Source organism: Paramormyrops kingsleyae, chromosome 20, assembly GCF_048594095.1.
Source record: "Paramormyrops kingsleyae isolate MSU_618 chromosome 20, PKINGS_0.4, whole genome shotgun sequence".
NCBI classification, from domain to species: domain Eukaryota; kingdom Metazoa; phylum Chordata; class Actinopteri; order Osteoglossiformes; family Mormyridae; genus Paramormyrops; species Paramormyrops kingsleyae.
This window is the reverse complement of record NC_132816.1, coordinates 15,743,400-15,973,980: the sequence shown is the minus strand read 5'-3', so window position 1 is coordinate 15,973,980 and position 230,581 is coordinate 15,743,400. Positions and strand designations below refer to the sequence as shown.

Below are 230,581 nucleotides of genomic sequence, written 5' to 3'. Positions count from 1 at the left end.
TCATTAACACCTAAATTGGTACTATTAACTACTAAGGAGTTATGCTTAATTACTCAATAGGTAATAGTGAACTAATTATTATAGTAGTTCGCTATTACTTCATTAGGAACTATTGAGTATTGCTGGTCTCATTGGGAATTATGTACTAACTATGGATTATTTCTAATAACTACTAGTTCATTACTCATCAAATGAACGGTGCTTTTTTTTTTTGCTATAACTAAGCATAACTCCTAGTAGTTAATAGTACCAATTTAGGTGTTAATGAAGCGCTACTCCTTTGTTGCTGCTTACTTCCTGCATATTTACCTGTTAACTACGGAACAGTATTATAAAGTGTTACCCAAAACTGAATTACCGGGGCAACACGGTTTGTACTGTGGCTCATTGTGTTCCTCAGCTCATCCCCAGCCTATGAGACTTCTGTGGCATTAAGTGTTAATTTCCCTCCTGGAGGAAGACCGGCTTACCCACGGATGTGGGTGGATGTTATGAGCTCACGGTGCCGAAAGTCGGGACTTTTTTGATGGTGGCTCGTTCTTTTTAGAGAAACAACCAAGATAATCCTGACATGACGCTGTTTTTCTTTGATCTCCTCTGACACATCACAGTAAAACCATATGATTTTTTGGGACATGATTCGGTCTTCAAAATAAATTTTTGGTCTATACTGCCAGTCCCTGCATACAGTATATCCCATTTCTTTGTTTTTATTTCATTTTGGGAATCTTCAAAGTGGTTGATCCCTGTTTAACTTTTGCCCACTGTCAAGGTTTCTTAGTGTGATTGAAGAGCTGCAGTTACTGTGCCGCATAAAGTACCATAGCAGAACCCTAGCAACTCCTTAGAAACCTCTTTAGCAACCACTTTGAGTAGCGAAGTGATACCACAGCAACACTCTCACACTCTCTTTTAACTCTTAGAAACACTGTTGCACCACCTAGCAACACCATAGGAATTATCCTGGGTAGCACAGCAACACCATAGCAACCACCTTAACTTTAGTGAGACCATAGAAACTGCCTAGCAACACCTTAGCAACAACCTTAAATAGCACACCAACACCATAGCAACCACCTTAACTACTTTAGTGACACCATAGAAACTGCCTAGCAACACCTTAGCAACAACCCTAAATAGCACACCAATACCATAGCAACCACCTAGCAACACCATAGCAACAGCCACCTTCAATACCTTAGCAACACGTTAACAACCAAATTGAGTAGCATTGCAACAGCCTTAGCACCATAGATAACATAGCACCCACCTAGCAACAACATAGCAATGATACTATAGCAACCAGCCAGCAACACTTTAAGAACCACTTTGAATAGCATAGCAGATAAGTTAGTTGTAGAACACCCAATCAAAAAATTTCATATACCTTGGCTTCTACGTATTATAAATAGCAACAACCAATAGAGCTTGCTTGCTGCCATGCAGCAATCACATCTGCCTTTTCCTCAGGAAATGCACATTTCTAGATTTTTCTTGTTACTTCATACATATATGTATCTTAATTTGTTTTGAATAACGTGCAACCAGTATTAGGATTTGGAACATTTCTTTCTCATTTATACTGTGAACAACAAGTGGCTAAACACTCAGCAGGAGAATTATATCGTGGAGTTTTTCACAGGTTCGGGAAATCACAATCCAGGGCTAAAAATATTTGTTTTATGATTTAATATATAGTGATGTTTAGTTGGGTACAGTACACCTGCAACTTAGCATAGCACTAACGTTAAACAGACTGTAAAAGAAACACATTCATCTGTTCATCCTGTTAGGGCTTTAATACTTGCTTCAACTGGAAACATCCTATTTCATTGATAATTAAGCATTCTCAACATGGAGTTCTGAGCATCCAAATTAGGGGCCACCAAACTCCATTTGAAAAGTACGTAGGTTCAAATTATTATTTTTAAATGCATCTTGAGAATGATGCTGCCATCTTCAGGTTAAATAAAGTACTGTTTTATAAGCATGAACTTGGACCCAAGCTGTCAATAGCCACCCTTCCAAAAAAATACTTAATAGGTATATTAAAACTTATATCACCCAACTTTTTCATTTAGAAACAGAATTTTGGTTATTGTAGGAAGGGAAGGACCATCCGTCTCTGGAGGGAGAATCAAATAATCAACACAAACCAAATAGCTTGTTCTATTCATCTACCTAACTTGATTGTATTTCATGTTCTGTTTTATTTTGGCACTACTCACTTAGATGGAATCCTGATGTTAACTAAATGAGCAAAATATTAAAAATGGAAGTATTATTTTTGGTTTATCATCACTTTGCTTAATTTTCTTTTCCTTGTATCTCCTTTCACCTTTTGTGTTTTCACTGTTTAGTGTTAGTTCCATGCAAGTCCTACCCCTGAAAATAACACATTTTTCTCCAAATATACATGCCATCCCCTGCACCCGCCCCATCCTACACGATTCTGCTCTGACCAGAGGTGCTCTCATCTTTATTTAATCAGGTGACTCATTTCTCTCCTGCCATCAACACGTACTGCATGCTTTTCAGTTTTTTTTTTTTTTTTACTCATTTTCAATGTCAAACAATTGGACATTGTAGCGTTTGCATGCAAGTTTTCTTCTGTGTGAAGGAAATGAGCTTTTTATTTGAGCAACATGATAAGCAATTTCTGTTTTAAAGTAAAAGACAATTCTCCATCTGGATAATTTCAAACACCATTGTCCAATGCGGAAGAGCAGACTCATTGTGGTCAGTGAAAATGCATGCTGTTTATTGGAACAGTGAGGGTGCTTATAAAGATCACAAAGACCATGACGATCATTACCCAGAATATTAATTGCCTAAATAACTGATCCCATCACCTCAAAAGCTGATATGTGGCAAGCATTCTACCATGAAATGGATCTTGTGTATTTTGCAGCTGGGTGCTACACATTAGTGCTGTTGAGGTGAGTTAATCTCCATAAACAATGTAAAAGCCTTTGTCTGTAATATCGGTGATACATCAAATCTAATGAATTGCTATTGTCAAGTGTCTAATGTCAGCAGAAACTGGAACAGATCAGGCAGCAAACAAAATGTGGCTTCACTATATACAGCTGTATTACTTGTTTGTGTTTAATTACCAACTGTAAGTGCAGTAATGCCATATTCTGGTAGCAGTAAAATGAACCACAATCTTTATATTGAAACAATGAGCTGCATTGTTTCCACAGAAGTAATTCTGTGCTTGTGTTTGATTTACAGAAACACTTTTGTGTCAGCCGGCCAAACAATGCGTGTAATAGAATTTTTATGCAGCTTCTCTTTTTGCTCATTTTCACACAATATCATATGTTAATGCTGCACATGTGAACTATCTTGCCATCTACTGTAAATGAAATGGATTACTGCAGTGATGTACTGCCATTTACTTAGATTGTGTTGTAGCCCTGTGGTTTACAGTGAGACTCCTGAAATGTTCTATTTCATCATTTGAAGGAAAGGTATCAATGTTGAAAGTATGTCCCCCTTAGACGTAAGGTGAGAGTCCCCATTAAGGTGTACAAACTAGATATTCTGTAAACCAGAGTAATACATGGCTGTGACTGAACAATAACCCTGCAGTACATTTCAAGGCCCTCGCAGGGCAATGCGTCTTGGTCCCCTCACTGACTAATACGAAACTGAAACTAAGAAGATCATTCGACAATAAGCTGTTTCATACAAAAGACCTGCATGTTTGGGGGTTTAAGCAGTTTCTGTTTCCTCTCCTCAGTTGTTTTCCAGACATTTTCTACAGTATTTACTGTACAACATAAATTGCATTTTTGTCAGTATATGACGATGTTCTTTTTAAATGACCCTGTATTGGACGAGTGGTACAGATAATGCATCGGTAAGATTAAATTGATTCAAGCTATGAGCCTCAAGTACCAGCAGACCAATTAAAAGCTTCCTAATCCTTAAATCTGATTGGACAGTTATTCAGGATCTTCTATTACTACTAAATTAATTGCTATGCAATATGAGGTAAAACCCTGGGTAGAATATAGGTATAAAGTAGCATAAACATGGGAGAAAATGATGGTTATGACGAAAACGAATGATACAAAGAACCTTGCCAGTGCATCAAACAGTTGATTTACTTCTTAAGGCAATTTTTCGTTTTATTTTTTTTCAGCAAGCAGCGGCAAGTACATAAAATGCACACATACAAACATATAATGCAAAACAAAGCCGATTTCTAAGTGCAAATACCGCACACGTTGCAAACTATATTTCCTTGGCATGGGCCTACATGTCAATCAAGCAACGTGATATACACGGGACTATAATATTTTTTATATAAATCAATGATACATATTCTCAGCATAATTTGAACATAAGCACTGATGTATTATTTATATTTTCAGTGAACCATTTTCATTCATATATGGGCGAACCGACTTCCCAGGTTCGCTGCGGGGGATTCTAGCGCGGCTTCCGTGCACCATAACCACGTGATACAATCGAGCGTTTTGGCGGGTCGCTGAGGGGCGTGTCCCGAGACAAATGGCGCGAGGGTAATGAGCCGTAACGCTGTTGTGGTAGCTTCCCTTATAGTAAAGTGGAATAGACGCCCTCTGAACTTCGAGTGATTTCTGGGTGCTTTATATTCTTTTACAGTGACGATAGTTATACAGTTTAAGTACCTATTTTAAAGTTCGTGACTTTGAAAAGATGAGTCCCTAATGGCGCTCAACGTTTAAACTCCCATCTAAAGGTACCTCGCGCGACGGGTCTGTAAACGCCAGCTATATTATTCTAATTAAGTAACTTTAATGTTAGTTACTGTCTCGATTTACTCCAAAGGAGTGTAATTATGTGATCTTACCCTGGGCTTATAAAAACTGTTCAATGGGATATGTCTTTATTCATTTGGAGAAAGCATTTTTGCCTCAGTAATTTTAATGATGAAGTTTAGAGAAAACAGTACTTTCCCAACGGAATAAATTAAGTACTTGGTTAAGCATTAAAATCATTTGATTTTGAAATAGCATATTAAGGCCGTGGTCAGAACATGGTTACGCAAGGTTTTTTTGTATTTGCGCTGAAAGTACATGTATTGAGATTTAAGGCTGTAATTTTAAATTTGTTAGAAAACTGAACTTTCAAGGATATGAGACTTTTTAAATGCGATGTGACAGGACAAACTATAAAAATCATATATTTCATCTCCTGTACAGCTGACTCGGTTGATGGTCTTAAATATTACTTTAATTTGATTGTAATGGGGCAGATATGTTAAGTGGCTGAAGGTACAAAAGCATATGGTTAAGAACTACTGATGTATACGGAAATTGAGTTAAATTAATGTCGTATAAAGTATTTTGGCCAAATGTATTTTAATGGCTGTTTTGTATCTTAATTTTAAGATATAATGGACGCGGTCGACCTGACAGCTTGAGTGAGTGGTTTAATTTTCTATGAAGAACTTGCATGCTTCGTATGGATTTATTATGCAAATGGTTTTAAACCTCGCTTCAGATACCGCCAGAGTAAATGCCGGCATTTTCATCGAAAATGGTCCGAGACTCGTTCTCATGTGTTACGCGTAAATAAATCTACCTACTTTTAAATGCGTTGTCTGCGTGTTCAATAAATGAAATCGCTGTCAGTTAATTTTAATGCAAAGCTTCTCTTAATATGGCGAAAGCCGGGTAAAGGCGGCTGGATTATACGTGGCATATGCACGGCTTTCCTTCCTTGGCCTTCTCGTTTAATTTTAGTTGTCATGTGACCATGTTGGTAGCTTGAAGGTGGGTGGAGGGATATTGAGTGTTTTAAATGTAATGCATATCGATGGCGATGAAGTAAAATGGACCGTGTAGATGACATCACCATGTTATCCCCTTTAATTTAGTCTCAGTAGTTTGTGCAGTTTTCCCTCTTCTAGGTGCATTTTCCCTAGGCGTCTGCCTTAATGAATCATTTACAGTAGTTGCTTCTGAATAAAAACTCAGATTAGTGGAATTATCTCAATAGGGTATTTTCTCAATTTTTATTTTGAAAAATCTTATAAATCATTTCAGATCCTGTAGTAGTATTTGTGTGCTGAGGTGTTTTGTTTTGGTTGAGCACAATGTATAAAATCATTCTGTCTGCATCATTAAAATGTAGGCAAATAGACATGGCATTTATAATCCACAGGGAAGACATGGTAGCTTAGCAGCATGTGGCAAAAGAGGATGTACCCTCTGTATGTAACCCTATCTCTTTCTCTCCACCCCCCCCCCCCCCACCCCCCGGGATGCAATTAAAAGTATGCCTTGCAGATTACTTACAAAATGACTGCAGGAGGTACTGGATTGTTGCTGTTCTGTTAGCTAGATGCTATAATACTTTATTGGGGATACCTAATTTGGGGATTTAAGTATTAATTATGTGATGAGTAATCTACTCAAGCTCAGGTGGTATTTGTTTGTATTTATAAATCCAGAGATTTAAACTGCTGCGGCATGAGAGTAATCGTGCATCTGTTTTGTAAATGGATTTGTTTTCAGAAATATCTCTAACGTTTTATTTTTAGCAGGGATAAAACTCAACCTCAGCAGTTCGCCATGCAAGTCATCCAGACTGTGGAGTCTCAGGTCCCAGCACTAAGGGAAATCTTTGTCAGGACCCCTTTCACAGAGGGGAGACAGATCAGCATATTGACCCTGAGCGGGCGGGGGGAGCAGCAGCAGCCACCATTGCTGCAATGGGACGATTCAGACTGCAGAGTGCAGGAGTGCTGCACTGAGCATGCCCCAGTGGGACTCTCCGCCAGCAGTTCATTATGCAGTGTAGCAGAGCCAGCAGAGGGGGGAGAGCGAGAGCAGGCATTTGCTTCCGCGTCGTTGTTGTCGTCAGCAGCAGCAGCAGCCGCCTCATCACAGAGCCTGCCCAGGCCGCCAGACGCATCCAGAGCGGCTCGTGAGCATGGCCTGACTGCGGAGGCGTGCCCGCTGAACATCATGGGGAATCAGGACGGGAAGCTTAAGAAAGCATCGGGGGAAGCCTTTGATGGGGTTGACGATGCTGTGGGGCTCAATGAGGCGGAGTACACAAAGAAAGGATACCATGGCAAGAAATCGCAGGGCAAGCACGGCAAGGGGGCGGACCCTGGCAAAAAGAAAGGCAAGTCAGAGTCCAAAACCTCTGTATTTTCCAATATTCGGATTCGCAAGAACCTGTCTAAGGCAAAAGGATCCACGGGAGGTTCCAGAGAGGATGTTTTGAGCTCCCAGGCCCTGCAGCAGGATGAGCTGGACAGCGCCGTATCGGTTCAGACCAAAACTCCCGATGTCAGCCTTTCGGCCGACGAGTTGGGGCACTCGGATACTGAGGCTGACCGCTTAAACCTCACCGCAGCATGTCAGCAGAACACCGTAGAGATCCAGAATGGACAAAGAGCCAGTTCGGGCTCCGACACAGACATCTACAGCTTCCATTCGGCGGCGGAGCAAGAGGATTTGCTCGCTGATATCCAGCAGGCGATTAGGCTGCAGCAGGGGGTCATCATTTCAACTGCCGAGGATCTGAGCTGGAAAGTGGAGTGTAAACAAGCAGCTAACGATGAAGCAGCTTCCCCATCTGTCCCGGAGCCTCCCGCTGCCCTCGTGGCTGCCGGTGACCAGGAGAATGGCCTGCTTGGCAGGCCCATTTTTTCGCTGGATAAAACGGCTGAGGAGAACAATGTGGCCGGAGCCGGGTTGAAGCTGAATGGGGTGATCCCCGAATATGGGGAAGCTCTTTGTGCTGCGGTGGGGACAAAGGGGCCAGGGCTATTGAGCGATGAAGCTCAGCCCCCTGCAACCATGGAGCAAGGGAAAGTGGGGAGCCCTGTTACCAAGACGACCAGCGCCACCAGCTTCCCTGACCTCACTGGCTCTTTTGAAAGTGCAGAAGAGCCAGTGGAGGACGGATTGGATCTAGCTCCCCATTTAAATGGAGGCATTAGTGATGTTACTGGGAATCTGGAGGATGGGGTGAGCTTCATGAATGGGAGTCTGGTAGCTGAGGAGTTGCTGATGCCTGATGAGCCAGTGGATGTAAAAGCAGGGTCCGTGGCACCCCCACCTACACATCGACGGAAAAGCAGCCTGTCCTCCCCATGGCCCCCTGAGAGCCCTCTGGCAACTCGTCTCCTTAAGTCAACTGTGACTACCCCCTCGGTCAAGCCCTACCCCCCTATTCATCCTTCCTACATCAAGACCACCACCCGGCAGCTCAGCTCCCCGAACCACTCCCCGGCTCACTCGCCATCCCAGAGCCCCCTTTTCCATCGACGGGGGCATGAGCTCGGCTGCCGGACTGAGAGGCGGCGGTTAAAGAGGCAGCGCTCTCACAGTATCACAGGCCTACTGAGCCGATCAGCAGACTGGACAGAGGAACTGAGTAAAATCCGGGTCGGTAAAGCTGGATCCACCGACTTCCTAGAGTATGGGGGCTCTGAGGAGAGGCTGAGAAGTGGAAGTCAACCCCTGTGTGCAACACGGAGGTCATCCTGTGTGCAATCCTCCACATGTAGCTTCCAGGATGTCTTCTCAGGTGAGTAACATGCGTTAGCTCTTGTTTACCTTTCATCAGGTGACATGTCTGTACAATTTATGGTGCTTCTGGCCTTGTGGTGTACTTTAATATTTTTTATTAGAAATGCCATTTTTGGGTGAACTGAGCTGTTTGTTTCCTATGTTGGTGAAAGAATGGAGAACTGACTGCACATCTTACTGACTTTGGGGCGGGCAAGGGGGTGGGGGCTGTCATTTTTGTGTCTGATTTGCCATGCACTAGTTTGAGTCTTTTATGCAGTGTGCATAAATGCATGCTGCAGACCAAACAATGGCTGTTTGTTCTGTGGTAGAAATAGAAAGTTTGTCCAGAAGTGTGACATTTTGGTGTTGATTTCCCTTCATCATTTTTCTTAACACAGCTGATTTCCCCTCACACTTGCTGAAAAGTATCCAGACAATTAGGGCATTTTATTATTTATATGTGAAAATTCATTCATTAGATTGAAATATGCTTTCATTGGGACAGTTTTTTTTTTTATATATGAATATATGAAACCTCTCTTAAGTATGTCCAAACACTTCAGGCATAAAACAAGTACACCACATAACAACACAACTTTAGCGTAGAAATCAGCTCTGATGTGTGTGTAACAGTTATATAAATAAAATATAGCAGATACTTTCTTTTTCTTTTCTATGTATGTTTGGACTGTCATTTGCATTTCCATGTTTTCCAGTATTTGATTTGTAAAAGCCTGATTTAGTGCTGCGACCAGGTGCCTCAGTTGTTCAGCTTGAATTTCTCCCCAGCTTCACCGGTTTACTGCACATGGCACCGTGTTTGTTTTTACCCTGTGCAGCTCTTCTGCAGCATTGCAGTGCTGCTGCTGCAGGCTCTCTGGAATATCCCTCAGCCCCCTTCCTGAAGGAAGACCATTGGCAAGCATTTTCTGTACAGTTCTCAGATCAGTCTCTTATCTGACTTTCTGGGGGTGGGGTCTGCATTGATTTGCAACCACTGTTGAATGTGTCGATCTTCAGTATCAATCTGAGATGTCAGTCACCCACAGCATGACCAGACAAACCTGTGTGTGTGAATTTCAGACATCAGCGATCTTGTTGGGTGGGGTACTTCCAGTTAGACAGTTTGTGATTGAGTTTATAATTTGCTCATTGGTTTAAAAAAATACATGCTGATGTATGCTTTAGTTTTGAGGTAGAGGAAGGTTAGATATGCCATTGATTCTGAGTGGGGCCAGAAGGGAATCGATGGTGGCGGGAAATCAGATGGGCCTAGGGTTGCCAACCATCCCGAATTGTCCGGGACATCCCGAAATATGGGTGATTTTGATTTGTCCCTTCAGGGGCAGTTCCAGTCCCGTATTCCAATCACAGCCTCATCGGCCAATAATAGACTACTGTAAGCATGGCAAAACGTTGCTATGAGACGCGGTTGTTGGTGATCCTGTGTGCACTGGCCACTAGTGGCTTGTCCTTTTATACTGTGAAATGTGTAGATTTATAGTATGAAACTTTGCAATTTCCATTATTGTTGGTCAGCTGCTCTGCCTGCGCACCTGCAAGAAAGTGTCCCTCATTTGGGGTTGAGAAAGTTGGCAACCCAGTTTTGTTATGGAGACTGCACGTCACTGTGTTTATGTACAGTGCTGCGGTCAGACTGCCACTTGCTAATAATAGTAGTCTTGAGAATTTTTGGGTTGTTTTTAAATGTGTCCATATATCATTTCCTCATTTGGACAGTCTTGCCTTAAGACCATAAGAACATCAGAAATTTACAAACGAGAGGAGGCCATTCGGCCCATCAAGCTCGTTTGAGGAGAATTCAAGTAATAGCTCAGAGTTGTTAAAATCTTATCTAGCTCTGATCTAAAGGAACCCAGGGTTTTAGCTTCACTAATCTAAATGCAATCAGCAACCATATATTTATGTAATATTTAAAATCCTCTGCTGTATGTGGAAAATAGTCAGCTATTTTCCGTTTTGTTTTGAGTATGACCATGGTTAAAACTGGACTGTTGTTTTTATGAATCATCCATCATTGAATTATCTTTAAGAAAACTGAAGCTTCCAATTGCCAGTTTTGGTAACACATTCACAGGTATTGGAGGTTTACTGGACCAATTTAGGTTAATAAGACCACCATGTTAGGAAATGTACTTTCTGGAGAGATGATTATGAATGCATGATCAACTGGTCTGGTTTCTTAACTTACACTTCCTGCTGTCCCTAGCCAGTGCATGCAATATCTTTTATGTAGCTGAGAATGAGCTACCATTGACTGAAATCATATAAATATCTTTTCTGTCTTTGTTGAGCAGTTGTTGCCTTTTTTTTTTTTTAAGGAACTTGTTTAGAATGTATGAATACAGATGTGTGTCTTTTTTGTTATTGATAGAATAACATCTGAATGTTTATTTGGAAGTTTTAGTCAATTTCAAGATATTTGATTTATGCTTTCAGAGCTATTTAAAAAAAGCATTTTTGAGTTAGCTTTAAGGCTGAAGTTGTATGGGTGTGCATTAAATAATGGTCTCTTTTATTCTCTCTACTAGCCTTGAGTAAATAAGGCCTATTGTTTTCTTGGGTTGAGTTCATGAAAGCAGATGAAATTTGCAAGTGGGGCTCCACAGTAAGTAATTTGTTTCCCTTTGAAAAGAGTGTGCAGAACAACAATACATGGGAGACCTTTCATTATGTTTCCTTTTAAATTTCGCCTCCCTCTGTGGCTGTGTAGTGTGTGGGTCAGTTCTCCCTTGCTCTCTTGTATATCAGTTAGTGAAGAGAGATCATAATGTACTGGTACTTTAAACTTGGGTTCCCACTGCAACCTCTTAAGCAAGCAGTCATATGCTGTTTCTGAATTATCCACATCAAAGGGATCCTTATTCTCTTCTTATGAATTTGCATCCCCTATAAAGTCTTTTATGACTTTAAAACTAATAACCCATATACTGCAAATGATATTTAGACTATCTGCACTTTATATATGTGTTTGCACTCTGGTGACCTGTCATATTATATACAGATGGGTTCCAGAGGATAAGGGATTTGACGTGCAAATTATTTAGCTAGACCATCAATTTATCTCATTACCACCTAATTTTAGAAATCTATCTTGCAGCATTGGCATAGATGCTAACACTGCAGCATCTGACTCAGACTTCAGTGCAAATATGGGGTTAACGCTGTATATGTGCGTATTGATGCTACTGCAGCTGTCCTCCTACATGCATCAAAATGCATCCAAGCTTCTAGGAGGGAAGATTTCTGTCTATGCATTTTGTTTGTTGGTATTTTCTTAGACTGACTGATTTGTGTGGATTATTTGTCTTTAAAATTGGTATGTTTTATATTTTAGCAGCATTTTAAAACACGCACACTTGTTTATTTGCTTCTAGACCCTTTTTAATTAAATGTTCAGAGCTGCTCAGACCTACTTCGCTAGTTACTCAGGGCTTTGTATCATTCAAATATTTTCAGTACCACTACAGATAACTTGCTTGTGATGCAAGTTCCTGAACAATACTTCTTTCGATACCAATTTTATTAAATTAATTTCAATAACAAAAGAATTACATTACAAATTATGGTACAGATCTGTAGTTTGAGTTTTCAGGTCCTTGGCATTTTGCACACTCTAAGCAGTTTTCTAATATAAAAAGTAGGGATGTACAAATTGTGAATGCATATGGTAGTCCACTGGACTACCAGCTTTCCAAATTTGGCAGTCTAGATACACTTTTTAGTAGCCCTTTGTACAGTCCCTGCCATTCTGGTTTTGTACTGGACTGTATGCTTACTTTAAGTGGTAGTATTGGTGTTATCAGGGTAAAAAAAATTAAAAATCAGTAGCACAAACCAGCACACTGAGGAGTTGAGCAGAAACATCAATTCTAATGAATGAATGCATTAATACTGATAATAAATTCAGGTCCTACACTTTCCCTAGACAGATGGCACAAATGCACAGTGGATTATGTAATTATAAGTTATGTTTTATTGCAGTTGAGAAATTTCTACAGAAAAAGCCTGCTTACACCAATTTATATTTTGTTTTTAAGTGTTTGTTTCGCTATGCTTATACATTATCCTATTTAAAAGAGTGCCCAGTATGGTTTTTTTTTTTACTGTCAGTATTTCACTTACCGCCAGACAGAAAACATAAATCATGGAAAAACAGTAGCATAAATATAATCAAATGGTATATACTTTAAAAACAGGTCTCTGTTTGCTTGTACATTTGCAAAAACAGATATTGATTTATTAATCTATATTGAAATGTAGGCTAATATAATCTGATTTTTATCCTGATTGGTACTAAAGAAGTTAATTGAAGAATAATGAGGTTCATCTTACTGAGCTGCTGTTCCTTTAAGAAATAGAACCACTGTGTACAGTTCAGGATGTGGTTTGGTTTCACCTGACTGGCTGAGTAACCTATTAGCCCATTAAGGGTTAACTGGTCATAAAATGCTTTCGAGTAATTGATATTTGCATGTTTTAAGCTAAAAGTCAGTCGTGGTTTGCCAAATTCTTCTCTTAGCGATTCTCAGTTTTGTACACACTCTGACCTGTCAACCATGTCTCTGAGAGTGGGTCCTTACGCATGCACACACTTGAACCCCACTTGAACCATGTCTATGACATGTTTACGCAACATTACCAGTCACCAGCATTATTCGGTCTTGGTACAAGCACGCTGCGTGCTTCTTGGCTCACTGACACAGGAGATTTCACTCCTTAGATATTGAAATTTTTGAGAAGGCATTTTTTGATTATCAATAATATCTAAGCAGTGTGGTTGGTGCCATAAAAGTATTGAATTTTAGTACCCAACCCTTGAGTTTCTACCATTTTATATGCCTATTGTATAGATTTAAACCAGGTCTTGAACTGCTGTGCTGCTTAGTCTGTTTTTGCATGAAAACTTTGAGGAAACACAAATAAGGAACGCAACTTGTCTTTTGTGATGTTTTAATGGCACAAACTTGATTTTTATGTAGTCAGCTTGGTTTTGGTGGCTGCAAAACTTGGTGGCTGTGTCAGATGGGGAATTCAGCTAATTCAATTCAGATATACTGGTGGTGTTGTGGACATGTATTGTATATGTGTAGTAGGGCTGGCCAATACAACAATATTATCGGTAATTGCGATATCAGACAAGTAACTCAGTTTCTGACTGTGCTTAACTGGCACTGATCACCTTTGTTGGGCAAGTAGGCTTAGGCTGCACACAAATCAAGGTGGTAAAGTTTTTTTTTTATTTGGCTTTCAGCTTCTGCCATATATTTGAATGCTTTAAAATCATAATTAAATCAGGCCCTTCAATCGGGCATTTTTCACTGAGGATAAAAAGCGATAACCAGCAAATCCCCGCCCGGCCTGTAAGCTTACACTGCAGCTGTTTAGCGAGTTTTATATGAATAATTTTTTCATGGTTACACATTTTTCTTTCTGCTAAACAAATGTAAGCACCAGGTGCATGTGTGTGTGTTGCATATTATTAATTTTTTGTGTCATCTTCCAGCCCTAATGTACCAAATGTCTTGTGGAAATTAATTCAGGTTTTTTTCTCTCTGCTGTAGGGCGCACCCTGCTGGAGAAGTTCTTCCAGCAGCAGGAGGACGCACAGCCTGAAGAGGCAGAGAAGCTGTGCTCACGCATACTGGCAATGGGCCTTTTGTTGCCCTTCAGTGAATGCTTTCGCGAGCAGTATGGCGAAAGTGCCTCGCAGATTGCACCTAAGTTCAATGTGAGCCCCTCCACTCTTGCTTGCATTATTTTATTTGTATGTAACTGCGTGGTATATGTGTTTATGCAACGTTACGTAAAAGACTTTAACATTTACTTTTCTCAAAAGTAGAGCAGGAATTTTAAGAATGTCACCTTGTGGCACAGCTGCCAGAAATGTTCTGGTCGCAGTTCTTTTGAACAATGTAATCTTGTGTCCTGGTTTTAGTTTTTGCTGTTCATTCCTGTATTTATATATATTCACACTACTCAAGAGACTGCCTCACTTCTCACCTGTCGCTTGCAGCCCAGCCGTTGCATATGTCTGACTCACCAGGGACCTGGTGCTGAATGTTCTATTTTGGGATTTTTATGGGTAGACTCGGGATGAGGGTGATTTAGATGTGTCATCTTAGAATATGTACCTATTTTAAAGGTCTGTATTGATGCTAACTTTTGGCTTCTCATGGAGGAAACTGGAGGTGCAATATTATGGTTGGCCATTGTTCTGTGAGACTGGCAGTAATGGTTTTATTCTTGTCAGTGCAAGCATGCAGCACAAGAGTGTAACATTGGGTGTTTCTCAATATGCGTACTTCACTGTACTTGTGTTCTCGCATACCCATTTTATATCATCTTCGGTTGCTGAAGACCAGTTTCAATATTAAGAACAGAAGTACAGACGACGGTAAAAATCCCTGGTTGTTGCCCCTCCCCAAATATCAAGGATGCATTGGTTGCATCCTTGTCAAATGAGAACAATCCCATGATTCCTTGCATCATTCTTGCCAACACCAGAAGTGCAATCTTTGTGTTCTTGGTATTGAGAAACACCCTTTTTGTAGATGCATTCTGGCTTGATATTTCATTGAACTGCAATTCAGGCTGTTTATGTACCAGTGATGCATTTATTCTCTTTTCTTCAATAGAACTAAAATCTAAATGGAAAAACAAGTGAAATGTTCTTATGCTGTTAATATTTTAGATCACCCCAAAAAGTACTTGTATACCGTCCTTTTTTTGTACGAATTTATCTTAATTGGCACTAGTGCCTTAATCGCAGTATGTGCAAAGCCATTCTTCATTCGGGTTGCGGTTAACAGGAAGTCTTGGTTCAAATGCTGTTTCTTTATTGATGAATGGCTGCATCCCACTACTGTCACAGTATTTATTGTTTTCATTAGGTTTCCTCACCAGAGCATCACATGACTGCTTTGATGATTCATGATTCTGTGCTCCCTTTCTCTGCTCTGGGTGAAATATACATGGTGCCGTGCACATACATGCTGCATAAGCAAGCCCACACTGTGGAGCTTTTTAGGGCAACAAGCCAGTCTCCTGTTTTTATGCTCTTTCTAGGCAGCTCCACCTAGGGATTGGAGGGGTGTCTGTTATGATGTGGTGCAGCTTGCAATATAGTCAGACTTCAGTTTGATTTGTAACATTAAATTGCGCTAGTCACTTGTCAAAATGATTTGACTTCCTCTTTAATATTCATGTATGCACAGCACAGATTAAATATGTCTGTGTGAGCTTGTGTATCCCCCTTGACTAATTCAGCCATTTAGTAGAGTGGAATTGACAGGTTTACGTTGGTTTTTTTCTTTCTTTCAGTTCATTCAAAATGCTTTGTTTTTAGAGATGCTTATTTAGTGCTGTAACCATGTAGTTAGTGTTTTCTTCAATAATTCGCTGGAGCTAGTTATGGAAATTCCATTAGCATATGGGGTCTGCTGGGGTCACCGAGCATATTAACCTTGTTTTAGGTTTTATATCATTGTTTTCCTTTATTAGAATCCACAATGCTGCATGATTTAGGGTGAGTATTGTTAGATATTTATTTGTATAGCTCCTCAATAGGCTTTGGCACTGTTTTGGTTTAAAAATGTAGAGATGTGAAGGGCATATATGTTGCAGAACAACTGAAATGGCAATGTATTGATGAGGGAGATGCTCTGGTATTTTTCAGACCTGTCTTCATATTATGCTAGCTCATCAGGGGACTATTATAAGTGACTAGTATGCGGAAGGTACCCGTGTCAGCAGCTGCTAGTTGGTTGGTTAGACATTGCAAGGGAGGCATGATTTACCAGCATGTAATCCTATGAATTATTCTCCTCCCCACCAGTATGAGATCTTGGACCCAGAGGCCAGCGGTAGTTGCTGGTAAATGATGGCAGGCATCTCCCTGGGGCTGATTTGTCAATAACAGCCTGCCCTCTCTTGTCCCACCCGCCCAGAGACACCTAAGTGAGCAGCTTTGTCATTGGGGAACCTGATCTGACTGCAGGCAGGCCATCTTTTGGAAGCCGCTTAGGCAGCAGTGTGCCTCTGGGACTTGGGAAAAGAAGGAGCCTTGGACTCCATGCCACTGAAAGGGATGCAGAACCGAGCTTGCAAGAAATTGGCAGAGGCCATGAGATGCTTTTATGTTATTCGGCTGTTTTTCTACACGCGCGCGGCAAACGCAGAAATTAACCTTTGAAGAATGTGAAAGCAGTACAGAATTACAAGGCAAAAAGTTCTGTCAGCAGAAGAGAGTGGAAGAGTAGGGGGGAAAGGCATCCTTTATGAACACTGGGACATCTGTAAAGATAAAGGATATATTAGCATACCTTGCCTACTGCAGACTTCTCAACAGCAAGGATGGATGCAGAAAGCATTTCAGAAAGCTGTAGCCACCTTCTGGATTGAAAAAGAACTGCACCTTTTGGATTAGAAAAGACTTGTATTTTGCCTTCATTCTCTTTAAGGAGAAAGCGTTGTTGACTCTAAGAGCAGCACGAGGAACCAGTGCCATCGTATTTGCCACAATGTAGATCTGATTGTAATCAGCAATTTTACTAGCTAATAGGAGTCAGGACCACTTAAACATTGAAAGCCATGGAGCGTCGAAAGGGAGTACCCAGGACCTTGGGGGACACTGATGGAGACTCTTCCCATCTGGCCCATGTGCTGGAGGTCCTTAGGGTCCTGTTGCTGGTTGGTCGACAAGGAAGGAATGACCAGAGAGAGAGGCATCTGGATATGGCATGGCTAACGCTTGTGCAGGCTGTTCGGAGAAAATGCCGCTTGCTTGAGGTCAGCTCCTTCTGAGATGCAGTGACTAATGCTAGCTATTGTGATTCAGTCTGGGCCTCATGTTGTACCTGCACAAGTTACTACAAACCTTAAAAATGTCAGCATACAGGTCTTAGGAAACTATGTCTGTCAGACATGTTGACCTTGAAGTTACTTTGATTATAGAGTTGCTCAGTAATGATTATCGGTGATTGTTTGAATGTTTTTTCTATTGTTCATTATTGTGGTCTGTGATGAGTCCATGTACAGCAGGGGTGGCTAATCTTATCTGCAAAGGGCCGGTGTGTGTGCAGGTTTTTGGGATAACCTGTAGTTCAGCTGTTCAAACCCAGGTGTGATCAATCCTCTAATTAGTAATCTAATTAGGGAATTGCAGCGAAAACCTGCACACACACCGGCCCTTTGCGGATAAGATTGGCCAATCAGTCAGTATTGATCATTATCATGATATAATTCAAGTCATAATTTCATTTCTTTAAGGATCCACTTTTGCTTAAAATTCCCTTAGGATTCCTCATAAACAGATTGAGATTAATGAAAAACGATGACAAATCTAAGTTTTAATAAATAAATAACTAGGTTTTTTTTGTGGGGCATAACACTAGAAAATGCAAATGGTGTGGTTTGATGCTAGTTTGTTTTCTCTGACTGCCTCACTGTTTTTTCCAGGGAAGGGTTTGGCATTAGTAAAGTTGCAACCTGTCCCATTTTAAACCAGTACAGAACGATTTGTCCTGTATTTCTTCAGATTGAAAGTGGAAACCCTGTTTGCTGGTCTCTGTGACTATAAGCGCCTGCTTTCTGTATCTTCAATTGCATGGCAATGCTTCAAGTGCTGAAATGGTCGTAGTCCTTCCAGCTACAGTTGACACAAGCTTTTGGAAGAATTTAGTTTGTTGTGTGTTAAATTGCCAAAGTACCACCACACCACTGACTTCTGTTTACTTCGTTTATCTACAGTATCTCTTTGCGTCCTGCCCCCCCGTCTCCCCTTTTTTTGAAAACCAAAAAATGGTCCCACTGTTGAAGTTTGCTCTGTGGGGTTGCTCGCCGCTTCTATGATATTACCAAAACAGTAGCAGGTAGCTCCTTTAACTCAGCCAGCCTTGCAGTGAGTTTGTTGTGCATATGAATGTTGGAACTGTGTTCATTTCTGTGATCTGATAGGCTGATATGTGCAATCCAAACTGTGGAGGAGGGCACCTATGGCTGGCTGATATGTGATCAAGCAGTGTTTATCTACAGTTTGTAAAAGTTATCTACAGTTTGTAAAACTTTTTGTTTAAATTTAATATGATGGTAAGTCAAGATATTGTCTGTATCACTCAGCACCACCCCACCCCTTCTCACAAGCATACCCTGTCTCACCACAGCAAGACCAGTTGTATACCTGGGCGGCAGTCAGTCAGCCCCTACACTCTGCGGAGCACTTTGATGGGCGCGTCCCAGGCCGTATCCAGGCCCTCTGGCCCCCACCCAAACCGGGAGGGGAGGAGCGACCTGGGCTGAAGTACACAGAGGCAGGTAAGGCTGTTGATCCACCAGCCCAGAGGCTCCTACCTGAGCAGACAAGCTGATGCTGTGTGAATGTTTATTAGTTTCTGCTTTATTAGTTAGTTTGTTTGTTTTTTAAATGGCTCTTAGTGGTCGGGTGAAAGCCTGTCGCTTTTGCCTTAGTGGGCTTGTAGATTTGTGTGTTCTGGGGAAAAGACAAAACTAAGTTAAAATAGACTTGTAATTCGAGGTTAATGCAGTTTTACAGGTTGGTTTTGCTGCCTGGACCTGCTATCGTGATTTCTTTGCTGTTAAGTTTTTAGGGTATTTTCTTTAATCTTGTGAACTCAGTTTGGGAGGGGTTATATTTAAAATGGATTGTTCCTTTTTTTTACTCCATGCAATAACACTAGAGGATGACGAAGGTAAGACTAATCTGGATATCTTTGTTTGACATCCCATTAGAATGTTCAGTTCTTGTATTAAGTAAAAATGTTTTTGAATTTTAATAGCAAGTCTGAAGTTCTCTCTCTCCGCCCCCCACCTTGTCTATAGCCTCTGTTGCCAATTGGGTGGGAAGGGCTACTCTTTGTCCCATCCAGCTTGGGTAGTATGTTGCCTAGCAACATGGCTTGAATCACTGAAACTTATTTAGATTCCAATCACTTGCTTCCTCCTGAACTTTCTCATCACTTTCCTTTGTAACAAACAAGCTGTTTGACTGATTTTGGAAGCCACGAAACGTCTGAAAGATGGTCCATGGCCTGTTCCTGGCCTGTTCCTGTTCCTGACTCCCTGCTTGATGGCAGTGTTTAATGAGTTGGTTTTGGTCCATATGTTAATCTTGGATTGAAAGTTGTTTTCTGGTGTGCTTTGTTTCCTATATATGTTCTAAATTCTCCTTTGTGAAGGATTGCCCCCAAACCTGCCAAACAAAGTTGGATAGTCAAGCATCAGAGGCTATAGAGTGTGCAAGTGCTGTCATCTTGAAGGCTGTTTGTTAGCATTTTCAAACATGCAGTTCTCTTAGCAAAAGTCTTATGAGGAAGATTCTGATGTCAAATTCTGATGTTTTGTGTCCCTGAAATTAATATTGCTAACATTTTGCTAACAGGAACGACTTGAAAATGAACTACAACAATCGCTTATCTGACTTCACGCGCACAAGGCTTGGATAAAAATCACTGATCTGAGACCAATTTTGTCAGGCAACCTGTGACACCTCCCCATGGTCAGTCATTGTCAGTTCATTAGCCACCACTGCAAATTAATAGTTAGCAAATTATTAGTGAGCAGTCCTATATGGCAGTTCCAATCTGTGTTGTAGTGTCATTCTTTAGAGATGATTGGAAAATTTCAGAGCAATGTGAAATCACATAGAGGGCTCTGCAGCTCTGTGAAGGGCAGTTGGCAGATTCAGTTAGAGCAAGCATGGGGGGCATCGCGTTTTGGCGAGTTATGGCAGATGGGCAGCACGGGTCTGATAAGTCAGCATATTACTTCTAATAGCATTTGACATTTTAAATGAATCATTTGTAAATTAGTGTAACTTTTATCTATATTTCATTCTGAAGTCCGGTTCAGTAAATTACATAACTGAGAAACACTTTGAAATGCGGAAATGTATTTACACTGTGTATTTGCACAATACTGTCATGGAGTACTTTTTGTATGTCATTATGGAAGAAATTTTATATACGCTCCTTCTTAGTTGTATACAATAACTAAGGTTACAAGAAGTTCTTTTAGGAGGCTTCCTTCAGAAGAACACAGGTCTGGCAAAAATCCGGTCTCAGATCAGCAACTGCTGGTTGCATTGTGAATCTATTATTCCTTTAGTAAATTGTTAGCAACATACTCATTTCATCTATGCGAAACATTAAAATTAGTTGAAGTTCCACTAGTAAGGATTTAACTGATCAGACAAAACTTTAAAGTGTTTTACATCTCGTTTTAACCACGAATTTTATTTTCCCTGATTTTCTGAAATCCCATTCATTTTTCTCAGTTTTTTTGCCAAGAGAACCGTGTTATCAATACCCCCTACAAAACGTCAAACTTGCACTTTCTATTTACTGTAATTATATGGAGTACTTTTTGTATGTTATTGTGTAGCACCAACACCAGCGTGGTACAATTTACGTTTCAACAGCAAGCATTTGTTACCTTTGCACCTGTTGTCATGTACTGTATATGTCTAATGAATAAAATAAATTGTAGTCCCTAAGACTATATCCCAGGTAACTCTTTAGTATGTCATTGTCATCTCGTCCTCTCAGACCATCAAGCCATCATCATAGGGCTGAAGAAGCAGCAGAGAGAGGAGATCCGAGAACTACAGGTAGCCTATACCTCAATGGCTTGTTCAGTACATGCACACCTGTATTGTTTTTCCTAGAGAGTTAATGAAGGTTTACCAGTGCAATCTATACTTTGATTATTTTCTTCTTATAGGGTGTATTTCATGTTATTTTTTTTCTGCTGTCTTTGCTGGGTGAACTGAACATTGCTGTTCTGCAGTGTCGATTTATAACACTGTCTGAAATGCTTTGTATAAAATGCCAGTGAAAGCCTTTTTCCCCCCACTAGAGGGCAGCATCTTCCCAGCTTGTGTCAGGTTTTCCTACTCACTGCATATGCTGTGCTATGAAAGTATTGCATTTATTTCCTCCATTTTATCTTAATCATTGAAATACATTTTAAATGTAGAGGTCTGATGATTAGCTGCACAGGTATATTAGAATATTTAGTAGTTTAACTTTTTCCTTAATAAGTGGATATGTTTATGGAAGGGTTTAAATGATCACTTTCAGTTTTAAGGCACTTCTTCGTTCATGCAAAGCATGTCAGTGCAGCTATTGCCTGGTGCCCTGAAACTGCCTGTGATCTTCAGGCTAGTTCATTCTGGTTAATTTTTTCCCCATAAATGATATTGCATGTAGCTTTACATTTTACTTTGTTGTTTGAAACCTTCACTAATTCTGTATCATCATTAATCCAGACTATGTCTTCTTAAAAAGCTGAAACTAAAACTGCTCAGAAGTGGGATTACAATCCTGTTTTGTTCCATCCACAGGAGGAATCTGTCCTGAAGACCGTAAAGCTTAAGGAGGAGCATGTTAATGTAATTCAGCAGTTAGAACAGACCATTGAGGATCTGAGGACTAAAATTGCAGAGTTAGAGAAACAGTACCCCTCACTGGAGAAGGATGTGAGCACAAAGGACCAGGAATGTGGAAGTGAAGATTTGGAAATGAAAGGCTTCTGCGATGTGGACCTGCAGACTGAGGGCATGGCCCTGAGCTGCCTGGAGGCCAAGTCTGTGCAGACGTCACCTGTGGACGAGAGCTTTAGATTCAAAGTGCCTTTGCCGGAGCGAACGTCACCTTCTAAATCTTCGAGGCTTGATGTGAAAGTGGGGGAGTTTTCCCAGCACTCCCCACCCTCCCCCAGCCTTGAGCCAGAGCATCTATCTGAGCCATTCACCCCCCTACCCCCCAAAGCAGATCAGGGTTTTGTTTGTAAATGCCAGCAACAGATGGGGATTCAGTCTTTGCCAGTACCCCTTCCCGGACTACCTGTACCACCTCCCCTTCCCGGACTACCAGTACCACCTCCTCCGCCTCCCCTTCCCGGACTACCAGTACCACCTCCTCCGCCTCCCCTTCCCGGACTACCAGTGCCACCTCCTCCGCCTCCCCTTCCCGGACTACCAGTGCCACCTCCTCCGCCTCCCCTTCCCGGACTACCAGTGCCACCTCCTCCGCCTCCCCTTCCCGGCCTACCTGTGCCACCTCCTCCGCCTCCCCTTCCCGGCCTACCTGTGCCACCTCCTCCGCCTCCCCTTCCCGGCCTACCTGTGCCACCCCCTCCGCCTCCCCTTCCCGGCCTACCTGTGCCTCCCCCTCCACCTCCCCTTCCAGGTCTACCTGTGCCTCCCCCTCCACCTCCTCTTCCCGGCCTACCAGTATCATCTCTCTCAGGATCAGCAGTACCTCCGCCGCCACCTCCCTTACCTGGGTGCCCCATACCGCCCCCTCCCCCCCTGCCTTCACTGGGAACTGGGCCATGTCCCCCACCGCCCCCACTGCCTGATGGTGTTCATCCACCGCCCCCGCCAGCCATAGGTGCCCCTCCTCCACAGTTTGGATTAGGATCTCTTCCTCCTCCTCTACCGCTCGGTCTTTATGCCCTAGGCATGGCACAGGAGAAGAGGCCTCGGAAAGAAGTCGTTGAACCTCCACGACCTATGAAACCGCTGTACTGGACCAGGATACAGCTGCATGAGAGAAAGTAATATGCTGGTTTTACTGGTTTTAATCTTGTCATAGCTGTGTGTCAGTGTGTTCTGGAATGGTATTCATCCCCCGCCCCCCCAAATAGGGGAAAATTTGACATTTTCAGCTAAGAAACTGTCTCCATGACTATACAAATAGAATGAAAAATATGTTGTGAATTGGAATTTCAGGCCAAGCCGTAGGTTTTAACAGAAATCAATCACAGCTGAAGTCATCTGGGTGCCATGCAGAACAGCAGTCCAACATTGTAAAAGATGACCTGACCCAACCTGTCCAGGCTCTGCCGCAAATTATAAAGCTGTCTTGCCTGACACATGCCAGCGTTGGTGGCATGATGCGGTGGTTGTGACGGAGTAGAGTTTTGCTTTTTCCAAAATGGATTCACTTCAAAGCTGTTGCAGTTTCAGTCTAGCGGTACACTGACTTCTCCCTTCCCTGATGCACATTTCACACTGTAAATTCTTATTGTCAATCTTATTCTTTTCCTGTGTGACCTAAGGGAACCTACTGGACTTTTAGTGTGGGAGAAGGTTGAGGAACCATCTCTGGATTTCATCGAGTTTGTTGAACTTTTCTCCAAAACGGCTGTGAAGGAAAAGAAAAAGCCATTGTCAGATACCATAACCAAGTCAAAGACTAAACAAGTGAGTTTCATTCTCGTTTATGATTTATTTGAACATGTCTCTATCAAACAGGTTTTCATGTCTCTTAGAAATCTTTGCGTGTATAAACTATGGAAGAAATATTGTTTAAGACCCTCCTCCACTCTGTAATAGCAGTGCCCCTGCTGGACATAAACTGGAATTACATATGTACGTGAAATAGTTCATCCTGTTCTCCCAAGGACTATAGCATTTTAAATAAATTATTATTCTCATCATCATTATTATTATTATTATTATAATATAATGTAATTCTTATTTTGAATTTGTCTGATTGCTACGGTAAAGTGAAATGAATAATGGATTAAAATGGAGTATTTTTATCCATTATAAAAGTACACAGGAGCCCGGCTGCTGCTGAGAGGTAAAACAGCAGTGAAAAAACTGGCCCTTTCCTTGTGTGTCCCATGGATTGGCTGCAATGGGGAAATCCTGTGTGCCCACCAAAATGAAATGTTGCCCTGTGATTGAGGAGCTGTGCATGGAGGTTTTCAAAAGTTTCAGAAACATTTGGAACATCCACAGAAGTGCTGTTTTGTAATAGACAAGAAGCATGAGAACTGTTCACCAGCGTAACACATGATTAAGCTGCCTGGAATTGGATAGTCATCATTGTAAATGTGTGTGAAAGTCTGGCCAGCTGACACTTTGGATCAGCCTTTCCCCATGCCTTTGATTTGAAGAATGTTACTGCAATGCTTAACGTAGAGGAACATTTTCTGTAGCCCTCAGCCAAGGATTACACACAGCCATGTGGGCAGTTGTCATGTGACTTGAAGTCTGTTCCTCTTCAGTTCTAAAAATGGCATCCTTGGAGCTAGTGAAATTGCAAGTACATGCAGTCTGGGGGGTGGGACTCACCTGATATTTCTGCATAGATTCTTTCTGAAACCTGTAGCCTTTTCTTTTATGTGTGAGAACTTTTCTGTTTTAAAAGGGACTATTTGTGTATAGATCCCTCCTCCACATGAACGGTTTGCCCATACAGATACATTTAATGTATTGATGGTAATTATTCCAGTAATTGCTGGATTAGGTGCTTAGTACCTTGGCAACCATTTCTTAAAATGACACCATGTCATTATAAGGCCTTCACCCGTGAGTTGAGCATGTATGGATCTGATTTTGATATAAAAAGTTTGAGTATCTGCCAATACAAATACCATTATAATATTTTTTCCCCTCTATGAACTACAAGTATATCATTTAATGCTTAGTATCAATATATTACAATTAACGTGGCAAACAAAATTTAGTGTTGTAGCAGCATTGTTTGAGTATTCTAGGAATAGGGAAATGTACTGTAATGGTCATGTTGCTTACACAAAAGCTATGCCACTATGCTGCGGGAAGAAATCCACGGCCAACATGATTTACACAAATCTGCTTCTTTGTTTTGTTCAGTACCAACTTTCATAAAAATGAACAAATATTTCTTAAAGTACAAATTGTACAATCTGTTGTCAAATGTAATAGTCATAAAAAATATACCAACTAACTATTCAAAGTACACAGGTAAAACTTTTAAGTAGCAGGCAGCCAAACTTTAGGAAGAATACAATTCTGAAGACATGTATTTTATGTTTTACTCTGTTGAGATTTAAGAAAAATCAACACTAGTTTTGCTTTTTCCTTCAGCGTAATGTACAGTAATGCATTTCCACTCAGCCAACATGACAGCTCAGGCGCACGTTACTGAACGAGTGACCCTCATTGTGTTTACGGTATGTCGCGCTAAGGCTACAAGTATTTTCACAATTTTTCTGACTAGTCCTATCTGAAATCGGCTCAGTTTTCTGCTTCCCGCCTCCTGATTACCGATCTAGCATTTTCTTTCTTTTTTTTTTTGCTGGTACCAGCCCAGTACCGATAGAGGGTATTGGATCAGTCAGAGGTTATTCTGTGGTATTTGTGTTTGAATACTATAAAAGTTGTATAAAATGTTCCATCCACCTTGGCTGCCCCCAAACCGGCAAAGTAATTACTTTGCTGCTGCTGCTACTACTATTACTATTACTACTGCGTCTACTTCTCGAACAAAACATGTTTATTACCATGTCTGGTTTAGAAAACAAGGAACCGTTTTCATTTTATTAGACAGTCTCCGCAAGCAACATACAGTCTTTCAATCTAAAATGTTCACAAGCTTAATCAGGCCTTGCTCTTAATCTGTTTGACACGTGTGGTCTCCTGTTTTTGTACTTATGTGAAGGGCTTGAACTTTCTTGTACTGCTGAATTTATCCATTTGACCTAGATATTAAAAGTTGAAAGTACATTTTAAAAAACAAATCTGGAAGCTATATAGATGGCAGAGCAGTGTTCTGGAAATCCAGTTGCCTTAATGGTTGAACTCTAAGAATCCCGTTGTGGAATCTCACTTTTGAAGTTATGAAATACATTTTGTGTTTGGCCTGAGATAGTTGGTAATGTACTCTTCCAGGAACTGAATGTTAGCTCAAATGCCTGCCTCTAGTTTTATCCTTTTATAAAGATTGTTCAGAATTGCCTTGATGAACTCTCCCAGCTATTTAAATACATAATGAGCAGATCTTATTCCGATATACATGTGGCTGTTGCAAAGAGCACCAGCAATGAAATATGTTAAAATGTTCTCGAACAGGGAAAACATTTAATCGCAGAGGCATTCACTAGAAGGAAAAAGTGTTAATTTATTTAGTTACTTTTTGAGGAAAAGTGTTCATTTTTTCCATTTATTTAGATGTTAATGAAAATAAGAATTGATGGAATTCTCTTCCCTTCTCACATCAACCTCTTTGTGTTTGTTCAAGTGCCAAGTGAATTTCCACATAAATTTGTGGAGATGATGGACTTCCAAATAGTTTGTACGTTTGTATAACACTTTCTGGCACAAATTGCTCTTTCTGGCAAACATTTCCTGCATAATGCAGCTACCCTGGATTTATACCGCTCTATTAAAGAAAACACTGAAAGAAATGGAAGATTACATGATACTAGATCTGTCTTTTGCCTAATGTTTGTGGTTGAGGTTTTGGCAGCATAGGGGTTTTCTGAGCTCTGGACATGAACATTTGGGGACATTTCCCTCTCCCACCAGTTTTGATTAAAACTGTTTTATTGGCACAAAAAAAAAGCCTGTTTGTTCTACCATAAATGCATGAGAGAGGCAAATTTTCTGACAAAAACTTGATTTCGCTTTGTGTTCTCGTTGTTTTGAGTTGCTTTTCTTGGTTTCCTGAAATGCTGCTCAGCATTCTCAGAAGTCATATTTAGCCCTTCTGTCAGTTTTACAGCATCATTGGGTTTCTTGTTGCATGTAAATGTTTAGCAAGTTGTGGTGTGTGTGTGTGTGTTAAATAAATGTCTTCCCCAGAATGCACATCTCCGTCCTGGCATTTGCCAATATTATGGGTCATAGTTGCATTTATTTTTTTATTCGTCGCCACATACCTTTGCAGGTCATTTGGTTTATTTGGTTTTGCTGAAGTTGACGCTCCTGTGTGATATTGAAGGAAAACTAGGTGAAACCTTGGGTTGTCTGTTTACATTCTGAGTAACGCTTCATGCCCAGCGTGTTCTTTTGCTTAGATTTGTGAAATGTTTCCATGCACAGGTGCCAGCCAAAGCTTCCACTTAGACTGACCATTGTCCAGATTTTTGATTAAAATCTGAAAACACAGTCCCTAAGAATTGCCTTTTGTTCCTTAGATTGAGGTCAAATTTAAAAATGGAACTCCAGTTCTATGAGGTGGTGACCTGGCCTTCCCCTCGCAAAGCAGACATTTTGGCCAAGATTTAAAAGCCTAGTCAAGCTAATTATTTAATCAGACTGGTAGTCAGTGCCGCAGCTGCTTGCTGAAAATGGACGCTATTAATTTCTAATCATATACAAATCCTCCCTCCTTCCCCTTTTTAATTATCATTTTCCTGACTCCCCCCCACTTTTTTTGTGCATGTTTCCCATGCAAAAAAGCTCCTCAGCGCCTTGGGACCTGTAAAGGTCAAAACAAAGATTTCATGCGGCTTATTTCCTGATGTTTCTTTCATGGTCAAACCGCAGAATGTATGCCATGTACACTGTCTGGCTTGTTCAGAAGGTGGATTGAAGGCAATGCCTGAAAAAGCATTTAGCGTAATGAGAATAGACAGCAGAGCCATTCTCTCTGGGTTACGAGAAAGTAGTGGTTCCATTAATTGAAACCCAAGACCCAAGTGGCATTCCTTTTGTGTATATGCGTCTGTGTGTGGATGGAGAGGGATATGTGGCCAACTGTGGGTCTGTGATTATCACATGTGACACTTGTATTCACAAAGTGATATCTTCTGTCTGCGTCAGGACGCGTCAGTTTTAAAAGTTAGTCATATAATCAGTGCGCACAGAGCTGTGAGAAGAGCAGGTGACTGGAGCACATCTGCTTCGAATAAACACTTCGGAGGGTGGGAAATCCATAAATGTCAAAGAGCATGCTGCTGACGAAATGGCACGTCAGTCTTTTAAAAATCAATTTGCTGTCATTACGTGTAATCTTGCTGAGGAGTAGAGGAGCCTTGTGAACGGCCACCCACTGTGACGGGGGCATATAACAGCCTGTGGTAATACCGTGCCTCTGGCTTGCATTATGGGTAAGGTACATTTTAACAACCAAAAACCTTTGAATGATGGTCTCATGGCTCTGTCTGTGTTTTGCAGGTTGTGAAGCTTTTGAACAACAAGAGATCCCAAGCTGTGGGGATTCTGATGTCCAGCTTGCATTTGGATATGAAGGACATTCAGCACGGTCAGTATCTGGCCAATGTTGATTAATCCCCTCAAAAGTTTGAACAGTGCCATCCGACATTATTTGAAATGGAGCACCCTGGAGCACAGGAAGTACCTTATATACATATATTTCTTTGCTCACACATAGCATCAAGAGCTTCTGGTTGTGGAAACTGTGGAAGGGCCCATCCAACTTTAAGGGCTCTCTGGCATGGCAGTGTGCTTTCGAACATCTCCTGCCAGATCTGAGCGAAATAATAAAATTGGAGTCATTTGGGGACTGTGGCTACTTTTATTATAAAACTGAAAATGGAAAGGCCAAAAGTCTTTGTCTTTCATTTTAAAGCTTCCTGGGGCCTGTTCTCCTACCTTCTTGAAGAATTAGCCCCTAATTTTTATTAGGTCAGGCCTTGTTTCCCATTCAAAGAATGAGTCTGTGGATATACCAGAAGCTTGTGTGTCTGTGTTGGAAGGCACTGGGTAAGGAGTGTGGCTTTCCTGCTGCCTTCCTTATAACTTCAGGAATTTGCCTCTTCATGGCTCTGTCTCCAGTTTATTTAATTGTATGTGTCTAAGCATTGTTTTGCCATTGTTTTGGACTCTCGGAGAAAACTCAGAAACTGGGTGGTGCTGACTGCATTTTCTTCTATCTCATTTTTTCTTTTTTCCTTCATCCCCGTCACATTCATCTGAATTATGAACACCAATATCAGGTCTAGGTTTGGAAGGATCATTTGCGTTTTATAAATGTCTCCTTGCAGAAGTCTCTCCTTAAAAGTATCTGATTCAACTGTGGTGTTTGTTTTGTATAATTGGGCAGACTGGTTATCAGAATAGATCGGACGCTGTAGGTCTCTGAATAATATTCATTGTCTGAGAATGAGAGCCAAGACCAAATAACTGTCGGATTATGAGATACAGTAGATCTGTGCATCTGAACAGAATGAGTGGCGATGATACCAATAGCCGGTTCCAAACAGCAACCGGTTCTAAATGACTAAAAACCTGAGTACTGAAAGTCCGGTGTTATTGGATTTGTTATCAGTACTAAACAAATAATAGTAGGAGAATTTTAGCAGATTAATGAAATGAGAGCACCATCTGTAAGTAAACACCTGCAAAATCACAAAGACTTCAGGGCCAGTTTCCCTTCACCTGTCTGCGTTAGGGGCAGGAATTCTGCTCTGGCAGATGCGAGGCGTTCTTCCAGTGTAGTATTGGTGGAGAGTTAAGTGATCAAAAGTGTGGCTTAACTTAACAAATGTTAACAATGATATCGTTTGTTGCAGCAACTGCAATTAAATCCTTTCGTGCCAGGGAGGGAACTATGCAAAAATGCCCAGTTTTCAACTGCTTCATGCGTAGTCAAACTTCGTCCATAATTTGTCCAAATAAAGTTTTACTGCTGTTATTTTATGTGTTATATGCACAATATATTTTTTCGCATTTTGTAACAGCTATTAGAGGTAAGGATATGTTGTTAAGGTGCTAATAAAACAGTGTAATTTCTGTCCTGTTCGTAACTGAATGTTTTTTCTAACAAAATAACTAAAAGAACCAATAAGAGGACCAATACCGATAAGCAGTATCGAAGTTGTAATATTGATAAAATCCTAACGATACCCATCCCTAATAGTGAGTCGTATAGTGAGTTGTCCCTTGTGGTACCAAAAGGTAGGTTCTATATTGGAATGGAAGTCTAACACCAATGATTTGCTACCCTCCCTCCCTACAGAAATATTTTACACTTTGAGTAAATGAGAACCAAATGAATCACGACATTTCCTGAAATCCATGCTGGTGGCAACCACTTGTCACAGGTCTGTTATCAAAGATTAAAAAAAAATAAAAATAAAAAATTGGTTATGGACCTTTCTCTTATAGCTGCTTTTGGCATTTTTATATCTGGAGAATCAAGATTACATACAAATGGTTCAATTGTGCTAAGATAAGCTGAACCTTTATAAAACTAAAAGTAGTGTTTGTGGTTTTTAATTTTTAATGAAGTCAGAGGTTATTGGATATAATGCTGTTTGTTTCATACCGAGCCCAGAGAATTTCTACTGTTTGAAATTTTTCTCTAAGCAATGTGTTTATTTACCTTTTATACCTCAGACTCGGTTTGTTTTTCACTAAATGTGTTTTGGAGAGTGTTCCTTTGTAAAAAAAATTATAATTTATTTTTTTCCAGTGAGATCTTCCATCTTGTCCACTGTGCAAGGTTTGCAGGGTATATTTATGACGTTACCGTTGGATGTTAACATATGTCTTTGGACCACATTAGAAGAATCTTCCACTGTCTACAATATATAGCTCTCCCACACCAGTGATAACCAATTTGCTGCCTTAATGGATTAGGACCAGAAAATGAAAAGTTGTATTTTTTCAGAAAATACTTTTTAGATGTGTATACTGAATTATTGCCTGATTTAGAAGGGTATGAGTAGGGAAAAAATATTCCAATTTAAATTAAAATGGATATTTTCACTTTCATCTGCTTTGCTGCAAATGTATTTTTGCAGTTGAGAATCCCAATGCTATATTTACTCTACTCAACAGATTTTGATGGAATGCGTTTCTAAAATTAAATGTATAATTGTGCTGTCAGCGGGTTGTACATTAAACATCTGTTAAATACTACTTTGCAGTAAGTGATGTGACAGACACCTTGTCTCTTGGTTGTTGTAGTAACCCAGATAATACTAATTATACATGTCTGTGTTGCAACCCATTTATGTATAAGTAATGCTTTTACTGAGAGATTCTGTCGGATAATCGCTGCTCTATGTCCACTTTTGTGTTTAATCATCCAGCTGTTGTCTTGCCGGTGTGTTTTCTCCATTAAGCTGGATATCTGCTCATGTCTCTTGGTGCAAAGAACCACTTTTATCCAGGACCCTTGTGCTGTATCCTTGTGTGGCATGGTGGCTTCGGTGTTGCTTCACACCTGTCAGGGTTTTTAAGATTTTATACCATGTTATATTGGTTTGTTCTTACAGTCCAAATACGTGAAGTTATTAGTAATTAGCATCTTTGAATTGCCCATAGCATCTGATGTGCCATGTCATAGATTGGCGTTCCATCCAGATTGCTCTGTGTTGTGCTCCATTGCCTTGCATAGGCTTCTAACTCTCCAAAACCTACTGTTTTAATTTGTCGGTAAGGCTTATTCAAGGGGTCGGGAACCTGATCCATAGACAGCCGCTGTGGGCGTGGGTTTTTGGGGTGACCTCTCAATCATCCAACAATATTCTCAACTCCAGTCCTGGAGACCCACTCTCATTTGCTGATTGATAGGTCATCCCAGAAACCCATACCCAGAGTGGCTCTCTATGGATCAAGTTTGCCACCCCTGTGGCCTGTACTACGAAGCGGGGTTACTGGCTTATCGGGGGAGCTTGTCGAATTTAAGGTACCACAGTTTAAATGGACTTCATATTCGTTCACTTACATTTTGCCCAGACTACCTTAAATTCGACAAGTTACCATGATTAGCCAGTAACCCTGCTTCGTAGTACAGGCCCCTGGTTTACTTGTATCAGGATTTGCATTAATGTTTCTATCAAGACGTAATACTGACCCCTGCCTGTCTTTAGCCAATTGCAGGTTTCATTATAACCCACTTTGAAAATATAGGGTTGTGGGTTGTAGTCCCAAGATTGAGTCCAACACCCTGTTGTGCAAGGTGTTCAGTAGTAATTACTCAGATGAAATAGTATGGCTCTATTGCATAAAATTTGAGAATGCTCACAGAATATAGTCTGCTTTGTGTTTAAGTACTTTTACCCAAAAGCCTTTGTGGAAGTAAAGTTTAATTACTAGCCCTTGACAGTGTCAAGTTTTTCTTTTTCATGCTCCCTCTTGTGGCCTGACTTGTTCAGCTCATTGCTAACTCCACTCAAGGCCATGTTTAATAGTACTAAAACAGTGCAAAAGAGGTAGTTCAACCCTCCAGTTCCATTCGCACAAGCTGTGCTAAATATGGCAGTGTAATACTATATCGCTGATTAAACAATCGACAACTTCTGTGCTGTTTGTGTTTAAACATTTACTTTTAAAGGATTACAGTTTTGGGCGCCAGATCCCTGTGCCCAGACAAAAAGGCGACATCAGGAATTTAAACATGAGTGCTTTGTTCCCGGACAGACCTCAGCTCCCCCCGCCCCCCTTTCAGGACATGTGGCGTGTGGCTTTCACACTGATTAGAATGTGGTAGGCAAGTGTTTCCGCTTGTGTGCTGGCAGAGGTGTATAGCTGGTCTAAGGTTACATTAGGCCCCATCAGGTGCCGATGCGACTTCAGGACTGAAGCGTCACAGGCTAACTGAGGGCCGGGCAAGCCATGAATATAAACAGATTATACAGTGATGATGCTTAATGGGCCCTAATGATTGTGTCCCAAAGGCAGCCACTTGTAATTACTGAGAAGAGAAGGAATAAGCCTCTTAGATTATAGTGTATTTGCAGACCTTGCTATAGCAAGTAGTACTATGCTCGTTACCTGTTGCAATGCATGTGGGAGAGCTTGCTTTTTCCGTTTGTCAAACTAATTTTCTTAACAGCTCTTGGAAACAGACGTCTAGCTTGCTTCGTTTGTGTCTAAGTTTAGCCAGTTTTTAATTTATTCACTTACAAAGTAACAGATTTGAATTATTTTTTTCAGCTCTACTTAGTGCAAAACACTAATCAAGTAGTGACCTGTCTACTGAATGTGAAATGCCATTCATGTGAGGCTTATTATCTTTGTGGCCTGTAAGAGTTGTTACACTTAAGGTTTTTGAATGCTCCCTAGCACCACTGTCTTTGAAAAATTTTGCAACATATTTGGAGTTTCAGTAGGTCATTACTACTGCACATTTCTTTATTTCTGTTTTGCTCTTTTTCTTCCAGCAATCTTAAGATGTAAGATATGTGTGTTTGATTCTCCAAATTGCCCTTACTGTGTGGGCCTGCGTGTGTGAATGCTATCACCCTGTGACTGGCATTCCATCCTGTCCTCCTCATAAGCTCTGCTCCTTGGAATAGGCTCCAAGCTCAACATATCCATTATTTAGTCAGACAGTTACAGAAAACGCAATAGGCATAATCAGACTATCTGACAGTTGTGATATGTAGTATATTGATAAGAAAGGCAAAATTTAGTTAATTGCTTCTAGACTCACTGTAGCCCTGTTAAGCTGCTTAGTCATGTCATGTTTGGTAGGGGGTGCTTGGGGGGCCATATTAGTGGGTGGCAGTGACTTCTGTGGGAATCGGAAAGAAATATGCTTAGATCGTGTGTAAAGCTGTTGGCCTTCAGCCCCGAAGATTTCAACCTGGTCAGGGGTCCCTGGTTTAAGCCAGTTTCAGGAATGTGAAACACAAACTTCTGTTGTGCTGGTACCCATTTTCTTTAACCTTAGCCTTAGTTGGGATCTGGTCAGAGCAGATAGGTCTTTAGTGCCTCTGACATCTGGCCTGCCATGTAGCCCTCTGCTGTGGGATATGATGGCTTTTTGGAAAAACCAAATCAGAAATCACGGCCCCTCCAAGCCCCTCAAACTTCCTCCAGGCTGCGTGACAAGCACTTCTTGCAAGGGGTGCAGCTAATGCCCTTTTCTCACGTTTCCTTCTGTGTATCTCAGGTCACACAGCTCTCTAACATGTCTATGTCTGATCTTCTGATCCCCAACAGCGGTCCTCAACTTGGACAACACTGTGGTTGACCTGGAGACGCTGCAGGCCCTCTATGAAAATGTAAGTGTCCATTTGGTAATCTGGAGGTTCTTGTCGGGGGTCAGGGGATTGTTTGTCAATTTCACAGGACGCACCTGACATACATGCACGCAGTAATGGGAAATTTTCTGTTTACTCACAGACAGCAGTTACAGGAACATGAGACAGCCTTTAATGATTAAACTGTGTCAGCATGGTTGTTTTAATATACTCTTTTAATCTCCTGTCTTTAATTTGAGCCATGCCTAATTTGCAGCACCTTTGTCTCTGGGGTTTATGTGCACGTTGTGCGTGTTTGGAACTCGTTGGAGGGCCAGAACACGGGTGCTGTCTGGCACACGTCTAAAGCAGACTGCAGGGGGGGTTCACATTAATTCCAAAATATGAAAACCCTAGAAGTGGAATGTTGTTGGTGGAGTCTGACATGGTGTCATTTACCATTAGTACTCATTCAGAGGCGTGTTGTGCCCATCGCCCCCCCCAAGAGATGACTCATTTTGGGGAAGGCAATCTGTTGTATGGGTTAGGTGAGCTGGTGCTTTTTCCTCTTAGGCTGTCATGTCTTTGTACAAACAGTAAGTGACGTATCTGTTATTCAGTCTCTGCCCCCACATTATTCTTTAACTTAATCTGTGCTGTTTTTATAACTTAAATGACAACACACATCTTCATTGTTAGAATATAAGTAATCAAGCAGTGTACCATTAGTGTGTGTTGTTTTATGGAAGTCTCTCTATAAGAAAATGCATTACTTAAGCAGAATGGCTTGTTTTTCAGTTGTATTCCTGGTAGATATAATGAAATTTTTCGCATTTTTATAGCTATCGACATAACAAGCAGAATTAATGAGGGCCATATTCATAATGATGTCTATGAAAAAGTTTCCTAAGACACGAGACATGCTTCAGTCCAAGCAAATATGTCGTAACTGTGGGATCAAAGCCTTTTATTTCCCTTGTGCGTCTGAAGCGTTGCTGAGTCAGTCTAGCTTTGTTTAGCTTTTCGGGACTTTTTGCGACTCCATCCTGTCTCCGTACCCTAATTCGTAACCACAGTGTGTCGTGGCCCACATTGGCAGCGTGAGGCCAGAGCGCCCCTGGGAACAGTGGGCTGATGGCAGTACGTGGGAGGTGAGGGGCTCTTGTGGCATCAGTCCTGCCAGTCATGTAACCACTTGGGGACCAAGCAGCCTCCACTGTCATCGGTGTTTCTCTGGCCAGAGTTGAAATGAGATGCTGGGACATTTTTGTCTCTGTCAGTCGGTTTGGCAGTTAGAAAACTGAGAGATGCTTAAATGGACTGTCCTGTAGAAAATGCAGTTGTTAGAGGTACAGTATACTCCTTCACAGGCAGCTGGACGTGAGATTTGGGGTCACCTCACAATTAATTTTCGTCGTCCTGTTTTTTAATGTGTTCCTGGGGTAGCCTATTTTCTAGCTTGATGTGTATCTACTCCAATAATGTCATTACCGATACTCCACAGCCAGAGTCTTATCAATTTATTTATCTTGTGATAAAATCTTAGTTTCTCGTTTACTGCGCTCATTCATAATTCTGCTTGCAGACGGAGGAATCTGCTTTGTATTAAAACTATTTACACTTTAAAACACTCTGCAAATTAGAAGCAGAGCCTGCTCTTGTAGACAGATGGCAAAGTGAACAGAATACTAATCACTCTGTTTGATGCCCTCGTTTGAAGTATTGCAAAACTATGCATGTACTGGGCCTTGAAGTTAACTTGGTCTCCTTTTGTTTGATTTTTCTTTCCCCCCCCCCGTTTCTTTTCTTGATGGGGTCTAATGGGTCCAAATGCTCTCAAGTTTATGTTCATTTACATTTTTTTCTGCCAAGATATTAAAGGCACGTCTTCATTTTAAAATGAGTTACAATTGATTTTATTATTGCTTATGATTGCAGTTTTCATTTTTTGCTTCTCATAGACATTCTTACTTGGAGGAAATTCAGAATAAATTCCAAGACGTCTGGTTTTGTTGTGCCTGCCCACCCCCATTTCCTCTGTATACACACATTTGTGGAATCTCTGCGATCCCTGAGCAAATTTTGTAAAGCTGTAATTTTTTTATTTTTTTTTGTGTATTGTCTTATACGCATTATCTTGACAGTAAGCATGAACCATTCTAAATCTGATGGCCTGCACTGAGATTTGACATGTTACAAATGACATGTTCGAACAACTCAGACCATTTCCTATAATTTTCTGCTGGATGAATGTGTGCCTGAGTTCATTGTTCTGTGTGAGCGGGTTCTGTGTTGTGGGGACATTTTATAGAGCCCTAGGAACCATGCACCTGATTGAACAGATGCAACTGTAGTGTTTTTTTTTTTGGGGATGCTTTTTGTAATCCACATGTACCAGAGAAACCTTACAGGAGGTCTTCACGATTATTTTATCATTCGGAATCTGTAGTGTATGTGGCGCGCCCCCCCCCCCCCCCCCCCATTAGTTTCAGCGGGTTTAGCTGCCTGGCACTCAATTTTGGAGGTGAGCCACTGTATCTTTATGGGGACTAACATAAAATTATTTTTTATAAAAATGGAAAAACTGCTTTAGAAGTTTTAAATGCTACCATCTTGCCATTTTAGTTATAAATCAAGAAATAACTATAATATAATAACTATAAAATAAGGATCCATTAAATCCTGCCTGCTGCTCCTCGGGAGTCATTTTTCTCAGTCCGACTTTTTCTGCGTTTTTGTGCATTTCTTTTTAGTCATTAGCATTTTTCTCTTTGTTTGTCGTGGATGGAATGCGTGGCATACAAAGATGTGGCATTCAGACTTTCTTTACTGAACATTTCTGTAATTCTGGCGTTTTGAACCAAAATTTTACTTCTTTTATAACATATAGTGAAGAAGTGTTTTAGATGGTGAGGTTTTCCGTGTTGTGCATTAATGGTTATAGTTTTCATTCATTTAAGGAGATTGATTACCTTCAAACTGCCGTGTAAGAGTGTGTTGCTTTTGAGCAAAGGCCTTTTCCCTGGCTTCATCTCACTTTAGGGAGAAAGGGTTCATTATTCTTCACAGATTACCTAAAGCATCAGTCAGGGGGTGCACCTGGAGCAGGAAGATAATTCCTGGCATGTATAACATATTTTCAGAGAGCTCAGTCAGAGGAGCAGGAGAAAATTGAAAAGCACATCAAGTCATCTAAAGAGAAGGACGGTGCCAAACCACTGGACAAACCTGAACAGTAAGAAGCACAAACCCTCTCTGGTGCTCAGCCTGATGAAGCCTCCTTTGTTTTCTCACTGTAATATTGACTTAAATTCCCACATTTCTTATTTCAGCTAACTGCTGTTGACTTGAAGTAGTGCTTCTTCCAAGGCAGGAACAGACTATGTGTGTTAATAACATTGTCTTGATCTTTAAGACGAAAGTCCCCTACTGATATTTTTACATCAGTTCGGCATTCGCTGTTTTTTTTTCTTTCCTTTTTCCGCATAGCAGAAGATCGGAATACATTAGTTCTGTGAAATCATTCTGATTTTTTTGTCTTTTGACAATGAGTGGACTTGAAATTATATTGGCTATATTGGTGTTTTTATTTGAATCTTTTCATAATATGGAGTCCCTGTTAAACACACAACTGCTAATGTGCATTTTTCACTTGTAGGTTCCTCTTCCAGTTGTCACAAATCCCCAATTTTTCCGGAAGAGTGTTCTGCATCCTCTTTCAGTCTACCTTCACTGAGTGCATATCCTCAATCCTCCGCAAGCTGGAGACACTTCAGAAAGTCTGTACGGTGAGTTTCTCTTTCCCCCTCTATGCTGCTTTTTGTTCAGCTGTGCACTCCGATGCCAGGTCGATGTGGTCGAAGTGTTGAGTGCTTTTCTCAGGTGAGGCGACTTTTAATAAAACAGCCTCAGCTCCTCAGTATTTGAGAGACATGATTGACACAAGGCCTTGAAATATATTCTGGACCAGCCTCATGTGTACCATTTTACTCTAGCTCCAGTTCATTACTCTGCTGGTTTGAATTAAGCTAAACCAGGCAGGGGTTGACTTTGACTTTGACTTAGCCCCAACCCTCTGCCACTCTGCAGACTCTGCGAAGCGGCACTGGGGTCATGCAGGTGCTGGGCCTGGTGCTTGCCTTTGGGAACTTCATGAATGGTGGGAATCGGACCCGAGGGCAGGCCGATGGCTTTGCGCTGGACATTCTGCCCAAACTGAAGGATGTTAAAAGCAGTGTAAGGATACAACCTGTTTTTCTGCCTAACCATTGTGGTTATGCTGTCGTTCACTCTGACTGAAGTAATGGTGAAATGAAAAAGTCCTTTAATATTCCGTATGTCAGGCTGGTTTGCGTTTATTCAAATTGGTAATTGTGCGAACTGTGATTCAAACCCGGTTATCTGCCTGACATGTAACCTGCTGATTTTCTTTTCTTTTTCAGGATAACGTGAAGAGTCTCTTGTCCTACATAGTTTCTTACTATTTAAGGCACTTTGATGAGGTATGTTTAACAATCAAAATCTATTTCAAACTCTGTCAATATCAGTGTCGCCCTTCTGGTTTGCAATGGTAAAAGCCCAGTTTGATGGCACATGCAGACAGTCGAACCTCAGATCTAGAGGGGCCCTACTGTATGCACTGTATAATTCAGCCATGTGATACTCTCTCCATTCTATAATGTGGTTTTTTCATTGTCATGCCATACCAGAATGTATTGTTTCTCTTTTTTGTGACCCCTACAAAGGTTTCCTTCTTGTCTGTATTGGGACTAGACATCTTTATTTTCCCCAGAAATTATATGTTTTCCTTTAAAACACTGTTTTCAGTAAATGTACTAGTGTCAGGTACTTAAATCTAGTTCTTTCTCTAAGAGATTTGTGCCACTGTTCCATATACAATCTTTAGCCCTTTTAATGTTGCGCCAATCTATAGCTATGTAGTCTATGAACCCCAGGGAAACAACCAGTTATGCTACTCTTAATTTCCATAATGCTTCTAAGTCTGGTTGGCATTTATTGATTTTATTACTTAAAAATTATTACTGATTTTTATCTGAGTTTTAATAGTATGTAGTGTGATTAGTTATCACTACAGTAACTTATTTAAATATGACCTTTTTAAACCGCTTTACTAACACCCTGACCCTGGTTCCTGATTTTAATGGGGTTAAAATGCTAGTGGTTCTCCCTCATTTGGCCCGGTTCCTGCTTGGCACAGTAATGGGGGTTCGGGGTGAGGGAGTGAAAGAACAGCCATCGTGATAAGCGCTGCGGGGAACTCATTTTCTCAAGTGTTCTAATGGGCTTAAGGTTGAACTTGTATGAAAGCCTTTTTATTGATATCATAACTGTTCTAAGATTACAGCGGTATGGAGGCACATGGAGGACGTTTTGATATTAATGTCTGCTTATGTATTGTTGTGGTATTAATAAGTGCCTTGGGACATACTCTGTTTTTAGGGACCCTCTTTTTTCCCCTCTGTTTTCTAAGCACATTTCAAAATGAATTACTGCAGATGACTTCTGTATTTAATTTAAGCAAGGTCACAGAACCTGTTCTAGCTCTCGTTCCTTGCTTTGCTTTCCACAGCAAGTTTTGATTCAGACTCGTGGCATGAAACATCTCCTTTGCTTTTCCCCTGTTGCCATGGCATGCGAGTGTCAGCAGAGGACATGGTGACCTCGCCTAAGCCTGCCAGACTGCTGCATTCTGCGTCAGTCCGCTGTCCTTTTTGGGGAAGGGGGGCGGGGGTTTACTGCTATTATATCGTAGCAGGTCTCAGGGTCAGCATGTTATGTGGCCTTGTCTTCAGGATATTTCATTTTGGCTTACAGGATGCGGGTAGGGAGACCTGTGTCTACCCTCTTCCCGAACCGCAGGACCTCTTCCAGGCGTCGCAGATGAAGTTTGAGGACTTCCAAAAAGACCTGCGAAAGCTAAGGAAGGACCTCAACGGTACGCTGAATCCCCTTTGACATCCCCTCCCATCTTGAGAATTTGACCCATATGTTAAAAGCATGGAGGCCCTGCTTATGAGGGGTTGTGGGGCAGCAAACTCATCAGCCATGTGGTGGTTCAGTTTAGGGTAATTTTCCATCCATCACAAAGGCACAGAACATCTTTATTCTGATGCAGGATTTCTTTGGGTTTTGTAGCTGCCCCCCAGCATTGAGTGATGAGCAGAGATTTTATCCAGCTCACTTCCCTGCTAAAGGATTACGAGCTCTGCAGTCAGCTTTTTGCTGTAATGCGTTGCTGTCATTCCTCAAAGTCCCAGACTGTGTGGCTGTCAACTGAGACTGAACCCCTTACACAAGCCGAAGAATCTACTGATTATTATCATTACTATGAATTATATTTATACTAATGTATATGCCTGATAATGCAGGGATGTCATTTTTTTAAAATGTGCCCCAATTTGCTTTACTTTTGTTGCCAAAACTTTTTCTACAGATGTATGCTATAATTACGCTTGACATAGAAGGGTTTGTTTTGGATAGGAGCACTCAATTATGAAAATTATTATTTTTGCCATCTCAGCCAATTGCTAATTAACACGTATCCTTAGGTTACTGGGCTGAAAGATTCAACTGTATTTGGCACTTAGGATAAGCCATGTTTTGGCAGTTACACCACTCTCATCTTAAAGAATTTCCTTTCAACTCTTTAATATGGTTGGTTTTTAGTGCATGTTTATCTGGCTGTTGGGAATTGTATGTTTGTTCTGATTAATATGTAATATATCATTTCAGAACTTGCACTCTTGGATGAGTTAAAAGACCATGAGATCTGGCTTTTTAATTTAAGATTTTTTTTTAAGCGAAATGGAGAAGAGTTGTAGTTGTATGATATTTTCTATGCTATAGATAATTTTGCCTGTTAGTCTAAGCACTTGTTCACTAATCTTCACTTCACTTATTCACTAGTTTACTAATGTTCGTAATGATTGATAACATTTGATAATGGGTTGTGTTGTCATTCTGGTTAGCTCTGGGATCTTGTCTACATAAACACAACTTTTCCTTTAACTTCAGAGTAAATGGGTTTCATCTTGATTAGCTAGTTAAAATACCCAAAGTGTGATAAGTCCAAATATAAACATAAAAATAAAGTGATGTATAATATAGAGGCTGTCATAAGGAGAGACAGGAAGTACATCATGTGGTCTGAACTCCTGTGATGTTGAGAGTTACAAGGATCTGGACGTGGCCTTCATTAGTAGATAAAAGAAAGTAATTACTCACTTCAGTTTGCTCGCCGTTTAGCGAGCTAGAGATCACCGCTTGTTTAGACGCTGTATATGTATTACTATAGTAGGACTTTTGAAATCAAACTTGAGGTGAAATGGTTTTCAAAACATTTGGAAAAGAACATCTGAGCATCTGTGTATCAGTTTAAATTCTTATTGCCTTATTTCCCCATCAGCCCCCCATAAAATCCAATATCAGGGAACCAAAACAAATTGCAGCAATTGAAAGGCTGAAATGGTTTTCAAAGAGCATCGCACTTTAGGAATCCCTGTGTCTGGGTATGAAGACGGTGTTAAAGAGTGAATTATGGCGGACACGTATTCTAACAGCATGTCAAGCGTTTAGGCGTTACCTTGAGAGGAACCATATGCATTGATCCCAGCTACTCCATGGCCTGGCCCAGATTATCGCTCCTCAGTACCACCAGTATGTCGGGACTCTCGCAGCGCCCCCCCTCTGAGTGAGAGCAGTAGGGGTCAAAGCAGGTGGCCTGCTCGATGTTTGATCCCCCCCCCCTCCCCACACACACACCACCTGTCTGCTGTGCTTTTGCACTGCAGTTGCCTCTAATGCTTCCCGTGTGATTTCATTCCAGCAGTGATGTCTTGGGGGGGGGGGGGGGGGGGAGCATGAGTGTGACAGGCGGAATGGCTAGCCTGGGTAGGGGTGTTTAGCGGGGCCTGCCAAAATGGAGATTGATGTTTGAATCTGATTGGTGTAAAGTGGGCATTACTTGAGGCCCATTCTCCACCAAGGGCAACTGGTTTAGGTATTACCTGGTGAGTCTGTTTCCTTATGTTTCATACCTGTGGTGTCTCTTTCTGTGGTCTATGAGCAGCTTGTGAACAAGATGAATGTCCCTCCGTAATTCAGGCCAAAGTAATACCGGCTGCAATGTGCATTCTTGTCGTGCATAGTACATGTCAATGCTGCCCATCAGAAAGTCACCAAATATACCAGGGCAAACGTAGCATTTTGGTACCGTTTTATCAGAGACCGGGCGACACACACGTGCACGAGCAGTGTGGAGACGTTGACCGTGCTCTGCGCAGGGAGACCGTAGCAGCGCGGTAGCTCTGGGCTAACAACCAGCATCTGGTCGCCGCTCTTGCCCCCAAAATTGGAACCAGATGGGTGCAACAGGCAGACCCCTTTCAATCCATGAGTCATGTTTTACTGTCCTTCCGAAATCCAAACAAGGCCCAGTCTCAGGAAACCCCGGCACCCCTAGCCGCTATTACTGTTAGTCGAGCGATGCAAAGAATTTGACAAAACACCCAGCCTGGTTGTGGACATTCCCCCATAGACACCATAGCTCGGAGCCTGAATATCATTACAGCCATGGATTTACATCGCGGTGTAATGTTAGGGTGAGATGTAAGCTTCAGTTGCAGCATGGTCTGTCAGCATTGTTTAATTACGTCGGGCTTTTTGTAGAAAATTGAACCATTGTGTGAATTATGGATTCGTGTGTTTCGCCTGTAGTCAGTTTAAAGATTTTAACATGCTGCAGCAACCGCAGGCTTGTTAAATTGGAAGATTCGTGCCATAATTATGCTAAAGTGATCACATTTTGCCTCACTTTGCCTTACCAAATAACTACGTGCTCACAAGAGTGCTGGGGTTTTATTTAATGATCTGGCATAACCCTTCATCTTGCTAATAGCTGGAAAACAATGAACCATGCCCCTTTTTTGCTATCTTTCTTGGCACTGTAACCTGGATGGTTTACCTGGGAGGGATTTCGTAAATGATTTCTGATTTTGCTGAAAAAGGCAGAGGGTAACACATTTCTCTAGTTTAACAGTGAACGTTTCCCCCATCTGTCTAAATAATTTGCTATGCATTTTCCTAATTGGAATGAAATATGACAATGCAGGTATCAATGCTGAATCCATTTTACATTATTATTTTTTTTAAACCTGAAAAACAGGTTTTTCCTATCATATATATTCATATATATACCTATATATGGGCTGTTCTGCAGACAGATTTGTCTGACAGTAAAATTTGCTCATTTTTGAGATCCTGGATTCTCTCACCTGACAGTTCACCTCATACCTTGTGGGTTTATTCGGTTTAATGCAATGGCACCAGTACATCCTCGAGAAGGCATGTGCACGTCTGCAGCCTGAGCTGTTGCGGCAGATGCTAAACTCGTTGACAGTCAGGTTAACTAGGTAACCACAGCTCTGAGCTCCTCTTGGACCCGGGTCAAGACATTCCTCTAAATGGGCCAGATGGTATTCAGATTTTGTGTGTTTGGCATGCAAGTTCCTAATTCGTCATCGGCATTGACCATGCATGACTTGTGGCCTTTCACAGAGATTCTGCAAGCCTGCCTTAGCTGCATATTTGTGCCTTACCTATCTCTCCTAATACATATTTAAGAGCACTTCTTTAAACAGGTGTCAAATGCCAAAAACAAGTGTGTTTTTTTTTTTTTTTGTTTTTTTTTTATATTTTGTGTTGGTCTGTTTGTTTTGTGCAAACTGCAGTTATTGCTTGTTCTTCCCATGTTGTCATGCGCTTTCCTCCAGGTTCTCCAGCCACCCACCCACCCAAGTCCAAAAACATGCTATGGTGAATTGGAAAAATTGTCTATAGGTGTGTGTGAATGGTGTGTGTGCCCTGCGATGAGTTGATGCCCCATCCAGGTTTCAGCCTTCAGCTTGTTGTTTCCTGGGTTGACTCCCGACCCCAGCAACCGACCCTGCATAGGATGAGCAGAATGAATGAATGAATGTTTATCCAAATGTTCTCCCTTGTCTGTCTGAACTGAGTGTTTGTGTTTTCAGCTCCGTTGGTTGAAGCTCATGGAAACTGAGTGAAACTTTTTAGTTCAGGCAAAAAGGTAAAAAAAATATAAAATAAAAAATCCAAATATCCATATTTATACACCAGAAGCACATTTGCTCTGCTCAAGATGCAGAAACTTAATCCCTAAAGGCTGAAGTTAAATCAGATGCAAACCTGTGTGTGGTTCATTGCTTTTCCTTAAAGGACTGAAAACTGAATTTGAGGAAATTCTGCTCTGTGGACTATGGCATCTTCTCTGTAGGTGGTGGAAATGGGGGCGACAGAACAACAGCTGATTGATTTTAGATGTAGGGAATGATGGAAGGCCATCTGGAGGAATCTACTTGTCACTGTGACTGGGTTTGTTTCGACATTAACACACATGTTGAAATATGCGGCTGAAAGCTTCCACCTTGTGTTTCAGCATGTAACGTGGAGACAGGCAAGGTGTGCCGGGAGTCGTCTGAGCAGCACCTGCAGCCCTTCAAGGACAACATGGATACCTTCCTGCACCAAGGTAAGGTGGATTAAGCCGTCCTCAGGGGAGGAGTTTGGACTGAGGGTGAGATACTGATAACTTTGTCACAAAGGCAGCTTAGCTGTTGTTCTCATTCAGGGCTGGCCAGTCGCTAGGAAGGGTGGTGCTGTTAGAGTAATCCTCAAAGCCCAACCATTTGCTTTCTCTCATCTAGTTTAAGGCTATGAAATGTCATGGTTATATGGAGCTTCTGGGCTGGAGCCCTGCCGTGCATTAGGATTGTTTTATCGCTCTCATTGCCTTGGTTACGAGCTGTCGTTAGCTCAGCTTTAGTGTGCTCGGGTGGGATGCATGTGCACTAAATGTGTGAGGCAGTCAGTGGATTGCGGCTGCTGGGGCTGTGACTGAGTAACTCGCGTGAAATCTGTGTACAGCAGGCCTGGTCTCCTAGAAGATGCAGAAGGTTACCCTCTACACGTGATTCACGAACCTGTGTCGGAGAACTGGATCAGAGTGTCAGGCTGTAGGTCCCTTTACAGCAGGGGTCTCAAACTCCAGTCCTGGGGTCCCGGAGCCCTGTATAGCTTAGTTCTTTCCCCCTTACACCACAAATGATTCAGCTAAAGAGCTGTGTGGTAATTAGCACAAGGAGTTGAATCTGGTGTGTTAAATGAGGGTAAACCAAAAACTGTGTAGGGCTCCAGCCCCCCAGGACTGGAGTTTGAGAGCCCTGCTTTACAGGGAGGTCTGCGTTCCTTATCCCGGTGACCCGCAAACACGGCGCCGCTAACCGCAGCCACACGCTAATTTGTCAGTGTGCCTTGCGTGCTGACCTTTTGCGTCGTGCCCCGAGGAAGCCCCAGACTTTACCCAGGCAGCTGCTGGCAAGTTAGCCTTGTGAACACAGCATCACTCGCCTCCTCATTCCAGTACACCTTGCCTCCCCTCACCCCCTATGGTGAGAAGTAAACTAAACACTGCTCGCATGAGATCAGTTTGAGCTCTATAGCTGTTTATCCGGCTGTCCTATAAAACTACAGTGATTCACTGGAAGTGGAATGAGCAGCAGTGATAAATCTAATGCACATCCTTTTCTGTCCCATTTTTGTTTGTTTTCTAAGTATTTGTTTTACTGTTTCTGACTGATTAAACAACTTTAAAGGAGCGGGTGTCTGTATTCGCCTGTGCAGCACCGCGACGGCTGAACACTGTATTCAAATAGCGTCCTAATCTCTTGCACATGTGTGCTCTTTTGTCTTCGGTGTCTTTGAACGCGAGCGAAAGGATGTGTTGGCAACCGCGCCGTTCTGCCGGTGGGGAGGCAGACCAGTGTTTGATCCTGCCATTCCACCATCTGTATTGGGGGGGACAGGTTCAGGACGGTTTTTTTTTTTTGGGGGGGGGGGGTGGACATTGCATTTCATAGTAATAGGCCTTGTTACATGCATGTTAATGAGTCTTACTTAATCCCTGGGTGAAACCAAACCCACTGCCCATGAAAAGTGAAACCAGCCCTGCAAGATCCATTCCGTGTTCGTCAGACGTTTTCTTAACATCGACGTGCATCATTCCATTTTTATTGACTCTTTGATCAGTCCAAGGCAGAGATGTAATTCCCTGAGATTCCTTCCCCCCCCCCCCCCCCCCCGCACTGTTTATGGTTTGAAGCAAAAATGTGATTGTGCCACCCCCGGCCACAAAAAAAAAAAAATGACCTGCTTGTCTTAAGTCTGTTCTTGAGAATGCATGTTGGACAGTTGAGCATAACATGTATACATCATCCCAGGAACAGAGGGAGAGCCAGATGACTGCTTTACTCCTGGTACTGATTCAACACCAGGCCACAAATGGAAAATAATCTGTATCTGGGTGGGGGGCAATCTTTATGCAAAGAGTGAAGGGAGTATCTGAGTGGTGATAAAAATTTTATTTGTTGATCAAATCCAGTATCCAGATTTTGCCTCCAGGGTACCACTAACCAAGATTTAAGTAATGGCATCTAACATGTAGCTATTACATTATATATGCGTTACATACGTGCATTAAAGCAGTCACTTTGTAAGGGAAGCAGCCTGAACGATTGCATATGTCCGTAAAATTACATGGCACTGTACCCTATTTGTACCACTGTGTGGAAGTGGTAACATTTCTGTTACCCTTAATTAAGAATACACTGCCGTTGTAGGCTAAACTGTGTTTTGCTGGTGATGGATTATCTACAAACAATAGGTACCACATGTAAAAAGATCAATGGGCAGATTTAGCTTTTGGAACAGTAGATCTTTGCATTTGACACGTCAGGAGTGCTCAGATGTGGCTTCTGGCTTCAATTACGTGCAATGATTCGATCTTCCCTGAAAGGAGGCCTGAAGATCAGAGCATTGATCTCCTGTCTCCCCAGTTCCTGAGTGTCTGGGAGGCGGTGTTGAATAACTGCGTTGCCCTGTCTTGCTGGGGGGGGGCTTAGGCAAGTGCTCCAGTGTGCGTCTCCCTGTCCTGATAACAAACTGTGTAAATTCACATGTAGTTTACAAAAAAGTTCATTTTATTCATGGTATAGAGTTCTACCTTTCAATCATCAATTCAGAGTGGAAGTCTGGCCATTTATAATTCCACAGATTTTTTATAATTATTTTTTTGAAAGGTAAGACCATGGAACTTGTCAGCCTTCCCCCCCAGTCTTGAATGTGGCTATGGTTGACAACTGACAAGTGCGCTCATACTTCATTGGTTTGATTTTTCCCATTCGCGATGATCTGGTGAAGTTCTATTGACAGGGGCCAGTGTGTGTTGATGTCCTTAATCGACATTTAATGGCAAGAGATTGGTGTGGATTATGTGCATTTTATCACAGGTGTACCTGCATAGATCTGCATATGTTGTACTCAAGGGGTAGTCCAGGTCTTTGGATTTCTGTGGGGTTTCTGCCTTTTGTGGGGGTTATAAGTAGCTCAGTGGTTAAAAGCATGGATTTGTAACGAGACACTTAGTGTAGTGTTCCAGGGAAGCATGAGAAATGTACGCCATTTTGGATAAAGGTGTCATCTAATGAAATAAATGTGGAATTTTCCAACATATGTGATTTGAAAGCAATGCTAAGAATGTTCAGAGTTCATTCCTTCCCCCTTTCCAGAGAGGAAATAAAATGGTTCTTCCGGTGTCTTTTGTGCCATATCAGTATGATTACACGGCTTGCTGAAATACAGGGCATACTGTAAATATGTGCTCCAGCTGGCAGATGGATTGGGGATTGTCAGACTTCCTCCTGCCGCACAAAAGGCAGTCTTGTTTCAGAACCTGGCCGCTCTGGACGCAGAGGACGGCCCAGGCACCCTCAGTCAGGATGCCCGTCCGGGATCAGCCTTGGGCAAATTCGGCAGCTAATCGGGTCCGATTATGAAACGTTTATACCTGCAGCCTGCTGAGATTTATCACCTGTGTGCTGGGGGGGGGGGGAATGTAAACAGTTTATCTGTAAAAGGCTCTGTAAACAGTTTAATGGGGGAGCGGCCAACTTTCCAGTTGCCACTTGAAATGATCCTTTCAAATACCCCTAATCCTGGCAAACAGTGGAGGTATAGCACTGAATTACAGACGGCTGATAGTATTCCTACAGTAAGTGGTCTTCCCAAGAGTAATGATGCACTATCATTATTTACTACTATTATCTTCTGCCTATTGTATAATCCTGTGAGGGCAGTCTTAGGAAGGGGGGGTGCAAATAGACTGGGTGCAATCACGGCTTTCTCTCTCTCTCTCTCTCTCTCTCTCTCTCTCTCTCTCTCTCTCTCTCTCTCCTTTTCCGCATTCACAGCAAAGACTGAACTAGACGACCAAGATGTGAAGCTCACCGAAACACACAAAATGTAAGGAGTGTTTATGTTGTGTGGAACACTGTCTTTGCTGTTTTTATTTTGCCAGGAGAAAGCATTTGCCTTTTGGCCTTTACACTGAGTGACACAGACAGCCGCAAAACCGAGCTGTCCGCACGCACGCACGCACACACACACACACACACACACACACACACACACACACTTATGTATGGGGCTTAGCCCTTGTAATTCTAGGGCCAATTTGTCATTTCTGCATATGCGCCACACGGTGCCTATGCCAAAAACCTTGGCAGCTGTCCTGTGGGATGCTGAGGAAGCCACTTTGAGTGTTCATGTCTCGCCGGCTTGTTACGAGGACCCAGTGATGGGATGAAAGCAACAGGCCCTGTGTTTATCCAGATAGCAATGGCTCCAGTGTTAACATGGACACTGGTTGAACTGGGATTAACAGTGAGTTCAGGGAGCAGTTGGTGGTCATTAATACATAAATATTTCTATAATTTGAGAGTAGAGATAAATGACAACTAAAAGTACAGATTAGCAAACTTTATAATTCTGCTTTATATAACTTTCCAGCTTTTTGCCATCCATTGATTTAACTACCTGCTAAGTCTGCAGTAATGCTTTTTATGCCCTAATTCAAAGCTCATGTAATACATGCATGATGTCTGTCTTTGTCTCATTTGGAGTGTGTTTGATAAACCTGAGTGGGCTTAAATTTCCTTTTAACAAGTAGTCTGTCGTTAAGATTATTGCAATGTAAGGTTCTAGCTTTAAAGGTGCAAACATGGGGTGACATATCTCAAAGTAATATACCGTTTTTACATTTATAGGATTTGACATGTAGACAAAACATTTAAAGCAATTTAATCACATTAGGAAAGAATGCTATAACCATAGCCAGAAAGTATGGCTCTAATTTTGTGTCTTCATCCAGAAATTTTAGCAAACAATCTTTCTTTGTCAAGCTGCCATTTTCATTCTTGCTGCATGTTATACTTTAGCAACTGCCATATCATTTGTATGATCTTTCTGCTTAAGGTCCTATTTCCAGACCAAAACATTTTAATTTATAGCAAGTAAGGGTGAATGGTATAAACAGTATATATGGTACGCCGGTATGAATTTGCCCTAAGGTATTGATTTTGACAATACCATGCTAACTGGTAGAGCAGGCTTCTTCTTCATGGCTGATAGAGCTGTGCAAAACGAAGAGGAGGAGCTGGTTAAAAAGACCAGTGGAACTTCCATTATATGGAATTGGTTCGGATTTAAAAAGTCAGACCGCGAGAAGAAAACGATAATCTACAAATTATGTCAGGTGATGGTGGTTTCATGGGGTGGAAACACAAGTAATCTTTTCTATCAGCTCAAAGCGAAACGCGTCCTGCAGTACTTGAAGTCAGTTTTAATTTTCAATTTGTGCAGCTTGGTTTTATTAGTTTCATGAAAAAGTTTTTCAGACATGGAAGATGGTAAAGGTTTGTATTTTTTTTATGATTGTAGTTTTTTTTCCGCAAAATATATGTTCTTAAAATACCAGCGTAACAGCTAAAATACAATATGAAATATGTCCTAGTAATACAATTCAGAGAACAGCAATAACTACCATACCAGTGCTTTTCCCCTTTAGAAGCATTTATATTGAAATTTTAGGAAACAAAAATACTGCGATATATACCGTTACCACCATTGTTTTAAATTATACCATGGTAGAAATTTTATGCTCCTACCACCCAGCCCTAATAGTAAATACATTTCAGCAATTTTTGTCAGTTCATCTTTTGTGTTAACAATGTTTTTTCACCTTCCTGCCCCACTCTGTCTCCAGCTTCTTGGATCTAACAGTGTTCTTCTCAGTCAAACCTAAGATGGGAGAGAAAGAAGTCTCCCCCAACACCTTCTTCTCTGTGTGGCATGAGTTCTCCACTGATTTCAAAGACATGTGGAAGAAGGAGAACAAACTGATCCTGCAAGAAAGGTATGGCCATGTTTTCTTCTCCCTGCTGTAAACCTCTGCTTTATTCAGTCATTGAATTGGTTTGTGATAATTGCTGTATAAAATGGTCACCCATACAATGAAATTTTAAGTTACATTTTTTTTTATTTTGGAACGATACCGTGGCAAAACATTTACAGAGGGAATCAAAAACTAGCCTGGTCTGGCAACTTGGTGGTCTAAAATAATGTTGATTCTTATAAAGAAAGTGACAAGTAATCAGTCAACCACAATCAGTCAACCACAATCATTCCCTACTTAGACACACTTGGGAAACGATAATTTATCCAAGCTGGTCCATGATCCTTTTATCTGTTCCTCTATACTAATATTTCTTACTGTATAGTCTGGTTCAAAGCACAAAAATGCCCTTTCTGCTGAATTGTATGTTCCTGAACTTTAAACGTGCCCATATTTCAGCAACGGTGTCATGATCGTTTAAGGCAAAAACTACTGAAGTGTAACGTCCCTTGTGTGTACTGCTCCCTGGGCAAAATGGAACATGTGACGTTTTTTCCCTCTGTGGGTTCAGTGTTTAGACCCGGGAGGGTAGTTTATCCATCGTGCTCAGCACAGCATCTGTGAACCCATGGCCCCTGTAAGACATTTTGTTCAATGAACGTTGTGAGAATGTTCTGCTTCTGTTTTATGGCTGATTCCAGCATCCAGGGTGCCTGGATGGGAGTCTTGACGTAATGTGGCATTACTTCGAATATCTTCTGCCTTCTCTGTGTCACCAGAGCGTAGTGCAGGGGTCTCCAACTCCAGTCCTGGAGAGCTACTATCCAGTAGGTTTTCTGTCCCACTTGGCTTCTGATGAGCCACACCTGGCTCTGGTATTTACCTAGCTCTCCAGGACCAGAGTTGGAGACCCCTGGTGTAGTGAGTTCTGCTAATAGCAGAGTGTGATTTGTATGCCTGTGAGCTAGCTGTTGAGGTGCCATGCAAGTCTAGTAGGCTCCTTCCAAACAAGAGATCAACTTGGCTACAGGGTGCTCACTGAGTGACTAAGGAACGCTGTACTGTTGAAACTCATGAGATGAGTTGTGTACTAGAAATCAGTTCCTTGCTGGGCTGAGACATGTCAGAAGACCATCTAAGAGTAAATAGAGCATCTTCCTTTAATCCTTCTGTGCTTGCTGAAAGTAACGACTGCTACTGGACCATTAACAGATTATGCTTTTAGGATGCAGATATCTATTTTCATGCTCTGTCCTCATCGACTTAGTTAATTATTAGAAGTCTGCAGCTGTATGAATAGGTACGTTAATGCTCTACTCTGACAAAGTTCTGTGCGTCCTTGTTTTGAGCACAAAAGTCTCAACATGACAGTCAGTTTGTCAGTACAATTTGAGGGGCATTCTCTCCATTATTACTGTTTAGTCCCCAGGGTTGAGTTCATCTGCACACAGGTTTCTCCTAACATCTGCCATGTGTTTAGTATTAGATTATATCTGGCTCATTAAAATTCACTGAAAAGTCGAGAGCTAGCGAAATGAACCACGTCTATTTTTTTAACCCGAATAATAAAAAGAACGCTTGACTGGAATAGCTAGCTTCCAGTGGTGTGATGAGGTTTTCTGATAACACAACAAATGTCAACAAATACAAATTAGCCGGTGCTGATGACTGGAAATAAGAATGTTTTATATATTTATATATTCTTTTGATAACGTTATGTTCTGGCATGAATATCTGCCATGAATCTACACTGAAATGCAAAAATGCATTTTGTTTCTTTAACCTTTTAACATGCCCCATGGCTTGACTTCCAGAGCATGTTTCTGGAAATGATGTGAGTAAAGTGTGGTTAAATTTGTCAGATACGACTATGCATATGGTCTTAGTGTCCAGAGTCTCCAACAAGGGGTAGAACTGCATGAATGCTAATCTTTTGCTATAATTCTTCCACAATTAACAATATAAATTCAATATGAATACAAATTTGTTGTACCTTTCTGATATTGCCATTTACTAATGAATCCGGCTAAAATTTGTTTGAAGATTTAAACACACTAGAGATTACAGTAAAATTGTTTTGGGAAGTATGTGTTTTGCAAAAAAAATTAAATAAAATAGGCAGGTATGTTGTTCGTAAAACGCATGAGATAAAAGCAGCACCTTCTGCTCCTGAACCGCCTGCCCTAAGCACTATGAACAGTACATTACAGCCCCACCACAAACCAAAACCATTTTTATCAAAATGGCTCTCAGCAGCAGATTGGTCCCCAAAGCTAGACGTCAGGGTTTTGTGTTTCTGCTGACATTTGCTTTACCCCTTAATCAGGAGATCTGCTTCCAGCGTGTTTGCCTTCCCATCCAGTGGTACCTTAAAAACCTCAAAGAATTTCCCCCATGCTGTTGCAATGTGCTAATTTGTCACGAACAGTCAGCCCTTCCGCCGAGCTGTAAAGTTGTCCCACAACCCAGTCTGGATGGAGCCAGGAGACTCGGATCTGTCTGTCAGGAATACATACCTGGGTTATTGATGTGAGGAAGATGGCAATTGGCTGCCCGCTCACTGCTTTGAACGATGCTGAAGTGTTTACCAGTAGTTTGCAGACAGGCTCCTGGGGATGCGTCAAAGGTTTCTGCTCTTTTGGCATCCAGATATGTCACCTTTCAAGTGAGAGCACCCCCCTTTCCTCCTGAGGGTGCCACAGAGGGGACACTTTATACACCTCATTGCGGGTTTGCCTTTTTCAGTTACTGACTCTTGAGGGACATTTCATATACTCTCTAGTTTTGTGTAGTGTCACAAAGAGTTAGTACTCCAGAGCTTTTAAAAACCTTTGTTTATGGACTCTCTTTGTGCAGTCATCACTGAGCAATGTATGCTGTAGTAAGGGATACACAAGCACAGATCTCCCACCATTTTTTCCACCAGGATCGCATGATCCTGCAAGGAAGAAGGGTTCTGTTCAGTGTGCGATAAGACTACAGCAAATTGGTAGTGCTCTCAGTACTACATGGGATATTAAAATTTCCCACATTGCATGAAATCCTTCAGCAAAGCCTTCAGCTGTGCCAATGAGGAATTCCATTTAATTTAATCTGTGACATTTTACAAATGAGTAACTCTGTTTCTCCTCACAAAACCCCCTCACATTAGTGACCATTTGCTTTCCACAGTGCAGGGCTTCACTTGCACTGAGTAAATTATTAATGAGAACACCACCTCAAATAGCTCAGACCTAAGGGCTGTGCTTTGGCCTTCACTAGACATTGGATAATGGGCAGACAGTAAAAGAGGTACTGTCTTCTGAAATGTTCTTTTGGTATTAGAGTATACGTAAATTAACCTCTCTACTTGCCATCCCACTTATTGTGCGTATTAGGGTGTACTATCATGTATCTGTCATTGTGTTGTCATGGTTATGCTCATCAATAATGGGAACTTAATGTCTGCTCCAGGACTGCCCCAGTTCTCCCATTCAAGATCTTATCCATAGTGAAAACAATGAATTTTAAACATACTCATGACACTAGCTCTTTTGCTTAAGTGTTCTGCCATTTAATTTGTATAACCAGGCTATAGTGATTTGGAAATGTCCTCTGCTATGGGCCTCTCTATTTTTACCCTGGAAACCAAAAAACAAATTGTTCAATTAGGTCTTCACAGCTGTGTAATTGTCACAGTTACCCACTCTCTCTCTCTCTCAAAGAAAGTAATTACTTGCAAGTGAAAGTTCTGGGATGGACCATGACCCTATCAAAAAGTATGCCATATTTGGACCTGTGGCAACAATTCTCACGCAGGTTTTCAGTGGGGGCATAGACCTCTGACCCTCATGAGCACGGCAACCAGGAGTGGGCTGCAGGGTGTGCAGTGGTGGGTGAAGTGGAATCTCTCTCAGTTGATTAGCCATTTTTGTGTGGCTCGCTGTGTGTGTGTGCGCGCGTGCATGTGTCTGACGGCTCGGATGCTTGAGTCTACTACTGAGAGTCTAGTCTCAGCCTGGGCACCCCATAATTCTCTCCCACGTAAACACTTCAGCTGTGCTTGGTCTGAAGGGAGTGGACCCTTAACAACCAGATCAATCATCTTAATTTAGTTTGCCTTCAGAAAGGGTTGGAAAGTCTTCCAAGGCCACATTGCCTAATGCATTTGCGCTGAAGGTGAGTTTAAAATATGGGAATGTTAGCTGTGTTCCAAGTGGTGAAATTATCTTTTGTAACTAAAATCGTCAGCTTCAATTTCTATATTTCCTGATCATTTCTAAAGCCCTGACCATGGATGAGTTCAGTGTGTAATTACATGCTGGTGTTATAAAGCTTTCTTTATATCCATCTTTCCACACTGGACACCAGTTTCATTTATACACTGCCTTCTTTCTGCAGTTTAGACACTAAGCTCTTCTGGGACCCTTCCAGTTACGGCGTTCTGATGTGGAGGAACTGATTCTTGGGATCTTTTCAGTAGCTGGGAAGGTCAAGGAAGTTAAAGCCGAATTGAACGGCTCCCCTCTCACATCCCTAAGGGTGTTAGTAGTGTGTTGGCCAGCAAGTAAACATCTTCATGGACAGCAGGCAAGGCTGCGTGGGCGTGGTAAGAAATGTCCTTTGTCGTGAACAAGTCTGAGTAACCATGGAGTAGGGTGTTGTCAGGTCCAATTAGGGGCTGTGGTAGCACCTTGAAGGAGGAGAGCCCTAGTGGCTTTCTCTTCTGATGGGGTAACGTTTAGCGTGTGCATACGAAGATTGTTTCCATACACCATGTTGAGATTTAGGCATTCTAGGTATAACAAGCCATTGCAAGATGCCCTCTTCGTCTCCTGGGTCAGAAAGGTCGGTTCAGCCAAGCCACTTTGCACAATTTAGCATTTTGGCGCTAATCAGTCCTTAATCTATGCATAATTCAGTCTCTAGTTGTTACACTTAAAGCCAGTGGTGCTGGGAAGTAGCCAGGAGAAGCGGCTTTAATGGGAAAGTGAAAACTACTTCTGGAGGGCTTGGGTTCTTCCCTTAAGGTCTGTTATTAAAGTATCAGGTTGACGTTATGCACTCTTACAAAGTCGATCATAGCGCACAAACATCTTGCGTTGATGCTTATCAGCTCTGACATATTTATAAAGCTACTCCATATTAAATGGATGCTTTATATCCATTATTTCTCCGGTAAATGCAAGTATGTGTTCCTCTTGTTCGACGTGTTCAATGATTTTCTTTGATGCGCTGTTATGTTGTCAGCTATTTTTAGCCCATTCGTGAAAAAAGTGGGCTGACAATTAGAAGCGTAAATCATAATTATACAATGCTTTGGGCTTAAGGTACATTTTATATGGAGGAAATTATAATCAGCTCGTGTGATGACATCAAAGGAGCTCTTTGAAGCATATTACTGATTTATACAGGCATTTTCAGGATAGGAACAAAACCTTTGAATAATTGCTTAAAAGGGTATTTTTCACTAGAGATGCTGTGCTGCGGAAGTCATTACAATGGTAAATGTAGGTGGAATACAAACAAAAGGCTCTGTTTTTGTTTAAGGTAAAAGGTGTGTTCATGATGTGACATTGACCTGAATGCCATCCGTCATCTTGCGTGTTTGTGGATTTGTTCCGTCACGTCACAGTCCTTAAACGGGAACCATTTTCCGGTAATTATGGGATGAGAAGAATGTAATGGGGAACTCTGGTTCAAGTGGAAATTCCCCATTGACCAAAAAAGCTGAATGAACAAACCTTGTTTGTTTGTTTTTAAAGGGAAACCACCAAAATTGCGCAATAACCTTCCTGTTGCCTCTCAGCAGGATGTTGTGTAATGTTTGTAATCTGTCCCGCTTGTATGTCGCTTTTGACAAGAGCATCAGCTAAACGCATAAATTTTATGTAAATGTGATGTTTGCCGCCTTTCTAAGCTTAGAGTGCACCAGTCACCAGAACCAGAAAGGGAGCTGGCCTGTTAGGGGCATGAATTGCCTGACATAGTTTTCGGGAAGTTTAACTTTTGTTTGGCTAATGTGCGATATCATCACTGTTACAAAGGGTGGCCAGATATAATCTAAATTTTTCAGAAGCTTGTGTTTCTACTACAGAATTAATGACGTTTGTGAGACACTTCTGGGTGTGTCTTTACAAGCCGTGGTCCTTTGATAGAAGTTTGAAAGTTGTTGTAGCATCTTGGGATGTTTAGCCAGTGATTGAGTGTGGTATGCGTTATGAACATTAAAGCACCCTAACTTTTGAATGAGCGGTGACACGCATTTACTTATCAGCAAGTTGATGTCGGTGTAATGAAGCAGCCAGTTACACTTTCTTGACCTCTGAAATCCCATTTAAAAAACATGTAGTGCTACCATCCCGGAGAAGCATGACAAAGCAATTTTTATTCTGCATTAATACACTGTTACTTGTCCTGAAATTATACTGCGGTTCCTTAAGTCTGACCTTCATTTCAAACTTAAGTGTTCATTGAAAGTATGAAATTGCAAAATGATCAACTGTAATTGAATAGCTACTGTCTACTTGGATGTCAGTAGAATATTCATTACAGTTTTGTCTCTAATGGTCATTGTAACTGGTAGCTGAGCCTCTATATTGCAGGAGGGATGTTTGGAGGGGCTGAGCCTTGGAGATTATAACAGCACTTCAGTGTCCCACATCTAGGCTTCAGGAGATGCTTTGTAGGTTTAATTGTGTTGAAAAGCATTACTGCCGTTTTAAAGTCAGAACTGAGTTATGGTTCCTTAGCTGAAACCCAGTCAGATGACTCTTCTTACTCACTTACCACCATTATTTAAACTTTGACGTGGTGTTTGATGTTTGCATTTTATTGTCTTTGCATTAACTGGTTTTGAAATGATTATTTTAGATGCATTAAGACATAATATGAGCTGATTATATTATATTTACAGTTACGATATTTTAGATAACATTTCATTGAAGGAAAACAGCTATTCTTACTAGTTGCTGGATTTATTCCAGCAATCTTTATTTTTCTTTTTTGGTTCGTATGAGTTGCCCCCCCCATTTGGTATTTCTTGCTGAACCACATCCCCCCACCACCTCTACCCTCACATCCCCTAAAAATGCACATGCAATTATTCAGATTCATGTTTGATTTTGGATCTTGATTGCAACATCAATAACAGCAATTTGACCCTTAATTAACAATAATGGCACTAATAACACAGAGGGAGAAAATAAAACGTTTGGCATTTCCTTTGCACTAATGAGGAAATGGTAGTGAGCGCTGTCAGCTCGCTCTGTTTTGGAATGGTCTGTTCTGCGGGGCCCAGAGGTAAGCCTCAGGTTGACTGCACCAATGGTGGACTGGATCTGGACTGGACTGGTTGACTTAACATTGTTTGCAGCAGGAGAAACTCAAGTAAGTGGTTTGTGACCCCTCCCCCCCTTCTGTTCCTCCTATGGCTTGAGCAGGATGTCCTGGATCAGGGTGCACACTTCTGCTTGTGACCCACACATGTTTGAATATAAGGCAGGGGAGGACATTCACTTACTAGCGCACTGGTACGGTCTGGTTCATTAGTTTGAGGTTAGTCTATTTTTTGGAGCTCGGTGGCTCACCTCTGCAGAAGCAGTGACCTCTGGTACCAGGGGCGGCTCTGCCATGTGCTCCTTTCACCTTTTCAGAAAGGCGCCATTTTGCATCTGATAACACCAGTTTGAGGGGAAGCTCTTACATGGTCATCGTTTCTTAATATCGGTTTTCATATTTCAGGTTGAAAGTGGCAGAGGAGTGTTTCAGGCAGGCGAAGGAGAAAGCATCATACAGCGTCAAACCGAAGCACGCTTCTGGGATAGTAAGTATGCCTGGCATCTGGCAGCACGGCGCCACGAAGGTCCCGCTTCCATCAGGAGTCACTATGCATGCTGCTCTCAGCACGCGCACGCGGCCCTGTTTGGCCATTAAATAAACAGTGACGTGATTTATTTGATCTACTTTTTTGTTTTACAGAAAGCAAAACTTGGCATGAAGATCTGAACCACCGGAGAGCCCAGAAACTTCATTTCCAGGAGATGATGGCACAGAATAACAACACAAAAACAAACGTGTTGAGAATTAAGTCTAGATTTTAAAATTTCTTACTCTCCTCTCATGTCCCCCCTCTCCCAAACCAGCATTACAGATACTGTGGCCATACTGGCTGAGTCCACCACTTCACCATAAATGCATACAGCCCAAATGGGATTGAGGGGGAGAAGTTTCCAGTAAGATCTCGGTCCACCTGAGCTCCTGGAGAGCAGTAGCAGCAGACCTCCAGTGGAGCTTTCTTGATAATGGTTGATGGACCTCACAGCACATTCTCCTCTGGCATGTGTGTACCGCCTTCAGTAGGCCATGGCTGGTACATACCATCAATCCTAGCTATAGGGTCCTGTAAGTGCATTTTTAAGCAATAGAATACTGCAGATGGGCTTTAGCCAATACAGAAATTTAAATGTGTGTATGTGCGTGGGTGCGTGTCTGTGCGTGTGCGTGGAAATGTGTTAATGTGTAAATATGTATAAAGAGAACTGACCTCGCTGCACGTTGTAATGGAGAAGTTGCAGGAAATGGAGTCGCTTTAATCTGCTGAGACTAATTGTTTGATGGGCAGCGTTTTTGCCATTTCAGTCACGGTGGAGGTAGTAGTGTTTTTAGTGCGGTGGTCAGATGTTTGTAACAATAGCTGGCAACCCTGTAGACCACCTTAAGCCTGGGGTTTTTAGACGTTAAGTACCCAGTCGCCAGTGTTCTTACCATCTTTCAACAAGTAATAAAAAAAAGAGAGGGGGGGGGGGAATCTGCTTGGCAGTCCAGCTACAGTGTGCCAACTCGCTTTTCTTAAGGGGTCTTATCTGACGAGTCTATATCTAAGCTATATTATGATACTGATTTGGGCTTTTCCGAACCTCTTCAGATGTCCAGCGTTCCCTCAGGTTCCCCACAACCAGTTGCGACTTTGGTATCAATACAAGGAGCCACAACTTGAGTGGGGCACAAGCTAACTAATTACCCCAAAGGGTGGAGCTCAGTGTAACTCTGTGTGAGTGCGGCCACGGGCTTAATGGGAGTCTCAGGATAGCCTGGGTGCGTACATCGCTGAGAACGTTGTTAGGGTGTCCCTAGAGCAATGTAACAGTCTGCATGGATGATCAGTGAGCATGGCCTGCAAGGTTTGGGCTGGATTAGTGTCTCACTCCAGTGTCATGTTCTCTCTCACCCTCAGATGTCTCAAACTGCATTGAGGTTCGATGCTTGACTTGGGTTACTTATTTAAAGATGCTATTCTATGTTTTTATCTATGTAAAGTAGTGTTCAAATCTTTATGTAACATATTTTTGTTAATTTTTACTTCTATCCCAGCATGCTGGTTCTGTGCCCAATGTGATTTACCACTGAATAATCCTGGAGTCCTTTAAAGTTTATCCCCATGTGCAATAAGTGTTTCTAATTAGAATTTTTGTTTTGGGAAAAATGTAATTTATATAAAATAAATGGATAAATAAACTCAGTTTTTATTTGATTGCTCCCACTCACATCTTCCCTGGTCTCCTGTTATGTTACACTTGCTTTTTATTTTTTTTCCACAATAGCAAGACATACACACACTTCTATATGAAATAGATTTAATAGAATTCATTTTCTCTAGATATATACATTTTATTAGGCATTTACCTTTTCCTCGTATGCATCTCCTTTACACATTCTTGATATAAACAATGTGATTCCTGTTCCCATAGATTCCACTTACAGTACCACCCCCCACCCCCCCACCCCAGCTGCCACCATGCAGTGTCCGCATTGTTCCAGGTCATTTGAGGAGTCCGTTCAGCCAGGACCAAGGCACCTGCTCTTATCACCGCTGGGCTCATTAGGCGTTCGCTATCAGTTTGGCACTCGGTTTCCATGGCGTCTCTGCCACTCCCCCCCCCCCCATCTGTACTGAAGCCAGTTCCTCAGCTGCTGCATCCACGTAGGGCTGCTGTCTGCAGCTCTCAGCGACAGACCTCAGTTTGCATTTAGCTACTTGATACTTCAGTCGGCCAGTTCAGGTTCTGCATACCCTTGCCCCAAGTGATTTGAGGTATTTACAAACCATGAAATGTGATAAATATATATATTTTTATATATCTATATATAGTTAGGTTTGTCTGTCCTCCCCCCCAAATGAAAGGAGTACTAATCTTGGCATTTGTGGACTAGCTACTGATTCTAAGGTACTGGTGTACCAAGGCACCTGAAGCTTGAATTTGTTTTTTTTTTTGTTTTTTTTTTGAGGCGTGTCCCCTTTGCATAACTACACCTGGTAAAATCTCTCCTTTACGAAGAAATACGCAAACCCGTCTGCGCAGGCCCTTCGTCCGGGTCTCCAGGCATCACTGCTTGCCAGACTCCGCCACGTGGACCGAGATGCACCGGCACTGTTTGACCCTCTGGATTTTCCGGTGCCGGAATGGAGGCTGCAGGTCGGGGCAGTCCAGCTCCACCGTCAGCGTGGTGAACTTGTGCGGTCGGCAGAAGGCGCAGGACTGGAAAGCTTCCTGCTCCTTCCTGATGTGCCGCGGGATGTAGAAGGAGTTGCACTGGCCATAGCAGAAGCGGTTGATGACCGTCCGGCTGCGGCAGCCCTCCTCGGCCACGGTCTGCCGAAGCGGCTGGGTCTTGCACCAGTCCCTCCTCAGGTACTTCCGTTCTGTCACCACCAGGGCCTCCTGGCTGGATGCCAGCACCTCCTGCTTGCGCCCACGCTGGACTGACGTGTTGCTGCCGCCCTTGTAGGGTGAGGGGATGGAGCCCTGTGGTCTGTTCTTTCTGGATTCCACGGCAGAGCCCAGGATTCCGAGAAGCAGCACCGACAACACGAGACTCCTGTACATCCTTCCAGGGAGGGAGAGGGAAGCAGGCAGTTAGCACTCATCTTAAATGTAGCAATGTGCTGTGCCTTTTCCTCATAGTACCCCTTAATGTCTAAATGTGGATGGAATGTAATATTATTCAAAAGGTTCTTATAATAGAATTGCACACCTGTTTCCTATTGTAAGGCATTACCTTGAATCTCTCCACTTTTAAGTCTCATGAGTGATACTTCAGATTTTCTGTAGACTTGTTTTTGTTTTCCCCTTTTGATGTTACCCTTTCTGATTCTTTGTATTTAACATGCTTGTACAGCAAGTAGACTTTCTCGTCAAGGATTCCAGAGACCCAGCTTTAGTCTATGAGATGTTTGCGCCTTTCAGGGGAAAGTAAATCTGCAGCAAGTGCCTTGTCAGCATACAGTTATATCATGATAAGTCTACATTACTGGCAAGAACTGGGAACCACGTCCCTTCCAGAAATTCTTAAATCATCTTTTGTACCCATGGGAAATGTCTACTTGACTGTGATGGCAACTTTCATCAAGTTGCATGAAACCTCCCTTGTTCCACCTTTTAAACAGTTTTTTTTTGCCTTCATTCAAATGCTTAATTCAAGTACTAAATCTACCAAAAGTTAAGCCGGCATAAGCTCAAGCGGGTCGAAATGAATGTGATGCATCGGTGTATAAGCTGTAAGAGGCATTAATTTTAAGAAGGTCTGTTTGTGTTCTTGCGAAGAAAGCAGGAAATGAATCCGTCATCTTTAGTCCAAATTTCCTTAATTGACTCATTACTTTCATTTGCTGTTTTGTCAGTTTCAGTATAAAAATACTGAAAATAAACATCGCTGTTAATCAACGGCAATACAAAACACTGCCAGAGACCTTAAGGTTTTGCTTAGTCTAGATATGAGGCATGTTATAGATATGTAAACATATTTGGCCCACTTTTTTATTTTATTTTATAAATTCAATTTTGAAAACCTGACAAGACTTTCGTCCTGCCTAGGACTGCGCCCCTAAGACAGGGCCTAGTTTCAACAGTTTGGATGTTAAACTTTAAAATTATGATACCAACAAACCCCCCCCCCCACCTCTTAAAGAAACCACAGGAACAGGCCTGCGGGGGTCACCAATCCCCTTAGAGTATTCCTTCATTTCAAATAGTTTCCTATAAGAACAGGAAGACACAGATTAACTTTAATTTGTCACTTTGTCAAGCTCAGCGGGAACGATGATTCTATACCAAAATAATTATTAGCCGAACTGAAAGAACTTAGGTCTGTCAGTCAGGCTGACATCTTTGCAGCAGATGTCGAGCGTGGAAAGACACTCGCTGGTTATTGCTTAAAAATTAGTGTGTCGGGAAGTTGCTGCATGCTGTCTTCAGAAGTTTGTCTGGTGTCCATCTTGCATCATAATCAGTTATGTTTTTTTTTTTTTGTTTTTTTTTGCTGTTAAGAATATAGTCTGTGGAATTAAAACATCCATTTTAGTCAGTTCAAATTAGAGATCCTAACCACTGAACTATATACACGAGTCTTTGGTCATACTGCTGCGCTTAGTGTCTGCTTGTAAACTGAAATATTTGAGTCACCCAGTTTCAGTTTATTTTGATGAATGTTTTGTTTTGGGGCCCTAGTCTACAGCCATGTTTTGCAAAATGATGCATCTTCAGCTTTCTCTCTATGATCTACGTACCACCCCCACCCCCCCCTTACATTACCCCACATAATAGCACAGAGGCCAATGGTAACAGACTGATTTGCAAATCCTAGGCTGCACGATGAAGCCTTCGTAGGTTCCTCTGCTGTTGGTCTGTTGCACCCTTAAGCAAGGGACCGGAATCGGTTCAGTAAAGGATGCAGCTGTCTCAGTGCTTACGATTGGAATTCAAATTCCATTGACATTGATAATATCAAGTTGCTTAACTACATTTTCCCTGATACTGTGGAATTCTTTAATTGGGATTTGTACCTCCAAAAGACGCCTTCCATACCATGTCGCACTGAGGGTGTTTAGTTTTTAGCGTGGGAAGTCTCGCGGTTCACACTGCCCGCATGCTTTGGCTGAGTCAGGGCTGTTTAGACTTCAGTCTGAAGAAACCCGTCTTGTATAAAGTTAATCGTGGGGCAGGGCGGCCAGCGGCAGCATGGGCACAGAACTGTAGAGCATTTGGAGATCAGCGCTCCGCTGCGGCATCTGAGGTGCCCTCGTCGGAGAGCCGCAGGGCCCTCGCAGGCGAATCGGCCGCTTGGCCATGGCGCAGGGCATGCTGCGTGTCCGTGTGTCTCTCAGCAGGTGCCAGAACAACAGGCCTGAAGGAAGCCCTACCCCAGACTGCGCATCCCACTTTGAGGTGTGGGCAACGCTGCCAAGCTTCACATGGCGCTCATAACCACGGAAACTGGGACAGATGATCATAAACCCATTTTTTAAATTAACCTCAAATTGGATTTTTTATCCTGAAAATGGAAAACGCATACTTGCCTTCTCCCGAAATGTACATCTTCCAGCTCATTCGCTGAGAAAACAGAATTTCAAGGTATTTAAGAGAACCCGCACAATGTGGTTATAATGAGACACCCTGGAGCTGTTTGGACATTGGCTTGCAACCACAGCCCCCCCCCCTCTCACCCCGTAATTGCCACCAGCTGAGAGATAACCCTAATGTGGGTCTACCCCTTCTGTTTCAAAAGAGATCCTCTACTCCGTAGCTCCCACATGTGGTATGAAATAAATAACAAGCCTCAGGGCTTTTCTTTGGTTTCTGTTTGTTTTTTTGCGCGTCTGGCTGTGGTTGGCTTGGCGTTCTCAGTAACGCTTCAAATCCTCTGTGATTTTACGGGCCTGCCCCCCCCCCCAATCCCCCAGTGGTGCTAAGCCTGAGCAGCGGGCCATTGTACTGCGCTCTGCCCTGCACTGACTTTGGCCCCCACAAGGCAAACCCAAGGCGTGGAGCATAAAATCCGACACCTGGTCGCGGAATGACAAGGCCGTGGTGTGAGTTGAGTGACCGGCTGACTGACTGCAGCCTTCCCCCTCAGGGACGGTGCACTTGTAAGGATAAGCATCATGACTGCACGCTGACCAGTGACACTTGTATTCCCTGCTACCAGTGAGAGAACTGGATCCAGTGACCAACTGTGGAAGCCTATGAATGGACTGAAGCACAAATTCAGACCATCGAATTACCCCTTGATGTAAGGATGCAGTGATGGTTTCCCTCTAATGCCGGTTTAACGTGACATTTTGCCATGACTGCTGCTTCAACCAGAAGGTTAAAGTAATCTTCTGGTCACCAGTCTAGTCTTGTAGTCCACCTCAGTGGAGCAGTGCTGGGAAATTCCCAGTGTGTCATGGCTCCACCTGCACCCTCTGTCTTGTCGCTACACCCGTTTCACAGTGGACGTGCGGAAATGTCGCGGAGTGTGAAGGGAGCTGTAGATTCATTCATATGGTGAAAGTGGCGGCTGGGGGAGGGCTAGGCGCCTTGCGGAGATGCCGCCGAGGCTTTAGTTAGCGTCCTGCAGTCTGCTGGGGGAAAAGATGCAAGTCTGCTAAGGAGAATGAGCCCTGTATGTTGGAGGTAAAAATAGCAGAAGTGCAGCCGTAGTACTGTTGTGCTGGCAGCTATTTGCCTCTCTGAGGTGGGAGATGCAGGGTTTACGTACGATGCCTTAAGGACATTCACCGAGAGAGGTGTACACAAACAGCCCGGCCGGTGTTGGTCCTGCTCAACCACGCACGCTAAAGGGAAAACGCAATCGTTTGGCTGCAGAGCTGCGGAGCGACTCTTCATGCTGAGTTTTACGTGTGACTGCGCTGGAAAAATCTTAATGAAACACCCTCTGCTATAACTGGTCCCGACAAACCGACCCCAAGCTCCCCGCCAGTATTTAGGCATGCTCCAGTCTATTTGAAAAGCTCACAGCGATGTTTCTGTAAACCCGCCCCCCAGCTTCGTTCACAGCGGATGAAGTCCTTCGTTAGTGGTGCTACCAGCACTGGGCATTTCACTGCACCCATAGGAAAACACCGAAACCCCCAAAAAAATGTCCACCACACACTGGCTCCTATAGCTCCTGAACATGAGCCATGGAGCAAAAAGCTACCAAGTACGGTTTATGCATCCGAAAAACGTGTAGTAATTTTACACTTAAAGGATTTACGTATTTTTTTTTCCCCTGCTTCTTTCAAAACCACATTTCTCCTCTTGAAGCACAATTACCTATAACCATTTTAAAAGGCATTTACGTGACTGTCTTCTATTTAAAAAAAAAATGCTCCATTAAATTTGTCTTGTAACATCAGCCTTTATGCCAAGCTTCAGTTCTGTTGCTGGGTCAGAAACATGAGTGTATGACTCCAATACTTTGTAATTATCACTTAGTGCGGGCACACACCGTCCTGGAGTCCCAAATACAGTGTTTGTTTCATAAAATTAAGCTTGTCTGGTGTTTGCCTCACTGCATGGTATTGCATGCAATCCTCTTTAACACAAGCAGGCTAACTGTGCAAGGTGGTGCGGTCACCAGCCCCAAACGCAGAACAGTGAAACAAATAATCAGATCTTAACCTGCCTCATTCAGCCTATTCGAATGTCGCCACCCCAGACGTGCTCTTATGTGACATTCCCCTGTGCGGTATGTCGCTGTTTGAAGTCCAAACAATATATGCAGGCTGTGAGCCAATCCTGATTAGATTACTTTTAGATGTTTACTTTTTGTTTAGTTTATAAATCCCATGGTACCCCCCCCACTGCAAATCATTGATATCTACAATAATACATGCAACTTCAACTTAAATGTTTTAATATTTCAAAGATTAGCATCACATGTTAATCTGCTTGAGTTAACATCTGAGCCAGCTGGCCCTTGCTATTCATGTGCGGTTAGGTGTACAGTTACAGGTTAATTCTTCCACTCAGCGGTTACATAAGTATTCTTATCTTCCCAGTGTGCCAAGCACTTGGCATGAATCTTCAAAGCCCTTTTAAAAAATTTCATGTATAAATGATCCCATCCTTCAGACGTGCTGCAGGTAACGCACGCGAGAACGGAGACGGCGGCGCCCAGTGCCGGGCGGCGTGACTGGGAGGTCGGCTCCCGCTTACCTGCCGTCCGGGGTTCTGCGGCGCAGGTGAGCGCCGGATGCTGTGCTCCGGCGGGGGTGTGCGAGGCTGCTGGCCGGCACACGCTGTCCTGTTGCTGGCTATGGCTCTGACGCCCATGCAAGCTGGGCCCGACGTCCCAGTGTCTGCGCTCTGCCCGACGTCCCAGTGTCTGCGCTCTGCCCGACGTCCCAGTGTCTGCGCTCTGCCCGACGCGTCTCGTCTCTTACTTCTGGCCCTTCTCAGTCACCAACATGTGGATATTATCGCTGTCTGGGGTTTCTATTGGCTCTGATCACTAAACAAATCACACCAGGCCCCCCCACCCCAATCCCCTCTGCTCCACTCCCCCTTCCCACCCCTTGTGCTCTCTCTCCCTCCCTCCATTCCCCCCCTCCCGACACTGTTACCCGGCCAGCCTTCCTCCAAAGTAGCTTCTATAACCACTTTCCCCCGCATGGCTTCCTGATGCCAACTCTCTTCCCCTGCAGGTCACTTTCAGCCACAACATGCCCCCACATACATCGAAGGCTGGAGGCTTTGACGACTGCGGCGCTCCGCCTTACAGAAAAACAACCACCTTGGAGCAATTTGTTTACCGGTTTTTATTAAAAGACTTCATTTTCTACATTTGGTGTATGGTTTATAAGCAGTCAAAGCTGGCCACAGTTAACAATTTGAGTGACATTATTCCCGCTAAGTGTAGCCTAAATGGTAAATTACAGACTCTCTTCGAAGGCTCCTGATGTCGGTGGGAGCTTCCTGCCGACCCGGACGCCAGAACCCGCCCGATTTACCAGTGTGAAGCCCGAGACCAGAACACACACACTGCAAATGCTGTATCCCTCTGGCGTGAGCAAGTTGTAAAACTCCTTCAACATGAAAGGTAAAAAAAAAATAAAATAAATAAATGAAGCCTAACACTGGTACAGTACACAGGCATTTCTGAGATATACAGAATTTAGAAAGATGCCACACGCACACAAAATACCATTTTATATGGAGTTTTATAGTTGTTATGCAGTTTCTTTAGGGCTGTTCTAGTGAGAATTCTTGCCCCAGTAACACTATTACATTATACTAACAGAACTAACCCTTCAGCGCTGAGTCTATTGCTCATAAGGTAACTTCCACACTAGTTCTCAGATTTTATACACTGTATTCTGTATCTGCATTAGGTTCTATGTTTCATTATCAAACAGGAAAATGTACATATTTACATTTGTATCAGCAGAACTCTATACCAGCTGCTAAATGAGAGTTCAGACCTCTGATGTTAAGAGGTCACACCCCAGGATGCTGCACTGCCCCTTGTGACAAGACCTGGCACCATCTAGTGGCTGCAGTTGGTAATTAAACTAACAATTACATTAAAATATACTAGGATGGCTACTGCCACCTTATTGCCAGTGGTTTTAAACTCATACTCACACTGCATCCTGTCCCACTCCATTCACAGTTTATCCACATACCCCTAAGCACTGTGACAAACGTACAGGTAAAGTTGTTACTCCAAAAAGACGTTACAAAACGCATTTTGGTCGTGGTGCTTCAGGTTGGTGTTTATTTGCAATGCCAAACAGTGATTCTCCCTTGTAATGTAACAGAGGGGAACGTGTGTCACTGTCGTCGTACATTCTCAGGCGGGGGGGCATCGTTCAGCAAAGGGAACTGTGCCAACATGGTCCTCCGACCTGGCGGGGGGGGAGGGGGGGTAACTCTTTGGACAACTCAAATGTGATCGACTGAGGGCAAAGATGTACACAGAGACAGCCCAAAAGGGCAGCCTCTGGGGCCGGGGGCCAGGCTACAAGCAGGTTATGCACCGTGCAGCCGCTCACACCCAGGCTTGTGTTTCCGAGCAGTGCTGAACTGCCAACACCAGCCGGGAAAACATCAGGAACACCCTACTCCATCATCCTCAGTTCTGGATCCAGCGAACACGAGCATCCTCCTACCAGCTAACCACACCAAAGCACTTCCTATGGTCAGCAGATGAGGTTTCTCCCAACAAAGGTCTTCGTGTTTGGTTTGAAATGCTTACGGCTCCCATGTCCCCGTGTCTCGCTCGAGGGAGGCCGAAAATGCCACAACGGTATTTGTTTTCTTTTTCAGAATTTGAAAAATTTTGCCGCATTAGCAGATTTCCTACGGTTTTCGCATATCCTGTGTTACTGGGGTCGGTGTTGAATGAGGGGAAGAAGCCGCACTGTGAACTGAGATACTGTTTCAGTATCCAGCCAGATCTCGAGGGGCTTTCGCTTCCTAAGCAACAAAGTGGCCTCACACGGTCTACTACTCAACACTGAGGGACCAAGACGGTGTCCTGCTTTGCTTAATCCATTAACAGAGTGGGGTTGCTGTAAGAAGAACTCATTTCCTGTATCCATATAGCGTGACTTTTTTATATATATATATATATATATATATATACATACTGTATAATGTGTGTGTGTGTGTGTGTGTATATATATATATATATATATATATATATAAAAATATGGAAACATTTTGGAATGTTTCCATAATTATGCCTTTTCATTCTGTAGTAGACGGATATGAACTGAATACACCATGCAATAACTACATTGCCAAGGCCCGTATGTCTCTGGACATCAGATAGGCTGCACCAGACCAGATGCATAACTGTTAATATGGTGCCAGGGCCACGTCTGACCTTTGGTCCCCTCAGATTTCTCAGCCACCAGGAAAGGAATATACGCCTAGCCAAACGGGATATGGCTTATTTTACATCAGGGCTATCTGAATTATTAACGCTAATTTGCATCCACTTCCAAAAGTTTAAAAAATATATATATATACATACGACATCAAAGGCAAAGTTCTGGGAAACAATACTCCACAGACATTGGGTTTCCTATACTACAAAAGAAAAAATACAGTTTTGTTTTCAAGCTCAGTATGAATTAGTGCAGAGAAATCATTAAATAAACCAACTGTAAATCTCCTTTCAGAGCGAAATGGAAGCTGCAGACCACAAAAAATGCTGAGTCCAGACAGAAAAGTTCATAACTAAGAAATAAAAATGTACCCACATAAACAGATAAAGGGCCAACTTTAATCCATTTTTATGTAAAACGTGTCTTTAAATATGGTTTACAACCCTGTTTCTAAAAAATTTGGAATGCTGTGTAAAATGTAAATAAAAACAGGATGCAATGATTTGCGAATCATGTAAGCCCGTATTTAATTGATAAAAGAACACAGACAAGATTTCAAATGTTGAAACAGAAATTTTATTGGTTTATGACAAATATATGCTCAATTTGAATTCGATGCAAGAAACACATTTCAAAAAGTTGGGACAGGGGCATGTTTGCCACTGTGTTGCATCACCTCTTCTTTTAACAATACGCTGTAAATGTTTGGGAACTGAGGAGACTATTTGCTGGAGTTTTGAAAGTGAAATGTTGTCCCATTATTGCCTGTTTATAGGATTTCAACTGCTCAACAGTTCGGGGTCTCTCTTGTCGTATTTTTTGTTTCATGATGCGGCAAATGTTTTCAGTGGGTGACAGATCTGGCCGGCAGGCCGGCCAGTCTAGGACCCAGACTCCTACTACGGAGCCATGCTGCTGTAATACGTGCAGAATGTGGTTTGGCCTTTTCTGAAAACGACGACGTCTGGATGGCGGCATGTGTTCCTCCAAATCCTATATCATTCAGCATTAATGGTGCCTCCTCAGATGTGCCAGCTACCCAAGCCATGGGCACTAATGCACCCCCATACCATCACGGATGCTGGCTTTTAAACTGTCTTCTAATAAAAAGCTGGATGCCCCCTCTCCTCTTTAGCCCAGAGGACGCAACGTCCATGATTTCCAACAAGAATTTGAAATTATGATTTGTCAGACCACAGGGCAGTTTTCCATTTTGCCTCAGTTCATCTTAAATGAGCTCGGGCCCAGAGAAGTCAGCGGCGTTTCTGGATCGTGTTTAGCTACGGTTTCTTTGCATGGCATTTATGGATGCAGCGACAAACTGTCTTCACAGACAGTGGTTTTCGGAAGGTGTTCCTGAGCCCATGCAGTGATTTCCACTACAGAATCGTGTCTGTTTTTAATGCAGTGCCGCCTAAGTATTGGTTTTTAGCCTTGTCCCATCCATACAGAGATTTCTCTGGATTCCCTGAACCTTTTAATGATACTGTGCACTGTAGATGATGAAATTCCCAAATTCCAAAGAACATTATTTTTAAATTGTTGCACTATTTGTTCACAGTCTTTTACAGAGGGGTGAACCTCTCCCCATCTTCACTGTACAGAGACTTTTTATACCCAATTAACCTGTTGCCAATTAACCTAATTAGTTGAGATATTCAAGCAGGTGTTTTGTTTTAGCATTACATAACTTTTCCAGTCGTTTGTTGCCCCTGTCCAAACTTTTTTGAAACGTGTTGCTGGCATTCATATTGAGCATATATTTGTCATAAAACAAAATTTGTTTCAACATCTGCTGTTTGTCTGATCTATTTTCAATCAAATATGGGCTTATATTATTTACAAATCATTGCATACTGTTTTTCATTGCATTTCACACAGCGTCCCAACTGTTTTGGGAATGGAGTTGTAGAAATAATGCAAGAAACAGTAACAAAATTACAGACACACCTAGGACAAAGACACAGCGTTTTTCTTTATCAGAATGAGACGTTACACGTGTGACAAATCGCTAATCTCTGACAGTGTAATAAAAGCCAATTAAAATACAATATATGCATCACTAATGTTTCAACACTGTGACAGATCAGTGATTCAGGACACTCTCCTATGCAGAGGTCTCTCCCTCTCAACTTTTGATTTTTTTTTTTCTCCATGTTTGAAAACACAATTTTTTCCCACCTTTCTCAGCTTGCAGACACACACAGATCCAGCTGATATGTAACTAGGGAAATAACTTTCTCTGAAGGCATTATATGCATCTTCTCATCTTCTCCTAGAAGTCCAGAATGCCTTTTTCTCACAGAGGGGACATATTTAAAAAAATAAGAGTTCCTTGGACATGCAACAATTGGCCCACCAGCAAGTGGTTCGTCAGAATAAACTGTAGACTACAACAATGTAGAAACGATGGTCCTCTTCCAAGCTAAACGATGACTGTGTTTTAGCATGATTGCACAAGACTTGTTAGCCTCTTTGAAGTAAGTGATCTTCCCTACAAGAGAAAAAGAAAATTACACTTCTGATGTGTAATACATCTAACAGCATGTAAGGGTTGCCTTTTGGAAATGTGGCACAATGCAAGGAACAAAAGTTAATCATCCACTCCTCACATTTAAAACTATTCAGAGTTGGCCTTCGTCCACACAAGAAAGTAGCTTCTTGGCTCTATACCTAGCATGAGCAGTATGACTGAGATCAGTGCAGTTAGTATCGTCTAAGAGAGTGTTTCCCAGCCTGGCCCTCAGGGACCCTCAGCCGGTCCACATTTTTGCTCCCTCCCAGCTCCAGTTAAGGGAGCAAAAACGTGGACTGTCTGGGTGGGAGCTGAGAGGGAGTCAACCATTTATACAGATTCAAGTCAGCCACAGATGAAATTTATGAAAATAAAATAAATACTGCGCGCTTAGAGCTTCATGTACTGTAGCCCCATTCCACTCAAAAAGAGTCACGTGATCTAATTAACTTAATAATGATCAGGGTATGTTACAGCACAAGGAAAATCCTACAATTATATGCACTTACACAATGTGTATAGTGTATATATGCCAGTTCAGTCGATAGTTTATAGTCTCTCCAGGGTCTGAGGTAAACATGTCCTTTGGCTACTCAGTCATTCTGAAATGTTCTGTGTAATTTGAGATGTATAAAATTCCCTCTGCAGTTAATCTTGCAATAAAACTAATCACAAGCACACATAGAACAGCAAGGGAAACCAACGAGCATGAACTTTACCTGGAAGCAATCTCCTTCAAAACAAGTTCTTACTTTTCTGTGAACAAGAACAAAGCAGACATGAGGAAGCATGCAGAGACGTGCGCTAATATCCACACGCATTCGGAACTGTAAGAATACGAGGTGCATAACAAGGGAACGGGGCCTTCCTCTGTCCAGCAACACTCATCTCTAAACTGGCTCAAAGAAAAAAAAATCAAAACAAAGACATTCCTGAGCAATGGACAGGTTCTAGGTTAACAGAGCAGAATCAGACACTGGGAGGAGCCAGCTGGAGAGTATGAAACAGATTGTATGATAGGGCCAAGAATAGGACCGAGGGGGACCTCTAGCTCTACAGTGCCGATAAAGCGAATGCGGAGCCCCCCCACCAACGTTTCGCTTTAACAGCACAGGACAGGGTCCATGTCACCATCTAGGCTCATCCACTTACAAAAATGCAAGTGAGTTTCTCAAAAGAGCTTCTGCGGTTCTGACAGTTTTCCAATTTAGGGAAATAAATGAACGGACACAAAAACAACAATTAAAAAAAGAAAAATAGAGGACTACCCGCAAAAAAAAAAAAAAAAACTGTGAAGAGGTTCAAACGAGGGCCAAGATGGACTGAAACAGAAACCCATAAACAAGGCACTGCTTCGCGGTAAAAAGAAAAGTAACCTATTAAATTAAACTTATTACATTTTAAATGCATTGAATTCAATTTCTTGTAACTAAAATGTATAACGGAACACTAATTCAGGCACATCTGCACATGATGACCGAGACCGCACCAATTAATTGCAGCCACTAAGGATAAACAAGGAGAAACTTCACAGCACTGACTGCATACATTTAAATGAAAACTGGAGATGGGCTGTGTAACTGGCAGGTTAGCGTAAGGACGTGAGGTCCCAGTGGAACCCCTGTATCCTGCAGCAGATGGTGAGGATTCATCATATGCATCTTGATGCTTAAACCCACCCCCCCCCCCCACTGCATTCCAGTCTGCAATTCAACACCACAGCAAGCAGCGCCCCTCCGTGGCTTTACCTTTTTCTTAGCCTGTAACAGCTCCTGGTAGGCACTGGACCGGATGAAGCGACTGTAGGAATCGCTCTTCATCAGTTTGTAAATGTGCTCCTGCAGGAGAGGAGGACAGTAGCGGGATGTGAGACGCAGTGGAGCACGCAGAGTGAGCTCAGTGGCACGTGACCTGCAGGACGTATGACCGTCTGGCATGGCTTCCTCCACTCACTTATGGATCATTCATGTGCCTAGAAGACTCACAAGATACACAAGTGGGTGGCAAGGACCACGTATGCAGAGGACCTGGACTAGTGGCCGGCCAACCGATGTGCAAAATGTCGGTCGCTGAAATTCCGTAGCCTAGCGGTCGAAAAAATTTCACCTAGACTTAACCCAAATAAATATTTGGTTTTATGTGCAAGATGTATGAATGGAAAACTGAGCATTATTCACATCACTTTAGCTGAGACAAGCAATCTGTATAACATGACCTAAGAGCTGTGATGGGCTGGCGCTCCATCTGTAGCCTTTGGGACAGGCTCCGGACCCCCCGCAATCCTGAATAGGACAAGCGGTTACAGAAGATAGATGGATGGATTCTGGGGCCACGCCCCCCTTCTTACTCCTCACCGTCCACCAGTCTGTCTCACCTGAGCATCTTCGAAGGTGTAACGTCCAGGGTCCTTCACATTCTGCGTGGTCTTGTCATAGCTCTTGGAGTCCACGTTGATGGCACTGGGAGCTCCGGGCGCAAGAAACTCCTGCCAGATCTCCTCGACCCGGGTGGGGACCTCCCGAATGGGCCTCCGCTTCAAGTCCTGGACGGCCAGCCAGAACCTAGTATGACATGTAACCCCCCCGAGTCAATGAGAGTGTGCGGAAACCGGCGTTCAGTGAGGGCGGTCTCCGTAGAACCCCATGTTTTCTGTTTATTCAAAATCGATGAGCTGCATCGACGACAAAACAAACACTCTGAGGGTCTTTTCCCTAAAAATCTGCCTGCATTACCAATTACAGAAACACACTATCCTTTCCAGCACAACAATCACCCATATTGGCAAAATGTTTATCTCTTGTTGTTGGTTTATCGAGAGTCTGTAAAGTCTGTAAATAGCTCCACTACAATTTACAGTTTCTAAAGCAAATTGCATCTCAGTGTCTTGTATGTAAAACAGTGCTACACACCTCCTGGTTTATAGGAGCTGACAAAGTGCTTGTGTTGACCTTGATAAGTTATCACACTGACTAATCTAACTGCATGCATTAAATGCAATTTGGACATGTGTCCTTCATATGTACCCATTACAGTCAAAATTTGTGGAGCTATAAATCTGTTTTATTGAGTCACCGATTCATAAGAAAATATGAATGATGAAAATATGCTCGTATCAAGCTTACTCTTCAGAAATCCATTTCTCAAACTGACTTTATAGCCTAACACTAACAACACAACATTACGCATAATGGCCATAAGAGGGAGCCACAGAGTTGGCTATTCAGTACAATCAGAATATGCATGCTATGCCATAATACATGATTGTGTGACATGATGTTTAATTTCACTTTGTACATTCCATTGATTTTATTAAGACAATTTTCCCTCTAAGCAAGACTCACTGTTTTTCTCCGTCATCAATCAAGTGCAAAAAATCAATACGAAACCATCCCAACTGGCCAAACCTCTAGTGGCAGCATAAGGCTGTCGAGTGAAATTAGAAAGACTCAAACAAAGACCCGATGTACTTGACTGAATGTTACAAAGAAAATAAAAACTCTGGAAGCATAAAATCAGGACCCTTTTCTGTTACAACACAATGTACAGGTTAAGGCCGACTTTTCATTTTTAACAATATACATTCCACTGTAATTTAAAGTTAACATATTACAAGTATCTGGCACAGTAATATTTTCAACATATAATGAATAAATGTAAATTATACAATGTATATAAAAATAAACATTCTTAAATATACTTAATTCATATAAACAGAATATTCATCTGATTATAAAATTGACTAGATTCTGCATTTTAAAATATTAATAATGTACAATACTCAGTAACTAATGCTGATTTGTAGAGTGCGTATATGTTTATGTAAACCATTTGTGTAATGGCTTTCGCTGTGTTTTCCTCCACAGAAACGGCAGCTCTGAGCCGTACCACCAAGTCCCGCCCAAGACTTGCCTCAGGTTTTCCGAGCTGAATTCCGACTCCAGGAACTTGAGGAACTGCTCCCGGCCCACCGGGTCCTTCAGCACCTCGTTGATCCCAAAGGTCCATCGTTTCACTCTCTGCTGACTTGGCTCCTTGCTGCAGATGGTAAAAGGCGCCGGGCATCAGCACCACACAGGACCGTGGACGACCGGGTCGCGCCATTAGGCCTACGGCTATTTGTTCTTCAATACTGGGACTTTGCCCACGAGACGATATTTACCCCATTTAGCAGGTGGACTATGGACACTGTCAACCACCATTAAAAGAGAAATGCATTTTAGGCTCTTTATTTGAACAATATTTCCACTCTTCCGCACTGATGGAAGCATCAATGAGCGGACGAGCATCTGAACGACTCCCCCCGAACTATACAAACAGAACCGTCCACCCAAGCTTCTCTGCTGCATTCACTATAGCAGTTTAAGATGTTCCTATGATTATCAAACATGTGCTTTAAAGGCAATAAAGTCTAAGTGACCAGAAACGTCTGACTCAGCCAAAGAAAAACAAACAAAGGTTTATGGACCTTTTTCTGAACTATAATCTGAGGCTCTCAATGCAGTCACTCAGACAAAGCTACTCTTTGGAGCATCAAAATATTTGTTGAGATCTTTTTTTTTCACCTTGGGATTATTTTGCATGCCAGGTTGCTTAATGTAATAAAAAATTACATCGTCAGGCCCAAACATCACCATCATCAGAGAGAACAGCAGATACACCAGAAGATCAGCAATATAGTTTTTATGTGTTGTCTGATGAGCCATTAATATCATCAGACTGACACTACAAAACCATCAGTTGACAGCAGGTTTAATCATTAACATTGATTAATAATTATGAATAAATCAGGACCGCGTTCAGTCTGTGAGGCCGCAGACCATCCTCACCTGGCTTCCAGCTCCCATAATGTCGTGTCATCCGAGATCCAGGGGTTGGAGGGTTCCGGTGGCGTCAGGAACGGGTCGTACTCGATGTACTGCTCAGTGTAGCTTAACAAGCTAAGAGGGACAAGAACGGTCGGGAAAAAAAAACACGTGATGGATGGACTTATACGGATGAATGCTAAATGTTTACAAAGTGTGGGGAAAATCTACACAAAGGGCAACCACAGGCCTCTTAAACAGATTGTATTTCCTACTGGAAGGGATTTATTTTGGATTTAAATATTGCAATGCCCCCTTCTTGGCCTACAGTATGGATTTGCCTGACTTACTTCAATACCAATATTTCATGTTATCAGTCCACACTGAGCCCCCCCCAAGCTGCGGAGCTCAGTGTTCCTGCTCACGCAAGCAAACCACTTTGTCCCCTTAGCAGCTCATCAGCCAGGGCAGGTAAACTTCATCCAGGGCTGACGCCTCTGTTTTTTTTTTTTTTTTTGCAAGCATCTGCCACGTCGCCATATTGGCACCGAGCGGGACCACGGCGGCCGACCTCTGCGACGCAGATGGAAACCCATGATGCAAATGCACATTCACTCCTAGAAGATGCAAATCCAGCATGGATTTAAAAAAAAAAATTTATGCAAAGAGCAGAGAGCGGCAATTTCCAGCAGTCCCATGTCATGTTTCAGGGCCAGGTCTACATCTTCAGGTGCCCAAGGCAAAGCTTTACGTAAGAGTCCACACTATGATGATCGTTTAACTTCCTCCACAACGCAGGTAATTCAGGGGACTTAAGTAACTGCTTGGTCTACAGCCAAAGCCAACCCTGCCATGCTGCAAGGATTTAGGATTTTCACGGCCTGAGGGACCCACGATGCCTTGCACGCGCGTCCTGGGGTTCACTCCCACGCATCTCTGGGAGCTTTCCTAGGCTCTTGCCGCCGAAAGCCCATCAGGGATCCGGACAACTTCATCAGGCTCCCACACGCTGGCGAGCCGAATTTAATTTCCACACAGTTACAGACGAGGCCATCCTCCCAAGTGGAAAGCCCCCACCGCCCTGAGCCTCCCCCGTCTGCGAATCCCCACACGGGTCGCTCCATTTTTTTTTGCAGATGTTTCACCACCAATAAAACATGAAACGCTCCTTCTTCTCAAAGTTCTGGCAGAAACAATGTCAAAGGGAATTGATCTGCTGGCAATGAACAAGCTCCTTCACACAAGGGCCTGAGTTCACGCCGTACTCATAATCACGGCCTACTCCTTGTTAAAGCCGTGTTTCGATGGTGTACATGGGTGGTGTACATGGGTGGTGTACATGGGTGGTGTACATCGGTATATATTTACAGAGATGGATGGAGGAATTACGTAAGGTGGGGAATTAGCAAATTACTTCCTGTATGTCTGTAAACACCCCTTGGGATTTATTAGCAGACGTATCTGAAGTCGAGAGTTTTGCTCGAGGATGGAGAGGCGTGAAAGTGCGGCCAAACGAGCCCCTTAAAAGGCCGCCCCCGCGATAGGCAATGGTGTCGTCAGACATGGATGGGTGTGGGAGACTTACCTCTCCGCAACTTTGGACATTTTCAATCGATGCCTGTCCAGCTGGACTTGCCAGAAGTGAATCTGAAAGGCGAGACGAGGCAGCGGAGTCAGGCCACTTTCCAGCGGCACGCCGGGGCCCCCAGCACAGACTAACAGTTTAAGGTGGTGTTTCCAAATCCGGGCCTCCTTGACTGCCAGGCAGTCTGTGTTTTCGCTCCCTAGCAAAAATGAGCACTGTCTGGGGGGGGGGACCTTGGCGGGGTGGTCAAAAACGTGGACCGTCTATGGGTCCGCAAGAACCGGGATGGGAAACACTGGAGGGGAGTGATCAGCATCGATCAGCTACAGCCCCTGGGCAGGATGGTGGTAGCGGCGGGGGGCTGGCAACTCGTGACTCGTGTTTGTGGTCCGCTGGGCCGCCGGAGCGTGTCGCACGCCTACCTTGTCGTGCAGCTCCTCCTCTGTTGGCTGCTTTGCCTCCGGCGCGGGAGTGTGGGTGGGGCTGTGGCTGCGCACGTCATTCTGGAGCCCGTACACCGACTGCGTGGTCATTCCAGACAAAGACAGCGCGGTGAGCTGGCTGGGACACCATACTCACGACTGCCCACGTCCCGCACCCGTGTATTTCTGTCCCCCCGCTCCCTGAGGCAAGTCAGACTCTCAGCCCACCTACCCCGAACCCCCCGACGGCGACGGACAGCCCACCTTTCTTGTTTTGTGCGGCTGTTTCATTCTCGAGGACTTCTTGATGTCAGCTTCTGTTGTGTTTACGCAGCCGGGCTGAGGCAAGAGGAGAAAAGCATCATTAACACCAGAATTAAACACCAGAAAGGCACATTAAGCTAGTTTCGCTCTTTGAAGTTTCGAGAATTTCCTCTGAACATGCACATATTTATTACTTGTTTATTTACTCATTCTTATATTGCACTTGTTTCGTCTGTTCTTGCACTGCGGTTTGTCTTATCCCCTAACATCCTATTCAGCACTGCATTCTGGGAGGGTCTGATCTAACAGGCACGAATCCAGTGACCACCTGAGTACAGCGGGGAGAGAGCGGCTTTGCTGTGAAACAGCCGGGGCGTGGCGAGGCCAAGGTGTGCGTGAGAGCGGCGGGCGGGGGGGGGGGGCGGTTATTATGAGAGAGCGCTCATGCGCAGCACAGGTCTCACCCCGGTAAGGACATGCTGGGAGATTCGACGGGGGATGGGACACGACAGGAAGCAGCAGAGGGTTATAACCTTCAGCCAATTTCCGAATAAAAATTACCCGGCATAACAGAGCAAACATTAACACGGGTTTAGTACTCTGCTACGTTGTACTCAGGTGGTCACTGCTGTCACGCCTGTTAGATCAGACACTCCCATGACTCTTCCTGACGGCACATAGCAGCACTAACGTATTTCTGTTTAATATGCTGCCTTAGTTCTGAGAAAGCTCTGCCTCAGTATCTGTTTACTGACTGACATTAATTTGAAATCCAGCAATTCATTATTGTCCTCTGTAGAGGACAGTACGTTTCTGCTCGTATCTCTCACACTGCGCATACTTTATTAAGTTCTGTTCCTCAACGGGGACAGCTACGGCTTTAAGATGACATCACATTTGTGGGGGTGTCACCTTGCCAACTTCCTCTTTGCGTCTAATCAAAATTTTAATCAATATTGGGGAAAAAAAAAAACCTTTTTTCCCCCTGGATCTCAGGAGCATGTAAATGCAAATAAACGTCACGGTTGCCACGGCGCCTGATTTATGCTCAGGAAGAATGTGTGCAGCGATGTTATCCCAGGCAAACTACGCTGAGAAGCCTTTGATCTGGTCACTGAAAATGAAATTCACTCGCATTTGGTACTAAGTGTAATACAGCGAGGTCCTTTGTGGACGTGGTCTAATTTATCCCGTGCTCTCCTGCTGTTCAGTATAGAGCATTCTGAGTAATTATTTAAAGTCTCCTGTATATTCATTGCCAATGTATCACCGTCTATTTCTTTAGCCCACCTGTAGCTCCTGTGTACAGACAGACCGTGTCCTTTCTGATACTTCACTCTGATCCCGCTTCATGCTTGCATATGCACTGGTTCTGGCCACTGCACCAACCACCACCCAGTTAAGTGCAAAGGACTGTAGCCAAATGGTCACCGGTTTGTGTCACTGGATGAGCCTTACTGATATCCCCTCAGGAACCCTCACAGTCCAAAAATTTTTGCTCTCTCCCAGCTGCCTGTGGACTGTCTGCATAGTTGGAAGCTGGGAGGGAGCAAAAATGTGGACTGTCTGGGGGTCCCTCAAGACCGGGTTGAGAAACACAGCCGTAGAGCAAAGTACAGTAAACATCCAGGCTGGTCCGAGAGTGTAACATGCCTCTCCAGACCTCTAGTGCAGAGATGATAACTTTCATATTTGCCCCCATGATGAACCCATAAAGCAGGTCTCTTCAAATCTGGACCTTCCAAATCCATGCCGTGTTTTCAGTTCTCTCATGTACTTAGTTTAATAACTACTGATTCTGATTGGTCAGAGGCTTCACACCTGGCTCACAGGTAAAGGGAGGCTGGAAAAACGGCAGTGCTCGGACCTCGAGGACCGTGATTTGAATAGCCCAGCCATAAAGTAGGACAGAACAGCACTGTTGTCCATGCACAAAGAAGGCTTTCAACAGGGCTCAGACCAACTAGGTCACTACTCTGATTCTGTAGGAGCCTTCCATTGTTCAGCAAACCTAGGGGGCGCTGTGAGGCTCAGTGGGTTAGGCCATTGTGCCTGTGAGCAGAAGGTCATTGGTTCAAACCCCAGGGCTGGAAGAGTGATTTAACCATGAATGAGGCCTATAACCCCAATCGCTTTTCAAAATGAACATTGCTTTGGATAAAAACGTCTGCTAAATGAGTAAATGTAATCCTAGATAGTAAGTAAACCCTTCATCACTGAGTAAATCACAAAAAGAAAATGCTTCTTTGACTTATATTCTATTTTATTAAACGTTATAGCCATTCCTACTGCAATACATGTTGGTTATTCTATCTGCTGGATCCAGGCAGACATTAACAGACTTAGTTTTTCTTAATATGTTTCCTAATATAACCATTCAGGTGGAAGATCCATTAGGTGCAGATGAAAGTTCTGCGATAAAATATTCATTACAAACAGGATACATCCTCAGTATTTTCATTATGTGGAAAGTTAATTAAACAGAGCTGAGCAAAAAAATAATCATAATAAAAATAAAATCTCCACACTTTTCCACATAAGCAGACATCAACAGTAAGTTTCCTGCATGTTCGTGCAGTGATCTTCATAAGACTTGGCGGATTATTCAGATTTAATTGCACTGAGGTACCAGCTTTTAATTCTGCTGTTTTACGCCGAGGAGAAATAAAAAGTTAAAAACATTAATGAGGAGTCAGAAAATGTCTTTGGGGGGTGGGGGGGTGGGAAATAATAACCATTCAGTTTGAAGACATGAAGACGTTTCTGGAGACTGCAAGGAGGATCCCTCCAATCAATAGGCAGGTCACTTTTAAACACTAAGGATAATTAACCACAGATAACCAAGGAGACCCAACTCTCTAATCACCCCACACAAACCGATTATGTATAATCTGTAATGTTCTGGCTCCAAAACCCTCATTTACATAACATCCACATAAGAATTTTAATAATGTTAACCGTGCAAGTTCACAGAGATACCAGGTGATACAAAAATACACGTATTTCAGCTGCCCAGAACGAGGTGTGGGTGCGTAGACCTAAGACTGCCATCGCCTGCTTCCCAGCTCTGAAATACAGCAGCTCGTGGGCTATAACGAGATCCAACTTCAAACGGCGGCCGTGTGTTTAGTTTGTATGTACGGACTGATATATTCATATATTCATGTATATACTCGGGGTAGCGGAACATTAGCCGCAGAGGAATGTAAACGCGACGTAGGGAAGCTGCAATACATTTTGATCGACGTCGAGCAAAAGCGAGTCCAGATTAAATGATGGAAGTTCACTGAGAAGCCTGGAGCAGCGTGCTAACACTGTAGGGCAGGTATCCAGGAAGATCAGGGATGGTCACACAGGTGTGTTACGGCACAGTACCTGCTGGATTGGGCCATTCGCCCTTTTGGACCACATCAAGTCAGACCACTTCACCCAACCTTCTCTATAACAGAGGTGGAATGTTCAGGCCCAGAAAGTAAAACTCCAGACCAAGATATTGTTCCAACCAGCCAGTTGAGGATAAAGAATCACAGTCACAGAGTACTCAACTGGCTGGGTTTAACAAAACCTTGGTCTGGATTTGTACTTCATGGACCTGAACTTTCTGCCTGTGCTCTGTTGGACTTAAGCCATGGAAGTTAAAACACTCCTAAAGTTCTCCAGGTGAAGGACCAACAAAAATGCTTCACAGTGGGGCCGAAAGGGGCCCAGATACACTGGTACAAAGAGGAGGAGAGAGAGAGAGAGAGAACTTCCCTCCATTCTGTGGCCCGAGAAATCAAGGGGCCCCCTTCTGCCATGGGGGTGTAGACCTGTTTACTAACCACGTAGCAGAGAAAAGCAGGGTCAGATGGTTACTGGAGCAATCAGAGGTGAAGGGCCCAACGGATTTGAACCAGCGACCTTCTGATCAAAGGCAGCGGGTCCCAACCTACTGAGTCACACACCACTAGCTACCACAGCATTATTGATTCTAAAGAGAGAACCGGGTTTCATGTGAAAACGGGCTGTGATTTGCATCGTCTTCAATCGTGCGCAGATCAGCAAAGGTAATCATACGGTAATTCGACGGACCACACAAGCTGGTGAGACATCACCGACTGGGCGGTGCCAACTTGGGATGCCTTTGGCCGTCCAAAACACTGTCCCCCCCCCCCGAGCACTAACAAGCTAATGAACGAGGACGGCTGGGAGACTGACAAGGACGCAGAACGCACCGGAAAACAGACCCCCCCCCTTAGCGCTCAGCCGCTATGTGGATCGCACAGGTTACGGGGTGGGGGGTGGGGCGGAGCGGCACGGCGCGGTGGCTCAATCTATGCACATGAATCATCCAGATATTTCCCCGCCGTGAGCCGGTCGCATGCGATTGCGGGGTTTCTGGCTCGCTGCTAAAACTGGGACAGAAAAGGAAACTTCCAGAACATCATAAGGGAGCTGAGGAATGATGGATGTATGCAATGTGTAGGCAGCACACAGGTTCAGACACTGAAGGATTATACCAATTACCCCAGAGTCGTGGGGGGGGGATGCTGGGAGAAGCGGACCAGAACTGATCCATTGATTGGTCATTAAGCATCACTTAAGGCTTTGGCCTTAATGCCTTAATGGGCAAATTAGAAATCAAATGTTTTGTTGCTAAGACGGAGCTCGACTTTCCCCAGTAACTGGAAGCGCACAGCCCCCGCTCCCCTCCCGAGCCGTCCCCCGAAACGCTCCGGGTCCATATACAGGCGTGCGGCGCCTTTCCCCGCCTGCCTGTGAAAGGACGGATCGGCGTAGCGGAAACTGATAATGTGTAGCGCAGCTGGAGGGATGAATCAATGTGCGGCTGCGCAGTCCTACAAGCACAAGGGTTTGGCGGAAAGGGGGCGTGGCGAGTCGGCTGCGAGCGAACACAGGATCATGCACATACACAAACAAACATACAATGACATACACGCACTACATGGGCAAACGTATTGGGACACGCCTCAATCGTTGAATTCCGGTGTTTCATTCAGATCCATTGCCACAGGTGTATAAAATCGAGCACCTAAACATGCAGTCGGGTTTACAAATATTTGTGAAAGATTAGGTCATTCTGAAGAGCTCAGTGAATTCAAGCGTAATGCTGTCATAGGATGCAACCTTCACAATAAGTCAGTTGGTGAAATTTCTCCCCCGCTAGATATTCCACGGTCAGCTGTAAGTGGTATTACTGCAAAGTGGAAGTGTTTAGGAACAACAGAAACTCAGCCACGAAGTGACAGACCACGTACAGTAACAGAGCAGGGTCACCGAGAGCTGAGGAGCGTAGTGTGTAAAAGTCACCAGCGCTCTGTTGACTCAATAACTGCAGAGTTCCAAACTTCCTCTGGCATTAACTCCCGCATAGAAATGATGCTCCAGGAGCTACATGGAATGGGCTTCCATGGCCGAGCAGCTGCATGCAAGCCTCACATCACAAAGTCAGTGCCAAGCGTCAGATGCAGTGGTGTAAAGCACGCCGCCACTGGACACTGGAGCAGTGGAAATGTGTTCTGTGGAGTGAGGAATCACGCTTCTCTGTCTGACAGTCTGATGGACGAGTCTGGGTTTGGCAGATGCCAGGAGAACGGTACCAGGCTGACGGCATTGTGCCAACTGTAAAGTTTGGTGGAGGAGGGATAATGGTATGGGGTTGTTTTTCAGGGCTTGGGCTGGGCCCTTAGTTCCAGTGAAGGGAGCTCTTAGTGCTTCAGCATACCAAGACATTTTGGACAATTCTATGCTTCAAGCTTTGTGGGAACAGTTTGGGGAAGGTCCTTTTCTATTCCAGCATGACTGTGCTCCAATGCACATAACAAGGTCCATAAAGACATGGTTGGGTGAGTTTGGTGTGGAAGAACTTGACTGGCCCACATAGAGCAATGACCTCAACCCCATCAGACACCTTTGGGATGAACTAAAACAGAGATTGTGAGCCAGGCCTTCACATCCAACATCAGTGCCTGACCTCACAAATGTTATTCCGGATCAATGGGCAAAAATTCCCACAGACACACTCCAGAACCTTGTGGAAAGCCTCCCCAGAAGAGAGGTGGCTGTAGGTATAATGGCCAGGTGTCCCAATACTTTTGTCGATATGGTGTTACGTAAACGCATACGCACACGCTCACTTTATCCCTCACACAGCTCTCCATCCCAGGACCACATACCCGGGTCCTATGAACAGCTTGCTGAGCCCCACCTCTAAAAACACAAAGCACCTGGCCCCCACCCTGCAATTCCCTCGGGGGGGCTCCGCTAACCTCAGGACCGTGCCAGCCCCTTTGACGAAATAGCCAGGCAGCTAGCCATCACTCACCACTGGTCTGTGCACGTCCCAGAAGGCTCTCTCCTGGCTGTCGAGGATTTTGCGCTCAATCTTGTCCCTCTTCTTATCGACTCTGGACGACAGGGAAAGACGAGGACATTCTTAACACGCCTGCCAAGCCGTCGCCACGTTATCAGCAGCTAAAATACTGTTTACAGCTAGTGTACGCTCCGGAAATGGGCAGAGAGTGAGCTGAGAAAGCAGGCGAGGACGCCTAGGCAGTGACATGGTGTGGATTTCATGTGGGGTGATTCCCGGGTGGCCAGTAGGGCGGCTCCACACGCGAACCCCACTCACTTTGCTTGTGCTTCTGCTTGCATGAATATGAACTCCCATTTCCGTGCGAACGCCCTCTGTAGCCTCGCTAAGCTCTCCTGAAGCGAAAACAAAAACATTCACAAAGTTAAGAGTGACACCTCATAATAGCGACAGCCCAGACATGCATGGATGACGTGAAGGAACCGTGATGCTTATTGCCATAGAGAAACCATTAAGGTACAAAGTATATATGTATGTGTCCATCGGTGACGTGTCAGAAGGAGATACAGCTAACAGAGGGGGGGCGGGGTAGCGTCGAGAGGGGAGCTTACAGCCTCGTAGTCTGCAAGCTCCAGCCTGGCTTTGTTCTGCATTGTCCTCTTGCAGAGGTAAACCGCTGAGGGAGGGAGAGAAAAGAGGTACGGGGTGAGAGGAGGGGTGCGTGGCTGGCAGGGAGGCCGGGTGGGGGCACTCGGCACACCAGCAAGGCTGCGGGGCATTCCTCCCGAAGTGGCTCACTTTGGCACAGCGCCCCCTCCTGTCTGGGAGGTAAGCGGCTCTCCCAGTGAAAGGGCTTACGATTCACAAGGAACAGCAGAGGGGTGACCGTAAAAGGCGCTACAAATATGCTGCTGCATGATTAAAAGTGACCACAGCAGCCTGAAGGATGGATTTTTTAAAATTAAATATATTAATTTATACATGGATGTAAAAGTGAAATACGTTGAAGTGACAATATTCTGTTGTTTTTACAGAATTGGGGGCATTCTGTCCTCCAGAATTACTGTTCATGCTGTACAATACTGACGATGCTAGATGTTCTTTGAAATACTTTGTTTCCCGGCTAATTCTTTGGTTAGTGAATTAGGCGCCTGTACTGGGTTGGGTCGTCCACGGAAGGTGAGTAGGAACGGCTTTAAAAGCAGGGTGAGGACGAGTGAGTCAGCATCGGGGGATTATCGGATCCCACCGCCGAGTCCGGCCCCACCGATCGATCCGTCTGATCCCCCCCCCCACTCCCCGGGGCTTACGAGAACCGTCTCTTGAAAGAGAAACATCATCCAGTCGACGGGGCTCCGCCTACTGGTGGCGGAGGGTAGCACCAGCGAGGCCGGGAGCGGCAGTGCCCAAAATAGCCTGAAGGGCACTGTGACTGGCTGGCTGGTAATGAGCCTTGGCGGAGAAGGAAGGGGGAAAAATGGGCATCGTCTTCGGAGGCTGGGTTTGAGAGACGATGAAAGGAGCACTGGGTGACGGTGGGAGGGTAAAAACGGAAAGTTGCGTAACTCGCCGAGTCGGGTGAACGGCTCTTGACAGGGCAGCCTTTGGCAGCCCACTCAGAACAAACGGGGCCGTCGCCGCCTGCCGTCGGGGTAGAGCCGCCCTGTAACGGGATCTGTCGTCCGTACCGCACGGCGCCGCGCCGAAGGGACACGGGGGATATGAAGAGCTGCGGGCACAGCGTATGAGGCAGGGGAACACCCAGCACGGAATGCCAGTCCATCACAGTGCACGCACGCACACACGCAATAAAGCGCACCATCAGACTGATGGGCGCCTTTATGGCCAGTTTAGAGCTACTGGGACGTACCAGTAGGAAACCAGCAAAGACATGGGTAGAGGATCAAACAGCACACACACTAAGCTGGGGCAGGGTTTAAACCCCTCCCAACCCCCCCCCCCCCCCTACGGACGTGACTTGGCTCCAACACTTGGGTTTACTGACGGGGCATAAGAAACGCAGGTCCTCTGTAGAGGCGACTCCTGGTCCCTAGGGGGCGCCGACCGGCCAGTTTGCCAGCCGCAGCGCGGAGCTGAGCAGGCAAACTCAGGCATTGCTGCAGATTGCATCAAGCCGTCCTCTAATGTAAAAGGCCAGTTATTGTTCAGGGCTTGAAAGAGTTTTTTTTTCTCTCTCGCTGGCTGCTTTGATGTATAGGTCTAGCTGAAATGGTGCCCCCAATGGCCACCGTGGGGAGACACTCTCAAGATATAATCAGGCAGTTACACTGCATGAAAAGCCCTGTTCTGCTGAATATTACCAGCTCTACACGATACAGATACATGATTCAATACATTTCAGGCTGATGCAAAATGCATTAACATGCCTGACTGCATGTTCTTTCGCCTTTCTGAATGCATTCATTAAAGACCCCAAAGGCTGACAAGTGATTGGTCCAGGGAAAAAGCACATGGCCAATGGGTGAACGGCACAGACCTGGCACCACTGATGTGAGGGGGGGGGGATCATTGAGGCCCTACAGTCTAAAGTGACTACGCCCTACTCTAAAGTGAGTAGTGATGTTGGGGAGAGCAGGACCAAGAGAGGCAATATAATAAAAGGGCGACATCTTCCATTTCCGTATCGATTCACTGGAAAGAGCAGCACGGTGAGCAAATCCAGCGGGAAGGAGAGACACTCAGTGTTAGCGGGTAGCATAGGGAGGCTTGGCAGCTGCGACTCCTTATACGTACACAGGTAGGTGAGGAGCAACAGCAGCATCAGAGCGCCCCGCCCCCCCACAGCGGGCTGACGGTAACCGTCGGCGACAAACCGCGCCTTTACCACAGAAGTGATTAACGGCTCGGCGTAATGTGCCAAACAGCCGCTGAATTCCACTAAATCTAAATAGCACCTGTAGCAAAGGCTGTTTTTTCGCTGGGGGCGGGGTTAGTAATCTTTATCCAATCCGCATGTGGTAGCAGGGTCTGCCTCGCGATCGTTTGCTGAGGGGGGCGGGAACCACGGGCTGTCCCAATAGCCTTCCCTTAAGCTCAAATTGTCCCGCAGAGCAGAATGACTGCGTGCTGTAGGTGCCGCTCTCAGGCCTCGTCCCTCGTGCCCGATTGCGTTTACGTAAAAGCCACCGGCATGGGGACTCAAAGGAGGAGATCCAGAGCTGCTAAAACAAACCCCTCGTCTCTTAAGGTGAAACTCCAGAGCGCCAGAGCGCCCCCGCCAGGCCATAGCCTCTCCCGCGCGGGTCTTACTCACCGTAGTCAGTGTTTTCAGGTTCCCAGCAGTTCGAGGGCCAGAAGTACGGAGTCTGCGAGGGAAACACGGCAAAAAGGGCTCATTACACTCAATGAGCGTTTAGCAGAACCTCACACCCACGTAAGTACAGGCTGAGCACTTTGCCGGCGGTGACAGCCAATCGGATATCTGTACTGACGTTCGGGTGTTTAAAGCTTTGCCAGGTGGGCTGAAGCGTGATGCCGGGCCCCCAGTGGCCGATGGATCAGAAAACGGCCATTCAGAGACGTAATTATATATATTATATATAAATATATAGCTGGAATTTATGAGTAAAATGAAATTACTGAATGTAACCGCTGAGATTGTGCTGAGAATCGGAGCTCGAAATTGGTGTGGTACTCAGGGGCTGCTGTCATCGCGGAGACCAATGTGTGGTGGGGGGCGCGGGGGGGGGGGGGGGGCACAGCCTGCTCCCGAAATCCAGAGGCTGGTTAATGCGCACAGAGGTGGAGTTTAGCCTCAGTATGGAGCTGCTCAGGTCACCCATATAAGGGATGAGGTCACGTTCCTGCTGGGGAGGGGGGGGGCTCTGTTTCACACTAACGCGGTCTGACGTTTTGCACCCTGCTCTGGATGCCCATTAAAAAGAGTGTCAGGCAAAGCGCGCCCAGCTCTCGTCATGCCTGGGGGACCTAGCTACCTGGAGTACCCTGACGGCTCGCCAGCTTAATGACCACCCCCTACATACCCACCAGACCCAGTTTTAAAGCATTTATACAGCTGAACATCATACAGGAGAAATCAGGGCTAATAACTAGTATAAGAGTAAGCTTTACAAAGCAACTGGAGACTAGACCTAACAACCTTCCAGACACATGTCTATATGTTTGACCACAATACAGCCTGCTGTGGATTAAACAAAGTGACAGGGGGCTAGACCCAACAACCTTCTGGACCACATGACTGCATTTAACACAATAATATCTGTTGCTGATTAAACAAAGTGACTGGGGACTAAACCCCACAACCTTCCGGGCCCACATCTACATTTTAAACCATATTGCTAGCTGCTGCCTCCTAAACTGCTTTGTTAAGGCCCAGTAAGTATCCGTGGCGAACAGGCACCAGCGAGTCTCAAACCTCACCTGAAAACGGTAGAAGGTCCCGTCATCCTTCAGCGTGAGCACGTGGTCCGATATGGGGAAGAAGTAGCCGTGGGCCGCCATCAGAGTGCCGAGATGCAGCGCCTCCACTGGAGAAACAGAGACAGTGCCGCCCTCCCCCATGTTATCCTGCTTGTCCTTCCATGGGGGGCCGGGTTGTACATTAATAAACCAGCCGGCATAAATATTTCAGAGGGTTGACTTAACGATGTCAGGGTAACGATGTCAGTCCCATTAGCTAGCTACACATAGGGGAAACGAAAACACGGACGATTAAAACAAGATGTGGAAAGAAACAAAATGGAAGCTTGTTGTGTTTTTGTTAATTTCATTTTAATCAGAGCATGTAAATGACTGCAGGGGAAAAACCTGCCGTCACAGATACAGACTGTCAAGACACACGCAGACATCCTCTGCAAGACCATAACACTATAATACTTTATATTCCTTTAATCCAACTGGATGTTACCAGAACAAGACTCGCTACCATCAAAGGTACAACTGCATAACTACACTTGGGATTTGAAGCAATTTAGATTTCATATCCATGTTCTTGACAGTGACGCTAATTTTTGCCCTTAACATATAACACTCATACTTTACTTACACTTTGCAGTCTTTACTTACACTATAAACTCTTTAAATTACTTACACTTTGCAGTCCTCACTTGCACTTCAGACAGTTACCACCCATCTACCCTGGACTGCACAGGTTTGGCCCCAACTTAATATAATCCTGACGGGTTTGGCACAGTATTATGTCTCCCCCCGCCCGCTGATAAATTTGGTATGGCCCTAACTGCCTGTTCAGCACCTCCTGTGAAGAGTTGGTTCAGCCCAAAAGACTGCGAGATGGTGGACGATCTCTGGAGCCCTCCCGCTCTGCCGCGAATCTGAGAGACTGCAACTTAAATCCGACAAATTTGATCTCTTTCCTTCAGATAAGTAAGCGGCAGGGGGGGTGCCGAGGCCCAGACAGGATGGCCAGGATCTGGGAAGCACCGAGGATGGTAATAGAATGTGGAAACAGGAGCTTGGTTTCTTAATCACCTCGCTGCAGCCTCCCCTCTGCTCTGCCATTCAAGCGTATGGCCTTTTCCCCCAATCCTGGGGGGGGGGGGGGGGGGAGAATCTCTTCTCCACAGCATTTTGTGATTTTGACAAGGGGGTTTTGCTTAAAATACCCAAAGGACTGGAAGGAATATTCATTAGGAGTATTCGTTTATACAGATTTTTCTTTGTATATGTTTCATACTTCACACAATCTGAGCTGACTTCCCGGCAAATTCTTGCCAGCGACTCCACCGCTTTTCTCGTTCGAGAAAGTTCTGAAACACAAACTAAACATACGGTACGTTACATAACTGTGATTATTTATACGCCGAACTGCACTGCTTTCTGCCTGCCTTACAGAAGCAAGAGCATTACTCTGCAGCTTTTATTTAGAGAAAGCTAAATTAAAAGTTACTTAATCACCATTCAGGTCTAAATACTGATTTTAATTTTATTAGTTAAAATAATGACATTGTTATATGAATGATTTGAGAAATCACAGCCTCTGGTGATACGTTCTGAAACCATGAGCTGAATCTGGGAAACAGACAGTGAACCAGATCAGGACTGAGCTCGCTGGGACTTGACGAAATACCGCTGATGTCAGGCGGCATGAATTATTTAACGGCTCTTCCCATACTCCCGCATGTGCCCAGCAACATAATCACGCCGTCGGCCACGTTCCCGGCCGCAGATCGGACTGGGCGCTTTGGACAGGAGCCGCGCGAGTCGCTATCGCCGGAGAGGGAGATGCCTCATTAGCGTGGCGACGGGGGAACACCAAGGTAAGCACATGCGGTGTGACACCTGCTGCTCGCAACAGCCAATCGGGAAGGTCGCCAGGAGAACAGGGGTCCCCTGGGAAGCAAGGGTGAGACCACAGCCTGGAGACAGGAGACACAGGACAGCAGGCAGGGAGCAGGGTGTGGGGGGGGGGCGGGAGGAGGGGGAGAGCACGGGGGGGCAAAGGGAGACGGGGAGGGCATACCAACATGGGGCAGAGAGGGACGGGGGGGATATAGATAGGGGGCAGAGAGAGACGGGGGGGATATAGACAGGGGGCAGAGAGAGATGGGGGGGGCAGAGAGAGATGGAGGAATATAGAAAGGAGGCAGAGAGACGGGGGCATATAGACAGGGGGCAGAGAGAGACGGGGGCATATAGACAGGGGGCAGAGAGAGACGGGGGCATATAGACAGGGGGCAGAGAGAGACGGGGGCATATAGACAGGGGGCATGAAAAAGTGTCACACGATGAACAAAGACAAACAAACTGTGTGTGTGTGAGAGTGAGACCGCACCAAGGGCAGCAGCGGACATCGTCAGCCAGCGCAATCAAGCACACCATGGGCATCCTTATTACCGCCGTGGCATCTGGAGGGCGCCATCACACTCCGCTCCCCCGGCGGACTCGGCATGCCAGGTGGGGGCGTGAAGCCAAGACCTCATCCTAAACCCATTAAAGACCGGCCTCCCTCCGACACCCAGCTGCCCCAGCCAATCCCGCAACCCCCTGCAGGCGACGCCTTTAATCCGCCCCGCTTATGGATTCACCGAGACGCTTATGGGCTTCGCTGGAGCGGGCCAGGTGGAGCACCTTGCCGGAGGTAGCAGGAGCCAGACCGCTGGCCAAGTGCAGCACGTCACGGGGAGATGCGACAGTCACATTCACTCTCATCAAGTCATCATGAGTCTCCACAGCGCCTCTGCAGGTCATGCAGTGTACTGTCACGTAATTATCAAGACTGCATTTATATCTGTTTTGGGTGGAATGCACTTTTAATCGTGTGTCTATCTTATGGGTGGAGTGGTGGTTCTGAGGCTGAGGAGGTTGTTGGTTCAAATCCTATGAATGCCAGAAGTGATTCTACCCCATTGGGCCCTTGAGCGAGGCCCTTAACCTGCAATTGCGTCATCCTGGGTTTGATGTTAATCTACATCCAGCCCTATAAGGTGGTCCTCCAATTTACAGGGAATAACTTGGGGGTTGGTGGCAGGATTGGCACTTCAGTCACTGGAAAAAAAACTCACACTGGTCCATTTGGACTAGTGAGGTGCTGAGGTATCACCTTCCACACGGATGCACTCAGGTTCTCATCCCTGAGGTGATTTGTGGTCTGGTGGGTGCAGCAACGCACTTACCTGTACCGTATTAATGTATATGGGGGGGAGGGACAGGAAACACAGGATGACCGGGGGAGGGGTGTTCCGAGAGCCCGGAGCTGGCTGCCAACCAAAACACCCGCCCGAACGCATTATCCAAAGTCTGGACCAGCCGGCAAACACCGTGACAGCTGACCAGGCGGAAGAGGGACACCGGCACTGCAATTCATTACCTCTCCTGGGGAGTCGTGTCTCCCAAATCCACTGGGTCTGCCCCCTATTAATTCCAGGCATTCCCGCACCATCGTGACCGAACCGGAGACCGCGCTCCATTCAGCGAGGAAGAGCAGATGAAAATACCTGTCATGGTGTGTCACTTCCACAGTTTTTTTTTTTTTTTATTGTTTAAAAAAGTTCAACAGACATATGAAGCACTGCAAAAAATACCCTGACAAAAAAAAAATCTAAAATATCACCTCAATAAAAACAGCAGCAGGCATGAAAGGCTGTGTCTCTGGAGGCAGGAGAGAATGTGCGTGTCAGATAAATGTGTTGGCCGTAACTGCAGCCAGCGGGTGAGATTATATTCCACTTTAGGATGGAGAAACGTGCCGTTGTGCTGAGGATCGTTTGTATATCCTACGGAGGTTTGAAGGCTCTGATCTCACTGCAGATCTTCTTTAGGCAAGATATAAGCACAATTAGCTGAATTACATAATATAGGAGATGTAGTATCTGGAAACTAAAAAATAAACATAACCTCACTGGAATGTCTCATCCCTGCACACTCTGCCTTACATTTTAAAGTATTTTTTTCTCATTTATGAAATATGTCATCGCCGGGCCTTTTCCCTTTCGCGAGCTTCCCGTCGGGGACGACACTGAGTCATTATGCCGGCATGTGACTAATCGGGCGACGGGACAGCAATCCGCCTGCGCGCGCCTTAGGGCAGAGGGCCAGTCCCCTGACCTCGTCGAACCAGAGCCATTGCTCACAAACACCTACTGGCCCCCCCCTTATTTTTTACATGAGGGTGGGGCTTTAGGGACCCCAAAATAAACACTATCATTCCAGCTTCCTCCTTGCCAGGTTGACATGGTACAGAAGAGGTCAAGGTGTGACCTGGTCATAGGTCATTCCTGTCCCACTCGCTGAAGCAGGGCCTGATATCCCTGAGGCCCCCGATATGCCAACGGCCCCCCAGGCAGCGCACAAAGGGGGGGGGGGGGGAGAGAGAGACTCTGGCTCCCTCACTGCACTGCTCCACCCCTGATTCCCTCCAGAGTAGCCACAGGACCTCAGGGGCCTGTCTCATGCAATGCTCTCAGAATGGAGAGCATCACCCCCCCCCCCCCCCATAAAAGGCCGGCAGGGAGCTCGGCGACAGCACCTGGTACAGAGGGAGGACCAGGGACAGGTCACTTAACAACGGCCATAACACAGCGACTGCCACCTCTGCTCAGTCAGTCAATCGCGACACCACAGTAACCAAAGTCCTGTAACGTAGAACCAGAAAAACTAGATCTGCTGGGCCTGCATGAAGATCTTCCTCAGCACCGGTGGCTGTACGCAGCATACAGCGAGCTCACAAACGTTACTAGTGCAGGTCTCCAGGATGACTAATCTTACTAGTGTCTCATCACACTGCAGTAACCAAAGTCACAGCTCCGTAACACAGAGCCAGAAAAACTAGATCTGTTGGACCTGCATGAAGATTCTCTCCGACATTGGCGGCCATAGCCCATGTACAGCGAGCTCCCAAATGTTACTAATGCAGGTGTCCAGGATGACTAATCTTACTAGTGTAGCATCTCCAGGATGACTAATCATTAAATTTAGTATCTGAAAAACTGCTGCCCCCAAAACCATGCATCAGAAATGATCAGAGGGTGTCCTACCTTGATCCTCGATGTTCAGGTTCTTGATCATCCACTGCACTATATCTGACCCTGGAAGACAAATATTAAATATTAAAGTAACATATAAACATCTTCCGAAGTGCACGCACACAGACGCAGACACACTCCCGCTCTGCAAATGCTGGAACGTTCATTAAGGGGGCCCGGCCAGAACGCCCTGTCTGCAGATGCAGGGCACGCCTGACACTTTGGGATCAGACACTGTTTTTCACAAGACTGATGTGCCGGGGAAGATGAAGGAGGATAACGGCAGGGTGGTGGGGGGGGGGGGGGGTGACCGCGCGTCAAACCGACCGCGGCGCCGCCTGAATCCACAGCCGCCATTCAGACCAACACTGAGATCAGAGCTCAGCGTGGAAGGCTCACGTTCCAGAACAAATGAATTTAACAGGACAGCATGTCCTGGACCTGGATCAGACGCGGCGGAACACCTTAGCTAATGCTCCAAATAAATACAGTCTTTGAATATCTTTAGGGGGCGCTGTGTGGTTCAGTCAGTTAGGCTTCTATGCCTGTGATTGGAAGGTCGCGGGTTCTGATCCCTTGCTTGGCACAGTAGCAACATCTCTCTTGGGCCCTTCAGCAAGGCCCTAAAGTCCCAAAAATTTCTCCGGGGTGCCAGATAAATGGCTTACCTTGTGCTAAGAAGCCAAACGTCGCTCTCAGCTGTGACTGCACGTGTCTTACAAAGAAGAGCATGATGGGATATTCAGAAACTGACATAATGAAATGTACCTAAACAAATAAAGCTTCACTTTACGTTTGAAAACTGATCATTTCGGGTATGAATTTTTTGTCTTAGTGATCTTTAGTTTCTCCGTTCACCCGAAGGTTACAGTCCGTCAAGAAGCGGAAGACGGCAAATAGGAGGTGCCGTACACAGCCAGAAACGTGCCCCCCCCCCCCAGGCCCACCGCTACCTGCCGCCCGCGCATCACAGTGCCGTCACGCACCGGGCGACACCAGCTGTTTCCGCCGGCTAAATTTATACTCTTAATTATCACTTCTTCTCCTCCCGCTTCGGGGATGGGGCAGGCCGGGGGGGCCGGGGGGGAGGTACAGAGCTGAGGAACTCGTTTCGCCTACAGTCCCTCTTCCTGACAATTTGCCGCCGTCTCGGATAATTTTCCCTAGGAGTAAAGCCGGAACGGCGGGAGGGGCGGCTCCTGGGGTCCTCGCGAGGGTGCCCGCATCCGCCTGTCCAAAAACAGCCGCACCGCTAACGCCGTCAAGCCACGCGGTGCCACTGAACTCCGGTGACCCACTTTCAGAATGACTCAGCGGCCCACAAGACACTTTCCAGGTCTGCTGAGTGTTTAAAAAAAAAATAAATTAGGGAAATATAGAAGGAAGCAATAAGCGAAATCCATCTTTCATGAGCACTGATGCGACGCAGGAGGGAGAGCCCACAGCGTCTCTGGGGGGGCACCAGGCAGGCGACACGCTTGATGTGATGCCAGTCCAATAAGCAATAACGCAAAATCTGGGAATCTGATCTGGGAATTCTGTAACTCACCAGGAGAATCGTTTAACAAGTACAGAGGGGGTGAATGAGAAAGGGCATTTAAAACCAGTAGCTTAATACAATACCGTGCAAAAGCATTAGGGAGTCAAAGGAAATGCTTAAAGCTATTTATATGGGCAGTGAGTGTATATCTGCTCAGAACAAAAACGCAATTTAACATTAGGACATACGCAAATTAACAGTAATACAATAAAAACCAACAAGAATTTCTTCTATTCTCCAAAAAAAGTTGCTGATATCTCACTGGACGGCTAGATGAACCCCTTCAGTTCCCAAACCTCTCCTCAGGGGCACCTCAGCCATTCCATGTATTTGTTAAATGTCACCAAAAGCTCTCCTAATTAATTAGCTTGAAAAAGTCAATAAGGCATTGATTAGCTATATAAGGTGCTCTATATGAAATTGTGTATTGGATGGTGGTTGCAAATACTGGGATCACTCTAGGAGAGGTTTTGAAATGGCTACGCCGACACGCTTTGACAGACATAATATCATAGTTTTACCCCAACATGAAGATCATTTAAAGAATTTTCTTTTGCCTTGGGCTTTTTGTACAGTGCTGTATATAACTGACTATCGATATTCTATGGTTCAGCTAACATCTAATAGAAACCAGAAACCTTAATGTTGCACTTTCCGTTGATTTCAACTGCAGTCTTATTGGATTCTTGCTTTGTTGGTCGATGTGTGGCTCTTGTTTCAAAACTGCTTACGCTCATTCATTCGAAGCTCAGCCTTGATGCACTTATGCCTAAAAGATTTCTTAACGGCACGTTCGCAACGTGCTGTTTGCCTCGCTTGTACGTCACTCTGGACAACAGAATCTGCAAAATAAAAATAAGTGTAAATGTGTTCACGTTTCACTGAAGCAATCCAGTCACCGCATTAAAGAATACAAGCACAGAGTCGCTTCAGAGGTTCCGAAAGGATAAACGCAAGCAGCATGGTGCCCAGGTACCCTACTTGGGGTGTTAATGAAAAACAGAGCTTTGAAGTAACCGAGATGACACTGGAACACGAACGGCGGCAGCTGCGATTGGGGAAACTGGGGGAAAACCAAAGGCAGACACACAGCTGGAACAGCAGGGGGCGACACTGCCCTCTTCTGAGGTCATTACAGCAAATCACTGTTACACTGGCTAATAGCATCACCCGCAGTGATCCAGGCGGAGTGGCGTCTCACTGGGCAGCACTGCGGCTCAGGGACTCACTGCCACCCTCCTCTATCACAAGCTAAACCAGGGGTATTTAAACTGTGGGGCGAGGAAGAGTTTATATGGGTTTAGTGTGTGTGTGTGTGTGTGTGTGTGGGGGGGGGGGGTCCAGACAAATATATCAGCCTGAGGGGGATCCTGTATAAAAGTCTGAATATCACTGATCTAGAACTCAACAGGAACCCCCCCATCCCACCGAAGGGGTGCAGCTCAGCATCCAAATTTACATGCGACGCTTCGCTTCATTTTTCCAACTTATTCGTTAAATTTATTAAGTTTATTTCATTACCGATGTTTCTTATCGTATCTGTTGTCTTTTTACTTGTTATCCTTTGTTGTATTTATTTCTGTGCTACTGGGCAAAAAAATTCCCCAGACAGGGATCGATAAAGTTCTCCTATCTTATCTTATCAGACTGGAAGTCTCAATCTCGAGAAGAACAGGAGGACTGCTGAGCCTGGCAGCCCCTTACAGCAAACTCCACAGTCAGAAACGCTATGTGGATGTGAGTGTGTGTGTCTCTGGTCCACACGTACCTCATTTTGTGGAAACCAAACGTTCCCACAATGTGATGAAACCCGTTTTTTTTTAACTAAAATTTTCAAAAAATTTGTGATTAAAAAAAACTGTTGTATTTTGTTTGCCTGCTTATGGTTAAGGTTAGGGCTGGTAAGGTAGGGGTTAAGGTCGTCATGTTGGGATTAGGGAGTTTCCATAGAAATTAACGGAGAGTCCCCACAAAGACATGAATGCCAACGTGTGTGTGTGTGTGTGTGCGAGCGAGTGAGACCCCCCCTGTCTGGTAGCGCTGCATTCGAACACCGCGCCTCTCTGACCTTCACGGTGCCCTTGGACATAGCCGCCACAGCAGGAGCATCATCACGGAAAGTTCTATGGCTAATTCGTGCGGCGGCTCGCTCGCTCGCTCGCTCGCTCAGCACCCTGGACAGCGCCGCTCTTTAATCTGGCAGGGACCCACATCTCCAATCCAGCTGGCAGCGCCGTCACGCAAACTGGGTCAACTCGAGAGCGGACTGGCACACGCATAACACTGATACCCCATAGTGAGGATTTTCACACCGCATTCACTGCAAAGAAACAGGCGGCGTTAATTGTTACAGCTCTGATTGTTACGTTAAAAATAAATAAATTCAGCTACCAAACCGAAGATGTTTAAGTCAAGCCAGAGAGAAGCACTGCAATAATTCACCGATTACCTTAAGACGAATAGACGTTAACTTTGATATCTTTGGCCAAGGGCTTAATTAAGATGTAAAGTTGCTCAGGATTGGCCGCAGCACAAGGGCTGTCCTCAGTGATGCCTGAGTGAAAATGTGAATATTGTTGGGCATCGCGGTCCTGACATTTCGGGCTGATATCAGTGACTGTGCGTCGGTTGGTTTCCCCAGCGACTGTCGCTCTCCCTCCTACCCCCCCCAAAGTGGGACGATCTGTATCTGGTCTTTCAGCTTCGCTCACCAGCAACTAGCAGAGCCTCCAGCTCTCATCGAGATCTCCGCGGATCAGCTCCATCCGCCCCGAGATATGTGAATTAGCCACAAAGATGGCCGCCTCAGAGGCAGGCGCTGCCCCGCCGGCTTTCGACGCGCTTACGTAACGCGCTTCATTACGCAACCGGTCGAGCAGCGTGAAGCCACACGAGTCACAGGCGCCGGTACGCGGAGAAGGGCCACGCCGGCAGAGCGCTCACCCCGTCACAGATTTTTCCCCGAACCGACATGGCCCCTCGCCACGTGGAGCCGCATCTGGCAATCACTTCATTAAAATGCGACGCACCTGCACGGGTGCTCTGCTCTGCGACGGGGCTCATGCATCAAACGGTTACAAAGATGGACTCGATTATGCAGATTAAACATGATATTTTAAAGAATGACGAGGACCCATTCAGAAAAGATTTCTTTATTTTCTTTTGGATCAAATGCTTAAATATAGGCCCACTTCCAGGAGGAGTAAAACTGCAAATACTCATCCCATTTTTAAAAATAAGTCTTAATTCAATAGTTAAGAGGACTGCTTTATACCGCAGCATACTGGGATCTACAGTGGCCTTTATGCGAAAGGAGAGGGAACTCCATGTGTACAAGCCGGGACTCCCTGAGCCCGTCTGCACACTGAAGGGTTGTTTTCAGTTCTAATCTCAGGTTTGCTTGGGCCATGAACAGACAGGCTACTGGAAAGTGAGACGGCTAGATGGGATCAAGGTCAGTGTGGACCCACTAGGTTGGTAAGGAGATTTATATGTGTCAGGCGTCTTTAAGGGGAGGAGGGAGAAGACAGACAGCAGTGGGTGATGCCTTCTGCAGAACTAATTAAGCACCTTACGCATTAGGCCTCTTCACCAGTGCCTCCAAGGTACCAAGACTCCGTGACCGAATATTGGAAAAATACATTTTTTTTGGTACAGTCCAAAAAAAAGAAAAAACAATGGAAGAAGAATGGGTGATACCACTGTGGAGGGGGACGTCATTCTCACAAATACGGAATTCCTGTTCTTTAGGCTGAACTGTCTCCTTTCTGGTTAAGGGAACCAAACACTGAGTAATGAGGAACATGTCCATCCAGTCCCCATCCTCTTTCGTCACTTCCACTTCCCCCTCTCTTCATTCCCTCCTAGCAGTTTCCGTCTTCCTTCATCACTCCCGCTTCCTCCTCTCCTCGTTCCCTCCATTTCTCTGTGGTCCTCCCCGACAATGCGGTCCCAGTATTTAGGGTTTTCTTCATTTTGGTGTGCGCTGGAGGACGGGAGGATACTGCTTCTCTCATCCTTCATGGATCATCTGATAAAGCAGGTGGTGATTTGAGCCCGTGCTCTTTTAAATGCCGGAATTGTATACAATCAGAAAAACTAAATCTGAGTCAATTTCTATGCTCTTTTGTGACACATCACACATTAAAAACATGAAATAACTGGGGGCCAGTAGGGGGTGTGTTATGGCATGAACTCGCGTAAAGCTAGGAGGCGCGCTCCGCTTTTCACTAGACCAGTTCTGCATGTAATAGGGCACATGTCCCTTTAAGAAACCCTCAGCTTTAAGGAGAAGGGGTTTAAACAGAAAAATGGAAGAAGAGGGTAGAAAAATTGAGCGGCTCTATAGTTTGGAGTTATAGTTATAGTTTCCATGTCTCTTCTATCTCAGCTTCAGAGTCCTGTGTTTGGATTCCGTTCCATCATTGAGACCATCATCATCATCATCCATTGTCAGCGCACCATTGCCTTTGGGAGTCATAATCACGCCCTCAAACATTCATCCACGTTGGACTCCACTGGGTCAACATGCCATCCATCCAGACCGACTGCAGTATCACGTGATTCTGTTTCCTGTGCTTTGCTTGTGGCTCAGTTCTATACAGAATGATTTACAAGGAGTTTACCATCATGAGTACATACAATCACCCTGTATTTACACCAGTCACGGCCCCCACACGTCACTATAATTGCAAAGTATAATACTCAATGCTTTTCCAAGAATATTCAACGACTAATTACGATGCGCTATCATAAAGAGCAAAGTAGCGACAATACATGCAGTCACATTTTGATAATGTACCTTAATAAATGTTCCGTATAATTAAAATAATAAAAGATTGCATCACAGCTGCAGATAATTTATGCATCACAGTAAATGTTTTTGTTTTTCCCTGTACTTTGTGCTACATATACGGCGCAAATTTTACAAAAATTCGTAGGATTATTGCGAAGGTCAAGAGCAGCAATCAACAGATTAGAAAAAAAAATCCAAATATTAACTCTAAACCTTTAGGCTCTCCCAGTGAGTCAAGGAACATACCGGAGATATGATCTCAGGTTCACAAAATGCCTTCCAGGGGAAGCAGCGTGTGAGAATGAGAGAGTTCGCACCCTCCCCCCTCCAAACACACAACATCGGTCACAAGAACGCACCTCCGCAGATGAGAGCCCATATGAGCAAAGGTACACCGAACCGAAATGCCAAAAGTGTGTGACCTTCCAGCACCAACTAACCAGAGGACTGAATCGTCAAAAAAAAAAGCATTTCTACCAAGATTTTGAGCTTCCTGTTTATGTTGTCCACTATTTATGTTTCCTAATGAGCCAGATGTTCTCCATCACAGAAAGTATTCAAGGCAACACATGTGATTCATAGTAGGATTTGCAAACCGCTTGGTGATGCCGTCTTCAGGGCATCCAATCAGCTGCTAGCTGAACAGATTCTTACCCTTCATTGGCTGACATCATCTGCAGTCCAGGTCACTGAACTGCAATACTCTGCCCCCCCCTCACAGTGGTATACATGACACAGTAACACGCTCACCTCGAACGTGCTGGAAACATGCAGAAACACAGGGCGGGGGGGAAAGTCCTTAAACGAAGACACACAACCCGCCTACTGACCCATGAAACTCTTGTGCGTCAACACACACAATCAAGCATAAATTACCTCATCGCCCAGTGACTCCTGGAGTCCCCAACAAGTCCCCTACACAGATGTGCCGTGTACCTGCTGTTTTTGTGGGGACCCCGTTGGCCATTTCTTGCCATTATCAACAAATATTTGACATAATATAAATACTACAATTTTTGTATTATGGTCAACCTTTTTGTGGGATTAACTATAACACATCTCCTGGCCACTTCAACAGTAACCAAGCTAATTGTTTGTTCCATGATGTGAGCATGTTTCAGTAGTTATAGTCGCCCGTAGCAGTTCCCGCGGTGACTGCCGTTCCCTTTGTTGCGTACGCTTACCGCCGATGCGTATCGTCAAATTAAACGAGCAACTAGGTCCCTGATACATTCTTCGTACTGAGCAGGGGAAATCTCACGGCCGTCAGACCCCCACAGCTTCAACAAGCACACACCACCCCCCCCACCCCCCACCCCCCAACCAACCAAGGGTCATTCACTTCACTGAACCATTAAACACACCTTACCTGAAAAGACACTTGGGATCTTCGATAAAAAACTTTTTACTGTGCGGATAGGGATGCCATTCCTCTCATCTTGCATTCGTGCGATGATGTTCTCCATCTGGAGAGGGGGGGGGGGGGGGGGAGAAAACCAGCGTTAATTACAGTGTCTGCTTAGTCAGCATGTTTGACCCAACTAAGAGGACTGGAGACCATTAGCTGATTGGTTTATAGGTTTAATAAAGCTAACTATGGTGCAGTGAGGTAACACAGCCGACACTAGCACTCGCCGCTGGGCTTCCAGGCCTCGTCTCTCCCATCGCCGTGGAAACGCTCTGTGGGACAGAGTGGAAGCCGAGGCTGATCTGGACCACCGACATGCATGGAAACTCCTAGAAGCGAGCGGATCGCGAGAAAACACAACCGTCGGCCTCCTGGCACAAAGAAACGGTAAGAAGGAGGGAGGGAGGGAGGGAGGGAGGGGCGAGCGAGAAGAAGAAGAAGAAGAAGAAGAAGAAGCAGAAGCAGCAGCAGCAGCAGCCGCCGCCCGCGCGGGGAGGCTATGAGCCTGCAAAACACTCCTGGGGGGGGCAGTATTTGATCAGGCGAACTGACCCGACCCGACCCGACTCGATCCGCCAGAAGTCCGGAGCCTAAGCTCGGGGGGGGGGGGGGGTGCACAGTAGGTATGATCATCCTGGGAGAAGCTAGAGGGACCAGGAGACAAAAGAAGCCCACTGAAGGCCCCCACCACCCAAACAGTCACTCCCCCCTCCGGCGAGACGCACATTCTGTTATTATTCTAATAAGCAAATCCTGCGGGAAGAAAGAAATAAATGTACCTCCCGCCAGGCCAGACCTATTCCAGTGCAGGGAGTGAGAAGGAGAACCGCCTGATGTTAGTAATTAAAAATGATTATATGCATTAGCATTAATCCTAGGACTGAGTTTATGGTAAACGATTAACTGCTTCTAAGGGGCTTCGAGCAGCGTGAATGCTAGGCTGTCAGCTCAAACCGCTAATAAATTCGTAATGGGGGGGGGGGGGTCACGGCTGTGGGCCCACGCTCGGTGACGCTGTTGTGACATTACCCAGTTGCTGGCTGTCTAACTGGTAGGTTAGGCCACAGCTGAGGATCACTCAGACTCTCTGTCGCCCCCCCCCCCACGGTGTCCGACTGACCTGCGCCCCCTGGCGTGGACACCTGAGAAGGATGTCTGCCCTAACTGTCCGGGGCGGGCGGGGCTTCATTGTTTTAAAAGTTTTTAAATATTAACGATCTTGTCTGAAATACATGAGCCCGAAATGGCTGACAAATAACCTTGAGAGCTTAATAATAGAGAGCAGTGTCAAATATTAAATATTAAAGAGAATCAGCAGGTTAACTGGAGCTCGTCTAATTTCAGCACCCCCCCCCCACCCCCTCCATGGGGTGGTACGGGCCTGTAGCGGAACGGGCACCAGAACCCCATGCAGATCCAGCCTGGTCCACAGGTGGCCTCAGCGTGTTCAAGGTGCCGAGAATGACAGGAGGAAGCGGTTTGCAATGTTTGGTCTAAGGAGTAGCTTTTATAAAGCTTAAATAAGAAAAGCAACACGAGGTCCATCCCAGCATGCATTGCGGGTCGCTCGGCTATCCGGCGCAGTCATGGTATGGGGCGCGTCCACAGGGCAGGTCATCACGCCGAAAAGAGCCTCCATTCCACTGCTAGGACATAATAACCGGACGGCATCGCGACCCAAACGCGACACAATGACACGACGTTTAACGTTATTCAAGCACGTCACCATATGACAGCCAGAAAAAGTGAACCTAAGAGAAAACACACACACACACACACACACACACACACACACACAGACCCCAGAGCAACAAAAGCTGCAAGTACGATTTTCCTGTTATTATTTTGCTTTAACAAAATCATCTGACAGGTTGTTCTTTACTTCCCACAAAGAAGTAAAAGTGTGTGAACGCGGCTGGTAGAAGAACCGCATTTAATCAGCGGAGCTTCCCGTTCATGCCGTTACAGTCCCCAATGGCCTTTGCTTGAAATTCCAATCCAATCCGCTTCCTGATAGGTTAAAGTATTAATGAGGCCTTTTTCGATTACCTGGTAACCTAAGACTCCACCCACTTTGGAGAAATGAGCATTCACTCTAAACATTAAAAGCCTCTGCTGTTGCTTCCCCCACAGGGAAGCCAAGGACTAATTTATTTTCATCCAACATGGGAAATACTGTGCATTTAAAACATGGCCTTAAGGGCCCTCACTTTAATTAGACGAGCAGCCAGTAGGTGGCGCTGTCTTTCACTGTGTACACCCCCCCCCCCCTCCGAAGCTGGCTTCTTCAGTGAGGCAAATTTCCATATCACTGGCTGAGTGGCCCAGCATCACCGCCCCGCCTGTGTCGAGGTGACGTTAAACACGCACGCTGGTTAAACGTTACGAGCCTGAAAGCTTGCGGCCCGCCACACGATCATACAAACCCACTCAGGTGAGGGGTGCTGTGCTATTGATCAGGAGGTTGTTGGTTCAAATCCCAGCTAGATAGATGTAATGTATCCTCCCCACTCTTTAATTCAGAGATTCCCAATCACACTTCTGCAGGCCCACAGACTCACACTGTCCTTCTCCTTCCTTCCCACCAAGATCTCCCACGGACACGACCTCATGTCATTCATTGCTGTACTCGTGGCTCGGAGGGTCCTGAAAAAGGTGGAGCAACCAACTCCCCAGCTGTACAATCATGTCTGTCCTGCATCCGTGGGCGGCGGGGGTGGGGGGTGGGGAGGTTGGGTGATGTGCCCCATTTATCCAGCTGCTGATGCACATCCCAGAGCCTCCATCTCCTGCCTTGAAGGAAGGAGATACATAAATAATGGCAGATGCTCCTGATGCCTGCAGAGACCTGAGGAGCATCGCACCAGGTCATTTAAGAAGATGTTTAAGAATCCCTGAGGACCACCAGAGGGGGGTGTGGCGGGGGAGGGGGGGGTCTGAAACTCACACCATATCAGAAGTGCCGTCATAATCTACGGAAAGTGCAACTTCCATAAATTACCATGAAGTCCATATGCTTCATAAAGCCAAATCACAGCCAATTAAAGATTTACTTTTTTCTCTAAAGCAAGAATGTACTTATACCAAAGCATTAGTCACGGGAGAAATACGACTATGGAAATGTGGAGGGATGCCTAATTAAGCTCCTCAAACAGCGCTAATGTCCCACCTGTCATCACGTCACTTTGACTCAAGGTGGCTACTGCAGGGACTCAAACTTCAGCTCTGACTGCAAATCATGCATATTCTAGAAAAGTAATTTATCCCAGATATATAAGATTAAACTGCACCCAAACAGAATGTCTTTAAAGCGCTGTACGCCGCCCATTCATGTCATATCGACGGGATTAAACGTCTGCCCTCTGGTAATATCATCCCGCCCAGAGCAGACCCCGTACCCAAGACTCACGACAAGACGCTAGTACATGGAATCTGGAATTGTTCAAAGAATTGTGGGAAACAGGCAATGTTGGAATCATTTGTACAATGTCCATCCAGCTTATCTACTACAGGATAACCAGTGGGAGGCTAAAGCAGCAAAGCACCCACAGTAAGCCAGACCACCAAAGAGCGCTCGCATGCACACAGCACAGGCAATTTAAAGGGACCAGTCAACCAGACTGCACGTCTTTGGACTGCGGGAGGAAACGGCAGTATCTCTGTGAGATGGCGGGAACATGCAGACTCCACAGACATATGCACAGGCCAGATGTCGCTGAAGACATGAGGCTACAAAGTCTCCCACTGAGATAAATCAAATTTATCTAATAAATCTACCTACTAAATCCTATATAATAAATCAATCTAAATAATGCTGAAAATTGACAGCTCTGTTCACATTCCTTCCACTAGGCAATCCTGTGCAGTCAAGGAAGGCTGAATGCCAGCTCTACGCAGTCGACAAGGAGTCAACACCAACTCTACGCAGTCGACAGAGTCAACACCAAATCTACGCAGTCGACAAGGAGTCAACACCAACTCTACGCAGTCGACAGAGTCAACACCAAATCTACGCAGTCGACAGGGTCAACACCAGCTCTACGCAGTCGACAAGGAGTCAACACCAGCTCAACGCAGTCGACAAGGAGTCAACACCAGCTCTATGCAGTCGACAAGGAGTCAACACCAAATCTACGCAGTCGACAGAGTCAACACCAAATCTACGCAGTCGACAGAGAGTCGACGCCATTCCAGGATAAGCCCGACGTTTCGGCTTTAAGTGGTAGCGCTGCCGCCTTCGGCTGATGGCTGGTGTTTTAGCTCAGCTCACGGCAGTCTTGGTAACCTGCAGTGCCCTTAAAAGGGTGCTAATCCAAATCCACATCCACATGTGAGTCATCCTCCCCTAAATGACCACCAAACACACAAGTGTCTCGCTCCGAAGAACATCCCGGAATATTTCACAAGAAGCAGAACGCCTTTCTGAACCATAAAACGCTATGCATGCATTAGAAATAAAGAATTACACTCCGTACCGGCCAGCTGTGATTTCCACGGGCTATAAATACCAACAGATAAGGTGTCTTGGATCATCCTGCTTCAGGGAAGATATTGCAGCAACCTCCACACATCTGCATTCATGCTACATCCCCAAGCCGTGCCCAGACAATCCATTACAGAACCACGGTGGCTGGAAATTTCTAGAAAAATATAAACCGTTGCTGCAGTCGGCAATCAAATTCAATGAACCGTGACGTTCATTTGGGGTCAAGCCCAAAGCCAGGTTGCATCCATTCAGAACGGGTTTTTCTGAAGAAAAAAAAAACCACGTTATAAGACCGTGATGCAGTACAAGTGAATTTAAGAATGGAAGTCATTAAAGGTCATAGATATCACTCAGTGTGTGATACCAGGATAGAACTACTCTGATTAAAGCAGAGCCAATATTGGGGGGGTGGGGGGGGGGGATGTAGCGAAGGGGATTCAGTACAGCTCATCGGAGCACGCAGTTATAATACAGAGCCTCGCTGATACCACAGCCAGTGACGTACACGGGGGCGAAGGGACACCAGGGCGCACATCGGCAAGCGCAAGGTGACACTGAGCACATGCAAGCCTGCACCCGGAGCCCTGGGCCCACCCACGGCGTCAGGCGTGACGACAGCAGAAGGTAACTGTCAGAAAGGATGGCTGTGGACAGGTGGGCAGCTGGGGTCTCTCCAAGCAGTATGTTACAGCTACGACGTGCAAAATATCCAGCTAAAGACTCTGGAAATTGTGCATCGCTTCCAGGATGACAGTCAAGGTACCAAATACACCGTAATCATATTACTGTACTATCACTGCTCAAGTATACAGGTACCCTGTGTGGTCTTACAAACTGCTCCAGGTGTGCTGGATAAATGGAGAACCATATGGCGAGAAAAATGTCCTTGCACTGTATTCCATCCACCCTACAGCCATTTCATCCCAGTTTAATTTAAGTGACGCCACTATGACCGGGACTGGCTCTGATCTGGTTATGGTTCGATGCCTCGCCTAACATTACATCAGCTGCTCTCGTATTCATATTCCAGTCCAGCTCCCCAACCACAGCGCCTCCTGCTGCCCCCCCTCCATGACGCACAATTATATTCGGAGACCGCGAGCCCCGCCCTAGCCACCGCCACGGAAAACACGGCGTGGCAGAAAACAGCCTGGGGAATAGGATGACGTCACTCGGATTGAGAACTTTTGCCAAGTAAGTGGGCGCCTGGCGAGGAGCTCTGGGAATATTTCACATGGTGTTTCGGTTACAGAACGGTTGCTACATCCAAGCAAGGCCGGGGTTAAAACCACGCCTAATCGCACACCCAGAAGGACTCTGAAAAGGAGAGTAGGCCGATATCTAAACGATACAAAAATACACATCTAGTGCAAAGACTTTCAGGGCTATGGAGGTCACCCACAGCTGTGCTGCAACACCTCGGTATTCATCACTAGCTTTCCGGAAAGCAAAACTAGATTACTCTGTCACTCTTCTCCTATTTAAGACATTTATCTGACTGTTATCGCACTAACATAATTAAATGCTGTTTAGCAGAATCTCAAATTCACACAAACTAGCAATCTCTTCAAAAACAGACAAAGACCAAAGACTCTTCAAAGAAATAAAAAAAAAACACTCAAGAACTAAATGTGCAAATAAAGCAGAACATTTTCAGATTTTTCGATAAAATAATGCACGAAACGGCTTTTCGTCTGCTAATCTGTCTCAGTAAAACAGGCAAAATCATTTTCGGGCAGGAAACGGGGCATAAGAGTGACGCAAAGAGAAAATCAAGCTGAACGAGGCATTATTTACAAGCTCTGGGTCTGTTGTCCCAGCTATGTAGAGGGATTTCTGTGTTACCTGAACGTGTAAATGCACGACTCTGGGATGCACTGAATCTCAAGTCAGAAACACGTGGTTCATGCATTTCGAAAATAAAATGTTTACATATTCAATATTAATTGCAAACTGTGGCGTAACATATGCAAAAATGTTCAGTTTGTTACACCCTGATCAACGTAAGGTTTCTTAACTGCGTTAAAGTGACAGTCAGTGGCAATTAGCCTCAGATATTTGCATGTAAACACATGCGTGTTTACGCATGCATACCTGCGCGTGTGTGCGCAAGCTGTGTTTGCATATGGCGATTGTAACTATTAATTGCACCCCAAAAACCCTCCTTTAACGAGGTTAATACTAACCCCGTAAGCAACATACACCATTTCCTCCCTGTAATTACACCAAACACCTGTTAAATTGCCAGTAATTCGTACTTCCAGTTGATGATGCAAAATAGCATAATTGCTCCGAGTGATTCTGCGTGACGAGGAGGTAGCGGCTCCACCTGGAATCTGAAAGGGATGCTGGGAAAACAGAGCTGCCAGGATAGAATCGAGTTGCTAACTCACCACTGGCAACACTGACCCAAGCTCCCGCCCACTCTGGCGTTGCCATGGGGAAGTGTCCATGACCAGCCAATGACGTGGCCCCTACCTCTCTATCCCCGCCCACTCTGGCGTTGCCACGGGGAAGTGCTAATGACCAGCCAATGACGTAGTCCCTACCTCTCTATCCCCGCCCACTCTAGCATTGCCAGAGGGAAATGCTCATGACTGGCCAATAACGTTGCCCCTACCTCTCTATCCCCGCCCACCCTCAATTTCTCCAAGGCACTGTGATAGAATCTGAGCTCGTTAACTCTCCTTGTTGCGCAAAAAGACGAAAGGTCGGCACCGGAGGGATCAGGACCGACGCCACAGATGATCGGCGGCCGGGTTCGGGCTGCCGGCTGATGACGCGAGCGCTTTGGCGCTGACATTCCCCTGCGCGCAGCGAGAGGGGCCTCAGACGGTCGCCGATTTGCATGTGGATGCGGGGCTTCAGCGGAGTACGTGACCAGCTGCCAGAAGAGACTCATCATCGCTCCAAAAACCCCTCCTCAGTGATTGGACGACAGGTGCTTGGCGTGTCAACCAATCCAAACTGCACCTGGTTAAATCAAAAAGACCCAAATGGGCTGACGTCTTCCGTCCTAACGAGCATGACGGGGAGCCTCAATAAGCACCCCCACAGAGTGTCTTGCTGCCTGTTCACGACCCCTTCACTTAAGGGGGAGCCTGCCGCTTTTCTGTCTGTGATGGTCGGACTTAGCCGTCTGAAGATCTGCCCAAATAAAAATAAAAACAAACCATGTCACGACGCATTAACTGGCAAGTCGCAGGACCCTATAGAAGGGGAGTTATAAAAATTTGACAAAAACAGAAGCCCACATGGAAAGAGAACACTCACATTGTGAGATGGTATTATCCAGATGTGACTGGCGGGCTGGCCCACATTCCTGTCAAGAGTGGCATTTCAGAGCGCAAAAAACAATCGATACAAATACAATAATGATCTATTATCGTAACGGGGCCCGATCATCTCAGGCCAGGCGGACTCCAGCCGCGCCGGGAAAAGGAGCAGATGACAGTCGTTTGCTGAAATCGCCTGAGTCTGGTGCGACAGTTGGGGGCCGGCATCTGTCGGCTAGGTGTGACAGCCAATCCCAACAAGAGCGATTTAGCCGTCCGTCACGGAGGAAAGATGTGGAGTGCAAGAGCGCTCCTTTCATACACACTGGACATGTTCTAACGTGGGGTTAAAAGATAACTTGAGATAAGTTGAGCCCTCGTGCTTTTGAAGACTCTTCTGCTGAAGCAATATGGATACTGCAGCTGGTGTAGATATTTATATCAGCATCAGACAATATTGCGAATCCCTGGCAGGTGTAATAAAGCTGGGCTTCCTCAACAGCTCGAGCTGCGTGAGAAATACGAGCCCCAACACCCCCCCTCCCCCCCCAATCTCACGCGGCACGCTCACACCTAGAAGGACTAGCGCTGGCCGTCACGGTTTCAGGAAAGCGCCAGAACGGGGTGGTGTGCAAAGATGGCCACGCACACTAGCAGAAGGCCTTGGGCATTGCAAGGCTCTTCGCACTGTCATTGGGGATCACAGGATCGTTAGCCGTGTGGAGCCGATTACGGTCGTGTGCAGTGCACGAGTGGACTGAGCGATGGGAAAATCAGGACGTCCTCACTGCGTAACGCAGGGCAAAGCTGTGAACGAGTATCCACACCCACGTCTTGAGACCGCAGATACGCACACGGAATGAAAGCCAGATAATTACAGGCTTTATTTAAAAAACACATAACAGCCTCGTTAATGTGGTCTGCGTTCATGATGACCCGCATCTAACCCCAACCCTGCCTCCGAGGCCCATCCACAGGTGAACAATATCACAACCTATCAGGAAGTTACAGGGGAGGGGCCACAAGGGCACTGGCACCAGCTAAAAGCTGATTGGTCCCCAGAGTGCCCCCTCCCCTGTCATTCACCAACTCAAAACATATCATTGGCTAATGATAAGGTTGCCTCCCCTGTATGAATTATGGCCCCTGTTTTGCCTCATATCCCAAAAAGACCCTAGAAGTCACATGACGTGTAGCACAGAACTTAAACAGGTAAAAAATGGAATAAGATATCAAATGTGATGTCATCAGCTTAACACCACAATTACCTATGAAGCTCAAGACAGCAGATAAAGTAAGTTTTTTTTATTAAAAAAAACCTCTCTGCTTCTTAAATACCACTCATTTTCATTCAGGCTCATTTGAATTGTGACATTTACCCAGTCCTCTCCAGTTCTTCCCTTCAGTTTATGTACAGTCTTGCCCCTTGTGGTTAGTTAAATCCGAGCCGTCCGGTATGACGAAAACAGGAAGTTCTTTTCTGACAGCGAAATATATCGACATAAAGCATTAAAACTAATCACACCTCACGCTTACCCGGTATGCACGTGCACCCGCAAACACAACCAGAATGTCCTCCGCAAACTTCGACTGTAAAAGAAAGATGGTTGCCTTTGTAATTGACCTTGTTCAGTGTCGATCCTCAAACACGTCACTCAGTGTGCTCTGCCCTGGGGGCTGATGGGTAACATATGACATTGATGGACTGACACAATGTCTGCCACTGAGCAGCCAGTGTGAACAGCATATCAAGCAGGCTTCCTTGACTTTCAGGCTGGGACTGAATTCATTTTAAGTCTAGTCGTACAGGGCGTGCAGAGACATGTCACGATCGGTCAGTATTCGGCAGTGTGGTTTTAGTAAATACGATTTTCATTCCAATCCCTCGCTCTCCCAAGATAATTGGCAGTCTGGCCCACAACTGTTTTATTCAGATTACTTCATACTAACTGAAGTACAACTGGATCATTAAAAAGGGGTAATTTGCCAAAAATTGCGACTTGTCATTCCTTTGTTATTGGCTCTGTGTTCCTTGGTAACTTTAGCAGTTGCTTAATCACTTGGAACTCTGGAACAGATAGAACTTTCTAGAAGATCTTAAATAAAATGGAGTCAATGAGAATATATTTTGGCAGCAGGCTCATTTTCTGCAATATTAAAGTCATAATTTCTATTTCTTCACCTCCATAGGGCATGAGAGGTACCTCGGGCAGGACTGAACAGGACTTATGGCAGGGACTTGATAAGAGAAAACCCTCCAAATGGCTGAAAGCTGCGAAACCGAAGGGAATCCCCTCCCCTGTCACCGAGGATGCCTGGCACTTACTGAAGATTGTCAGCTAATCTTTTTAGCTGCATCAAAGGGTCCCGGTGCAGGCCTGAACTTAGCCAGGCTCAAAAGGACATCGCTTTAAGACAAGCCATGACACAACCTTCAGCAGGCGACATTGTTCTCAGGCCAGCGCTGTAGGGAAATGCTTTGATAACTCAAGGCTCAAATGAGCAACGCACCTTTAAAACCCGTGTTCACGCTGTCTCGGGGTTTAAACTGTTAAGGCTGGGCAATTAATCTATATTTTTTATTTCAATGGCAATGTTGGCTTCCAACAATTATCAAAACAAAACAATTACGATAAAACGATTGTTGTGTCGCATTTCGTTTTGCAGTGATGCTCCCATCCAGTGCGTCCCTTTTTGTTTCTGAATTTCTGAATTAACTGAACTGAATGCTTTTTTTTGTTACTGAATTAAGATTCAAGAAGGTTTATTGTCGTCCCGAAAACACGGGGTAGCATGAAAGGGAACGAAATTAAGTTTCTGAGGTCCCGTGAAAATAGCACTATCATCTAAGAACGGACATTCACTCCAATAAAAAACAAACAATAAATGAAAAACCCTAAATAGTACAATTTTAAAATGCAGATAAGTATTAAAAAGCGCAATAGTGTTATGATACAATTATAAATATTCATTGTTATTGCAAATGAAAAGAGTCTGTAGTGTGATCTGTTATTGCACATAAAAAAAAATTGTTGCTTTTTTTTTTTTTTAAATCAATAAATGCATGATATTTCCAAAGACAGTGAGTCATCATTTTAAATAATGGCGATTATGATTTTTGCCATAAACTAGCAGCCGTACTAACGGCACCCGCTGAGACTGGCTTCCGCCAACGGACACCGAACAGTTGCGTGACCAATAAAACCACTACGCTCACGTTAGCGCACAAGATTCACTCCACAAACTGTGCTGTGAACTGATGCTACACCCAGCAGGGCGTCCCCCGTGTAAAAACCTAATCATCTACTCGGTAAAGGACACAAACTTGCAATGAAAACGATCCCCAGGGCAAGCTGTGTTACTTAACCTAAATTTCTTAGGCAAAAAGCTATCTATAAAAAGGTGCGAGCAATAGAAATATTAAAAAAAAGGACTATTGGCTGTGTAAATGTGCAACTCTCTTTGGATTAAGGCGGCTAAAACACACTACGGGTAACTCAGCAGTGCTTTGTGTCAATGTGCCACTCTACACACAGACTGCATTTCTGTCCATGAGGGGTCAGAGTTGTGACATAGCACCATTAGGTGAGTGACTGAACAGGAAGCCCTTTTACTGGAATCCATTATCTCCTCTAGTTGAAAGAAACATTAAATCAGTCTCCCCCATCCCCCGACCGGCTTAGACTCATGGGCCTCATCGCATCACATGACCAAACCATTGGCCCCTCATGACAGCAAGGAAACCCACAACGGCAGGCAGTTTTTCAGGGCAGTCCACCTTCCAAGCCTCAGGTTGGGTGGGGGTGGGGGAAGCAAAATCTGACACACTGTCAGGCCACGTCTACAAATGCAATTTCATGCTCCTGGTAGCCTTGCTGGTTGCTGCCCAGACTGTGCCAACCAAATCCCTATGCAGCACTCCCAAAGCAACAACTACGGAAAAACAGTCCTATACAAATGCGTGAACTGAATCCAAGAGGCGATGTTGTTAAGCTACGCCTTTATCACTTAGCATGTCGCCATTTCTAAGGCAAAGCATTTTTATCTGAGAAAGTGGAGAGCACAGGCGGGAGAGTGCGAGCTGTTTTTGAGAGTTATGGCGGCACTTGAAAGACCCACGCATCATAGCAAAACGTACAGATACAGGAAGGGCAATGCATAAATCCGCAGGCATCAGATGTAGCATGCCTGCTATCAAAAGTAGCATGGCTACCAAATGATGTAGCATGCCTGCTATCAAAAGTAGCATGGCTACCAAATGACGTGGCATGCCTGCTATGAAATGTAGCATGGCTACCTACCAAATAATGTAGCATGGCTGCTATAAAATGTAGCATGGCTACCTATCAAAAGTAGCATGGCTACCTACCAAATGATGTAGCATGGCTGCTATAAAATGTAGCATGGCTACCTATCAAATGATGTAGCATGGCTGCTATAAAATGTAGCATGGCTACCTATCAAATGATGTAGCATGCCTGCTATGAAATGTAGCATGGCTACCTACTGTACCAAATGACGTAGCATGCCTGCTATGAAATGTAGCATGACTACCTACCAAATAATGTAGCATGGCTGCTATAAAATGTAGCATGGCTACCTATCAAATGATGTAGCATGGCTGCTATCAAAAGTAGCATGGCTACCTACCAAATGACATAGCATGCCTGCTATGAAATGTAGCATGGCTACCTACCAAATGACATAGCATGCCTGCTATGAAATGTAGCATGGCTACCTACCAAATGATGTAGCATGGCTGCTATAAAATGTAGCATGGCTACCTACCAAATAATGTAGCATGGCTGCTATAAAATGTAGCATGGCTACCTACCAAATGATGTAGCATGGCTGCTATCGATAGTGGCATGGCTACCAAAGGATGTAGCATGCCTGCTATGAAATGTAGCATGGCTACCAATGAATATAACATATCTGCCAACACAGGTCAGTACTCCAAATGGTTGTGGATGCCCTCACATGTGCCTGAATGTCTGAACCATAGTTCTCATGTTTTTTTCATTCGAACTCTCACGCTGGTTCATCATTTTGCAAAGGCTCATACTAGCAATCACTTCAACATTAAAATTACATTTCTTTTAGTCATTCTTGAGTTTTCACAGGATCCAGACCAGGATAAGAGTTCATGAGACATTTTTCTCATGGGCTTCTGGGTGAATTAATTTCTTCAAGAGACTATCGCTTGGTAAAACAGCCCATTCAACTCTGCCTGATGCTCAAACTGAAACTGCAATCGCAGCAGTCAAGATGGCCATAGTACTTCCACTGAAATCCTATTGATTTATTTAAAAAAAAAAAAAAGCACGAGGCATGTACAGGAAACAGGAGGTCCTGCAATAAAAATCACTTTACAGTCACAGAATTGAGCTGTGTCATTAAGAGTCACATTCACCTCATAAAAAATCAATTGCAGTAGTCATGCACAGTCTATATGCTGCTCTGTTCAGATTATTGTTCAGAAATGAAACATCTTCCTTGAAGTACAAAAAACACTACTACCTTAAAATCACAGTCACCCTTAACATGTTGAAAATTAATTTCTGGAAAGTTCCAGTGAATAGCCTTTTGTAGGGCACCACACAGTATTTACATTTCTAAAAGTTCAGGATATTTTTACAAACTATTTGAAATCCTATTTGGGGCAATGTACAGGAGGTTTGTAAGACATTCCCTTAGCTCTGAAATGAATGCCATAAATCGTGGCACTGGGTCACATTCTGCGGAGCTGGGAGTTGTTGTGGGGGTGGGACCCCCGTTTCTGCCCACCGACAGGAGGGTGAGAGAGATGGGAGGGGGGGGGGGTTGTTTTCTCCTTGGACTGTCAAATTAGTGCTCTAGAGGGGTCGGTGATACCTGTGCAGCTGAGAGGAACACGTAATCGCTCCCCACACCACCCCTCCCCCTCCTGATCCCCCCACCCCCCCCACCCCGCACACTCACACCGGGCTTGAAGCCTCTCCACAGGTGAGCTTCTTGCCTCAGATCCCGTCGTCAGAGCGTACCACGCGCCCGCTAACCTTTTCACGTCGGGGCGTTTTGAAAAGAATGCCGGCATTTCGCTGGTCACACTAAAGGACACGGCTCCTCTGGTCAGCAGTCAGGAGAGCCCGGTTTCATTTATCCACCTCCGACAAACAGACCTTTTTACTTAAATTGCTCAGTTGTGCCCCCTCTCTGCTATCAAAGTTTCTCCAGTGCCATTGAGGGAGGCTGATTTCATGCTTAGCTTCCTGCATCGTGACATCATCATCCACCCCGAGCCGGCCAGCATGCATCAGCTGTCTTAGTCTTTATTAATCGCTCACATTGCGCTGAATATATCGCAGATCTGAGAGCCGCCTGAATGTTTCACCCAACACCGGTGGCACCTCAAAGTCAAAGCAGCCTGCCGAATGCCCAGGGTGTCCTTAACTGACAAAGCGCCCCTACCACCGCCCCCACGTGGCCTCCGCCCCCCCGCGGCCTCCGCCCCCGCCACGCCAATCCCCGTCTCCAAAGAGCGATGGGGCTTCAAAGCACGGCCCTTCTCGAGGGTTCCTCTGCATAATTTAGCATTCTAGAGAGCGCTGCTCTTACTTCATTCCCTCTTCCTGGAGTGGAATAATCGCCGTGGAGGCGAGAGGCGGTCTTTAACGGGCGATGCCATTTCTGTGCTTCTCACTTTTACCGTTACGGAGGCTGGCAAGTCCAGCCGCCATCGACGCAGGCCTCCACGCCTCCACAGAAAAGTGAAAAATAAATATTTCGAATATTGGCTCTTCCTTGTGAAAAAGGACAAAGCTGACGTATCGGAAGCACATCACTTCTGCATCCTCCCTGTCCCTGTATCCTGTACACGGTAATACCCCCATCTTAACACGCGATATTGGCCCAGACTAAGAATAGCACAAATTTACATTCACACAACTACCAGCCGTATTATTCATTCTGCGTTCTTTTGACAAGCTGTTAATCTGTTTTGCCCGTATTGTTTTATTGTACGTCTCAATAATCTATTTTCGCGTTGCTCAAATTCACCCTCCTGTCTCGAGCTCTTGCAAAGCACCCGGGGGCCCCGGCTGGCTAACTAGCATCCCGACAGGGCAGACCTGCCAAAATCCACTGCCTCTCCGTCGTCAGAATAGCCCGTCCCACCAGGGAATGACCGGGACGGGGCCGGCGCCCTATCAGCGGCTCCAGAGGGGAGGCCTGACATGCGAGCTGAAGGCCGTCGGCCGAGAGGCCCGACCGCCACAGTGGAGTGGGCGTCCGAGTGGGTGCCGTGACTAACCAGCGGGAGATGATTCTGCGGTGAGCCGGATATCGGATAACGCTGCCCACCTGGTCTCGTCGGAGCGACCGAAAGGCCGCCCACCATCTTTCGGGAAGCGGTGCCGTGTTGGGCTACAGGTGCCGCCTGGCTGCCTGAAGCCGAATTAACGAGAAGCGGAACATTCTGGAGCCTCATCAGCTCGTCACATAACAGATGCCCCCATACGGTGATTTGAGATAAATCACGGTTTATACTCCCAGCCATTTGTGTTCATGTCCCCTATTCACTGGCACCTTTCCTCGAACCCACAACCATCTGGCAAATGGACTATTGTTGCTATAACCATTATACCAGCGACGGGAAGGCATTCACCCCTCCCCAACGTAGTGAAGTGGCATGGAAATGTTTTCGAGTTTAAATGCGCCCACTCACATTGTGGCATCGCATTTCCACCTTGCATGCTCCCGGTGCTGCGACGTCGCAGGTCCGTCCGCCTATCGATCCACCTGAGACACATTTTCCATTTCAATCAGGCCGCTTTATTTGCCCGGGTCGCTAAGTGGCAGCCTGGGACCATCTGCGCACGTCCATCCCTGTGTCCCAGGCAACGGCCGCCCCCCCCCCCCCCCCCGGCAAGAGCCTCCAACTGAAACCCACGTGGCCCGATCCCAAGGCGGCTGAGGCTCCCCTTTGTTCTTGGTGACCGCACCAAAGGGCCGGGTCCACGGCCATCTATTTTTGGGCCCTGGTGAGATCAAGTCGGATCCGCTCACCCACGGCCACCTCAAAGCGTGACTCTGCCGGCCCCCCCGGCTTCTTTTATCCCCGGCACGGTCGGCTAACGCCAGCCAACGGGACCAAAGCACTTCTGCATATCCCCAACTCCGATGCGGCACCAAACTTCAGCCATGTTCTCAGCCCAAGTTAATGGTTGTTTTTCCTAAAAGCACCAGCTGATAATCGGCAAGCTTGCTCATCAGAGCACTAAATCATCTCTTACATCCATAATGGTCACGACAGCACAGCACTAAGCTCTGCTGTGCACCTGTAGATGATTCTCCTCAAGTCTAAAATTACACTATATTTCCATGTTCCTAATTTACAATGCCAACAATAACGCACTTTAAGCATTAGGCTATCTAATGCGACCTAGGTTTGACCTTAAGTGCAATTTTAATTTGGGGGGCGGCAAATATGGCTCAGCAGCTTAGTATGCTGTGCCTGTGACTCAGACTAAATCCTGGAGTCAGCAGAGTGATGTCACCACTGGGCCCTTGAGCGAGGCCCCTAACCACTAACTGCTCCAGTGGCTGGCTGACCCTGCTTCCTCAACTGTACAGTGCTTTGGATACAATCTGCTGAATAAAATAAAATTGCATAAAATTTTTTAACTATCACGTACAAGCTCTGTGAAGAGACCCTCCACTTCAGATATGAAATGTTGTATAAACAAAAACATCATATATATCATATTCATAAACCAATTAATCAAAGCAATTATAACCACAAATGCAGAAAAACAATGTCATTTAATGTTAAAAGTGCCACCACACAGAAGTCTTCCGTCGGTGGCGGAGTTGCAGTAAATATTACTGCAGAACAAGGCTGGGAGTGTGACACAGCAAGGGCAGCAGTATAGCATATTGGGGCTAGCAAGATAAGCTAGCAGTGTAGCCGAACTGGGCTAGCAGTTTAGCATGACAAACCTAGCAGTATAGCATACTGTGGCTGGCAGTGTAAGATAGTGAAGCTACTGTAGCAATGTAGCCAAACTGGGCTAGCAGTTTAGCATAACAAGACTAGCAGTGTAGCATACTGGGGCTAGCAGCATAGCACGACAAGGCTACAAGTGTAGCATATTAGGGCTAGCGGTGCTACTGTACATAACAGGACTAGCAGTGTAGCATAACAGAGTTAATTTGGCACCGTTGTACTGCTGAGACAGGGAGAAACTCCCATATGACATGCAAGCAGCCGGACAGGACCAAGCAAGGCCGGCAGGTCACAGCAGAGCTCACAGCGAGCCGCCCCGCGATTCTGTCCCCACGGCTCTGTTTTGCCAGCCACTCGCCGGCGCTCAAACAGTCAGCGGTTTAAAGGTCGCATGCTAATTTGCACAGTACTTAAGCAGCTAGCATGCTCTCGATGCAACACATCCCCCCCCCCCCCCCGCCTTCTAATCACCGCCAGCACGTAACCCATGGCAACCGGTGACGATTCAGAAGAGCTGTGAAGATGGCTAAAAATCCTGAGTCGGCGGACAATCCAGAAGTGAGGAACACGCCGCGCAGACCGACTACGGAAAGCCGGGCCCGTCGCAGCCATGCGGGGGGGCCTCACCGCTAACCGGAAGGGGGGTCGGAGGGGGCATCCGACGGCACCATCCGTGATCTTTCCCTCACGCCATTTGCACAGCCGCTGGCGTCTGCAGGGAGACGGCCTGCATGCCGGGGAAATTCATTACCGTCCGCTGGAGCGGTGGAGGGAAATATTGACAATGCAAATGTGTACACAGGAGTGTCAGGCTCCTGGGCGCAGCCGTCATTGGAGAATCGACGGGCCGGTTAAGGACGGCCCGGTGGTCAGGCCAGACGCCGTCGGGGTGGATCGGGGGACGCGGTACGCCTCCATGGGTCTCTGTCTGGGCCTGTGTGCGTGTTTGAGTGGGGGTTAAGCACTACTGGGTGCAGATGAAGGTCACAGGTAAGGTTTGTTAGTAAATACCAACAACCCAGGTGTGTTTTCCAGCTGTTTCTGAAGTGAATCACACATTTAGTAGATTAAAATGTCTTACGTCTTTTTTTTGTCTTATATCAGTGTTTCTCAACCCAGTCCTCAGGGACCGCCCTCGTCCACATTTTTGCTCCCTCCCGACACGCCTGATCCAAACAATCAAGAACATCAAGCAGCTGGTGCAGGTCTGCTGGTAGCCCGGGGGGAGCCAAAACGTGGACTGTCTGGCGGTCCCTGAGAACTGGGCTGAGAAACCCCATCTTATACGACGCACGATGCCGACCTCAAAGGCAGCCCATGCGGTCCGTAAACCCAAAAACGAAGAACGCTACGCTTATTGCCCTGCGTCAGGCAAAATGGTGAGTAAAATCCCTCAACACGATGACAAAACGTGCAAAAATAACAGCGAGAATCACTCCTGGAACTGAAGGTGCCAACAGGGCCCCCTGAAAGAGGAGGGCTGCTTCACATCTAGTGCCTCTTAACATGCAAGGCAGGACGTTCGCTCTTTACAGCTTGCTGCCCTCACCCTCAATACCCAAGGAATCAAACAGCTTTTCTCCAGTTTAAATCAATGCGAACCCAGCTCAGCTTTAATACAGTTTACGATTGTCTAAAAGCTTCCATCCCTGACATATTTAGTGGTTCATAACAGCGCGTCAAATATTTAGATTTATTTTGAGGATTTATTCAGAGATCACTTCATTTACAGTGACACTGACTCAGCGGGGCTGATAGTATGGATTCTGTCACACATGGCTCGGGCAAGGGTACGCTGAAGGGTTCCGTTGCCATGGGAACGGATTCCCATCAAGCCCCGCTCTTAAAACCGCTGTAAACGCTCCATCGAGGCAGGAAGACGGCGCAACTTTTCACCGGTGGGCCAGTCTCAGCCCTGGGGAAGGCAGGCAGCGGCAAGTTAAAAATAAAAACACCAGGCTGCAGACATTCAGATTCGGTGAGTATCACGCGACGCCGTCGCACTGAAAAATTCAGCGTACGTTCACCATTATATTATATTTATATATGTGCATATATGTGCCCCGCCAATCTTACATTTTTCAGCATGCCTATCCACCTCAATGGAATCCATATGTTAAAAAATCAGGTCACAGAACCAGGGGCGTGGGGGGGGGGCTGTATCCCTGCCAACATTTAATTTGACTTTAATCCCCTCCCCAAAAAACAGACCTTCAGATTTAAATAAAGTTGTGCCCCCCCACCCCCCATATCAAACTCGCTCCTACACCCTTGGGCATCGTTCTCTTTTAATTTCCAAAACCTTCTGTTGGGGGGATGGGGGGCGCAGGCCGAACTTCACTCCTACCTGAACCCCTGAAACGCGGCCATGGCACTCCTCATTCTTGGCTAAGCCTGCCTGGAACACCCCAGCCACGATATGGCTGCTGGCCCCCCTCTCCCCGTGATGAATACACACCCCGGACTGTGCCAAGGCTCTGGAGGCCGGTATTGTCTATTGGCCGCTTTAATATGGAAATCACCAAGCAGAATTCTGCATTCATCAATTCTGAACATCTGCATGCATTTTTTCTTTATTTCCCCATAAGCATGTTTTTAATTTGAATAATACAAATACGGAGTTTTGCAAATCAGAAATTTAATCAAATTATTCATCCAATCTATAGATGCATTCATAACTAGAAGTTGGTCTGGATCTGTTGGTCAAACATCAATCTTTATGTATTATTCCCAGCCTTTGCTGAGTGGTTATTGATTATACGTCTGCTCCCAAAGAGATTAGGAGACACTTTATTACATAAATCAATACCAGGCTCTAATTCCTCTGGGCTTTTACCAATGCAAAGAAAGTAGGACAAAAATTGCCCTTTTCACAAAGAGGTCTTCGGATGACTTGAAGGTACTTTTCAAACGTCTTTTCCACTACATCTAATGCCACCTCTGAACAGTTAACAGGTATAGATCAACTAGACTCAAATTATCAAACTAGCATTTCTCAACAATATCCTCCAATTCCATTTTCCAACGATCTATAATTAAACCACCAACCAGGACATCTGGTAGTGTATAAATTAAGGACCAGGTTTTCAATACAACAGGTTGTTGGTTTGAGTCCAAGAAAGGGTCCAGTCACTGAAATCTTGAGAAACTTGAATTGGTTTAGAAAAAAAAAAGATCGAGTCATAAAAGAGCTTTTTGCTAAGCGATTAAAAAAAAAACTGTGCAGTGAATGAATGGATTAGATTATATTTTAATTTTTGTGTTGCTGCATATAACTGAAAGAAGGCTCTTATTTACACGATTAAAGGTTCCCCTATTAACACTCCATCTCTAACATTCCGCAATTTAAATACCTTCTAAATAACTCATCTAAAAATGGCCCAGATTCTTTTAAATCCAAATATAAAATGTTGGAAAATCTTTCTAATCACCCTGCGTGGGAAATACTTACGCAAACAGGAAATGTTCCTTGTGTGTCATAAACGGCGTCAAATTAGCACGTAGCGTGACCCTCGGGTATGACTTGAGTAGCAGAGAGAACACAAAAGAACATTAGATGAATCGGCGTGATTAATAATAAAAAGGGGGGCCTTTAAAGAATGAGGAAACTCACGTGGGAAGGACGTCGGATCGTTTCGGCATTTTACCAATGATTTTGCGCATCGCTGATTTATTAGCACATGCTAATGGCCCATTTTGTATCGATATCTTTCGCGAAGCCCCATTGGTCCAATAGAAGGCTCAACAGACATTGGCGCTGCGGCAGCAAGAGACTTCAAAGGGAGGATTAATTTGAAGAGATGTATTGTGGCCACAATACAGGGATTAATTATTTGGGAGATTATTACTGGAGTATCAGACAGGCAAGCGGGCGAGAGAGCTAAGCGGTGGAAGTTCAGACGGAGCGGACAGGCCTCAGATCGGAAGTCATTTCGAGCGCCGTTCAAGTTTAGGCCTGGGTGACACCAGGGAAGCAGCAATCCTCGAATCTGAGGGCATCATCGCAGCCAAATTCCAGCCAGCATTGAGTCCATTAAACGGCAGGCGCCTCGATTTACGTGGACGCCTCTTAACACGGGCCAACAAGGAGTTACACGTCCAAGGCGTTGGTCACACGCTTCCAGAAAGCCGGACGGGGTCTGACGTGCTTTCTAAAGAACCGGTGCCAGAGGTTACGGTACCCCTGGGGGGGACAGAAAATAAAAACAGGAAATGCATTGTGGTGGAAGAGCTGTAATGGGCAGCAGAACGTCTGAAATGGAGATCGTCCCGTCAAGAGTAGGAAATGGATGGGAAGCCAACTAAGCGTTTGATGTCGGAGGTGAACGTGTCGCGGCGCTTGGGAGCCGGGCAGCCCGACCGCGAGAGCCCCTGGTGACAGCCATCTGCCACGGGACTGCCGGGCTGCGCCACTTTCCGTAAGGGGGAGGGGGCTGTCCTTCATTACCTCGCGAAGCCATTACCAGCTAAAGCTACTGCCTACATCCCATAATGCAGCATCTCTTCCTCGTTCAATCAGAGGGGCTTCGTTCGGCAAGCCTATGTCACGGCTCCTGTAGCTCGACGAGCAGGGCGTCGCACTAACGACGCGAAGGTCGTGGGTTCAAATCCCAGGCAGCGCATGTAAATCGTGATCCTTCATTTTACTGTGAATTGCTCTGGATAAAAGCAGATGAACGACTGCAAATTGTCTGGAGGTCACGGGGTCAGAAGACGCCCGATGGAGCATGCTTGTCCACGTCACGTGACGTCCTGGACGGAGATCCCGCGGAGGGTTTTACCAAGTGCCGTAAAACATCCCCGTGACAGGGCGCCCGTTCTCGCTGCGCTGGCACAGACGGGAGGGATTCCTCGTGGGAGAGCGACGCCAGACTCCTGCAGACCCCGGTCGCCTCCGTGACACATCGCGGCCACACCGTCCTGGCTGCACATGCTGTCCCAGAAACCCACTGGGTGACATTTCACCGGTTTTGTTTTCTTTCCGCTCAGAAGGCGAATGTTTTCGCCACATCACCCCATTCTGTGTGTACAATACAATTCAGCGCCGTGACACATTTTGGCTGGTAATTTAACATAATCGTCACTTTTAACAATTAACATCCTGTCATTATAATAAAGCACTGTGGCATTACACTTAAAAGGAGGCGTGCTACACAATAAAAATGTTTTCAGATTTAGCTGAGAAAAAATACAGCTGTAAAGATTTTAAATTATCCATCCATTCAACTTCTAATTGCTTATTCTGGTCAGGAGCCTTGGGGGGAGGGGGGCTGGAGCCTGTTTCAGCTGCCGGTGCCCCCTGAATGGGGAGACAAACACAATGAGACCCAATAGGCAACTTCAAGACACCAATTAGCCTAACTGCATGTCTCTGGATGGCAGATTGAAACCCCCAACCGTGGAGGTGTGAGGTAACAGCTCTACCCACCCAACCACCACGCCACCCACGGCTGGAATCGAGTATCTGTTATTGTACGTGTGTTACAGAGGCTTTTGCCTTGATCAGCTTCACATAAGCATCCCTGACATACTGCTGGCGGGGGAGAAGAGGAATCGTGTGGTCTGCTTGTGGTCTGTGCAGACCTGGAGACACACAGCTGGGTCTGTATTCGCTCCCAGGTCCCGCATCAAGCAAGAATCACCAGATGCTACCGATGGCACCTGCACAAGTGGGTCACAAAAAAGGAGGAGAAAAAAAACAAACAAACAAAAAAAAAAAACACATACCCTGGGTACCTCGCGATGCACATCCGTCCGTGTGACGCGTAGCGACACAAGCCTTCAGCTGGGCAGTGAGCCCCCAAGGTACCAGCACGTCATGACGGTGGCGATGGGCCTCGGGAAGAAGCGCCAGCCGCCCGCCCGACAGCGAAACCGAGAGGAGGCCGAGCGAGTCTCCGAGAGGGACGTCTACAAATAGCGGACACTAGTCTGCCGGGTCGACACTGTCTTTGGCGCTCAGCACTCAATACGGCACTGGGGGGAGAATTTCAATAATGTTCTTCCATCCATCCATCCATCTTCTACATCACTTGTCCTATGCAGAGCCTATTCAAGAAACGATCAGTCCAAGCCAAGGACGGGATGCCAACCCATCGTGGGGCAAACGCACCATTAACCTCAACAGATAACAAGAAGTTTTTAGAAGTGACAATCGTTACCTACGATTTAGAACTTTGAAACAACAACAGGGTTCTGAGTGTGAAACGTGCTGATCTCCACCAGTAAGACTCCCTTGCGTCGGCATTTTCTGACACGCCGCCCACCAGCTGCTGCCAGTCCGGCCTGAAGAATGGGGGAGGGCGCAGCCAATGGCGGCCAGCGGTTTGGCGTAACGGCGCACCCGGCCCGCCCCCTTGCCAACGACCCACGCGACATCCAGCCCGCTACAGAGCCTTTTAATTAGCCGCCTGCATAGAGTTCAGCTAGCTTGTGTTTCACGTCAACTAGAAGACCATTCCTCAGGGATACACTAATCTATATTACCATCTCTGATGAGAGGAGCAAATATCTCAGTCTTGGTGTATGGGGAGGGGGGGCGGTTACGGTGACCCGGAAAACAAGCCACTATCCACTGACGAGAAGAAGAAAATAAAGAGGACATTTTCCCAGCTGGGAAAGTGGTGAGGAGAGACAAGGAGACTAGATCCAGAAAAAGATAGAGGAGCTGTCTGGGAGAGACGGGGTCAGACGGCTAGACTGAGGCAGAGAGTGAAGGAGCCAAGGTGATGTGGATTAATAGGCATCTGGGGAAGATTAATCTCAGCAGTTGTCTCTGACCAATGCCGTCGCCACTCCCCAATCGCTTTTCCACCCGGCTGCGTCTCCCGGTACTGTGCGCTCTGGATCAGAGCTGCGTCATCGCTCAGACAGGGTGCAGAAGATCACAGTGGTGGCTCTGAGTGGGCGGCGGCGAGCGGATGGGACCCCCTGATCAAAGCGTTTGGGGGGAGGGGCCACGGGACACCCCGACTGAGGGCGTTTGCCGCCCAGCCCCGCCCTGCCCTCGACTCGCTTTCGCCCCATCCGGAGCTGAGGCTGCTTTTGGCTCGCATGAAAAATTCAACATCTGACCTACATACGCGGCATTACCAGCCATGTCATGGAGGGAAGGTTAAAAGGGAAAGAAAGTGTCCAATAAATGAAGGAATGTGACAGGGACTGGACAGAAGGAACACGCTACGAGGTCAAAGGTCGCCAAGGGTACGTGAGTCAAAAGCGACCCATGGAGCAGGTTATGAGTCTGCCATCAAATCCTCCCGTTGCGAATGCTACCCCCGTAAACATGATAAATTTGATATCTGCAGCATTTTTCATCTTTGAAAAATCATAAGCCTGTCTCGCTTTCATGTGGCCAAACCACTGGGATTGAAACATACAGAAATACCCAGAATTCCAAGCAGGAGAGCTGACCAGGAACAAACGCTATACACACACCTCCACTGTGGTGGGCACCCAGCACTGATACTGGTCAGCAGTCAGTGAAACGAGGTTAATGCTTCTTGCTGACCGTACTAAGGGGAAGTGGTCAGGAGCGTAATTGTTACAGAGTACCATCCTCTGAGAGTATATCATCAAACGGCTGAATTATATAATGCAAGAATCGCTGCTGATATTTACAAATGTAACGATGCTGATATCTAGATGAAATTGTGGACATAAAGACAATGTTTAAACAACCTGGACCCTGGTAACCCTGTGTAATTACACACTACAATATCCGTCCGGGTTTTTCACAGCTACACCTCCCTTTAAACATCCTATTGTGTTTCCCGCATATTTTGCCTCTTAAAACAAGGCTGCTTCTGCTCTTTTTCAAATTAAACATGGAGTACAGATGCGTCCGTTGGCACATTTCAGTCTGAAACGCACGTATGACTAATCAGCGCTCGGCGAAAGCACGGAATCCACACCGGGACCGAATTAGTTCAGTCAGAAAAAGGCAAAAATCAACAACGATATTTCACGCAGAATGCCGGAGTGTTTACAAGCACGGTTTATATAGGCATCTGTATGCTTCTGAATCCTCATCCCAGCCAGACGGTTGAAGCCACGATGGCGTGCATTCTGGTGAGGATGCGAGAAGACATCAAAACCAAACCCGAGCAACACGCTGCCCTGAGGGTGATCACTTACCGGCTGGTGATCGGACCGCATCCCTTAGGAGACCCATGCAATTCAGTGGCAGGCCGGGCCGCTCCGCTGACCCACCGTCCTTCTAACTAACGAGTTGCTTTGTTGTCCCGTTCCCAAGCATATCATTGATAGATATGAAAGACACAGTACAATTCTGTCTCCAGGACTGACAGAGGCCCTTCTGCTACATTCTCAATTTCTAGACTCCTTATGCTCCGGAACTGTCCAAATCATCTATTTTCCAGAATGGCACAGCCAGAGAAGTACTGGGACGAGCCCAGGGCCTATCTCAGGCGCCCAGGGACATCCAGGAGGAAATGGCAGCCCATCATAACCCATGATGCAACAATGAATAATACCTAGGAAAAAATAAAGCAAAGAATCACAGGGTGGGAGGGGCTACAGAGTGCTGTCAATCACTCCCTAGTTAACCCTATAGGGTGGCTGTTAGGGTTAGCCCCGCCCACCACTTCATTCACTACTTTTGACTCGAGTTTCCTCAGTCAAAGCTACTTAGTCCAAGAGGCATGTCAACAATCACATCCACAGGGAGCTCAGTCATGAGCTCCATCAGCAGACATCGATGAAGACTGTCAGAAGCACCTTCGGCATTTTTATATCAACATCCAAAATCCTGCTCCAAAAAAAATCACGTAAAAATCAGGAGACATGGCAGCTGTCATAAGTCAATAGCTGCAAAGGTGAATTCTGCAGCCAAAACGTAATGTTTAACTCCGAGACACCCTAACACACCGTACTCCCTCGAATATCCCCCATGGATAAACAACAGATTATTTACTCTTTACTAATTGCATTGTCCAGCAACAGCAGTGCTCTAACAGGATATATTTACAGGACCTGGAAATCTGAGAGACGCAAAACAGTGTGTGATAATTCCCCAGTTATAGTGCTAACTCATCAGATTAATGTAGCCCACAATACAATATAGTACGTTCATTCACACAGAATACGGACCGCCATCTGTCACAGATTACAGATTACAGCCATCTGCGCGTTTGTTACTATGTCACTGTATTCCAATTAATTCACACATTTCCTATCCATTCCCATCCATTACCTGATTTCCATAAATGACTTATATACACTGACATCCCATCTAAGGTAGACCTATAGTTCCTGGGATAGGCTGCAGGCCCTACTCTGACCTCGGGAGTGGGTGGAGCAGAGAGGTGAGCAACATACAGCTGATTCTCTATCATATTCTAGCTGGGGAGGAACTGCATCTGTTGCGTAAACACAGAGATTCTAGCCTGGGCCACTACTCTGTGTCTGTGCTGTCTGCAAAACATGGACCTGTACCGCCAATGAAGAATGCAATGGAACCCTTGACACAGCATCTTTATTTATGAAGCTACCCCTTTTATTGTCTTCCTTAAGGCTTTGACACATTATGCACAAGTCTGGTTACATGCAAAGCTTTTAATTCAAAAGGCTGCGAATGCAGGGGTTTGGAAAAAGAGAAAAAAGAAGAAAAAAAAAAAATACCAAAATGCAAAACATTTAACCACCTGGGAATTCTCCAAAAGTGAAAACGGCAGCTCTTCTCAGTATCAGATTACGCTAAAGACTGTTTACACGCGTGGTTTATTCTCGCCAACCACGTTGCCCGTGTGACAAATCTGCACGGCCGGTGCCATCATTAAGACATCAGATATGATACACGCATGTAACGTGACACACGGAACATAATTACCCAAAGCTTGGCCGATAGATGTGCCAGGGCAGAGTGGCGATAGAACCGTCAGAAGAGATGTGCAAGCCACTAAATTCAGCACATCAGTTTGGTTTCTTGGACATGCTGCACAATGGCTTTGGTCGTCCACGTACTGAAATGATGCTTGTTTGTTCTACAGCACCATGAACATACATTAAGCACTTTTAATACAACAATAGTTTGCTTCGAGTCTCAGCTGATTAGCATGTTTCTGAATCTAATCGGGAAATTATTTTCAGCCTGGGAGTGGAGAGTCTGTTACATCACCCTGGTAGCGTGGTGATTTGCCATCCATGCCAGGGGAGAATGGCGGGACGGTGTCATGGCACAGCTGCGGTGGGAATGGACAGGACAGGGACAGAGGCTCTTACGGCAGACGCGGGAGCTGACGGGAACCTGCGGCCACTCTCTACAGCGAGCCCTGTCATCAGAGATCCTTGGATTCACCCGAATGACTCATGAGTGTTGCATGATTTTTGTGGATGACGTGTGATTCGGAAGGGAGTGTGCCATCTCATTTTATTTCCATGTTATGTTTTAAAATCCACAGCATTAAATGCTTTGATAGAGCCAGTTTATCCTTTATAATTAAAGGAAAGGATTTTACTGAATCCAGCAATTCCATTTGGCATCGATTACATAATTTTCTCCTGGTTCAAGCGATTCAATTTATTAAATTAATTTGCTTTTTACAAGAAGATTGGATAAAGCATGTGCAATGAGTCAAAGCATTTTGTAGAGGGAATGTAATATCAGGTTATCAATTCACGAGGCAAGCTACCTGTTTTAAGCTGTGGCATCTAGGGACATTAAAGAACATCAGAAAGACTGAGGAGCTCGAAACTTCAATCCATACGTTTTCTAGTCTTAAAAAAGTAGTATTTTGCGTTATCATCCAATAGCATCTTCACATATCAATGACATACTCTCATGTAACACCACTGCATTCAGTTAGTTTGCTGGCCTTCTCTCTGCGGAGATATTTTGCACGATCGCTGCAACGGCTGCTTGTGAAAAGCGCAACAACTTTTTAAGCATTCCTCATCCGGTTGATACAATTATTATGCACAGCATGGTAGTTGAGTGTCCCTGCTATGGAAGACTCACAAGCAGGGCCGATGATCTCATTTAACAGCTTATTAGCTAATAGCTAATTTTCATGGAAATAACCGCGTCGTAGAGCAGGTAATGCACCTCACGAGTCAAAATGGCAACAATTCTGGTCTGCTGGTGCTCCTCTCAGTCCATGCAGAGCAATATCTCATTACATCTGTACTTTGGAGCGAAGTTTACAGCGTGTGGCTCCCAGGTGAGATAAAACTTTCCTCCAAACACATGTAGCGAAGAACTAAGACTATTTTAAAAGGAGATTCGCATGTCCGACGGCCACACCTGGGCCGCGACGCTCACATGGCTGGACTCAAAGCAGAACCGGGGGGGAGGGTGGGATTCATGAGTACTGCACATGCACCCCCAACCCACCAAAAAAAAGTGATCAGAACGTTCTGGAGTCCTATTCTGAGTAACAGGCGAACACGTGAAGACCAAAAACAACCAAAAGTCCCACTTTAAAACACCAGGATAAAATAGCACGTTAAAAGCAGCAAGTGATTAAATCAAACTCAGTATTATCCTGTCCCAATAATATAAAGAAATGGCCCAGTTTACAAAAATGCAAATGGAAAATTAACCCATTTCATGGGAATTAACGAAAATGTGGAACACCCGTTGATCGGGAAAACAGACAGGATGCAATTAGGTTTCCTGGATGGTCAAAAAATGATTCCCCCAAGTTTAGAGTAGGAGGCAGCAGTAAGGTGCGCCACCTGACCTAAGGACAGATAATGACAAAAAAACTGAACTACTGACTTATTGCCCTATTTCATGCATTCACAAAAAAACACAACCACAAGTGCATTGCAAGTGGCGACACTCATACAAGAATGCAATCCCATCTCTCGCCAATGCATTTCAATTTTATGGAAATAAAGACTTCCCAAAAGGTCACAGAAGGCTGTCGTGTGACTCGCCAGCGTCGCCCGATCTCCGTATCATTAAGGCGGCGGCGCCCCGCAACTTACCTTCCTGTAAACCAGCATGTTGGGAGACTCGTCAGCCACTCCGTTGCTGCTTTGCCCATAATTGTTTGTCTGCGCCATAACCCAAGGTGATCAAGTGCCGCTGAAAGACATGAGTGAAGCCGGTGTCTTTATGCACGATCCCTAGCAAAAAGCCAGCCAGGCTGGACCCAGCCGAAGACAAGCTGCCGTGTCTGTATAGGCAATACCGACATTTTCATCCAATGCACCGTGTAGCCTGGTACTTCAGGAAAAGGGAACCGTTGGCTAATTGGAACCATATCAAGAATAATAATGATGATAACAACAATAATTATACAGGGTTGACATATCTGCACACATACTCGTTTTACAATAGCGACGATTACGTTAAATATCCCACGGTAACATTCCTTCTAGGCATGGATGCTACCAAAAATAACACAAATCAGCGTCTATAAGGCTTACGTTATGATCACCAATGTTCTGAAATGCAAAGAGAAAGCAAGACACCATCTATTTGTCCTGCAAGGTAATGAGCTGCAATTCACGCTTCCATGTAAGCATCACCGTGACGGACTGGTGTAAAACGTGCGGCTGATGGCAGACGGCTTTATTATAACTGTCAGCCGATTCAATCAAATATTTGACGTCGAGCCTACAGTAATGAAGGTATCCTGCATCCGAATACCGTCCTAAATCGCCCATCTCCGGCGTTCAGCTTAAGATGCACGGTCTTGTTCATCATCAACATGCACGCCGTGCTTGACGTAAGATGTAAATGTATATTTATGCATTTATTTTACTGTTGCTTTTTTTGCATGCAAAAAAAGAAACGCCTGTCATGTAGCTATTTCCACAGCGAAACAAGAGCCGTTTCGGTACTGGAGAGCTCTGCAGCGCCCGATCAATCCATTACATTTTAGAAGAGGTAAAAAAAACAAATAGATGCAATAAACGGGCAAATCGTGGTTTACCTCAAGGAAACGCAGCCTGGAAACAAAATCCTGTTTTCACGGGGAAATATGCGGCGCAGTCGTCAGCTGGCAGGCGCTGGAATGCGATGATAATTCATTGGAAATAATGAGAAGCTGACGCTCGGCGTTATCCTGCTACCGCTTCCCTCTTTCAAATCCAGCCGAGGCAGCAGGAACGCGCGGCACCCACAACTTACACGTGAGCGCGCCTCGACCTCTGACCAATCACGTGCAAGGAATTGAAAGGTTGTAAGTGCCTAGGCAACTGGGCGCTGTGCATCAGCGGTGGTTTTTGAGTGGAGATGGCTCTCTGTAAATTGATATTATTATGCCAACGTGTATCTGTATAAATTGGTTGGCATATATTAGTCTTATTTAATCCACTAAGAATATATTATGCATGCGTATAACTGACTTAGGAAGTGCAACCTTTATTACCAGATCCTACTGCACTCCCGTGCACACACACACCCTGTTGCTCAATTAGTATTTCTGGCAGGTACATGGTTCTATATTGACACCGTTGCATGAAACCTTGTGGGCTGGGGGGTTGAACCCCACCCATACCTTGGTGTCCCGGAAGTTTGCATGTTCTTGTGCAGTGTCTGTTTAATCCCACAGTCTATAGATGTGCAATTATGTGAGTTGGCATCTCAAAATTGTCTATATTGTGGATGCCCAGTGATAGACTGGCATCTTTTGTGTGGCGTCCCCCTGCCTTGTGCCCTACGATGCTTGGGATAGGCTGCAGGCCCTCCAGTAACACTGTACTGGATAAGCAATGATCACGATATCCTGGCAACTGGGTAGGGCAGCCATATTGCAGCCTAAATTTTAAAACTTTCGTTAACCTATTCTCAATTTTTGAATGATTTTTCAAATAATAAAACAATTATTATTTGAAAACAGTATTAAACTCAGGCGGGCACGAGCTCCGTTTCCCCTTCATGTAAAATTAAATGCCCGTCATTTTAGTAACAGATTCCCTTTACATATCGGGAACACAGTAGACCCTTAATTATTCTACAGGATTTCTCAGCAGATATTTTTGGCTCCTAGCTAACACTTTCCTAACACATTTCTCTGTTTGAAATGTCACACCACCACAACCAAGCAGCTTTAAACAGTGGGCGTTCCTCCAAGCTCAATCCTCGGACCAAAGTCTTTGTGTTCACTTTTGTCTCCACGGCTTCCAATAGCCCGTTGACCATTTCCATGTTTCTTGCCGATATGACAAATTTCTTTTTGAGTCTTATTGTGTGTTCTCTTGCCTTGTGTCCCATTGCCTTGTGTCCCTGGCAAGTCTTTGGTCATCTAGAACCTATTTCAGAATTTTGTGTTGAGCCCCTTTTTTAATGGCATAAATGAACAATTATCGACGGCTTGATTGCTTACTATGAAGAAAACTACAGTCCATTTAAAAGACCACCTACTGAAGACCAATCCATTGCCTATAATCTACTCAGCTACAGATGTAGGAATAATCTAACGGCAAATTTAACAGTTCAGTGGAGTCTTTTCGAGGTCAGTGCTACTTGGGGTCTTGAATTGGGTCATATATTTCCAATATACTAAAAATCAACTTCATTATGATATTTCCAGAGCATAATTATGGAATGTTTTTCACTTGTAACCCAGTGTGATGTTATTTCACATAACAGTTTATTTCAGTTTAATATGAAATCTGTGAAAATGGGCTGTCTCAGAGAAAGGGAATAATTAATGTCTTATACATATTTATGCAATTCTTTGTTTGAGTTCAGAATAATATATTCTGTGCCACACAGAAACATGTGATTCAACATTCTATATTAAAATGGTATAATAGATTGGATGGGTGGGGTTTTCATGAGAGTCAGCCACTTAAGCCTTATAAAACGATCGCTAAAGCATCTCTTCTTTCTCTTCATGTTTTTATAGCTGGAATTCCTATTAAAAGGTAATCGATTTTAATAACTATGACATCTAGTGGGGTGGCCCGGTAGTGCAATAGTTAGTATTGTTACATCGTACCTCTGGAACCTGGGTTCGAGTCTTTGCCCTGAGTCTGTGTTGGTGCCTTTTACTGGGTTATTCCCTGCCTAGCTTCTTTGATGGGCTCCAGCTCCCCCGACCCTGCTTAGGACGAGCAGGTACTGGCGGTGGATTAAGTCTAGCTTACGGTGATGAATGCCTTACAAGAACAACTGACACTGTTTTTTAAAACAACTATTTTTGGTGTCTTATTGCTACATAAGTGCCAGCATTAGTATTTTGGATGGAGAATTAGATTAGATGGAAGAATGGCTGAGCACATATCGATTCAAAGGCGATGTGAGCGCCATAACAATTACTAGTGAGAACATGCGATGTTATCAGTTATCAGTTACCATCGCTGTTTTCATCCTGGTTTGCTTTTAACGTGCTGTACGTTTACGCTTAGCTAATCAGCTAACACAGTCGGCGCTACTGATTCATGGTGGAAATTTTCGGTGCATTTGTGTGCGATGTGAACAGAAGTACCAAACTGCTGTATCAGTTTCCATCTCCTCTGTGCCTGGGGTAACAATCTGCAGCCCTGAATCTGTAATTGAAATCCTCTCTTATTGCGCCGGCTCCTTCAACTACAGTATCCCGCTCTGTATCCTCTCAGAGAGCTTATGTACAGACCGGCGAGTAGACAAAAGGGTCAGATGCTTTTACTGTTACTTGATTATGCCACACATACTGGATTGCTTTATTCCAGTGCAAATGGGCATTTTTTTTTTTTATGTCCACTCTCACTGTGAGAAAAGCCCTTCACAGGCTCTCTGTACCTCAGAAGTCCTTGCCTTCATCAGAGGAAGGAAAATTTCATTCCGCCATGTGAATAATACAACAGGCGCAAAATCAATCCTCGGTCGGCAAGATGGGATTTGATGGAGCTGTGATTAAAAAAACGGGTCGCTAAGTCGGCACTGTCATTCGGGGTTGTTTTAAGATAAGGACCATTGACGCTCTTCCCCAGGCCTCTTGAGGAGAAACTAGATATCTCTACTTCCTGGCTGGGATGGCAGAGACAGGGAAAGAGCTGAGAGGGATGAAGCAGGCGTACGCAGAGGGACGGACATGAACACAGAGGCGGATCAATGCACAGATATGGCTAGTGAGCCAGCGGTTGCTGTCACAGTCAAATTTGATACCGCTACACACTGAATGAACTCCGATATGGAGAAATTCTGTAATGAGTAACCAGTAAAAAGATGCCACACACACACACACACATTTAGCAATTATACCTTCCAGTGACAAATTAAAATGATTTTAAGTCCTGGTGATTCATCAGAGCAGCATTCAAGTTGCACTAAAATTTGACGTCGCATCTGCCTTCTTGCAAAGGTTAGAGAGAAAAAAATTTTAAATACAGGGAAGTGTGTTGATTCATCTGAAGATAACATTAGTCGTACGATATATTTAGCTATTTATTAGTCCATAAGAGATTTGGAGATTCTATATTTATATGTTCTACTTCGTACCATAATGCCTACATTGTAGAACAATATTATTTTAGATGTCAATAGGACAAAATGCATAAGCTTACACAATGTTAGTAATTGTCAGTACTCATAGTAATACAAGCCCCATTATTTCTCAGGATTCTGTGGCTTATGCTCTGTTTTGCTATCAAGCCTCACTGGTTTCTGGAACGGTGGGTCCAAACCACAGCCCACAGAGGGGATGATATTCTCTGGCCCATATTTCCAGACCATTAAGGACTCAGAAATTTGTCTTTGTTTTGTTTTAGAGGAGGGCATTAACAATTTGTTTTTGCCATCACATTTCTGGCAGCCCCATAAGTTTTGCAGTCTGGTTCTGAACCGTTTCTGATTTATTCCTCACACATTTTCCCCGCTGTCACCCTCCCTGAGCTGGTCTTCCTCCCGCCCAGCCCTGTTTGGCTCTCATTTGATGCAGGAATTCATGTTCTCACAGTGGCTGTGTAGAAAATTTGCAGGGTCTCAAAGACTCCAGCCACGGGAATGTCTTGGAGGTACATGTGGAACTCTGAGGGTCATGAATGCATCAGGAGAACATTACGGAAATTTCATGCAACGGCCTCAATGAAATTTTAAAAATGATTTTTCTCAGCCTCCAAATTATTACAGTATTATACGGTGTGCTGAAAAGTAGTTTAGAGATCTGTTTCCATACCCAGGTGGTTGTGGGTTCGAATCCCCTGGTTAGTCAGATAATAACCAGAACTTGGGCAAGGCCCTTTACCCCAATGTGTTCCATGATGCTGACTAGTCCTGTTCACTGACCCAAATCTCTTTTCACTTTTATGTTGTTTTGGACAAAATTGTGTAAATACATGTAAATCAATTTATTAAAATAATGTAATACAAGAAAACAAACAAAACACAAAAAATGCAACAGACACATTATTTTTCATCAGTCTGCATTATAATGGGGAACGAGGTCCTCAGTCATGGTAAACAAAAACACCACAGTAACAATAGATCTAGCCGTGTGTGTCGCAGCATAGAAATACTATGCAACGGAATATTTTGAATTTTAATGTTATGTAGTTTCCAATATTAAAAATACTTCATAGTATAAAATGTCAATATGAAACATTCCTCACCCATTTTAATGTAATATTGTTCTCTGTTGACATACTTTATAAGTTCTTTCATTAAGAGAATGAGTTCCGTGATGAATCAGCCAAAAAGCTGTTGACTCAGGTTCTTTTGTTAAGAACAAAATAATTTGTGGGGAAATTATTTACATGACAGCCAGGTTTGTTGTGCAATATCATTGCATTCCACCACTAGAGTGGAGGGTTTAAATTCAGTTCATGTGTGGAATCTGTAACATTCTCCTGTGTTTGTTTGGATAATCAGACTTCGAGTGGCGATGATTGATTGACAGCACATGGTAATCGCACCAACCGTGGGTTTGAAGTCTCATCCCACTCATCAACACCAGGATACTCCGAGTTCTCTCAGTAAACAGTGTGTGCTCACTCAAAAAAAACACACACACACACACAAACCAATGGGCTCTACGAATATTACCCCAAATCCTGCTTTGATCTGTAAGGGATCCTGTCACTGCCGAGCCACAATTTAATATTTAATGATTTCCATCCACTCTGGTAGGCAGTAAACTCACTTGGCTCTAGTTGGACATCAACAGCTGCATCGACACTTAAAACTCAGAACCCTGACTTTTAAAAGCCAATTTTCATTGCTCCCTTTAACAAGTGTTGACACATTACATAGGTCTATAAAACAGATGTCTTATGGTAATAAATGTGTCGCATAAATAATCAGTTAGAGGATCAGATTTTTGAAATAGCATTTAGATATGCTTGGCTAATTGCCTGTCAATATCACTATTCTTTGATATTTGAATATCTGTTGTGAGGGCAAAAACATGCAGTACACACGATTCCCATAGTTTCTGCTTTAAAATGAGAAAATAAGTGATTCTGTAAATAAAACATTTTTTAAAATGTTAAAGAACGACCCATCGTTCTTCTAGTAAGGTAACCATTGGACGATTTAATATTGATTTCAGACGGCAGATTCTAACAGGGCCGGTCAATCCTATAGGCGACAAATTCTAAAGGGGCGTCGACTTGCCAGCCAATTTCACTTTGCATCGGAATGGGGGGCGCCGGCGAAGATGCTCGCCACATATCGACAAGGACCAGTACTGGTTTCTAAGTTCATATTTTGATGCAGATCACGCTGGGTTTATATGTCAAAGCATTCAGCGGAGCCGCAGTTTACTCGCCGTTTAACCCTGATATATATACCCGGCTAAATGAGAAAGTCTGTCCTAATAGGCAGTCATTAAAAGACAAATCATTAGCTTGTCGGGAAACATTGAACGCTGGTAAGGCTGGCGCGACAGGTGAAAGCGGAGACGGCGGCGCTGGCGCGGACGCGCGTTTGTCCTTCCAGGGAGCTCCCGTCACCGCGGAGGCCGTATCCGCCCCCCTCTGCGCCCTGATTCCCAGCTCAGTCTTCGCTATTGACAAGTATAAGCCTGGAAAGGTCAGCCACACCCACGGCGGCCTGAGGAGATGCTGGGGGGACCATATGGCACTGAAGCCGCGGGCACGCAAAACCTGATAATAAATATGTGCTGTGTGATCCAGAGGAGTCGGGGGGGTTTAAAAGGAGAATTACAAATTACTGGCGTGTTTAAAATTGCAGTTTGGTTTTGTGATGCGGCAACAACCGTGAAACCAGGCGAAATACGGACACGGCTGCGGCAAAAAAAGTTCCCGATGCCGCTCGGCGGAAGCGATGTGCTCGTGTGCGCAACTTTTACGGAAAATTCAGAATTTACAGGTTTTTTTTTCAAGCTTATTGGTTCAACCTTTTATTTCAGGTTTCTTCGAAGCTGAAGCTAACGACACCGACGTTTTACGTCAAAAAACCTGTAAATTAGTGACCACAAATACGTTGTTTTTTTCCCCCAAATAATGCATTTGTTTCACACTGCTTTTCCTTTAACGGCAGCTGCCCAGCTCTAAACCTACAAGAAATTAGTGAAATTGGATTCAATAATCAGCTAATTTATTCTACGAAACATAATAAACGTGGCATCCAAATGGCTGGCTTTCCACTAGCATCCAAATTTGCATTCGTAACCAATTGGCTTTTAGTTAATTTTGTCACAAGATCGTCCCACATTTTTAAACCATAACATAATAACCTACATGTTTGACGGGTTTCATTTTAATTACGCATTTCGTTAGAGAAATTGCATTATAACCATAGCCGTTCAGAGTCATTCAATTACTGCCTTGCGACAAACGATTTCCAGATAGGTTCACTTTCACACAATATAAACTTTATTCTCCGGGCGATCGTACATCCCGATATGATTTTTGAACAGATGAATGTCATCTTAGTGGTACAGTTTTGTTATTTAGACAGCCCAGTTCAATTCTGAAAGGACATCTGTATCCATGGTAACACCACCGAAGTCCTTACCAGCACTTACTTAAAGTCAGCATCGGTATCATCGAGGAAGAAGTATATCACCTTTCTTTCCATCTGCCTGGGTCAAAATAAGATGCTATTCATCTCGTGCCAGATCTCCAGCAACTGCATTTTAGCAATATAGTGCCATAATCAATGCCTTAACCCTTCCACACTTTAACAAACACGTATTGGGTTCACATCAAGTTACATGGACAGCATTGTCTGTGAAACCATTTTGTAATGCGTGGGGAAAAAAATAGCAGCATGAAATAATGGTTAAGAGGACTAGATATTTTGGCTGAAGCAGGCATCTTAAAACCTCATTACTTGGCTTCCACCCCCCAGGGGAAGTCCAGGATTACGTAGGTAGTAGGAATTCTAGGTAGCATAAGGACTTTGGAAAGAACCATTCGGACAAAATTGGCCTCCATCACAGCGAGACAATAAGAAAACCTCCAGCCTAAAGAACACCGGAAATGGAAGCTTTGGGTTCTTGAGCAAACGTACCAGGGACAGAAAAATCTGCAAGCACTGTTTTTTTTTTTTTTTTAAACAGTATTTTGATATCAGCATGGAAATTATACTACATCAAAGACAAACCCTTTCCAAAAAGCCAAATAAGTTGGGGAATATAAAAAAAGCAGCAGCGGAACCTTCCGTAACCTTCTCAAGCTTCCGGTATGTGCACATCACTTTAATGAAGAGGGGGAAAAGAATCACAATGTTCTTCTGCACAAGGAGTTTCTTTTATTGTACAAAGATGAAGTGAGCATTTCCAAAGCCTAGTGCACGGCAGACTGCCCTACTTGGGGCCCAGCATTTCGTGAGGCTTGACCCACTGGTCGAACTGCTCTTCTGTCAGGTAGCCAAGCTTGACAGCCGTGGCCTTCAGCGTCGAGCCATCCTTGTGTGCGGTCTTGGCGATCGCGGCGGCTTTGTCGTAACCTAGGAAGCGGCGTTGCCGGGCAAAGTAATCGGTTAGCTCTGCAGAGTCTAGACATCCAGGGCTGCGAGACCGCATGCGATTCCAGTCAGCGCTACCTTTAGAATATAGGCCCAGTTATGACATAGAGAATTCTTAAGTCAAAGAGGGTAGAAGGATAAGGAGTAATCTCAGCAGCCTTGGGCCCAGAGCTCGTTTTTAAAAAAGATCTTTAGCATTGCATCCAGGAAATATGCTGACATTCTGTTTGTTTAGTACCATCACAGAATAGCTCTGCATCGACAGATTCAACAAAGGGGCCCTCGAATGCTCATTAAAAAGCCCTTGATTGTATTACAGAGACTACGGTAATCCATTAAACTAAACAGACGGGGTTTCATCATGGGAGATTAAAACGAGCGTTAAGAAACCATTTAGCCTCAGGTTCAGCCTTTCTGCATTGGCTGAAACGCCATAACTTTTTTCCCCCGTTATTCTACGAAGAGCTTGATTGCATTATTGACGCGGCTTGAACCGGCAGACCCAGGCACGGAGAAACGCTGTCTGAGGTCAGCTGGTTCACGTGTCCCAGGTACATGTGGGCTTGCAGGTCTAATTAAGTCTGACCGACAACATCTGCTACCCATTCTGCTCTCTTGGTTGACACTCCGAATCCACTCACCTTTGACATCTATATTAGGAGTAACATTTGAAACGAAGGAAAAAAATTTAACGTTCTGATGTCCATTTCTTAAAAAAATAATAGCATAATCTGTCCCTATGGAGGACGACGGTTAAAATACACAAACTCTCCCCCTTCCGTTCAGTCTGACCTTGGGTGGATTTCACCCTGCTGTCAGTGGAGGAAAGCTGTACATGCCTGCCCTCTAGTGGCCGCGCTTGGCTTACCGATGTGTGGGTTGAGCGCCGTGACCAGCATGAGTGACTCGTTCATCAGCTTGTTGATTCTCTCTCTGTTGGCCTCGATGCCCTCCACGCAGTTCTTGGTGAAGGAGACGGAGGCGTCACCCAGCAGACGGGCGGAGTTCAGCACGTTTTTAATCTGGGAGGACACAGTGCAGACTGGGTCTTGGATAGCAGATTGCTTCACAACGGGCTGTCCGTTCACCGCAATGCAGCAAAAAGCCCGTCTTACAAAACTGGAGGCCTTGGCAGGACTCCATCTTTACCGCTCGCCAATTACGACGCACAAATGCAGCCATATTAAAAATACATTCACGCTGGTCTGAATTCAGCTGTTGAGTACGATATTGCAGAACGCAGGAAGGTCTTACATGCAGATTCATTCTCTTATGTAAGAGCAAAAGTGTAGATACAAGGTAAACAAAACCTGTGAACACCATGGGGAAAAATGGAACTAACTACATCACACACAGGGCATTTGTCGGAATTTACTAAACTACGCGTATCCTTACCTATCTTGTATGCCTATCTTAAATGTTACTTTAAATGCATTTTAAACAAATTAATAAAAACAGTCAGAAAACAGAAGTGTGTGTGTCTTTCGGCGGTTTTTGGCCACAAATGTTACCAAGAAGTAACCAGTCTGAAGAGAAATCTGCCCTCGAAGCATAAAAGCACGTTACATAATTCGGTTTTGGGTGCGTGCCTCGCTACATTTCAGAACTTTGAGAAGGGCTTCTTTACTTTCAAAGTAAATGTGTGAAAATGCATGAGATGCCCAACAACACAAATCAACTTGGGAAAGTAACTTTACTTCCCACATAAACCCTTCGTGACAGTGATCAGTTCTACTGGTCAGCTTGTGTGCGCGCGCGCGAGTCTCTCAAATCGAATCCCAAATATCTAGATTTAAGCAAATAATGAAAATGGATGGAATGAGTCCCTGGCTGTCCTGGAGTAGCCAGCACACACCCAAGAAAGGTCTCAGAAGATCTAGAAGGCCTCTGACCTTCCACTTCTTTCTAGGGACATTAGGACCCAGATGCCATGATACTGTAAGGTCACCGCGTACTCTAACGTATCCAGGAGTATAGACCCCTCATGCTGGGAATTCTGAGCCGCCCACGACCTTTGATTGTACATTTAACACACAAAATAAGCTATTTATTAACAAATATATTATTACATGCATACAGATTAATATATTCATTACTGTGTAAGTGTGTATGTGTGATTTTTGAATCACCCAGAGGTAAAACGGGGCTCAAGCATTTTAACACTGATCTGAGATTCTGCTAGGATAGCACAGGGTCAAAATAACGATCCTGTATTACAGAAAGCGGAGTCTGCATTCAGATTAATAGATGAAGAAATGATGTAACAAAAGTCACTGCGTATTAGTTGTAATGTAGATCAGTGTCTCCCCAACCCAGTCCGCGGGGAACCCCGGACAGTCAATGTTTTTGCTCCCTCCCAGCTCCCAGCCAATCAGGAATGCCGAATACCTGGTACAGGTGCGCTGGGAGCCGAGAGGAAGCAAAAACGTGGACTGTCCCGGGTTCCCTGAGGACTGGGTTGGGAAACACTGATGTAGATGATTCCCGTTAAAATCGCCTTTAACGATATCATGAAAAAAATGCACTCTCACCATCATGGGCTTGAAGACGTTCAGCTCAAAGTGTCCGTTGCTGCCTCCGATCGTCACGGCGACATGGTTGCCCATTACCTGGGCGGCCACCATGGTCATGGCTTCACACTGCGTGGGGTTCACCTTCCCTGGAAACGACAAGCAGAGTAAAGCCTCGTGTTCTGGGCCACTGGCATCCCATGTGGGGAGTCCCCATCCACATGCCTTGTGCGCTCCAGGTTCTCCATGACCCTCTACCGGATAAGCCTTTGGAAGGTGCACGGATGGGCCGCTTAAAGCGGGAAACGGCCATTTAGGGGGCCCAACCACAAGGTTTGCATTAAACGAGACACTCGGACTTCCTTTCACCCGTTTACAATCACTGCAGCTTTGAAATATCACCATCCAAGAATAAATGAACCAGACAAAACTAACAAAGAGTCGATGACCAGGTGAGTATATAGAGGTGGGACCCCAGGGACACTGACCTCAGCTGAAAGGTGATTGGTCCCCGGAGTGCCCCTCCTCCGTCACTCACCATTTCAAAACATATGATTGGCTAATGATAAGGTTAGTCCCCCTGTATAAATTATGGCCCCTAGAACATAAGAAATTTACAAACAAGAGGAGGTCATTCGGCCCATCAAGCTCGTTTGGGGAGAACTTAACTAATAGGTCAGAGTTGTTAGAATCTTATCTAGCTCTGATTTAAAGGAACCCAGGGTTTTAACTTGCCCTACATGAGCAGGAAGATTATTCCATACTCTAACTACACGCTGTGTAAAGAAGTGTTTTCTCAAATTCAGTTTAAAATGGTTTAAAAACCTTAAAAATCCAAAACTCGCCCCTGTAGCAGACAGATTGAGCAACAGTGGTTATATAACAGCAATACCATCCTCATGCACTTTGCTCTATTCCCTCTCTTCTTTGACTATTTTCTTTTTGTACCCCCCCCCCAAACACTTCAGGAATGCTCGATCTCCCAAGTCCCTGGTTTCAGGTCCCATGTGTAATAACCACACAGTGTTAAGTAAGTCCCTTTAAAATCGCCTGTGATAGATGGCAGACCGCGACTGCAAAGGACACGATCGAAAGACGTGCACAGCGACTCGCTCTTGGCCAAACGTCAAATGTCGCCCCCTCATGTCCCCCCCCCCCCACCGCTGCCTTCTATTTTCGTCAAAGATGAGGTCGAGACCTTTTACAAACACTGGAAGCATTTCGAAGCTTGAAACACAAACCACTGAAGAATTAGCAACAGGTTTCCCTTACAGTGACTTATTTTTTATGATACTATTTCATTGGTGCAAATCTTGAAGATCAACTAGCACAGCCAATGACAATGTGCGTAAGAAACCTTTGCACCGTTTGTATTCATATCCCTCCTCTAACCTCAAGATGCCAAGGGGAAACCAAACATTGCGTGAAACCTAACCCTACCCCAAAAATGGCAGCGACAGCTGTGGACGAACAGCCCAAAGCCACTCCTATGCTTCCAAAAAGACCTCCATTCACTGCCGCCCCTATTCAAACCACGATGTAGCTCAGCAGAAGGTAAAACTCCTTTAAATCTGGCTGGAAGCTGAGCTTCTGTTTTGTGAATGGCCTTCAGCCACTCTGAGCTAAGTGACAGCAGGACTGAATCTGCATGTTTATAAAAAAAAAAGGCCATTTCTATTTTAATCAGGTATCCTTCACAGTGCGGCCAAAATTAAGCTCGTCGGTTTTTTTCTGTTTTTAATGAAGCTGTCAGGTGACATCGATGGCCAATGGGAATGCTGGTCAGAGACAGACAGGCGCAGAGGAGACGGGAGCAGATCAAACACGGATCAGGTCTGAGAAGGTCTCCTTTCTAGCTTCCATCTTCCCTGTGTGTAGTTTTCTCGTTCTTCACGTTACCTCTTCGGTTGACTCTCATTGTCCAAGTTTTACAGCTAAATCCGGGACTTCAAACTGCCCTCACATGTGAGAACAACCACTCCTCGTTGCTCGAGTTCCGTTCCAACCACCAGGCCGTTAAAGCAAAATGACCACTTTACTTCAGCCTTCCAATATCTTTCATCCTTCACGAAGTGGACATATTTTAACATTTTTTTTAATGACATCTCTCTCACTCCGGTGCATGCTGTCTGGCGTAGGAAATTCAGTCGTAAATGTGCGCATCGGTCAGAAAATAAAGGTTTTATATCCGTCGTATTTGTAGATTGCTAACCGAGGTAGTCGCTAAATGAGGAGCGGCTGAACATTTCATTGTGTGGCTCTCACGACCTTTCACTAAGCTCAAGGTTAGTGTGACGTTACTCGGACATGTGGGTACAGGAACGGGACGGGTGGGCAGGAGGGCAAAGCGACTGATGACGGGCCACCCACCGGGCATGATGCTGCTGCCCGGCTCGTTCTCCGGCAGGATGAGCTCGCCCAGGCCACAGCGGGGTCCCGAGCCCAGGAAGCGGATGTCGTTGGCGATCTTCATCATACTGCACGCTACGGTGTTCAGCGCCCCGCTCAGCTCCACCAAGGCGTCGTGCGCGGCCAGCGCCTCGAACTTATTGGCCGCCGTCACGAAAGGCAGACCTGCACGATCGAGCACGGAAGAGTCAACAGCTCCTGGGTCGGACTGGACCTGGGTCACATCCTATCCGAGCCAAAGACTGACAAAACATATTCCACGTTTTAAAAATCTTCAAAAACACCAGGATTAGAAACATCTGAAATATAAAAAAATTACGCCACACCAGGCTGGTTGTTCCTGTCTCAAATCCAAGATCAGGCCCTGCTCCAGTACCCTTAACATAAATTTGCACCAATAAAATATCCAGCTCTGTAACTAGATAAAAATTTTAAGTAGCTTTGGATTAAAGTGTATTCAGCATCTTTTTTTCATAAAACTCAATTCAAGCATCAATATCTTCTGTAATTCCTGGAGAACCAGAACTGGATATCATACATCAAACATTATAGAAGATGCCAGCTTTGACATTTTCTGTATAGAGGGAACTCGAGGTACCTGTAAGAGCAGAGACCCTCGCTGCGACTTTCTCAGCGAAGCCGATGCGCGTGTTCAGGCCGGTGCCCACGGCGGTGCCCCCGGCCGCGAGCTCGTACACCCTTGGCATGGACGCCTTCACGCGCTCAATGCTGTACTTCACCTGCTGGACATAGCCCCCAAACTCCTGGATGGGACAGGCACAGAAAGCTGTCAGTCATCGCAATGAAACAGCCTGCAAGCAAAACATTTCAAAAACCAAACATCTGACCTTCATCGGTTTGAATCCCGAACTCCAAGGGAGCTACACACTGGCTGACCCTATCCTGTGACCCCCAAGCTTGCTCTCACCTACAAACCTGTCTGTGTGTCTCATGGAGAGCAAGGTGCAATGAATAAAGTATCACTAATCTATTTATCCCATAATCCACATTTATTTTTAAAGTTTTAGCTAGAAACTGAAGCTTGTATATAATTAATCACATGCATCTGCAGTGCATGCGATGCAGATTAACAGTCAGCTGCTTAAATTACCCGTGCGGCATTTGCCGGTACCCCAAATAATGTGGAACAAATCAGAGCTACAGTAATTAAGCGCACAGAACACTGAACATATGTGGCCTGCTTAGATGTTCCAACCCGCTCAAATCACAGTGACGCGTGTCCCTACGTTTTGTATGGACCGCGCCGAAGACGCCGCTCAGCACCTGTCCCAGGGAGAGGGGCACGGCGTCCTGCGTGTGGGTGCGCCCGATCTTGATGATGTCCTGGAATTGCGCCGCCTTCGCCGCCAGGGCGTCGTGCAGGGTCTGCAGCCCGGGGAGGAGCACCTCGTGGACCTCCTTGGCGGCCGCGATGTGCATGGCTGTGGGAAATGTGTCGTTGGAGCTCTGCGAGGAAACACACTGCCGAATCACAGGATTTGCCGAGAGAGGGACGCTGCTGAATTTAAGGCGTCGCCAAACCTGACACAAGCAAACTGAAACAGTCGTATCACTACTGTGTAATGATCAAGGTGTCCTGCTCAAACCATTACAGGTTCCGCCTTAAAAAAAGACGCACACGACTTGCCTGGCTTTTGTTGACGTGGTCGTTAGGGTGCACTGGATCCTTGCTACCCAGCTTCCCTCCCAGAATCTCAATGGCCCTGTTGCTGATGACCTCATTCACATTCATGTTAGTCTGAGTGCCTGATCCGGTCTGCCAGACCACCAGGGGGAAGTGTTCATCCAGTTTCCCAGCTATGACCTGAGAATGATAAACATACAAGGAAGTATTATATCACAGTATATTCAGTAAAATAAAATTTGCTGGGAAAATTCACCTTGAAATGATTTTTTTCAATTTAATTTTGCTAATTATGGTTTTCCATGACAACTTACAGCTGTATTAGGTAATACAATAAGGAATATATAAAAGTGTAGTGCACACAAGTATGTATTATAAAACAACAAAATTTGCAGAGGTCTCACTAAAAGCACACGCTTTACAATAGTTTTAATGGTACTATCCGAACATCACTGAGCATTTTCCTGCCCGAAGTCGCTGTAATATCAAACTCAAGATGTAGCACCTCGTCTGCAGCCTTCACAATGGCATCTGCAATCTTTGGGTCCAGGCCGTAGTCCTTGTTCACCTCCGCAGCAGCTCTTTTCAAAATCCCAAAGGCTTTAATAACCGGAATCTGAGAGATACACGGAAACAATTCACGCGTAGGGTCGGTGCCATCTCTGTGCAGAACACTACTGCGACTGAAGAGATACATCGAATTGCATAACAAATCCTGTTGCCACACTGGGTTTTGTCACTGCACATATATCCTGAAAGACAGGGAACCTGTCATTTGAAAAACCTAAAAATAAAATGCTTTGCAAACGCTTACCGGCATCCTTTCAGTAACACCGCCGATCTTGAAGTTCATCGTGGACCTGACAGTCTGCGCGCCATAGTACTTGTCGTTGGGGACTTTCAGTTCACCGAAGGTGTCCCGCTCGATTCTATATGATTCCGAGCTGGCCTATGAAGTGGCCGGGATATACAGTAATTATTAATCACATAATATTGACTTTGACCTTCTTACCTAAACAGCCAGTGCGATATTTTATAATGGTATTTCAACGACGCTTGCTCACAGGCGAGTAACGCTACTTAAAAAAATATATTTTTTTATCACTACATCCCAAAAAAACATGTCAGCTTTGGTAGGACAGAATACACATTCGATGATTCATCAATTACACGATGTCTTAGTAGCAGTTGCTTACTATAGTCGTATATAACAGTAGAAAAGGTCATCCGAGGGCCTATAAGGACCATGCAGGAGAAAATACACAGCAAAATTAAGCTCACCATTCTAGACGAAATAAAGGCTGCAGAGAGGCAGGGCCCGCCTTTCCTGATACTGGCGCTCCTTTGCAGAACTAGGAGGCTGCTATTTAATAGCTGAAAGTTTCGGAGAGAGCGGTACATGGCGCTGTTCAGCGGTGTCAAAGACCCGACGATGAAGGGCGGAACTATAGTGAGCCAACCAAAGAGCCTTGTTGGGGGGCGGGACGCGTATAGGGCGGACCGGTACGTCCTTTCAGAGATTCCGGGTGGAAACCCAGACTTCGGTCCCGATGCTGCCCTGCTCTGTCCTGAAAGAGACAGAGACGGCGGAACGGTCAGTGATGCTTCTAGACCATTTCAGCTTGGGGGCAGACTGGGGCCAGTTGTTCTGTTCGACTGGCGGATACATTAGACCAAGTATTACTTACACTAGATTGCCTGAATTAGGAAACAAAACACAATTTTGAAAGCTGATAAGTTTTTACAAATATGAGTTTCACTCATATGTTGAGCCTCATAACTATAATATCTGAATATATTTACCTGACTTATACTGTACAGGTAAATAAAGTCTATTTGTATAATATTTCTCATGTTGATCATCATATTCTTTACTACTTTTCCTGGAGTCCCACCAGCATGTCCCAAATCTCTTCTGGGGCCTCCACTCAGTGGTATGTGCCCAGAGCAGAGCTCTTGTGGTCTCACAACCTTAGAAATGTAAAGCACTTTGGTCAACATTGTTGTTTTTAAATGTGCTCTACAAATAAAATTTGATTTGATTTGATTGATTATTATCTACAGTTCATGATCATAGTTGAGGATAGAGACTCCATTCTGTGACAGCACCATGGCTTAGGATATGGTGGTGCTTATTCTCATCTTTGCCGATATACACCCAGCACTGAACAACTCGAATGCGTGCTGGAGGTCCAGGTAGCATGAAGCCAGAAGCACATCATCATCTGCAATTTGCAGGAGCATCACCTCTAGCTGTACATACCAGATATCCTTGCAACCTAGATGTCCTGTTTTTTGAAATTCACAAACATTGGAGACCAACACTCACTGTAAATAACTTTGATTTGGTTCCAAGTATCCTACATTCATACAGGCATTGGAGAATAGAATAGTTTTCCCATGGGGAAATTCTCTTTTTGCCTACCCCACCTTGCCCTCCCTGAGACATACAGACACATATATGGGTGAGAGCAAGTTTGGGGGTCACAGCGCAGGGTCAGCCAGCATGCAGCGTCCCTAGAGCTGGGGGTTGAGGGCCTTGCTTAAGATCCCACTGACATGTGACTATTTTAACAAGTCTTCCGATCACAGGCACAGCAGCTTAACCCATTGAGCCACACACTTCTCCCCCCCAAGAGCAGACAGTAGCAGCTCTGGCACCCACAGTCCCGCAATGCCTCCCATAGTATGTGCTGGAGCATGCAGTTATATGCTTTCTCTAAGGCTGCATTTACAAAAGGTGTCTTGCTGTTCTGATTTGAATCTATGGTTCAACCAGTGGGCAGAGTCTCCTCTCCAATACCCTGGCACAGGCATTCTCAGGGAGACAGAGAAGTCTGATCCCCTTATAGATTTTTTAAAAGAAGGACCACTATCCCTGTTTGCCAGTCCAGAATTACTCTACCCACCTTCCATGCCATATTAAAAAGGCATGCAAGCCACATCACTGCAACAATATTTTCAACAGCTCTCTACGGATCTCATCCCTCCTGCTACCATGGAGGCTTTTGACCACCATAACAACGTCATCTGCCTATGGGAGGGAGCAAAAATGTAGACTGTCTTGGGGTCCCCGAGGACCGGGCTGAGAAACACTGCTCTAATCCACCAAACGTTTCAAGCACTGCTTTGTGGTGAGAGGACATCTTCACTGACTTGAGGGGGCCCTCAAACTGCTCCTTCCACCACTCAGTATCCCCAGAGCTAATCAACACATCCCCACCCTGACCAATGTTCCTGACCCCTCCTGCAGCATTAAATGGTTTACCAAAACATCCGAATCTTTGGAGCCAATCCAAGTGTCTCTGAATGGACTCTCCAAACTACTCCAGTGCTGCAGCTTTCACATCCACGACAGCCTCTATATTTAAGTAACATATATTAAATATTAAGTAAATAAACTAATACGTAATTGGAAAAAAATGCATGGCATTATATAAAGCAAGTTATGCTGGACAAAGTAGACTGGAGCATATGAAATTCTTATGTTGTGAAAGGATGGAATAATATCACATTAAGACAAACTCAGAAATTGTTCGGTGTCATTGAGAACGACGTATTCCCGTGGCGAACCAAGCTCTCAGGGGATGAATCGCGTTTAAGGTGCAGAATCGTGCACAGCATTAAAGAAAACTAACCAGCAAACGATAAATACGCCCCATTAGATCCGTTGCTAAGGCGAGAAACATCAACATCCACGAGATGTTCCTCTTTCTATTCTAATTTAAATTCGCGAGACTTCCCATGGTGCCCTTCGAGGCACTTTTACGTCTTCACCAATGAAAACACGCGGTTGTGTCGTTCTCTTCTCTGATTGGTCGAAGAAAACATCCTCGCAACATTCAAAATACCGCAAGCAGCCCAGCAGGGAAAAGCAATCCGATAAGCGTAGTGGACGTACTGGTAGGTGTTTGTGGTGCACTTGCTTTTGAAAAATTGCATTTTTGGCCAGAAACTGTTCCTGTATTACTCGGAGGAGACATCGGCTGACAGAGGAATAACAAGGGTAACAGGTAAAGCGCCATAATTACTTCGTGAGCTGTTCGTAAAAAGTTAGCGCCGAGCTAATCCGTCTGCCTTGGCACTTTCCGATGTTTTTCCACGTTATTTAGTTGACCGATTAATCACTATTTGCACCTAATATTGTCATTCTTATATGTGGTTATTTCGGGTAATAATGTAGATGTCATTGATTGCTGGATAATTATACTGCGGGTTTAGCTGCGTTTTATTGTTGCTGGTTCTGTAGTGACCTATATTGCTTCTAACGTTCTCATAGACCTTAAATCCGGCCAGAATGTCGGCAAACTCTTCGGTCCTTAGCAAAAAGGAGGAGAAGTCGAAAAACATCCAGGTTGTTGTGAGATGCAGGTAAAGGCACGGTCACTTTAACCTCTGGGTCTTTTGGCACCTTATGTTCACTCTGAACACTGAGCGCATCCTGACCTCCATCTCTCCATCGTCACCGCCTCACAGACCGTTCAACACGGCGGAGCGCAAGTCCTCCCACTCCGTGATCGAGTGCGACCAGGTCCGAAGGGAGGTGAATGTGCGCACTGGAGGGGCAGCCGACAAGACTGCCAGAAAGACCTACACGTTTGACATGGTGAGCTGTGCCCACAAATCCTCTTGTGTCTGAAGGGCTTAGACCATTTCTGTCAAGCGAGGATGAAGAGTGACTGTTTGTCCAAATGCGCTTGGAAAAGGGGATCAGTTATGTTGTGGTTGTCATATTAGTTCTGTTCTTTTCCGTAATGCAGGTGTTTGGACCTTCGGCAAAGCAAATCGAGGTGTATAGAAGTGTCGTCTGCCCGATTTTGGATGAAGTCATTATGGGTTATAACTGCACGGTTTTCGCGTAAGTATTAGAGTCGAGAAGTCTATTGGTCCCAAACGGGAAATGATAGGAGCTGTCAAACGGTTGACCGAACAGCAGATCCACCTAAGCAACTGTACGACAGAACTATCTTTGCGTAAATTTGTTTTGCCTTTTTAAATTTGCAGATATGGACAGACTGGAACAGGGAAAACTTTCACAATGGAAGGTGAAAGGTCTCCAAATGAGGAATTTACATGGGAAGAGGTATATGAGGAACCACACACACAAAAGACTGCAAATGAATGCTCCCGTGTATGGGTGTCTATTTTACCACAAGATAATCTTACATTAAATTGCCACATTGTTCCCTCTGATAGCAATAAGTAGTGCATTGACCTTGGTGCTTGAAGGTCAGTTTCTGATATGTTTGCAGATCACTGAATCTTTTCTTGTTTGCTGTGACCTTATCTGTCACTACGTTGGGAATGCATGTTGGAACTGTAGTTTTTAGTTTTTTTATATATATCTCCATCCTGGAAATATCCCCTCCTAGGATCCACTGGCAGGTGTCATCCCACGAACCCTCCATCAGATTTTTGAGAAGCTGTCCGATAATGGAACAGAGTTCTCTGTGAAGGTGTCCTTACTGGAGATCTATAATGAGGAGCTCTTTGATCTTCTCAGCCCTTCCACTGATGTTACAGAGAGGCTTCAGATGTTTGATGACCCTCGTAATAAGGTATGGCCTGTATCCTTGTTCACTTATCTAGTAAATTAACCTGTCTTTAACAAGTCTTGTAATTTTTTTTTTTGGTTATTTATGGTTATGACTAGGGCTGGGTAGGGGTTATCATTGCTGGGATTAGGATTTTCCCCATAGAAATTAATTGCCAGTCTGCACGAAGATATAAATACAAACCAGTGTGTGTGACAGAGACAGGGGGTTAAAATACTGGAATTATGTTTATGTGTAGAGATTGGGTCTCTGGTTGAAGACTTTCTAACACTACTGGAGTAGTTGGATAACTAAATAATCTTTTTGTATGGCTGTGTGATTTGATGATCTTGGATAGCGAAACGTTTAAATTGCGTCCACGATCTGCCTTTACGGAGAGATTATATACGGTGCACATTCTATCAGTTGCAGTTCATTACACGCATCTGAAGTTTTGTCAGCCACATCCGTTTTGACACCCCAGTAGACCAGTAAAGGCAAACCGGTAGTCAGTGCCTTGGATTTCTTCCTCTCACCCTTCGTGACCTCATCCCAACATGCACTTTGCAACATGTAACACCTTCCAGTGTTTTCCCTACCATTATGTTAGGGGGGTGCCCCCCCCCCCCCCCTTGAAGGTCAAGTTTAATTTTATTTTCTATATAGCGCCAGATCACAACAGAAGTCATTTAAGGATACCTTTCGTATAGAACAGGTCTATACATTGTCCTTTTTTTTTTTAAAACAAATGACATAAGGCTGTTTAGTTTCTTATTTCTCATTTTTGTCTCAACAATGTCGCACAATTTCAATTCTCCTCTGCTCTCTGTATCTCTTCCGCCCCAATGCGCCCGCACACACAGGTGAGCACACTCCCACCAGCGGACAGAGAGCGCGTGTCGGAAAATATGTCGCGTGGTGAAGATGGCGACACTAAAAAGAAATGTTCTGGCGTTTTAGTTCAGTTGTCATGTTGACTGCTGTCACTAAAAGGAACACATGAACACCATGAATCCTGTCGTTCTCAGTGACGCCACACGCACACACACTTTATCTCCCCTTTTTCAGCGAGGGGTCATCATCAAGGGCCTTGAGGAAGTGACAGTACACAACAAAGATGAGGTTTATCAGATTCTGGAGCGTGGTGCTGCCAAACGGAAGACGGCGTCCACCCTGATGAATGCCTACTCCAGGTGCGAATCGCAGACCGTGTCCCGCCTTCATTGCCCGACCTGCCGTGGAGAGCCTTACGACCGTTTTTCCTGTTTTCAGCCGCTCTCATTCCGTGTTCTCCATCACCATTCACATGAAGGAGACTACACTTGATGGGGAGGAGCTTGTCAAGATTGGCAAGTTGAATTTGGTAAGATTCGTATTTCCCCTCCGGTCTCCTGATGACGCTCCATGTTCTGGCTCCACAAAACCCTTCCGGGTCCTTCTTGCATAGGTCGACCTTGCTGGCAGCGAGAACATTGGCCGTTCGGGGGCTGTTGACAAGCGTGCCCGAGAGGCGGGTAACATCAACCAATCCCTGCTGACGCTGGGCCGTGTGATCACGGCCCTGGTGGAGAGGACCCCCCACGTGCCCTACAGGGAGTCAAAACTTACACGGATCCTCCAGGACTCTCTGGGTGGTCGAACGAAGACCTCGATCATCGCCACGGTCTCTCCGGCTTCCATCAACATGGAGGTCTGTTTGCGGAGAGAACTTTTGTCAAATGCAAACTGAAATTCAGCTCAAACATATGCTTTATTTATTCTTGTGAAGGGATCACTTGCAATCTGGTCGGATTCACCTTTTAATGTTGCTGAATAATTTTGGGGAAGGCGTGTAAACTAGTTTCTTTTGGTGGTGATGGAGTGATACTTTTCTAAATGAAGTGTGTAACATTGTTTACCCATAGGAAACTTTGAGTACGCTGGAGTACGCCAACAGAGCAAAGAACATCATGAACAAGCCTGAAGTGAACCAGAAGTTGACTAAGAGAGCTCTCATCAAGGTAAAACCCGTGGTTCTCCTGTACTTGGAAGATGGGCTTCCCTGGTCATTGAATCCTGTGCATTTCTAACTGGTTTGTCTTGACTGGTTTAACAGGAATACACAGAAGAGATTGAGCGTCTGAAACGAGACCTGGCTTCTTCTCGGGAGAAGAACGGTGTCTATTTGTCCACAGAGAACTTTGAGTATGTCTGAACAAGTTTGAGTACTGACTTAGTTGTTTTTTGAACTTGTGAAAAATCGAGCGCAAGGGAAACTTTTTAAATGCTGTGCTAATGTCTTGATGTTACCGACTTCCCTTTTCATTCCAGTATGATGAACAGTAAGATAGGGACACAGGAAGAACAGATTGCAGTGTTCACAGAGAAAATGCTGGCACTGGAGGAAGAAATGAAAAGGGTATGTACCAGCAAACTGGGAAAAGGAAACTGACGAACCTCAAGCATAGTCTTGCCAGAAAAGCCCATTAGGGCCCCAAGCCTGTGATCAGTATCAAGTTCTAAGCAGCCAATTTGTTTCTTATGATCGTACAATGCTGGACCTCTGTTTCCCGTTCTGGATGGCCTATCGCAGGTGGTAGACATGTTCTCTGACGGCAAACGTGAGCTGGAGCAGTGCACAGAGGACCTGAGAGAGGTCAGGAGCCAGCTGGATGAAGCAAACCGTGACCTCCAGCACACCAGGATGAAACTCGGTGAAGAAGAGTTCATCGTCTCCCAGCTGGAAAACACGGAGAACAAACTGTACAGCACTGCGGGCGAGGTGAGATGCCACAACCTCTGTATGGAGCCGACTCGAGACTCTGGCCGAGCCTTCGCTGTGATGGGGGGGGGCCTTCTGATGAACTGGGCCACCTTCCCAACCCCTTTGTTTCAGCTGCTGGCCACCGTTGAAGCCAGTACCGGCGACGTTTCTGGTCTGCACGAGAAACTGGACCGCAAGAAGGCCGTCGAGCAACACAACGTGGAAGCTCAGCAGGACTTTGCCAGCCGGATGCAGGCCGACTTTAACCAGATGCAGAAATCCATCGAAGAGCAGAGCGCCAAGCATCAGGGGATGCTGAGCCTCTATTCCGGATCAGTCGGTGAGTTTGCGCTTCCGTTGAGCTCGCGATGGCTGAGGACCTTGTGCTAAATCTCCTCCTCTCCCCTCCTGCCAGCGGACCTGCTGACCCTAAATCGCACCGCTTTCACCGAAGCCACGTCCGTCGTAGCTTCATCTTTTAAGAGCATCAAGGATCTTGTCAGCCATAGCGTGACCAAGTGCCAAGCTGATATGGCACAGCAGGAATCGCTGTGCCAGAATACGAGGGATCGTCTTCACCGTGCTCTGGTACGATCGTCTGAACCAGAGTTAACTCCTGCTAATCCCTGCCTATGCACGTGGTCCTATAACCCTACGATTAAATCGTGTGATTCTCCGTAGGAGGAGCATAAGATTGACATGGAAGAAGGCCTCTTGGCGATAATCCTACCTGGGATAAACGCTGTGATGGAGATGAATGAAACACTGAAGCAAACCCTGCAGAGCCATTCCATCTTGGCGGAAAAAGTATGTCCAAGCATTAATTTACTAATGCACTTCAGATCTAATTAGCCCTGCATGAAGAGTCATGTTAATACCATCATGGTGTAGTATGTACATGCAGTTATCTCATCATGAGAGCTGCAGCGGTCAGTTGGGTTGAGGAGAAGAAAAGCAAACAAGAACCAGTCACCAAAATATTTTGGATTCCATAGAGATTGAACAAAAGCAAATGATTTGTCAGCACTGCTTCGTGTCTGTTGGCACAACTTGTGGCAACACTGTCAACTTATTTGACATATTTGGTTATACAGATGCTCCTCGCATTACGATGTTCGACTTAGGATATCTCGACTTTACAATGGCGCGATAGCGATCCACACTCAGTAGTCATCAGACCAGACTTTGACTTTTGATCTGTGCACGGGTCGGCAACATGTCGTACCAATTGTTCTACTGATGCCAGGCGATGGAGGCGTGGTTGCATAGATGCTGCCAGTCTCTGTAGTGATTGTGAGTGTAAACATACAACACATTGTTAAACACTGTATGAGATATTGATCACTCGTATTTGGCTTACGATATTTTCAACTTATGAGGAATGAATCAGAACATAAACCCATCGTAAGTTGATCAGCATCTGTGGTTTATTTTGGGTAAAGTATAGTCATAAAGTATATTGTAGTATTTAAGGCAGGGGATCTCCATTGGAATGTGAACTTCAAATATTGTTAAGCCCTAGATCCAATCTTGTGTATTATTCTCGAATAAGGATTCTCCTTACATCTCCGTAACCTGGTGGTCCTCAGATGGAGAGCATGAAGCATGACATGGCCTCGTTCTTCACTGAGCACACCTCGGCTCTGGCTAAGATGCGTGAGTCTGCGACAGAGGGCCTTCGCTCCCTGCAGGCGGAGCAGGACTGCCTGAAACAGCAGATCATCAAGGCAAACGAGAAGCACTCAACGGTCCGTTCTCCCTTATATATGCACCATCTGAAATGCCAGCAGTTCATGGATGCGTGCGTTTTACCAGCTTGCGCTCCTTTTTCCACAGGGAATGTCCCAGGTCATCTCCTGCCTGCAGAATCAGTTAAACCTGCTGACAATGGAAACCCAGAATGACTTTGAGGGCCTGTTGAGACAGTCTGATGCAGTGCAGGTCCCAGTGGGTAACCTGCAGCAAGACATACAGCTGTAAGTAATTTTGGAATGATGCTCATTGTATCAGTAGACTTATAAAAGTATTTTAGGTCATGTGCAGATTCAGACAACCCAGTTGTCGCTTGATCACCCGTCACCCAACTATTAACCATATCCCCGAAATCCCTGGCAGGCACTGCACCAAGTCGGAGCAGGCTGTCACTTCTTGCAGAGGGCTCCTGGAGTCCACGACCGATGTGCTGATCTCTGAGGCCCGGCGTACAGCCGAGGAGGGAGGTCGTGTGACCGAGGAGTGCTTCGGCCAGTGTTCCTACCTGAAGACCTCCGTCGGCCGGCTGGCTGAGACGGCCGTGGCGCAGTGTGGGGCCGTGATGGATGGCGTGGTGTCCTTCGCCGAGGACCAGCTGTCCATGATCAGAACTCGCAAAGCTTCTGCTGAAAACATGCTGCAGGTTGGAGTCGCTTTACTGGATCTGGGTCTTCCAAGTACATCCTGAGCTGGCTCGATGATTTTGCTCATTGGAGTTTTACGTGCACAAAAATGTTCTGAGGGCAAAATTAAAAAAAATGATTGGTTCTCTGTGGACCAATCAGATTGTAGAGGAGGTGGGCCCAAGCTGCTCAGAGGCAAGACAAACCAATCAGTCTTGTTCCCAACTCTAGATGTTTGGACCCACCTCTACAATCTGATTGGTTCTCCCTGGCCCAATCTTTTTTCTTTTTTTCTTTTTTTTTGTTCTGCCCTCAGATGGTTTTTGTGTAACTCCCATAAACAAAGATTTCCCAATTCTTATAGACTGTTAATGAATTCTGCCATGAGGGGAATGGGTTAACTAATTCAGGAAAAATTAATGCTTGGGCAGCTTGAGATCCTACTTGCATTATCAGCTGGGATTATATATGGGAATGTTCTGTGCCATTGTTTTGCTAGTTTTGATTCAACTATGTGGAATATGGTCATAAGAGTCAAAGTTCACTCGCTGTACTGTTTCTGATCCTCTTCTCCCTTTTAAGAGCATGGAGGCCAGCTGTCACCAAGCCCTCCAGCAAGCAAACGGCCAGCTCCAACTGCAGCAGACCAAAGTGGAGGAGACCCTGACGAATCTGGAAAAACAGATTGGCTCAGACGAGGCCGTGCTACAACGCGACGGGGCTAAGCTGGCCACCCACGCAAAGGAGGCGCTCTCCAAAGTCAACACTTTCCTGAAGGAGGGACTTAGGAGTGACCTCTCCACAGGTAGGGTGCCCCCGGTGGGTTTCAGGGGCGGAAAGTGCAAGAAAGTACAAATCCAGTCCAAGAAATTGTTTCATCCAGTTGAGTATAAGGAGTCACATTCACGGAGTACTCAACTGGTTGGATGAAGCAACATCTTGGTCTGGATTTGCATTTTCTGAACCTGAGCTTTCCACCTCCGGTGGGTTTGATCTCTCACCTTCTTTCAGGCCGGACTCCTCAGCGCAGAGACTTCGATTACCCCAGAGTCCTCGCTAAAACCAAGAACCGACACGAGCTACTGGAACACTTCCGGAAACAGCAGCAGGAGCTGCAAGAAGCTCTTTTGACATGCGAGACTGTCAGCGAAGAAAAAGAGGAACAAGTCGACCAGGTATGGAAGTTCTCGATCTTGATGTGCATTGTTTTATGTGCTGTCATTCCTAGAGAGTTTATAATTCATTCTGTAACGTAGGACTCCCTGGAAGACGAAGTTTGCGTCAATAATGACAGTGTCATCACTGAACATTCCTATTATGAGGATAACATTATGTGCAATGAAAATGGAAGAGCTCCGTTCTTCAAGGTGAGAGGAATGCCTGTAGAAACTGAACATGTACTAGATTGTCGTAAAATCTGCATCATTTGAATCCTTGGATTTAAAACTTTTTTTTTTTTCTTCTCTTTTTCCATTAAAGCACAAGAGAGGTGGAAAGAAGGAAAACAAGTCTTCCCTCGATCATTCTAAGGTGGAAAACGAGAAGAACTTGACCCCTCAGCGATCCAAGCTGCCTCTGAGAGTTCAGAACTAATGGCTGTATGACTGATTTTGTTTATGATTTGTCTGTCTGATTTTTCTGTCACTAAGTTTATACTAATTTCCTTGTTCTGAATTCTATTTCACTTTCTTGGGCTTTGTGTTAATGTTGGAAGGGTGCATTTTGTAACAATTGACATTGTCTTTCCAAAAAAGAATTTTTAATGGAATATTTTAAACATTAAATTAAGAAATTTCTGTTGCATCTTATTTCTTTCAGTCATGGCATCGTTAAATGCACGAGAATATGGGAGCGCGGAAAATGATGCATTACCTGCGACTTCAGTTTAATATGCGTACAGACGATGGGAGCGGAGCACATCTACCACTAGAGGGCGTACGTCCCCCTCAAACACACCGATGGGGAGCTTAAACTTGCAGTCGTCCGATACTACCGATGAGCGACGCTGTGTTTATTAAATAGCCTTGCATACGCCGGTGGAAATGTATACCAAAAATGATCAGTTTCATGGGAAACCATGTTGTATCATGGAGGTAGTAATAAGGGAATATAAGAGGTTTAATTCTAAGTTTTGGGTAAACTAATTTCTAAATTAAGTCGTGCCTGCGAGGAGAACTTAAACCGCTTTGTTAATGCCGTTGTTAGAGTGTGATGTACATAGATTCGTAAATACGTCTCCCGCTGATGTGGATTCTGTTCGACTTATTCTAGAAACTTCCGTTTAATCACTTAATCGCATCCGTATTTCGTTTACCTAGTTCATTATTTATTTAATCATTCGAAAAGATAATGTATCCTATACTTGGATAATTTGTATGTATCCTCATTGAGTAATTATTCTGATTAACTTTACCGTATTCACTCTTTTGCGTACAACACCGTATACAGTGGGGCTAATGCGTAGAGAATTTAAACTTTAAATACATTTTTTTATATATATATATATATATATATATATAGGCCTACATTTTTTTTATATGTTTTGATAAACGAGTCAATTCGATAGTTCATTGTGCCCCCTGGTTTTTACCATCCTTACAATCAGTGTAAAAACTGTTTCTCATCTTTTATTGGAATAAAAACGTATTGCTCAACAATGCTGTATTTTTATCAGCCGTACCAGCTGAGCTTAGATTTTATCGACGTAAAATGTGTTATTAAAAGTGTAATGTTGGGAAATACACGAAACCGCTAGTTTACTGGCAATAAAATAAGGCTCTTAGAAACAGGGTTACATGTTCTAGTTCCAAAGGGTTCAGTTTAATGAAGGGTAGCCTAATACTATGAACTGGGTAAATGACATGGACCTGGATTAGGTGGGTGACCCGTGACATACCCGGCTATGGCGCCAACAGTTACCTATCTGAAACGCAGCAGACTCGTAGATAACCAACCTGCTTTCCATATTTAACAACCTTTTGTGCACAAGAGTCGAGACGCCGACGGAGGCCAGTCCGATCAATGAACCGTAATGATTGAAGAACTTTAAATATTAGCAATCTAGGCTGCGCACTTTCGGATGAAGTTATTTAGCCATTGACGCCCATATTAATTGTGTCATCAGTCCCAGCAGGTCTATCTCTCTTAAATGGGTTAGAAAGTGCAGTTTATCAAAGCTGGAATGAAAAGTCGAAGCGAAGGCAGTGCAGATAACGGGTTTACTAAACTTGCATTTGAAGGCGAGCATGGAGCCCTTGTTTATTCTTACAATCGTCATGCTTGCGAATGTATTTCCACTATGAAATATCCGTGTTTGTCTAATTAAACTGAACATGTCTATTTTTTTGTTCTATGTAACTTTGCTAAAATATTAACGATGGAGTTGCTTATGCTTTAGATATCACTTAGAGCTAAAAAGAAAAAAACAATACACATCAAATTCAATTAATTAGCACCCTATTTAGAACAATAGTCCAATAAACTTTTCAGACGATAAATGATTTAATCATAGACCTATATTGCCGCATTTGCGCCAATTAGTCTATATTTAATTAGCTGTTAGCCTTACAGATAATATCCATTTTACAAATCAACAATTAACATTAACCTCAGAAGGCAGAAGACGGCCCAGTATGATATGCATGTCCGTAAAGTTTATTTTCTAAATATTTTCTAAAAGTAGGAATACTATGCTAATATTTTGTGTTTATGGCAAAACATCTAATATAGTTAATTGTTATTCGTGACCAAGGTAGTAAACTCCTGTTTTTAATAGCTTGCTATAGCAAAAATAAAAAATAAAATAAAAATACATAGGCCTGTTTATCTTAATAGTGCCATATTTTACCAATTTATTATTATTGTTGTTGTTTTTGTTACTTATATGAATAATTTAGGCCAAAATGGCTTAAGAAATTACGCGTAACTGTCATACTCAATTCAAAGATCATCATCGAATTTACCCCAAATTACTCCACAGCAGCCAGCAGTTCTGATAAATGCTAATTTGGAGGCGTGAGTAAACCGCACAATATACATAGACTACGGACCAATTCGTTGTTTTGATACGTGTATCAATTATATTAAAAGTTATGTTGCACTTTTTTGTTTGGCCGCACAAAACGTGTCAGACAGCAGCAAATGAACTGAAAATAAAAGTAAATATTAGGCATCTTAAACTTTAAGTTTATATGATTTAAATTAATTAAACATATTTCATATATTTGTAATTTTTATTCAGCGGTATAAATGACGCATGTACGCTCCAAATAGTGAATAGGATTCACTTAAATATCTGCTGTACTTGAGCTATTTGTAAACCGCATATTAGTCTGGGAGCCAATCAGAATGCAAGCGTTCCTGCAGGAAGTGGACCATTCAGCTATCTCCACCCTCTCATTGCTTACATATCGACTAGACTTGTAGGCTATACGCGTTACCAACAAACGGGTCCTTGTCCGATGCGGAGAGCTACTTGCCCTAATTGCTCTGGTGCTTAGTACTGGGCAACTGGATTATAGCGTGCTGTTACGCTGTTGCTTTGTAACTGGGAACCACCATGCAATACCAGCATCCCGTCTCTTCTGCGATGAACGCAAATGTTCCTCTTTACGCACCAACTCCAATTCAGCCCGTGCACCCGACTCCCTTTTACATTGATGACATCCTGGGAAGAAGCGGGACCCCGACGCCAAACGCAGCAGTTTCTGCTCCTACTCTGCCGTCTCCAAATTCGTCGTTTACGAGTTTGGTGTCGCCGTATAGAGCTCCCATCTATGAGCCAACACCGATACATCCAGCTTTTTCGCACCCGGCGGCGCTGACAGCTACGTACCCCTCCGGACCCCTTGCAAACTCTCTCTACCCGTTTCACCGCGGAGATTACCCCCACGCACTGATTAGACACGACCCTTTAGGTGAGTACGAGCCATATCAAATCGTATTTACTGTCAAAGAAAAAAAAATCTGTATAGTATTTTTATTGCATATTTAATCAGTATAATATATATACATGTAGCCTACATATTTGCATTTTCTGAATTCCAGCCTCTCGATTACGACAGGAGTATAGGCTACTAATTAGCCTAACCGTAATGTATCATTTATAATACGATTAATATTTCACATTATTATCTTGATAATTCTTCGTGATATACGTTAAAACTTTACTTTTGATGTGCAGATAGTCCATAGCCGATTGAATATCGGTCATTTGAATGTAGCTATTTAATGTATGCTTATAATCGTAAATAACCGACAGGTTAACTTGAATTAAGGGATATAGGCCTACATTAAAAAAAGTTTCAAATAGGATTTCAGATGGTCCCTTTATTGTAAGGAGTGATAACCTTAAAAACTAAATCTTGCAATCTTTCCATCTCATGCAGGCATAATTCTTGATCACCCCGTGTTTAACGGATACATGCTGGCAAAAATGATGTTAATTTTTTTTACGTTGTATTGCAAACATTACTTTACCCCGCAAATAACTGTCAGTGTGATTAGTTAATATAATTCTGTGATCAATTCTATTTATAAGGTCTCTTTATCCCCATGGGACAATTTAAGCCGACCTTGAGCTTTGAAAACATTATTTGTCGTGCAAACAACAGAGGTCCGCCAACGGGATATACGCTCTCTCACTTATGTTAGCGGTAACGTGCTTGGTTTAGGGTTAACAGCCGGTATTCAGAAAGTCTGACCCTTTTCCGTTCATACAGGAAATCTTGAGCTCTCGATAGGAGTAAATCTGGTTTCAGAAGCTGTTAAATGTTTTCCTGGCTGCCTCAAGCAGACTCTTCCCCGGGAGTCGTGCACGGTGCTGATTATTTTATCGACATCCTCAATACAGACATATTCAGGAAACACTCGACTTCTGATAGCCGGGATCCGTTTTTCTGATATTGTTCATTTCCTCTGAGTGGGATGTGACTTTATGGCAGCTAAAATAACTAGTTGCTTCCTATTTTTCAAACCGCACAGTAAACGAAATTTCAACTGACAAGTATATATATTACTTTTAAAATAAAATGCACATAAACAAACGGTATTTGTAGCAATTTAGATAAGCTAGAGACATTTTGTTTTAATGCAAAAAAACACGGAATTTTATAAATTAGGCCCTACTAACAAAACGTACAATTACAAACTTAAAGCGGTTGATGCAGAAGTTACATGTTATATTTTTTAAACAAAAGACATTTTAAGTAAATCTGAAATAACCCTAGATGACTAGCTGATTTGTATATTTCTCTCCGTTTAAATGAGAAAATATTAAGTGGAAAGGAATGTCTTTAGGCATCAAATATTTGTATTCATGAACTGTAAGCTGGCTGCTGAGCTACGTATCTTTAATGTTTTTTTATACGTATGTAACAATTTGTTAAGGACAAAGTTTTTCCACAACACATGTATGAACAATTAATAAATCGCAGTTTCCTTCGGATAGGATATTTTTAATGATGGATAGGACGGATGTTAAAGTGACTTACAAGATAAACCAACAGGAAACACATTGACGGAAATTTTGCCATAGTTTTTTTGGCTCTGACAGCCTGGGCTAAACGGATGTTAGCCTCAGTCTAACAAATAGTTTTTAAAACTCCCTTAGGCTAATTGTATGCACAAATGACGTACTAAGCACAAAAGCAAAAATCCAATTTGATTACTAATAACTGTTGCCATCTGTGGGAATTGTGGTTTGATGAAATAATATTTGCAACAGGCCTATTGAAGCCTTTTTGTGTAACCGAAATGCTTCTCTCTGTTTCCTCTGTTTCTTTATCGTTTCATCTTTCAGGGAAACCACTTTTATGGACTCCATTCATACAACGACCACTACACAAACGAAAGGGGGGTCAAGTGAGATTCTCCAATGACCAGACAATTGAACTGGAAAAGAAGTTTGAGACACAGAAATACCTGTCGCCGCCGGAACGAAAACGACTGGCCAAGATGCTGCAGCTCAGTGAGAGACAGGTAACAATAAAAAGCGTTAAGACGCATTTTGTTGTACTTAAATAAACAAATAAACAAACTGATGTTCAATTGACTCTTAGACCTATATTCACAGTGCGAGATAAATTGTAACTTTAGAATTCGTCCCTATTATACTTAATTGTTACTTTATTGTTTCATTATAATAATACGTAAAACACCAGTTGAAAAACGTTTTATTATTAGAAAGCACCTTTTCATGTTTTCCGGGAATTTTTTTGAGTAAGAAATCAAAAGCGCCAGTTTGTAAATATAAACATAAAAATAAAACGAAATGCATGAAATAAAAATAAAAATTAATTAGCACGTTGGCATATCTTAACATATATGTTCTTATGATACTTACAGGTAAAGACGTGGTTCCAGAATCGAAGAGCGAAATGGCGACGTCTCAAACAGGTGTGATTAGATTGCAATTAAATATTTTGTGTGAACTGAGGTTAACGTACATGCAACATCAAATCAAACGTCAAATACCACGCAGTTGCCGAGGCTGTGATTTTCTGTAGCCTTTGAATTAACAGCCACTGTCCTTATACATTAGATATTAAGGTATTAGCTAACAATGACGAAATTTAGATTATTTGAAGTTTGTATATTCTGTTACAAAATTCTAATTCAAATATGGTATTATGCTAAACATTAAAATGGTTTAAACCGTGAAAATTCATCGTTTGTGTAACCATTTTAAAATGCATAATTAGACCAGTAAATGAATTCTCATGCAAGATGCAATTAAAATGTCTTGATGTTAAAAACGCACATTGTAATAATTGAATCGGTGGTCAGAAATTAACACGTTCAGTGCGCTGGTTCTTTATTGTTGTGTAGACCAACCCGTTAGCTGGGCACCCCAGTGCGTGCAAATTGCTTTTATCATAAGCCTATATAGTCTCAGATTACTATAATATTAAATATTAATATTAATATGTGTATATAATGGTATCAGATTAACGATGGGAATACTTCCCGTGCACTTAGAAACTATCATGCAATTTGACGCGAAGGTTTTAATTCTGTTCCCCGAAATTTGCGCCGACGGTGACTTTTAGTTCACTTTTATCCTGCAGGAGAATCCGCAGAGCAGTAAGCGGGAGGCAGAGTGCGACAATCCGGAAAGGGGCTGCGAGCCGCGGCCGAAGCTGGCGGTGACTTCGGATCAGAAGAGCCGGTCACACGGCTCCTCCTCCCCAGCATCGCAGGGGGAACTCGAATCGGAAGTGTCGGACGATTCGGACCAGGAGCTGGACATTGAAGAAAACTGCTCCCTAAACGACCCAATATGAACCGTACACTTAAACATCCTTCCACAGTGAAGGTTTAAGTTTCTGGAGTTTATATATATATATATATATATGCTTGTACATATTGTATGGAAAAATGCTTTTCTGATGATAAATTAATTAATATCTTTAGCACAGCGTTTAAGAAACTGTGGGTTGTATAGTTAACTTTCAGCACGGATTTATACAAGAAATAAATGAATCGAATAATGAAGTCTGTACATTTCTTTATTTCGCCATATGAATTGTTCTTGCAGTGTTTATATAGTTAATATTTTGTGAAAAATTCAGGAACCTGTAAAAACTCTACTGAAAAGTTCGTCAAATTATATATATTTTTTTTTCTGTAAATAAAGACACTCAAATGTCCATCCTCTTAAATGGTGCTTTTGATGTTCCCGTTTAATAACATGTTATGGTAGCGGCACATTTTAGAGCGCTTTAGAGCTGCAAGGCTTCCTGTAATATTGTGAAATTGGCTTTTTCTTTCAAGATAAAGAAGTGTGCTATGGGCCCTCACTCAATTGCGAAATTAAACTGTTTCACACTGAATATGCTCGGTATTTGTCCGTGTAACGCGCCGCGGCCGTTTTAGATAAATCACACTTGGCATGTTTTCGGATGCGCAGCGGTGGTCAAATTCATAGGAATGATCATCGGTACGGTTTTCGACCGTCACTTCAGCTTTGGTTGATTTTAGCGCAATAAAAGGAATGACATGATTTATTTGTATATGTGTTTTATTTGAATTCGTTTTCTGTGCTCGTAATCATCAGTATTTTTGTGGTACAGGGTGGCAGTGTTGTTTAGCTTGAAATGTTTATCTATGGGAAGTTTCTGGAATTCCGGCATAATGTGATGTTACACTTGCAGCGCTTTTATTCTGGACATCCAGTCAGCTGCTTGCAGTTCGTAAGCACGCGGTTTCCGTAAAATCGGCATTAGACAGAACCCAGTCTGCAACTGTCTTTGACTCGTATCAGGAGATTCAACTTCAAAAAGGTTATCATTTAGCAGAAAGACAAACAGAGAAGAGTTTTCAGCGAGCACATCGTTAATGATTGGAAAAGTTAATGGTAATGATTCGAGCCTGACATTGTGATTAATCCTTCAGTTGTATGCACCTGCCTGTACACTCATGCAGTTCAATGGCCTTAAATTATGCAAAACCATTCCAAAACCAATAGGACACGTATCGATTTTTCCTGTATTGTGTAATGGTTCACAAGTCATGCAAACGCAAAGCCAACACTGGCAAGAAAACACACAAGTATTGCACTGGAGCTTTGATGAAAAGTTTGTTTATTATATGACCTATCTGCCAGCTCTGAGTTAAGCTATGCCCTGCTTTCCACTATTGGAGAAATTTGTACTGTTGTGGACACCCGGGAACCGTAACTGCAGTCACCGTCGGACATAAATGAAACTTCGTTTTTTAGGAACCTGTATTACGGCAGCTTTTGATGGGTCACAGTTGATTGAAGGGGTTTTCGATGGGCTGTATTAAGCAATATCAAATGTTTTCACTGCTCCAATTTTGCGGTTTGGCCTTTATTTTTTGTGTCAGTTCCAGGAAGTGGATACATTTGTATCATTCGCTGACCGTTTTTTGTTGTATTTCACAATTAAACAGCGAATAGAAATGTCGTGTGACACCTATACGCCCTACCTTAAAGTTTACCTAGTTTTGCCAAGACATGCAATAGTTTATACCTTTTATATTCAGACTGGGGTCTCTAACGGAAAACCCACACTGAGAAATTGATGGATATACAAGGCTGTAGATTTAAGTTCAGCTGATGTCAGTCTGTCATATGAATCAAAAACTCAGCAATGAGATCCTTCTTTTTAAAAATGCTACAATGGGATTTACGCAAAGTGCCAAGTATGTGAACAAATGATCTTCATTCATTTGCTCATTAAACATCCATCCTTCAATTGTTTATTCAACAATGAATCCCGGGGAATGAATGATGTGATACATTTGATTGTAACGTATATTTCCACAGTTTCTCAAACTTGATATTCTCCATCTTCCTTCAATTAAAAGCCCTTAAATATACTTTAGCGTCTTTATTCAAAGATCAGAGCTAGCAAATTGAATCATACAGGTACGCATGTAGTCCTATAGCACAGCTTTGGGATGGATAAACCACATGTTGTTCATTACATTTTGTCCCATGTACCTAAATGTACAGCACCATGACAGAGATTGGCACATTTTAGATGACAAAATGCATCTCTCTTTTTTTACTGTGTCTAAAAAAGTCATCGTTATTGTGATGTTATCTAAACTGCATCCTCAAGCAGAAAATGCTGTTATCGTTTAAAGTAGTGGATGAATACTTTTAAAATGCCGTATCTCAGTTTGGATTGAGCCTAATTGAAAAGCAAATAGCACAGCTGACTGCCTAATAAAACACTGGCTCCTCGTTCCTTGGTTGCGAATGGAATCCTCATTTCATTAGAATTTCCACTACTTTCCACGATGCTGCTCTTAATGAATTAATGCTTCAGAAATTATGCTTTTAATCTTGCTCTCCGGCTGCAGAGAGGAAGTGGTCTCTGTGACAACTTCTAAGCAAATATTGACTGAGCCGTAACGACCAGACTTGGTTGCCACCGGTTGGCCGTCGTCTTAATTGTTTAATTGAAAACAAAAGCTTCGCTCCATCAGTCAATCACTGGGCCTTGTTTAAGCTGTTTTAAACCAGTCAACTGTCATTAAGTGATCTCGGGGGGGAGGGGGTACGTTACACTCTGCGTGCTCTAAATGTATGCACGTAAATATCAATCAGATGTCTCCATGACAACGGTACAGCCGTAATGGGTTGGCTATTAGTTCCTACCAGCCTAAGTAAAACAACAAAAGAAAGACGATGTTAAAATTCAATGTGTCCTTATAATTGAAAGGTGAAATGTTGACATTGTCACTGCCTTAAAGGTGCAAATTGGCTCTTTGATCCGCCTCATTAGCCGCAATGCAAATCGTACACAGCATCAGGTGCCATGCAAGAAAATCATTCTGAAGAATATATAGATTAAAAAGCATACTTATCATCAGCAAAAATAATGTGTACCATGGAGTTCAATAACAGTGATTGTCGTGTTAAGTGAATTGTTCAGTCGGTTTTGTTGTGTGCAGGTCCGGTTTCATATTGCCTGTGGTTTCTGCACACCACGCTCAAGGTTTGTACCAGTCTGCAAAAATGGCGTACATCAAATAGGTTTGCATTATCCATTAATCTCAGCAATAGCTGCAGCTAAGGAGTGGAGATTATGGGCAATTGGCAGACTTTCACAAGTTAGTCATGAAAATGCTCTGTGATGTTTTTGATAGTACGTGATCAAACGCTCAATAGTTAGGTGCACAGTATAGAATTCGAAAACAAGTGATATGACTTGACAAGATATACCCGTCCATCGATCTTTCACCTGCTTCCCCAGTGCAGGGCTGTGGTAAGGCAGTGGCAGATAAGATACAGCACCACCAGGCCGAGGATCAGCCTGCATGAGATACTATTCATTGCAGGATAAATCATATACTATGGGCAATACTGCAGTACAGACATTGCTGTTCATGGGGAGTCTTTACAATTACTGTTAGCCATGACTGAGAGTCACCCACATTGTTTTGGTCACTAATTCAGGGGCACTGAGAGGCTCTGCACCTGTCATTGGAAAATCATTGGTTTGAGCTCAAACCTTGGCAGAATAGTCACATGTCTGAGGGTCCTAGAGAAGGCCCTTAAGCCCCAAATCCAGAGGTTCCTGCACATTGGCTGACCCTGCACTGTGACCCCCCCCCCCAAGCTATGGAGAGCAAGTTGGGGCAGATGAAGAGAAGCACTCCAGTGTACTTCTTGTGCAAATGGCAAATAAATTCTGTCGGCCCAAGTTTTTTCTACCAACATCGAACAATACAAAAGACCAGTTATTGGCAGACCAGTCACACAGAACAGAGAGGCTGCCTTTTCAGTGCAGCCCGTCCAGATGAACCACTGTTTGCCATCGTTTCAAACTAATTGCTCCACGGATAATTTAACATTTTGTTCCCCTTAAGCTAATAAAATGAGTGCAGTGAACAATGTGTTACTGCAGGCTACAGATTTATAGCTCCTGCTCCACCCCTAGCTTCAGCCGTTCCCGGTAATGGGCCTGTCCGCGCACTTGTGTTCATTTATTTGGTTGTTCGGTTCATCTGTGTCACTCCAGTCAATGACAGGAGTTTCAAAAAACAGCCAAGAGATACAGTATCAATGCAAACACTGTCTTTTCATTAATTTATCACCGGCCACAGAGATAATGGTGCTAGTTTATCCAAGGTCAACAAGCACGGCAGGTACATTCCTCAGTCGTTCAATTATAACAACACATTAACTAATGTCTTTCAAGTCCCCTCTGATTAATTGCTACAGAATCGTTCCGGAACTCTGCTGTACTTGTGTGAGTCGTGGCTCTTCGCTCCAGAACTAAGAACAAAGGCTATTGAGGTCCGAGTGGTTTTGAAGTACAACAGCCAGGCCAGTGCTGTATTTAGAACCCCATCTTTGACGTTTGACTTTTTATTTTTGTCTTTTTTTCGTGGGTGAAAAATGAGCAGCTCTGAAGACGTCGCCCGTCGCTGATCCGCTTTCCCTTTTCCAAACGTCGCGTTTGTCCCCTGCCACGCAGCACCTTGCCAGCCTTGAGAAGGAGCAGGTTCATCTCAGACCAGATGGAATTGATGCCTACACCTGCACGTCGGCTAGTGACAACAAGCCCTGCACAAACAGCAGATCAAGTCCTCTGCGCAGGAAGAAATCGATATCTCTGCCAGTTGTGTCATTTTCATTTTATTTGATTAGGCCTTGGCTTTTTTTTTTTTTTGTCCCTGCACATCCAAACGCTGTTACAGATTTTGATTTTTAATACTAATAAAATAAAAACTGGCTGCAAACAAGTCAGAGAGAGAGAAATGATCAACAGAGGACAGCATATCTAATCTTTAGTCCCAGACACTGTCATCCAGGCAAAGGGAGATCTGGACAGGCACAAACTGGCCTTGCATGGTATGATAATGTATCATAATCTTTATATATGCAATACAATAATCAGTAATGCTTCACATTAACTGCACCTTCATAATGCCTTTGTAATGCATTCGTAGAACATGACAAAATATCATAATAAACATTATACTCATATAATCATATGATGTTTGGTATTAATGTATATTACAGATGTTAAGTTACGTTAGGATGTTAAGGCATACTTAACATGTTGCTTATGGATGTCCTATGAATGCATCATGAATGCATTATGAAGGTGTAGTTAATGTTCCATGAATGCGTTACAAAGGTATGATGGTGCAGTCAATATAAAATGTTACCCAATAATCTTACTCATGCAGAAGACGTCCAGACCCCTATAAATAGACTAGATGTTTGGTTGGGAAAAGAATGAGTGGAAAAACACAATGGCGATGAGGGAGATGATCTGTAAATTATTATATAATTTTATTGAAACAAAGATGGAATTCTTATGTGATACGGAACTCATCTGATGAATGAAGCAGTGGAATTCTAAACATCTGGATGAAAGTAGCGAAAAAGGCTTATCTAGAGGCCCTTGTGTTCAGATCATAAAGCGAATACCCATCGTGGCGGTAATATACAGCCAGCCTTATCATCGGCCAGAGACAGTGGCTCCCATTGGCCAGCGTGAAGCTTATCGATTTCGGACAGTTTTATGGCAGGTGACATCATAATTATGGCAGGTCCATCGATTTGGGTAGCTGATGTAAAAGTTCCCCTTTAGAAACTAAAGATGCACACAAGTGAAGACAGATTCAAATCGGTGTTTGTGTGATTATTGAAGCAGCAAGACTTCTTGTGTTAAAAAGCAACCATGTGTTAAAAAAAACAAGGCGACAGCAGCGAGTAGCAGTAACACTGCTACACATGAATGTCGTGCTGAAGAGGGTTCGACGCGCTCAGATTACACGGGTATGTTTTTTGGTGCCTGTTTAGTGGGGGGGGGGGGGGGGGGGGAACTAAGACAGAGAACCTGAAACAAGAGTGATGCCCCAGTAACCAGGAAAAAAAAATCAACCCCCCCCCCCCCCCAACAAGGTTAAACAAATAAAACGGCACTTATTAGGAGAGCGGGAGATAATGGTTTTGGGGACACTGAGGACTTGCAAGCTGCTTTGGGTGACACATGAAAGGCTCCTCAGGTTCTCAATCAAGGGGCCGTCGCTGAAGTCTTATTCTGGGAGTTAATTGCAAGGTAAACCTCTGCTTCACTCTGAAAGGTCCATTTAATGGCTTTAATTTACTTTTCAATTTAATATAAAAAGCAACAATTTATTTGGTAAGGCTTTACATTAACGGCACCTTCATAATGCATTCATAGGACATTCATAAGCAGCATGTAAGTATTAACATCCTAACATATTTTAGCAGTTTTAAATATACATTAATAAATATTATATGATTATAGATCATAATGTTATTATATATAATTTGCTTTAAGTGGATAATTGTGCCATTAAGATCTTGATCTAGTTTGCGATGTCTATGGTTTCATGAAATATTCAGCAAAAAATTACACTTATTAGTATAAATTTATGAGTGACATTATTTCCCCATGATTCACCAAGGGCCATAAATCTCAGGAAATAACACGATTTTCTTCTGAAACAAACACATGTTCACTGATCCGAGTCTCAATCTCTACTGAATGCAAAATGGACTCGCTGGAAAGCCCATCTCCCAACGACCAACGTCAGGCCAACAAGACACATCAGGAACACTTAGAACTCGGCCGAGAAGGAGAACAAAAGAGAAAGAACCCTGTGCCAAGAACATATCCTGTTTCCCGCATTTTACCACTGGCAGAGAAAACAAGGCGAGAGGTGGTAGCTCTTTTTTCCAGCAGCCTGTGAGCCACTGCCTGGTTGGAGAAGTTCAGTTCACTCACATTTGTATGGGACAGACAATTAATCTCCTTTCTTCAGGAAGTTATTCTTGCATGTATGTTTCCACAAATAATGTTATTGGGAGAGCTGGAGCTAGCGAACAATGGCTGCTAATTTGTTTTTCTTCCTTTCTGCCTCGCCAAAGACTGCGAAAACAAAGCAGCAAAATGCGAGGAAATGGAGAACCGAGGAACCGAGGCGGGCGGCGCAGAACTCGATTTCGTTTTGGTGGGGTCGGCTGGCAGCCGAGATGGACTCTGAAGTAGAAGATGAGCCAGCCGTGAAGAGTCGTGAAGGAAATGTGTCACATTCTAGAGGAAGACCTGCAGGAACTCAATAACATCCCCCTTTAGACACCGACAAGAGGTGGATCTGATGGTGAAGGTCCTCCTATCACCACCTTTGCTTGCTTTAAGGATTCGGTTTTAGCCAGATTGTAATCTAAGCTATCTTTGGTGGGATGATTGTGTAACAGTTGACAGTTCCTTCTTCTCACTTGTTATTAATGTTATCATTATCATTCTAGCACAGTTTACGCTGTTATTGCGGCCTGTTTTATCATCGTACACTCAGGAGGGTTTACTTCAATGTTAACTCTTGAGTGCATGGCGGACTTTTTGCACATCTGCTGTTGGCTGTCATCTTTGCGGCGCTCGATGACGGCCGCTGCTAACGCTGGGGCTCCATCAGGTGGAGAAGCAGGTGCCTTCACACCTGCAATGGAAGCTCTTACTGAACTTGTGGAAGGGGACTGAGTGTCCGCCGGCCTACGTGGAACGAAAATGTTAACTGTATTTTACATAAGACCAAAAAGCAACATAATCAACTTACTCGCATTGTGCTTAATTTTCATAAGAAATATTAAAGATTCTTCAAGAAATGTAGCCATCCATTAATAGGCAGGGACAGGGAGTCATGCATTTCTCAGTCTTACACAACTGTGGAAGTTTAACAAAAAATATCGACATTTTCAACCCGTAATAAAGAAAACAGTTATCATCAAAACCTAAGTGGACTTTTGGTGTGTTGGCAGAAGACGTGGAAGGTCACGCTGTGGGTAAACTATGAAAGAATGGCACCGAGAGACCCAAGTCAGATCAGTTCAGGTCAAACAGAATTGTTTTAGTTATACCAGCGACTTATACTGGGTCTACGGACAACAGTAACTACACAGACCCATGCACATGCTGACAAAGTAGATTCAACCACCATCACAGGCTGTTGCAGGATACAGCTTGTCTGATCTTCGATAATCTGATATTTAAACCATTGCCGCCACAACTTTTACCAGTTAAACAGAAGGGAAAATCCAAATTATTTGGTAATGACACCAAAAAGCAGTTGGAACATTGCAGGATAAATTAATGAATTTTTACAATTATAACAGCAAAATCAACAACTGCCTTTATTGCGTCCAAAATCCATCTGTCAGCTGCGGTCTGTCCAGTAACGTAAGGATAACATTTAGGATGGTAAATTAGAATTCAGATGACTCAGACCTTTGTCTTCCTCACTGAAATGCTGCCTTTGTATCTGAGGAGGACGCCAAAGATTTCAGTATGAGGTAATAGGCTTAAAAACACTGTAATACTCTGCACGGGCCTGCTGCACCACCTGTTTCCTCCAGGTAGACGAGTTTCCTGCCAGAATGAATCAGTTCAGTGCAAGGCTGTGCAGTTTCAGTAAAGGCACCGACCGGGGGGGGGTGGCACTATCCTACTAGAAATGACTGGTAATGAAAGTGCAATGTGAGAGCAGAGCAAAGATCGCCTGAAAGTATTGTGGTGATGTGCTGATTTTTCAGTCTTACACTTTCTGGGTCGGTGCTGTTTTGTCTGCTACTTACAGTAAATGTTAATTTCATCGCTGATTCACTCATTGCCTGTGCGCTTCAGCAGCTGATGCAAATAAACACATATCACTGGCCATCAGCATCAAAGCACAAAAAATATTACTAATCCATGTTGACTCGACGTCTGATTTTTGTGAATGGCCTGATCTCAATTACAAACTTTGCCTCACTCAAGGCAACGTTGGTAACCAACCCATGCTGGTTGAGAGCGGACCGGCCACACACAGTAGTCATGGTCACTGCACACCCTCTCATCTGTGTAAGAACTTTGACTTATTTTGCTGTCCATGGAAAGTGTTATCTTGGGCGGCTCGCTACAGGAAGCCGTGTTTATCACTTCCTCACAGTTGTAGTTTGTTTAGGGCTTTGCCGTGCGCTCAGATTGCATCGAAGCCGGGTCTTTGTGCCTTGCGCTGATCAGAAGCATAGGCACGCGGGATTCGCTATCAAGTGTCGCATATGTTCTCGTGTATGAAAACAAAGTCTATCAGGAGGTGACAGATCTCTCGGTCGGCCTCCTCGCAGCCCTGGCCCTGTGTTGCCTGGCATTATTTCAGAAAGCGGGGTTTCACTTCTCCTTTCTGAAAGAGCACGATGACACAGAAACGCCACGGTGCCATTTCACAACGCAGCAGCCGGCGAGCGTGAGCTGACACGACGAGGCGGGTCAAAGAGGAAACGACATTAGCTTCGTGGGGCAGACAATGAGCCAGATTAGAAGATCATTCTCCCTTTTCACTCTATATTATGCTGGTGTTGCCCTATAATAACTGCAGCCACATATCAAAAGTGAAGAGTTCAGTGCCTTTCTTTGGGTCTACAAAAATTCTGATTTGCTTCCTTAAAGGGTAACACTTTACTTGACGTGGCACAAATATAGTATTATGCTATTACTTATGTATTAATTAACCACAAACTAAGTCTTAGTTACAGTCTAATCTCACATGAATTCATCATTAATTAATCAAGCAATTACTATATTTGTTACTATATCGGTTAATTCTGTAAACCTTTCTGAACTACTGAAGGAACAAGTAATGAATAACACAAGTTAAATACTAATCAGCCTGAATCGTGATGCATTTTATCTCCAGTAATGACTATATTTGTTCATAATTTGTTCATGGCTTGTACTTTAGTAATAACTTAATTATTGCTAAGTATTTGTGCCCCGTCAGGTAAAATGTTACCATATAAATCATGGGTGAGGAACCTGTTCTATGGAGGGCTGCCATTGGTGCAGGTTTTTAGGATGACCTCTCAGTCAGCCAATAACAGTGGATCCCCAGGACTAGGGTTGAGACCCACTGCCTTATTATTGACTGACTGAGAGGTCATCCCCGGTAGCCCTCCATAGAACAGGTTCCCCACCCGCAATTAAAAGGTTCAGCTGTGATTAATTCAGCAGTCGACCTAAAGCCTTGTGATTGTTTCCTAAACAGATTCAATACAAGTAAGTGTAGTAATATTATATTAAATATGCTTCCTGAAGAGAATGAATTTGCAGAGAAAGACTGGGTAGTTAGTGAAGCACCAAGATGAGGAAATCTTTCAAAGCGTCCTTACCTGGATGAGGGCCTCTGTGGGGGGCTGATGCACTTGCCTGATTGCCGGGAATGTTTTTAGGGACAAATATTTGTATTAGATCCCAGGTGATTAGTGCCAGAGTGAAATGTTACAGGTTCCTATCAGACTGGACGCTGGTCCTGAAGTGTCAGCCCCCCCCCCCCCCACTTGAAAAAAGGCCACTTCATCACGGCCCCATTGTCGTGTGCCCCATGAAGGGTCCTTCCTGAGTCGAGATTCATGGGTGGGGGAGGGTTGGGTCCACAATGCTCCTTGAGGGCCCCTTGACGATCCTGTTGTATGACACAGATACACAAAGAGCTTTCAGAAGTTTTGCTGTACTTCGGGGGTGGGGGGGGGGGGGGGGGGGGGGACGTGTCCAAAAGAATGTGTGGAGTTAGACATCTTGCATTTATTGTTTTAGAGGCAAACCCGCACATAATTATCATACTGTTGGTGGGCTGGTGGAAGGTGATGCACACATTCCCAGCATGACCGATTTCAGAGTTATTCTGAGATTTTCCACAAAAAATAGCAAATTCCATTTGCAAAATTAAACATTTAGTAGACATGCCGACCGCTTCATAACAAGACTTGCATGAGACGGCATCATTTGCATCAAATACTTGTAATTAGGCAGTTTCACAGAACCGTTTTGCATATTCACTGAGTCAGACTAAGCTGGGCGCGTGGGTGTGCATGTAACACACTTATGCCAACATGATCATTTTCATATTCTGTTATTGAGGCCTTTTGCCTGTCCTAGTTTCCCGCTTCTGCCCTCTGCTGGAGAACCGCAATATTCCTAACCACAACTTTACTTTTTTTCTCTCTGGTGGAAAACAACAAAACCACATGTGAACAGAAATACCACCCGCACTTACAGACTTCGAGGCCAAACGGAGATATCTGAAATATTCTTGTGATATTTTGGCACGTCGATTCCTTTTGGCGAATCCTCACATAAACTGGGTAATATCGGGAAAAACGGGGAGCGTGACAAAAAACTGAAGTAACTTCAAACAGAAACAGTGTATAAATCGGGATTTAATTATTCCACCTAGATTTATGGAAGGGAAAATCTTCTGTTATTGCTGAAAAGGATGGTAAAGGAGAAAATAAACAATATTAACTTTATCATTCTTGTTATGCTCAACATAAACAAACAAATAAAGTATCACCCTACCTAGATAAACTCAACCCAGTTACAGAACAGTGAATTTGCAATATTAAACAAAAAACATTTTAATACAATTGCACCAAAAATAATACAATATTTAAGTATAATATTACTTTACCAAATGACACACTATCCAGAGGATGAGGTCAAAAAAATGTTGGTGTTAATGGTTAAAATAAATCATGGAAAGCTACTGGTGGAAGGGCAGAAAACAGTTAAAGAGAAGGAAGAATGAAGAGGTAGTGAAAAGGAACTCGGTGTGTCCCTCTGGGATGGTCGAGGCGATTCCTGTAACGTTTCGTTATCTGAGCATTTCTGCTGTGATGCAGCCCTCCAACTGACACTGTATCCGCCTGATAAATGACCTCTGGGAGAAATGTCAGGAAAATACTCCAGCTTTACAATGCCATCCACCCGCCTGCTGTTCCTGTACTTCAGACACATTTCCGTTACTGATGTGTGCAATCATAGGCGACTCCTTGTTTTTGCCAAAGCAATAAGGAAAGCTATTGTTAGAGATTTTGTTAGAAATCAAACGACGATTTGTTTAATGAAGAATGAATGTTAAAGTCATTTTTTAAAATAAGGCAATCAATAAAATGAGGTATAAACACATGTTTTGGAACTACAAGCAGGCTTTTGTTGCCTTTCTATAATCCAACATAACAGTGTACCAACAACGTATTGTAAAAAAAATAAATTAATCAAATCTTAAAAACAAAAAAAAACATAGTCTACACAGACGGGAATTAAATCATGGTGTCCGACTTATGAAGTACACGTTCATTAATGAAATACACAAATATGTGCAAATACCCCAGGCTTCATGAAAATATTTAACAAAAAAGCAATAAAGTCTGTCTCCGTGGATTCAAAGTTCCACAGATCACAAGGCCAGATTTATGCCTCTGCTGCTCTTTTTCTGCTGACCCTGGAAGGCGCGTTGTCCGGATTTCAGTGGGTCAGTGGGGGTCTCTGTCATACGCCTCAAACTCAGCAGTGCAGAAATGGCAAGCGACAGAACCAAGGCTCTGTCACTGAACAGCCCAGACAAGGAAGGCACTGAGGAGAGGGTCTATGGAAATGACTTTGCTGAGCTTGAATCAGTGGATTTGCCTTTAGGAACGACATTAAGGTAGGCCTAGTGGACACCTCAAACTAACCACAACGGCATCTACACTGTGATAATATCCTTCTATTTAGTGGCCCTAGAAAGTAGGTTACAACTTATTTCTCTGTATGAAGTAAAATGAATGGACTGTGATCTTTCCGAACAGGCTAATATTTAAACTACAATACCTCCAGGCATTTCCTGGTAACTTACAGAAGAAAGAAAAAAAGTCAAGTTTCTTTTTTAAGTGCTTGATAATATTTGTAGGCTGTTTCAATGGGGATGGATTGCATTCGAATTGCACTGAATTCATTTAATCCATATCATACAAAACTCTATAAAATGTGTTTTTAAAGACATAGGGGATTTCTTTGTGTTGTTACTGAAAATAATAATTCGTACCTGCAGGTGAATTAGGTAGATGTATGGAATATCATTCAATTTATTTCAAAGTTGCATCCTTCTCTACATTCTCCCTAAGCGATTACAGAGAAAAATATTCACATTACAAACTGCTTAACAGATAAAGGCATATGCAGTTAGTATATTGGAGGAAAAGAACAATAAAGAGGATCCCCAAACAGAGATGCATCCTAGCGTATCCGACCTTTGCGAAGTGCACCGCTTGTTGCTCGTCTCCAGCTCAAATAGGTACCGCAAAAACCCCAGCTGCGCACCTGAACTCTGCTGTCCCCGTGCGCCGCGCGCTCGCCCCCTAGCGGCCGCTCACCGCAACGGCGCCCGTCTCCGCAGTCACTCCGTCGCCGCCGATAATACAATCAACATGGCGGAGAACGAAACCTTGGAGTATATCACGGAGCACGAACGCATCTTGCAGGAAATCGAGAGCACAGACACTGCCTGCGTCGGCCCCACGCTTCGGTAGGGGAAACCGGTTCTGATTTAGTGGCCGCACTGCGCCGCTCGCGTCGCCTGTCGTGACTCGGGGTGGACCCGCGATTAGGCCTTTGTTCGCTGGCTAGGCTAAGCTAAGCTAAGCTAGGCTAGGCTAAGCTAAGCTAGCGGCGTAGTGACGGACGCCGGGTGTCCGGCTGCCGCAGCATCGCTTGTTTTTTTCCCCCCAGTAAGCTGGCTGTCTTATACGCGTCCTGTGTACCAATTCAATAACGACACCCTCACGTTTCGCACAGTAAAGTGCCGCGTTTAACAGCCCCCTGTCGTGTAGCGGGTTCACCGCTTCGACGCGACGTTTTATTCGACAGGAGAAGGCGGCTGTTTTAAAGTCTGCGGGCGGCGGGACATTATTCACAGGTTATGATGAAGCGCGACTTCCTCAGCGCGCGCTCTGTCACCCGGGATGCCCTCAGGCGGCTCGCTGGCTCCTTTACACAAACCCTTTAAAAGACCAGTAAATAATATTATTATTGTTAATTATTATTATTGTTGTCACCCTGTCGCCTTTCCTGTGAAAATAGTCTAAGCTTTAGCGACATGTCGCCCCTAGTAACTGGGCTCCGGAGAGCTGAAGGGCCGGTGGGTGTGGCGGGGAGGGGAAGCCGGCGCTGCGTCCGGCAGGGAGGCTGCAGTTAGCGCCCGTTAGCCTGTTAACGTGCCTGGCTCACCATTGTTCGTATTTCACACCAAAGGAAGAGAGAGACAGGCGTGCGTCGAGGGTGAGCCGGAATAATGGTTCTCTGGATGAAGCACAGGCAGGCCGAGCCCTTGGACAGTCGTGTGGCGTTTATTATTTAACACTGACCGCCCTCTTTATTGTGTATGTGAATCGGGGGGGGTCGGCGCACGAGGCTCTGGAGTGTCTGGCTGTGATTGACACCTTATACCCGGCAGCATGGCGCTGTCCTGTGCATCGCTAGTAGACAGTTCATACCTCTTTTATGTGAACTTGTCAAAATATGGCCACAGAAACAGGAGGAAGCGATAAATTACATGCATATTTCAGTGCTGTGAAGTGTTTTACTGGCTCAGATATATACCAGACATAACATTTAGCCATGGCAGACGTGTAGACTATGTACCACACAGAACGCATGTTGCATGCCTTCGTTGTAATGGCAATCAGAAGACTGCCGTGCTTAATTAGGCCGATGATCGGCATCCATTAGGGTTTGCAAACTGCAGACGCCACAGCTGGACAGACCGGAGCCTGCCTTTCTGTCTCCTTTGTCTGCTCCGCATCGCTCTGACCTTGCCCTAGCTGAAAGCTTGAGGCTTTACATCTCCTTCAACAGACGGCATTTTAAGGTCACACAACATCTAAATGCGTTTCGGTGGGACCTTGTCCTCTCTAAAACAGTTATAGAGTGAACATTAACCTATATAGCAGTATGACCAGTTCTTAACTAAATGCTGATTACTTGTGCTGCTTTTGTTGGCCTAAGAACATGAATGTCCTGGTGCTTTAATAGCATACCCACCCATTGTCCCACATTATTGCTCATAATTATACATTTACTTATGACTTAACTTCTCATTGATGCAGTGTGGCAGGTCTTTTGGCATCTGGGCTCTTTGATGGAACTGCTTTTGAGGAAGTACGTAATACATCTGAACAGGTTTATTACTGGGGTGCTGCCTTTAGCAACCAAACTATGCACGCAGAATGACGTCAAGAAATAATAAAAAAAAATGGAAAATAGTTGTTCGTTTCACACTTTCAGAGTGAGGAATCTGTTGATGTGCATTTTGCAGGAGGCATGTCAGGAAAAGCTGCTTTTTAAAAACCTGACCACAACTTTGTTCTTGAGGTGAAGGTTGACATTGAACCGCTGACTTGGAAATTAGCTTCTCTTGCAGGTTTGGTCAGAGGTTTCCTAGAGCATCTCCCCTTTGAACATGAGTCAAAGATGTATATCCTAAAAATATTCTGTCCTGTGGGCCAGTAGGATGGAATATTCTCTCTTCTGTGGTCAGATATCTTACAAACGGTACACTGGTCAAAGGGAAATGAGGAAAAGAGGGGTTACTGCAGTTTTACTGAAAATCACCAAAAGAGAAAAACATGCAATGCATCAGTTTCAGAAATATCGTTTGCGTTTTAATGGGGCTTATGGTAGGTTGCAGTAGGTTTTTATCATTCATGCTGCATCAGAAGTTCTCAGGAAGCTCAAGGAAACCACATGTTGAAAACAATAAACGGACAGACGGGCTGCTGTGACCTCCATTCTTTGAAGTTTTTATCAAGCTGACAACTGCACAGAAAAGCCAGGCTCCCTGAGTGTTGTCTCTCTCTTGGATAAGATAAAATAACACTGTGAAATAACATTATTACTAAACCTGCTGAGTTGAACTCTGTCAAAGTCTCATGGTCTTTATCTCTGAAACGTGATTTACTTTTTCAGTTGTTTGAATTTGATGTTTGTATTAAATTACTAGTCTATTATTGCTACATATTTTATATTAATTGCAGCGTGTGAAGGGCTGTGTCAAATAAGATTTGTTTATTATGTAGTTAAATACTGATATTGGGAGTTAAAGTGCAATTCAGCACGACAGGTGTTCAGTGTTAATTGCAGGGTAATTTTGGTTTTGACAAATGGTTATTCGTATTTTGGCTGCTAGTATATTTTTTTAGGTATCTGACACATTTCACAGAATGACTGATGTGTCACATGGCGTTTTGTCCTGTTAAAACCAATAAAAACTTAAGTAACTGGTGTGGGTCCCTGACAGTTTCACTTACTCGAATGGTTTCAAGGAATGTTTAGACGATGAGACTTTTCATGTTGGATTCCCTTCTCTCTGCAGCAAACCAAATAGCATGAAGGATCGTAATTTTTGGGTTTAAAGATGTATGCACAAGTTTTTCACTCGGGCTTCTATCTCCTTGTCCAGGTTAAGTGAGGAGATGAGGGGGGGGGATGTATTGTTCTCTGGTCTTGGGGCAGTTCCCCTTTATCTCCCCCCCCCCCCCCCCCCCCCCCCCCCCGGCAACCCCAGTGGCCTGGCAGGAAGGTACATCCTTTTTGGTCCGTGGTTTGAAAAAAAAAAACAGGAAGGAGGAAGCTTATTGCGAGCATTGGACTGCTGATTAGCAGGCGGGGGCCCGTGTGCGGAGGATGTCCAGTAGGGCTGCCGGGACGATGCGTGTCGCTCAGCCTCATGCACAGTCACGGCGGTGGTGTCATTACGAGGGTGTGTTGACCCTGGTTATAGGAAGCAATGTTAACTGAAACATCGGCCCCAGACCTTTCCTCCTTATGGAAACAGGATATGATTATTGAGAACAATTTACAGGATTCGGGCATTCAGCAAAACACAGTGGGGGGGGCGGGTGCCTAGGGAAGGGTGGGGGGCATGCTTGTGACAAGGCAGCAGCAAAAAGAAAAATACTTCTCTGAAATCTTAAAGCATTAGTTTAAAACTACTGCAGATTTTGTCGTTTCGGTTGATGATGGCAGACGGGGCAGTTTTGGTCATGTGTATCAATCCCTGTGCTCTCAAGCATTAACAAAGCGGCGTTTCCGATTGATCCGCTCACGGTAATTAAGCTAAATGAGCGTCAGCGTGAAAACCGCAGCGAGCTTTCTGTGAGCCTACAGGTACGGTTTGTTTTCTCGATTGGGGACCGAAATGGAAACATCGGTTTACCCGCCAAACAGATTTCCCTTGCTGATTGTATGACCTTCTGCTGTAGATCATTTGAGTAGATGCCTTTCGGTGACAGTTTCAGTACGTGTCACCTGCTTGCTCTTAACAGTGACTACAGTTAGTGAGCTCAACATCCTTTGTTGTGATGCCTTGGGGGGGGGGCAAAGTGTCTTAGTCCTGTTTTTAAAAGTGGTGAAGAAACTCAGAAAATGTTACTGTGGAAATTACTAGATTTTATCATTCCTTTGGTATTATGGTCACACCTGAGTTTTGCGTGTCTTCAGTTTGCCTTAGGCTCCAATTTTCCGTTGTGTTGAAAGGCCACGGCTGATTTTTAAAGCCTGCTTCTGCAGTCAGGAGGTTGGACTGCCAGGAGATGCCATACAGGCCCAACGACTTTGCCGTTACATGCACGGGGCTGGTCCTCTGGTCACTGTGGACTTGGTGACAGGGTGGAGGAGCTGGAGCATGTACAGGATGCACCTGTGGCCCCAGACCTCGCTCCCCCCCCATTGTGCGAGTGGCCTTGGGGTAAGGGCCCGGGTGAATCCGCTGTCCCGCGGCGTGGCGGCAGGAAAACATCTGGTGCCCCAGAGGCCTGTCCGCATTCTACCGCCTGGCACAAATTCTCTCTTTGTTTGGGGGCAGTTGATTAGAGATGATATTTATAAGTCAGGAGTCGCAAAGCACAGCATGACTTTACGCTCTAGTGTCGTCGTAACAAAATTGCCTCATTCTCCCGGGGAAACTGCTTCTCCGCGATTTGGCAAGCGGGCCGCACCCCTCTTCCTGTACCTTCATCCCTTATCTGATTCCACATAAATCCATCAGGGCACCTCCCGCGGGGCAGAGAGGGAGAAAGTGACGGCGGACTGTCAGAGGGATGCCGAGGAGAGCTGAGGTCGCGTCTCGCGTAACCCCAAACGGGACCTGCTTTGCTGAGGCCTGCTTTGCTGAGGCCTGCTGCCACCCAAATTGTCATGACATAAGTCCAGCGGTGGCCCTCAGGTTTGTGTGCATGAAAGGTGGCACATTCCAGTGGTCATTGTCTTGCCTGATGGTGTTAGCTTCCCCACAGTTCTTCTCACTCTCGGGAGTGGATCTCCACGCTGCTGACCTCAATTACAACCACATATTTGGGCCTGTGAGCAGGCCATGCACAACTCAGTGGAACTGCTATAAACATTTGTTTTTACGTCACATTAATTTATATTTTTCCCCCGTTGCTTACTTTCCTAATTTGACTTGAACATCTAAATTACAGATTAAAGTGGTAGCTTGTGGTTTTATTCATATTTAAAGTCTGTTTTATGTGTTTTTATTTGAATTTGAAATATCAATGCAGTTGAACTACTTTGTGACTGCTTTTAATTTAAGCTTTCGGAGTTCCTTCCCCTTCACACCCCCCTTCACCACAAACTGCCTATGGGTTTTGCTTCGTGTAACGGTTTTGAAATACGATTGCCATGGGAAAGCTCACCACAAAGTTATAGATATGATTCAGCCTGTTGGTAAGGTCTGAAGATGCACCAAACGTTGCTCTCACCTTCACAATTGAGGCATTGTGTGGTTTATCGAGTCCGATAATCTGTGAAACCAAGTTCGGAGGCCTCAGTAGGCCTGGCGGGTTGGTGCTGGTGACGGCGGAAGCGGCCGGGGCCACATATTTTTGAGAAAAAAAAAGCCACTAATTAGTACAATTATCTAGTGGATGATAGTCACTCGTGCAAGGGCCAATCAGGCAGTCTGTGGGGTCTGACAGCAAGGTTTCTAGGTTCTCATTTATGTGTTTGCGCTTTTATTTCATGACACCAAAAAGTACTCGACCTGCATTTGAAGTAGCTGTGTTCTTGTTTTCAAAGATTCTCTCCAAGCCACTTTACTTGAGGTTCTGTTTGATGAGGCTTAGAGTGATAGGATAGTGCACATCAGATAGCTATATCAAAGGGAAGGCCTGGCGCTCGGCATCTTGTTTGTGTGTACAGTGGTAGGTTTTGCTGCTCCACATCCCTTCTTTTCTGGAATCAGAGGAGACCAACAGGAACCGCCTCATTATCGGATAGGGCATCCAATAGCCGTGCAGTCGCTTGCTAATATGAAACCGTGACCTTACACGTCCCCATGGTTTTGCCTTTTTTTTTAGCTTCCACGGTTGGTGACAGACCAAGCTGATTCTTATCTTTCTGTGAAGATCACATGGAAGCACCCACAACACATTTTTTTCGTAGCTTTTACAGTACGTATTCTGTTTGATAACTGTATGATATTCTGATGGATTTGCCAGAAATGCAATGCTTATTCAGCTATACTTCATATATGTAGAGTAGGTATTTGTTAGTTTTCATGTTCAGATGCTGTTAAGTGTTTTGTCTGATTTTATGTGTCAGTTTGTTGGATGTTTGAAAATGATGGAAGCAGACAGCAGCTCTCGCCCACGTTTGTGTAGGCAAGCACTGCCCTATTAACTGCAAGTTAGGGCCAGGTTCTGAAGAGGATGATAACTGAGAGATCTTAAGCACAGAGGCTGCTGGAGATAAGGCTATCAGCTTGAGTACGTTGATATGTTTTGGATGGTTAATTATGATTTGCAGTTAGCGCTGATAAGAGGTAACTGATCTCTTATATCGCCTCAGTAAAACACTGCAATAATGACAATCTAAACTTATTTTTCTGCCAATTAGCTGGCAAGAACTACTTAACTAAAGGGCCGATAAAAATCAGCTGGAGGGCTGTTAATTGACTAGCTGTCATGTAGACTTTCCGTAATGAGCAGTTTATTGGGAAACCGAAATGACATGTTAGCGAATGATAGCCCCAACAGCATTCTCACTCACTGAACAAATGCTGTGCGTGATGTCGCAGGGCCAGTGGTTGATGGAGTTGTGGGTTCACTGCGTGACTAGGCCTTTTCTGGCAAACGTGTCTTATTGCATCATCTCACTTTTTTGCCTGCATCGAGTAATGAGTTACTATGAGTTTCCTTATGTTACAGCAATTGGGACATTTTTGGTGTCGAAATTTGTTTTGAAATTCGATTTGTAAAAAGGGTTTTCTGCAGCGCCATTTTGTTTTTTGGCCACTAGATGGCGACATATGGTCACACAGCGACCTCGTGGGTTACAGTTTAACAGTGTATACTGCCCCCTTGTGTGCAGTTGTAATTTAGAAAATATTTCACTCAAATTGTGCTGTATGCAATGAAGAAATTTGTGTAAAAATAACTTTCAGATAAAATATCTGGATTTATTTATGGAAAATTATGTTAAACTTTTTGTGTGAATTCTTGTTTGCACATCTGTGTTCTGCATTGGATAAAGTTTCGGATATTAAACTTAAAACATACATGCATTCTTACAAACAAATCATAAATTATACTGTTAGAAATTAATCTATACTTTAAGTGTTATCCCTTTTCCGCCTACCTAGGCGCTGAGAAGCATTTTTGTTATCAGCCAGCAGGGGGAGTCAAAGTCAATGTTTAAGACTCTAATAGGCTGCCCCCACGGCTTGAATCGGCACCCCGAGGTCACGGTTTCACAGCAGGATGTGGTCATGTTTGTAGCAGTTTATAAGGGGTGAGTTAATATGTCAGTTGATGGTGTAGTCATTTTATATTTGGTTATTAATGTTTGAAGCCAAAAATTGTTTGTATTGAGTAATACAGCTCTACATTCTGTTACTCCTGTATTAAATGGCATGTTTTTCAACTTAGGAGTTTCATATTAAGTAATTTCACATGTTCCTCCTGGAGCATGAAAGAGCTGTTAAACAAAGTGTTGAACTATGCAGGGGGAAAAAGATTAGCCTTTTCTGCCCTGAGATCATTTTTAAACATATAGTCAAAATGCAGAACAGTTCACAAGGTTCGTATGTGTTTTTTCACCCACAGTCATAAAAGAACATCTCAGTTCCTATCTCTTATGCTTAATCTTTGGGATGTGATGGTTCTTTCCCCTTAAAAACTGACTCTGTGGGGTCATCAAAACACTGTACCATAAAAGCAATTCTGCCAAGGGCAGAATTTAATGCTAAGGTTGAAAAATCCCTTTGCCGGCTGAGGCCTGTTAGGCTTCCTTTTTAAACTGCTAAACCTTTTTTTGGCTTATTAAACATTTCTTCTAGAGTATTCTTTTGGCAAACCAGCATCTGCCCTGTGGTAGTGAACACATTTCTTCTGGGGTTAGTTTTTTTGACATAAGGCAGACTAAACTTGTCACACATTCACTGAGCATTTGGCTCATTTTCTTTGCTTGAGGATTTCCTCTTAATTTCAGGTAATTGAGTCTTTAGCATTATTATGCTTACAGGAAAAAAAAAATAATAATTGGAGATGTGTTTTGAATAGTCTGCAAGAAAAATATCAGTAAGCGATTTAAATCGGTAAAGAAGGTAGAGCTATATGTAATCTTATATGATGCTCAGGTCTCAGTTTTCTTCGTTCCATAAAATTACATCCCCTGGAGGAGGTGAATTAAGATCTACATTCCATCTTTCCTACGTTCAAACGACAGTGCTTGTCTGCGTTTTTGTCTGGGGATCTTGAAATGAGGCCAGTTCTGCGGAGGGGACCGCGAATGGTACCCTGGGGTCATCCTGCGTCATTAATAAAACGGCTCCCTTTCTGAAGTAAGCTATGGCGCAGGGAGCAGAGCCGGTTCACTGCAAGCTGGAAGCGCTCAGGGCAGCGAAAGAGAGCCCAGTTTTTTTCCCTTTTACCTGTTTAGATGTGCTCTCATCTTTCTGGTGTGGTCGGCCGTTCCAAGCCCTCATTTAGCGAAATCCCTGAAGACAAGATGTACCAGATGCCATCACGGTTGTCTGGAATGCGCTAATTACCTGTGGTTCCACGTACGTGCGTATTTGTTCGGGGGTAAGTGCGCTGTACCGGGGTAAAAGGTGAAGTTTTAGTGCTTTTGGGTGTGTTTTTTTTTGCCCTGGAGAGAGTGGACTGGGTGGGTGGTTTTGTTAGGGTGGATTCAGAGGCCCAGTGATGAGTCACATCCCACAGAGAAATGGCGCAGTGATGGCTGGGCCGGGTCATCGGGGCGGGGGGGGGACCCTCACTGGCCCCTTCCCTGACTCCCCTGAATCTGTGACCATCCTGGTTATCACCCTCCGCTTTTACTGTTTGGTAACTGCAGATCCTGCTGATGTGTCAAATGAGCATGACCTGAACTTCCAGGCAGGACATACACAGACACATCTCTGGCCTTTATTTTCATTATAACTTCCTGTTCCTTATTTAGTACAAAATTATGATGTTGTCGCACTTCCCGCCTTTTTGCTTTCTTGTGTTTATTACGGCGGATTGACCCCCTTGCACTTCTCTGCAGGTTGTATCCTGACTGTCTGCCTTGCATGTGACAAATAAGTTTTGAATCCTTCAAGGGGCCCTGATCCTGACCTGTGCTTAGGAGTATTTTAATATGCCACCCAGTTTTCATCCATCCATCTTCTCAAACCACTTATCCTATTCTGGATGGGGTGCCAACCCGTCACAGGGCACAAGGCAGGGAACAACCCAGGATGAGGTGCCAACCCGTCACAGGGCACAAGGCAGGGAACAACCCAGGATGGGGCACCAACCCATCACAGGGCACAAGGCAGGGAACAGCCCAGGATGGGGCGCCAACCCGTCACAGGGCACAAGGCGGGGAACAGCCCAGGATGGGGCGCCAACCCATCACAGGGCACAAGGCGGGGAACAGCCCAGGATGGGGCACCAACCCATCACAGGGCACAAGGCAGGGAACAGCCCAGGATGGGGCGCCAACCCGTCACAGGGCACAAGGCGGGGAACAGCCCAGGATGGGGCACCAACCCATCACAGGGCACAAGGCGGGGAACAGCCCAGGATGGGGCACCAACCCATCACAGGGCACAAGGCGGGGAACAGCCCAGGATGGGGCACCAACCCATCACAGGGCACAAGGCGGGGAACAGCCCAGGATGGGGCACCAACCCATCACAGGGCACAAGGCGGGGAACAGCCCAGGATGGGGCACCAACCCATCACAGGGCACAAGGCAGGGAACAGCCCAGGATGGGGCACCAACCCATCACAGGGCACAAGGCAGGGAACAGCCCAGGATGGGGCACCAACCCATCACAGGGCACAAGGCAGGGAACAGCCCAGGATGGGGCGCCAACCTGTCACACATAATAGGCAATTCGGTAACTCCATTTAGCCTCAGTATGTTTTTGGACTGTGGGGGGAAACTGGAGTACCCGGCGGAAACCCCACGACGATATTGGGAGAACATGGAACCTCTGTGAAGACTCGAACCCAGATCTCAGAGGTGTGAGGTGACGGTGCTAACCACTGCACCCCCCCTCCAGTTTTACATACCCAGTTTTCAGTACAGTTCAATACGTTTCTCTCGAAGAGCATGTTGTAATTTCCCGGAAACTAAGGCCAAGCTTCATTCTCTTACATTGCTTGAGACTAGCAGCTTAATTTTGTAAAAACATTCTATGATGTGACAGTGCGTCCGGGAGTGTCCTGTCCTTGGCCTGTGGCGTGACTCGTCACACGTATTTATCATCACACTGCTGTCAGCTGAAAATACGCCTCGTCGTAAAACCAGGAAGGGTTTTAATTCGAAAGCATGAACGCAGATGGTAAGGAGCTTTTCCCAGCGGATAATGTTTCTCTCTCTTGTCTTTTAGATCTGTGTACGATGACCAGCCTAATGCACACAAGAGGTTTATGGAGAAACTCGATGCCCGCATACGGAACCACGACCGAGAGATCGAGAAAATGTGCAACTTCCACCACCAGGGCTTTGTCGACGCCATCACAGAGCTGCTCAAGGTCAGGGCGGATGCTGAGAAGCTGATGGTAAGGCTTACGCGATTGGCCGAGGGGCATGGTTGGCGGGGCGAGAGAGGGGCGTGTCCAACCCGTACGAGATTCATTCACCTGATTATACACAGTATTGTCATTGAGTAAAAGAGCTTTTGTGGCAGCTGTTGTGGTTGTGATGGGTAACTCTCAGTATGTTTGTTGGATGGTTCCGGCTCGCACTGGGTGTCTGCGGATTCGCTGGAGCTGGTTGACTCCCGGTTATGGGAGTAGGTGGCAAAGAGCAGCAAGGGATTTAGTATGGCAGCATAGACAGAGCACGGCATGCCCACCCCCCCACCGCCCCACCAAAAGCTCCGCATACCTTTCATTCTTGGGGAGTATACATTATTCCTCTGTCCTCAGGCCAGCCTCTTAATTCCCACCCCCCAGCTTAAAGCCCAGTGCGAAGAATCCCCTCTGCAGAAGGCCTGTCATGTTCTTCCGGCTGCTGGGCCCCCCGTTGGGTCCCACCCCCCACCCCCGTGACCCCAGCTCCTGCTGAAACCTTCTGTCCATTAGCATTTATATTACAGGGCCTTGCGGACGGGGGCCCACGCTGCGAGGCCGTTCTGCAAAAGCAGCTCGACCCGGGCCGTTCCTGGGGCCACTGGACATTTCGGTCCCGTTCTTTTAAAACATCTTTTGGCCACTGTAATTTCTCTTTCCTGTTTCAAATTGCAGTCTGGGGTTTTTTTTGTAAGCATTGTGGAAATAAACAGCAACAAAAAAAAACCTGTTTCTCTCGCCAGCCATGAATATATGATTAAAAAGGGACTTTGAACTTAATTAGGGGAGTTTGCACCCCCTCGCCAGTCCTCTTTAGCTCCCTTTACACTCCCAAGAGTGAGATACTCACCCTAAACTGTGCCGGGGTCTAGTTCACCCGGGGTTGTAATTAGACAGGGATTACATAAAGGATATTCAGATAACAAGGGAGCACATTCGGCGTCACTGAGGTCGCCGGGTATCTTTTGTCTGGAAATGAATGAGATTTTTAATAAACTCGAAATGCGCTTCCTTATTGCGATGACCTAATGAGTCACTCAGTATGTGGGGAAAGTCTGAGGTCACTCTGCCCCCCGCACCTGCAGCCCCAAGATGGCAGAGGCCGTCGCATTCGCCCGTTAATCAGCCACCCGGCGCTCATATTCAGCCAGAGAGAATGTTTAATTACCAGGAATTGCTGCCGGCGTTCCGTGCCACACAAAGGGAGGCATATAGAGCCCATTGAGGTTATCAGGAAAGGGCCAGTGGTCAATTGGGTCGTCGATTTGAATTGTTTGACAGAGCCGGAGGGACGGGCAAAGGTTCAAAAATCCCGCACGGATTTGAGAAGTTTGTCACAGAATCTGTTGGAGAGAGCTGTCAGAAGCGATTACGGTGCATGAGAGACCCCCACGCTGGAAAAGTTCAAGTTCCCGCTTCAGATTTAATTTGAATTTGCGTCTTTCTGTGCGTCTTTCTGTGCCTCATGAGCCATGATCTGATGACAGGGGTGAGCAGTCACAACACGGCACTCTGCGCTCATTAACCAACGTGACGTTTTTTTTTCCCTTTTTTTCAGGGCCAAGTGACCGACACCAATCGCCGACTCCAAGATGCCGGAAAAGAGGTAAGAAATGAAACTTTTTTTCCCCTCGTTTACCCTCTGGTACAGATCTTGACGGGAGCAGCGCCAGCGTGGGCCCGCTAATTGCAAGGGTTTGAACTTTGACCCCTCTGCTTCCATTCTCCTCGTGTCAGGTGACGTCCCAAACGGAGGAGGTCATCCGCTGCAGGGTTCAGCAGAGGAACATGGTCACCACCGTGGAGAAGCTGCAGCTGTGCATGCCCGGTGAGGAAGCTGCGGCCCCCTCGGGCACAAACCACCCCCCCCCCCCCCAGTGTAACTGCTGGGTCATTGCTGTTAATGTAACCTGGACTGACCGATGTTTTCATCTTCTCAGTTTTCATCTTTTGCCATAATCAGTTACCGTTAATTTCCCGATGTAAATTTCTGATAAGCCTGTTAGCATAACGTAAAGCTTAGCGTAACTTAAAGGGTATTTTAGCGACATGTAAGCAGTAAGAAATAGGAAAGCATGCAGTTCTTATATAGGTGGTAAATGTATACGTGAGAGCTTGTCTCGGTGCCGCAGAGTAATTTCTATATTCTGTTGATTTGGACTGAAGCTATGGGGATACCATTGTTTAACCAAGACATCTACAATCCTGGTAGACGTAGTAAAACCTCCCAAACGTGTCGATGCAGAGTAGATGATCAGGAATGCATACAGTGGTGGATAAGGTCAGAGGGTAGAATCTTTCAGTATGGTAAGCGCATCACATCGCTTCAGGGCACGTGTGTTAATTTCATTTGGATACGTAGGAGGTCTTCTGCTGAGCGGAATGAATCATTTCAGTGTGAAGTTCCTTCAAGTTTTGTTTATCCACATTTACCACAAGGGAAAGTCTTATATTCTGTAGGAAATGATTAGTAAATGGGTGTTATTAAGCAATCATTTTGGAGGCAAAGGAAAACACGTTTTCTGATGTCTGTCAGGCACGATCCTTGGTTTTTTCAGATGAGGAAGTATTTTAAAATGTCAATAACCTTTGAACATCTGACCAGCAGTGAATTAAGTCATGTTATTCACTGTCTCCTTTTATTTGCAGTTCTTGAAATGTACAGTAAATTGAAGGAGCAGCTGGAGTCTAAAAGGTAAATTGCTGTATATAATTGTCAGTATTTTTTTTAGAAAGATCTTGGTTTATTTGCATATTGATGTTAATTTCTGTTGTTTTTACTAAACTTTTCCTGGCTTATAATAATTGTATACGGAATGCTCACTGTGATTTTGCACAGTGCAAACTGGTTGACCTAAAGTCATTCATAAAAAGATAGAAGTGAATAACTCCGTAGCTGTGAATAGCTGTGGAGGGTTGCTACCCCTATGAACTGTACACCGAAACTGAAAATAATGACCCTTCCTTGTCCATTAATGTCTCTTTAATCAATCATAACACATTATAAATGAGTCTACTATTCAAACGCGAGACAGTTGACCTTGTGTGTGCCCTTCTTCACAGCACGAGCGCACGCCAGAGACCTGTCACAGGCGTCACCCAAATTGAGGCAATCAGTGCAGTGCCCTTCTCCATTAATCTGTGTGTCTTTGCTGGCCTGCTCTGCGCTGCACGTTAATGACTGAGCTTGGACACGGTTTAATCAGGCCCAGATTGTGTCTCGAGTCACATAGAATGACCCCAACTAACTTCCCAGTGTTGAGCTGGTGTTCATAAATGTGCGATATATATGTTATACGGTCTATTTACTAAGAGAATCTCCTTTATTTCTATGCTTGGGTAGATCCTGCTGGCTCTGTTGGTTAAAGAGGATGCTGCTGTTTTTGTTTTTCAGACTTTCCTTTCATCCTCCACATTGTGTAACTGTGGTTGAGGTTTTATCATCTCTTTTTAATTTCGTGACACGTCCGCACATGTATCTCAGACGGTTTTAAGTGTCAGTTTTTGAAACAGTGCGCAGCTTTCTCTGCCCGTACAAGATACCTCGGAGCATCTGGAAGGAGTAGAACAGATGAAATATATATATCGCAGACAGAAATTCAGTTGTGTTTTTCATTATGGTCCCACCGTGAGAGGCAGTCAGTTCAGGAAGGAGGTCGATCGATAAAGAGGAGAGAATCTGGACCAGCTCGTAGAGGCCTCTGTCCTCCCCTGTGCCCAGTGTGGCGATCGCCTGTGCTGGGCTCTCAGATGGCAGGGATGATGTTCATTTGTACTCTAGGGAACCTCTTAATGTATCTCGGTACCTGTTAGATTGTATTATATTTAAGATAAACGTTATTAATCCCACAAAGGGAAATTTCAGCGCTACAGCAGTAAGTTATAAACAGAATCAGACAATACACACAACATAACAGCACAATGATGAAGGGAGATATACGTATATATTATGTATATATTTATATGTGTGTGTGTGTGTGTGTGTGTGTGTGTGTGCGTGCGTGTAAACAATGTACTGTATACAAACAAACACACAGCAGCCAAAGTTTAACACCTGAGACTGACAGGTGCCGGAAGTTGGGCGGTTCAGTGTGAGGAGACGTGTCGCATAACAGTAGTAATAATAATAATAATTGTTATTAGTATTATTATTAGTAGTAGTGGTAATACTAATACTTATAATAATGGTAGTACTGCTAATAATACTATGCAGAGAGGCTGAGCCTGCCTTGTAATGTGTGAGTGTCCACTGAGAGCAGTGCTGACTGATATCGTATAGTCTGACTGCTGCAGGGACAGTTAAAGTCAGTATTTGAGTTTTATGTTGGAATGCTCAGAGAAGCCGGTGTTTCTCCCCTTGCAGTTCTACAATGACTCCTTATTGAACCGGAAAAAAAAAAATTTAGCATCAGGCTTAACATTCCCAGGAAACTCATGCATTTAGTCAATATTTGAAATTTGAAAATAATGCTTTAACTGGAATCGGAACCCCTGTTTTCTTTTAGTCTCGCATCTAATCATTAAATCCACTGACACCTTGTGCAGATCCTTATGTAATTCCTATATCCTAACGGTCACCTGAACTCCTGTTCCCAGAACAATCCCGTTTCTAACCCCTTGGGTTTCAAATGCCAATGGTTATTCTTATGAGTTTTCAATAATGATGTTTTTTTTAATTATCCCATTGTGTCAGATTTCGAAATAAAAGAATACATATTGGATGTGGCATGTCGTACAAAGTTTCTGCAGTTTAAATCCTGACCTCTGAGTGACTTTCACAATCAAAGGCTTGAATCTGTTACTGAAATAGATGTTTGTAGGGCAAGACCTTGTGCTCCGGATAGCTAATAATTAGGAGGTTTCCGTTGAATGGATCTGAGCTGGATTATCGTAATTCTGAGACCAGCAAAAGCTGTCGCCTCGTTCAGTCAGGCCAGCTGCAGTGATAAGCTCATTGCGGTGATTTGAATGAGACCTTTCATATCAGTGCGGTGCCGTTACGGATTTAGGCTGCGTCTCGGATTTACGTAGCGATGCACTTTGCTAAGCGATAAGGCCGCAATCTGCCTGTGCAGCCATGCAGCGCGTTTATTCCTGGAGCACGGCGACGGCGGTGGCGGCAAGCTGCAATCTACCGCGTTTGTCTTCAGGAGGATGAAAAGGGCTTTCATTAGTGCTGGAATTGAATCCCCCTGCTTGTGAGGAGGAGATCAAGAGTGTTTCAGGGTTTACTGTTCCTTGGCTCGTTGGAGGAGGAACCGGCTGCCTTTAATTCGCAACCCAAGAGAAATCACTCGCAAGACGGTGTCTGAACGCAGCCCCAAGGACTGTCTGGGGAGGCGCCGGGGCCTTGTTGGATCGAGCCATAGGGACGGGCAGGCGTTTCCCTCACCGGAGCGAATCAGAGGATGTGGCCAGTGGGCTGAAGTCGTCTATATGTGTGTTCCTCAGCAGGATAGGGTTACGAGAGGAGTGCGGTTTTGCCGAGGTTTCATGAGGCTTCGGCCTAGTCCAAATATTGATGCATATCTTCCCAGATATTAGACCGTGATTAATTATGCTGCAACGCGACCTTCCTCTTCACTGCCTCTGCTCTTTTTTGTTTTCGTTTTTTGTCCTTTCCCCACACAGGTACTACGCTGCCCTAAAGACGATGGAGCAGCTTGAAAACATTTACATTCCGCGAGTTGGCCAGTACCGCTTCTGTCAAATCATGGCGGAGAACCTTCCCAAGCTCCGAGAGGAAATTAAGGAGATTTCCATGTCTGACCTGAAAGACTTCCTGGAGAGTATCAGGAAACACTCGGATAAGATTGGCGAGACGGCCATGAAACAGGTGAAAGTGGACTCTAATTTAAATCGAACCACCAAGAACCTGATTGAGCTCGAGTCCTCATCTGCTTAATTTTACAGGGATGTTATGGCTTCCAGCTCCCTCACCGAGATTGCAGGTCTCCTGAGAAGAGCTTATATTAAATACATTAATCTGCCATAAAACTTCTGACGCATTTGCTTCCAATAAAAAGTCTTTATTTTGAATAATTAATCAAGTGCTGCCTGGGGTGTTCGGGGCGGCTTTGGTGTGGGCTGGTGAATTTCCTTCTAATTTCTGGAAGATCCCCACTGGTTTTGTGGTCCAGTCCTCCTATGAAGCATGACTAAGATCCTCTAAGTGAAGACCATTATAATTTATCCCACAGACATTTCAGCAGGTTGATATATAGACGGTTTCCGTGCTGTAGTTTTCCTGCATTTGCGGTGATGGAGTTCCTATTGGGGGACAGCATCGTGCCTCACTGTCTGCCCCCTGCCCTGCACTAGGCCCAGCAACACCGCACCTTCAACAGCGCCCTGCAGAAGCAGGCCAGCGCGTGCTTCGCCAAGCCGCTGTACGCACTTAACGGCAGGACGGTGATCCGGCCCGGCGTACCCGGCTCTGAGGAGCGGGCCGACGAAGAGGAGGACACAGATGAGGAGGTGCGCCGGCAATGGCCGCGTCGTCTCCAGACCATGTCACCAGTCAGCTTTGCATAGTTACAGACTGAGTAGATGAGATCCGGGGTCGTCAGATTGAATTTCCTCGCACATTCCTTACTGAAGTCGCCCTTAAAGCTGTGCACTTAATTTGTTTTCGTGAGTTTCTACTCCGGTTGAACTGATGCCCTTTTACGTTCGCAGGTTTTAACAGCTCCCGACCTAGTGGATTTCTCACCCGTTTACCGCTGTCTTCACATCTACTCTGTCTTGGTAAGTTTTGTTTTGTTTTGTTTTTTTTTTATAAATCTGAAACACAGTAAAATTCAGCCTTCCTTCTGTCCTGGTGATTGTAATTATAAGCATAAGCTTATAATTGACCATGAAACCTTTTCATGTTTTTCAAGCATGGTCGCACAATGGGGTCTGTTGAATTTTGCGAGCTGGCTTTTGACGTTTTTCACTGTGAATGAACTTTCACACAAAGGCATGCTTGTCTTGGCTTGAGGTGCAGCAGCAGTTTGAAATTCTCTGTGAAATATTTGCTTGAAATGGGATATAGTGTACGGGGAAGTGTAACAGAGAGTCATTTCCATTAAATACAGCCTCCAACCACTCGTACATACCGTTTTTGTTTTTGCTCTAATCTTTATTTGTTAGTCTTGGATAATAAGGCCGCAGAAATGTCACGATCTATAACTCCTGCAGAGTATCAATATGTGATTGCGATGTGTGTTACAAAGGACACTATTTTAACAGTGGAAAATGCAGACGGTCAAGTTGAGGCAAATGACACTGGACGCAGAGACCTGTAAGATGACACTTAGCTTTCCCCGTATATGTGCTTGAACCTGGTGTGCCGGTTACCTTTCAGCTCATACTTCTGTTCTGTGGGCCCCTGACCCTCCCAGGATTAGCCGAAACTTAGCTCGATTGGCCTTTGTGTGGCTGATGTGGCTCTGATGCCCCTTGACCTCAAAGAAACAAATCCTGAAGGATAAACGTGCCGGCAGCTCATAGCCATGCACAGGGATGGGCAAAGATGCATGAAAATGTATTTTGATACAAAATACAAAGTACTCTATTTGTAAGTGTATCAAAACAAATTACAAAATACAACCACCAAGCAAAGTATCAAAATAAATTACAATATTTTGTATTTTAGAAATACATTTCACATACTCCTATTCTATATCAGCCTGTTCCTTCACAAGCGTACTGACTGAAATGGCTTAGCATAGGGGCAACATTTTTTCGCTGCTTAACGAGAGACAATACAAGTGTGAAACCAAACAAAAGATCAAATATTCTGAAGTGTCTTAAATATATCTCAACTATGTGACACTCAGATAATGGCAAGTCAATCTAATGATATAATAATAATAACAGATTCAGAGATTTATTTTTAATTGACAAAACTGCTTCCTTTTGCATCACAGATGCAAATCTCTCAACATAAAATTTTAAATGAAAAATGACAGATACAGTTTAAGCATTTCAATGAAAAACATCTTAACAACTTTAAGCTTTTGGTTCAACACAAGTGATCAACTATTGGCTCCAATGAACTTTCATTAAAATGTCTAGAAAAAACTAGACTTCGTCCTTGTTTATGCAAAAAAAAAAAAGTTTTGCACACATGATGTCATCACACATACATTATGGGGAAAGTATATCTTGTATTTTCAAAATACAAAAACACTGAGCATTAAAGTATTTTGATGCAAATTACATAATTTTTATGAAGTCAAATACAAATTACAAAATTTCAATCTTATTTGAAATATGCATTTAAAATACATGCATCAGATTTAATGTCCATACTTGGCTATGCATGTGCAGCGTTAGATTTAGTCCTGTGCACCAAAAAGATAATGATCACTCATATCTGATTCACCCATGTAACAATGTATCTTACCTTGTAAGCCAAAAGGACGTTTGGAAATCTGGCTGTTACATTGTGCAGTACATGCTGGCAATGAAATGAGCTCCCAATATTAAAGTAATGTTAAGAATAATCAAAAGAGGAATAAAACATAAAAAGTGATGCTTTATATTAACTGCACCTTTATAATGCATTCATCAGCATTCACAGAACATTCTTAAGCAACATTGAAGTGCTGACATTGACACCCTAAAATACTATTATTTATCATACAGTGTTTGTTATTAATGCATATTAAAGCTGTTAAAGTATGTTAGGATGTTAAGGTGTACTTACATGCTGCTAATGAATGTTCTATGAATGCATTTTAAAGGTGCATTGAATGTTCTACGGATGCATCATGAAGGCATTATGAAAGTCAATATTAATGTTAAGTGTTACCAAGTAAAATTGTAAAACAGAATAAAATAAGAAATAAAAGTAAAACGAAATCTGTACTACAAATCTTGCAGGACTCTTGCAGGATTCAAGATCTGATTTAAAATGTAAACTCTTTGTTGCCCGTCTTGCAGAGTACGACTGTGATGGAGATCATGGTAGAAATCATAATATCTGTACTCTCACAATAATTGCCTGTTTATGTATTTAACATCTGTCAGATATCTTTGTGCTATATTAGTGCAGTTTATTCTTGGCCTGAATTTGTTTACTCTGGTAGTTTATCTGCTTGATCTTACTGTAAAAGATTTGTATTATCACTTCGCTCCAGCTAATTGTGATGGCTATCAAAGCAAACTATTCTCTTGCACCCATTTAGGTATTTTGAAGACTTGCGGGAAGCAAGCGTGCTTTTGCTTATTCTGGCAGTAGAATACCGTGTTCGTGTTATTGACACGGCGCTCAAGTTAATGTCCTCCGTCTCAGTCTTGCCAACCGGTGTCGTCATCTGGCTGTTTTGGGAGTGAACTCTGCAGTCCCAAACTGTCCGCCGCCGTGTCCCCTACGGCACCCGTTCCCGCCTCGCGATTTTTGGCAAGTGGGCAGAAAAATGACATGATGAGTAGACATTTTTAGAGCACTTCAGGTGAGTGTTAAAGAGGCCAGTGTTTACATTCTCCACATGCATGTCACGCACATGCCCACACGGGCGCGCCCGATTGGTGGAGTCCTTTGCCTTTGCGTTGCGCTCCATGGAATCGGAGTAGCGGTAAGTAACATAAAGCCTTGAAGTTAATGTAGTATGGTTGCATGGTGTTAATGTACCAATGAATGACACAAAGATAATTATCGCCATAACTATGATGAGCAGCTATGCAGATGTGGTGTGAGGCTCAGTGGGTTAGACCTCTGTGCCTGTGAGTAGAAGGTCGCTGGTTTGAATCCCACCCTCAGAGGAATAGTCACATCTGTGGTCAGACCCCAGGTTTCATTCTGTGTGTGTGTGTGTGTGTGTGTGTGTGTGTGTGTGTGTGTCAAAGGACAGCCAGATGGTGAATGTGAGAAGAAGCATTCCAATGTACCGATATTTTTGCAAATGGCAAATAAAACATTATTTCATGTCAGTGATACAGTAATTTGTCCTATAAGAAGTAATTTCAGCCTGACTTAGTTCCTGTTCTACCTGCAGCCTAGCATTTGGTATTTATGCTCTTCACTATGGGGCCCTGTCACGGGGTTAGCTGTTGCGAAATCGCCTGATCAGGCTCGGAGGGTGTGTACCTCCTCTAAGTTTACATATGGTAATTTACTAAAAACGTGATCTGTTTCTCTGCATAGTTCATATAAGGTCATTGGGTTATATAAGTCTGGCATATTCGTTGCTTCTAAAGGCATTTCAATTATTATTATTACTTTGCGTTCCTGTAAATGAAAACATTTGCGTGTGAGGTGTGTTCTGAATCCAAAGTGCCAGGTTTGAGTTGCGTTTTGAAAGGCTCGTGAGCGATTTAGCCCGTAAAACGTTTGACCAGGCTGTAACCTCTGTAAAAGCCGAGCGTTTAGAAAAACACCAGCCTGACGCATTAATCTCGCTCACAAATTGCGGCATGTTTGCTGGGTGGGGTCGATGAACCATTCTCCCCAAATGACTGCGCTGGCATGTCTGCCGCAGCCGATCCCCATAGACAGACTCTGCTCTGGCGCCCCCCCTGCGACCCCTGCGGGTGAACCCCGCGTCCTCCAGGCACTAGCCTGAACCGTCGTCCCTCAGCAACGTGCCTGTCACAGTCCTTGCCTGTGCTTGTCTTCTACAGATTTCTATGACAGGCTACATCTGCGGTTTGAAATGCTCTCTGAGGCTGACCAGCTTTGGTCCCCCCCTGCTGAGGGACATACCAATCCCATAAGTGTCAGTCAGGCTGGGCCAGGCTGGCTCATTTGCAACTCAGATGGGGGGGGGGGCGCTGTAGACCTCGGTGGCTGTTTCAAGAGCTTCGACTCAACACGACATGGTTTCAGTATGGGGCTTCTCCTTCTCACTCCTTCACTTTTAGGTGCTGCTGTTTTTCTTTGGTGATCAGTGGAGCACGATGCGAGTTTAATTAGAAGAGTTGAGGGTTTTTGTTTCAAATAATAGGTTGCTGTTGCCTCAGAGTCGTGTTATTCTTGGATCCGGCTGCGATTCCTTCTGGTTGAACTTCTGTCACCGCATATCGGCATTTTGAGAGAGGTGAAAAATCCCACTAAGATCATCTCTTCCCCAATTCTTACTGTATCACCTTGTTTAGTTGGTATCTAAAGGTTACTGCTTCTTTTGAAGATCAATCTGAGACTGCTGTAAACATACTGAAAGTTTCCTGAAAGTCTTTGGCCATTTTCCCCGCAAAGTGTGAGGCTTCCACCTATCAGGCATATTTGACTGTTGCCAGGTTCTGTCCCTCTTGTCCAAGAATTGAACTTGTCCTCTCGCATTCTTGCTCGAACCCGTTGAAATTCCCCTGCACGTCAGGCGGCCTCGTTCCAAGTCAAACAAACCCACAGACCTTTTCACCTCCAGGCTTTTTGAATGCAGATCTGCTCAGTTATGAAACAAGCCAGAGGTGATTTCACTCCGTTTTGAATCGGTCGTGGTGGATTTCACGAAACGTTTGCCGGTTCTTAGATCATTCGAAAGAATTCGCAAAACTCACAACGAGAAATTCACACACACACATAGATTCCTACCTTTTGTGTTATTAAAATAGGGCCAGGAGAGCAGGTTTATCTGTCATTCACTTGATTATTGTCTGTTTACGGTTTTGCAACATTTCAATATTGCAATATGTTCTGTCTCTTTGGGCGTTATAGGGTGACAGAGAAACATTTGAAAACTACTACAGGAAACAAAGGAAGAAACAGGCTAGACTGGTGCTTCAGCCACAGTCCAACATGGTGAGTGAAGAGGCGGGGAGACCCTGTGTTGCCCATCCATAGGGCCTGCAGAGCTTTCCGGTAACCCTGCGTCTCGTGTGTCCTGCAGCACGAGACCGTGGAAGGCTACACCAAGTACTTCAATCAGATCGTTGGGTAATGTGCCTCATCTCATCATTTATCTGCCAACATCTGCTGGTTAACATCGGCATTTCGCAGCCATTTAGATGATGAGGCGCCACATTCTGCGCTGGTCTCGTATTTGTCCGACCCAGAGTAACTGACAGCATATAGGTTTTCAGTCCCGATCCCTCGGTCTGACCTCCGCAGGTTTTTCGTGGTGGAGGATCACATCCTGCACGCCACGCAGGGGCTGGTGAGCCGAGCTTTCACGGACGAGCTGTGGAACATGGCCCTGTCCAAGATCATCGCCGTGTTGCGCACCCACTCTGTGAGTCCGCCTCCCCCCCTCCCCACACACACTCACACACACACCTGGGGGAGAGGGGCCGTGCACAGGGTGGGGGCACGGAGGCGGCCGTTTCTCCCAGAGTGGGGTTTTTCATGCGAGCCCCGGAGAAGAACCACCTCCACAGCCGTGTCTTTTTGTGATGAAAAGTTAGTAGTGCGAGAGGGACAGTGAGCCCCTTTGTTTCCCCCAGGGGTCTCAGGCTGTGGGCCCCCGCTCTGGGCCATCCGCATAATCCCCTCCAATTTACAACTGACTGGATCTTCTAAACGCACCCTCAGTCCAGCACTTCAGAATATTCGCAGTTAATGTGCTGTTGTTGCTGCAGTCTGTCTTCATTAAGCCCGGCCGACCCCTGCATTAGATTGGGCTTGAGTCGCTCGGCTCCGGAAAGTTCCGCCAGAAGAGGTTCCGGCTCTGGATCCGTGTGTCGATGCGGCCGGGTCGTCGGGCGTACCTTTCATCGCCGTGAGCTCGGCCCTGAACGCCCGGGATATTGGGAAAAGTGCAGTCGAGGTCACGCAGACTCTGCACTCAGAATAATCTCAAGAAGTCCCGGACTTCACCCCGGGGTTGGGTGGGAGCGACAGAGCCTGCAGACAGGAAGCCGGGTGACGGAGCGGGTCAGCTTCCTGTCTGCGGGCCGACCTCGCAAAGCACAGCTCTCCCCTTTGTCCCGAATCCGCAAACGGCCGGCGGCCGCGTGATTTACACACCCCGACCTGCCGCCTGAGACACGGGTAGGAGGGCGGAGGGGCGGCAGCGGGCCGCTCCAGCAAGCACTCAGCCGCTGATTCAAACCAGGACCTCGGCCATAAATCAGCAGACGGGTAGCGAGGGGGTTTCCTGTTAGCGTTAAGTAGGTGGACAGTACTAATAAGGGGCGTGGCAGGCCAGGCTTAATTGGGTCATGTGGACCTGGTTAATCGGGTGGTGGGATAGGAGGTGTTTTCTTAAGATTTTTAATGGATGCTCTGGTAGCAACACCGTGCTTTGTAACCATATGCACTGGGAGCCCACCAGCGAGAACGGGGGCAGTGTTGGTTTGGTTAGACAGTCCCGGAGGGGGGTGTTTGTCCTTACCGCCGTGAGAGCCCCACCGTCCCCCCACTCAAAGCCGGCCTGTCGACGCTTTAAGGATTGGATAACTGAGGGTCGGCCCTCCTCCTCCTCCTCCTCCTAACCCCCGAGCCAGGCCTCCCTCTGTAGCAGCCTAATTGTTGTTTTACAAGTGTGGGGTATTGGAAGGGTGGGGGCGGTGGTTGGTGAGGGAGAGGGGGAGGGAGCATCTCATTGGTTGGGCTGTATCTAGATGTATTTACAGCAGTGTTTCCCAATCCGGCCCTCGGGGACCCACAGACAGTCCACATTTTTGCTCCCTCCGAGCTCCCTGCCAGACAGTCCACATTTTTGCTACCTGCCAGTTCCCAGTAGGGAGCAAAAACATGGACTGTCTGTGGGTCCCCGAGGACCGGATTGGGAAACACTGATTTACCACACTTGGGATTCTCTCTTCTTGCTTGAATTCTGAGATCTCAGCTGTGCGCTTCTCTCTCATTCCAACAGTCCTACTGCAGTGACCCTGACCTGGTGTTGGAGCTGAAGAACCTCATAGTCATATTTGCAGACACTTTGCAGGTGAGCAAGGAGCGTTTAATGTACCATTTATGTTTTTTTTCTTATAAATGATCATGGTCTAATTGTTATATTTAGTGGTCCCATGACCACAGCCTTCAGATAGTTGTTCAGCACACGCCCACAGCTGACAGTCGGGGGGGCCCCTTGAGCGGTTCAGGCAGACCCAAGAGGCCAAGTCCTCACAGGCCCCAGTGGTGTTATGTGTCTGAACACACTTCTTGTTGTGGGCTGCCAGAATAGACCCCGGGGATCTGCTGAAAGACAGCATTTCAGCAGAATCCTGATACTCTGCTCTCTTCTTCTGTCCACCCCCCCCCCCCCCCCCCGACTCAGTGTAAAGGTCTTTGTAGGTTTCCTCCTTCCTCGGGGCTGGAGTCGGCATTAGAATCTGAACTTGCGACATCATAATTAATAGGGGTCCACCTTCCATGCGCTGAGTCGTCACCGGGAGGGTTTAAAAGCGGCTGTCCTTCTTATCCCTCAGTGGAGGCCAGCGTTTGTTCACAGCAGGCCTTATCTGCGGGCCGGCCTCTAAGAACCATGTGGCGGATTTGGAAGGGATAGCTTAGCTCCGTCGACCTGACCTGCTCCAGCAGCCTAGCTCTCAGACCTACTCCTTTGTTCCCGTCTGATTTTCTTTGTTGATTATAAACCTACTAATAAGTGAGGTGATTAAGGTGATTTATCTAGTGCATCCAAAGAGAGATTAAATATTAATCGCTGAACAGTGTTTAATACCGTTTTCATGTGGTTTCTCTCTAGGGCTATGGGTTTCCTGTGAACAGACTCTTCGATCTGCTGTTTGAAATAAGGGATCAGTACAATGAAACGTTGCTGAAGAAATGGACCTTGGTTTTCAGGTTACCCTGCCTCTGAGGCTATTACATCGCACCCTCTCTCCATCTCCAGGAACCATATTTCACAGCTCTTCCACTAAATACCGAAAGCTTGTCTCGTAGTCGATTTTCACTTTAGGCTCAAAGCTGGAATTGTAGTGAAAAGACACAGCAGGAGGTCTGGTCACTGGACAGGTGCATTATGGTCCAACACTGACCATCCCTGAAGTGTTCATCCTTTAGTCTGCAAACCAGTGTCTGGCCACTTTAAGTCAAGGCAAAAGTTAACTGCTGGAGAATGTTCCAGAGAGACACACTCGCCATGGTTGGAGCTGAGGCTTGTCAGACACTTATACATACAGTACTTCTGTAATTTTTTTTATGGCATCACATTTAGTAGCTTTTAACTTCTCAGGCCACTTTGGTTTTTCCCTCAGCAGTCGTAAACGTGCACCCCCCATTAGCAGTGGTTAAGTACAAGCTGCCCAGCTGTTGAGAAATTCTCGCTAATGTTTCTTTTTGACAGGGATATATTTGAGCAGGACAACTACAGCCCCATCCCAGTGGAAAATGAAGAAGAATACAAGTCTGTCGTCTGTAGGTTTCCGTTCCAAGATGCAGAGTTCGAAAAGGTTTGTCGAGCTTAGATTCAGCCTTTGCTGGATGCTGATGTCATTCTTTCGGCGTATAACCAAGAGTCCGCTCCGGCTTCGTAAAAGGCCAGCGGGCTGAACGGAGCTATATTCGTTATTCAGTTTTAGCCTATGAACAGAAATGATGTACAGTCAGCACCAAATATGAATGGGGTGTGTATCAGTTCTGGACTGTTCATTTTTTGGAGGACTTGTGTCACTTAAACGTAATTCGCGTCTCCCCCCCCCCCCCCCCATCAGCAACCGTTTCCAAAGAAGCTTCCAATGTCCCAGTCAGTGCCTCAGATCTACACTCAGGTGAAGGAATTCATCTACGCCAGCCTTAAGTTCTCCGAGTCTCTCCATCGCAGGTAAACCTGCTTCTTATTTTTCGTGTAAATTCCGTCCTGTGCTCCTTATATTTAATTTGACCACTTTCCTATAACTGCCCTTAATACCTTTGATGTGGTTGAAGTATGTGTTGAACCCACTTCTCTACAGTGTTTTTCTGTTATGTTAAGGTGAATTTGTATAAAATAAGTCTTCAACTGAGCAGTGGCCTGCAGAGTCTTCGTGTTTGACTTTTGGAGTAAGACAAATCATCCATAGCGTGGTGTCAGGAAACACGTCCACATGACCTTGTCAGTCCAGCTGAGTCGCACGTATGTGGGGGCCCCCAGGTTGGTGGGGGCCCCCAGGTTGGTGGGGGCCCCCAGGTTGGTGGGGGCCCACTGCTGGGGTCCGTACTAACACTCTGTTGCTCCCGTCGGCATCTTTCACATCAGACCTGTTTTCCATCTGCGGACTTGACACTTTTGGTCAAGACACAGCTGTGAAAGTTGCAGGGATGGACTAACTTTTCCAGACAAGATCTGTTTGCAAACACGCCTGTCAGCTTTGGCCGAGTTCCCGAAGCAATAGAGTGTGAATGATTTCACTACTTTTGAAAGCTCCTTCCAAAATATATATTTTTTTTTGCTGCCATAATACACATTTCCTGCAGCGGGTCCTCGAGGATGGAGATCGAAGTTAACAGCACTCAGACAGCCTCAGCAAGCGTCGTCTCGCTGAGTGCAACATTGCCGGCAAATATGTTTGCAATAGAAGTACAGACTAATGGTCATAGTAACATTTTTAAGAAAAACAAAAATATTATGCTTGTAATAAATTTGTCTTAGGGCTGGTTCTATATTGAGCTGCAAGATTTTGGGACCTTAGTTTTGGTACTAAAAATTCAGTACTTTCCCCTTTTCACCAACTTCCACACCAGCTGGGGTACTTCTCAGTACTTCCGTACTTTGGGGCAGGACTTGCGAATGAGTTTATTGTCGTTTTGAAAATAACCTGCCTTGCAAACACAGAATTCATCTGCCATGCTGAAAAAAAATTACAAACCCAAAAGACAACAGTAACAAAAAAAAGCATTAAAAATAAATTAATCACAAAACCCGTCTGTGAATGATTTAAAGACTAAGGAAGAAAATGATTCTGATTGGCTCGGAGCGCGAATGCAGAGCTCGTGCAAAAGCAGAGACAGTACACATTAAACTGAATTTTTAAACATACACTAGATAATCTTGACAAGGAACAATCATTGAAATTACAAAACTTCCAATGACAGAAAAAAAAAAACGTTTTAGCAAAATTTAATCCTCCCATTCAGCACTGGTACCAAATTTTATGCCAGTGGAAAATCAACACAAGAAGTACTGTACTTTTGGTGCTTTTTTTCTAGCACCTAAAGTACTGTACCTGGTGCAGTGGAAAAGTGCCCATAGAATCCGACTCGATCGGAATCATCGGCACTGAATTTGGAAAGTCTTACCATAGAAGCTGACTCATTCTGAATCATCTGCACCATGTTTGGAAGGTCTTACCATAGAAGACGACTCATTCTGAATCATCGGCACCATATTTGGAAGGTCTTACCATAGAAGACGACTCATTCTGAATCATCGGCACCATGTTTGGAAGGTCTTATCATAGAAGCTGACTCATTCTGAATCATCGGCACCATGTTTGGAAGGTCTTACCATAGAAGCTGACTCATTCTGAATCATCGGCACCATGTTTGGAAGGTCTTACCATAGAAGACGACAACTTTGGAATCGCTGACACTGTATTCAGGTCTTACTTTAGATAGTGACTTGTCCTGGAGCATTGACACTGTCTTAATTCTTCTGATAGCATGTTGGCCTGTCAAGTCTCTTTGGCTAATAAGTTATATTTTTGTGTGCATACTGGTAAAACCATTAGTGGTGTTCACAGGGGATGATTGGTGTTGTGGCCTTCTTAAATCCTCATGATTGTCTGACACTTTTTTCTCTTCATTCCCCCTTAATGAATGCTAATGGTTCTGCCTTCACACCTTGCTAATTGTTTCTTTGTGAGGTTAAACACTTGGTAACGACTTGCCTATTGAGCAGTCATATGAATGTTTACTTACTTACTCCCTTCCCTCCCTATAAATTGCTCACACACAGCTCCTATCTACTAAATCAACGATCACCAGCAGCTCTGTGCAAAGACAAGCAGAACTGAATTTGACCTGAGCATAGCTTCATATATATAAAGGGATTTGCTTGATGGGCCATACTGGACCTCAGTTGAGTCTTAAGCATCAACAGATGTCCAGAATGCATTTCTATGCATTTTATCTATATACCCAAAGTGTGCTTCAATAAACAGATACCTTCTACTGGAAGTAGTAAAATTCTTTTAAAATTTACATGCAGTCCATTGAATTTTGCAAGATTTCATATCATGCATTTGTCCTATTTTAGTTAAACTTTTGGTTATAAATTCTTCACACTATTTGAAATGGTTTCAGAGCTGTACCACTTACATTTTATATGTATCTGAATTGCCCTTTGGAAACCTCAAAGGATTGCCCTTTCATAGGGATTGAAACCTAAATGGGTTATATTAACAAACAGTGCTCCTATGTGCAAGGCCCTTTCTGTTCTGAGGTACAGTTTTTGTTTCATTACCAGAGAGTCGGAGTCCTGCTGGATTGACCAAACCCAAACATCAATGAGCTCTTGTATTCCCCCATCCTCTATCATACACACACTTTCTGCAAACAATGTTTTTGTTTGTTTGCCTTTTGGCACTCACAGAAAAACACTGTACTGTATATTTTAAACATTTTTTAAGTTTGCTTTTCATATCTCTGTTGGTTAATTTTGACTCTAGTTTTGTTTTTGTTTTTCCTGGAGGTAATAAGTTGGAGCAAAATAAATATTTGGCTGAAAATTATTTGGCAAAATTCTGGGCTGTGTTTAAGGTGGCAGCGTAGAGAAATAAAAAATAAAAACTAATTTATTGAGACAAAACGGAAATGATGGAAAATTTTATTAGCTTTATAGATGAAGCAATCTGAATGTGGGTGTTCATAAAACTGAGTCAGACTGATTTAGTTGCACGTGATATTTCCTAACTGTATTCATCCTCAGAAAGTGTGTTTGCAGGCTAATCGTTTGCTAAATGAATTTAGATGCTGTTTTAAATGCTGTTTTTTTTTAATGCATTTAAATGCTGTTTGTTAAATGAATTTCAGCTCGACTGAAATTGATGACATGCTCCGGAAGTCCACCAACCTCCTCCTGACGCGAACGCTGAGCAGTGGCCTGCAGAGTCTTATCCGGAAGCCCCACATAGGGCTCACCGAGGTACGTACTCTTTTCAGAGGTGGAGATTTCAGGTCCAGAGAGCACAAATCCAGACCAAGAGTTTGTTGCAACCAACCAGTTGAGTACTCTGTGACTGTGACTCTTTATACTCAACTGGTTGGTTGAAACAAACTCTTGGTCTGGATTTATGCTCTCTGGACCTGAAATCTCCACCACTGACTCTTTCTAGTGTAAAATCCTTTACTCCCTTCTGGAGTAAGATGCATGTGTGATCCATATAAGCATATTATACCTGTTTTTGGTGGGTTTTTGTCTTTTTCGTGGAATGATTTCATATCTTAAGAAAAATTCTCTATAAAGTCTTTCAGAGGTGAGAAGATCAGTAAGTCATTGTTACAGCTGGAGTATATTCCAGTGTTTACTTGTGTAACCATGAGCTCTTTGAGTAAACTGTAGTAAGAATGAGCTGGGTGGTGTCTTCTCAGTGGCAGGGAGGATAGTGATTGGACCCAGTAAGCTGTTGTTATTGCTTTTCAGCTAGTTCAGATCATCATAAACACCACCCACCTGGAACAAGCATGCAAGTACCTGGAAGATTTTATCACAAACATCACTAACGTCTCCCCAGAAACCGTCCACACCACAAGACTTTATGGGCTTTCAACGTTTAAGGTATGCCGGTCAGAGGTGTATAAAATCCCTCTTTGCAATTATATGCTCTTGGCACATACGAATATTTTCCACATTACGGTTTACTTAAGACCTGCTGAGAACATTTACACTGAGGGCAGTTTGGTCAAAGGAAATGTGTTTCATCAAATTAATGGGACTTTGGAGGTCGACCAGAAATGCCACCTTTTGCCTTTTCTTGCCCGTCGTGTGTCGTTTTCAACACACACGACACAAAGGCTGACTGAAAGAAATTTGATCTCAGTGTGTGACCCATGCATCATAGAGCCAAGACGACGGTAGATATACTTTGATGTGACTTGTGAATGAATGGATTGAAGTCGACTGAGTTTCAGCAAGAATGCCGACTCGTCCATGTGGTGGTCTTCAGGATGCCAGGCATTCAGCAGAGGGCGAGATCTACACCAAACTCAACCAGAAGATAGACGAGTTCATCCAGCTGGCCGACTACGAGTGGAGCATGGCGGAGTCTGACGGCCGAGCCAGCGGATACCTCATGGACCTTATCAACTTCCTCCGGAGCACCTTCCAAGTTTTCACACACCTGCCGGTGAGCCCAGGCCCAAATCGGGGGCGAGACCGCAGGCTCGTCTGCACTGTGGCTCGCTGAACGTAAACTGTGGCTCTGAGGGTGGGAGAGGGAGCGGGGCGGCTGTGGCACGCGGGGGGGAGGTCCAGGAAACGCCGTCTGCCTGCCTGCGTCAGGGGGGGTCTTTTCTAATAGCGGTAGCTGACAGTGTTCCCTCGTAAAAGGGGCCCATGGCGCCAAAGATTCCATTACTGGTGCTTTCCAGTCATTTTGGGGTATAAAGTTGTGCCCCATAAAACATCCTGGGAAGCAGTGGATGAGAAGAATTCAGCACCAGACCTGATCGATCAGCAGATCTGATCCACATCTATGGAGTTACTCATCCAGAAAGCTGCTAGAACTCTCCGTTTTTAACCTTTACTGTAAACATATAGCTTTTTTTGTCCAGAGTGTAATTTTAGTAATCAAAATGTGGACATGTGACAAACCAGGTACAATAATGCGTCAGTCCAGAAACCGGGGTAATATCACAGCAGCGTGATCCTGAATGGCAGTTAGACCCTCATCTCAGTGCATTTCAGTAACGTCCCGCTGTGTCTCCCCAGCACTGACCGATCTCCTACTCCCTCTGCTTTTCCCCACCTTCCATTCCTGCCTGCCTGTGAAATCGGGTGTCAGGCTTGCCTGTTGTTAGCTATTCCCTGTTGCCCGCACCTTGACCTGTGCTACATGTGCCTGTATATTCTACTTCTTTGCCAGACATGTTTGGTTCTCTACCTCCTTTCCTGTCCATTTATTTTTGCTATACTTTCTTTCCCTGTTCATACTTGAATTTTGGGTTCCGCTCAGAATAACAACAATGATCATGCGGCGATGTCGGTGAGTAACCGCCCGTGAACGGAGGTGGAAACGCATGCTCATGTCAGTCCCGTGGAGCCGCCTCCAAGCTTGTCGCTTCTTCCACATGTAATCACAGATTCGGTTGGAGGCGAGAGGTCTATGTCCCCCCCCCCCCCCCACCTTGTCTTTGTGCCGTGAAACTCCGATACTCCAGAATGTGTCATCCACACAAAAACGTGACAATGCTGTCTGTTTCTCAGGGGGAGGGAGAGTCTTTAGTGTTTATTTCTTAGAGCAGTGGTTCCCAATCCGGTTCTCGGGGACACGCAGACTGTTCCCGTTTTTGCAGGCACCTTGGGAGGGAGCAAAAGTGTGGACCTTCTGTCGGTCCCAGAGAACCGGGTTGGGAAACACTGTTTTGGAGTAGTCAACACCCTTTAAGAAAAGGCATTCTTAAAGGCATTGCAAGAGATGCACTGCTTAATTGTCAAATAAGCATTACAGACTGTGAAGTGTAACCACACGTTATTCTGTCAGAATACGTTGGTTGTACTCGTGTTCGTCTAGATACAGAGCGATGGTTTGTCTAGCAGCTAGTCACATGCTAATGTGTCAATCAGCAGATCGATCCTCTTTCTTGGTAGGGGATCGACTCGGAATGACCTGTTTTTTTTTTTTTTTTTTAATCAGGGAATGTCCCACCATTACTCCCATTAAAAGCCAGTGTCGTTTCACCTTTACAGTGTCTTGGTCCCTCCTCCTCCGGCTAAGCTTGTTGCCTGAGGGATTCGTTTCATCCACCCAGTGCAGTTATGGGTGATAAATCATATTGGTAGGCATTTGAGTGAAAGATGAAGGTTCCTTAACAGGTAGCCCATGGCGATTAAGACACCTGCGTGTTAATTCCATAATCCCAGTGCCCAGCCCACTGTCACTCATTAATGGGGATAGGAGGCCGCAGTGTCTGTGGGTGACCCTTTGGGAATTCCTGATGAAATCAGTGTGTCATTCTTGACAGTCCATTTTTTAAAACACGGTCATTATTATTATTATTTTCTCAATCAGTAATCTTTTGATATGTGATACCACCTCTCCCCCAATCTTCAAAGCAGTTAACGACTTATGTGAAACTCTTTCTCTCTCCAACTGTAAATTATGATTTTCTTTGGAATATCCTCCCCTGTGAATTCACTGTACAGCACGTGTGTTTCCACTCTCTGCCCTATGGACCAGCGTTTCGCTAAGATAACAATAATTTTGGTTCTTGTTTGGTGAATTTTTAAGTCAGAGGAGCATGTTAGCAGTTCATGGTGGGCTGCAGCTTACGCTGTTGGGTTTAGGGCTGGGAGCAGGACTAGACTGGTCTCCTGAAGTCACGCTCAGCCTTTTCATTTACAGAACATCAAGCCCTCAAAGTATTGGGTTAATGGTTGTGCTTAGCATGAAGGCGCTCTTCATGAACGGTTGGTGCACAATAATTCTGGAGTCTTTAATTACACGGAATGGAGCAGAGGAATGCGCGTGTTAGATGCCGTTAGATGGTTTTACTCGAGACACGTGTGGGGATTCTGACTAAGTCTGAGTCTGGTTCCTTATAGACTCAATCTCACATCATGTGGGCTGTAACAGTGGAGTTTGTCTGTGCCCCCCCCCCCCCATCTGCAACACCAGAGTTGCCCTCACCTCCATGGCTTCTGTCCTTCGTTTCGGCTGACATTTATCCAGAGCGTCACCTATATGTTAGGAAACCCCTTTTAGGGGGCAGAAATTAGTAACAGGATGGTTTCCCCTTGTCATCGTTCATTACACCTTTTTTCTCCCCCCATTTTCGCATTTGTCTCATTGTGCTTGACGAATAGAGCCTGTTGTGATGGAATTAACCTGGGAGGCAACTGCCGACCTTCATTCTGCCATCGGCTCGTCACGCGTGGGTTCTGGGCACAGGGCTGCGTCGCTCACTCTCGCTAAGCCATGCATGCGTCACTGCATTCATTTCAGGCCAGGACTGCCGATTATCTTTCTCTAGCTGCCTCAGATGTAACCAGTAATGGGGTAGATTCTCCTCCGGCACGTGGAAGGGAGTTGTTTGCGGATAGGGTTACTCATGTTATCTACAGAACCACAAGATGGCAGTTCGGAAAAGCCGCTGTCTCTGCTCATCATGTAGGTTACTTCTGATTAAAATCACTATACGACACAAAAGCTGCTTTAAAATCTAAGAAGTATAAATTAAAAACTGTTAATTTGGCCCACGGACGAAGGCGTTTTCAAAGTGCCCGCCTCCTGTTTTGCTGGGGGGCTGAGCCGGCTTGTGGGATGCTGCATGGACCCAACCACGTCTCTCACTGCATTCCACTGGATGTCGTCTGATATGTCTTGGGCAGAGTGGATGAGTCATATCCGCTACCAACGCATGTGTCATTTCAGCAGCCGCTGTCCATTGGCATGTCCTTAGCTGTAAGAACGCATGTCTGTGTGTGTGCGTGTGAGTGTTCCCTCTCATTTCACAGTGGCGTGTTCAGGCAAAGCTATTTAGCTTTGCGTCTGCCTGTCCGTGTGGTTGTCATGTGACTTGGGTGCTAATAACACAAAGCCACACCCCCCCCCCCCCCCCCCCCCCTCGAGCACAGTAGCGGTGGGGCCTGCCATCTCCTCCCGTCTGTGGTTATCGTCTGTTATCGTGTGACGTCTGCGTGTCATGCGGATCGGGGCCCGACGGCTCTCACAGGTCGGCGGCCTCGGTGTGTTTCCTGTCGCTGCAGGGCAAGGTGGCGCAGACGGCCTGCATGTCAGCCTGCAAGCACCTGTCCACCTCCATGATGCAGATGCTGCTGGACAGCGAGCTCAAGCAGATCAGCATGGGCGCCATCCAGCAGTTCAACCTGGACGTCATACAGTGCGAGCGTGAGTCCCTGTTCCTGGCGTGGGATCCTCTGTGGGCGGCACGGCGGGCAGGCCCCGTGACACCGGGGATGGGAGGTGGCAGGAGGGACTAGATTCGGGGAACAATAAAAGGTATTTATGTGTTAGTGAAGGGGAAAACACAGCTAAATAATTGACAAGAGGGGGTGTCGGATTACGCCTGGTTGTGAGGCTTGTGACCAGGCTGCGTGAGAGAAAACAAAACTTACTGCGATATAATGACGGGGAACGAGGAGCAGGGGATCTGAAGGAGCTCCCGTGTCACCTGACCAGCCCCCGCTGTTATAAAGGGCTGTGGGGAAGCGTCAGTACGCTCATCACTCATTTTTTTAGTAGTATGACTATATAGTCACAAGATATTTATATATACCACGGTAAATAATGTATAAAATAAAGTTCAGCAGTGCTGGATGAAGAACCTGGCCCGTTATTATCGACTGCGGTTTACCAGTCTGGGATTAATTCAGAAAGGGGGGGGGGGGTCTGACCCACTTCCTTAGAGAACCCAGTGATTTCTAGTTACTCATGTGCAATTTAAAAATACTGGCATGGCTATTAAAGGGTTTCCACTAGACAAAGTAATTACAGCTTTTAGCTTTATGAAACAAATTGATACAGATCTAAGGCAGTAAGATGCTCTTCCTTCTGGAAATGCCGCTTGAGAAGTGGGATCTAATGGTGTTGAACTTCCCGTGGGGGTGAACTTGAGCAGCCTTTCTCGCATTTGGCCTGGAAATGCCACGTTTCGCCTTCTGTAACTAGTCTCTGGGCTGCCGGCTGCCGGGGACCAGTTCCTGCTTGGTGCCGCATCCCCGACTCGCGCCACTGCTATCATTTCGTCGTTTGTCATTTTTCTGATTTTTTATTTTTTCTTTACTTAAAGTTTAGGAGTTTTCTTTCGCCATGTATATACCTTCCTCAAAGGGTACTACAGTAGTGCTTTCCTGTGGACTCGAACCCTCGAGCTTGCGGTTACATGTCCGCAGCCTTTCATCGGCACGCTTTCTTCCGCTACCCCTTGATCCCACCGTTGTGTTGAGGGAGATTATCTGCGATTCCAGTTACAACCCAGCTGTCACTGTTCAAAGCTTATTGGCTTTGTATTTTTGAAAAGATCTGTTTGACAAAGGCGAAGTTCCAAACCTGGATTCTTAGGACCCTTTAATGAGATGTGTATAAGCCTGGCGTGAAATTGACCGGGTGTTTAAGGTAATCCAAAAGCTTTGGTCCTCCGTTGCTGGAGCCACGCAGTCTCAGAACATGCCAGAAGATCCCGGGGCTCTCCTGTGTTGACGAGATCGTCCCCAGCCCCGATTTCCCTGAGGGGGAGCCCTCTACCTCCACTGTGCTGCGCCGAAGTAGCAGTTCGCAAGGGAGGGGGGTGTCGAGGTGGGGAGGGGGGTTGTTATTAACAAAGTCAGTCAGGGGTGTGTTTCAGACACCGACCTGCTTTAAGTCTTGATTTACGCAGCACCCTGTCGGCCTCCCTGATTTTTCTTGCTGACTCCCCAGGATATATGGTCTCGGGGGGGGGGGTCACTTCCCATTAGCTTTGCAGACAAACTTGGCATGCAGCTTCCTACTGTAAAGTGAAAGATGGGTCATGCGGGCTGCGTGCCGTCGCAGGCAGGGTGAGGGGGATGCTGGGTAAGAGCCAGGGCCCCCAGCCGCCCCCCCACCCAGCGCGAGCCCGACGGTTACTCTCCACAATGCCGCCGAGTAGCACTCATCGCTGGAGGTAACTTAAGCTGCATTTCTGTCAATGAGTCAGGATAGGAGGCGTGCCAAGCGTGTTTTCTTTAAGGATTATGCGTGTCTGTCCGCGGTGAGTGATTTGTGTGTGCCGCGGTGTAGTTATCCGGCGACCTTTCACACCTCACCCTTCCCGGGAGGTTTGGTGTGCCGCGTTTTATCTCGCGTGCAGTAGGGCTAAGCCCCGCGCGCGGTTTAACGGCTTCTGTGCGGAATTTCACCGCAGCTGCCCAACGTGCGGTGCTTTAGCGGCTAAAAGTCTGATGGTTTTATTTTAGCCGTATCAAAATGCGTAGATTGTGTATGAATGATTGTTTTTCAGGCCTGAGCAGGGGTCGTAAACATTAACGGCAGTTACAGTGACTATAGGCAGCCCTATGTTTTATGCAGGATGGCCAGTATAATCCCATTTCGGGAACGTGACTGCAAGCAAATTTTCCTTTTAAAATCACAGTTGTGTGGTCTGTTTGACATTAAGTAGGATCCAGCCATCATTTTTGGTTCTTTTGCATAAAAGTCTCGGAGCCTGCAACACTTTTCTTAAATTCTGTATGGTTTGGGCTACATTGAGTGATTTCAGTGTAATTTCAATAATTGTAATTTATTATTTCCCTTTGACCAACATGCAGAATAAAAATGCCAGCCTAGTCCGATACACACTAGAAGGCAGACTTGGAAAATCCTTTATGTTGCAGCTTGGACAAGCAGAATAGGCATCTCACTAGAGCTTTGAAGACTTACTGTATACAGATGTGTCCGTCACTCGGAGAGGCTGGGAATTAGCAGTCCTTGAGTTTTTACATAATGAACACTGTGTTCTTCATTTTCAGGAACATTCAGAGATTTTTAGAAGTGACTAGCCCTTTTTCATACGTCTGAGTTTTTAGTTAATATGTTTTAATGTTGTTTAAAGTGAATTTGATCTGAGCCATTCAGTCAACATCTCAATGAAGCCTAGTTAATAACGGGAGCAGCTGGAGCAGAGCAGCACACGGTGTCACTGCTATCTGTTCCCTGCTTCTGAAGCTCTTTATTCCTCAGTTCTTCATTAGTGAAGGAGATCTTGGCTGGCTTTGCAGTGAGTGACTGTACTCATTAAATGTATGAGGTTTTAAAAAGATTGGATATCCTGCAAATGCACGTCCAAGAAAAGCTTGGAGCATCCAAATCAGTGTTAATGAGTTTTATATGCAACAGCCTGAACAGAGCAATTGCAGCTGCAGTCTGACTGTGTGTGTGTGCGTGTGTGTGTGTGTGTGTGTGTGTGTGTGTGTGTGCCTCTCCCTCTCCCTGCAGTGTTTGCCAGCTCAGAGCCAGTGCCGGGATTCCAAGGAGACACACTGCAGCTGGCGTTCATTGACCTCCGACAGGTAAAAGCCTTTGAGCTGCCCGACTCCGATGGCTGAGGGAGGTGGGGGTGTCGGTCCTCCGTGGGTTTGGGAAGTGCTCATGGCCCCCAGAATCCCTGTGCTCTTTGTGTCCCTGGGACTGGGGGGGGCCTAATGGACTGCAGCTCTAAGGCCGGGGCTCTCTGAAAAGCCCAGACTTGCTCACGCTTTTGTAGTCACTGTTTCCAGACATTCTGTCTCTTTTTGTCCCCCAAACGTAAACCGAACATTTTGGGTCGACCTTCTAATTGCGACCTCAGGCGACTGGCTTTCACAGGTGGGAGGGACCTAGAATCCCTCATCAGAGCTCATGGGACATTCATCTAATGGCCAGCACTCGACCCGAGAAAAACTTTGCTGCTTCTTGCACTCCGTCCAACAAAGATTAAAAAAAACTAAAAAAAAAAACTATAAATACTAGTGGCCTGTTTCCAAGTAGTGTGACTTTATTAACATTTCTAATGCCTTAATCCTCCCGCTTAATGTGAGGCACCGAACCCGTCACATTTCAGTCTGAGACGTGTTGATTCCACACATTCATGTCCCATCGATCTTCATGTAATTCGAGACGCTCCCTAAAGTTGTGTGTAGACAACACTGTTCCAAATATGCGCGCTGACATCGTGCCGGGTAGCCTAATCGCTATTCACTCTGAAGGCGCTTACGTTTCCACGTCAGTGTAGTTATCTGTCTGGATCTGACAATGAAGGCACTGTGTTCTCGCGTCCTCACAGTCACGCGGCGTCCGACTTAATCTTCAAAGGTGTGAAACACGAACATTCTGCTGTTATTAGTCTGGTCTAGGAGGTCCGATGACAGACGCGACTCTCCGCAAATCCATGGCCTTTACGTTCTTCCCGGGAGAAGCTGTCCACCTTGCTCAGGAGCCTCTGCTCCTGGTCACATGACTCTCTGTCACATGACTCTCCACTCCTGCAGTTTTCTGCACATGCTACCCAGTTCAGCTTATGTCTACACTTTCTCTCCATAAAACCTTTTTCTTTCAACACTTTTTGTGTTCAAATGGAGTGGGTGACGTTTTTAAATTTGCTTCGTGATAAATGACACCCTTTCCTGGGCCAGGGGTCCGCCCTTCTTGCATGTGACGTCCATCTTTGCACGCTTACCTGTCAGAGATGAGGGTGTGAACCTGGGCCTCGGGGTCTGCCCCCACCCCGCCCCCCGGCAGCCTCACATCAGCACCCCCGCCGTCACGGGGCAGCTCAGGGTGGCCGTGGTACCATCCGAAATGGGTGGGGGGGGGGGGGGGGCTTTGCAAAGAATGAAAGTAGATGTGACCTGGTGAAAGACTGCAGCTAACAGACACATCAGTGGGAAGGGCCTCCCTTTGAGAAGGAGCTGACCCAAGATTGAAAGATGAGGATCTCTCTGGCCCTTGTTGGAATCGCTAATGGAAGCTGGGTCTCCCCTCTCAATGGGTCCCCTTCCCTGCCGCCCATTCGCCTTTTGTCAGCAAGCCCTGGTGTGTTCCTCACCCTCATTATCTCACACTTGGGATGCTTTGCTCCGCAAGTTTACACCTGCTGCAGACTGTCTTGTGCTTCTTGGTAATCTGGAGATTTTGGGTTTTAATCGCGAAGGCAGAGTTTGATCGGTACCATTTTTGAAGAGGAGTTCTGTTCACATCCTCTCTATTACTTTTTTTCTTTTTTACTCTCAGCTGCCACTCAGTACTCGAAACCCTCACATTGTTGTCACTGTAATTGTGTGACTTCAATAGGCGTCGATTTCCCACTTCATCTCTGATGTCGTCTCCGTCTACTTCTTGCAGAACTTTGGCTGTGATATGTAAGGTTCCAGCACAACAAAAGGCACAGAACAGCCTCCAGTCCGTCAGGCTGCTTTGACACCGTGGAAACTTCCACGCGCATCTGCTACAAGCTGTTTAACTGCAGATCTGCACTGAGCCGTTGTCCTGCTGAGATTTACAGCCCCCAATATTCATATGTCATAGAAAAAAAACTGTATTTGGATGCTGGTAGTGCACGCCAAATGCTAGATACATCTGATATTAAATATATATTATATGCCAGTGTTATAGACATATTAATGGTATTTGGAATGTTCATTGTAATTCATTCTCTACCTTTAGGTGTGTTTGCAGGGCACAGCTGATACCTTTATCAGAATTAAATTATGTGTTAGCAGAGAAGAAAACAGGGCCTCCGAGTTTATCCCGTATCTCCTAATCTCCCGCAAGCTGCCGCTTGCCTTATGAGCCTTATGAAGCTGTTCCTGATACATTCTCCTTTTGCACTCGTATCTTTGCGGAAGAATTTATAATTGAGCTCAAGAAAAAAAGAAGAAAAAAAAACTGCTTCCCGGATTCCAGTTAAGCGTGTCTAAATGGTGCCTTTGGCTTTTCTAAGCCGGACTGACAGGGGACCTCAGGAAGTACGGAGGAGCAGTGAGTGACTGCAGTTTGGGTTCTGATGCCGCTTTGGCAGCCACACCTCCTGGGTGTTTGTGCTTCTGTGGGGTGGTACAGGGCGGAAAGGATTAGACCCAAGGCTGGGAACAGCCTCCCGGCGCGGGGAGAGAACTCCCGGTGAACTCTGCCTGCTCAGTGTTTGTTCTCTTCCACGTGTTCCCCTTCTCCGGGTCACTGGGCCCCGCTGCACGTTTGCCACAGTGCCGGGTCGGCGCTGTGTGTTTAAGGTTTGGCCTTTTCTGTTTACGTGGGAACACGTCCACGGCGTCGCTGTCCGTCGTGCACAGAGCTTCCAGTGTTGGAGGGTCTTTGAATCCAAGTCCTCTGCGCTAGTAATGTGTCTGAAAGGCCTTTCAGGTAACCAGCGCCGGGTAATATCTGCTATTATTTGCATTTTTCTCCGGATCTCTCATCGAAAGCCAGTGACACATATAATGTAATTGCACTGCGTCCATGATGGAGTAGACCAAAAAAATAATAAACAGACCCTGGTGATTTTCACAGTGTTGAGCATAAAATCCATTAACCAGGCTAATGAGATGCTTCAAAGTCCTTCAGCCAGGATAGCTGGTATGTAGCGGAGGGGGGTGGATTACTGCATCATTTCTAATTCGGGGGTGGTGGGGGGGGTGCTGCTGGCACGAGAAGCCCCATCCATCCCACTCCCTGTGGCAGTGATGATTGCCGGGATGATAAGGGGTCTGCTTAGCTCAGCAGGAAATCGCAAACACTCAACGCCATCTAACCGGCCAGGGCCAACCGGCTCGGGGCACGAGGATGACATCCGCCGGTAACCAGCCACCTCAGAGCTGTTTGTACAGTGCATAAGCTACTTACTGCTCTCCCGCTATCAATTCGTATTAACATACACAAACATGTGAACTCATTTCACTTGTCACTCTACAGTTTATTTATCACAAAGTCCCACCCCAGTCAATTTAGGATTGAAAGGAAAACAAAGTCGAGCCAGAGGCCCGGGTTTAAATGGGCAAAGGTGCCGAAGGTCATTGGCCGACAGGGACCTGAGAGAGACCATTGGCCGACGGGGACCTGAGAGTGACCATTGGCCGACGGGGACCTGAGAGTGACCATTGGCCGACGGGGACCTGAGCTAATCTCTGCTGTGGGTTATCCAGGGGTCGGCCAGGCATTCCTCCCTTTCTCCGCAGCAGATTATCTCTCCTGCGCCTCCACCGTCTCGGCCCCCAGTTACTAATACCTGCGACAAAGCACTGTGTTTAAATAGGAGCTCGCGGACCGTGTGTGCGGGGTGCCGACCAGGAGCGCAAAAGGAGCCCAAGTGCTCTTAGTGTTTCTGTCTGTCATGAATTATTATTAGTTTCTCACCAATAGCTCCGGGGAAAAAATAAATCAGTTTTGCTCTTTTCTCAGTTTATGGGTAGGTGCCTTTTTAAGAAACTCCATGCAACTTCCCTGCATCTCATTGATGAAGGGCTTCTTCCTTGCTTTATGGGTCTTCAGTCCTGCCTCTAGGAGCCTGTTATGAACTGTCCTAGCAGTTCACTTCACACCACTTAATGTCTCCCATTCTTTTTGAAGGTCACTTGAGGTCATCCTCTGATTTATGAGGCACTGCCAGATAAGTTGACGGTCATCTCTGGCATTAGAAGGTCACTTCTGCCTTGTACCTGGCTGGTGTTTGGTCATTGCCAGTGTCTCCTGCTTCACCTTGTTTACTTTCATTTGTGTACTGCTGTCTTAGAAGCCTTGAGCCTGGAAGCAGCCTGCCTCGCAGTGTAGCCGTCTGGAAGCAGCCTGCCTCGCAGTGTAGCCGCCTGGAAGCAGCCTGCCTCGGAGTGTAGCCTTCTGCCAGCTGAGCCAGGATTAAACCAGGATTTGAAAATTCCGATTTTTAAAAAATACACAGATGTATGATAGCAGGCAATGAGTAACTTAACAAATAATGAGGCAGAACTAAAAATAGACTCTCTTTTTCTCTTTACAAAATGTATTGAAATATCTGAAATGACAAATGTAAGCCATTAGTATTAAAATGCCTTTCTGTGTGCTGTAGATCTGCAGTGTTTTCACTGCTGATTTGACTTCTTGGCTTCTGTCCCGAAAGCTTCTGGACTTGTTCATGGTGTGGGATTGGTCCACCTATCTAGCGGACTACGGACAGCCAACCTCGAAGTATCTGCGCGTCAATCCCTCCACTGCACTTGCACTTCTGGAGAAGTGAGTCTTTGCACGCCAATCCTGTTGCATCTGTTGCAGTGTGTGTGCGTGTGTATGGCCAAAAAGGCTTTATGCAAGTACAAAGCAATTCTTCTGCATACATACTTATTCCTCACACAGTTCCCAATTGCTTGTTTGTTGATGTCTCAGTTGTATAATCATGAATGTAGGTAAAATATACATGCACTTAAAATTCTTTGCCCTTTTTATCTGTTCACACATGCTTTTCAGAGTGTACAGGGGGTATGTATATTTTTTTAGTGGATTGCTTACTTAGCCTCTCAGTTAATCATGATAGTATTCATTAAGGTGCTTTCATAAACCATATTCATTTGTATGACATATTGAGCATTAATTAAGCTCTTGAATTGTTCAGTGAAATAATTTGGTAATTCTGTGTAATTGTGTATAAGAAATTGTAGACCGCATTTACTCATTAAACAGGCACGGCCTGTGTATGGGAATGCAGCGTTTCAGGGAAAAAATTACTGAATATATAATTAATATATATATATATATTCATTGTTAACTTTGCACTATTCTGGCTATTGCATATGCTACTGCCAACCAGTTATTGTCAGCTGTAAAAGCTTAGTTAGGGAGTTTCCCAAAATAATGCTGGCTGATTCGCAGTTTAACAACTCGCTTCTATCACCCGCTCTTACAGAATGAAGGACACAAGCAAAAAGAACAACATTTTCTCCCAGTTCAGAAAGAACGACCGTGACAAACAGAAGCTGATCGAGACGGTGGTGAAGCAGCTGAGGAGCCTGGTAAATGGAATGTCCCAGCATTCCTAGAGGCAGGCTCCTTCAGACCGAACGAGACTGGACCGACGCCGCATATGAACAGGGCAAAAATAAGAACAATTTCACAAACCCTTACACACATGAGCAGTGAAAATTTTTTTTAATGTATTTTTAATGGCTGATAACTACGTTTTGTATATCGTGAATGTGCTATGATTGTAACACCGCAAGCGGCTGGTGTTCCGGATCAGTGAGAATGTACTGCCCAGAGACCTGTGACTGGACCATGAAGTCCCAAAGCAGGGCTGATCTTCAAAGGTATCTGCAAAATGCTCCATAATGCAATATACTGTAAATACATTTAAGAGTGTGCAGTGCTCCCCATAGACTGGATGGAAACAGGATGACGACTGAATGGTCAACATTTTCAACGAGGGACCCTGCATAATGCTGTCAATTTATTATTTAAAATGGAAAGACCTTCCTGTACACCCCTACCTTTATGCATACTTTTCCTTTCATCGAGGGAAATGTGTACATACTTTTTAAGAAGTGAAATTAAAGGTTTTAAGTAATTCTGAGGTAATTACTTGCATCCAAAACACTACTTTGATTTTTACTTTGTTTTGTCTCAGGGTGAACTGTCAGCTCTTAGGTTAAGATGCTTTAGAAGGTTGTGCTAAAGTGTAAAAACAAGCAATAATTGGTTCATTTCAGTCTCATACACAGACCTGCTAACGGTGTGAGGATGTAACATTTCACAATTGGGCTCTAGTCTTTTTTGGTCCGTACTACTATAATAGGCATTTTGCACTGAAGATTGTTTGCATTTTTCTTTTTACAGATGATAATGTATTAAGAAATGTACAGACAGCACATTTGTTTTTAAAAATGTAATGCAATAGAACTCATGTTTACTCTGTTGCTTAAAAATATATATATATATAATATATATATACAGACACTCTACTTACGAATGAGATACGTTCTGAATGGCTATTCGTTAAATGTTCGTAAGTCTTTATTCAGCATCATTTTAAGGGTTTAAGCAAGTACAAAGAATTAGGATGCTGGTAGTACGCTGCTGCGCGGTGGGAGTAGCGGCCAGAAGTCATACTAAGTGGAATTGGCGCGCAGAGAAAAAAAAATTATGTTGCGGACAGGAAACGGGAGCCCAAGGAACACGGTTTACAATTACAGTCCTCTTCGTTCGTATGTCTGAAAGTTTGTAAGTTGAAAGTTCATAGGTAGAGGAGCGTCTATATATATATATATATATATATATATTAATGTGAGAGAGAGAGGGGAATGCTGGGAAGTTTTTCTTGACCCCGAAAGTAACTGCATTTCAGTGTATCGATAACTAAGTTGTTTGATGAAGGGAAAACTAAATTGTCCTTTCAAAATAATTACTTGATGCCTTTGTGCATGGAAGGAACACGTGGGCCTGTTTGATGTAACAATGTAACATAGGGAACCTGAAGAGAGATCCAGAGGACTTCGCCTGGTAGTTTCCTATGGCAGCCTGTGACAGTTCTCTGAAACTCGCTGTAGCCGACCTGTTACTCATATCCTTTTACTTAAGTGTTCCCTTCAACTCTCCTATGCGCAGTTATAATATGGTGACTGTGATAATCATTTCAAGCCCTAAAAGGATGAGCATAAGCACACACTAACGATCTTCCGTGTGCTCTCTTGAATCCGCTCGTCGCACATTTCCTACTGTACATCGCTTTCTTATTTGAGTGTTTGCAATAAATACATAGCTCTTTTGCTTTAAGTAGATGTTATTTAAATGTAAGAAATGAAATTCAATGTAAATAAAAATTGATGCTGATTATATATTTTCACGTATGCAGTATTTTTAGGAATACATTGGTGAGACGAATTGAAAGAAGTCAAAATTTTTTATGGGAGTTTATATTGATTAGTATTGTACAGTATATAACAGGTTGTTTGAACTTGTGGTGTTAACATAAAAAATACCTAGAATAGGTATTTCACAATCCACAGGGCATTGCATAATAATTATTAATAAGGATGACACTTTATTGATCCCTGTGGGGAAATCCCTCTTTTCACCTACCCTATCTTGCACTCCATGACACACAGACACATATGTGGGTGAGATCAAGCCTGGCAGCGAAGGGCAGCCACCTGCAGGGAAGCCCATGGAGCCGGGGGTTAAGGGCCTCGCTCAAGGGCCTGCGGACATGTGACTTATGCCAAGGTGGGGCTCAAACCAGCGACCTTCCGTTTACGGGCACAGAGGGTTATCCCACTGAGTGAGGAGTGGCTGCCACATCCCGTGCGTGTCGTCTCTGCATTTCATAGCAATTTACTAAAAAACTCAGTTACTATATTTGTAGTTGAACAGAAAGCTTCCTTTTGGAAAGCCATAGAATCGCTGACAAGTTGTTTCTGTAAACATAATTTAGCCTTTTTCTTATTTCAATGTATTACAACCAACTGGCAGAAGATCTAGCAGCTTCTGTATAAGTACAACATGCACATCACTGAATATTAAACAGCAAGCACTGAACTTTAAACTTGCATGGATCATATTTAAAGGAAAGGCACATTGGCCTAAAGGTTCAGATGATTTATTTTAGGGAAGGTTGCCAGATTAACATTTTTAAAAAGTGTCATTAAAGCCAACCAAAATAGTTTTGTGTGTATAAGACTTGGCCATTCTGATTAGAAACCTACTTCAACTGGTAATAACCTCATTTGAATCATTTAAGAATTAATTGCATTATGCTGGGTGTGGGTAAGACAAGCACCTCAAATCACACATCAAAAATAACTATTCTTTGCTATGTGATTCTTTGCATCACATAGCAAAATAAATCAACATCAGTGAACCACCCTCGATTACGTGAATATATTAAAGTAATTGTAGAGAATGATGTTACTAAATTGATGTGCATTTGTTTTAGAACTTTTAATTTCAACATGTAACATTTATTCATTATTCCATTAACATGACTACAAAACCATTCACAATTCAGTCGCTCATCCAGTAAATGGTTCGGATAAGACTTAAAGGTTCTTTTTTTAAGAGTAAGTCATAAGAAAATCATATTCAGTCGCAATTGCGGTTACATATAGGCAATCACTATCGGCGGAATTATTACATTGCTCTATAGTGGTGATACCGTCCATAAAAATGCGGATTCTAAACGGTGACAAAATCATGAAAGTGGTGGGAGATTACGGTGGCAGAAGATTGCATTATCGTATTTCCACTGCAGGGCCGGATGTGGATTTGCGGTAGGTTACCTGTTTTCTCAGTGAGCTGCCATTCAACTCTCAAACTTTTTTTTTCTCACCACAAGGTCCCAAAGCCGCTCATCTGCCTGCCCCATATCCGAGGGTGTATTTAGGGAAACTTGGCTTTACTCTTGTCGATTTATCAACCTCCAAATATTCAAAACAAAGTACGTCATCTGCGAAGGTGGATCGTATGTTGCGCCGATATCTATAAAGCACCATGCGAGCAGAAAACATAAAGAAGTTTGCACTTGGGGGAAAAAATACTTTCAGGCAACGATTTGTGCTCTTTGCATGATTTTATTTTGTACGCCTAAAAGTGCATCAAGGTAAGCTTAATTTAAGTTTCACGTTTAGATGGAAGTAATTTTTCAGTGTTCACATCGGACGATTTGTCTTATTTCATGGTTCGATTTTTAATTACTACTGTGCTGTTTTCTAATGAAACTGGGTGTCTGTTCACCTTTGGTACTGAAGTAAACGGCGTAGCCTGAGCAAAATCGTAGACGTGTTCAAGAAATACCCGGCGAAACGACATAGAAGAAATGTTGGGATGTTTCATAATTTATGATTAGGAAAAATATCCTTACGTTTAGTCCTCTTTTACAATTAGATTTCATACGAAATCGTTATATTTAAGTAGATTTTTTTTGCGATTCAAATTAATATGAACTGTATTCTGTTTCAAAAATGCACTATATTTCTAGGCATCTGAAACAAGAGTTGGCACAAATCCTTCCAAATCACGTTTTGTCCGTGGACTAAGTGTTCCCAGAAGAACGTTTTTGAATTAGAGGCGCTCTTGGACCTTGAAGATGCTGGATCTTAATTTCCAGGTGCTGGGCACTGCCATCACATCTCTTTTATCTGTGCTGTTGCTTCTTGCTTTTTCCCGGCAAATATGGAACATCAGATGGACCAGCACGCGGGACAAAGACTGCAAACTGCCCCTGCCCAAGGGCTCCATGGGGTGGCCTCTCGTGGGGGAAACTTTCCACTGGCTATTTCAGGTGCAATTTTAGGGCTAATTTCATACAGCTCCATATAATGAAGTTCTGCAAAGAGGGTCCTAAATACTCACTTATCACTAATGTTTCACATTTGGTGTTTCTAGTATAGGGCTAACAACACAAGTCGTATTCTCCGTCCCAGTTCGTACATATTTTGTCATTGGTGCATTTTTCATGGAATGTCATCTTCCTAAAAAAATGTGGTCGATTAAAGTATAACGGGTCAGTGCGGAAACGTGGTTTTAATCCCACGCTAACCTACAGGGTTAAAAATAGACTGTCAACGTCACTATTTAAGGCGGGAATAAATCATTCATGCATTTTGTTTGTAAAACAGGGGTCCACCTTTCACATCTCCAGAAGAGAGAAGTATGGAAATGTATTTAAAACGCACCTGTTGGGAAAACCTGTTATCCGGGTCACGGGAGCAGAAAATATCCGTAAAATTCTCCTTGGGGAGCATCAGTTAGTGTGTACACAGTGGCCTCAAAGCACACGGATCATCCTTGGACCCAATACGCTGGTGAACTCCATTGGAGATCTTCACAAACTGAAAAGAAAAGTAAGGATGGTGGTACCCGACATGCTCTGCTGTTCGTTTGCAGTTTGACTCACAGGCATAAGTAAATACTACTGCAATATCGGTATACTGATTTTGAAACAAACGGTACAACTTAAATCGAGTTCACCAGGTCCAAACAAGTAACTTATTAAGGCTTGTATAAAAGATCATCAGGTAAAATTTTATAATTCATTTTTCTTTTAAGATTTTAGCGAAAGTATTCAGCCACGGGGCTTTGGAGACTTATATCCCACGCCTGCAAGACATCATCAAGTGTGAAATTGCCAAGTGGTGTTCAGTTGCCGGCCCGGTGAATGTGTATGCGGCGGCTCGATCTCTCACCTTCCGCATCGCCGTCCGTGTGCTGCTGGGTCTCAACCTGGAGGAGGCCCAAGTCACTTACCTCTCCAAAATATTCGAACAATTGATTAACAACCTATTTTCTCTCCCGATTGACGTGTCATTCAGTGGCCTTCGTAAAGTAAGTGTAGATTTTGTTTGGTGAAATACTATTTCACTACATTCTGGAAACATTATACCTAATTATTGTCACTGAACAGTGCATGAAGTGATATTTTTAGTTGTAAATATAAGTAAGCTGTCTTTCCGTTTGTAAAAAAAAAAACTACAAAGTGACGTAATACTGTAATAGATCTTGTGTTAACTCAGGTGAAGATGCTTAAGGCAGAGATCACAAATGTTTTATTTTTATAGGGCATTAAAGCTCGAGAAATACTTCACACCTATATGAAGACAATTATCGAGGACAAACTTAAGACCCCACAATCTGAAGGTTACGAAGATGCCTTTGATTACATTCTGAGCAGCGCCAACGAGAACAACCATAACATCACTATTCAAGAGCTTCAGGTAAAACTTAAGAGGCACGTTAGTGAGGCGAACTACCGGCCTGAGTTTATAAGCATTGCGATATTTAAATTGTATGACGTAAGATAATGAGAAATTATTTGTGTGTGTGAACTCATTGTATCGCACCTTCAACCTGCAGGAGACCGCAGTGGAGCTAATATTTGCCGCACATTCAACCACGGCCAGCGCAGCCACCTCGCTCATCCTTCAGCTCCTGCGCCATCCAGCTGTGATGGAAAGACTCAGATCGGAGATAAAGACTCACGAATGTTTCTGCTGCCATAACTGTGCCCGTCGGCCTCCCGGTAAAAATGAGCACGTTGATAAGCAGAACACAGCAGCACAGACTGAGACGCCGGAGATACGCGAGAGTAGAGATCCTAACCCTGCAGGCGAGGGATGTGATCACAGGCTGCAAACCCCGCAGGGCTGGTCCAGTCCCGCCGTCCAGCCGCCTTACATGAGCATGGAGAAACTCGCTCGGCTGCATTACCTGGACTGTGTTATCAAGGAGGTGCTTCGGTTTCTACCCCCGGTGTCAGGGGGGTACAGAACAGCGCTGCAGACCTTCGAATTAGACGTAAGTATGAGTTTATGCGTCGTTGCGCACTATATCGTAACAGTCATTTCAAAAAGCGTTTCGAAAATGAATGGATGGATTTATTTTTATGAGTCCTATTAATTAGTCATTTCTTCCTTAAGTTCATCAATTAGGAAATAGAAATGTATGTTTGTTTATTTTTACAATGTTGTTTAGGCCACAGAGTTCAAAGTACAGTATATAAATGACACTCCATAAAGTACTTTGTGTCCTCAGTCTCATTTTGGCATTAAGTTCCATCAATTAATGTTTGACACTGTTACTTTATTCAGAAACGAATTACGTAAAAGTTTGCAAATCAACGCAATTTAACTGGTAGCATGGTCACCCGGCACGTGCAGGGCCGTGGGTTCAAATTTAGCCTCAGCATGCATGCGTACTCTGACCTCTTGCATGGCTGTCCTATGAGCATCCCAGTTTCCCTCCACAATTAAGAGATTTGCTCTTCAGATCAGATGCTGTATTGCCCATAGTGTCGCTGTGTGTTAATGTGCACGTATGTAAACCTCCCGTGATCTACAGGTTCGCTGTTCACGCTGTACTCTGCCCCGGATCACTATGACAGGCTAAGCTGCCAGTAAATTTAGATTCATCAATAGTTACAATAACACACACATTCAATAACTGAACAGTATTTCACTTAATATTTACAATTTAAGCTTAAATGATCATTCTTAAAATGCCCATGTTTAAGCATATTAAAAACAATACAACCTGTTATTATATAGGCTTAGTGTGTTATAATCTGACTCATAATTTTCGGTTCTATATGGTTTATCAATAGTAGGTTATAATCGCACTAAATGCGCCCCATGTTGAAGGAAATAATAGGACTGGAGATTGTGTAGATGTAATTGAATCAATAAAATCAGAAATATAACGGTATCATAAGTAAATTTCGTGTTTTCGATTTTTAAAAGCATTGTTATTAGTTTTATGTATTGTTCCCACTGTACATGACTTCATTGATTGACTGGTTTGTTTAAAGGGGTATCAGATTCCGAAAGGCTGGAGCGTCATGTACAGCATCCGGGACACGCACGAGACAGCGGCTGTTTACCAGAATCCAGAGCTGTTTGACCCAGACCGCTTTGGACCGGAGAGGGACGAGGGCAAATCGGGTCGCTTCCATTACGTGCCCTTCGGCGGAGGCATTAGGAGCTGCATCGGGAAGGAACTGGCTCGAGTCATACTGAAGATCCTGACGGTGGAGCTAATGCGCACTGCAGACTGGAGACTCGCGACAGAAACATTCCCCAAGATGCAAACTGTGCCGGTTGTTCATCCCGTGAACGGACTTCATGTTTATTTTAATTACACAAACTGCCAAGAGAGACACCTCTAGAGAAACTGGGTGCTGTTGCTGTATATTATTTGTACATATTAAATATAAAAACTGAAGTATCATTCTAAATTATTTATATGTATTGGAGTTGTCGACTTCTGGAGTAGAGGAAAGCACGTGACTGGTTATACGGGAGTTGGGGGCTTCGGGGACCAACTCGGCAGATGAATGATCTGGCCGGGTAAGTAGCGGCAGGTTCAATAGCCGGCCCCATAAAAACATTCAATATCCAATGTACATGAATTACAGTAGCTTTATGGGAAATCTATGGGATACTTAGGTTCGCTCAGATTGCATGTTTTTTATTCAGTGACTTAATCTTCCTCAAAGTTGGCATCCGATGAATATGTGCTGTTTCATCATAATAATAATAATATTAATAAATACACACACAGTGGCAAGTTTAATTGGTACACCTGCTTACTTATTTAAACAGCCTGATCCTCCAAATGCGAAACTAAATCTGTACACCATGCAGCCAGGACCAAAAGGCTGACATGCTGTGTTAGAAACCACGTGGTGTGATTGTTGACGCCAGACGTGGTTGCTGCTGAATCTCAGACCCAGTCTCCCTCCTGGGAATTTTAGCGCGCTGCAGTGTCTCGAGTTTACAGAGAATGGGGTGATTAACAAAAACCAGCCGGCCGGCCAGTGCCGTTTCTATGGTCAAAACACCTTGTTAATGTGAGGGTTTGGAGGGAAATGGGCAGACTCGTTAAAGCTAACAGGAAGGACACAAGTAACAGCTCAGCACAACACGCCAGCAGTGGCGTGCAGAATGGCTTCTCTGAACGCAAATTATCTACACTTGAAGAGATCCTGCAGGCAAATGTGGGTCCTATTGGGTACTATAGGTAGGAGTATCTAATAAAGAGGCCACTGAGTGTATATTTGCTGCATTTATTCAGTGATGTAGTTTCTGAAATTCTGTTTATTTTACAAAAATAACTGAGAAACACATTAATTAATGAATTAGAGTTCAGAATAAACACGACAGGGGAATGTAGCTATAGGATTGTAGGCCTATAT

The 230,581-nt window shown here is 44.6% G+C and overlaps 8 protein-coding genes across 18 annotated transcripts; 5 read left to right on the top strand and 3 right to left on the bottom strand.

Annotated features, from left to right (window-relative positions):
- The first annotated feature begins 4,475 nt into the window (after positions 1 to 4,475).
- fmn2b (formin 2b) lies at positions 4,476 to 60,045 on the top strand. Of its 4 annotated transcripts, none has more exons than XM_023830962.2 (19): positions 4,476 to 4,535; positions 6,542 to 8,544; positions 14,114 to 14,280; positions 18,713 to 18,863; positions 21,113 to 21,174; positions 21,910 to 23,126; positions 23,631 to 23,775; positions 28,465 to 28,552; positions 34,207 to 34,268; positions 37,370 to 37,461; positions 37,885 to 38,014; positions 38,316 to 38,462; positions 38,669 to 38,728; positions 40,062 to 40,182; positions 44,701 to 44,793; positions 48,569 to 48,620; positions 50,422 to 50,571; positions 58,273 to 58,354; positions 58,510 to 60,045. In XM_023830962.2, the coding sequence occupies exons 1-19, from the start codon at positions 4,525 to 4,527 to the stop codon at positions 58,534 to 58,536; spliced, it is 4,860 nt and encodes a 1,619-aa protein (XP_023686730.2). In that variant the 5' UTR covers positions 4,476 to 4,524; the 3' UTR covers positions 58,537 to 60,045. The 4 variants fall into 4 exon arrangements, with proteins under 4 accessions (XP_023686730.2, XP_072559468.1, XP_072559467.1 ...); XM_072703367.1 differs by having other exon boundaries at positions 4,522 to 4,735; positions 6,545 to 8,544; XM_072703366.1 differs by having other exon boundaries at positions 4,522 to 4,735.
- A 265-nt stretch (positions 60,046 to 60,310) lies between these two features.
- On the bottom strand, positions 60,311 to 66,808 carry LOC111853667 (gremlin-2). Its single transcript, XM_023830848.2, has 2 exons — positions 66,510 to 66,808; positions 60,311 to 61,416 (listed from the first exon to the last, which is right to left on the bottom strand). Exon 2 carries the CDS (start codon positions 61,413 to 61,415, stop codon positions 60,915 to 60,917), a length of 501 nt encoding a protein of 166 aa, XP_023686616.1. The 5' UTR covers position 61,416; positions 66,510 to 66,808; the 3' UTR covers positions 60,311 to 60,914.
- A 288-nt stretch (positions 66,809 to 67,096) lies between these two features.
- Positions 67,097 to 132,125, bottom strand: LOC111853651 (regulator of G-protein signaling 7). Its single transcript, XM_072703680.1, has 18 exons — positions 131,945 to 132,125; positions 130,992 to 131,091; positions 102,254 to 102,350; positions 94,562 to 94,612; positions 89,490 to 89,596; positions 88,363 to 88,414; positions 85,700 to 85,764; positions 85,407 to 85,483; positions 85,101 to 85,182; positions 78,776 to 78,850; positions 78,512 to 78,610; positions 78,090 to 78,151; positions 76,529 to 76,639; positions 75,612 to 75,737; positions 74,077 to 74,263; positions 73,451 to 73,540; positions 72,422 to 72,458; positions 67,097 to 71,681 (listed from the first exon to the last, which is right to left on the bottom strand). Exons 2-17 carry the CDS (start codon positions 131,067 to 131,069, stop codon positions 72,438 to 72,440), a joined length of 1,380 nt encoding a protein of 459 aa, XP_072559781.1. The 5' UTR covers positions 131,070 to 131,091; positions 131,945 to 132,125; the 3' UTR covers positions 67,097 to 71,681; positions 72,422 to 72,437.
- Positions 132,126 to 139,630: 7,505 nt separating this feature from the next.
- On the bottom strand, positions 139,631 to 150,088 carry fh (fumarate hydratase). Its single transcript, XM_023830938.2, has 11 exons — positions 150,072 to 150,088; positions 147,715 to 148,001; positions 147,248 to 147,382; positions 146,939 to 147,049; positions 146,437 to 146,613; positions 146,073 to 146,255; positions 145,387 to 145,552; positions 144,750 to 144,953; positions 142,401 to 142,528; positions 140,738 to 140,891; positions 139,631 to 139,851 (listed from the first exon to the last, which is right to left on the bottom strand). The coding sequence occupies exons 2-11, from the start codon at positions 147,832 to 147,834 to the stop codon at positions 139,709 to 139,711; spliced, it is 1,521 nt and encodes a 506-aa protein (XP_023686706.1). The 5' UTR covers positions 147,835 to 148,001; positions 150,072 to 150,088; the 3' UTR covers positions 139,631 to 139,708.
- A 183-nt stretch (positions 150,089 to 150,271) lies between these two features.
- On the top strand, positions 150,272 to 159,531 carry kif11 (kinesin family member 11). 2 transcript variants are annotated; one of them, XM_023830936.2, is made up of 24 exons: positions 150,272 to 150,446; positions 150,713 to 150,804; positions 150,910 to 151,039; positions 151,194 to 151,291; positions 151,438 to 151,516; positions 151,806 to 151,991; positions 153,036 to 153,160; positions 153,240 to 153,330; positions 153,415 to 153,657; positions 153,872 to 153,967; positions 154,063 to 154,151; positions 154,278 to 154,365; positions 154,540 to 154,728; positions 154,843 to 155,050; positions 155,126 to 155,298; positions 155,392 to 155,517; positions 156,300 to 156,458; positions 156,547 to 156,686; positions 156,826 to 157,105; positions 157,668 to 157,890; positions 158,097 to 158,260; positions 158,342 to 158,452; positions 158,565 to 158,683; positions 158,904 to 159,531. In XM_023830936.2, the coding sequence occupies exons 2-23, from the start codon at positions 150,731 to 150,733 to the stop codon at positions 158,676 to 158,678; spliced, it is 3,186 nt and encodes a 1,061-aa protein (XP_023686704.1). In that variant the 5' UTR covers positions 150,272 to 150,446; positions 150,713 to 150,730; the 3' UTR covers positions 158,679 to 158,683; positions 158,904 to 159,531. The 2 variants fall into 2 exon arrangements, with proteins under 2 accessions (XP_023686704.1, XP_023686703.1); XM_023830935.2 differs by lacking the exon at positions 158,904 to 159,531 and having other exon boundaries at positions 158,565 to 158,881.
- A 1,951-nt stretch (positions 159,532 to 161,482) lies between these two features.
- On the top strand, positions 161,483 to 166,086 carry hhex (hematopoietically expressed homeobox). Its single transcript, XM_023830860.2, has 4 exons — positions 161,483 to 162,001; positions 163,885 to 164,063; positions 164,430 to 164,480; positions 165,152 to 166,086. The coding sequence occupies exons 1-4, from the start codon at positions 161,644 to 161,646 to the stop codon at positions 165,365 to 165,367; spliced, it is 804 nt and encodes a 267-aa protein (XP_023686628.1). The 5' UTR covers positions 161,483 to 161,643; the 3' UTR covers positions 165,368 to 166,086.
- Positions 166,087 to 177,908: 11,822 nt separating this feature from the next.
- On the top strand, positions 177,909 to 223,731 carry exoc6 (exocyst complex component 6). 4 transcript variants are annotated; one of them, XM_023830880.2, is made up of 23 exons: positions 177,909 to 178,058; positions 189,273 to 189,444; positions 191,015 to 191,062; positions 191,194 to 191,284; positions 192,106 to 192,151; positions 195,088 to 195,292; positions 195,778 to 195,933; positions 196,135 to 196,203; positions 201,101 to 201,184; positions 201,273 to 201,319; positions 201,494 to 201,614; positions 203,199 to 203,270; positions 204,033 to 204,130; positions 204,633 to 204,738; positions 205,000 to 205,109; positions 208,298 to 208,409; positions 208,908 to 209,042; positions 209,431 to 209,610; positions 210,439 to 210,468; positions 213,192 to 213,333; positions 216,400 to 216,473; positions 221,030 to 221,142; positions 221,810 to 223,731. In XM_023830880.2, exons 1-23 carry the CDS (start codon positions 177,931 to 177,933, stop codon positions 221,940 to 221,942), a joined length of 2,472 nt encoding a protein of 823 aa, XP_023686648.1. In that variant the 5' UTR covers positions 177,909 to 177,930; the 3' UTR covers positions 221,943 to 223,731. The 4 variants fall into 4 exon arrangements, with proteins under 4 accessions (XP_023686648.1, XP_023686650.1, XP_072559643.1 ...); XM_072703542.1 differs by lacking the exon at positions 177,909 to 178,058 and adding an exon at positions 178,756 to 178,916; XM_023830882.2 differs by lacking the exon at positions 210,439 to 210,468.
- A 1,497-nt stretch (positions 223,732 to 225,228) lies between these two features.
- LOC111853668 (cytochrome P450 26B1) lies at positions 225,229 to 229,608 on the top strand. 4 transcript variants are annotated; one of them, XM_023830850.2, is made up of 7 exons: positions 225,229 to 225,493; positions 226,078 to 226,174; positions 226,512 to 226,736; positions 226,942 to 227,217; positions 227,451 to 227,606; positions 227,746 to 228,186; positions 229,196 to 229,608. In XM_023830850.2, the coding sequence occupies exons 1-7, from the start codon at positions 225,459 to 225,461 to the stop codon at positions 229,550 to 229,552; spliced, it is 1,587 nt and encodes a 528-aa protein (XP_023686618.1). In that variant the 5' UTR covers positions 225,229 to 225,458; the 3' UTR covers positions 229,553 to 229,608. The 4 variants fall into 4 exon arrangements, with proteins under 4 accessions (XP_023686618.1, XP_072559887.1, XP_023686617.1 ...); XM_072703786.1 differs by lacking the exon at positions 226,078 to 226,174 and adding an exon at positions 225,872 to 226,000; XM_023830849.2 differs by having other exon boundaries at positions 225,872 to 226,174.
- The last annotated feature ends 973 nt before the right edge of the window (positions 229,609 to 230,581 follow it).

What these genes read in the sequence shown, in the direction of transcription:
- fmn2b (XM_023830962.2), top strand. An exon ending in CTTCCAGGATGTCTTCTCAG is followed by an intron (nt 8,545 to 14,113) that starts GTGAGTAACATG and finishes TCTCTGCTGTAG; the next exon opens with GGCGCACCCTGCTGGAGAAG. An exon ending in CCAAGTCAAAGACTAAACAA is followed by an intron (nt 23,776 to 28,464) that starts GTGAGTTTCATT and finishes TGTGTTTTGCAG; the next exon opens with GTTGTGAAGCTTTTGAACAA.
- LOC111853667 (XM_023830848.2), bottom strand. Translation starts at nt 61,415, where the DNA reads ATGTACAGGAGTCTCGTGTTGTCGGTGCTGCTTCTCGGAATCCTGGGC.
- LOC111853651 (XM_072703680.1), bottom strand. Translation starts at nt 131,069, where the DNA reads ATGGCGCAGACAAACAATTATGGGCAAAGCAGCAACGGAGTGGCTGAC. An exon ending in CCTGAACATCGAGGATCAAG is followed by an intron (nt 89,597 to 94,561) that starts GTAGGACACCCT and finishes CTGTTTCTCCAG; the next exon opens with TGGAGGCGCTGCATCTCGGC. An exon ending in TGTTACAGGCTAAGAAAAAG is followed by an intron (nt 72,459 to 73,450) that starts GTAAAGCCACGG and finishes TCTTGTTCACAG; the next exon opens with AAAAGTAAGAACTTGTTTTG.
- fh (XM_023830938.2), bottom strand. Translation starts at nt 147,834, where the DNA reads ATGTACCGCTCTCTCCGAAACTTTCAGCTATTAAATAGCAGCCTCCTA. An exon ending in TTGTGAAGGCTGCAGACGAG is followed by an intron (nt 146,614 to 146,938) that starts GTGCTACATCTT and finishes TATCATTCTCAG; the next exon opens with GTCATAGCTGGGAAACTGGA. An exon ending in TGCCCCTCTCCCTGGGACAG is followed by an intron (nt 145,553 to 146,072) that starts GTGCTGAGCGGC and finishes TGTCCCATCCAG; the next exon opens with GAGTTTGGGGGCTATGTCCA.
- kif11 (XM_023830936.2), top strand. Translation starts at nt 150,731, where the DNA reads ATGTCGGCAAACTCTTCGGTCCTTAGCAAAAAGGAGGAGAAGTCGAAA. An exon ending in ATCGTCTTCACCGTGCTCTG is followed by an intron (nt 155,299 to 155,391) that starts GTACGATCGTCT and finishes GATTCTCCGTAG; the next exon opens with GAGGAGCATAAGATTGACAT. An exon ending in AAGAGGAACAAGTCGACCAG is followed by an intron (nt 158,261 to 158,341) that starts GTATGGAAGTTC and finishes TCTGTAACGTAG; the next exon opens with GACTCCCTGGAAGACGAAGT.
- hhex (XM_023830860.2), top strand. Translation starts at nt 161,644, where the DNA reads ATGCAATACCAGCATCCCGTCTCTTCTGCGATGAACGCAAATGTTCCT. An exon ending in TGCAGCTCAGTGAGAGACAG is followed by an intron (nt 164,064 to 164,429) that starts GTAACAATAAAA and finishes TGATACTTACAG; the next exon opens with GTAAAGACGTGGTTCCAGAA. An exon ending in AATGGCGACGTCTCAAACAG is followed by an intron (nt 164,481 to 165,151) that starts GTGTGATTAGAT and finishes TTTATCCTGCAG; the next exon opens with GAGAATCCGCAGAGCAGTAA.
- exoc6 (XM_023830880.2), top strand. Translation starts at nt 177,931, where the DNA reads ATGGCAAGCGACAGAACCAAGGCTCTGTCACTGAACAGCCCAGACAAG. An exon ending in AGGAGGACACAGATGAGGAG is followed by an intron (nt 195,934 to 196,134) that starts GTGCGCCGGCAA and finishes TTACGTTCGCAG; the next exon opens with GTTTTAACAGCTCCCGACCT. An exon ending in ATGATCATGCGGCGATGTCG is followed by an intron (nt 210,469 to 213,191) that starts GTGAGTAACCGC and finishes CTGTCGCTGCAG; the next exon opens with GGCAAGGTGGCGCAGACGGC.
- LOC111853668 (XM_023830849.2), top strand. Translation starts at nt 225,980, where the DNA reads ATGCTGGATCTTAATTTCCAGGTGCTGGGCACTGCCATCACATCTCTT. An exon ending in TTCACAAACTGAAAAGAAAA is followed by an intron (nt 226,737 to 226,941) that starts GTAAGGATGGTG and finishes TTTTCTTTTAAG; the next exon opens with ATTTTAGCGAAAGTATTCAG. An exon ending in TGCAGACCTTCGAATTAGAC is followed by an intron (nt 228,187 to 229,195) that starts GTAAGTATGAGT and finishes GTTTGTTTAAAG; the next exon opens with GGGTATCAGATTCCGAAAGG.